Source organism: Siphateles boraxobius, unplaced genomic scaffold (assembly GCF_051911475.1).
Source record: "Siphateles boraxobius isolate OS27281-9 unplaced genomic scaffold, OSU_SipBor_1 48, whole genome shotgun sequence".
NCBI lineage: Eukaryota > Metazoa > Chordata > Actinopteri > Cypriniformes > Leuciscidae > Siphateles > Siphateles boraxobius.
Window position 1 is genome coordinate 5,490,645 of NW_027509119.1, and position 281,741 is coordinate 5,772,385.

At 38.6% G+C, this 281,741-nt stretch overlaps 9 protein-coding genes across 53 annotated transcripts; 8 read left to right on the plus strand and 1 right to left on the minus strand.

Moving 5' to 3' along the window:
* Positions 1-4,208: 4,208 nt before the first annotated feature.
* On the plus strand, positions 4,209-14,269 carry bco1l (beta-carotene oxygenase 1, like). The gene is made up of 11 exons (XM_077201652.1): positions 4,209-4,353; positions 5,827-5,955; positions 6,122-6,251; positions 6,340-6,487; positions 6,594-6,741; positions 8,898-9,118; positions 9,233-9,499; positions 10,433-10,538; positions 10,628-10,722; positions 12,364-12,475; positions 13,557-14,269. Exons 1-11 carry the CDS (start codon positions 4,254-4,256, stop codon positions 13,712-13,714), a joined length of 1,614 nt encoding a protein of 537 aa, XP_077057767.1. The 5' UTR covers positions 4,209-4,253; the 3' UTR covers positions 13,715-14,269.
* Positions 14,270-26,112: 11,843 nt separating this feature from the next.
* On the plus strand, positions 26,113-35,402 carry bco1 (beta-carotene oxygenase 1). Its single transcript, XM_077201723.1, has 11 exons — positions 26,113-26,450; positions 28,328-28,456; positions 28,651-28,780; positions 29,191-29,338; positions 30,018-30,159; positions 31,516-31,733; positions 31,851-32,102; positions 32,296-32,398; positions 33,840-33,934; positions 34,085-34,196; positions 34,350-35,402. Exons 1-11 carry the CDS (start codon positions 26,387-26,389, stop codon positions 34,502-34,504), a joined length of 1,548 nt encoding a protein of 515 aa, XP_077057838.1. The 5' UTR covers positions 26,113-26,386; the 3' UTR covers positions 34,505-35,402.
* A 192-nt stretch (positions 35,403-35,594) lies between these two features.
* Positions 35,595-38,318, plus strand: bola3 (bolA family member 3). Its single transcript, XM_077201751.1, has 4 exons — positions 35,595-35,762; positions 35,979-36,108; positions 36,189-36,277; positions 37,380-38,318. The coding sequence occupies exons 1-4, from the start codon at positions 35,733-35,735 to the stop codon at positions 37,443-37,445; spliced, it is 315 nt and encodes a 104-aa protein (XP_077057866.1). The 5' UTR covers positions 35,595-35,732; the 3' UTR covers positions 37,446-38,318.
* Positions 38,202-76,589, plus strand: vat1l (vesicle amine transport 1-like). The gene is made up of 10 exons (XM_077201743.1): positions 38,202-38,422; positions 38,510-38,869; positions 39,535-39,664; positions 39,955-40,170; positions 42,157-42,299; positions 45,683-45,786; positions 48,029-48,084; positions 48,203-48,397; positions 73,472-73,555; positions 75,401-76,589. Exons 2-10 carry the CDS (start codon positions 38,661-38,663, stop codon positions 75,497-75,499), a joined length of 1,236 nt encoding a protein of 411 aa, XP_077057858.1. The 5' UTR covers positions 38,202-38,422; positions 38,510-38,660; the 3' UTR covers positions 75,500-76,589.
* An 18,566-nt stretch (positions 76,590-95,155) lies between these two features.
* On the plus strand, positions 95,156-99,107 carry clec3a (C-type lectin domain family 3, member A). The gene is made up of 3 exons (XM_077201746.1): positions 95,156-95,335; positions 95,440-95,526; positions 98,625-99,107. The coding sequence occupies exons 1-3, from the start codon at positions 95,233-95,235 to the stop codon at positions 99,020-99,022; spliced, it is 588 nt and encodes a 195-aa protein (XP_077057861.1). The 5' UTR covers positions 95,156-95,232; the 3' UTR covers positions 99,023-99,107.
* A 620-nt stretch (positions 99,108-99,727) lies between these two features.
* Positions 99,728-133,352, plus strand: usp47 (ubiquitin specific peptidase 47). 3 transcript variants are annotated; one of them, XM_077201667.1, is made up of 28 exons: positions 99,728-100,182; positions 110,071-110,265; positions 111,644-111,757; positions 112,752-112,905; positions 112,993-113,089; positions 114,448-114,593; positions 114,689-114,768; positions 116,122-116,271; positions 117,292-117,387; positions 117,464-117,616; positions 119,305-119,463; positions 119,803-119,934; positions 120,501-120,577; positions 120,672-120,727; positions 120,844-120,956; positions 122,330-122,434; positions 122,600-122,807; positions 122,992-123,107; positions 123,802-123,921; positions 124,418-125,186; positions 126,496-126,671; positions 126,824-126,904; positions 127,031-127,146; positions 128,685-128,803; positions 129,001-129,131; positions 129,225-129,272; positions 129,364-129,494; positions 131,923-133,352. In XM_077201667.1, exons 1-28 carry the CDS (start codon positions 100,138-100,140, stop codon positions 132,095-132,097), a joined length of 4,062 nt encoding a protein of 1,353 aa, XP_077057782.1. In that variant the 5' UTR covers positions 99,728-100,137; the 3' UTR covers positions 132,098-133,352. The 3 variants fall into 3 exon arrangements, with proteins under 3 accessions (XP_077057782.1, XP_077057780.1, XP_077057781.1); XM_077201665.1 differs by having other exon boundaries at positions 99,904-100,182; positions 114,689-114,894; XM_077201666.1 differs by lacking the exon at positions 99,728-100,182 and adding an exon at positions 107,002-107,107 and having other exon boundaries at positions 114,689-114,894.
* A 1,496-nt stretch (positions 133,353-134,848) lies between these two features.
* Positions 134,849-142,709, minus strand: dkk3a (dickkopf WNT signaling pathway inhibitor 3a). Its single transcript, XM_077201744.1, has 7 exons — positions 142,359-142,709; positions 141,570-141,695; positions 141,231-141,314; positions 139,276-139,368; positions 137,899-138,043; positions 135,985-136,141; positions 134,849-135,543 (listed from the first exon to the last, which is right to left on the minus strand). The coding sequence occupies exons 1-7, from the start codon at positions 142,539-142,541 to the stop codon at positions 135,456-135,458; spliced, it is 876 nt and encodes a 291-aa protein (XP_077057859.1). The 5' UTR covers positions 142,542-142,709; the 3' UTR covers positions 134,849-135,455.
* An 8,721-nt stretch (positions 142,710-151,430) lies between these two features.
* mical2a (microtubule associated monooxygenase, calponin and LIM domain containing 2a) lies at positions 151,431-232,743 on the plus strand. Of its 42 annotated transcripts, none has more exons than XM_077201683.1 (31): positions 151,586-151,722; positions 173,270-173,634; positions 191,237-191,444; positions 193,022-193,138; positions 198,250-198,351; positions 200,701-200,856; positions 201,309-201,409; positions 203,414-203,671; positions 204,426-204,541; positions 204,652-204,778; positions 206,137-206,227; positions 207,898-208,045; positions 209,367-209,566; positions 212,355-212,461; positions 213,055-213,123; positions 213,221-213,358; positions 213,964-214,077; positions 214,834-215,037; positions 216,519-216,626; positions 219,590-219,664; positions 222,391-222,468; positions 222,664-222,756; positions 224,486-224,601; positions 224,723-224,792; positions 225,713-225,802; positions 227,136-227,237; positions 228,175-228,355; positions 229,490-229,566; positions 229,655-229,733; positions 232,258-232,310; positions 232,520-232,743. In XM_077201683.1, exons 2-30 carry the CDS (start codon positions 173,374-173,376, stop codon positions 232,290-232,292), a joined length of 3,621 nt encoding a protein of 1,206 aa, XP_077057798.1. In that variant the 5' UTR covers positions 151,586-151,722; positions 173,270-173,373; the 3' UTR covers positions 232,293-232,310; positions 232,520-232,743. The 42 variants fall into 42 exon arrangements, with proteins under 42 accessions (XP_077057812.1, XP_077057829.1, XP_077057805.1 ...); XM_077201684.1 differs by adding an exon at positions 152,469-152,561 and having other exon boundaries at positions 151,615-151,722; positions 232,258-232,743; XM_077201679.1 differs by having other exon boundaries at positions 151,546-151,722; positions 222,664-222,810; positions 232,258-232,743.
* Positions 232,744-249,339: 16,596 nt separating this feature from the next.
* Positions 249,340-276,250, plus strand: parvab (parvin, alpha b). 2 transcript variants are annotated; one of them, XM_077201752.1, is made up of 13 exons: positions 249,340-249,614; positions 256,517-256,606; positions 256,696-256,766; positions 257,362-257,464; positions 257,544-257,684; positions 257,958-258,073; positions 258,534-258,592; positions 259,987-260,006; positions 264,090-264,151; positions 264,227-264,295; positions 264,389-264,490; positions 265,553-265,625; positions 266,551-267,229. In XM_077201752.1, exons 1-13 carry the CDS (start codon positions 249,479-249,481, stop codon positions 266,622-266,624), a joined length of 1,116 nt encoding a protein of 371 aa, XP_077057867.1. In that variant the 5' UTR covers positions 249,340-249,478; the 3' UTR covers positions 266,625-267,229. The 2 variants fall into 2 exon arrangements, with proteins under 2 accessions (XP_077057867.1, XP_077057868.1); XM_077201753.1 differs by lacking the exons at positions 265,553-265,625; positions 266,551-267,229 and adding an exon at positions 276,039-276,250.
* The last annotated feature ends 5,491 nt before the right edge of the window (positions 276,251-281,741 follow it).

Genomic DNA, 281,741 nt, shown 5'->3' on the forward strand with positions numbered 1-281,741 from the left:
ATAAAAATCCAACAGTAAATACATTTAATTATATTTTTTGAGAAAAATGTGAGTGAAAAGCATAATTCGATGTTGCATACAGTTAAGAGGGCCCATCCCCAAGTTTCTGTGATATTCTGGTTACTATAGATGGTTCAGGTCCATCCTTCAGTGTATTAGATATTTCCAGCTGTTTTATTGTCCGCCAGGCAAAAACAATTGAAAGTCTGACCACTTAGAAAAACAACAAAAGTAAATTATAAAATACTCATTTTGAAAACTAATTAAAAAAATGTTTTAGTTTATCCACAAAATGGTGATTAAACAGATTTACGGCTCAAACAATACACAATTTGTAACATAAGAATTAATGTTTGTTGACTTTATAAAATTATAAGCTTCATATTTCTACTTTTTAATTCTCCAAAAATTGACCCCATTTACTTCTATCGTAGGTGCATCACTGTTCTATTTTAAAGACAAGTAAAAAAATAATGTGTGTGTCAATCAACATTTATACCAAAAATAGGAATGAATATTTTGTCCTCCATTCAGAATGCTCCTGATATTCAGTATGCTCCTGATATTCAGTATGCTCCTGATATTCAGTATGCTCCTGATGTTCAGTATGCTCCTGATATTCAGTATGCTCCTGATGTTCAGTATGCTCCTGATATTCAGTATGCTCCTGATATTCAGTATGCTCCTGATGTTCAGTATGCACCTGATGTTCAGTATGCTCCTGATATTCAGTATGCTCCTGATGTTCAGTATGCTCCTGATGTTCAGTATGCTCCTGATATTCAGTATGCTCCTGATATTCAGTATGCTCCTGATATTCAGTATGCTCCTGATGTTCAGTATGCTCCTGATGTTCAGTATGCTCCTGATATTCAGTATGCTCCTGATATTCAGTATGCTCCTGATATTCAGTATGCTCCTGATGTTCAGTATGCTCCTGATATTCAGTATGCTCCTGATATTCAGTATGCTCCTGATGTTCAGTATGCTCCTGATATTCAGTATGCTCCTGATATTCAGTATGCTCCTGATGTTCAGTATGCTCCTGATATTCAGTATGCTCCTGATATTCAGTATGCTCCTGATATTCAGTATGCTCCTGATGTTCAGTATGCTCCTGATATTCAGTATGCTCCTGATATACAGCCTGATATTCAGCATGCTCCTGATATTCAGTATGCTCCTGATATTCAGTATGCTCCTGATATTCAGCCTGATATTCAGCATGCTCCTGATATTCAGTATTCACCTGATGTTCAGTATGCACCTGATGTTCAGTATGCTCCTGATGTACAGTATGCTCCTGATGATCAGTATGCTCCTGACATTCAATATGCTCATGATGTTCAGTATGCTCCTGAAATTCAGTATGCTCCTGACATTCAATATGCTCCTGATGTTCAGTATGCTCCTGATAAAAATGCATCTGATGTTCAGTATGCTCCTGACATTCAATATGCTTCTGACCCTCAGTATATACCTGATGTTCAGTATGCTTCAGTATGATCCTGATGTTCAGTATGCTCCTGATGTTAAGTATGCTCCTGACATTCAATATGCTCCTGATATTCAGTATTCACCTGATATTCAGTATTCACCTGATGTTCAGTATGCACCTGATGTTCAGTATGCTCCTGACATTCAGTATGCTCCTGATGTTCAGTATGCTCCTGACATTCAATATGCTCCTGATGTTCAGTATGCTCCTGATGTTCAGTATGCTCCTGACATTCAGTATGCTCCTGATGTTCAGTATGCTCCTGACATTCAATATGCTTCTGACCCTCAGTATACACCTGATGTTCAGTATGCTTCAGTATGCTCCTGATATTCAGTATGCTCCTGATGTTCAGTATGCTCCTGATGTTCAGTATGCCCCTGATGTTCAGTATGCTCCTGATGTTCAGTATGCTCCTGATGTTTAGTATGCACCTGATGTTCAGTATGGTCCTGATGTTCAGTATGCACCTGATGTTTAGTATGATCCTGATGTTCAGTATGCTCCTGATGTTTAGTATGCACCTGATGTTCAGTATGCTCCTGATGTTCAGTATGCTCCTGATGTTCAGTATGCTCCTGATGTTTAGTATGCACCTGATGTTCAGTATGCTCCTGATGTTCAGTATGCTCCTGATGTTTAGTATGCACCTGATGTTCAGTATGCTCCTGATGTTCAGTATGCACCTGATGTTTAGTATGATCCTGATGTTCAGTATGCTTCAGTATGCTCCTGATGTTCAGTATGCTCCTGATGTTCAGTATGCTCCTGATGTTCAGTATGCTCCTGATGTTTAGTATGCACCTGATGTTCAGTATGCTCCTGATGTTCAGTATGCTCCTGATGTTCAGTATGCTCCTGATGTTCAGTATGCTCCTGATGTTTAGTATGCACCTGATGTTCAGTATGCTCCTGATGTTCAGTATGCTCCTGATGTTTAGTATGCACCTGATGTTCAGTATGCTCCTGTTGTTCAGTATGCACCTGATGTTTAGTATGATCCTGATGTTCAGTATGCTTCAGTATGCTCCTGATGTTCAGTATGCTTCTGATATTCAGTATGATCCTGATGTTCAGTATGCTTCTGATGTTCGGTATGCTCGAGTCCTGACGTTTAAAGATGCACACTGCATCTGAAATCGAATACTTCTCTGCAATATGGTAAAAACAGTACGCCAACAGAATATTTCCAAATTCCACAAAGTAACTTCCAAATCAAATGTAGTACCTACAGTATGCGATTTCAGACACACGGTCAGTCTCTCTAAACTCCTCCGTTTCGCAAGCCTACTCTGCTCTGATTTGTCAGACGGATTAGTCTGTTGTGATTGGTCTATTGCTTACAGCTTGTGTTGAAAATGAACCGCCAATTACCATATCTGAATTTCAGCTCCAGAGGCTTACTCCGCGTTGGTTATTTCGTATCAATTCCAACATGAGTCTGCATCCTTGTGAAGTGCATGCAAAGTGGATTTGCAGCGCTGAAAACAGCATCTTCTCTACACGTCAACAACACCAAGGCACAACTACAGTGTTGAAGGCAGGTCGAATTAGACGTTGTTCATGGGCAGCCAACGAAGAAAATAGGCTTGCGTGATGTAACTTTGTTACATTGTTACGCAGATACGTAACAAGAAGTGAGACTGGAATTGTTTTTGACTCATTTCGGCAGTTCAGAATCGATTCTTTCTTTTAGGAGAAAATTATTTTATTTGTTGTGCACTTTGATCTTTAATACTTAACAGACGTTTTAGATTTACAAACAGCAATTTTACACACTGCACAAACATTTATATTTGAAAAAGCATAATAGGGGCACTTTCGAATTTACGAGGTGGCTAATTCGTACGAATTCATACGAACTCACTCATACGAATTAGTATGATTTTTGCTAAATCGTACATATTTTACGAGTTGCCCAATTCGTACGAATGACCTACCCCTGACCCCGCCCCTAAACCTACCCATCACGTGGGTTTAGACAAATCGTACAAATTCGTACAAGTGAGGTCGTATGAATTCGTATGAATTAGCCACCTTTTAATCACTCGTACAAATTCGTACGAATTGGTCGTGAGTTGGCGTTGTAATATCTCATGCAATTAAAAAATCATAACCAACAACTGACAAATAATATTGCTGGCACACAACTAAACCCTTATCAAAACCGCTTTTCTTTCAGACTGAGTTAAAAGTGCATTGATATATGCGTAGGTTATACTGGCAAGCTCTGTTTATTTGTTTATCATGCAGGTACATTGATAAAACAATATACCTTCATTCATTTTCCATGGTGTGTACATGCTTTACTATTTGCGCTATGCAGGCAACAGCCATCTGTATAACTGCTACTCTTCCTAAATAAGCTACTTCTGAATTAATCTGTTTATTATCAGATATGTGAATGTCTATACATTAGCTTTATGATTAAATATTTGAAATGAAAACAGACAAACTTGTTACATTAGTGAGTTATGTCAACTGTGTTCAATGTAATTTTTTTAATCTGTAGTTTACAGTACACAAACATAGATTAATCTGAAGCATATTAAAGCAGTGGTAAGGCTCCACTAAGACCATGAAATGTTCAGGAGAGTACAAACTTCGGTGAACCTGCCCTAGTTTACAATGTTGTGGACTTAGAGGAACTCAGAGGAACTCTGCAGCTGTTACATAATGATTCAGAAACGCGACTATGGTGACGGAGTGTACAGCATGAGATACCGTATGTAGTGTGTGTGCACTGTGCACAGTTATGTCATTGACATTGAGCGCTCAGCTTCAGCTCAGCATGTTGTCTTTTTTCTGGAGAAACGGAGTAGAGACACCGGAACCGCTTAAAGCAGACGTGTCAGGTAAAGTTTCTGCAGTGGATATTTTAAGGAACACTGTTGTGACGAGCTATATCCGCAAGACCAGCTGTTAAAGGAATAGTTCACTTCAAAATGAAAATTCTGTCATCATTTACTCACCCTTAAGTTGTTTTAAACCTGTGTGAATTTCTTTCTTCTGCTAAACACGGAGGAATATATTTTGAAGAATGTCGATAACCAGACAGTTGATGTACCCCATTGACTTCCATAGTAGAAAAAGAAAATAGGGCTACTATGGAAGTCAATGGGATAGGCTAGTCTACATCAGCTGTTTGGTCACCAACGTTCTTCAAAATATCTTCCTTTGTCTTCAGCAGAAGAAAGAAATTCATAGAGATTTGAAACAACTTGAAGGTGAGTAAATTATGACATAATTTTCATTTTGAAGTGAACTAATCCTTTAATTTAGCAGGAAGAGCAATGGGGAACTGTGGGTTTTTTAAACGCACATTTGTGAAAGAACGTTTACATTGGTTTGTCTACGGAACAAGGAATGCGACCATTTGTAGGCTACTAACGATGCGTTATGTGGACCTTTTCAATGAATCGGTTGAACCAGTTCACATAGTTTTTTTTTAAATAGGCTACATGTATAGATATGGGGAAAGAGTTGTTTTTAATATATTTGCATCTTATTTTAAAACGTGCAAAAACTTTTATTTTAACGTTTTAAAGTCCGAATGAAATAAAAAATCAAGTTTTTTTGGCTTTTAGTATTCGTTAGCCTTACTGTTATCTATAAACTAGTGTGCTCCAAAACAATGACAACATGCACTTTTATAAGATTAAGGCACTCAAAGCTTACAGTATATCACTTATGCAAATATGGATCAATGATTTTGATGACATCATGCTGCACTTCAGCTTTCCATCTGATTTTCTGTCCAATCAAATGCTCTCTAGAATCTAAAAGCTGTTCGATAAGTCACGCCCTGTTGTCCTGTTTCAGTGGAAATTACGTCATCATATTTAATAATGCTGCTTGTTTCAAAGCACTTCAGTGAGCCTTTAAGTTCGGAATATCTTATACTTTCTGTTGAAGCAATTGCTACACGTTAAAATGTCTTAATTAAAATGTAAAAAATAAATAATAATAATAATAAAATAAAAAAATAAACAAAAATAAAACTTTTGAAATGGTGAAGAACTATACACTACCTATGATCCTGCAGAAAAATATCCACCAATAGAGTGCAACAGTCCGGTTCCAGAACTAAATATGAAAATCAGAGCATATTGAGACTCACCGTAATCACTCAGCATACCAAATTTCAAAACTTGTAAAAAAAAACATATTACTTTGGATCAACAGTTAATCATCCACACAAATATTGTAATTTTGCACCTTTTTGCTCCCTGAATTGACATACTTCTCATAGATTTGCTGAAAGCCACATTACACTATTACCTCAATGGCCTGTTCAGTTCACACACTGAATTGTCTGCTTTATTTAGGCTCCATCCCACCATGGCTTCAGGGGACACTTTTGCGCAATGGTCCTGGCCGTTTCTCAGTTGGTAACACTTCATACAAGCACTGGTTTGATGGAATGGCACTCATTCACAGTTTCACCTTTAAAGATGGTACGTCTGGTGCATGCACAAGAACCTTTTAAATGACATTTATGGAAAGTCCTACAATGAACATTGTTGCAAACATCTGCAAGATGCATGTGTCATTTTACTATATCTAGGAAAGTGTTAACAGAGTACTGGATGAGCCATAAACAATTCAATTGTCATTTTTCAGGGGATGTATTTTACAGAAGTAAATTCTTGAAGAGTGAAACCTTCAAAAAGAACATTGCTGCCAATAGGATCGTTGTGTCTGAATTCGGGACCATGGTGTACCCAGATCCCTGCAAGAATATATTCTCTAAGTAAAAAGATCGTTCCTTCTAGAGTTTTTCAATTTTGTATTAAATCCAATCAAAATGACCTGGATATTTGCTTCGTGTTGCTTTGTAGAGCCTTCAGTTACCTGGTGAACGCCATTCCGGATTTCACAGATAATAATCTCATTAACATCATAAGATATGGTGAAGATTATTACGCATCATCAGAAGTGAACTACATTAACAAAATTGACCCACTGACACTCAACACATTAGGAAGAGTGAGTCCAAATGTATTCATTATTTTAATTGTTTGTTCTACCAACTGCATCTCAAGAATTTTTTTTCAATTTGCTGCTGATAAATTGTCCTTTATTATCTTTTCAGACGAACTACAGAAACCATATCGCCATCAACTTTGCGACCGCACACCCTCACTATGATGATGAAGGGAACGCGTACAACATGGGCAATGCCATTATGAACTTTGGCAGACCGAAATATGTTATTTTCAAGGTGCCCGCCAATGCCACAGGTAAAAGAGAAATAGCATTCCTTAGACCATGTTATCTCTTTAGACCCATTCAAACCAAGAACGATAACTATAAAGACAACTATAACGATAACTATATTAGTGTCCCCAGTGTTTTGTCGTCTGCCGCTTTAAATGCTCGAGCTCTTCAAAACAGGGTGGATTCTGATTGGCTGTTAATCATTCATCAGCGGGAAATAAATCAATCTGAAAATTAATTCCTATGATATTGTTCATCTGTGCTGTTATCGTTATATTATTAATTAATTATAACTATATTAATTATAGATTTTTAAAACTATATCAGTATCATTATAGTTATCATCCTGGGTGTGAACGGGTCTTTAATCTTGTTTTGAACCCTTTGATGGGACTAAAAATTTACGTTTGGAATTTTTTAAATGGTACCAAACTGACTTTTGTCATACTTTCTATATATACACACAAAAAATTGTAGACACGATTAGAAAAGACTAAATGGTCAAGTCAAGTCACCTTTATTTATATAGCGCGTTTTACAATACAGATTGTTTCAAAGCAGCTTTACAGAGATAACAGGAAAATAATGTTGTAATAATATTGTTAAATATAAAATTAAATGTCCCCAACTAAGCAAGCCAAAAGCCAATGGCGACAAAGGCGAAAGGCGAAAAAGGCCAAATGGTCATAAAAATTGTCAACTGCCAAAAAATATGAAACAGCTCTGCCACAATTTCTATATGTAAAGTATTTTTGGGTGTGTTGATTCAGTTTATAAATAAAAAGAGGAATCAGCAAACCAAACAAACTCAAAGTTCAAGGTCCATTGAAAAAGTGCTAAGATAGTCCAAGATGGACTGAAATGCTCTTTGTTTTCTTTTTTGTGCAGTCACATATGTGTTAGAGCACTTTGGTATTTTGTTGTCGTTTTATATGAGAATCTTCAGTACAATATTTTTCTAGTGGACCTTGAACTTTGAGTGAAATTGTTATATCCACCTGTACGTCATTATCTTATTTAGTCACCCCATATAAGCCTGGTTTTCGCATTCATTCCCTGCGAAGACTTGTTAGTTGTTTACACTGCATCTCTGAGTAATCCCACTGTTTTCTATGTTCCTGGTTCTTGATCTGCCTGTGTCCTGGTTTTCCCGTTCCTATCTCACCCTCTGGATATGTTTGTTTGATTGGGCTGATTTACTGTGCTCTGACCTCTTGCCTGTTTTCGACTGTGGATTACCCTTTCAATAAACTGCATTTGGATCCTCAACTTTCATGTCTCAGAGCAGTTTGTGACTTCACCAAATATGGATCCAGCATATTCTGAGTTAGTTCCTGAGTTAATCCACATGCGCCAAGGTAACCGCACCCTCGAAGAGCACATTCATATTTTCCTGGACATTGCAAATGTTCCTGAATTGCCAGATTATGCTCTCATCGACTTTTTCTGTTGCAGACTTAACCATCCGCTCAACGACAACTTAATCCACGATGCTACTCGAGGGTCGCTCAGTGACTTTTTGGATTATGCCCTGCTTTTGTGTGGTTCCTCCTTCACTGTTGGGGAGTGTCACGAACTGCTCTGAGACACAAAGGTTGAGGATCCAAATGCAGTTTATTAAAAGGGTAATCCACAATTGTAGTCGAAAACAGGCAAGAGGTCAGAGCACAGTAAATCAGCCCAATCAAACCAACAAATCCAGAGGGTGAGACAGGAACGGGAAAACCAGGACACAGGCAGATATCAAGAACCAGGAACATAGAAAACAGTGGAATTGCTCAGAGATGCACTGTAAACAACTAACAAGACTTTGCAGGGAATGAATTTGAAAACCAGGCTTATATGGGGTGAATAAATAAGATAATGACTTACAGGTGGATACAATGAGTGCTGATGAGTCCAGGCAGAGAATTATGGGAGATATAGTTTGTGAGGGAATGACAATAGTCGGATGTGGAGTGCCCTCTGGTGGCTCTCAAGGGCACTCCAGCTGGTGACCGTTACAAGTACATTCATGTAATTAACACAAAAAAAATAAATAATAATAATTCACGCTTATTATCTTCAGTCTGTTTCAACAGCCAAGAATCACAAGTGTGACCCCTAAAAGCGAGGAATACTATAGATGGGCCATATTTCAGAAAGAACGCCTACACAATGTATGCAATTCTTATTGCAGATAAAGGGAAGAATAAGCCAGCCCTCAGCAAGGTGGAACAAGTTTGCTCCATTCCTTTCCGCTCCTCATTGTACCCAAGCTACTTCCACAGCTTTGGCATGACGGAGAACTACATTATCTTTGTGGAGCAGCCCTTCAAGCTGGATATCCTCAAACTGGCCACAGCGTACTTCAGAGATGTCAACTGGGGCAGTTGCCTGAAATTCGACAAAGATGACATTGTGAGCTAAATTTCTGCTTTGTTTTTTTCATCTGAAATAGTACTTTATTAATTCGTTTAAATGCTTCAGTAACTGTCCGAAATATTCTAACAACTGGTTTTGATCACCACATAGACACTGATCCATCTGATCAATAGGAAGACTGGGAAAACTGTGAGCACAAAGTACTATGCTGACCCATTTGTGGTCTTCCATCACATCAATGCTTATGAGGAAGATAGCCACGTCGTCTTTGACTTGATTACATACCAGGACGGCAATCTGTACGAAATGTTCTATCTACACAACATGAAGCAAGATGTTGACAAGTTTATAGAGACCAACAAGGACTTCGCTCGACCAACATGCCAGCGGTTTGTCCTTCCTCTCAACATAGACAAGGTAAAACGAGTAATATAGCGTAAAAAGGATTGAATTGAATAAGGCATCATTCCTTAGTCTTTATGGACGAGTTGGAACAAGAAAACTGTTAATAATAATAATAATAATAATACATTTAATTTGTAAGCGCTTTTCTAAGTACTCTAAGACACCTTACAGAAAATCGTAAGACAGAAGAAACACCATAGAAAGTAAGAAACACTAAAACAGACAGGGTTAATTCAAACATTAAAAGCAATTTTAAAAAGATGTGTTTTTTTCAAGGTTTTGAATTTTGCAAGGTCAGTGCAGTCATGGATTTTTTGGGGTAAAGAGTTCCAGAGGGAGGGGGCAGCGTACTGTTTTATTTTTCTGTAAATAATTATAAATTTTATCGAATGGAATCCAACTAAATTATGACCAAATTTCAGATTCCATATGCACTTAGATTTGATCCAAATCCCTTTAAGGCAAGTCATTTCACTCGGCAGCCATCTTTGAAACAACGCTCGGGCAGCTATTTCAGTCATGCCAGTACAGCTTCTATCTCTTTGAATGGCGAAACATCAAATTCTCCAAAACTGTTCACCAAAATTACGATTAAATTTCATGTTTGAAATCACCAATGAAATCTGACGACAACTGTCTCATACATTTTGCTCAAATCTTGAAGAAAAACTGAATTTTTCAGGCTGGACCAGCCACTGCCCATGTGCAGTCATAAAAGCTCGTCTCAGAACACTGATTGTTTTTAAATCAGCCGGCAGCTGCAGTGACGCGATGACTTTACCAATCGGTGATTGGCTCTTTTATTTAGAAGACGGTACTTATTCCGCCATATTGCGCGTTGCTCCCATTCATAGTGATATGAGTGCACCGTCTTTGCATACCCTAAAGTCTTTGATTTGATTAGATTTGTCTTTATACAACAAACCTTTTTTCTTCTGATATCAGGAAACTTCACCAGGCACCAACCTGGTGGTGCTGCAGGACACCACAGCCACAGCAGTGCTGCAGGAGGACGGCTCACTCTTCTGCAGCGCTGACACTATTTTTGAGGGTGATTCCTAAAATTTAGAACTTGATCATTCTTTGATAATATTTTTTTCTGTCATGTTGATTTACTATGTGTTGCTTGTATGATCACAGGTCTAGAATTACCAGGTATCAACTACAAATTCAACAGTAAGAAGTACAGATACTTCTATGGCACCAGGGTGGATTGGTCACCCTATCCAAGCAAGGTATATATTTCTAGCATTCTGGACATTTGCTAGCCTGGCAAAACCCAGACGAACTTCCGGCAAATTTAGATTTGCTCTGCAAGTTAGTCCAATATTATCTGTCTACAGTCCCGGAGGCTGCATTTTCAGGACCCCACTTCTAGGACAGCATTTCTAGGACCCTAGTTTTTTGTGACAGCGCCACCTACCGAGTCGGAAAACCGCAGTCCCAGGAACCCATTTCCAGGACCCTAGTTTTGGAGGACCGAAAAAAGTGCCACTAAGGCAGTATTTCCACCCAGTTTTAACTACATTAGAGTTTTTTTTTTCAAGTTTTATTACACCCAAATACTACTTTCTTTATTGCAATTAAACCAGGTTCCTAGGAATGTTGAGAAATTATTGGGTCTAAGTAGCATACTATAATAACTCAAGTAAGATAAACAAGGAATCATGTTATACTACAGAGGGAAGACAAGGATGACTCTAGGGGTAGATTCAAGATTGTGTATTTTACAAAATAATATATAACAACTGAAATTGAACACACAAAATATTTTATAAAATAATATACCTGTATAACAATTGAACTTGAACACACACAAAAACAAATTTGATCATGACGTGAACCACATAGACAGAACTTCAATGGATGGACAAACACATGGACAACATCATCACTGACTCCTAAGAGAGAGAAAGAGAAGTGAATTAAATAAGGAACATTTAGTTGAACATGTTCTACTCTCTAATTTTTAATTTCATATTTAAAAGATCTTAATTACCACAGAGTAATGATAATGATAAAAATAATGATATCAATCTTCATGCCAATTAATGTTCATAATACAATTATTGCATGCTGTTCAAAGATTTGAAAAAATGATTTTGATGTTGTGGGAACAAAGGTTCTAGAAACACTCATGTCAATAAAGCCCATCTGAACTGAGGAAAACAGTTTATTGTGCTGTAAATAAGTCAACACAGGCTTTAAATGAACGTGCTAACAATTCATTTTCCAGCATTAGAGGCTAATATATGATGGCTATGCATTCAAGACTGTTTGGCAAATTACCAGCACGTTGGCAACGTTAACTTTCCAAAGAAATGCATCACAATTGTTTTTAAAGTTAAACAAATAAAAATTGATTTGCATTTGATACTCACACTCTGAATGTCATCCATCTTCGCTGGTCCTCTAATTCGGTAGGTGGCGTTGTCACTAAAAACCTAGGGTCCTAGAAATGCGGTCCTAGAAGTGGGGTCTTGAAAATGCAGCCTCCGTTTTTGCAGGCAGATGCTACTCAGTTAGTCTGGCGAAGAGCCCATTCAAGCTCATTTCCAATCTTTCCAAATCGAGGCACCAATCACAAACGTTGAGGCGGGCTTTACAAGATGACGTTCAATCTGATTGGTTTTAAGGTCTATCCAATTGCGCCCAGAGGCATTTGAGCGACGTCCGTTGGTGACGCCCCTTTGGAAATGAGCTGTCAATGAACCTTCCCCAGATCCTAACTCAGTTACGACTGAGAAGGGTCTGGTTTTAACCAGGCTAGACATTTGCATTTATTTGAACCTTTTTTGCCAGTTGAGCTATAAGACCACATTAACATTTTTTGCAAACAATCCAATGATTTATCAATAGTTTCTCTTGTTGTATAGATCGCAAAAGTGGACATAGTTACCAGGTCTCATAAAGTGTGGACAGAGGAGGAATGTTACCCATCTGAGCCAGTGTTTGTGGCATCTCCGGATGCTGTTGAAGAAGATGATGGTGAGTATTTAATGGAGATATTGGACATTTTTGCAAAAAATATGAAGAATGTTTCTGCTTAATGCAGGCTGAAATAGTAAAAGATTTGAAAACAGTTAACTAGTTCAGTCATGAAACTCTAGATGGCTCAAATCCTTCACATGCAATTTGCTAGCAATCACATCATTAGCACATGGCAAAAGCTGATTCTGCAACCCATTATAGGCTATTTCTTGCTCAACATTTTTATATTCTGGTTCCGTGTTTGCTGTAGTTCCTCTAAAACCCTACACCTTCCCCAGCTCCACCTGACTAGATCTACTTCGGGATTTATGTTTGTCTATTTATGCAGCAGCAGCATATCTTACATGCTCTCAGCAGTGTGTCTGTGTATCTATTAGCAGTAGCAAATCCATTCTTGCTCTGAATCAGCAGCAGTGTGGCAGAATTAGTCCACCAAGACCAAATACATTAACAAGTGTTCAGAGTGTTGTTATAACTGAACTCTATTTAATCAATTGCAAGTTGATTCTTCTGTGTTAAAATTGTGTAGCCCATGAAGATGAGTGTCACGAACTGCTCCGAGACTCCAGTTGAAGATCCAAATGCAGCTTTATTGGGACAATCCAGAATTGTAATCCATATAACAGGCATAAGTGCAAAACGATAAAGCAAACAATCGAAACTTATGATAGAGTCCAAAAGCACAAGCAAACAATGATATCCAGGACAATGACACAAGAACAAGGAAAGGAAAGGAAAGGAAAGGAAAGGAAAGGAAAGGAAAGAGGCACTCAGAATAGCAGTGTTACACAAAACAAGACTATGCAAGCTGAGAATGAAAACACAGGGCTTAAATAGGCCGATTTTAAAATGATACAGATTAACAGATACTGGGAAATGAAGTCCATAATGGGAAAGCCCAGGAGTCAAGAGTAGTGCCCTCTGGTGGAGATTAAGGGCACTCCAGCTGACGGATGTGACAATGAGGCTTCCAAATTGGTCAGTTATGATGTTTCACGATGATTAGCCAAATCTCACTAACGAAGAAAGATTTTGTAATTATGCTGTCTTGATAAAACATATTTTTCCTGATTTTCAGGTATTATCCTGTCTTCAGTGGTTTCATTCAATCCCCAAAAGCCACCTTTCCTAGTGGTCCTGGACGCTAAATCCTTTAAAGAGATCGCTCGCGCTACCATTGATGCTGCTATTCACATGGACCTGCATGGGCTTTTCATCCATGAGAAGTCTACCTAAAATTGACATCAAAATGATGCACCAACCCATTGTGCAGGGCTTAAAGAACAATTATTATATGTTTATATTTGTACATTTATAAATACTAAATATAAGAATAGAAACAAGATCTAAAAAGAGAAATGAGTATATTACAGTTTTTTTCATTATTGTAAATTGTATTATATTTTTACAGACATTCTGTAAAACAGGCTATTGTTACATTGTAACATGATTATGTAAAATTATCTCTCCTTAATTGTTTGTGACGATTGAGTGGGGTTTAAATGGTAAATCCTGTAATTTATTTTTCCTAATCTAGCCCTTTAATAAACCTGTCCACAAATGAATTGTTACAGTGGCGCTAATATGTTTCTCATTTGTAAGTCGATTTGGATAAAAGCATATGCTAAATGAATTATCATTTTTATAGACATTCTGTCCATAATACAGGCTATTGTGATGCGTGACATTTCAATGACTTATAAGATGATCTGTTCATTAAAGCTGTAAAATATTATTTTACTGTAATTCTGTGTATTGTGGTGCCATTAAAAAGAACGATTTTTTTAGTAATGACTGTTGTTCATTGCATCTTTTGAATTGTTTACATGCTCATGTTTCACGTTCAATATTTAGTCCATGGGCCAAGCCATAATTTGGTACCACCTAAGGTGGCAAAATCTCTTTGGTACCAGTTTGTTTGTAGAGTCCATACAAGTACTTTGAAACATGATAACCTTTTCAAATGAGTAGCTTTACTAATATTCTGGGACAATCATTATTATTGCCATTATCATCAGTATCTGCCCCGCAGGTTTGTATGAAGTCTATTATAAGAGGTAGCCATACATGCCATATATGTTTATTTTTTCAGGAAAGTCAGGGCAATCCAGATCAGCCATAATTTGACATGATATATGTGGTATACGTTTTATATTAATTAGTGTCTTTATGCGTTCTAATGAATGTGTGCCTAATAACTTATCTCATTTACTGAATACAGATCCTGCATTTAAACTGGTTCTCTGTAATATCTTTTCAAAAAAGGTTTGTGTTTAAAATAAAAACTGAAATTAAATATTTAACTTCAGCCTACATACTGAAAATTCACCAATGACCACCATCAAATTTTTCTATTTAAATTTGCTAATATAATATTCACAGTTTGAAATAAATATAAAAACATGATGTTTTATGTATATTTGAACCACATTAGGACATTTTTCTTGTTTATAAAAAAAATATTTGAACAAAGATTTAATTACAGAACAGCTTTAAATGCAGTAAATTAATGTTTTATATAGTTTTTACAATGATATCATATTGTGGAATTTGTACAACCTCAAGTGGTCTTTACAGAACAAGCATAATTCACCATATTTCACATTTGGACTCTCACACGGTCAGAAAACATTTAGAAATAGCCGATATTTTTTGTCTGTTACTTGTTTCTAACGACAACACTGCCACCAAGTGACCAGTCATGAGTGTGATTATAGTTGATTATATGCCATCAACAATGCAAGACTTTATAAATCTACTGTCCATGTGGAGGTACACCCATACCTTTATGTTTTCGCAATACAATAGATTCATATTCATCGTTCAGCATTATCATGAGTTAAATTATGTCGATGTATCACCGAATTCCAGGAATCCCGTTTATGTTTTATTGTCTTTGACATCTTATCCAGAGAATAAAGAGCAGGCAATTACTTCTGATGCTGATTATGCAATGACTTTGCACTAATGTTGAGAATAAAGTTCAGAAAGAGCAATGTACAGTTTGGATAACTATAAATAAATTAGTTTATTTCTAATCACAAATCTGATAGGACTCAGCCAATGGCCTGTTTCAATCTCATATGCGTGGGTTTAGTTGGCAGGGCGTGAGGTATGGCACTATGAGGTGCCTAAGGTTTCTTCGAGTCTCCCTACATGCAGGATCTTCCTTGAATATGCGGCTATAGTATTTTTTCATGCGTAGTATAACTCTGATTGGGTAAAACTATCAGCACATCTTTCCTCAGCAAGCCACGTGATCTGAGTTATTATTCATATCACAAGTTATTCATGTCACCAAACTTTAATAGGCCTGTTTTAAATGGGTCCATGGAGATTATTCAAGTACTTAGGTTTATTAGTTTGTCAGTTGAAACATAAACATACGGTGTGAGATCTTTTCATACAAATAAATGGATAATTGTATAGTTACAAAAGATGAGGTCATACAGTGCATACTCTGTTCCAGTCTTATTGAAAGCACTATCTTATCTTTTAACGAGATGTTTCCTAAGACTACAATTATGATAAAGGCGGTAAATATTTTACTTGTGCTCAAAACAAAAGACAGCTTGCATGCATTTTTATAACAAATCATTGTTCAAAACTGTGAACAAGTTTTTAGTTCTACAACAGTTTTGCTAATGTTCCCTTTAAGTTATGAAAAAGTTTTTTTTGAATGTTTTAAAAACGGGTTCTCTTACGAGAGTATCTCTCGTACTGCGTAATATCTTACGCTACGGGGGAAAATCTCTTTTCCACAAGATATTGAAACCAAAAATTATCCTTAATTTTTTATTAATGTAAAACGCTGTGCAGCAGCATGCAGACATAGGCAAGACAGCTTGCGTGCCTATTGGCTGCTCTGCGCCAACAGCAGCAGCCTATCGAGAGCGGCCGTGCGTGACGCCATATCCAATGGGAGCGATTCGCGCCCATTGGACACATCCCGCCAGAAAGGGCGTGGCCTCATCCTATAAATATGCTCGACAGGCTGATACAAACTGGTTTTCATCTCTTCAGCGAAGCACTACTGTATCGCTGGATCCAGAGTGAGAAGCCGCGCCGTTGACACAAGCCTTCTGCGGGACGTGCCCTTGAACCTGAAGCCGCTGGCCTTCACCTCGCCGCCTTCAGTCGCCGTACCTGCTACGCTTTCCGGCGTCAATATCCTTTTACTCTGCTGAGAGTGTGTGTTCGCCGTCGCGATTCACACTCTCTCTTTATCTAAAAGAGCAGCGTCTTTTTTAAGATGCTTCGTTCCTGTGGCTCGTGCCGAGCCGCACTCAGTGACGGGGACCGCCATTTCTTCTGCGTTTCCCGCCTGGGTAAGGATCATGCAGCTCTCGCGCTCGCCGACGGCGGCTGCCATCATTGCGAGCTATTGCCATGGTGACTCTGAGGACTCACCTGGCATTTTTTCTCCGAGTCTGCACTCCCGCCCGCTGTAGTGCCGCGCCGTAAAGCGCCATACCCTGCAGGTCCCCGAGCCTTCTCCAGCCCGTGAAAGCTTGCCGGTTCGCCCACCAGCTTCACCGGCTTCAATCGAGTCACTCACTGACGGACAACGGCCGCCGCGCGACGCCGCCTCCGCCAATATGACGACGAGATAGCTGCATCTGTAGAGAAGGCCAGCTGCTCTATCCTGGAGTCGGACAGTGAGGATTGGGCGAGCTCTTTGGACCTCCCTACTTCTGCCCGCGAGTCGTCAGGGAAACGGGCCAGCATCAAAACCGCGGCTAGCTTTCTTTACGTTATAAGAAAGCTACCCCGCCCCCGCGGGCGTGCGTTACCGGCGAAATGAGGAAAGAGTGTGTTTTAGTCCCGCCGAGGCCGGACCAATCTCCATTTCTCAAACATTTCTCAGCTCCTCTTAGTTTGAGCGGCTGAAAATGTCAATATTGCAGCAATGAGCCTGTTGTATAACACGCACGCCTGCAAACAAACGCCAACACACACAGAACTGTGATGACGCTCTCTTATCTGCTTGAGCTAATTTAAGCTTTTGTCGTTTCCCCCGTGGCGAAACCCAAAGCCTTCGCACGGGAGACCCGTGTTCAATCCCAGCTCTCACAGCAGATAAAATTTAGTCTCGCCACGGCCAGACTTACACCGAAAATTTTCGCTTGTTCAGTTCCAAGAAAATGCGACTGTTCCAGTGTATTTTGCAGTAAACAAGCCGGTACCATGGCCCGCTTGCCTGCACACAAATGCCGTTTCCATGGCGACCCAGAAAATCATATAAGCAGTGTATTTTCTGGTATTCCAGCCACAGCCGATGGTGTTATGAGTGTAATAAAAATGCCCACAGCCCAGTTTTCATTTCTACACACAAACACAGCCCGCCACAGTGCAGGGCTCGCACAAAAAGATCGATTCATGTCAATTGTGCATTAAATGTAGTGAATGTGCCCACAACCCAGTGCCCACAAACATTACACACTGCATGTGCCACGTTTTCTGTAAAACGAAACCAACACACATACAGTCAGCTAAGGCCCACGGTGTTTAAGTCTCGCCGCGGCCAGACCCCACCCAAACTTATTCGCTCGTTCAGTTCCAAACAATGTGACTGTTCCAGTGTATTTTGCAGTAAAAAAGCCGGTACCACTGCCCGCTTACCTGCACAAAAACGCCATTTTTACGGCGACCCAGATAAATCCCAAAAAGAGTGTATTTTCTGGTATTCTGGCCACGGCCGATGGTGTTATGAGTGTTGTAAGAATGCCCACGTCTCAGTGCCCATTCCCACACACAGACACAGCCCGCCACAGTTCAGGGCTAGCACAAATAAAATCGACTCATGTCGATTGTGCCAAAAAAAAAAAAATTTAGTGAATGTGCCCACGACACAGTGCCCACAAACACTACACGATGCGTGTCCACGGTTTTTGTAAAAATGAAACCAACACACATTCAGTCAGCACAAGCCGACGGTGTTCTCAGTGCAGTGAGTGTGCCCGCTGTCCCGCGCCCACATTCCCTCACATTCAACCCCACGGGGTTTGTCCCGCTCGCACTCTCTCCACAATCTGTCATAGAGAAGCTGAGCGCGGCCAGGCTGCCCGCTGTGATCAGCGCGCCCCCCGCCTCGTACACTGCAAACACAGTGTTTATTTCTCAGCACACCGGAGCTCTCCGGCCGCTGTTATGCCACGGCCAGAGCCCAGATTTCATTCTACCTCTAGCTATTCACGCAGATGCGTGGGCAAAGCTTCCCGGGGTATCAGAATGGGTGCTGAACACTATAAAAAGAGGCTATTCGCTGCAGTTCGCTCGACGTCCCCGCCATTGAAGGTGGTGTGAAGGTGGTGTCCACGGACGCCTCCACCTCGGGATGGGGAGCGCTGCTCGAGGGCAGACCGTTCTTTGGCCAGTGGTCAGAACGGGAAAAGCTTCTACACATAAACTGTCTGGAAATGATGGCAGTCGACAACACGTTACAGCGCTTCTGTCCCCAGATAAAAGGTCACCACGTCTTGGTCTGGTCGGACAACATGTCAGTGGTGGCATACATAAATCACCAGGGCTGCATCAGGTCCCAAAACCTTTACAGGCTGACGGAACGCCTCCTGGTCTGGGCTCAGCACAACCTGCTTTCACTGAAAGCAGCGCATGTGCCTGGTCACCTGAATCTGGGACTAGACAGACTGTCCAGAAACAATGTTCCAGCAGGAGAATGGTCGCTGCACCCGCAGACGATCCGACTGCTGTGGGAGACATTCGGCAGAGCGCAGGTGGACCTGTTCGCGTCCCAAGAAAACGCTCACTGTCCGAACTTTGCCACGTGGCTCCGCTCAGGACAAACCAGATTTGGTTCTCAGCCTTGGTGCAGCTGACCAGAACTGCCCCGTGGCCTATACCGTTGAGGAAAGACCTCCTCTCTCAGGCAAAGGGCTCGATTTGGCATCCTCGCCCGGAGCTATGGTCCCTACATGCATGGGCCATCAACGGGTACCCGCTAACCTCCCAGAGGAAGTGTTAATCACGATCACGCTGGCTAGGGCTCCGTCCACTAGACAGCTCTATTCCTCGAAATGGTCTGTGTTCTCTGCCTGGTGTCATGCTCAGGGCTTTTCACCCGTGGACTGCGGGGTTAGGGAGGTACTCTCCTTCCTTCAAGAGCTTCTGGATAAGGGCAGAACCCCATCCACGCTCAAAGTGTATGTGGCGGCCATAGCGGCGTTTACTAAACCGACGTCTGGCCAGTCCCTGGGGAAAAACGTCCTGGTCGTGCAATTCCTCAAGGAAGCTCGGAGGCTGAACCCTCCCAGACCCCCTTCAGTCCCGGTGTGGGACCTTTCTACGGTTCTGGAAGCCATGAAAGGTGACCCATTCGAGCCAATCCATTTGTCAGACATGAAACATCTGTCTTTCAAAACGGTGTTTCTTGTGGCTCTCGCTTCAGTGAAGCGCATAGGGGACTTACAAGCGCTTTTCAGGAGGCCGTCATGTATGGAGTTTGGGCCTAATGACTCAAAAGTCATACTCAAACCAAGGCACGGGAACGAGCCCAAATCCCTCAACACACAGTTCGGGGCCCAGGTTATTTCCCTGTGCGCCCTCCCGGTTCATGATGAGGAGGAGGATGCAAGTCTCCTTTGCCCTGTCAGGGCACTGAGAGCTTATGTGTCCCGCTCGTCTGTCTTCAGACAGACCCGAGCAGCTCTTCGTTTTATTTGGCGGACGCTCCAAGGGACTGGCCGCATCAAAACAGAGCCTATCCAGATGGATAGTCGACGCCATAGCGCTGGCTTACACTTCTAAGGGCCTGCAGTGTCCTTTGGGTGTCAGAACGCACTCCACGAGAGGCGTGGCCTCATCGTGGGCGTGGTCTAGCGGGATTTCCTTGCAAGATATCTGTATGGCGGCAGGCTGGGCCTCACCGTCTACATTTATAAGGTTTTATAACCTAGAGGTGCCCGCCTTACAGGCCAAGCTGCTGTCGGCCTATAATTTAGTACTATCTGCCCCGCTGCGCTGGCGCAGAATGCTGAGTTTTGCTTGTGCATCGCTCACTGATCGATAGAACAGCTCCATGAGTGTTGAATAACCCGTACTGTTACCCAGTTCAGGCTGAACACGTTCACCCTGTCTGCGTGAAATACTGTTAACATAACTAGCTCCTGTAGGATGCTATTTCATGGGGAATGATGCTTGCAGCCTCTCTTCTCCGACTCTCTGTGAGTCTATGGTGATTATGCACTATATGAGCCCCGGGCTACTGCCCTTGGGACTTTGGAGTCGGATCCCAGTACGCACGGCGTGTTGCATTGTGTTCCCCATAGCGTAAGATATTACGCAGTACGAGAGATACTCTCCTAAGGAACGTACTCGGTTACTAACGTAATCTCGGTTCTCTCTAGAGAGGGAACGAGTACTACGTATCTTGCCGTGCTTATAACACGCTCTGGTTCGCCTCGGTGATGAAAACCAGTTTGTATCAGCCTGTCGAGCATATTTATATGATGAGGCCACGCCTTTTCTGGCGGGACGTGACGAAATGGGCGCGAATCGCTCCCATTGGATATGGCGTCACGCAGGGCCGCTCTCGATAGGCTGCTGCTGTTGCCGCAGAGCAGCCAAAAGGCACGCAAGCTGTCTTGCCTATGTCTGCAGGCTGCTGCACAGCGTTTTACATTAATAGAAAATTAAGGATCATTTTTGCCTTCAATATCTCGTGGAAAAGAGGTTTTCCCCCATGGCGAAAGATATTACGCAGTACTCGTTCCCTCTCTAGAGAGAACCGAGGTTACGTTAGTAACCGAGTACGTTTTCTTGGCTTTGCGAACGTTAAGGAAACATTCCATTTGATATTTTTTTTAAGATTATGGGAATGTTACTTTTAAATGTTCTCTGAATGTTCTGAAACAAGTAGTAACATTTAGAAAATGTTAAACAAATGTCCTACTGTAAAGACTACTGTAAAGAAACAACTACTGTAAAGAAAAGTTGCTGCCTTAAATGTTTAAGTACAATCAACATGGATGTTTAAGTCATATCAACTTAAATTACATTCAACTGACTTTGAATCTTGTAAAAAAAAGTACTTTGAATTTGAATTTTGATCAGTTAAAGCAATGTAAAAACATATGTTGTCATATATATTTATTTACAGTGAATGTTTTAGAAGAAAACACTCCATGGACAATGTATAAATACTGCTATTGCTACATTATTAAAGACCATAACTTTGAATGGACATTCTATTAATGTTGATTAATAACTTTGAACCTTGTCAGAAGGTTAGCCAAAGTTAAGAGAACATTCACAGTTACCTGGGAAGTTCCTTCTGAAATGTTTTCCCATTCCAGTAATGAAAACAAAGGGTGCTTACAGAGAAATGAGAAGCATCACTGCATGCATTCTATGAAATTATTTTTGAAACAGCAAACTCTGTTGAAGCTTAAAGGTTAGTGTAGTGGTTCTTATGCGGTGCAAATTGATTCAGATTCTTCCTTCTCTTCTGTCTGCAAAGCCACGGCTCTTGAAAAGGCCAATTTTTTATGATCTTTAAGTGCAGTGATCATGTGGCCTTATTTCACTATCTGATTTATCATGGTGGTTATCTGTAAATTTTGGTCAAGGTCAAGAAGGCGGCTGGTATATTAACATATCAGTGAATGATATACTGTATGGCTATTTGAATTGTACAATAATTACACCAAAATACCATTCTGTAATGTTGTGAAAAGCATTTTATATAAGTACACTCTTAGTAAAAAAAGGTTCAGGGGTTCAGTCAGGCGCTTAACATATACAGTAGAACTTTTTAGGGGTTATAATTTTATAGATATCAAGCGTAGCGTTAGTTCTCAGTCATGCTCACAACGGCTGACTCTTAACTGACCTACGTCTACCTATAGGAAATTGCCTATATCATTATACTGTCCATTCAGTATTATCAGCAGCTTTATTGCGTTGCTCAGGAGCTAATTTCCCTTCACCTTCCCCAGCTCCTGCTTGTCAGGACTTGACCTTCTGATTTTCCTCTTCAAATCCGATTGTCATTTATCTTGATTTTTGTTGTTATATTAAGAACAATAAATTGAGTTAAGAACCCTAAAGGCCCCGATATCCTCACGGCGAAGTTCTTTTTTGTTCTTCGCTTTGAGGTAAAACGAAGTACAAAATATTTGAGCAGGGATGTACGTTGTACTGACGCTGCCCACACTGCTGAGAGCGACTATTAGATGAATATATAAATTTGTGCTGCACGCTTTCCTTAAAGGGGTCATCGGATGCCCATTTTCAACAAGTTGGTATGATTATGGGGTCTTCGTGTAAAGTTTGTAACATACTTTGGTTAAAATTCCTCAATGATTGTGTAAAACAACACCCTTTTTACCTCCTCAAAAACAGCTCTGTTCACAGTGACCCGTTTCGGTGCATGTCTCTTTAAATGATAATGATCAACTGCTCAGCCCATCCCACTTTTCTGTGGAAAATGTCAACACAAGACAGGAGGCTTGTTCGACTTGAACCGGCGCTGCGCAGACCGATCGGTTGATGACATCAAAGTACCGCGAGAGCGATTCAAAAGCATAAGGAGCCGTCTGCTCTCTAATCGCTCTCGCGGTACTTTGATGTCATCAACCGATCGGTCTGTGCAGCGCCGGTTCAAGTCGAACAAGCCTAGGTAAAGTGCTGCCATGGCAACCTGCCTTGGTGGACAGTATACAAATCCGAGGGCGGAGATATGCTAATACAGGACAGTCCAGCAGCGTTCGTGGGCGGAGCATGAGTAATATGACATCATACTGCTCAGAAAATCCAAACGGCTTGATTATTGAGAGTGTTTAGGCTTTTTGACGATTAAAAAAAAATGTGAATGGATTTTTTCATTGTATGGTGGTTGTCCACACACTGCAAAGACACATTTATATGCAAAAGTGATTTTTTTTATCCGATGACCCCTTTAATAACAAAATAAACACAACAAAATTGAGAAAACTGTGAATTTAAAAAAAAATAAAGCATCAGAAAAGCATCTGATCATAGCAAAGTGAATCTGTTTGTTTGCACGAGCTCTGCAATTCGGTACTCTAGTAAAGTCACGTCACGTTTATTTATATAGCTTTTTACACAATAGATAAAGTTATCAATCACAATAGCATAAAATCAAGCAGCTTTGCCGCATCAAACATGAAAAACAGTGTCCGTGTTCATTTTCTACCATACATCAGCTCCTCCAGTTCATGTTTTCACTCGCGGATGTCTGACCTCAACCGACTGAACAGGAGAAATCAAGCGTAAAAGATTTCCACTTGGAAAAAGGTGAAGCCTCAGCACACTCCTATTACGTAATCGCCACGGAGCAATGGTAGTTTTTTTTTTTAAATTTTAACCAGCCGTAGCAAACTTTTCCGTAAAGTTCACTTTGAAAAGCTGTTTCGAACTTTCAAAACGGACTCCAAATTAAGTTTGTTTTGGCCTGATTTTGTTTGAAATGACGTCACATCAGTTCTTTCTTTGATTTCGCTTGAAGTATGTTGAAGTAAGGCTCTTTAGGAGAAACCCCACTGAACCTTTCCTGTCTTGGTTTCAGCATATACATTGTAAGGCAAAATTATTTGTAGCACCCTTTAATAAGCACTTGCTCTTTGTGATTACAGCTTCAATATGTGATCATCAGAGCTCAATGAACGAATTAATGTCTAGTTCAGTCATGAAAATTTAGAGGGTGCAGTCTGATTGGTCCTTTACATGTAATCTGCAAGCAATCACAAGATTAATGCATGGCAAAAGCTGATTGGCCTCTGCCGTAGCCAATGAGATTTCTTGCTCAACATTTAAATAGTCTGGTTCAGTGTTTGCCGTAGGGTAGTCATCTGTATGCTATCGGAGTTTCTCTGAAACCCTCCACCTCCCCCAGCTCCACCTGCCTAGATCTGCTACGAGTTTTATGTATATCTATTCATGCAGCAGCAGCATATCTTACATGCTCACAGCAGTGTGTCTGTGTATATATTAAATTTATTCAGAGAGTTGTCACGATTTAAACAAACAAATAAATAGTTGTTGATAATAAGGTGTGCTTTCTTTCTAAAAGAGACCAAAATATATGACACATTGCTGACCTCATGTATATCATTTGTGATGCATTATGGCCATACTGTTTTTACCAAACAGTTTTTTAGATAGTTGGCAGTTTTAGTGGGATGACACAGGATGGGTGGTCTAGAATTACGTACTTAACATGTGTATAGTTGCCGTGTTAAATGCATAATGCCCCATGTGTTCATAATAGACTATCAATGCATTGCCAAGTGCACATATAACCTCTAAATATGTTATCATAATAATGAATGCTACATTAAACTGAAATGTATGTTAACTGTATGTTGTGCGGGCAGTTACAGCAGTCACTTGGACTTACACCTAAAGTACCAGCATAAATTAACTTCTTCCATATTGTGATGTTTGTATTGTGACGTCTATGGGAGCTTGTTTCCACCACGGAATAAAATCATTAAAAAGGTGATTGCGACTTTTTGTCTCACAATTCTGACTTATTTTCTCTGAATTGCGAGTTTATATCTCACAACTTTGAGAAAAGAGTCAGAATCGCAAGATATATATGGCTGCATCCGAAAACTTAGGCATCTGACTTGTTGCCTCGATGCCCTATCAGGCAATGACTTTGCAGGCAGCGTTTGCATACGAAGGTGCCTCACGAAACTGATTTCGGACAGACTTCTGAGGCAGTGTTACGGTTTAATTATGTACATCAAAATAGCGCGAGCTTTGGTGAAAACTAAGTGAACATTTAATAAATACAATGGTAATTTTTCTTGCTCAACTGTCCCAAAATGGAAAGCACAGGATTGTGGGATATCAAAGGCAGTGAAGGATACAACTATGCTGCCTTCAAAAATCTATCAGATGAAGGCATCTCAGGCTTAGGAAGTGAAACTAACATTGTATTCGCACGTGCCTTGATGCCTTCTGAATTGTAATTGATTGGATGGTTGTGGTTTTCTATTGGTCAATCCCATGTGAGTGACAGGTTGCCCCGCCCTTGTGCCTATAAACACGTCAACAGTGAAAAGATTTCTCTACAAGAGAGATGGGAAGTTATTTTGATTCAAGAGTATGAGGTAGGCTACATAAATAAATAAAAATAATAATGACATTTATAATAAATGTTGCAATATTCTATTAAAAACTAGGAAATGTCCGTTTTGATTTCATGGTGACTTTAAAAATCGATATTTTTAGTTTACCCATTTAATTGTAGAAATATGTAATTCGCCGCCAATAATATTTTTCAGCAGCAAAAATTTCTGATAATAGGACATTGCTGAGATCAAGTCAGTATAATAAAGCACTGTAAATCAAATAATCTATACATTCCCTGAGGCAACCCACTTCATACGACTCAATATGATTGGATTATTTTGTCTTCATCACCCTGTTAATAAAATGCTTGTATAATGCACAATGCACATGCACAAAAAGAAAAAGAAAAATATAATATACGTAGGCTACCTGACTGAGCTTACTTTTTCATATTTAACTCAGTCATCTTTTTTTGCAGTTAAATGAACAGGACAATCCAAAAATCCAAACAGGAAAATATCCCCTTTAATTTAGTTTTTCTTCCATTAACAATTCTGCAGTTCTCATGCTTTTATAGGCCAGATAAACCTGCTTATCTGTGGTCTCTGGATTAATTGGATAAATACAATTTGTTTACATTTTAAGAACAATAATGAGGCCACGGCAGTTATAAGGAGATAAGAAGAATAAGAGGAGTTTGCACATTGTAAACATGAGTTTAGCCTATAAATCCTGGAACGAGAGGCGGAGCTTTCATCTTCCTCAAGCTTTATAGAGAGTTTGTGTTCGAAAACTGAATGCCACTCTTATAACTTCTAGGAAGAAACTTTGGACAAAGCGGGAAAGATGCAGTACGACTATGGTAAAAACAAGGAAGAGCATCCGGAGCCCATCAAAACTGAAGTAAAAGGTAGGTGGAGGGAAAGCAGTGCCAAATGTCACGCGCATGTAGTGAATCGCTGCCGTTTGTTTATTGATTAACCAAGTAAGTAGACTACTAAAAACTTATGCGCGAAACATGAAACATTCATGCATTTTGACTGTAGAGTTTAATGTAGGCCTATTTTTCATGAGAGGTCTGAGTTAGCACTATTGTAAACATTAGGCTAACGTTACACTTCATGATATGTGCTTTTTCTTATATTTGTATCTAACGTTACCTCTGTCCATATATAATGTCAGAGAAATAACAACTAAACTAGAAATTACCCGAACGGAACCAAATGCACAAATTTGTATGTTATAGGCCTATTTTAGAGCCCGTTAAGATGTTTTGCTACAATTTATGCCTTGCAGTACTTGTCGTAAATTAAATGGATAACTTTTGTTAACGTTCTTTGTAAGAAATACCAAGTTTTTAAAGGTAATCTATCTAGTGCTGGACATGGCGTTATCTTCCGTAGTAATTCATTTAACATTCGACAAATGTTTGCATTGTGAAATAGGTGGCTGTGCCTATACGTTAAAATCCACACTAGAACATACATTATTGTACTGTTTTGTCGTTCACATGATGACCAAATTGGCACATTTTTTGTCATTCACTTCATATCTTTGTATTTAATTAATTTACCAGCCAAAAGATTAAAATAGTAGCACTAACTTTTTTTTTCCATTAACAAAATACAGTTCATTAGTGTAAGATAGAGCTGCACGATTAATAAATTAATAATTACTTTTTTAAAAATCGAATAGTCTCCCACGATTCTGAATAGACAACTAAACAAAATAAAATGTCGTTTACTAAAGGTTCTGATAAAATGTTTGCTGTAGTCTATTTAAAATAATAATAATAATTTGTTTAATCATTTTAAAAAATCAGTTTGAATGAATGACTCAACGACTCAATCACAAAGACTTCATTACAAACTGAACAGAAATACAAACAAACTGTTACTGCAAACTGACTATACATAAAATAATGCAAACATACTCTATGGATTTAATCTCACGTTTCTTTTCAATTTTATTGCTAAAATTGGAGCGTTGATTTTCTTAAATTCTGTATTCTTGATATCCGTAATGGCATTGCTGCTGAAATGTGTTCCTGTTGCACTATGTGAACTAGTGAATATAAATGTGTTGTGGTTTCAAACAGATCTGCTGAATGAGTGAGGTCTTTCTGTCTACTGACTGTCACTAACCACCAAGATTACTGGGCTGTCTTTGCATGTAATGCACATCTGATTATTCATTGAACTTTTATTTTGTCTTGACTGGATGACTGGATTATTTATTTGATGATTGAATGAGCTCTTAAACAGGCCAGATTTGGCAATTATGAATATGAATTTTTATCATTGTAAAGCGCTACCCCCCCCCCCCCCCCTTGAAAAACACCAGCTGCACTGATTAAAAGTGCTAGAAAAGTGCTTGAATACCACTCCCTACTTTGTGAATATTTTCACTTGGATTTATTTTTATTCATTTAGCAGATGCTTTTATTCACTTAAAAATGAGGGAGAAATAGAATCAATTTATCATAAAGAGGCAGACAACTTACTGAGCCAACTCTTTAGTAAACCAACTTGAGCAGAAGTGTACATTACAGAAAAGGCCAGAAAACGGAGTAAAGATTCATTTGTTTTAGGTGCCTCAAAGAGTGTCTATTTACGGTTCTGGTTCAGTTAAGTGCTTGTGGAGGAGGTCTTAAGCAATTTTCTCTTTGTGAATGATTCTATTAGCTTAATAGCAGATGGTTTGGACAGATAAGTGGACATAATCAGCGAATTAGACCAAACTGCTCCACATTAACTCCAATTAAAACATGTTTCATCATCTCTGCAGGCTTGGTTCCTGAATGGCTGCAAGGCACGCTTATACGCAATGGACCCGGCCTTTTCTCAGTGGGAGAGACGTCATACAACCATTGGTTTGATGGAATGGCACTTTTGCACAATTTCACAATTAATAAAGGTATTTACTTTATTGCTTACTAATTAAAGCCTAAGATATGATATAAACATTTGATCTGAAAACAGGATGCACAGGTGGTCTTTTTTTATCAGTTCTTGTTTCACAGCTTTCTGTTTGAGTTTATACTGTCATTAGGGACTTTTGTTACCTTAGTGCTCCACATGAATGTTTTTTGACTATTGATTAATTTTCAGGAGAGGTAACATACAGGAGCAAATATCTTCAAGGTGACACCTATAAATCCAACATGCAGGCCAACAGAATAGTGGTGTCAGAGATGGGGACCATGGCGTACCCAGACCCATGCAAAAATATATTCTCCAAGTAAGTAACGTTTCTGCAAATGATGCAGAAAGAATCACGTATTTATAAAAACATGATTCTTCAATGGAAAGTTGCAATGCATTAAACCTAAATGGAAAGAATTCTCTTCTCAATTATTGTGTTGTGTGATATTTTAGCTTTAATTTAATCATAGAGAAGAATACTACTAGATCTCAAATCTAGTACTTGACCCTTACCAATGAATTTTAAGCATTTTCATTTGGGACTTAGAATTGAAAATCTTATAAAACCTATTAACAGAATCAGCTAAAATTCAACTAGTGATTATAAGAATAGTTAGAATCGAATGTTCTCTTCACCTAAAACGTCTCATCAGTTGTTAAATGATAAAATGTATGTATAAGCACATTGTTATTTGTGAACTAATTGTTTTTTTAAATTCTTTTCAGAGTGATCACCTTCCTCAGCCACACCATCCCGGACTTTACTGACAACTGTGCCAATAACATAATCAAATATGGAAATGACTACCATGCTACATCTGAAACCAATTATATTCGTAAAATTGACCCCATCACTTTAGAGACTCAAGAAAAGGTAAAACTACTACTTGTAATTATATCTAGTTTAGTCTTGAGACTTGAAACATCACACAAGCTGATTGGCCTCTACTGAATCTGCAGCCAATGAGATTTCTTGCTCAAAATTTAAAGTCCCCCTGTGGCGAAAATCAAGCTTTTAATGTTGTTTATGTGGTGTTTTTAATATGTTTTAAGACAAACCATATGCAAATAAGTCAAGACCATTGCTGAGTATTTTCTCTTTAAAACTACAGTGTATACACAAGCAAAAACATTTAAATATGTCATTTTGGGGTTCAAAGATGAGTTTTAAGGGATACAATTATTAGATCGTTTAAGTAGTCTGGTTCAGTTTTGGCTGTATGGAAGTTCAAGAGTTCCTCTGAACCCCTCCACCTCCCCCAGCTCCACCTGCTCAGATCTGATATAGGGTTTATGTATGTCTATATAACAGCAGCATCATTTCTTACATGCTCACAGCAGTGTATCTGTGTATCTATTGGCAGTAGCAAGTCCATTCTTGCTCTGTGGCAGCAGTGTAGCAGATCTAGTCCTTCAAGACCAAATACATTAACAGCGTAAACATCCACATTAACATGCTAAAACTATTCTGAGAGTTGCCATAATTGTAATGCTGTTCTTCATTTCTTTTTACACGTTCTCAGATACTATTGTTGTTGCTTTATTTACTCCAGGTGGACTACCTGAAACACCTACCTGTCAATATTGTGGCATCACATACGCATTATGATAAAGAGGGAAATAGCTACAGTATGGGGACATCCATTGCAGAGAAGGGCAAAACCAAATACACTTTGTTCAAGGTTGCAGGAGGAAGTAAGTATGCTGCCATTATTTCTGTTTCACAGTAAACATTACTATTACTCATCTTAGGGGTTTGTTCCAATCCATAACCCCAACTTAGCCTGCATGTTTCATAAAGATTTGGGAGTAGCTAATTTTTGAGTTTTGCAGAGGCAGGATTCGCTTGCATGTAAAAATGTTTGTTTTTGCAATACAGTTTAATACTACTAGTGAATGCTACATGAAATGCCTCATCTTTAAGCATTACAGTGATGGGAGCTTTTCAAAACACTGCTTTGAACCAGTACAGAGTGTTTATTAAACTGCCAAAGTCACATGATTTTAGTAAACGATCCATGGGTTTGTCATAAATGTGTAAATTGAAATGGTTTGCCACTAGGGTTGATTTCAGAACCTGTGTCTTTATGATTTTTACCTGATCTTGGATAGTGTAGACCTTTTTTTAATATTACCTTTTCAGTAGTATGCTGTTAGCGAACATCATGACGCCACCCACACTGCTGCGAGCGACGTTTACCTGAATATGTAAATATGTACTGCGCGCTTCTCTCTCAATAACAAAATAAACGCACAACAAAAATGAGAGCGGTTAGAAAACAGCAGTTAAGAAAGCATCGGATCATGGCGATGTGCATATGTTTTTTCATGTTTTTACGTGTCTGACCACGATTTCCACGTCAGAGAAGGCGGAGCCTCAGAGCCACACCCACCTATTACATAATCACCATGGACCAATGGTAGTTCGAAGATGTTTACCAGCCAGAAACAAACTCCAAATGAACTTCATTTGGCCTGATTTTGTTCAAAATTCACATCACACCAGTTCGTTCTTCAATTTTGTATTTCAGAGCCTTAAAACGTTCAAAACAAGCCCTGCAAATTAAAAAGAGAACACATACAGACTTCATAATACATAATGATATTTGACCCCATTGACTTCCACAGTAGGAAAATAAAAATACCATGGTAGTCAGTGGGTGCCAGCAACTGTATGGTTACCAACATTCTTTAAAATATATATTTTTTTTGTGTTCCAACAGAAAAAAGAAACTCATACAGCTTTGGAACTTGAACACAGTAAAGTAAATGATGACAAAATGTTCATTTTTGAGTGAACTATCCCTTTAACAAAATTTACACTTTTAAGAAAAGATTCGCAATTGGTTTGTAAAAGGTGTTTTTAATCGTTTTTTTTTTTGTTGTTGTTGCTTTTACGTTTTGACCAGCACGTGTTGCCAGTGTGTGGTGTTTGGAGCGCTTTGAAAACTTTGAACAAACCGGATCAATTGCTTCGCAAAAAAGCTCAGTTGCTCCGATGACTAATTATGACATGCCAAGAACTACCAACCCTCAACAACTGTTTCTCAGGTAGCTCAGACGGGTGTCCACTGAAAAACGCAGAGGTCGTGTGCACCGTTCCCTGCCGCTCTCTCCTCACACCCAGTTATTACCACAGCTTTGGCATGACCGACAACTACTTCATCTTTATCGAACAGCCCTTGAAGCTGGATGTCCTCAAAATGGCCACAGCCTACCTGAGGAGGGTAAGCTGGGCCAGCTGCATGAAGTTCCACCCTGAAGACAGCGTAAGGACAAACCCTTTCAGATATTTAAATGCACGTTTGGTCACTCCATTGTCAGCTGGACAATGTTACCGTTTTACTTCGCATCTCTAAACTCCTTTTACCTCTTGTATTCATTAGACCCTGATTCATCTTATTGACCGAAAGACAAAGAAGGAAGTTGGGACCAAATTCTACACGGGTGCGATGGCTGTCTACCATCACGTCAATGCCTTTGAAGATGATGGGCATGTTGTTTTCGATGTGATCGCCTATGATGACAACAGCTTGTATGACATGTTTTACCTGGACAAGCTGAAGGAGCAGATGGGCAATAATACTTTGTATGTCAAGCCCAAGTGCAGAAGATTTGTGTTGCCGCTTAGTGACAAGGTACGTTATGTTGGTAACGGTGTTTGCAAGGCAGCAGTGTATTCATGTTTGTCAAACATTCTGGTTAGGGTTTGTTTTTTAAGCTGCCATGCAAACACTGGCATTTCCATCAATGGAAATCTACATTATGATGTTGTTGTACTCAAAGCCTCTGATCATAGACGATGAACATACATTTTTCTTTGACACTCAGGGTGAGACAGGTGAGGATCTGGTCAAACTTAAATACACAAGAGCAAGTGCTGTGAAGGAGAAAGATGGGAAAGTTCTGTGTCAGGGCGAAGTTCTCTGTGATGGTAAGCTTAAGACACTGGGGTGACTTTATTCTGTGTGTGTGTGTTTCTGTTTATCTGCTGTTGTGTTTGTCGTATTGATCTATCCATCAAGTGTAATTTTTGACGTGACGTAGGTGCGCTCTTACTTGCCTGTTAATAAGTCTTCTCATTAACACCAACCTTTATTTATTCAGACCAATTTGCGGATGCAGAATCTGCATTCAAAAATGAGAGGCAGGATTTATCGTGTTAACAACGTAATGGGACAATCATAGCATGATGGAGGCATTGCCATCTCTTACTCGACTTTTCCCTATTATTTCTCAATTACCCGCCCACCAAACCCATGACACTCTATCTGTCTGTCTGTCTGTGTGTGTGTGTACAGTGTGTGTCTGTCTGTCTGTGTACAGTGTCTGTCTGTGTGTGTGTAGTGTGTGTGTGTGTACACAGTGTGTGTGTGTGTGTGTACACAGTGTCTGTCTGTGCGTGTGTGTACAGTATCTGTCTGTGTGTGTGTCTGTGTACAGTGTCTGTCTGTGTACAGTATCTGTCTGTCTATGTGTAGGTGTGTGTGTGTACACAGTGTCTGTCTGTGCGTGTGTGTACAGTATCTGTCTGTCTATGTGTGTGTGTGTGTGTGTACAGTATCTGTCTGTGTGTTTGTGTACTGTATCTGTGTGTATGTGTACAGTATCTGTCTGTGTGTGTACAGTATATGTCTGTCTGTGTACTGTGTGTGTGTACGTGTACAGTTTGTGTGTGTGTGTGTGTGTGTGTGTGTGTGTGTGCAGTGTGTGTGTGTACACCGTGTCTGTGTACAGTATCTGTCTGTCTATGTGTAGGTGTGTGTGTGTGTGTACAGTATCTGTCTGTGTGTTTGTGTACTGTATCTGTGTGTGTGTGTGTGTGTACAGTATCTGTCTGTCTGTGTGTGTGTACAGTATATGTCTGTGTGTGTACGTGTACAGTTTCTGTCTGTGTGTGTGTGTGTGTGTGTGTGTGTGCAGTGTGTGTGTGTGTGTACACCGTGTCTGCGTGTGTGTACAGTATCTGTCTGTGTGTGTGTACAGTGTCTGTCTGTCTGTGTGTGTGTCTGTGTACAGTGTCTGTCTGTGTGTCTGTGTACAGTATCTGTCTGTCTATGTGTAGGTGTGTGTGTGTGTGTGTGTGTGTGTACAGTATCTGTCTGTGTGTTTGTGTACTGTATCTGTGTGTGTGTGTGTGTGTACAGTATCTGTCTGTGTGTGTGTGTGTGTCTGTGTACAGTGTCTGTCTGTCTGTGTACAGTATCTGTCTGTCTGTGTACTGTGTGTGTGTGTGTGTACAGTGTGTGTGTGTGTGTGTGTATGTTTGCGTGTGCAGTGTGTGTGTGTCTTTGTACAGTATCTGTCTCTCTGTCTCAGTTTTATTTGTTATTTGTAATACTCTTTTAACCTCTAAACGTATGTTTTGCATATAGGTGTCGAACTTCCGAGAATTAATTACAATTTCAATGGAAAGAAGTACAGATATTCTTACATGTGTTGTGTGGACATATCCCCAGTGGCCACAAAGGTATTTATCTCTTTCATTTTTACAATACATTTATGAACTTGGCAGGACTATAAAACATGCATTCCATAAGAATCAAACCGAGGCCTAGCGACAGGAACATATTGTTGCGAATCAGAACTGAGCATTTTTTTTATTTTTATTTTTTTACAGATTGTAAAGATTGATGCTGAAACAAAGCAGCAGCTCGAGTGGACTGGAGAGGACGGATTCGCATCAGAGCCCGTTTTCATTCCCAGGCCTGACGCAGTTGATGAAGATGATGGTTAGTTACTGCCTTTCATTATAAATATGACCAAATTAGTCCGCTTCAGCTGTCTCAAAAAATGCGGATTAAATGTTAATGGTGTTTTCATTTTTTTAAAAATGCTTTATACATTTTTAGCTCAACTTGTCTCTTTTTTTTCTTAATTTTTAGGTGTAATCCTGACAGTTATCATATATGCCAAACCAAGGGTGGGAGGCTTTCTGCTGATGCTTGATGGCAAGTCTTTCAAAGAAGTTGCCCGGGCTTGTGTGGATGTAGAGTTGCACATGGACATGCATGGTTACTTCATACCGGACAGCAGTTAAGAGTGTCAAGTCTGCCGGCTGTCTAGGCATAACGACAGAGATGGAGAATGTCCTGTACATGTTGATATTTGGATGGTCTAGTTACAAAGTTGTCAAAAATGTACTGCATTATCAGCTGTAAAGTGGACCATGCATAAATAACTGTAAAAATGTTTCTACGAATCTTGCTTTGTTTGCTTGTTTGTGAATAATATAAACGTGTAAAAAAAATACTGCTTGAAAGGTCATTAATTGCATTTAGTAATATCAAACAAATATGTTAAAATGTACAAACCAGTAAAACTTACATTTTTTGATGACGCATATAGAAAAAAACACTTGTCTTAAATGGCCAATTGTACCTAAAATGAAGGACACCATGATGTTTATCCTACTGCTGAAATTTTATGAAAAAGATTCCCTTTTGAAGTAGATTTTTGTGGTTTCTGCTTAGCAGAGCCTGAAACCATTTAACTTTTTTGTTTTGTTTTTGTGTGCCTGGTCACATTGCAGTTCTGGCAGGATTTCCTTTACTAGATTTATTTCGGGTCTTGGTTTTTTGCTGGTCTCTCAAAAAATATGTAATTGTTAAACATTATTATTATTACGAGTAAATATACATAAGAGCAAATTAATAACAGTAAACCCGCTTTAACCTGCTTTAAAAATTATGTAAAAATTATGTATCATCCATAAAATACACAGCCAAAGATAATCAATCCCCTGGTGAATTGTATAAAGTCACGTATGAGTCTCATTTCTTCTAGGATTTTGTACATGCTTCAATTTTATTTACTTTAATTTTAATTTATTATTTCCTTGCAACCGCCCCTTAAGTGTCCAAAGATTTTGCTTTTGTTTATTGTACTGAATATGCTGCTTTTTATTATTTGAAAAATTATTAAAATTATATACAAAATTATTTGACTACCTGTTATTTGTGTATATTTTCATATGCATATTATTGTCCACTACTTGAGTTTGTAAAATCATATTGTTCAAAAACAAAACAAAAATGTTAATGGTGGTAATGCCGTAAATCAAAAAACAAAATCCATTATATGATCATTAACATTTGGATCACTAGGGGGCGCCAGAGGTGAGAACCTGAACGTGATGACGACATATTCCTGAGACGCGCGCTGGAATTGAACAGGACATGACTTTGTCAAGTGTGTTTTACGCTTAATATAGGCTATATTCATATTTTATCATACTTTGATGAATTGAGGACCTGTCTGACACCAAAATGTCTCTGCTCAGAGCCATCAGATACAACGTAAATATCTGAATCTTGTCTTTTTCAAATAATAAATCGTATATTTTGCTTGCTATAACGTTACGTTACGTCACGATGACAGTTCTATTAACGTTACAATGCGTTTATGTGAGAGATTCGTTCGTGAACCCACGCAGTGAGCTAAAGTTGCACTGTCACTTTGTCAAATACAAGCATATTGTAATAATTGACCGTCATGTATCCCTGTGTTTTTAGTCTCAAACGTTGTGTAGAAATGTGATCTCGCGCTCTTCGTCCAGTCTGACTGATGGAGAGGTGCGACTCACTGAAGTATTAAAGGAGAAGTTTCCTCAGGCCTCGGCGCTCAAGGTTGTGGATATATCAGGTGAGTCCTGGCTTTGAGTGATCTGATCTTATGTTTAGACAGTTAGGTAATGTGCATTCATATATGTGGGCTCTTTTCAGGAGGATGTGGTGCCATGTACGAAATACACATCGAGTCTGACGAGTTTCAAGGAAAGAGAACTGTACAACAGCACCAATTAGTCAACCAGGTAACGTTAAATTATTATTCAAAATTAGGTTCAGTATAATACAGCAGTAAATAGGTTTTTATACTGCTGTCAAATCGATTAATATCACTTAACAAACATGTGTGTGTGTGTGTGTGTGTGTACGTACGTGTACACTGCCGTTTTAAAATAAGTCTCTTATGCTTACCAAGGCTGCATTTATTTGATTAAGAATACAAAACAAACTGTAATATTGTGAAATATTATTACAATTTGAAATAATTTTTTTTTTTACTTGAATAGGCTATATTTTCAAATGTAATTTATTCCTGTGATCAAATCTACATTTTCTCAAGAATCCTTTCTGATTGGACCCTAAACTGAAGTGTTACCTAATATTCTTATAATATAATATTTGGTCACAAGATTGGAATAATTTCGTTTTTTTCATGTTTTTGATTGAAGCCTCTCCTGCTCACCAAGGCTTAAAGATTTCTATTTGAATATATTTTAAAATGTAATTTATTCCTGTGATGGAAAAGCCAAAGATTAAATTGCAGATAAATGAAAGAACCGATTCTGAAACGAGTCGTCAGTAATTTCAGTCTCAGTTCCTGAATGAACCCACGTAGGTTTGTAACAAATTTGCATAATACCAGCCTATGTTCTTCATCGGCTGCCAGCGAACCACGTCTACTTTGACCCTCAAACACTAATTGTATCTGAGACTGGAAGAGTGTGGTTTATGTTCTCAATGTGTCGAGAAGACTCTGTTTTCTGCGATGAAATAGCAAATCCACTTTGATGCACTTCAAAAGGATAAGACTCGGGCTCAAATTGATATGGTAAAACCGACGCGATCGTGCCTGTTCGTATCACTGTGTTTACTGAAATTCAGATATTTTCGTTTACGACACATGCTGTGAGCAGTCGACCAATCACAACACACTGGGCCATCTGACCAATCAGAGCAGAGGAAGCTCTCGGAAAGGAGGGGTTTAGAGAAACTGAATCCTTTATCAAACCATTTCAGACACTGTGAGAAAAGAGGTGAAAATGATGACCTTTAAAATAGCATAATAGGGGCACTTTAAAGTAGTATTTATCAAGGTTAAATTATAATCTGTGGTTTGTCTTTCAACAGGCTCTTAAAGATGAGATTAAAGCCATGCACGGCCTACGCATATTCACTGATGTTCCTAGAAAGTAGGAGCTTCTCAGCGCCATTCTCACACACTGTCAGTCTGCTGTCTCACTACAATATTGTATCACACACATCTGTCTGTCTCCTTAATAAATAAAGCAGAGTTATAACAGTGGCAGGAAAACACTTTATAGATTTTATGAATAAAAGCTGTACAGTTACAAAAAGATATACAAGGTATGGTTCACGGATGCTGTAAACGCACAAGATAAACGAATGTAATAATATTGTTTTGCCTATAAATGAGTGTGCAAGAAAAAGATGTGTGGATTGTTTGAATCTTCAGTCACAGTTCATTGTTTGTGTAAAATTGCTCTTGAAGTAGCTTTGTAAGTTATCTGTTTTTTCCTGTTCTGTCTTGCTGATTGTACTTTCAAAATGACCAAATCCTTCAGTAATATTTGGTCTACAGAAACCATTTTCACCACTAGATGTCATTGTGTTTTTAACACAGAAAGCGTTAAAAGTATTTTGAATTGTATCCCCAATTGTATAGGCTACAGGTGCATTAACCTCAATATGTGTATTTTTTTGTCTGAACTAATTCCTATAACAATGAAAGTGCTTATTTGAACCCTTCTTCCCCTCAAGTTTTGTTACATTACGTATGCTATTACTAGTTTTACGGTAGAGTAGTTTGTTTGGGTACCGTATGTGACACATAATGATGCTCTGCTTTTCAGTGGATAAAAGCATTCGATCTGATTCATTTAGGCAAATCGGTTCGTTCGGATAGCTCGTTTCAGTGGTTCAAAATCTTTTATTCATTGATATGCCAGACGTCCAAATTGCGGCGTATTTCCTTGTATCGACGTAAATGTTTAGTTCAATATTGCTATTTATCATTGTATGACGAATAAATCTCATTATGATACCGTCTCTTTGGTTTCACCGAGGTGGTTCACGAACTAATCAATCGTCTCTCCTCAGCCACTTAAAAAAGTGTTTACCGAAGACCACTTTACTGCATAAACCTTTTGTTGGTGCGTACATAACTAGGTAAATACTATTATTTAGCTCATTTCCCCCTTTAAAATGTTTTCTACCGTGTCACATGTTCTTCTTAACAGTCCAACGATTTCCAAATGCTGTGCGAATCGGTTCCCATGAGCGGTTCAAAAGAAAGATTCGGACATCACTAGTGGATGGTGCGACAGGAGAAGCAAAGAGAGCGCAGTTTTTCCAGCAGGGTTTCAGCAGCTGTTCATCTCATCTTCAGACATGGCAAAGGAGGGGACGGAGATCGCGGAGGAGACCGACCAAATGATGGATCAGAAGGAGCCGGAGAATCCCGTTTCTCCGGTAATAGATCCGAAAGAAATGCGGGCTGTTGTACTGACGGGCTTTGGTGGTCTAAACAAACTCAAAGTCACCAAGAAACCAATGCCAGAGCCTCAAGAAGGAGAAGTCAAAATTCGCGTGAAAGCATGGTAAATATCTCTGCTTAAATAGTCATTTTTTTATTTATTTTGATCAAAATGCCATATATGTCACATTGGACACTCCGCGCGACTGGCAACCGCAGCAACATGTTGCCGCAAGAAGAACAGGTGCCTTCACCTAGAATCCATATTAGTTATTTATCTAGGATTTAAAGCAGTTCATGATATGAATCTCGGTGGGTTTTGAGGTTAGATGTAGATGTAAGTAAATCCGTTTTTCCTGTATGCTACGCGTGTTTTGTTGCCTCTGACATAGAGATTTCAACCAATAAAAGGTTGAAACATTTCACTTTTTTTTGAGGTTGACTTTGGTTTATTAAATGGTAAACAAAACATTATTTAACAGTTTTGTAACACGAACAGATCCATCTGGTTGGTTCTTGATGTGCTTGACATTTAAATAGTAGCCTATATCGTGGGAATGGTGATAAATTGTATCATGATACAACTATATTAAATTAATTATTTGATTTAAAAACTATATATAATTGATTGATAAATCACATCTAAGAAAAGTTTTTTTACATAATATAGCCTATGTGTGTGTATATATGATTATTATATTTTTATTTTGAGTTGGGAACTTGATAAAATAGAAATATCGTTCTGATATTATATTTATAATTGAAATTAAATTTTAATTAATTTTACAGTGGACTGAACTTTCTTGATCTAATGGTACGACAAGGAAATATCGATAATGCTCCAAAAACACCTCTTGTGCCTGGATTTGAGTGTTCTGGGATTGTAGAGAATATGGGAGAAAACACCCAAGGCTTTGAGGTATGTGCAGAAATATTTTAATGTTTTAATGTTGGTTGTGCACTGATTCAAGAATTTCAGAAGGTGATGGCCATTATGTACTTTTTTGTGGACATAAAAGAGCTCCAATCTAGAATGTATCGTTCTTTGGGTGGTAGGAAAGATTTGTTACTTACCTGACATGAAACAACAAAGTTAATTGTTTGAATTGGAAAAGAATAAACCCTGACATTATATCCTTCCAATATCAGCACATTCAATCTGAAACTGAATAGTAATAGAGTTTAACAACGTGTGTTTTCTTCTTTCAGATAGGTGACAGAGTGATGGCCTTTGTAAATTACAATGCTTGGGCTGAGGTGGTTTGCACACCGTTGGATTTCGTGTATAAGATCCCAGACGACATGACATTCCCAGAGGCGGCTGCCTTCTCTATGAACTTTGTGGCTGCCTACATGATGCTGTTTGAAGTGGCCAATCTCCAGGAGGGGATGTCTGTATTAGTTCACTCAGCAGGAGGTGGGGTGGTAAGTCTGTTGCTTTGAGCGATGGGGTTAGTAAAGAAACTTTGAAGTAGCATATATTGATGTTTACTTTAACTTATACAAGAATTGGAATTTGGACAAACATATCTGATCCCATATTGCTGTTAAGGCCCGTTCACACTAAGAACGATAACTATAACTATATTAGCGTCCACAGCAGAGGACGATATCGTTCTGTAAGCGCAAAACTGCAGTTTTGTCGTCTGCCGCTTTAAATGCTCGAGCTCTTTAAAGTCTGATGGATTCTGATTGGCTGTCATTGTTTTTATTGTTCATATGCTAGAAAAATAAATTCTGAAAGTGATTCATTCCAACGACATAGTTTCTCTGTGCCGTTATCGTAGTAGCTCTGTTGTGGACTCTGCTATTCTTTTACATTCAGAGTTATCATCATTGGTGTAAACGGGCCTTTAAACAAATGCAAATCTACAGCTTCATTACGTGGCTTTTGATGGAATATGATCAAAATGAGTTTAAGGGTGTGTTCACACAGGGCAGGTTTGGTTTGATTAAAACGAATTCTGGTGGGATTGCTCTGTTAGTGCGGTTCATTTAAATAAATGTTAACGCAGCCATCCGAACCCTGGTGTGCAACAAACAAGTGGACCGAGACCCACCTTTCCTTCCAATGAACTCTAGTGCGGTTTGACTGAAATATGCATGCAATACGAACCAAAGACATCTGAACAAACCAAAAAACAGGACATGATGTCACAAGATGCGACCCTAAAAAGGCCAGAATGCTCAAGCATACCTGTTTTTCTCATAGCCGTGATGTTGCCCATCAGAGTTCGGTACAGGCATCAGAACCACGTCTCCTTGCAGCAGATCTTCGTGTGTGTGTGTGTGTGGGATAGAAGGATTCCTGTTGCTGAATTTTCTTTTTTTGATCCGGACCAAATGAATCAAGAGAACCGAACTACAAGAGTGAACACATCCTAAAGCCCTGTTTACACCTGGTATTAGGATGCGTTCTGGTCGATCGGATCACAAGTAGACGAGGGAAACACATTCCCGTTTACACCTGGTGTTTTAATCCGTCTCTTTTGTCCACTTTCAACCACTTCTGTCCTCATTTCTTCAAGGGGAGGGTCTATGTGTGGATAAATGGGGCTTTTTCTGATCTTTCAGTCGAATGGACGGAACAAGTTCACGCAATATACATATGAACGCGACCAGAGACGACAAAAAAACATACAAAGAGCAGCAGCCGAACGCTGTAACGCAGTAACACTATGTAGTTTTTCAACCTTCATAATATATTTCCAAGACCCTTGTGATGATACATCGACTTACAATAGGTTAAATGACATGTCTGCCATAGCCTGACGTGGTCTCTATATCGCTTTTACTGGCGCTATGTAACTTCGGGTTTCGGGTAGTAACCGGAGCACAAAAAGAACTACAAAATTCGACTGCTTTACGGCATACATTGTTTTTCTTCGTTTGTGATGTCTTTCATAAAATCATGCATCATACTTTACCTTGTCTGTGGCCATTGTTGATTCCAAAGCCGGTGCTGGATAAACAGCGAGCGTGCGCGTGCGACAGTAGGCTGGGGTATAGGCTAAATTATTTACAACCGCGGTCATGGACAATTCCACTTCCAACCTGTAGGGCGATCACAGAGGAAAAGTTCCTTGGTGTTGCTTTAAATCTCGTCTGGCTAGAGCTTTTCTCATAATGTTCCCGCATTAGATCAGTAGACGGAGAGAAGACGGTCTTTTGTGGCTGTTCGAACACATTCGATCACATGAGTGTTTACACTACGAAAGCAATCCGGTCGAATGTGTTTCCCATTACCTCTGGAAGTGGTAGAAAGTGGACAAACTCAAAACATTTTAGACCCGGTTTACACCTGTATTTAGTGTCGTCCACTTGTGATCCAATCTACCAAAGCGCATCTTAATAGAGTGACAGAAACCATTAATCACATTCCGCTCTATTTGTCCTCTTTTTCCACATAAGGGTCAAGCAGTCGCTCAACTTTGTTCCACTGTCCCCAACGTCACTGTGTTTGGCACCGCCTCGCCCTTCAAACACGAAGCCATAAAGCATTCAGTTACTCATCTCTTTGACAGAAACCTTGACTACGTTCCAGAAGTTAAGAAGTAAGCACAAATGCTGTTGCTGTCAGTATGTAAACGTAGGGGCAAAACAGAAATTGTATATAGATGACTAGAATATAAACTAAATGAGTCATACTGGGAGGCCAGTGCAAGTCTGAGATGGCAGACGTCACCCGTTCCTCCTCTAGACCTGCGTGGCTCCAGTCCCCATGGCAACACACAGCAGATTTGAAAGTAGTGTGTTGTAGTTTGGGGAGGGGCACTGGTACATCCTTCTGATCAACCACACAAAGCCAGAAAATGTGCAGCCACGGACTCATTCAGAGCTAATTATTTTTTTATGTGCTGTTGTCTAACAATTTCTGTGGTGGATCTTATTTGGTGAGCATCTTGTGTCCATTTTTGATTGGTTCCCTTGCAAAAAAAAGAGTATTGTAGAAAGACCATGGTAAGGTAATTGCAAAAATAATAATATCATGGTAGTTCTAAAATACAAGTCACCTTTATTTACACTGCCGTTCAAAAGTTTGGGGTCGGTAAGATTTTTAATGTTTTTAAAAGAAGTCTCTTCTGCTCACCAAGGCTGAATTTATTTGATTGAAACCCAGTAATATTGTGAAATATTTTTTCAATGTAAAACAGCTGTTTTCTATGTGAATATATAGTCAAGTGTAATTTATTTCTGTGATCAAAGCTTAATTTTCAGCATCATTACTCCAGTCTTCAGTGTCACATGATCCTTCAGAAATCAGTTTAATATGATGATTTGATGCTCAAGAAACATTTATGATTATTATCAATGTTGAAAACAGTTTTGTACAAGTTTTTTTAGGATGAACAGAAAGATGAAAGCAACAGCATTTATTTGAAATATAATCTTTTGTAACATTATAAATGTATTTACTGTCACTTTTGATCAATTTAATTCCTCCTTGATGAATAAAAGTATTGATTTATTTTATTTATTTCCCCCAAAAAATTAAATAAAAATTCTTACTGACCCCAAAGTTTTGAACAGTAGTGTTTAATGTTACAAAACATTCTATTTCAGATAAATGCTGTTCTTTTGAACTTTCTATTCATCAAAGAATCCTGAAATAAAAATGTAAATAACTGTTTTCAACATTGATAATAATCAGAAATGTTTCTTGAGCATCAAATCATCATATTAGAATGATTTCTGAAGGATCATGTGACACTGAAGACTGGAGTAATGATGCTGAAAATGCAGCTTTTATCACAATATATTTACATAGAAAACAGCTGTTTTACATTGAAAAAATATTTCACAATATTACTGGGTTTCAATCAAATAAATGCAGCCTTGGTGAGCAGAAGAGACTTCTTTTAAAAACATTAAAAATCTTACCGACCCCAAACTTTTGAACGGCAGTGTATATAGCGCTATATACAACATAGATTGTTTCAAAGCAGCTGCACTGTAATAAATAATGGTGTATAAATGGTGCAAACTTCATCAAATATGATACAAATTCAAATTCTGCTGTAAAGCAGCTCTAAAAAGACAATAGTGTCATTATTCAGCTTGAGTCAGTTCAATGTTGATTCAGTTCAGTTCAATAACAGTGTCAATGTTGCAGACAAATTTGATTTGGCTATATAAAGCAGCTCTACATTGTGACATCATCAAGTTCAATTCAGTTCAAGTTTTGTTCTCATCTGATAGTGTCAGTGCAAGTCAGATTGATAATATTACTGAACAGGGCTTGACATTAACACCTGCCAACCCATCAAATAAGGGTGTTTTTTTTAGCAGTAGTGTGTAACGCGGGCACTCCTACTAGCCACTTTGGCGGGTTGAATTTGATATATAATATACATTTTTCAATTGTAGTCTTTTAAAATGCATATAAAATAATAAACTAAGTTCAATCTAAGTGAACGTAAACAGTTGAGAAATAAAACGCATGTGTAACAGTATAATGGATTAGTGCGTCAGGTCTTAAAGGGACAGCAGCCCAATATACCTCCTGCCAAATTATGTATATAATGTATATGGCTGTTTTCCCCCATGGTATCGATGTCCAAATTGTGGCCAGTGAAAATGCTGAGTGGCTTGTAACTTTGGAAAACCACTAGCCACAGTGGCTGGTGAGCAAAAAAGTTAATGTCAAGCACTGTTACTGAATATTTAATGTCTTTTAAACCCAAACTGAGCAAGCCAAAGGCGACAGAGGCAAGGAACCCAAACTCCATCAGGTGAAAATAGTGAAGTACTAACTCTGCACCTATCCCTAAACCCATGTAGACACTTTATATTACCAGTACTTTCTTTCAAATTCACGTATATTGAGTATGAGAGAGGAGATTAGGACTCTTTTCATCTCTGTAGTTCCACATTCCTCTCAGGATCAGGGGAAAAGCAAAATTAAATCGGCCTCAGGTTGGTCTCTCTTCCACAATAGGCAGGACTCCGGGCATCACATGACCTCCCACTGGTTAAGCTTTGTAGGCGGTCCAGGCACCATGATGACAGGAATGCATTAGAGCCCGTGTTTATAGAGACATTCCCATTCCTTATCATCTGTGCTTTTCTAAAAGTCACTGAAAATATATATATTTATGGTTCCAGAATTTAAAGTGATAGTTCTCCCAAAAATGAAAATTCTGTCAGTAATTTCTCTCTCTCATGTTGTTCAACCCCGTAAGACCTTCGTTCATCTTCGGAACACGAATTAAGATATTTTTGATGAAATCTGAGAGCTGGATCACTCCTCCATAGGCTTCTAAGGGATTGAAACTTGCCGGCCTCGAAAAGTTATTAAAGACATCGTTAAAATAGTCCAAGTGACTACAGTGGCTCAATCTTAAGTTTATCAAGCGACGAGAATACTTTTTGTGCGCAAAAACACACAAAAATAACGACTTTATTTCAACTATTCATTTCCTTCTCTGTGGGCCTCGAGTCAGTTCACTAGTGTAACAGCGCAGCTCTTCTGTGTTTTACGTCACATGCATCACACACATGACCAGCGTCGGCCAATAGTGAGCCTCCGTGCGACGTCCAACACAGAAACACTACGCTATTACACTAGTGAACTCACTCGAGGCTCACAGCGAAGGAAATGAATAGTTGAAATAAAGTCGTTATTTTTGTTTGTTTTTTGCGCACAAAAAGTATTCTCGTCGTTTGATAAACTTAAGATTGAGCCACTGTAGTCACTTGGACTATTACACTATTAACGATGTCTTTAATAACTTTTCGGGGCTGGCCAGTTTCAATCCCTTAAGAAGCCTACGGAGGAGTGATCCAGCTCTCAGATTTAATCAAATCTTAATTTGTAAAGTAATTACTGACAGAATTTTCATTTTTGGGTGAACTATCGCTTTAAGAGGGTCTCATTTAAGCAACTTGCCTGAGCTTAGAATAAAAGTATGGTTAATGATGTTTTTTTCTCCTGCAGGATATCTCCAGAAGGAGTAGATATTGTATTGGACTGTTTGTGTGGAGAGAACACAGGAAAAGGCCTAACTTTGCTCAAGCCCATGGGAACGTACATCTTGTATGGTTGGTACACACCGAGGAAGAGCATTCTCATAGCTCTGAAATTGATGACACTGTCATCATTAATCTGTTTGACGTTCTGTTTTGAAGAATGTTCTTGCTGCTCTTTTTCATAAATTAAATTAAAATTTCATAAATGAAATTTAAATTAAATTAAAACTGCTCTTTTAAATTAAAATGTATTCTAGTTCAAATGTAAAACTTTTTAAATTTAAAACAAAAAAAGTTTGCAATTAGTGGTAATTAAGAGTGCTTTAAGTAGAACTTAAGTACATCTTTGTATGTAATTTCATAATTCTAAATTGTCTTTGAAATATGGTTAATGTGTAGCCTACTGACAAGCATTTATGGTACTAAATATAACTAAACTTTTATTTAATTCCAGTTCTTTTTAATTCTGTATTTAAATATATATGTATTAATCACACATTTATAATGGTGAAGTTACAATTTAGTGCATTTAAAATGTATTGACACACTACAGTTAAATTATCATCTAGTACTTTACATGTGCTTTAGAATGTTAGTTAAAATTAGTCAAAATATGGTAAAGCACGACAAAAGACTATTGAAACATAATGATTTAATAAGCAATTACACATTTTTATTTGACATTATTACGAAGTGTTCCTTTTAAAAGCTCATGAAAATGTACTCTCTTGTAATCTCATGATCCAAGTAGTACACTACAGTGCATATTCAATACATCTTATATTCAATACTCATATACATCTTTTGTTCATTTGTCCAAAAGGTACATTTGTGACCTCCTGCCCCTCATTTTAAAGAAGTCACACAAGACACACAAAACGTGGCCAACAGCAAATTGAGGTTAATTCACATAAAAGATATTTCCTGCCCCTTTAATTACTCCAATTCCCTTAGCTTTCTGGTCCATTAGGATCATTTAATTAGGAGGGATGCCATGGAGCGGAGATGATGTAAAAGTTAGGTTTAAAAACACATTACTGCCAAATGAATGAATCAGTCATCATAATTCTGGATGGAGCTTATTAATAATAGCCATTTGGCATAGCTGTAATAGTTCCATGTTTTAATGCTTCAAATGCCAAGACTATACTTTGTATCTTTTAACATTTCATGTCCATTCAAATTAAAGTGCGTAATTTCTGAGCCACTTACACCTGCAAAAATAAGGATTGTTTTGAAGCATGTTTCCTGAATGCACCCCGTCTGCCATCGGTCAGTTACACAGACGGGTTGAGCCGATTCTGTTGTGTCGGGTTTGTTACGATCCTCAAACAGTGAAATGATTTAAAAGATCCACAGAGACGCACTCGTAAGGAAAAGCAACCCTAGACATCTTACTTATAGTTAACTCTGCTTAACTCTATAAGGCCTACTGCATCATATTTAATACGCACATTTCTAAGGCCTCTTAATGATCAACACGATCAAAACGTTGCTGAAAAACCTGTTGCACACAATCTACTACATGCTTTCTGTCATCTGACTGATAGTTTATGCTTTTTAGCAAGTAAAAGGTCTTTTAGTATCATTCTGAAAACATCCCCCCCTTCAGGTCGTGGTTCACATGTCTTTTTGCTGCGAAATCTTTAATTGATATTGATATGCATCTTATGTAAGTACTCTGTTATACTGTTATAAAGATCTTATTGATTTATATTATATTATATTACATTACATTACATTAATCTTACTTAGCCAAATATTAACAACTGTGCCAAATTGCATATTTTTGCTCAGTTTGAGACTAAAATTGTGTTTAATTCCTCCTTGAGTATATACTACTCAACAAAAAGCATATTATTATATATTCTAAAAAGCATCTCAAATATTATTTTGGTAACACTTTACAATAAGGTTAATTAGTTAATGTATTAACTGACATGAACTAACAATGAGCAATACATTTATTACAGTATTTATAATCTTAGTTAATGTTAGTTAATAAATATCCAACTGTTTATTTTTTTTGTTTATGTTAGTTCACACACAGTGCATTAACTCATGTTAACAAATACAACCTTTGATTTTAATAATGTTTTAGTAAATGTTGAAATTAATATTAACAAAGATTAATAAATGCAGGGAGTTAACTAATGTTAACTGATTAACCTTATTGTAAAGTTTTACCATTATTTCATATGTCAGGCTTTACGTGGTTGGGCTGGGATTGAAGAAAGTTAAAAAAGAACATATTTCATCTTTAAAAACCTTCTGCTAATAATATATACACTGTTAAAATTATTTATATTTCTAGGTTCATCAAACATGGTGACGGGAGAGACAAAAAGTTTCTTCAGTTTTGCTAAATCTGTGAGTGGAGTTTGATATCTATTTTCCATAAAATGCAAACATCTCAAGTGTTGGTCCAAAGATGTTCTGTGCTCAGTTGTCATTGATAAAATTGATCAAATTGCTCTTTGTCTCCCAGTGGTGGCAGGTTGAGAAGGTGAACCCTATCAAACTCTACGAGGAGAATAAAGTCATCGCTGGCTTCTCGCTCCTTAACCTCCTCTTCAAGCAGGGCGGATGCAGCCGAGTCAAGGCCGCGGTGCAAAAACTTCTGTCCCTCTACGACAGAAAGAAGATCAAACCTCTCGTAGACTCCTTGTGGGCGCTTGAGGAGGTAAAAGCAATCAATTCTTCTAACATATCTTACTCGTCTGTGTGTGCATATTTTACTTTAAGGCCGTGTGTCCACCCAAGCGCTTTTAGCCAGCTGAAAACGCCTAGCTGTAAGCGCTTGAGAGCGTTTTGGCAGCACACCATTTTTTTTTTTTTTGTTGAGACACTTTGCTTGTTATGATACGGAATATTTGTGAAAGTGTTACTAGAATCTCATTTCACACATATTTTGTTTCTGTGTTGATTCTAGATTAAAATGCCGATACAATGTAACATATTTTCTCTGGCTCTTGTTTTAAATTATTTTGTTCCGTTATTATGCTTGTTGTTGTCATCTGTTGGACGGTTGGGTAAAAAGTGACAATGATGAGCGCTGCGTTTTACCCCAAAGTTGAACATTCTTCAACTCTCAGCGACCAGTAAAAAAATGCCGGGCGCTCAGCGATTCAGCGTGAAAAAAAACACTCAGCGCCTCATAACGCTCATGGCGTTTAAAAAACGCGGCACTCCCATTGAAAACAATTGGGAAAAATACACCTGGACTAAGAACTAAAACCCATCTTGTTACTCATTCATATGCAAAGAAGTTAGCCAATCGTAACAGAGGGTATTTACATGTAAAAGTATTCGTGGAGGTTTCGTAGAGGCTAGCAATAGCAAGCGAGAGCCAGTCAGAGCAAAATCTGCAAAGCTTCACGAGAGACGGCATTAAATCTCATGTCTCAAAGCACATAACATTACAATTATAATGAACATGCACAACTTCTTTACGGTTATTGTTAGAACTCAAAGCGGTTTTGTAAAGGTGCGTTCACGGCATGTTGGAATTACCGTAATTACGAGAAAGTCGTATAACTTGGAAATTACAACTTGTAAACTCAGAATTCTCTGAGTTGTAACACTAACTACTGCAGATTATTGTTGCCGTTGATAGTGTTGCCATAGAAATGCAATAAGTAGGCATAACAGCTCATTGTAGAACGTCACGGATTGCCATCTCATAATTACAGTAATTACGACATGGCGTGAACATGTTTTGGTTCAAGAGGAACTGTAAAAGGTGGCTGGTGTTTGTCTGCGGCGCTCTGTGACTCTGGCAATGTGTTTACAACTCTGCATAGCCTCGTGGAACGCACAGATGATGTGTGATGGTCGGAGTTATGCAAATACATAAGTTGACAGGCAGGTAGGACATCCTACCTATTCAGACTGAATGCAATTATTGGACAAATATTTTTTTGGTCCTGAGACTGAAGACATATACATTTTTATAATATTTAGAGCACTCTATTATTGATTGCTATCAGGATGTGAAGAAAGTTTCGACCAGTAAAACCAGGGTGTGAGAACTACGGCGGATCTAGGGGGAGCTCGACTCCCCTTAATAAGACATGGGGTGAAATTTTGGGGGGTCTCAAAAAATATTGACAATGTTTAATTTTGACATGCAATGTTATAAGTTAGAAGTGTGGGAGACTCTCTTAGGCCTAATTGAACGGAGGAATTATGGTATTCTTATGTGGCCTGACGAGTAATTTAACCTTTAGCCCAAAGACAGCCTATTTATAGACTATTTGTGGATGGCTGTTTGCTGTTTGACTTATCAATTTGTGTCGATAAAGTATAATAGGTTGAATCCAGTATATAGTGCTTGCATAGTGCATACTCTTATGTTTCTTTGGAAGTCCTTGAAATTAATGGGTTTCATAGCGCAGTGCTGCGCATTCCACGTCCTGTCTGAAAGGCGCTTCAGTCCTCGGCACACGCAAGTGCACGAACACCCCCTCCCCCACCACCACCCCCCACCGGTGGAAGAACAAACAAACAAGTGGGCTCCCCAAAGGACACGGTGTAGTTCGAACACTTGAGTATGCCAAAAAGTGTTTATGAAAAACATTGCCTAGCCTACCTTTAAAGAAGCAGTAGCTTATTAAAAAAAGGCTCATTTAATTCTAAGTTTCAGAGAGAGTGAAAAATGGAAATGGAAATCAAAGTTTTGGCTGTTGTGAGTGTGCAAAAACCTTGACTAAAACGATAAGTGGACCTTAGGGAATGATAAATGTTGAAAAACATTATATGATATGATATCTATGAAATAAAAACATCAATAAATATCACCTTAAAATGAATGTGAATTGTCACATTCACAACCCATTTTATCCAATGCATTTTCTCCTCGTAATCCCTGAAAATCAAATTCCCTGAAGCCCTTTGAAAGCTTGGCTGTTGAGATATTTTTAAAAAGAAGACTCTGTCTCTGACCATCAGATGACGGGTGGGCTGTCCGGCTCTGGGACTTTTCTCTGCTTTGATTCCCACACAGCCAGACACTCTCCCTCTGTGAGACAGTCCGTGGCCAAACCGGCCCCTGTTTTACCAAGCTGTGTGTGATGCACTTTGCTGAAGTCTCTTTTTTGAAACATTGCATTGTTGACACTTTCTGCTGCTTTCCTGCGTGGTGTGGTGTATTGGCACACTTTGCTTCTTTGATCAAGCAGCTTTAATTTTCTTTTCTTTAAGGCCAATTCACGCTGAACCGACTGATGCCGACCAATAGCAACAGACACTTTGTTGGGTTTTTATACTATAATTTTCTACACTATACCATACTATTTTTTGGTATAAGGAACATACATGTCTGCCAAAAGTAAGTGTGCCAGTGTTGCCATTTTTTGGCCTTATTTCCTGAATTTTATTAAGATTTTGGCCATGCTGTTGCTTTGGCTACAAATCAAGAACTGGCAAATGTCCGCTTCTATTGGTTAAACAGTTATTTTGTCATGAACTGCTGTCATCATTTTTATTCTTTTCATCCCCCCTTCCTTTAAACATACATTTAATGCATTATATTGAATAAAGGTGGCTCTAAAGACTTGTACATTGTTACAAAAAATGGTAACACTTTATTTTATAGTGTCTACGTTACATGTACTTACTGTAGTAATAACTATAAATTATTTAGTATTACATGCTACTAACCCTAAACCAAACCCTCATTTTAACCCAAACCCTATAGTAAGTACATGCTGTTAATTAATATTACGCAGTACTTAAATGTATTATTTAACTCAACAAGGACACCTTAAAATAACGTGTAACCCCCAAAAAGGATATTTCAAGTAAATGCTGCTCTTTTGAACTTTGTATTCAGCAAAAAAATCTGGAAATGTATCATGGTTTCCACAAAGATATGAAGCAGCACAACTGTTTTCAACATTGATTATCAGAAATGTTTCATCAGTAAACAAGTAAATCATCATATTAGAATGATTTCTGAAGGATCACGTGACACTGAAGATTGGAGTAATGATGCTGAAAATTCAGCTTTGATCACAGGAATAAATTACATTTTACAATATATTAAAATAGAAAACAATTATTAAATTCTAAAACTATTTCACAATACTACTGTAGTATTTTTGATCAAATAAATGCAGACTTTTGGAGCATAAGAGACTTTCAAAAACATTAAAAGATTTTATTGACCCCAAACTTCTGAAATGGCAGTGTATATAAAATCAATGAAAATAAACATTTCTCCATAAACAAATCCATCCTCTCAGAGAATAGAAACAGAAACAGAAATGCTTATTTTGGTAATTCAAGCCAATTATTCTGGTTGCTTGTTTTTTCCTGTAAAATCTGGCAACATTCAACTGTACCATTAATAGATTTGCAATGAGTAAGTCTAGCTCAATATATCAAATTAAAGCCAAGAAGTAAGAGTGTTACTATTAGCCCTGTGAAAACAAATTAAATATATTCAATAAACCAGTGTATCTTACATATAAGCACACATTAAAGTTATATCACTGCGTTAATATTCAGCTTGTTAGTATTGTATTATAGTTTTCTCCTTAATACAGTATGTATATATTTTAACTGACAGGAATAATGTGTGTTTAAAGCAAAAGTCTGTTAACCAATATTAATACATTTTATTTATTTTATTTTTGTTACAAAAATATGTGAATCAGCTGACCTGTATGGAAGCTTGTTTCTGCCACAGAATAAAACATTTTAAAAGATAATTGTGACTTTATTTCTCAGAATTGCAAGGTATAAATTCAGAATTGCGTGAAATAAAGTCGCAATTGCGTGTTATAAAGTCAGAATTGTGAGATATAAAGTCGCAATTGCGTGTTATAAAGTCAGAATTGGGCGTTATAAAGTCGCAATTGCGTGTTATAAAGTCAGAATTGCGTGATATAAAGTCAGAATTGCGTGATATAAAGTCAGAATTGCGAGATATAAAGTCAGAATTGCGCGTTATAAAGTCGCAATTGCGTGTTATAAAGTCAGAATTGCGTAGTATAAAGTCAGAATTGCGTGATATAAAGTCAGAATTGCGTGTTATAAGAGTGTTATAAAGTCAGAATTGCGAGATATAAAGTCAGAATTGCGTGAAATAAAGTCAGAATTGCGTGTTATAAAGTCAGAATTGCGAGATATAAAGTCAGAATTGCGTGATATAAAGTCAGAATTGCGAGATATAAAGTCAGAATTGCGCGTTATAAAGTCGCAATTGCGTGTTATAAAGTCAGAATTGCGTAGTATAAAGTCAGAATTGCGTGATATAAAGTCAGAATTGCGTGTTATAAGAGTGTTATAAAGTCAGAATTGCGAGATATAAAGTCAGAATTGCGTGAAATAAAGTCAGAATTGCATGTTATAAAGTCAGAATTGCGAGATATAAAGTCAGAATTGCGTGAAATAAAGTCTCAATTGTGTGTTATAAAGTCAAAATTGCGAGACAAAAAAACTAACAATTCCGAATTTTTTTCTGGCAATTCCGACTTAATATTACGCAATTCTGACTTTATAACACATAATTGCGAGTTTATATCATATCATGACATATTTTCTCAGAATTGTGATATAAACTCGCAATTGCAAGTTATAAAGTCCAATTCTAAGGGGAAAAAAAGACTGACTTTTTTCCCTCAGAATAGTTTATATCTCACAATTGTGGCTTTATAACATCCAATTGCGACTTTATATCATGCAATTCTGACTTTATATCTCCCAATTGCGTATTATAAAGTCGTAATTGCGAGATATAAACATGCAATTCTGAGAGAAAAAGTCATAATTGCGACTTTATATCACGCAATTCTGACTTAATCTGCAATTGCGACTTTATATCTTGCAATTCTGACTTTATATCTTGCAATTCTGACTTTATAACACGCAATTGCGACTTTATATCTCGAAATTCGGAGAAATATAGTCAGAATTGCGAGATGTAAACTCGCAGTTGTGGAAAAAAAGTCAGAATTGTGAGATAAAAAGTCGTAATTATCTTTTTTATTTTTCATTCTGTGGCGGAAACCAGCTTCCATAGACCTGTCTTAAAACCAGATATTTAATGAAATAATATTCATTACATGTATGAATAAATGGATTTCACAGAATATATATGAAATCCTGAATTGCAGCTTCCAGCATCAGCGTTAACAGGGTCCAAAAATAACACTCGGCAAATTGCTGACTGCAAGAAAAAAATAGGTTTTGGTGAGTAAATCAAATCAAGAATTAAAGTCTCCCTGGCTTTGGAAGGAGTTTGATTCACTCTCGTCACTTAAATAAAAACAGAAAGGATTAGAATTTTGTTTTAACAATTATCACATTTTCTCAATACATCTGCGTGTGTTAGCATCTGTCGTTCACGTTGACATAGTACATGACGAGATGCAAAGATAAAATAGATGTAAGATTTAAAATCAGAGGAAACAATACTTTAGACCGCAGAAGAATAATACTGGATATCCAGCAAAAATAATTTGGTCCCACTTTATATTTGGTGTCTTTAACATACTATGTACTTTTATTAATTGTCAGGTAATGTAACAAAAGCTGTGCTGCTATTGAGGTGGGATACTAGTGGGAAGGGTCGACAGTGTAATTATAGATGTAATTACAGATATTAATAACAGAGTAATTACATGCAGGTATTTTTTTAAATATAAGTACAATATAAAAACATGGATTAAGTAAACATAAGTGGATTATAGGTCTATTAAAGGAATGATTTAAATGTTAGTACATAAAAACACTTAATATGAAGTGAGTCCAATGATTTTAACCTTTCAAAATATTTTTTTTTGGAAATGTTGAAGTTTTTTTTGGTGAAGCCTATACTATACTGTACCATACTATACTATACTGAACTATACTATACTACACTATACTATACTACACCATACTATACTATACTGAACTATACTATACTGTGCCATACTATACTAAACTATACTATACTATACTGTTCCATACTATACTATACTGAACTATACTATACTATACTGTACCATACTATACTATACTGAACTATACTGTGCCATACTATACTATACTGAACTATACTATACTAAACTATACTATACTTTACCAAACTGTGTCATACTATACTATACGATACTATAATATATACTATACCATACCATACTATACTAAACTGGACTATACTATAATATACTGAACTGAACTGTACTATACTGAACTGAACTATACTATACCATACTGTGCCATACTATACTATACTGTACCATACTATACTATACTATACTGAACTATACTATATTATACTATACTTTACCAAACTGTGCCATACTATACTATACTGAACTATACTATAATATATACCATACCATACTATACTAAACTGGACTATACTATACTATAATATACTGAACTGAACTATACTATACTGAACTGAACTATACTATACCATACTGTGCCATACTATACTATACCATACTATACTATACTGAACTATACTATACTAAACTGGACTATACTATAATATACTGAACTGAACTATACTATATTGAACTGAACTATACTATACCATACTGTGCCATACTATACTATACTATACTGAACTATACTATATACAATACCAAACTATACTATACTAAACTGAACTATACTATACTATACTATACTGAACTATACTATACTATACTAGACTACACTATACTATACTACACCATACTATACTATACTGAACTATATTATACTGTGCCATACTATACTATACTGAACTATACTATACTATACTGAACTATACTATACTGTTCCATACTATACTATACTGAACTATACTATACTGTACCATACTATACTACACTATACTACACTGAACTATACTATACTATACTGTACCATACTATACTGAACTACACTATACTGTGCCATACTATACTGAACTATACTATACTATACTGTACCATACTATACTATACTGAACTATACTATACTATACTGTACCATACTATACTATACTGAACTATACTATATTATACTGTACCATACTATACTATACTGAACTATACTGTGCCATACTACACTGAACTATACTATACTAAACTATACTATACTTTACCAAACTGTGTCATACTATACTATACGATACTATAATATATACTATACCATACTATACTAAACTGGACTATACTATAATATACTGAACTGAACTATACTATACTGAACTGAACTATACTATACCATACTATACTATACTGTACCATACTATACTATACTGAACTATACTATATTATACTATACTTTACCAAACTGTGCCATACTATACTGAACTATACTATAATATATACTATACCATACCATACTATACTAAACTGGACTATACTATAATATACTGAACTGAACTATACTATACTGAACTGAACTATACTATACCATACTGTGCCATACTATACTATACTATACTATACTGAACTATACTATACTAAACTGGACTATACTATAATATACTGAACTTAACTATACTATATTGAACTGAACTATACTATACCATACTGTGCCATACTATACTATACTATACTGAACTATACTATATACAATACCATACTATACTATACTGAACTATACTATAATATACTGAACTGAACTATTCTGTACTGAACTGAACTATATCATACTATGCTATACTGAGCTGAACTATACTATATTGTAATGTACTATATTATACTATACTATACTGAACTATACTATACTGAACTATACTATTCTATACCATATTCTATTCTATACTATGCTGTTATACTATACTATAATATGCTATGTTATAATATTCTGTACTATATTTTACTATACTATACTATACTATACTATACTATACTATACTATACTGAAGTTCCAGTCCTTAAATTTGATTGGTGAGCTCCAAGCATGCTGATATAGATCATAGCAGTTAAATATCTGTCACTCCGCTTTTTTGACTGAAATGTATTGACATTTACATATGTTTTTAATTATACAGATTATAATTTCTAGTTTATACAATAGTTGTATAAAATTAATAAATAGCACACTTGCAGTAGAATTGTACTATCAAATTATATTCCTTTTGTTTTGTGCCTATGGCAGAATAACAGCCATGCTCATATTCTGAACAACAATATAGTTGCTCATGTGAAAATTTGTCATCTAATCCTCTGTAAGCTTTGATAGCTGTCATCCGCATGACTCTGTGTTTCACGCTCTCACACACTTCCCTGCAGCTGGTTGAGTGCGGTGTTTATATCACACTGATTGATTGGATCAACTGAGAGTATGTGTCAGACTCTTGAATTTGTGGATATTAGAGCAGTTGGTGTCTTTTTGTGTGTATAATCAAATTCAATTTTCGTTTCTTCATACCTGGCTTTTGGGGGGGAATTGCTGGCTGTCAGCACACGAATGCATCATTGGCAGATGTTTTAGTGCAGTGCAGGACTGCTCAGGAAAGATGGCTGCAGGCTTTAAAATAACTGTGATTTTAATGGTAAAAGATGAAAAAAACGGGTTAACAGTGAGTTTCATTACGGTGAATAGCTGTAATAGATCTAACCTTACATTTAAAATTGACAGGTTTTGGAAGTGAAAAAACAAGTCATTGTATAACTTACAGTGTCAAGAATTCCCTGCATGACACTTATGTATTTTAATTGAAATAATTGTTTCTTCTTATTTTTTATTATCAGTTATGTACATTAGGGTTTTATGTTGCATCTAAATGAATGTGTATTGCATTATTTTAGTGTCATCATGTGTGTCTCTATGATGGTCTTTAGTATTTGTGTGAAGGACACTGTGACACTCTTAAATCTTATTGTGGAAAAGCTGCTTGTGATTAGCTTTGATTCATCATGTGACTTTTTCCTCACCATCTGTTTTTGGTGGTTGTCAGTGTATTACAAGCCTACAAAACAGATATACTTCAATAGGTTGGTATATTAATTAACATTATATCAGTTACTGAAACGTGTGTTTTACTGTAAATTTAAGTTAAATCTGTGAAACCTAAAATGTTGGTACAGCATTTTTTAGGTAAATTTCTAGCAACCACAGCTGCCGGTTCTTACCGTAATTCTTTTAAAATATGTGTTTTATTTTATGTATGTAGTTTTGAATACTTCCAGACAATATGTGAAGTACATTTTCTGGAAAAAAAAAAACTAACAAAGAGCTCACTTTATATATCATAAGGTTATGTCCAAACTAAGTAGGCTTACCCAACAACCAGGGTCAAACACCATCTAAAACTGAATCAAAAATGTCTTTTCAACAGAATTTAATGTATAGATGTATGAATACAGTGAATAGAAATTCAAATAAATGCATATAACTGCATGATTGTAATTATTAACTAGAAAAGGAAGGTTTAAATTCAACTGCATGGGACAATACTTAAATTCTGAAAATAATAACAATAATAATAATTTATCAATGTGTTTAGGATTAATTTTGGGCCCTTGCCTTGTCACGGTTCATTCAGTTACAGTTAAAATGTATTAAAATAAATTGTTTGCAGTTTTCAGCTTGTAATGTTTAGATGGCGAAATAATTGTGTTCTTGTACATGTTAATCGAGAGCACATTATGCAGGACACACCTGTAACCCTGTTTGTGTAGAGAACGGTGATCTTTTGGAGAGACTTCAAAGCGCTGGCGTACTGGTGACATTAGCATGTGCAGCTGGTGCTCACGCAGAGAACGCTGCATTTGTGCAGCACTGCTTAAAATGCCACACTACTTTATGCCATCATATTTCATAAAATCCTGATACTCGCACCCGATTAAACGTGCAAAGTTAATTACTGCTAATTTAATTTTTTCTCCCTAACCTTTTAATGTGATCAATATGTTTTAGTTCTGAACCATCTATTCCCATCATCACTCCATTATATTGTGTAATATTAATAGATTGCTGCAGGGATGATGAATCAGTTTAATGACCAACCCAAATGCTAGGTTTAAATAACCCAAATTGGGTTATTTTTAATGCAGTGTTTTGAGTGTGCTGAGCTCCCTATCTAGGCATTATGGGGCATGAGACGCTGTTCCAAACAGAGAACAGCAAAATTATGATTGTAATGAGCAATAAAGGGAAAACGAGAGAAATATTTGCTAAAAATCACTTGAATTCTCAGAAGTACTCATAAATATAGATCAGTCCAATTAAAAATATTTTATTTAATATTTGTGTGTGCAATTTTTAATATGCTGTTAAGTAGCTGCCTATGTAGCTCACCAGGTTTTGAAACAAAATAAAATGCGGGAAATAATCTTTAAATTGTGTTCATTATTATCATTATTATCTTATTATCTTCATTATTTTCTGCACATTACGAGTTTATTTAGTGAACAGGTGAAGATTATCAAAAATGCTGCTAGTTAGGCTGGTCTGTTATGCTTTTTTCCCTTCTTTTGAACACTTTTGAGACCAGTAGCTGATCCATGCTGGGAGACCACTAAAACACTAGCTGATCCATGCTGGGAGACCAGCTAAACCATCTTAAACCAGCTTATACTTGTGTAATCTTTTTCTGCAAAGAACACTATGTTGTCATGAATCATGGACTTAACCTTAGCTGTTGCCACAGGTCTTCTGTCTCAACAGAATCACAAGAGCCTTTGGGTCTATTGAAAATGTTGAGAGATGAATTATAGCAGTTTGCTGGAACATTTACTGCATATCCTGTGCTTTAGGCGGTCCAGATGGCCGCTTTAAAGCTTGAGATGGGTGATTGGGGATTGCAGTGCTGTTAGATCCTTGTCAGACAGTGTCAGGTGATTATGTCCAACACAAAAGACACAACATGTGTGGCTCTAATCATCCACATTGATAAGAGAGAGAAAAGGATGGAAGAACACAAAATGATTGGAGTGGAGTGAAAAAGAGTGGGGGGAATGAAAATGAGGGAGGAGGTGGAAGAATGAAAGAAATGGCTTTGTAATGCGAAAAGAATAATAATTGTGAAATGACAAAAAAGTGAGCCGAGGTTGAGCACAGATGGCAAACCAGGAGCGTCATGCACCTTTTTACTCTTTCTCTTTCTCTCTCTCTCTCTCTCTCTCTCTCTCTCTCTCTCTCTCTCTCTCTCTCTCTCTCTCTCTCTCTCTCTCTCTCTCCCTCCCCCCCTCTCTCTCTCTCTCTCTCTCTCTCTCTCCCTTCATCTCTCTCTCTCTCTCTTTTTTTTTAAAGAGGGACCAGTGGGAGTTAATTTTATGGAAGCAGCTTTGATATTTTTCACATTTGAAATCCATTGTCTCTACAAAATCTGAGGGGGCACGGCCTCGGTTCGGCAGACAGTAATGTGTTCGGCGCGCTGCAGGAGGGACTAGAATCTCATTATGTGTTTACAGTTCAAGCTGCTGTCTTCCCCCTAGGCATGATATGAAGATGGCTTTCCTGATGTAAAATTGAACATCAAAAGCGTTTAGAACTCTTACCTGGTGGATATTCAATCGTTATTAAGTTTTATTTTGTTTGTGACCAATGATAAAGATGATACTGAATCAAACTATAGACCGAACACAGAACTTAGGAAACGCAGGGCTTAAATACACGGGGAGAGCAATCAAGGTAAAACAGAACAGGTATGTAATTTAATTAGTGTGGCGAGCGGGACGAATCCGAGGGCCGTGGGAGGAAGGCGCGAGGCTGGTGGTGTGATTGATAATGAGCGACACCTGTGCGACACACCAGTCTTGTATCTCTCACGGAGGAGCAGATGCATTAAGGAGGAGCGACGACAGTAAAGGATGAGAGAGGCCAGGCCTGGATTTTATGTAGTGTTTTGTTATATGTGACAGCAGTCGTCCGTTTCATTTTGTGTTGGTTTATTTTATCAAGAAGTTGTTAAATGTTCTCCGGTTCCCACCTCCTTCTTCCTACAACATCTAACCTCATTACAATTAAGAACTATGGAAACTAATTAGCACAAGGAAGAAAACAGAACCAAAACACAAAGAAACTGAACAGACAAAAGAACTACATGCTACATTAGTCCCTCCTACCTGAAGGTGCTTCCCCACGCCATAACAAATCCAACCGAGGACGGAAGGAGGGACTCTGGAGGAGGGCGTGAGGCAGGAGATGGGTAGGACACCAGAGATGACAGTGGGAGAAGCCAGGAGCAGGTAGGGACCCAGGCCACAGCCAGGACCCAGGCCCACACCGGAGTCAACGGAGGGAGGAGCCATGGTGGAGATTTGGGCAGGTTAAACCAAGGGGACAACTGACGGAGATGATTTAGGTGGAAAACCTGGTGGAGTTGGAGACCTGATGGGACCACATGATATTGAAGTTTCAGGTGACCGAGGTGGAGCTGCAGTGACGAGCATTCGAGGGGGAGCCAGGGTGCGAGAGGACTGAGACGGAGCCGATGGGACTGAGGACCATGGTGGAGCCCGACAGAGCCGAAGGGGTGGAGTCCGTGACGTAGGCAGAGACTTTGAAGTCCGTGGTGTAGCCAGAGCGAGGTCTGAGCCCGGTGGAGCTGTAAGGGCGATGGTACCATGTGGAGCCGAAGGAGGGAGGAGCCAAGGTGGAGTAATGGGCTCGGGGGCTGGAGGCGGAGCCAGGGGATCCTTGTGCTGAGGCGGAGCTGGAGACTGGAAGACCCAAGGCTGATACGCGGAGCATAGTGGAGTCAGCGGAGGAGCCGAGGGACTGAAGGGTAACGGTGGAGAGAGGGCTGAGGAACTGGCTGTTATGGGCAGAGGAGGTGGGAGAGGGAGGCTGGGCGGGAATTTTTGGAGACACTTGAGACTAGGAGCCAGGAACAGCGGAGACACAGGAGACTTGGCGGGGACACAGGGAAATAACCTCTTCCATTTCCTCATTATAAATCCCAGAGGCCATATGCAGCTCACCCTTAGCATCGGGAGTGTGGGCAAGGCCCCATTCCTATCCCACAATCTCCACAAACACCCCCACTGGGACACACAATGTTGCCAGCTCGCTCAGGTCACCTCGGTCCTCTTTTCAGGCTCGGGTTCTCCGTCTACGGTGGACTCTGGCTTTAGATCCGTGCAGTGTTTGGGCGGTGGCTGGCTGAGCTCTGGGTCTGGAGTGAGGCTAGTGTTGTCATCCTCTGCGGGACAGATGATGAATGCCGAACCGTTATTCGACCGCACCCACTCCATATATGTGGCGACGGTTCACTAAGAGGCGTGCCTTGGACCAGATCGTTCGTTTGGCAGGAGGATTGTTCCGTAAATCCAATTTAGGTTCGGTCTTTTTTTACGGTTCTATGGCTGTAATGAGTGCACAACGTTGGAGAATACAATTAAGTCTTTATTTCACATAGGAGAATCACGGAAAAGCACAAACACTTCCTACATTAAACGCGAATGAGAGATAAATGAAAATATCTGACTTCCGGCAACGATTGACGCGCGTTCACGGGTGATGGAAGTCGGCGTACGAGGTATGACGTAGCGTAGGAACCGTCGTGACGTAGAACGAACGCGCCAGCGCAGCCAGAGAGCAGAGCAAAACAAAACTACGTCATACCTCGTACGCCCACTTCCATCACCCGTAAACGCGCGTCGATCGTTGCCGGAATTCAGATATTTTCATTTATAAAGTTTTAAATATGTATATTTTTACGACAAAACCGCACGGATTACCCTCAGAAGGCCTTCGTTTATCCCCCTGGAGCCGGATGGATTACTTTTGTGAAGGATGTATGCACATTTTGGGACTTGAAGGAGGTGGACCCCGTTGCTTTACATTATATCCACTGAAGGGTCTAAGACATTTTCTAATATAACTGAAAATGTGTTCGTCTGAAACAAGATTCACATATGCATCTCGAACGGCTTGAGGGTGAGTAATGCATGGGTTAAATATCATTTTTGGCCGAACTATCCCTTTAAAAAGATAAAAGCAGAAAAGAATCTTCATTGTTTAATGCAAATTATTAGTTTAGTTAGTGAACAGGTGAAGATCATTAAAAACTGCTGATAAAACAGCTTAAAGCAGTTTAAAGCAATATGATAGAAAAGAAACGTTTTAATGGAAAATATAATACATTTTCATTATGCAATTTTGTATATACAGTATATATTTATTTACATACTTAATGGCTTTTATTGTGCGTGTTGTATATTTTTGTTCTATGTAATATCACTTTTTTTGCAACACAAAAAAACATCATGATGTCCTTCAAAATAGGCTTTATTTTCTTTTGATTTTGGGGGTGAAATATGACCCAGCCATGATTTTTAATTGAGACATTCTTCCAAATCACCATTTTCAAGCACTCAGCATTTCTTTGGAACATTTGTCCATTCATGATCATTCGAGCTCTACTTGTAGTGTTGTCTCCGTCAGCTGCTGTGACCAACAAAGAAGCCCCTCCGTGACATTTTCTTCTCAATCACACGGTGCGTTGCACTGTTGTCGTGGTAACCAGGGGTGGTAACTCTGTGCTGGTGTCTGGTGACCTGGCAGAATAGTGGCTTGCAAAGTCGATTAGATCAGCACTGACCTGAGGCCTGTGGAAAGGAACGAGCTTGTATCTCAAAGCGTGATGTTTGACAGGCATGCTGGACGTTTGCTTAATTGGTCTGTGCTTGTGGGCTTTAGACAATTAGTTCCTCATACTGCATGGCTAAGTGAGCATTTGCTCAAGAGAGTATAGTATGACGCATGAAAGAAAAAAAAGCATTTGTACACGGTTTGCACGAGCACAAAAATGATCTGTTTCTTCGCATACTAAGTCTCAGCCACCCACACACACATAAAGCAGCATGTTAACCACATTACAACGTCCTCACAGCAGATTCAGCTTTATGCTCAAGGCCACAGCTGTATTCCTGAGGTATTATACCGTTAAGTAGCTTTCACACTTCACGGATCCATTTTAACCCTTAATTCATCCATGTTTCACAGTTTCTAATTAATCTTGGGTTTTGAGATGTCTCACTGTAAATTTGTAAGCCCTTGGTAAAACCAACTGGATTAATCCAGAATGTTTTAGGATTTTGAAAAACATAAAGAAACGTTATGATCTGTAATAATTACAGGATGATCCTGCATTATTGCAAGATCACTCAACAATGAAAATTCTGTCAAATTAATCACCTTAATGATTTGCTCTCATCTGATATTGTCAAATTGATGATATCACCGAATATTTAGTGTATTTTATTAAACCCCAACTAAACAAGCCAGAGGCGACAGGGGCGAGGAACCCGAATTATTATGATTCCATTCACAAGTCTGATTGTGGATTGAATTTATTATCATAATTACATAAACTGTTGGAAAACATAAGGACAACTAACACAGCTGCTTTATCTAAATGTAAACTCTAAAAAAATATGATCTTCTAGCTGACAGAAAAGAACCTTATTTTATTGAAACGTTTTGATTATTAATTTGTTTCGTGCCAAATCTTACCCTCGGTTTGTTTGAATCTTTTTGTGATAACTGGTTTAATAATATGGTTTAATGGTGCCTTTTTACCTTTTGACAGCTTTAAACCGCTTTCATTGTATGGAAAAGTTTCTTTCCTTTGAGTTTGAGCTATTCGGTGCATCTCTCATGTAAACATCTTACTGCGATTAAGACCGTACACTGATTATTAGAATAATCACATTATCACATGTCAATGGCTGTGTCCGAAATCACCCCCTATACCCTTAAATAGGGCACTATTTGAAGGGACAGCCATTAGTGTAGTGGTGTCCGAAATCGTAGTGAACTTTATCGAGTGCACTCATCCAATCCCACAATGCACCACAACAACGAGTGTACAACCGATGTATGCTCAATGATGTACGAATTTGCCCCCCTATACCCTCATTTACTATTCCCTAAATTACACCACAAATATAGTTCACTTGAGGGAGTGAATGAAAACGAGTGAGTGAATTCAGACACTGAGTGCGCCGAAAGGGCTGGCGCTTTTGCATAGTTTGTGCTTGTCATTTAATAATCATTTGAAACTTTGCAAACTAGCAGCTGTAGTAGTAATGAAAAGATTTATGTTGAACTCTGTCATGGAAATGATGTATAAACCTTGATTTAACTATTATAATAAATTTGCATCATATTACCCTCTATGATATTACGCTGTACCCACATTGGACCAGCGGTTTGGAAAATTTATGGATGCAGACGCAGGAATTAATTCGACACGACTGTCAAAGTGCATTATGGGTATTCTTTAGCCGTTGAGTGTATTTCTGTTGTACACTCGTTATTGCGGTGCATTGTGGGATTTAATGAGTGCCCTCGAAAACGTCCACTATGGTTTCGGACACCACTACAAATGGCTGTTCCCTCAAGTAGTGCCCTATTTAAGGGTTGATTTCGGACACAGCCTTAGTTTTTTTGGAGTGGGACAAATGACTCCCCATAAGCAGATTTAAAGTAGACCTCTGAGTGTTGGGAGACCATGCACACTTTCATTTCTTTCTAATCACAGGCTTCTTGAAAGCCTTACAGATTCCCCTGTGCTGATCTCATTGGTTGAGGACATGCAGTGCTGTGCGACTGAAAGCATAGTTTAATTTTGGTCTAATTGACAAGGATGTTTGTAGAGCACTCTCTGAGTCACATTAGAAGAACAAGTAAAACACTCTACTCTTATTTATGGAATGTGCCTAATTATTTATATAAATAAATAAAAATTAAATGAAAGGAAACCGATATATACACCTGTGTACATCAGTTCAATGCTATGTTAACACACTAAGAGACAGATTTACTAACAGCTTGCTCCAGCGCAAACCCTCTTTTGGCGTTTGCACTAAAAGATTTGCACTAAAAAGGTGTGGACAGGGTTATTTTTGTGGCTGACCTCATTGCATATACATCTGTAGGGGTTTCCCTTTTAGACGCAACATTTATGGAGGAGAGTATTTAAATGAATCATGCAAGGTGATTTACTAAGGTTTGCGCTAGTCAAATTACTGGTGTTTGCGCCATTATTTGCGTGTCGTGTAGATCACGCGCAGAACTTTCCATTCCCATCGGTGCTATTATGCTAAAAACATGCTAATATGCTAATATGCTCCATTGCTAATTTGCCCTGTTTAGTAAATCTGGCCCTATATGTACTAATGTTGCTAAATGAATCACTAGAGACCAGAATGCTATTGACCAAATACCCAGAACACCCAAGTAACTGCATAGCTATGTGAAACTGCTTTTAATAGGTTATGGGAAAAACTGATGATATTTCCTGATTTTTTTTCTTTCTTTTTTTCTGTGAGAAGCGTACCTTTGATTTAAGTTAAAGAGTAACCCAGATCATTATATTCAAACGGCTGAACAGAACGACCAGCCTGATAGTCAGAGACTGTATGTGCTTTTATGATGTGTCTGACAGTCTTCAGAAGCTGTGGCGGCACCAGGCTTAAACCGGCACATAACTCACTCCAGGGAACACACTAATGCAAGGTCGCTCTGTGGTTCACGCTTGAAAAATGAAAGAGTTCAGAGCTGTTTCTTAGTCACAGCATGTGTTGTCCAACGACTGCTCATTTATATTAATATAGCTCAGAAGTGTTTTACTGCTTAAAAAGCCTTTGAATTTCATTTTAGTACTGTAATGAATGCTAGTGAATTTCAATTTAATGATGTTTTTTTTAATAATTGACCAACGTGGTCCATCTGTCCCAGTGCAGCCCTTGACCAGGTGTGTTATTTGAGTATTATTTGAGAGCGAAGGAAGTGTGTTGAGTGCCAGCGGTCAGACTCCCATGACTTCAGTGTGCGGGAGGGGAATTCCTGAGGGTGAGATCCAGTGCCAACCTAAACTGATCTGAGGTCACCTTTTGTCTCTGCAATAATGAACAAGTTCAGGGTACAGATTGGGGGAGAATTGTTCTCACAAGAGGAGCTTCAGTTTTCTAGAATAACATTATAGCAGAGGCTATTTGCAATAGCGTTAAATGCCATTTACGCTTATAGCGATACACAAATAGCGATAGATGCTATTTACACAAAGTGCAAAAAGCTGTATTTTCTTTGCACTAAGTGTAAATAGTTGTTAGATGCTATTTATGCTTTATTAGTGGGAGATACTGGACTACTTGTACCTCTGTGTATTGTTGGACAGTGTGAAACAGTAACGCCTCTCCAAGCTGATATGTGATGGAAAAAAAGGGAGAAAAATTAGACGAATGCCAAAACGATTGAGATGGCCAATCAAATCAAAGAAGGTGGGCTTTACTGTTCACAGAAGCCAACACTGTGAGCTAGGATGTAAGTAGTTCAACATTTGACAACTGTATTATGAAATATTATGGACAGTAATATCCAGTAATGCAAACTACTCAACTTTTTTCTGTTTGGAATTGAAAATGTTGGCCATAATTATGATTCATTCGAGTGTTTCATTACTAAACGTGACCAGAAACATTATCAGACCAGTTTTTAACATATTAGGTATACGATTAAGAGTGAATGTCTGCATATTTAAAATGAAAATGATTTGCAAATAGTCTTTCCTTTTCTTTATTCCCTTAAATTCCTTTAAATCGTTTAATTATTTAATCCCCTTATATATGAAGACCATTACACCCCCCACCAAAAAAATGCCCCCCACATTTTCAAGACATGGTTATGGCCTAAATGCTGGAAGAACTAATACAATTTTATGAAGTCTGACATGGCTACGTGAAGAACGTTTTTGTACGTTTTCTACGTGAAGAAATGATTTTGAAATGAATATTTGTGAGACTTTGAAAATGCGATTTGTGCCGAAACTCCTCAGTGACTGTGTTCTGTGCCTCTGGGGATATATTGAGGCGATCTTTCCACTGATGCGTTTTATTGCCTCCAATCCTGCATGACCACTGTGACTCATTCAGACACAATCAAGCCCTCCACATATTTGCAATACCGGTGAAATGAAGCTGAATCAGAGGGGCACGACTGGAGAAATGACCCTTGACGTTTAATGGGAAGAGAGGGCGGAAGGGATGATATCTGTACTTGGACATATTACTCAAACAGCAGTGACATTAAATAATGAAATCCCTGTGTCCTTTGCCTTTAAAGCTTAGGTGTTTTTTGAGATGAGTTACATGCAGAAGTTTAATAGTATAGCAGGTCTTAATAAGTACCATTAGCAATTCTATAATACACAGTTTAAAATCATCATATGTGAAATTAGTGTATGATGGCAGTGCCCTATGAGTGGAATACTCAGATCTGTAATCTTAAGATGTTTTCGTAAGGAATTAACAGTAAAGTAAAGTGAGTGTGAAGATTGATGAGCATGCATAGCCAAACTGACAGCTGGAACAATATACAGTGATGGAAATGATATTGAGTGTTTGAGACAGAAGGCATGTTTTTTTCCAGACTATCCGCATAAAGCCGGTGCTTTTGAAGATGGTATCACCTGCATAAAGACATCAATGAATACTAATGATGCTCTTACAGAGACTGTTAACTTGCATTGTTAATGTTAACGGTCCTTGAACTGACACTTGTGGCACTCCGGCTTTTATCAGTGCTTATCAAAATAAACGAGGAAGGTTGTGCACTTTACATAATATATTTATATTTAGTTTACTTATAATATGCAGTGGCTAAGCCACGCCCCCAAACGCGATGAGCCAATCACAGTGCGCATAGCTATCCCATACACTCGGACATTCTCTGCTTCCTCGTCCATTGAAATGCATTGCAGTTAGTCAGGTTTCATTCGTTTTTATATGTTTTTTCTTGTCCTTTTAAGTTTAAAATGTTCAAACGGTGTGCATGGAGTACATGCAACTCCGACACTAGGTATCCCGAGAGGCTGGGCGACGGTGTGTGTATTTTTTACCCTTTCCCAAGCCACATCTCAACCGAGATAAGTGTCTGGATTAAGTTATGCGGTAGACCACAACAACTACTAAACGTGGATAAATTAAACATCTGTTCTAAGATAAGTCAACAACTTATTTGAACGTTATCTTTTACATCTCTAACGTAACGTTAGCCTAACATTAGAAAACGTTTACGTTAGCTTCTAGCTGCGTTGTACATCATGTCACTTAACGTTAGCTTCATTAACGTATCTGTAAATAACCGAGATAACAGCAATGTTGTGCTGAATGATTCATGTAAATACTGTTGCACCAAACTAATGGAGAGGCACTCTTGGTAAAGATGGTAAAAAGGCTTGTCCTGGAAACGTATGCAACTTAGACCTGTATATATTTAATTTGATCATGAACCATTAATTACATATTAAAGCACAATATTTTAGACTTGTACCAAACGAGTTAAGCTTTAAGTTAACTTTGTACCAAATATCTATATAATCTTTCTGTCTCCAAAAATCATCAATTGTCTCCTGTGAAATGTCTCCTGCTGTGACAGCTGCCATAGCGCCTGTCACCGAATGTTGACTGTTTGTCCGAGTGAGTGGAGGGGGCGTGGCTTAGCCAAAGGTCAATTGTGTTTTTTGACTTGAAATGTTTTTTTCTATTAAGGTCCACGTAATTATGTCTCAACTTAACAGTACAAAATCCTAACTTGTTGGCTAAACACAAACCATTTATGTTAAGTAAAAAATTCTTACATCCAGAGGGTGGCAGTATAGTGCGACGCCAACTGCCATTTTGCCCTAACTTAATTTGATTGTGTTCAATCTGCTTAAATATATGTCAAATTTAAGTTTACTTAATCCGTTTGTGTTGGATTACAAGATTGATTTGTGTTGCATTAACTGAAACTGGGCGGTGCTTGTTAGTTCCCAGCATGCTTTGCATATGGTTGAATTAAGAGAGAATAAATGTTACAATTAAGTGTTATTTTATGTTTTTTTGAGAAAAGGGGAAGACTTGATAGTGTGTAATTGTGTTTAATGTTCAATTACATTGGAATTATTAGATCCATTTAAATTACAGTGAGTTACCATTGTGGAAAAGAGTGGAGCTTTTTGTTTCACTGTGGACTGATTTGATACTTAGCATTGAAGTTGCTAATATGTGCTACGGCTAGCAAATAGCTAGCTATAGTCTATCAATTTAATTATGTGTCACTAAAATAAATGAAATATTAATGGATGAATGAATATATAAAATACCCTAATCATGTCAGGAAGCCTTTAAAAATTCTCTTTGAGACTACTTAAATTGGGTCACTTAAAATGATTTAATTCCATGTTGGTGAAATTACATGAACAAATTATCTTTGTTTAACGTGACCCAGTTATATGCAAACTGTTGACCAAAAAATAATTAAAGCCAACATATCATTTTTTTTGAGTGCATGAAACCCTAGCAATCATTTGTTTACAAAAATATATGAAAAGGTTGGCTGTAACAAACTAAAGACACTTTTGGTTTATAACAAGGATTTGTGGTGAGAAGAATCTCACCGTCTCTCCAGGATTACAGACGTTTGCCTTTGAGCAAGACTCTAGGTTGCTGTCGGAGACTGTGGATGAAAAACATTTTTTATAAGGCAGTTAACTGTTTATACCCATGACATTTTGAATTATTATAGTACAATCCAGTGGTTTGAAACTAATATTTATTCTTCCTTTGTTTTGTTTTTTTGTTTTTTTTGTCATTTTGACTTTAGAAAGCTGATGCTAGGGACTGTTAAGGCCCTGACTAGCAGCTGTCATGTTTATTCATTTACTGATTCATCCAGTTAACAGTCACTTTACAAGATGTGGACATACTGTATCATGCATCCCCCACATAACCTGTGGGCACAGGTTCATATTCATATTCAGGGTTGCAAGGTCTGTGCAACAAAAGTAGCACAATGGCCTGTCAAAAGTAGCCCAATGCGTTTTTCTTCTTAGGACGGCCGAATTCTCTACTAAATTTATAGATCTGGGACTCCGAGGGGTGTTTTGGGGGTGTTGGAGCGCCAATTTTTTTTTTTACCTTCGGCAACAACGTATAAGTAGCCCTTGACAAGACTGTGTGGTCATATTGCACAATACTGTCAGGTCGGTGCCGTGCAGTTGTGTTCTGAAATGAGGAGGCAAAGTCCTCATTGTTTTTATGCTTTATTTTAATCCAATGTAAATTAATTTTACTCCTACTGTTGACACATTCTCCTAGTTAAAGGGACTGTGTGTAGTTTTTTAGGTATTTTATTACATCAAAAATAAATATTTTTATTCATAAATATGTCCTCAATGGTGTACAAATACCTCTGCCAATTATCTGACTTATCCTCGTAAACGAAGAATTTATTATCTTTATATATACGTGACTGGTAGGTCCACGGACGCTTCCATATCGTTCCGCCATTTTGAAAAACTAATAGCAGAGAGAGGGTGTTACGGCCCTTTATCTAGCTTGGCTCGTTAAATCACATATAAGACAAGGACCGAACATATTTAATAATCACAGACGATTGAGTGGTATTCAGACGTTAATCACGCCATAATTTTTAATCCAGTCCACAACAGACAAAGGACAGAGCACCCCATAATAAACAACAAACAAATAAACAACACAGGTAGGGCAACAGAAAGAAACATAATCCCTTAACTAAGCCTATCGTAGCAGGAAAGATCTTACCTAACTCCCGACAGAAACAACAAACAGGTGAGTCTTCCGGGCCACTGCTTCGCTACGCTATAATCTAAATAAATAACAAAAGTGAACTAAGGAAATAACCTCTACCTGGCTTTAAATAATAAAAAAAAAACTCAGTTCACTATCATCGAAGACTTCAGCATGGAGGTGCGACACGAGACGATGAGCGTTCTCGCCATCAGGCGAACCACCCCAGCTGACAACAATCAGGAACGGCGGCGAAGAATGAGGAGCAAGAGAAGCGGAGAGAGACCGCGCCCTCAACACCAGGCCGGCTTAAGTGCAGGAATTCCCATGACCTCACTCATTCCGTAAATCAGGGGAAAACCCCTAACTCCACCTACGAACTTAAATAACAAAATTAATACACTCAGTAGTTCAATATATATATATAGATCCACGTAACAGAGGGTCAAAAAGTTTTTCGTTTTCGTTCAGTGCCAGCGTCACGTAACTGAAAGCAGCAGAAACGGAGGAGCTGAGCATGAGAGGCGCTTGTCACTGCCCCGGCAACAAAGGCTGCATTGCACTGTTATTTTTAATGGCGGACCATACATATGCTGAGCCTCAGGAGAAGAAATCCTCGTCGCCAAAAAAGTCCAAAATTGAACGTAAAAGGAAACGGGACCGGAGATTACAAAAAACAAGAGTCGTTAATGCAGGAGAACGTTTTCAAAAGAGACGCTGTTGCCTGCTTTCTCCTCGACAGGTAGCCTAATTCACATTACAGTCTTAATTAGTCTACATGTTTTTTTTCATTGCTTGGTTGTGTACTTTATTATATAGACGGTAGAACATTTATAGTTAAAAGTTAAACAGGCTCTTCGATGATGAATAGCAGCTATTGAGTAATGTAGAGTAGGTGCTAAAAACAAGGTTTGGAAGTTTACTTTTTTTAACCTAGAAATTCCATAAAAATCTATATTTTAATAGAGCATATGATTGTTCTTGCATTGTTTGTCATAGCTTTTTGGTACATAACAGCTACCATAGATGCAACATGCATAGAGTGCCGAAGTTATGACGTCACTTTGTAGGACAACTCGGAAGTTAGCGGCGCATGGGTTCCCTCGATCGAAAAGCTATGCATTTTCCCCATAGACTTTTGGAAAATCGCAAAAAATAAGATCTGTGTTCAACAAAGGGTTGTGACCCTTACACGTTTTGTCTATCAAGATAATCTTTACAAGTGAATCCAAAATGTATACATTTTGAAGCCTATATAAAGTTTAAAAAACCACAAGCAGGTTATAACTGGTGTGTTTTATGTCATAGATCAAAATGTGAAAATATTTAGAGGCTTTGATAACCACAGACCTTATTTCAGGCGATTTAGCAAAAACAAATTAAAAAAACCCATAGACTTTAGAGCGAGGGAACCGGAGGGAACTCACTTCCGCGTTTCGGCCTACAAATTCTGTCTGGTTTTGCACTGGTCCCCACAATGTCTTGTGAATACCAATCTTTATTAAATTTCATTTTCTTGTATTTAATTTTAACAATGTCTGACCAGTAAAAATAACCTTTTCATCCTCAAATCTTATTAAAGGTACCATACAAGTTTTAGACAAGCCTAGCTAATTGTACCTTTGTTTGAAAGGGCACCGGCTGTGTTCGTGTAGCTCATTTTCCTGCTGTTAGAAGCTACATCTCCATCTTGACATTTTACTATAAAAATATGTTTACTTTAAGCGCACACTGCAGTTTTGTCGTCTGCCGCTTTAAATGCTCGAGCTCTTTGAAGTCTGATGGATTCTGATTGGCTGTCAGTGTTTTTATTGTTCATAAGCTGGAAAAATAAATTTTGAAAGTGATTCATTCCAATGATATACAGGTAGTTTCTCTGTGCCGTTATCGTAGTAGTTCTGTTGTGGACTCTGCTATTCTTTTACATTCAGAGTTATCATCATTGGTGTAAACGGGCCTTTAAACAAATGCAAATCTACAGATTCATTATTTAGCTTTTGGTGGAATATGATCAAAATGTCTTTCTTTCTAACTTATCTATCTATCTATCTATCTATCTATCTATCTATCTATCTATCTATCTATCTATCTATCTATCTATCTATCTATCTAGTAGATTACATTAGTTTGATTGCTGATTGTGACTCTGCTGCCCTCTTTAGTCTTGTCTGTGGTGTTACACACTTGACAGTTACACGAGTCAATATGGAGCTTAAGCATCACTTCATATGAGCAAAAGCACATTTGTTTGACTTTATGTTTTGTTTTTCTATGTGATTTGTTGTGTGAACCTGTAGGTGAAGGAAGCCATGCAGAGAATCCATGACAGAGGAAACATAGGGAAGCTCATTTTGGATGTGGAAAAGTCTCCTACGCCTTTGGTGAGTGAGTCATCTGAAAACCTGCCTTTGAATTTAGACTAGTGTTCTAAGGCAAGCAAAACATTATGTGCAAAACATTATAATTAGCATGTCAGCTATTGGTGCTGCCTATTCATTTTTCATAATGTCTTGCATTGTTCAGTTTTCCAACATATATTTTTTTTTATTCAGTGTACACACTCTCCAAGGCTGTGAGAGAGAAAATAAATGTTCTTTTTATAAAGCACAAAGGCGGGTTTGAATAATGCACCTGTTTAGAAGGAACAAAAAATGATATTGTGACACTGATCCTCGAGTCAGGTGACATCACCTCAGCAGTTTCCATGGAGACTGTGCCTTATGACGCTGTTCTCAGAGGAGAGTCATAAATAGTGGAAATAGTGGCGTACAACAGCATGCTCTCATGAAATCTACCTTTAGTGTCTTTATTTAAACCGGGGAGAAACTGAAGAGGAACATATGAAAATTTTGTTTTTAATTTCTGTCCCCTCCAAGAAGACGATTTTATTGTGTGTGTGTTGATTTCTTGATCGGCTGCATCTTAGATGTTTCTCCTTAAAAATGGAAGGTTTTAGAAGAAGAAACAACTGATAATGTCTAAACTGTTGCTCATAGCTCAGGACTCTTAAAGGGTTAGTTAACCCATGAATGAAAATTATCCCACAATTTTCCCCGCCCTCAAGTCATCCTAGGTGTATACTTTCTTTCTTCATCCAAACACAATCAGAGTTATATAAAAAAAAAAAATCCTGGCTCTTCCAAGAGTGAATAGAAATTTTGAAGCCAAAAAAAAGCACATCCATCCATCATAAAAGTAATCAATACGGCTCCAGTTAATAAAGGCCTTCTGAAGCAAAGCGTTGCGTTTTTGTAAAAAAAAATTCCATATTTTAACTTTATAAACTATAATCACTGGCTTCTGGTAATGGCCATAAGAGAGTCTAGTTCCGGCGGAGGAGTGACCTCTGACCCGACGCATGACGAGTGACCTCTGACCCGACCCATGACAAGTGACCTCTGACCCGACCCATGACGAGTGACCTCTGACCCGACGCATGAAGTGACCGCTGACCCGACACATGCCTAGTGAAATCTGATGCGACACATGACCTCTGACCCGACGCATGACAAGTGACCTCTGACCCGACGCATGATGAGTGACCTCTGACCCGACGCATGACGAGTGACCTCTGACACGACGCATGATGAGTGACCTCTGACCCGACGTATGACGAGTGACCTCTGACCCGACGCATGACGAGTGACCTCTGAACCGACCCATGACGAGTGACCTCTGACCCGACGCATGAAGAGTGACCTCTGACCCGACACATGCCTAGTGACATCTGATGCGACGCATGACCTCTGACCCGACGCATGATGAGTGACCTCTGACCCGACGCATGACGAGTGACCTGACACGACGCATGATGAGTGACCTCTGACGCGACGCATGACGAGTGACCTATGACGCGATGCATGACCTCTGACCCGACGCATGACGAGTGACCTCTGACCCGACGCATGACGAGTGACCTCTGACCCGACGCATGACAAGTGACCTCTGACCTGACGCATGATGAGTGACCTCTGACCCGACACATGACGAGTGACCTCTGAAGCGACACATGACCTCTGACCCGACGCATGACGAGTGACCTCTGACGCGACGCATGACGAGTGACCTCTGACCCGACGCATGACGAGTGACCTCTGACCCGACGCATGACGAGTGACCTCTGACCCGACGCATGACCTCTGACCCGACGCATGACCTCTGACCCGACGCATGACGAGTGACCTCTGACTGTGTGAATACACAATGATTTCCCATTTCTCTTTCAGATGGCCAATGATAGCACAGAGACCAGTGAGGCAGGAGAGGAGGAAGAGGAACAAGAGGGAGACACTGACAACAAGGAGCGAATGCCCTTCATCCAGTGAATCCTGACACGAGCAGAGACTGTCATGAACCTGAGCTCAGCTCTCTGACCACGTGCCGTTGTGAAACGTATGTCTGTGTCATGTGTTTGCTCGGTTGTTTGTCTGTATCTTTTGGACAATGCAGTCAGAAATACTCCAAAACACTAATTGTGCTGTTAAATGTTACTTATTGCAGTGTTGAATTGTTGCGGTGTTTCAGGCCAAAACGCTATTATAGGATTGACTTTTCTTGAATGCCTTTTGCAGCCTTTCGAATGTTTTATTTGGCCCTGTCTATCAGTGGATTGACAGATTGCTGCGAGTCAAAGTCCAGAATTAACACTTGCAAAGACACAAATGTTTTTGGCAAGTAAATGAAATGCCGCAGTTGCCGGTAACTTTATAAGGAACTGCAGTTTAAAACATGGAGTAGGTGGAGAAGTAGGATTGATAGTAGGACTTTAAATCTTCAAGTGTCTTCTTATGACTTTTACCTCAGTGGGCAATTTACCATCAAGTGTTTATTAAAGGAATAGTTCACTTAAAAATCAAACTTTTGTCTTTATTTACTCACCCTCAAGTTGTTTCAAACCTGTATGAATTTCTTTCTTCTGTTGAACACAAAAGAAGATATTTTGAAGAATGTGTTTTAACCAGACAGTTGATGAACCAATTGACTTCCATAGTTGGAAAAAAATGCTCTGGAAGTCAACGGGTGCCATAACTGTCTGATTACCGACGTTCCTCAAAATATCTTCTTTTGTGTTCAACAGAAGAAAGAAATTCATACAGGTTTGAAACAACTTGAAGGTGAGTATATGATGAAAAAAGTTTCATTTTCAAGTGAACTATTTCTTTAAGGAAAATGTTTTTTGGAATGTTGCTCACAATAAAGGAATATTCACTACAAATGAAAGGGATGAATACCCAAAAAAGTCAATTCTCTCATCATTTACTCGGCCTCGTGTCCTTCCAAACCTCCATAACATTCTTTCTTCTGCGGAACAAAAGAAGATATTTTTTGAAGAATGTTGGAATGGATGTCTGATAAAAGCCTTGAAGCTGGCAGAAAAATAAAGTCGGTTTGCGGTGTGTGTTACACTTTTCTACAGTTGTAAGAGCATCTGCCTGTTATTTTTGTTTTTTTGAAGAATGATAGCAACCAATTTCTTCAATTGTACGGACAAAAAAAACAAAAAACCTTAGTCATTTCTCAAAATGTATTTTTTTTGTCATACAGGTTTGGTGAGAAAATGATAACAGAATTGTCATTTTGTGTGAACTATCCCTTTAAGCTTTGTGGACCACTTTTTTGTGGCATAATGTTAATTATCACAAAAAAATAATTATGATTATTTTCTTAAATTATTGATATATATAACGGTTACAGTGAAGCACTTACAAGGGGGTCAATAGGGCCCGTTTTTAGAGGATTTAAAGCAGAAATATGAAGCTTATAATTTTATAAAAGCACTTACATTACTATTCTGATATTAGAGCTATGAAGCTGATCGTATGGTTACAGGTTTTACGTTTACGTATGTGATTGTTTTAAGGTTTACAGATTGGCCCCTTTCACATCCATTATGAGTCTCACTGTAACCCAGATTGGTGTTTTTTGTGAAGAAAAAGGAGGGACGAGTAGAAATGAATTTTTGTGGTAATCAACATTATGCCACAAATGCTGTAAACTTGAACACAGAACCTGTTCCTGGATCAATATTCCAATCAAACAGTCAGATTTGACGGACAAGTTTACAGTTTTTGTCAAGTTTAGGCTTAAAACCAGGGTTAGGAGCTTCCACACATCAGTGTTATTCACCAGTTCCCTCTGTTTTTGGGATAACTTATGAGTTTAGTGCTGGGATAGGGTTAGGACTACATTTTCAGACTGTAATGTTTTTCCACGATCAACAAAATATGTTGAACCAGGAACGTGTCTAACTCGGCAAAACCAAGATGTGCAAACTTGCACTAAATCTGGAATATTCCTTTGCGTCACCTAAATTAAAAAATATATAATAATAGGAGGAGAAAATTGTATATCGGATATTTCTCTGACAAGTGCAATCTTTCAGAATATGGCTCAAATATGATTCACATATGAGTAACACAGTGAACACAAGTAATTAATGGCATAAATTATCTCAATTCACATGCCATTGTTAGGTGTGGCAAGTTAATTTTGAACACTGGTTGCAGTGCTTCTGGTGTGTGTGTGTGTGTGTGTGTGTGGGTGTGTGTGTGTGTGGGGGGGAGTGAGCGAGCGAGTGTGTGTGCATGTGTGTGAGAGAGAGAGAGTCTGTGTGTGTGTGTGTGTGTGAGAGAGAGAGAGATAGAGAGTGTGTGTGTGTGTGTGTGTGTGTGTGTGTGTGTGTGTGTGTGTGTGTGTGTGTGTGTGTGTGTGTGTTTGTAGAGTTCTGCACAGGCATCTGTGTTACCTTTTTGTTCATCTCAGATCACATCTGAACATATGTGACCCTGGATCACAAAACCAGTCTCAAGTCGCACGGTATATTTGTGGGAATAGACAACAATACATTGTATGGGTCAAAATTATCCATTTTTCTTTTATGCCAAAAATCATTAGGATATTAAGTAAAGATCATGTTCCATGAAGATATTTTGTAAATGTCCTACTGTAAATGTATAAAACATTTATTTTTGTGAGTGAATGCAGCATAATCGCGAACATAAATGGACAACTTTAAAGGCGATTTTCTCAATGTTTCGATTTTTTTGCACCCTCAGATTCCAGATTTTCAAATAGTTGTATATCGGCCAAAAATTGTCCTATCCGAACAAACCATACATCAATGGAAAGCTTATTTATTCAGCTTTCATGTGATGTATAAATCTCAATTTAAAAAAAATGACCCCTAAGACTGGTTTTGTCATCCAGGGTCACATATTATTTAAGCCTTTAAAAAGACATTTAAATGAGTTGTCATGATCAGTATTGTACATTTTCCTTAAAGAAACGATTCACCTCAAAACTGAAATTCTGTCATCATTTACTCACCAGACCCATATGACTTGCTTTCTCCTATGAAGATTATTCACCCTGCTCTTTTCCATACGGTGGGTGAGTAAATGATGACAGAAATGTGTTTTTGGGTGAACTGTCCCTTTAAAGAATCACGAGTAAATGTTGTAACATTAAGGTCAAAGTCGGGTATCAGATCTTCAAACTAGTAAACAACAACAGACATGAAAAATACATTCTTAGTGCCTTATCTGCACTGAGGACCAGAAGGCTTTTTCTTTTGTATTTCATGGAGAATAGACATTTTAATGTCAAAAATATTTAATGATTTAAATCTTTCCTGGCCTACATATACCTCAAAAATGAAAACTTTGATTGTGTTCTCATGTGGTATTATATTTTTGTTATGTTTATGCTATGTCTCCCCCCCACACACACACAAATTAGTGTTTTTATTCAACTCTTCTCTAATAATTAAACTAGTCGACTTTATATAGAATATATACAGCAAGTCTGATAGTGTTTTACTTTACAATAAGCAAGATGGAATGAGTTAGGCATGAGCAAAAATGACTGATAATAATGACCCATTTACCGTCTTTCTTGCTTGTTTCTTTAATGTACATGACTGAGTGCATTATATGGAAATCAGACGTACTGTACTGTATGTGACGGCATCTTTCCTGTTATTATTTTGGGTTACAGTTATTTGAGATTTGTTTAAAAACTTGCCTTAAAGATAAAGCACTACATTTCTGACGTGTTAGCCGATCTCAGCCCAAGACACACAAGAGTATATTGTTGCTGTGTAGTTTTAGTCAGTAGACGTGCTTTTGTGATAGGTTGCAAACACATGAAATCTGAATAAAATGTTGTGCAGAGCATTTCCCGTGGAGTTCGATTTGGTGTTTATGCCATTAAAATGCTGTTCCGTGCATCAACCAAATAACATTTGACACACGGCATATCTGATGTTTTACAGCGATGGGAAATGTCAGCCCTGACTGAAGCATGACAGACACACATGTTCGACTGTTTTCTCTCAGTAACCCCAGAGGTTACTCTCACAAATGGCACTGAGGAAATGAACAAAGACTCACTTTGCTCTTTTCAATTCTAAATATTACAGTTGGTGGCCTTTGCACGGTTGTGCTATTCAGAAAACTGAAATATGACTATGATGATAAGAATGTGTTTGACCTTTCGCATGGATTTTCTAACTGCCACTGTGGTAATGGAAATATTTGCCTGAATAATAAAAATGTTTCCCATTGGTTTATCTGAAAGATAGTTATAGTCACACATATCTTCTGGATTCCCTCCCAACAAAAATTAAAAGCTTTAAAGCTTCAAAAAGGAAACAAAAACACCAAGTATTATAAAAGTGGTCAGTATGTGGACTATTTCAAGTCTGAAAACTAAGTTACATTTTTGTTTGTTTTGTGAGGGATATTGAAATTTGATAACACTTAACAGTAAAAACAGCATCAGAGACTGACACGGAAGAGAAGAAATAGTTTAATAAAGTTGTTATTTTTGTTTTGGTGTATTTTTCGAGTATTCTCGTCGCTTCGCAACATTAAGGTTGAACCACTGTAGTCACATGACTATTTTAACAATGACTTTACTTCCTTTCTGGGCTAATAACGTTGCTGTCTAAAGGGGGATTTCATCAAAATTATCTTCATTTGTGTTTCGAAGATGAATGAAGGTCTTACAGGTTTGTAACGGTGTGGCGGTGAGTAATTAATGACAGAAATTTCATTTTTGTGTGAACTATCCCTTTAAAGGTGCAGTGTGTGACTTTGAGCGACATCTAGCGGTTCAGTTGCGAGTTTGCACTAAGGGCTCAGCCCACTGCTCACCCCTCCCTTTCGAAGAAGCTACGGTGGTGAAAACGGGACAAACATCGTCGTCTGAGACGGCAGAGAATAGCCAGAGTAAACCAAGTTTCTGTACCACAGTCCATTATAAACCACATCATGGATAAAGTTTAGAAAGCCATAGTCAGGTGAGGATCAAGGGTCTTAATACGTAATATAATAATAGTAATTAGTTGATTGTCTCACGAACGTAACCAGCACATTTCTCCCCACATAGCAAACCCATAATACAGCGAGGGAGAAGAACCACATGAAACTATGCAACTATATATTTTTTCTAACAGGGTAGTAAAAGTTTAGCTGGCTAATATGAGCTGTTACTGTGGGTGAGCTGGTTAAAGCGTTAGCAGTTCCGCATCACAATCCGTACAGCGGCGCTTCCGTAACATGAATCCGTACAGTGACCTTTTGAATCAAATGTACAATGAATCACTTCCAGGTCAAATAAAGTTATATATACCTTTGGAAACTGTGTTTTTTCATATTTGATCTTCTTCACTCATTGTCGAAGTCCACGCCCTTTGAAGACGACATTTCAGCGGTAAGTACAAGGACACCCGAGTGACGTTTAAAAATGGCGGAGGGCGGGGATCTCGCGTAGACTCCGGTGAAGGAGGGAAGAGAGTCAGCGAATGAAATGAATGAAGTTTTGGTCATGTGGTCTATAGTATTGAAGTTAAACGTAATGGTTATTGGTGTTGAACATTTTTAACCTAAAATGTGTGTTATAAGGTTAATAAAACCCCATTTTAAACAGCGGTTTAAAAACTATGTTCACGAGGTCTTGGAAACGACCTGAGGTGACTGAACGCGCCATTTTTCGTAATGAACAATATTTTGCAGATCAGCGATATAAGGACGTTAAAGTCAACCAAAGAGTCAAATCTGAAGTAAATTGTGTCATAATGAAATCTAACTACTATAAGACACCCTGCACGATGAGGTAGGGTGTCCATAAACAAAGTTAAAGCTAGCAGCTTAAGCAGAAGAAACTGCACTTTGACGGGCGCTAGAAACAGCTTTTGCTAAACGCTTTTTTACCGCCCATAGCAGTAATTAATGTAAGTCCCCCAGGACAAATGTAAACATCTTGTTTTTTCAACCCAGTGATCTCAAATATCTAGCTAATGAATACATGAATGAACAGTGTTATACCCATTTTATTAAGTTTATATACATAGTTATAATGTAAACCACCCCAGGAAAAATTTAAACATTTTGCTTCAACCCAGTGATCTCAAATAACTAGCTAATGAATAAATACATAATTAATTAATAAATAAATAACTAGCTAATGAATAAATGAATGAACAGTGTTATACCCATTTTATTAAGTTTATATACATAGTTATAATGTAAACCACCCAGGAAAAATTACACATTTTGCTTCAACCCAGTGATCTCAAATAACTAGCTAATGAATAAATGAATGAACAGTGTTATACCCATTTTATTAAGTTTATATACATAGTTATAGTGATCTCAAAGAACTACTCGGTTACTCACGTAACCTCAGTTCCCTGAGTTAGGGAACGAGTATTGCGTAGCTATACGCAGTGGGGGAAACTCCTTTTCCTCGATTTACTGAAGCCTTTATGTAAAGCGCATTTGCAGCTGCACAGCTAGAACATGAGCGTCTGGCTCGCTCATAGGCTGCGCTGCGGCAACTGCACATCCAATGGCGCAGGCGCCTCTGACGTGCAACCAATGAGATAACTCTGCGTCATACACGTCAGAGCCCGCCAAGGGGGCGTGACCTCAGTCTATAATAGCCCCCGAATTCGCCATTATAGCAGGTTTAACGACTGAAGCGACAACTTGCCATGTTACCATAGTGCGGCTGGCTACGCAATACTCGTTCCCTAACTCAGGGAACTGAGGTTACGTGAGTAACCGAGTAGTTCCCTTTCGAACGGTCACTTCGTATTGCGTAGCTATACGCAGTGGGGACGCCATGCAAAACGCCGCACTGAGTAACTGGCTGTCACTGCAACTCAGGACCCCTGAGCGTACAGAACAAGCCATAACCGCATAATAGACCAGACACCGTCAGATCTCCGTAGTATACATCAGTAGAAATACCCAATATACTACACCAATGAACCCAGACTCTGTCGGGGTTATTAGTATACGAACATATACCCAGTCAAGTGGGTTTATATATGAAATCTTAACCAGCTAAAGCGGGTTGATATCTGTTATGGAATATAACCGGCCGAAGCGGGTTTTATATATGTATGGAATTTATATATGTCATATAACCGGCCAAAGCGGGTTTTGTATATGTCATATAACCGGCCCAAAGCGGGTTTATATATATATAAATATAACCAGCCACAGCGGGTTTATGTATGAACTACAACCGGCCAGCAGCGGGTTTCATGTATATATGTGAATGTGATTGTGCACAGTAATATATGACAAGACCGGCCACCCACGGGTCTTAATCATACCGAAAGCACCTTCGCCTGCAGGGAAGGCACTTCCATATTATAAAAACTCATAAATGTGGAAGGCGAGGACCAGCCGGCCGCATCACAAATATCACTAATGGGAATGCCAGATGACCAAGCCCATGACGAGGCCATACCTCTGGTTGAATGGGCCTTGACGCCTATAGGGCAAACTTGACCCGCTGCGGTATAAGCCATAGAAATAGCATCCACTATCCATCTAGACAGTCTTTGCTTAGTGACTGGATCCCCCTTGGATCTACCACCAAAGCAGACAAAAAGCTGTTCTGATTGTCTAAAAGACGCAGAACGCTCCAGATAGATTCTCAGCGCTCTGACAGGGCAGAGAAGATTAACCTCTCCATCCTCTGCAGAAGGAGGGAGGGCTGATAACGTCACCACCTGTGCTCTGAACGGTGTTGAGAGCACTTTAGGAACGTAACCATGTCTGGGCTTGAGGATGACTCTGGAGTCATCTGGACCCCACTCCAAACATGCAGGGCTCACAGAGAGTGCCTGCAGATCTCCCACTCGCTTGATAGATGCCAAAGCCATAAGGAGAGCGGTCTTCAGCGAGAGGGGTTTTAGATCAACCGATTGGAGCGGTTCGAAAGGTGGACCTTTCAGAGCCCTCAGGACCGTGGAGAGGTCCCAAGATGGCACAGATGGAGGTCTGGAGGGGTTCATTCTCCTAGCACCTTTAAGGAATCTGACGACCAGGTCGTTTCTTCCTAGTGACTGGCCAGCCACCAGAACATGATGTGCTGCTATGGCTGCCACATACACTTTGAGCGTGGACGGGGAGCGACCCGCATCCAGCAGCTCCTGTAAGAATGAGAGAACTACAGATATCTCACATGACTCTGGGTCAGCCTGATTTTTCGAGCACCAGCTGGAAAAACCCGACCATTTCGAAGCGTAAAGGCGCCGAGTCGACGGGGCCCTGGCTTCAGATATAGTGCTTAAGACCTTCTCAGGAAGGTCTTTGGGTACCCGTTGAGGGGCCACACATGGAGGGCCCATAAATCGGGTCTCGGATGCCACAATGTCCCGTTCGCCTGTGTGAGGAGGTCTTTCCTCAGTGGGACAGGCCATGGGATTGTGTCCGATAACTGAACCAGTTCCGGGAACCACGGTCTGGTTTTCCAGAGAGGGGCCACCAGAAGGACTGGGCACCCGCTCTCTCTGACCCGTTTGATGACTTGTGGAATCATCGAGACGGGGGGAAAGGCATAAAGGGGACGGTTGGGCCAGACATGGGCCAGCGCGTCCCTGTCCTTCGAGAAGAACAATTTGCAGTGGGTGTTGATTCTCGAGGCGAACAGGTCGACTTCGGCCTCGCCAAACACCTTCCATATCAGACTGACCGTCTGTGGGTTCAGGGACCACTCGCCGAGGGGAGTGTTGCCCCGTGAAAGCATATCCGCGCCCACATTCTGGATGCCCGGTATATGCGCTGCTCTCAGAGAGCTCAGGTTGGTTTGTGCCCATAAGAGGAGGTCTCTCGCCATCGCATGCAGGTTTCCTGACCTGATGCCCCCCTGGCGATTTATGTAGGCCACCACTGATATATTGTCTGTGCGGACTAAAACGTGGTGACCCCTGAGGTTCGACAGAAATGCTTTCAGGGCCAATCCAACTGCTTTCATCTCCAGGCAGTTGATATGTAAGCTCTGCTCCGTGCTCGACCAGAGGCCGGATGCAGGCATGCCCTCGTGCAGCGCTCCCCAACCCAGGTTGGACGCATCTGTAAGAACCATTTTCCTTCTGGAAATTGTTCCCATTGTCACCCCCTCGTGGTACCAGTTCTGCGCTCGCCAGGGAATCAGGGTTCTTAAACAACCGTGATTTACCATAATGCGCAAGTTGCCTGACTGCCATGCGTGAGTTGGCACACGCCGTTTCAGCCAGTGCTGCAGCGGGCGCATGCGCAGTAATCCCAAGCGGAGTACTGGCGATGCTGCTGCCATGAGACCAAGCAGTTTCTGAAATTTCTTCAGTGGCGCGTGCTCGCGCGCTCTGAAAGTGCCTGTAAGCGCTCGCACTGAGAGCGCGCGCTCTGGTGTGAGTCGCGCTGTCATCGCTCTCGAGTCTAAAACTGTACCCAGAAAGATCACACTCTGGCTGGGGGTTAGTTTGCTTTTTGACACATTGATTGTGAAACCCAGGCATTTTAGATGGCTGAGAATCAAATCCCTGTGAGCTAATAGCTCGGTTCTCGACTGTGCCAGCACCAGCCAGTCGTCGAGATAATTTAACACACGCACTCCCTGATGTCTCAGGGGAGAAAGCGCTGCATCCACACACTTCGTGAATGTACGGGGTGCTAACGATAGACCGAACGGCAGAACGGTGTATTGATAAGCTTGGCCCTCGAAGGCGAATCTCAAGAATGGCCTGTGACGAGGGTTTATCTGAATGTGAAAGTAAGCGTCTTTCAGATCCATTGTGACAAACCAATCCCCCGTGCGCACTTGCGCGAGGATATGTTTGATAGTTAACATTTTGAACGGCCGTCTCATGAGAGCTTTGTTCAAATGTCTCAAATCTAGAATGGGTCTGAGACCGCCGTCTTTTTTCGGAATCAGAAAATAGCGGCTGTAAAAACCCATGTGTTTTAGCGCGGGGGGGACTAATTCTATCGCCCCTTTTGCTAATAGATTCTGTACTTCGGTGCGAAGCACGTGACCCACGTTGCTTCTCACCGAAGTCTCGAGAACCGCCTGAAATTTCGGGGGTCTGCGAGCGAATTGGAGCGAGTAACCTCGCTTTATAGTGTTTATGACCCAACTCGACACACCGGGGATAGCTTGCCAGGCTAGAACACGTGTGGCTAGGGCTTGACACACTGACTGGGGCTGGTCGCCTAATGTAGGGGGACCGGATACCCTTATCATGTGATTTGTGCATACATTGAGTATTGGACTGACTGTACAGGCATTCGCGTGTGGGGAAGTCAGTGTTACAACAGGGGAGGGGCCGCCTAGTGAAGGGGGACCTGATACCCTTATATTGTGATTTGTGCACACATTGAGTATTGGACTGACTGTACAAGCATTTGCGTGTAGGGAAGGCAGTATTATAACGGGGGAGGGGCCGCCTGATGAAGGGGGACCGTGAACCCACGTGTTGTGTTTGTGAAACATACTCTTTTTGTGCTTTATATGGGTCGCCGTGAAAACGGCGTTTGTTTGCAAGAACGCGCTTACTGTTGCGGGCCTGTTTGCAGTAATAAAATCCCCAGCCACCTGAACTGAACAAGGGGCTGTGGGAAGTTTTGTTGACTTCTTCGAGGGTGGTCCGGCGAGTGCGGGACCCGTGCTCTCTCTCTTTCCCCTGCATGCTAGGACGACTTTGGCGGCGCTGTGTGAGGCGCGGCGCTTGGTCTGGGGCCTTGGCGTCGGGGAAGCGGGAAGCGCTTGGTTGCTCTCGGCTGGCGCTGGGCATCAGCCGCAGGGCGGGGCTGAGAGGCCTGCTTCGTGGGCTTTGTTGGCCGAGGCGTCGGCGGGGCTAGCTTGTGAGCACTCGACGCCGAGCTAGAGCGCTTAGGCAGGAAGTGACGCATGGCCTGGGACGCTTTCTGTGCCTCGGTGTATCTTTCTGAGAACCCCTTCACTGCCGGGCCGAAGAGGCCGGTGCTGGATACTGGGGCGTCGAGGAACTTTGTTCTCTCCGCGTCCTTAATGTCGGTGAGGGTAAGCCAGAGGTGGCGCTCGAGCACGACCAAACTCGCCATATTCCTCCCGATAGCCTGCGCTGTGGCCTTAGTAGCTCTCAGGGCCAGGTCTGTGGCGCTCCGAAGGTCCCGAAAAGCCTCAGGGTCCGGGCCAGCCTCGTCCATAGACCGGAGGAGTTTGGCCTGGTAAACCTGCAGCACGGCCATCGTGTGCAGGGCCGATGCAGCCTGACCGGAGGCGGAATACGCGCGTCCGGCGAGGGCTGAAGTGCTACGGCACGGCTTGTTGGGATGCACAGCTCTAGTTCGCCAGCTAGCAGCTGTGTTCGGGCAGAGATGAGCGGCCAACGCCTCTTCGAGGGGCGGCAACGACTCATAGCCTTTTTCCGCTGCTCCGTCCACGGAGGAGAGCGTCGCGAAAACTGCGGGGCCTCGTGTGGAATAAGGAGTGCGCCAGGCCTTGGTAAGCTCCTCGTGTACCTCAGGAAAAAATGGCGCTGGCTTGTGACGAGGGGCCTGTTGGTGCCCTGGCAGAAACCAGCCATCCAGCCGACTTCGAGGGGGTTCAGCGGGCGCGGCCCACTCGAGCTCGAGGTCCGCTACGGCCTGCGTCAGGATCCGAAGCATTTCCGCGTCGGAGTTAGTCCTGGTAGCTGAGGCGTTGGGCGTTGGCTGGGAAGCCATGACGGGGTCGAAAGAGCCCGGCCATTCTTCCTCAGACGCAGCGATAGACAGGCTGTCGTCGTGCTCGCTAGGCCCGCCGAAGGAGACAAGGCCCGCCACGTGGGGGGGGCGCTGATCTCCCTCGAACAGGACCGGAGATGAACGGGTTGGAGAGAGTGAGGCACGCGGGGACGAGGCCGGCGTGCGTTCACTAACATCCATGTTCTCCGGCTGCCGTTGGCTGCGGCGCTTCTTCTTCCTTGGCTGAAGTAGGGCCGGAAAAGGAAGCGCGGGAGAGGCGGCGTCGCCGTCACGGGAGAGGGCTAGCCGATTTCGCAGCACGGAGATGGGCATGCTCTCGCAGGCCGCACATCCGCCGGCAGATAGTGCATTCTCCGCGTGGTGAAGTCCCAGGCATGGAATGCAGCTAGCGTGTTCGTCCGCCTCGTGCAGCTTGCATCCGCACGTGGCGCAGGTCTTAACACGATGCATTTGAACAACGCTCGTACAAATAATACAATATACAAAGAGCAATGAAAAGGATATCGCCGGATAGCCACAGGAGAGACGGCGTCAGGAGAAACACGGTGAAATGTGTCGTCTGCTGAACTGTAGCTGGCTCAGGCTGAAGGCTTGTTCGACGGCGAAGGCTCAATAAATGGTCAGAGACGTGAAGTTTGTCGCTGAAGGAGTAAAATCTGCTATAATGGCGAATTCGGGGGCTATTATAGACTGAGGTCACGCCCCCTTGGCGGGCTCTGACGTGTATGACGCAGAGTTATCTCATTGGTTGCACGTCAGAGGCGCCTGCGCCATTGGATGTGCAGTTGCCGCAGCGCAGCCTATGAGCGAGCCAGACGCTCATGTTCTAGCTGTGCAGCTGCAAATGCGCTTTACATAAAGGCTTCAGTAAATCGAGGAAAAGGAGTTTCCCCCACTGCGTATAGCTACGCAATACGAAGTGACCGTTCGAAAGGGAACTAATGAACAGGCGAATGAATGAACCATATATTCTTTATTTTTTAAAATCAAACAAAACAGAAAACTCAAGTCTTTTGTGTGCGTTTTCAGAAAATGCCAAAACAAAACAAAACGCATAAAAAATGGTCCGAAGAGGACATGAAGGCGGCCCTGGAGGAACTGGAGGCAGGGCAGAGCCTGAGAACGGTGGGGGTCCGCTACGGCATCCCCCACAACACTCTTCAGGACCATCGGCGAGGCCGCTACGCCTACCAGCCCCACCCCAGCCGTGCCCTCCTCCCGGTGGAAGAGGCATCTTTAGTTGCTTATATCATTTGGATGGCCAGGCACGGCTTCCCCGTGACAAGGGCCGTAGCGACGTTGATGGCCACTGCTATTGTCAAGGCCTCAGGACGCCAGACAATGGTGAACTTTGAACATGGGCTGAGCCGTATGTGGTGGTGCCGTTTCCGGGAACGCCACCCGGAGCTGTCGGCCAGGACCCCCGACCCCCTGGACCGGCAGAGGGTCTTCGGTGTGACGGTGCCTCGTGTGGAGGCACTCTTCAACATATTGGAGCCCATGTTTGCCGGGAAGAGCTGGCATGATCGTCCTCACCTGGTGTTCAATTGTGATGAAACAGGCTTTGGGGATAAACAAAAAAGCAGGAAGGAGAAGGTGTATGCACAGAGGGGACAAAAACATGTGTATCGCCAAACTGTGGTCACAAGGGAGCACATCAGCGTCCACTGCTGTGCTAGCGCGGCAGGTGTGAGCATCCCCCCCATGATTATATTTGGCCAATGCTTGCCCAGTAACAGTTATGCGCTAGATGGCCCCCCCAACGCCCTGTATGCCATCAGTGAGAAGGGCTACATGGATGGGCCCCTGTTCGTGAGGTGGATCGAACATTTTCTGAAGCATGCTCTGGCAGAGCGTCCACTACTGCTAACTTGCGACCAACACGAGACCCATATGTCCAAGGACGTGGTGGACCTCTGTCGGGGCAATGGTGTGGAGGTGGTGTGCCTGCCAAGCCACACTACCCATGCCCTTCAGCCCCTCGATGTGTCCCTCTTCGGGCCACTGAAAGAGGCCTTCACCAAGCTGGCTACAAATATGGGACTGGTTAGAGGAGACCTTGTCCTGGGGAAAAAGCATTTTTCTTCAATATTAAAATTTGCTTACCCAAAGGCGGCCACCGTGGAGAACATAAAGAAGGGGTTCCGGCTGACAGGTTTGTTCCCCCTGATCAGGCACGCACTGGAGGACAGTGATCAGGTACAAACAAAATAACAAAAAATAGACACTGCATAGGCTAAATACAATAGAAACAATGCAAACAATAATAAGATAATATATCTTTATATTATAAAAATAGGCCCAGATATACTAATATCTTTATCTCCTCTAATTTAACTTTCAGATGATGATCATCCCTCCAGTGGCAGTCCACCCAGCCCCTCCTGCCACCACCATCACCACGGCCCAGATCCACGCAGCCCCTCCTGCCACCACCATCACCACGGCCCAGATCCACCCAGCCCCTCCTGCCACCACCATCGCCACGGCCCAGATCCACACAGCCCCTCCTGCCACCACCATCGCCACGGCCCAGATCCACCCAGCCCCTCCTGCCACCACCATCACTACGGCCCAGATCCACCCAGCCCCTCCTGCCACCACCATCACCACGGCCCAGATCCACCCAGCCCCTCCTGCCACCACCATCGCCACGGCCCAGATCCACACAGCCCCTCCTGCCACCACCATCGCCACGGCCCAGATCCACCCAGCCCCTCCTGCCACCACCATCACTACGGCCCAGATCCACCCAGCCCCTCCTGCCACCACCATCACCACGGCCCAGATCCTCCCAACCCCTCCTGCCACCACCATCGCCACGGCCCAGATCCACACAGCCCCTCCTGCCACCAGCATCGCCAGGGCCCAGATCCACCCAGCCCCTCCTGCCACCACCATCACCACGGCCCAGATCCACCCAGCCCCTCCTGCCACCACCATCGCCACGGCTCCTCCCGACAGCATATCAGTGCCAGTTGTTGCTGGCTGTGTAGAGTGCCCCACCTGCCATCGGCCACCAAATCCTTTGATCGCGGCTGGAATTATCCCGGCGGGGCTCGCCCACATCCTGGTCCCGCCACGCTTTGACCAATCGGCCCGGAGGAGGCGGCGGCAGCAGGTTCCTGCTGGAGCACGCTGCATTACCAGTGACGAGTTTGCATCTCACCAAGCTGAGAAGGAGAGGGAAGAGAGGGAGAAGCAGGAGGCGAAGAGAAGGAGGATGGAGGAAGTCAAGGAAAGGAAAGCATTGATGGAGGAAGAGAAGAAGAGGAAGCAGAGAGAGAAGGAGCAGAGAGAGAGGGAGAAGGCGCAGAGAGAGAGGGTGAAGGAGCAGAGAGAGAGACAGAAGCAGAGGGAGAGGGAACAAGAGAGAGAAAGAATACGGAGAGAGAGGGAGCAGGAGTGGCTCCAAAATGACATCTGTGCAGCTTGCAAGCAGCCAAGCCCCCCAGGAACTGCAACAGAGACAGTGGAGTGGGTGCAATGTGAAAATTGCACCCTCTGGTACCACACTGAGTGTGTCACTAATGTGGTACCAGAGGAGGCATGGCTGTGCAGGGAGTGTGACATGAGTCGCAATCCACAAATATGCTTATAAATAGTTTTGGTATTATTATTGTATATATTATTATTGATATATTATTGTATATATCAATTACATGTTCTATTTTAGATTGCTATATTTACTGCATTCTTTGTTTATTTGTTTTAATAAATATGTCTATGTTCCTAAAACATTTATCAAAAGTGCATCAGTGTTTTCTTGTAGCACACAGTTTCCTAAAACCTAAAGCCATGTTTGATACAGTGACCGTTATTGACCTCAGTGATTAAAAAAAAAGTAGCATACTGAAACTAAATGATGATCTAAATGAAGGACTTTTGGTGGAGGATACAAGCTTTCATAATACACACAGCCTATCAAATAATGAACAGCAGAAGCTAAGAAGCTTATCAAATAAAACATTAGAAGCTAGCTGCTACCTACACACCGTTGAAAACACGTGAAGTTTATACTGAAACTAAATACACATCCGAATCGGTTATTTCGGCCTGACAACAGATAATATACATAGCATATAAAGTAACAAACAGCAAAAGTTAAGGTAATTCACATAAATTTATATATAAACGATACCTTCACGTCGTCGAAATCATGATGGCCCGTTGTACGGTTTCATGTTACGCTCCCAACAATGACTGTACGGAATCTTGTGACGCGTAACATAGTTCCCCACCCAGCGCCGCCTCAGCAAATCGCCATTTATGAGCATTTCATAGGCCAAAAATGAACCAATCAAAGCTAAGAAACGAAGATAAGACCCTCCCCCAGTAAATGACATATCAAAAGTTCATTGGTCTAATCCGTTAAGGGTTGCTCTGACGTTTTTACGTGCCCGGAAGCGAGTTTTCGTGTACGGATTGTGATGCGGAACTGCTAAGCCTTGTTTAAACTCGACGCGTCCGCATGAACCCAAAGGTGCGCGCGGCAAAAATGACGTGATTGTAACAGCGCGCGCGCCTCCGCATCCCCTAGACACCATTTACTACACACAATAGGCTTTTTTTCTCTGATTTTGGAAACTCGATCGACTTAAAATGCTTCCCAGATCGACGGGTTGGTGATTCCTGTAACTGTTTTACGGTCAATGACAAGAATACTAATCAGCTGTCTCACGAACGTAACCAGCACATTTATCCCCACATAGCAAAGCCATAACACAGCGAGGGAGAAGAATTAAGTTACATGAAACAATCCAACTACATATTTTACACCACTGACAAGGAAAAAGTCACTACTTACGGTGTTTATGACTAGCTTCTAGCTTTCTGCGGCTTCTCTTTCAAGGTAGTGACGAAACACGCTCTGTAACGCTGTTTGTTCGCTGTCGGCTACGGTAGAAACATGACGTCACAATATGTCGACCTTCATAGAAGGGGATTCCCGCGCCTCTGTAGATATAAATGCCTCATTCTAAGGTAATAAAAACATTACGGTTTATTAAGTAAGTTCTTTATACATCACTGAACACATAGTTATGGATGTCATATTGCATTTCTGTTAATAGATACTCAACATTTTTACACATTGCACCTTTAAGAGTTCCAGTCTGGGAAAACTTGGAAGCATCATAGAATTTGGACATGTAATTCCCTGGTTGGAAAAGCATTGGAAATGAATACAATCATAAGTAATGGATTCAACCAAATTCATGATTTTAAAGATGTGGGAATCCTGACTGACTGAAAATACCTTACAGCCATCAGATCAGAGCTCAAGAATGACACCAATCTAGGCTTTTAAAAAAAAGCCCAATTCTGGTGAAATCATATTTATGTTCTATTTACATAAAAACACAAATTTGGCTGTCAAAATATTATTTTTTTTAAAAGAGAAGGAGCCTTTAAATGCTCTTCAGGGCACATGTCATGGGTTTCAAAGACACACAGTGAAATATATTCCCTTTGGGCTGTTTGCTCTTTTTTTGCACTCGTCTCTCCACTCCCTTCATCTCACAGCATCACACTCTAAAATGATCCGAGAACACAGAGCTCTGGACTGATCAACAGAGCCTCTGTCTGCAACATCAACCTCAACTTATTCATATCCTCAAGACGTGAGAGTTAAGCAATGAATTAAGAATTGTGTAATATATCTTTGTGATCAAAAAATGTAAATTATTCATTAAATTGTTTTTTATAAAATAATCATATTTATATATATGCGTTACAAAAATAAATATAAATAAAAAAATTGAATTAAATTTTGATTGATTAATCAGCATTGGTTCAAACAAATGAAACTTTTTTCTAAAATAAAATAATTGTGTGTGATCTAATCAACATTTATGAATAAAAACAGATAGAATATGATATATATATAAGAAAATATAATAGAAACAGATGGAATATGAAAATTGAAAATGTACAACATTGCAAAACAACAAATGACGATGAATGCTATATGTAATAATAATAATAAAAGTTAAATAATATAATAAAAAAAACTTTTTTCTCTGTGTATTATAATCGACTTCACAAATCACTTTGCACATTGCTTTAGAACATACAACAGATAATCGACTAAGCAAAGAATTTATTTACAAAGGACTGAAACTAAAATATTATTTCCTTAAAGTGCCCCTATGCTTTTTCATATAACACCTTTAATGCAGTGTGTAATAATAAAGCTGTTTGCGAATGTAAAATGTCTGCAAAGTTTTAAAAATCGAAGTGCACTTCCTTCACAAAGTCTCACTTCCTGTAACAAATTTGCATAATGCCAGCCTATGGTTTCAACAAGCGGCAACATTCTAATCTGAAAAATGAAGCCTACCCGGAAGTACGAAAAACTGAAATACATCGAAAATCCGCTTGGGGCAGGTCCCAAAGGGGAGCAAATGTCCATAGACCCCATGTTAAAATGTCCGTTTTCACAGCATAAATTCATGTTTTTACAGGTTGGTCCCATGGACTTTTATTGTATTTTTCGATAGGTTCCGTGTGCCTGACAACTGTGAGGGGGGTGAATTTTATCCTAACTCGTTAGTTTAGATCGTATTTAGATATAAAATGTATGACAAATAAGAACGTGGTTAACTTTGATTGACAGCTTGATTGACAGTTTATAACGGGCTGCGCCGAGTGGAATTCCTGAAATTTGACTTCTCGGCCATGATCTGACACAACACATCATACCACCTCTGTATCCTTTCTGAAAAGATTTTCAAAGATGGCGCCGCCCATACCCCCCATAAACGGCCTCAAAACCGTTCTTCAGAAAGTCAATGGGTGACGTCACAGATGCTTTGTCCATATTTTTAATTGGCTGCCTGCGAAAAAAGTCTTATTCGACCCTCAAACATTGTAGCTGAGGCCTTGAAGTATTTGGTTCGTGTTGTTGACATGTTGCTATTTTGATTGCACTTCAAAAGGACGAGGACTCGAATTGATATGGAAAAAATGAAGTCATCTTTACTGTTCGTATCACTGTGTTTACACACTCTAAAAAAATGCTGGGCTGTTTTAACCCAATTTTGGGTCAAATATGGTTAAAGCGAAGTGTTGGAATGTAATTAAACAATTTAGCCCAACGGCTGAGTTTGTCCGTATTTGACCAGAAGTTGGTTTGAAACAACCCAGCATTTTTTAGAGTGCTGAGGAAGATCCGGAGCTAAACTAAAATGCGTAAGAAGTCGACCAATCACAACAGACTGTGCCCTCCGACCAATCAGAGCAGAGTAGACTCTCGGAAAGGCGGGGTTTAGAGAGAATCTTCGAACAAACCATTTTCAGACTCTGTGGGAAATTAAAGGTGCTCTAAGCGATGTCGGTTGACGTCACTTCTTGTTGACGTTTGAAGTACTAAACAAAACGGAGGCTAGCTCGACCCCCCCTCCTCCTCATCCGCGCACTAACCCCCCAAACCCCGCCCCCAAACCCTTCTTGTCGGTTATTGGCTGGAACAGTTTGTTATGTTTCGTGGTGCGGGTTAGCCCAGTTTGTTTTTGTTGCCGTTTGTGGAGCCTGGGGTGTCTGCAGAGACCGCGTTTTTTTTACAGTGTGTTCAGGGGACAGGCAGCTAGCGGATAGTGAGGAGATGTTTGCTGTGTGTGACAAAAAATGTGTTGGCCTAAAAACGCGTGACATCGCTTAGAGCACCTTTAAGTGATGCTGCAATGTATATTATGAGAAAATTAAAGTGCTTTTTGACCTTAGATGCATGCAAACCTAGGAGACTCCAAAACAAACCTTTAAAATAGCATAATAGGGACACTTTAATCCATGACATAACATGCATGGTAGTGAATGAGTTTTCTTGTTGGGTTATGAATGGGAAAACGACCCCAAACAAAAATTCTGTGTGCTTTCCGAGTAAATATTTTTGAATGGCTGGAAACAGGGGAAGGGTTGTTGTGACCGCACTGAAGGTATTTGAATTCCCTTTAAGGTACACACAAACACTCAACGTCCAGCCAATAGCGTGAGAGTGTGGAAGGGAGAAAACTGTAAGACTTGTCCATATTTCTCCCAGTGATTTAAACAGCATGGCACGCTCTGGGCTTGTGCTTCTGGTGATCTTCAGCGTTCTCCACGACGGGTATGGCCATCCCTCGCGCACTAAGCAAGCAGTTCCAGCTCAACAGAGAGGTAACTTCTGTGTCACTAAATGTGTATCCTCATTGTAGAAAACAGTAACTGCAGTCAGCAACTTTATCCAACCTGTGTTCTGTGGTTCTTCTGTTGAGATACAGCTTCAGAAGATGATGACATGAGGACACAGATTGACAAGCTGTGGCAGGAAATCAACTCTCTGAAAGAGATGCAGGCACTGCAAACAGGTAAACAGTAATACACGCAAAATTTCATTTAAAAAGCTCTCCATGGTTATTGCTTTACACCGCAAGCATCAGCAGTATATGTTCTTATGTTAATAAATGAGAGATATGACATCAGAAGTGTCTCTACTCTTGTTGGTTACACTTTACTTTAGACGTTCTACCAAGGAAGGAATAATTGATAATTAAAACAAGTCGTCATTTATTCCGCGTAAGCTACGGTTACCAAGCTTCAAGACATTGTTTAGATTGTATTTCACGACATTTGACATTTTTTTGTCCATAAAAAGCTCTTGTGTGTAAAGGACTCATTTCTTACTCATCTCATTCCATGCCTCTGTTGCTACTCTTAAATTAAACTAATTTCATTTGTTTAAACCAGGATACATTTTCATGTAATTTTAAATAGCAATGTAGTGTCCGAAAAAAATACACTTTGGAATAGTTCACTTAAAAATGTAAATTCTGTCATCATTTACTCACCCTCAAGTTGTTTCAAACCTGTATGAATTTATTTCTTTTGCTGAACACAAAGAAAGATATTTTGAATAATGTCGGTAACCAGACAGTTGATGTACCCCATTGACTTCCATAGTAGGAAAACCAATCAGAGCAGAGTAGACTCTCGGAAAGGCGGGGTTTAGAGAGAATCTTCGAACAAACCATTTTCAGACTCTGTGGGAAATTAAAGGTGCTCTAAGCGATGTCGGGTGACGTCACTTCTTGTTGATGTTTAAAGTATTGTCAAACAAAACGGAGGCTAGCTCGACCCCCCCTCCTCCTCATCCGCGCACTAACCCCCCAAACCCCGCCCCCAAATCCTTCTTGTCGGTTATTGGCTGGAACAGTTTGTTATGTTTCGTGGTGCGGGTTAGCCCAGTTTGTTTTTGTTGCCGTTTGTGGAGCCGGGGGTGTCTGCAGAGACCGCGTTTTTTTACAGTGTGTTCAGGGGACAGGCAGCTAGCGGATAGTGAGGAGATGTTTGCTGTGTGTGACAAAAAAATTGTTGGCCTAAAAACGCGTGACATTGCTTAGAGCACCTTTAAGTGATGCTGCGATGTATATTATGAGAAAATTAAATTGCATCTCATTCCATGCCTCTGTTGCTACTCTTAAATTCAACTAATTGCATTTGTTTAAACCAGAATACATTTTCATGTAATTTCAAATAGCAATGTAGTGTCCGAAAAAATACACTTTGGAATAGTTCACTTAAAAATGTAAATTCTGTCATGATTTACTCACCCTCAAGTTGTTTCAAACCTGTATGAATTTATTTCTTTTGCTGAACACAAAGAAAGATATTTTGAATAATGTCGGTAACCAAACAGTTGATGTACCCCATTGACTTCCATAGTAGGAAAAAAAATACTATTGAAGTCAATGGGGTCCATCAACTGTTTGGTCACCAACATTATTCAAAATATCTTCTTTTGTGTTCAACAGAATGAGTAAATATATACAGGTTTGAAACAACTTGAGGGTGAGTAAATGATGACAGAATTTGAGTTTTTAAGTGAACTATTCCTTTAAGTATATACTCTTTTTAAAAGTATGCTAAAGTGTACTTAAGGTTTATGACTGTAAATGATGGAGGGAAACTATCCAGAGATGTCAGTGCAGTTTACCTGATGAAGACAGCAACATGTCTTTCAGGGAGAAATCTGGGATTGGGATTTATCCAAGAATATGTCAGACCCTTAAAAAAAATGTACCGTGGTATAACCCTAGTTCTCACCATAGTCACTACAGTTATTACTGATGGGATGGGATGGTTGGGTGAGTTGGGATGTATTCATATTGTATCTCTTTCGAATAGTGTGCTTTCAGATTACATTTATTTCTTTTTTATATTTAAGACAGCAGTGATGTCTATGAAGATACTACAGATTTATAGTTGTAATAATAGTGGTGTATTTTGGTGCAAACTGGTTGATCTTTAAATTAAGCTGACTGAACATTTCATAACTTGGTGTAGAAAAGTAATTTACATATTATATGCCATTCAAAAGATTAGAGTAAAATTATTCTTTTTTTATCCAGCAAGGACGCATTTAATCAAAACTGTTTCAAAAGATTCTATTTCTATTCACCAAAGAATCCTGAAAAAAATGTATCATTGTCTCCACAGAAATATTAAGCTGTTTTCAAGATTGATAATAATAATAATCAGAAATGTTCCTTTAGCAGCAAACTCAACATATCAGAATGATTTCTCTAGGATCATGACACTCAAGACTGGAGTAATGATGCTGAAAATTAGAGGAATAAATTACATTTCAAAATATGTTCAAAATATTTGATAATATTACTGTTTTAACTGTATTTTTTAATTTGAATAAAAGAAGCCTTCAAGAGACTTCTTTCAAAAACATGTTTAAAAATCTTTCCAACCCCAAACCTTCGGACGATAGTGAAAATATTTATAATAGATTTATTTATGAGATTGAGGCCAAATGTGTTTCCTAATGAATGTTATGAGAGACTAAAATGGTCTTTGACAGATGTGTATATAATAACTGTCAAAAGAATGAACAATGTAAGGGCTTGTTAGCTGGCATGCTAGTGTTCGCTTTGTCTTTGCCAAGTTCTTTAGTTAGTAGTTCTGTTTTTTAGTAGGTAACTACCAGTTTTTTAAAGGACCTTTAGCAATCATGATGGGAATAAAGGTGATTTTCTGGTAACACTTTACAACAAAGTTCATTAGTTAACATTAGTTAATCCATTAACTAACATGAACAATGAGCAATACATTCGTTACAGTATTTATTAATCTTTGTTAATGTTAGTTAATAAAAATGCAGTTGTTCATTGTTTGTTCACAGTGCATTGAATAATGTTAACAAATACAACCTTCGATTTTAATAACGTATGAATAAATATTGAAATTAATATTAACTAAGATTAAGTATTGTTCATTCTTAGTTCATATTAACAAAGGCTGTTAACCTTATTGTAAAGTCTTACCGATTTTCTAATAATATAATAACAGTAAAAGTGTTGCATAAATAATGATGGAAATATGCACTTGATAAAGCATGTGAAAATCAAACTGAAATCTGCAGTAGTTTACATGAGTGAATGTTTTGTATAATTTTCAGTTTGCCTGCGTGGCATTAAGGCCCACAGGAAGTGTTACCTGGTTTCTGAGCAGGTTAAGCACTATCACGAGGCCAACGAGGACTGCATCGCTCAGGGAGGAACCCTGGCCATTCCTCGAGACATGAGCGAAAACGACCAACTCAGAGACTACGCCAAGCGCAGCTCGCCCGGATCCAAAGATTTCTGGATCGGCATCACAGACATAGTGAAGGAAGGCCAGTACGTGGACGTGAACAGCCTGCCCGTCTCCTTCTTGCACTGGGACCGGTCCAAGAGAGAGCCCACCGGGGGCAAGAGAGAGAGCTGTGTTACTCTCTCGCTGGCAGCACAGGGAAAGTGGCACGACGAGGTCTGTCGCAGCCAGAAGAAATACATCTGTGAATACCTGATTCCATGATGTGCGTCTCACATGCCTAAACGATGGTTGTTAAAGATACAGACAGCCTGTCATTGAACATGCTCATTAAAAATGAAACATTCAATGGTGTGCCTTCTTTATTCACTCTAAATGTGGAGAACTAAACACTTAATGTGGTTGACAGTGATTGCTTTCCAAGGCAGCAAAACATTTTTCCATGTCAAAAATTTTAACATGATTTACGTTGAAGATAATTTACAATATGCCTACAAGAGAGGGGACATTCCAACAATGCAAAACATAATGCATTCAGATTAATTACAATTCAGTAAAAATAAAAATAAGAAAAACACTGCTGTTTTATAGCTCTCCAGAAAACTGAAGAAATCAGAATTTTATCTCTTTGATCTTCAAGAGACAAAAGCTTTTGCAGAAATGCAGAAATTCATCCTAATGAACTCAAGAGACAGAGACAGTTGTCAGAAGAAAGTTGTGAAAGACGTGTTTACACTTTTTGAAAGTATAAATAGATAGAACATGATGAACTTTTAACAGGCAAAATACAATTTATTAGCACTTAAAGACATACGATTAATATCATTTCTAATAAAATGTCCCAATACTTATTTTGTGTGTGTGAATTCTGCCCTCCAGTCCAAACTATAATTCCAATGTTGGGAAAGAAGGGAACACAATAAACCACACTGGAATATAATGGAAGGCAAAGGTCAGTTTATAAAATGTAAGGAGACTTTAATCGAAAGGTTAAAGTGTGGACAAGCTTTGTATTTCATAAATATAACGCATGGACTCAGATTAGATCACAATAATTTTATTTTCCTAACTTCCACTTCACACTTTAAGCTGTTTGATAACGTAGAACAGACAAACAGAGAGAGTGTTGTTGTCGGAAGTGACGCAGATTGATGTGAAGTCTCGCGAAAGTGCGTGGCGGCCATTTTTCCTCCATTGATTGCTGTTTTTGCTTACAATCCAAGCAGTAAGAAAAGTAACACCGATTAAGCTGGATTACGAGCATTTAGCCTAAAAGTTGTTTCTTCGATATCGACTTGTTTTGCCTAGCACGCTCAGAATGGAGTCCCGAAGCGACTCGCAGAGCTCCTGTTGACAGCGGACCGCGGCTGGAGGATCAGATGGAAATGGTGCCCAGCGAAGAAAAGCAGCTTGTGCCCAAAGAGGTGAGAGATGATCCACCTCAAAATACAACAGAGGAATCTGTATAAACCGCACTATGAGCCAAAGATTCGCGTTTAAATGAAGGCAGGGAGAGACAGGAAAGTGCGTGTCAGGATCAGTCCAGCTGCTAGCAGAGTGTTAGCAGCAGGTCAGCTAACTATCAGTCAACAAGTCCTTCCAACACATTAAATACATTATAAGTACTTGAGTCCGGTGATTCATGTGATTGATAGGCCAGATAACCCGTTGTCATGTGTGCTGTCCGACTGTATACTCTTGACACAGCCTGTAAAGTATCCCGCTGGAGTGAGTTTCTGAGGTGCTAAAGTGTGCGCCATAGTTTATGTTAGCCGCTCAGATTAGACTGGGCTATTAAATCCACATCACTTTATTTATGCACATGATTCAGATTGATTAAGGTGACGTTCATTGCTAAAAGACTGTATAATATCAACACCCGTCAATCAGATTGATCTGTCCATTAAAACCTATTCTGATCAATTCAGATCAAATATACGGTTTCAAATGTAATCTGCATTGCTTAATTTGCGGACAGATGGGCATTGGGCACCGAGTTGTTTTTTATGATCAATGCCTAAAGAGCAAAATGGAGAGTTTATTAGCATTCGTTTTGAAACTATGCTGTTTATTTTTCTTTTTTAATGCTACTTGATAAATACTATATTTGGTTTGGGTGTCCATGCAGGTAAATACGTTATATTAATCAAGTGAAAATCATTCAACCTGAATATTCATCTAACCAAGGACAAATTGTACTTCTGGAAGGCTCAAAAAGTAAAATATGAAAATAATTAATGGCAGTACCATGGAATTTAAATGTTACTTCATGTTATTCCAAAGAATATGTTATTCCAAAGAATATAAGCATAAAAAACATGTTAGTAAAAACTAGTTGTTGATTGAATTGATGGCCGATGCTGATGCCCATATCTTTGGGGGCCGTTTACATAACACAGTTTTCAATCAAAAATTTTTAATGTGCTTTGGCCTTTCATTTACATGACAACGGCACTTTGGGGGCCTGAAAACACAAATCGACATGTATGATATGTATGACCCTCTGATTCTGTAATTTGTAAAAAAAAAAAAAAAAAAAAAAAGTCCCACTTTGGCTGAAAAGAAAAACTTATTGGCCATTACCAATTTTATAAAATGTCAATTATCGATTGATATATTGGCCAACCCATAATAAAAGAAGTTATTTTTGGTATGTTTTTTTCTTTTTTGTTCCCTTAGGTTGCTTCACTAAATAATTGATGCAAAAAACAAAAAATTAACACTGTCTGATAATATATAGACAATTTGACTCAAATACAATTCTTTATCAGTCTCTTTGTTTTGGCTGTTTACATGGTTGTCATTGTTGGTGATTAAATTCACTGTTGAGAAATCCAGTGCATCAGGGATTCAGACTAAATTTAGAGCAGGGACATGTAACAACAAAATAGTGACATTGGACTTAAGCCTGAAATGAATGAGTCAGTTTGATCCTATTTGATCGTATAAATTGGTCTGCTGGATTAACATGACCTTCACTGGCTCAGCGCCAATTACCACATAAATCTGTCTCTTTTATAGCGGGATTCGACACTCCCCCACTCTCTTTCTCTGGGTTATGGTTGCTCTGATGACAACACCTGCTGGAAATCATTGATTAGTCAGCATTAAAAGTTATAGTTATATGTTAATCTTTAGTGTCACTACTAAAGTGCCACTACTAATTGGCCTGATATGCGATTCCATTTCTGTTGCGTATGAGAAACTGAAACAGTGCTACTCTATGAACCAGCACTGCTTGTTCTCTGATACAAACCTCAAGGTCTAGGTGATTTAAACTAGTTTAAAGCTAGATGAAGCAACATTTCTCAACAATACTGATGTGGCAAACAGGAGAAATTGATCCAGTTAGATGGGTTTTCAATCCACAAATCACCAACATTTACAATGGATTACACTAACTGTAACCATGGTGTTATTGTGGGATATTCAAATCAAATCAAATTTTATTATATTATTAATATAGACATGTATTAAAGGAGTATTTTTTGTTATTAAGCTAAAGCAGAATGTTGTGCATTAGTATTTCTACTAAATGTGTTTAGGCTTCAGTTTTTCATAACCAAAACCATATAAACTATATAGGCCTAGTTACTTTTTACCATGGTAATGTAGTGCCATGCATGGTTTTACCTGTGGTTATCATGATCTACAAATGTACAATGTTAGCCAATGATAAATTTGAATAAGAATAGAGTCCTAACTCAGTCAGTAACAATTTTACTCTATAAAAATGAGGTTTCACAATGTTTAAAGATGTTACCGTTTTTGTTAATGGAAAATAAGTTTGCATCCCAACTCAAGCTCACGATCAGCTCCAGCTGCTGTCAAATGTGCTTTCCAAGAGACAAAACATGTAATATTAATATCAAATCAGGTGCTGGTGTCACCATCTGTAGAACTTGTTTTCACCGATGCCAATTCCCCCAGTGTTGTTCTTGAGTCTGAAGCACACAATCATCTGTGGCTGCAGTTTCTGAGGCCCTGAAGTGCAGGTCAGTGATGCTGAGCTCTCTTCATTATCAAATTGACTGGTTTTAATCTGCTCTGGATGGGCTCTCAGTTATCAAGACCGTCCAGTGTCAGCGTGTGTTTCCCTAATGATGCGCTGTAGCCATTATTTCAGATTAACGTTCTTTCTTCAGACTGACTGCACATATCCCACAATCCCCAGCAACTCTGCCTCTGTTGGCCCAAGAGCATCTACCAGCTTTAGATAAAGGAGGAATGCTTGGCATTCTAGTGAAAACATAGGCTAAATCTTGAAAATCTTTCACAATAGCTTTTGAAGTGTAGTGTCTTTTCGGTCAAAATCAACCAATGCAGGAGCCCCTCTTATGAAGCGTGTTTGTGGGTTTCAAAAGACCACCTGCTAAAAGTAATTAAGCCGTTTGACAGAAGGCTTTAGTGTGACTCATGCCCAGTAGAGTGAGGAACATTTTCATACAAGCCCTCTCTAGCCTTTTTATTCATATCCCATAGGTCAGATTTATTGGAAAGGTTGGTAAGTATAGTAATGTATTTGAATCTGAATTCATTCATTATAATAAATAAGGCAACTGAGCATAACAGTGATTTTTTTTACCATGTCATGGTAGGTTTGTAAGCAGTGAGCACAATGCAGAGTTGAAGCACACAACTATGGAGTCAAATCCATGCCACATACAGGTCCTTGTCAAAAAATTAGCATATTGTGATAAAGTTCATTATTTTCCATAATGTAATGATAAAAATTAAACTTTCATATATTTTAGATTCATTGCACACCAACTGAAATATTTCAGGCCTTTTATTGTTTTAATACTGATGATATTGGCATACAGCTCATGAAAACCCCAAATTCCTATCTCAAAAAATTAGCATATTTCATCCGACCAATAAAAGAAGTGTTTTTAATACAAAAAAGTCAACCTTCAAATAATTATGTTCAGTTAAGCACTCAATACTTGGTCGGGAATGCTTTTACAGAAATGACTGCTTCAATGCGGCGTGGCATGGAGGCAATCAGCCTGTGGCACTGCTGAGGTGTTATGGAGGCCCAGGATGCTTCGATAGCGGCCTTAAGCTCATCCAGAGTGTTGGGTCTTGCGTCTCTCAACTTTCTCTTCACAATATCCCACAGATTCTCTATGGGGTTCAGGTCAGGAGAGTTGGCAGGCCAATTGAGCACAGTAATACCATGGTCAGTAAACCATTTACCAGTGGTTTTGGCACTGTGAGCAGGTGCCAGGTCGTGCTGAAAAATGAAATCTTCATCTCCATAAAGCTTTTCAGCAGATGGACGCATGAAGTGCTCCAAAATCTCCTGATAGCTAGCTGCATTGACCCTGCCCTTGATAAAACACAGTGGACCAACACCAGCAGTTGACATGGCACCCCAGACCATCACTGACTGTGGGTACTTGACACTGGACTTCAGGCATTTTGGCATTTCCTTCTCCTCAGTCTTCCTCCAGACTCTGGCACCTTGATTTCAAAATGACATGCAAAATTTGCTTTCATCCGAAAAAAGTACTTTGGACCACCGAGCAACAGTCCAGTGCTGCTTCTCTGTAGCCCAGGTCAGGCGCTTCTGCCGCTGTTTCTGGTTCAAAAGTGGCTTGACCTGGGGAATGCGGCACCTGTAGCCCATTTCCTGCACACGCCTGTGCACGGTGGCTCTGGATGTTTCTACTCCAGACTCAGTCCACTGCTTCCGCAGGTCCCCAAGGTCTGCAATCGGTCCTTCTCCACAATCTTCCTCAGGGTCCGGTCACCTCTTCTCGTTGTGCAGCGTTTTTTGCCACACTTTTTCCTTCCAACAGACTTCCCACTGAGGTGCCTTGATACAGCACTCTGGGAACAGCCTATTTGTGCAGAAATTACTTTCTGTGTCTTACCCTCTTGCTTGAGGGTGTCAATGATGGCCTTCTGGACAGCAGTCAGGTCGGCAGTCTTACCCATGATTGCGGTTTTGAGTAATGAAACAGGCTGGGAGTTTTTAAAAGCCTCAGGAATCTTTTGGAGGTGTTTAGAGTTAATTAGTTGATTCAGATGATTAGGTTAATAGCTCGTATAGAGACCCTTTTCATGATATGCTAATTTTTTGAGATAGGAATTTTGGGTTTTCATGAGCTGGAAAACAATAAGTCGGACCATGGGAGGTAATTTTGTATCTGTAATTGTAATTTTCTGTAATTTTGATTCGGATCAAACTGAAAAGTCAGAAAATCCGGACAAAACAAGGTAGGTGTGAAAGGGCCCTAAAAGAAGGCTGGGTGACTTTCTCTTTGTCTTTAAAGTAAACCACAAACAATGCATAGAAAATCCCTGAATAGCAATCAGGCGTTTGCTTTGGGCCTTTGATTCAGGGGCTCTGATAGTGTTCAAAGGGGCTGGAAATGCTAAGCGGGATCTGAGGGATCTTATCACACCCCCACGGGACTAGAACATGAACACAGTTAGGCTTGCTGAATAAAAGTAGGATTGCATGCAACCTGGGAACCTACGCCTGGAAATGTTGATCAGCCTGGCCACTTAATTCCAGCGTCTAGCAGGACACATGTTAGGGCTACATGAAATTGGAAAAAAATTTTATGTTTTGGTTTTCTGCGATAATATGTTGCGATTTGAAATAAGCAATAAACCAATTACAAGCATAGATAAATACAAAAGAACAGAGATACAAATTAAATAAACAGTGCTTTGTTTTTCAGGCAAGTCTTACAGTATTCAGAAATGTAATAATCAAATGTAAAATAGCACTCCATAGACTTCACTGTATAAATAATCATAATTTATCTTATTAAAAGCTACAAAGTCATTTTTTCTTTGTCTTTTTTTGCTTGATTAACGTTGATGTCAGACGGCAGCAGGAATATTAAGCTGCTGTCACTTTAAGAGCGAATGCACGGTTTGCGCTAGTGTTGTGTGAGATATGCTCCACTGTCGTAATGTCCTATCTAGTCGACTGTGAGATTACAGATTCACAATAATGTTGCGTATGGGGAGTTGCAATAGTTTAGTTGATCATTAATTCCCATAGATATACTTGGTTATTTACTCATTTGTTCAATTATTTTCTTTCGTTTTGTCAAATTTGCAAACTTTGCAGGAGAGTTATGCTGGTGTAGGAGTCTCTTCTCAAACCACAGTCAATTATTCCTACAATTATTATAGTAAACACTGACTGAGCTTTTGGCATCTAACTGCACTGCACATTAATTCTCTCAGACACTACGAGAACAGTTTCCTCAATGATGATAATGGTATATCAACTATCTTAATTTATTGGCTTAATATTTCTCTTGTGGACCATGTTAATGACAGTGAAAAAAATTAGAAGTTTTTTTTTTAAAGTCTGTTTAAAGCTTTTGATTTTCCTTGATGACTGATTATTGTGCCGTGTTCGGACCTAAAGACTGCTATTAGGCCTAAATAATTTTAGTAATATTAGTATTAATAATTATAATTTAATTGTTATTAAATTACATTCAATTTGTTTCGGTAATGTGCTATGGAAACAAAACAAAATTCTGATGAACAACAATGCTGTTTTTGCCTAGGCTTAAACAACAACTCTACATGAAGCACTCTTGACAATTTGTGAATAATATCTGTTTGAAAAACTTTTTCATTTCATTCCTCAATCCTACGCGCATGTCGGTGATGTTGCAAGTCTGGTTATAAGGTGATGATGTCGTTATGAAATTGGAAATATAGATCCTAATAATTTGATAATAATACTATCCTGATAATAATAATTGAATACATTCATGGATAAAAGAGCAAATTATCAAATTACCACTCTAGGCGCTTCCTCCGGTCTGCTGGCAATCTCACAAATTACTGCGTGTGTGTGCGTGAAACTCAACGTCCATAGGATTGAATTTAAAAAAAACTCAAAACTAAACTTGACAACGCAAGTTTATTTCAGAACCTGTAATATGATGACAAAATGCACGGAAAATATTTTTTGTGATATTATAAATATTGGTTGAAAACCGTAGATCAACATGAAAATATTGAATGTATCATAAATATTTCATTTACATCGTCTATCTGTACTTCAATGAAAGGCCTTTTCACTGGCATGCAGATCTTGTAGGCCTGAGCACCTTGTCATAATGAATACCTGCCGCTCGAGAACAGGCCAACCTGTTTCATGTGAGCACCTAACGATATTATCCCTGATAAAAATACCCTCTAATCTGATAATGCCCCTGCTTGTGTTGACATCTGTGTGTCTTTTACAGTGGCATCTTCACATTTTCTCCTCTAGATCTCCATTGTTCCCCTGTGTTTTGACCTTTAACAGAGATATCATACATCAGTGCCGCTCGTATCGTGATGCTCGGCCTTGCGCTCGAGGCAGGTTTGGCTTCTCTTGAACACTGTGTTGTTGTTATTCTGTCATCAGGGTATTTTTTGGAGTTGCAGGCAGAGTATTTTTGAGGAGATGCAGAAGAGGTTCTCTCAGGTAGTTGTGTGTGTTGCACGAGTGTGTGTGTTTACAGCATGGTGATTCATTTGACACTAACCCTCAAATGAAGACGTCAGGAAAAAAAATCAGCTGGTTTGAGGGGAAGCTGAGGGCAATACACTGTTCCAGGCAGATGGCAAATTGAGCTTGTAGTGTGCATAACAAAATTAAAGAAATATCAATAAAAATGAAGCTGGTACTTTTTTTTAATGCAAAATTGAGAAATTATTTTCCTTTGATTTTCGAGTTAAATATTCCTAGTACATTGTGTTGATAGGCTCCATGAGATTCCCCTAGATAATAATAATATGATCAAGGTGAGGAGTTTTTTTTTTTTTTGCAGGCAGCTGGGAATTTGAGGATGTAGTGTGAAAAATGTATTTGTCTGTAAACTGATTAAAGTCAATATGAAACAACATTCTAATTAGGGCTGGGTTGAAAATTATGATTTCTCGATTTGAATCAATTCTTAAATTCGAAGAATCTGTCTTTTAGTCTATGCTTTTTTCAGTTGTGTGAACAAAACTTCACTAAACTATTTGTAGCGAGCCTCCTATCCAATAAAGCTTAATAAGCTAAGTATCAGCTTTCAAATTTTGACAATTTTATTACAAAATTGAAACAATAAATGCCATTTTGGCGCTCTTTAATGTGGAGTGACGGTTCAAGCGAAGCGACAGCCTGGAGCGCGAGTGAACTGATCGTCTCTTCCGCTTTACAATTTATATCATGAAATAAACATGAATGAACATCAGAAGGTATGTTTAAACATACAGTACAATCTACCGAAATTCGTTTTGCCACGTCTCAGCCGTGGAAAGACGTCAGTAAAGCAGATTTTAAACAATGGCATGTTACTTTTACCCCAGAAAAGCCATTCAATGTTCATCAGCTAGAAAAAATGATGGTAACACTTTATTTTACAGTGTTCTTGTTACATATGTTACATGTAATTACCATAGTAATAACAGTAAATTATGTTAAATTACATGCAATTAACCCTCAACCAAATCCTAATCCTACCCTAATCCTATAGTAAGTACATGTAGTTAATTAATATTACTCAGTACTTAAATATATAATTACATTGTAACAATGACACCTTAAAATAAAGTGTAACCAAATTTATTCTAGAGAGGAGCTTTTTGATAAATACATGCACTATATTGCATATTCATTTATTTATTTACTTAACATGTTTTTCAGTATTTAATGTTTTTGAATAAATCCGTCATAAGTTTTTATGACAGCCAATATCCAGCCAGAATTCCCAATTTCCCTCCCTTTATGCAGCCTCTACAAATTCAGCATTTTTCTAGGTATAAAAGTCTATAAAATATTAAAAGCGAATAAATAGAAATACAAAATATCTAACAAGTTATAGGGTATACTATTTATTTGATAAAAAAAAACATGTATTCAGTGTTTGCTTTGGGAAGCCAGTGATTATGGTTTATAAAGTTATAGAAATATAGATATTTTTCTTACAAAAACGCATCGCTTCGCTTCAGAAGGCCTTTATTAACCCCCTGGAGTCCTATGGATTACTTTTATGATGGATGCACTTTTTGGAGTTTCAAAAACTCAGGCTCTACTCACTCCCATTATTAAGTTTGGAAGAGCCAGGATATTTTTTTATATATCTCCAATTGTGTTTGGCTGAAAGAAGAAAGTCATACACACCTAGAATGGCTTGAGGGTGAATACGTTATGGGATCATTTTTGGGGGTAAACAAGCCCTTTAATTTAAAGTAAAGCATCTTTAAAATAATCTTCTCAAGTTATTGTCTCTGCTTATCATATCAATAATGTACGATGAAATGTTTTGCTTGCGTCATGCTTGGAATCCTCAGTCAGCGCTTTTGGTAACATGATCCGTTCTTTAGCAGACGCTATGAAAAGGCCATGGCTCTGCTTGGTAAACAACACCTGCAATTAACCAACCAGCACCAGCACCAGTCCGAGTCATCATTATGGCCTTGACTGCATGCTGTGACCACAAACACACTACACTTAAGCCATAACTTCACTGTTCTGAGCTGTTTCTACACTAACATTTAACCCACTGGTGTCAAGGAAATAATAATATGAATGTCTAATCTAAATATTTATTAAAGGTGCTCTAAGCGATGTCGGGTGACGTCACCTCTTGTTGACGTTCGAAGTATTGTCAAACAAAACGGAGGCTAGCTCGACCCCCCCTCCTCCTCATCTGCGCACTAACCCCCCAAACCCCGCCCCCAAACCCTTCTTGTCGGTTATTGGCTGGAACAGTTTGTTATGTTTCGTGGTGCGGGTTAGCCCAGTTTGTTTTTGTTGCCGTTTTTGGAGCATGGGGTGTCTGCAGAGACCGCATTTTTTTTTACAGTGCGTTCAGGGGACAGGCAGCTAGCGGATAGTGAGGAGATGTTTGCTGTGTGTGGCAAAAAATGTTTGGCCTAAAAAACGCGTGACATCGCTTAGAGCACCTTTAATTACTGAGGTTTGCTAGTTTACTCGGAGGCATGATCAGGCCTTGTTTGTTTCATGGTGGATTGCTGTATTCATTTCTAACCGAAGTAGCTTTATATTATGAGTTCAGTGTTGAAATATACAGCATATTTCTGCTTGCTTACGTACTCCCTGGCTTACCACATGAAACCGTGAATTATGTAACTATGATTGGTCAGTTCTCTGATGATATTGCCTGGTGCAAGAAAACTATTGCACTTTTGCTTATCTAGTGCATTGCCCCGGCATGTCTGATGGACGTTCTCAGCACTGGAGTGGAGCTCAAACTGATGTGTGTGTGTGTGTGTGTGTGTGCTTGGTTAAAGTAAACTTAACACTCACCCTATGTGTGCATTTACAGATTGAAAGTGCAGCGGAGGAGCCGAGAGTGCTGTGTATAGTGCAGGACACAACCAATGCCAAGACAGTCAATGAGAGGCTGACGCTCAACCTCCCCGCCTCCACCACTGTCAACAAATTCTACGAGGATGTGGCTCACAAGGCTGGATATGTGAACGGCACTTTCAGCCTGGCGTGGGCCAACGCTGGAGACACGGTGAGAGTCTTCCCCAACAAAACACACTAAAGTTTTACCAAAACATGTTCTGTTTCACCCTACAATACATTTTTTTTTTTAAATGATGCATAGTTTTTTTGCATTATTTAATGCTTTTATAATTAATACAGTAAATAATGCACCCATAATATGTTAGTGTAGTACATATTTACACACTGCCTAAAAGTGATATCTAGAGGGGATAATTGTTTTTAATGATGCTACAACTTTTTACAATATTTGTATATTTATTTTAAATATCAGGAAAGCACAAAACACTAAACTTGGTTAAGATATTTATCTGACAAAATTATTATTAGGCAAACTATAGCTAAATGCCTAAAGAAGGCAAACAGGAAAAAGCATGTTACGTAATCAGTTATTAATATTTAATTGGATCTGTAGTCTATGTTTTTATAATTTCTTTGTAAATTCTTCTTTCCATAAAATATGTCTGCACAATTTGACATGATTCATTGCATCATCACAAGTAAAACATTTGACTCCAACCAAAAGTACATTTTGAATATTATTTGAATAAAGGGTGAAGATGTCAATTTTGCTAGGCCACACATCACTTCACCCGTGTTTTAGCACGTTGTTACGGGAAGAGCCTTCATAATCTTCATGACTACCACAGTCAAGTTCGCTTGTGCATTCACAGCCTTTTGTGCTACTGTAAGATGTAAAACTAGGCTACTAGTTATACATATTTGATTTATGTTGAATTGCTTAGACATGCACTTCACATAAGTGAGATTTAGTTTGATCTGCCAATATATCGGTTATCGCTTTCAAATACACAGCCAGTGTCAGTGCCATGTCTTCCCACACTGCTGAAGTGAATGTGATATGATTAGATGGAGCTGTGTCATGACATGTACTCTGCTCTATTCTCCATCTAACTGTGTGTTAATCCCAGCGCTGACCCAGCACAGAGCCTGTAGTTGCAGGTAACTCTCTGAGTAGGTCAGTGGATTAGGCAAGGCAAGTTTATTTATATAGCACACTCATACATTGGAAATTCAAAGTACATTCAGTAGAAGTAATGAAAATAATCAAAAGAAATAAGAACTGTTTAGAATCACCCACGGCAGTCCAACATTAGTACGTCCAGACCTGTGTGTAAATTTCTAGTACGTCATGTCCCTCGGGCAGCACAGCTTTTTCTTCCATACTAACTGAATCCTCGGACGAGATGTGGGTTATCTGCAGTATGTCAGCTGGATTATTTTCTCTTTTACAGCATTTTGCAGTATTTCTGCAGTCTAAGACTTTCTAAGACTGTTCCAGACAGCATCTGCCCCGCATTCGTTTCCCCGCTCTTGTTTTTCCACTACCTCTCAGTCTTGTCCACTCTTATCTCTTTTTTCCCTAGGCTCCTCTGGACCAGGCCGGTGAGATGTCCCTGGTGTTGTCGGGTTTTGAGGCTGGGAAGAAGAATTTCCTGCAGCTCACAGACAAGGACGGAGAGCAGCCTCAGATTGCTTCAGTGAGTCACAATATGAGCTGTTTAAATGCATCATATGTCATCCATCGATCAATCGTACGACTATCCGTCAACGCAATGACTGTCTATCGTCTGTTCTAACTATCATTTATCCATTGTACGTTTCAACTTATTGCTTTATCATTTGGTCGTTCAAACATTCTATCTATCGTTTGTTCGTCCGCTCTGTCTATTTACCTATTGTTAATATAATCTATCATTCTTTCATTCGTTTAAGCTATCGATCATTTTATCTATCATTCATTCCGTTATTGTAGCTAGTGTTTTTATTTATTTTAAAATTTTTATCTATTATTTTTTGTCTATCATTTGTTTTATTTATTTTTTCGTTATCTATCTATTGTTTGTTCGCTCGTTCATTCTATCTGTCGTTCTTTCATTTGTTTTACATGTCGTTTGTTTTAGCTATCATTAATTTGATCTATCGTTCCATTCCTTCATTCTGTCTAGTTTAAAAAAACATTTGTTTTATCTATTGTGTGTTGTCTATCTTTCGCTTTGTTTTTTGCCTATTGTTCGTTTTGTCCATCCATCCATCCATTGTTTTATCTATCTTTTTTTATCTATCGTTCGTTTTATCTATCGTTTGTTCTAACTATCATTAATTCTATCGAGCAAACTGTTCTATGGTTTTCCTATAATCTTTATTTTTGTTTAACAAAAGTGAAAAGATTGCATCTAGCAGAGAAATAAAAACATTCTCTCACATTCATAATAACCCTGGCCTTGAACTTGCTTTCACATCTTTCCATTCCCACTGTTTGTGGTGGAACCTAGTTTAGGTTGACCTTGCAGGTTTCTACCCTACTTTATTTTCTGTAGTAATAAAGAATACCACATAATACGGATGCAATACCATAAGAAAAAGAAATTTGAAAAGAACGAGTGTTCATTTGATAACCTTGTGGCATGAGATCTTAATCATGTATAGTGAGCATTGCATATTTAGTATTATTCTTGTGTGACTCTTTTAAAGGATGAATCTGGCACAGCGGACAGCAGTGGTCTTGATGACAGTTCTCAGGATCGCTTCATTGGTCCTTTACCGCGGGACGGTACTGTGGGCTGCAGCAGTGACTACAGCAGCCCCAGTTACTCGTACTCCTCCATACTCAACAAATCAGAGACAGGTAGCACTGCTTTAACATGTATTGTTGTGAAGGGCATGATGGCCACAACTTTGCCACGGATTCATTTGTCTTGTGTCTGCTTTAAAGGTTATGTTGGCTTGGTCAACCAAGCAATGACCTGCTACCTGAACAGCCTCCTGCAGACCCTGTTCATGACGCCTGAGTTCAGGAATGCACTCTACAAGTAAGTAGTCTGTGTTTAGTGGGATAACTAGTTCATATGAACTAGATTTAAAAGGATAGTTCACCCAAAAATGAAAATTCTGTCATTAATTACTCATGTCGTTCCAAACCCATAAGACTTTCGTCCATCTTCAAAACACAAATGAAGATCTTTTTGATGATATCTGAGGGTGTATTCACACCAGGAAAGTCCGATAGTTCACTTGCTTTGGTCCGGACCAAATACAATTTTTTTTTTTTTTTGGTACGGTTCGCTTTCACACTGCTCTTTTTGCAAGTGAACCAAAATTCGTAAACAAAACCACACGTGTGTCGTGCCGACTCTGTGTCATTGGTTGTTGCGTTAAATCTTACCCAGATACAATAGTGCTATTTTCTGATTGGCTAACAACACCAGAGGAGACGCGCTTGATTCCTGTCGGTTTCACAGTGAGAGCGGCGCGGCCAGAGTTTTGGGCGCTGCGGCATATTAAATATATTACAAATAGTTTTTCAGCGTGAGAAATACAATGTGTGGCCGGAGAGCGTGACAAAAGACCGAAATGAGTGACTGTCACGCTCAATGCGTGACACTTGAGAGCCCTGTCACTCATTCATTCATTCCATTCCAATGATGCACACACGACGCGCAGAAAGACACGCAACAGTATCGTGTGGCCAGACAGCGCGCCGGAATGGAATGTAGTAGGGTACAACAGATCACTTTCCCATAACGCAACTCCGACTACGGAAGCCTGTTAACTCAAAGGCGCAGTGCTTTCTTGCAATTGGGTCGGTTCATGTTCACACCGTAAACGAACCGTACCAGAGTTCGTTTGGAACCGTACCGAGACCACCTCCTCAGCTAGGTCTCGGTTCGGTTGTTTGGTCCGCACCCCGAGTTCGATTGCTGTATTCACACCTGCCCAAAAGGTCCGCACCAAGGGGGTAAACGAACTAGAGTTCGATTCAATCGAACCACACAAGGCAGGTGTGTGAATACACCCTGAGAGATTTCTGTCCCTCCATTGACAGCTTCGCAACTACCACTTTGACGCTTCAAATAGTTCATAAAGAGATCATAAAACTAATCCATTTGAATTGAACGGTTTAGTCCACATTTTTCGAAGAGACTCATCACTTTATATGATTGAATATAAAGATTAAATTTAGGCTTTTGTGATTTTTTTTTTTTAGGCAGTATGAATTCAAAATACCGTCTCTAATGCCATTATTAATACTTTTATTAATACTACATTATTAAATCGCACTATTAATAGCTTGTAGCTTTTTATTTTTTTTTAAACATTCAATTCTGCCTCCATATTTTGCATTCTACAACTATTACCTTTAACACTATTTTGAATGTTTCTGCACCAGTTGGGAGTTTGAGGAGTCCGAGGAGGATCCAGTCACCAGTATCCCATACCAGCTCCAGAGGCTGTTCGTTCTCCTGCAGACAAGTAAGAAACGCGCCATCGAGACCACAGACGTGACCCGCAGCTTTGGCTGGGACAGCAGTGAGGGTACGAGGAAGTCACTTAACGTCTCTTTGAGAAACTTAACCCACATTAGCACTGCTGTTATCAGATAGCCTCTCTTTACCATGTGTGTTTTGCAGCCTGGCAGCAGCACGACGTCCAGGAGCTTTGCAGAGTCATGTTTGATGCACTAGAGCAGAAGTGGAAACAGACCGAGCAGGTATGCGATGCAAGCCCCGCCCCCTCATCTCTTGATGCTAATCAACAACCAATGAGATCCCTACAGCAGGGTCAGGACAAAAGACCCAATGTTCGTTCGAATGTCCGAATGTCCTCAGCGTTTGAGGTGGGTTGGGTCATGGCATGCACTAAACAAAGGTTTGCATGTTTCTACACTCAGCTGATTGTTCTCTTTTAAGCTGTGCTGTAAGACTTTGTGAAGTCTGTAAGACTTTGTGAAGTCTGTAAGACTTCGAAATCTGTGTTTGTGCCACTAAGTTGGCAAAACTAATTCTTCCGGTGAAAACTTGTCTCAACCACTTGTTTGGGATTTCTCAGAATTTATAGTGGGGTCCAAAAGTGACACACCGACCCGACATCATAAAGCTAGTGGAGACCGTGTTGTTGTCTCGCATTGCCTGCGTCTTGAACAAAAAGCTGTGTTTGAACACACCACAAAGACTACAGTCAATGCCCATTTGCGCCTGCATTTGAAGAAATCACTCTCCATGCCAGCAGGTGGCAGTAGTCCATTCATCCTTCATAAAGGGAAACGAAACTACAACTCTGGAACTATCCAAACTGAAAACAAAGCAGCATTTGCTTAACATTTTGAATATACGAATCCTCTTGGTCTTTATTTTGTTCATTCCAGACAGTCATGTCATTTTGAAAATATTCACTTATTGGAACGCTCAGATAATATGTAAAATTAGAAGAGCCATCTGTGTGTACCATCATGACTTTGTTGTTTACTTGCTTTCATAATTTTTCTAAAGCCAATCGCTGATTTGACGTGCTTAATCGGCCGAAAAGCCACCAACGGTTGCCGAACACACCGCAAAAACTGTGTGGACAGATGCTCACCGACGGGCCGACCGTCGACTTGGTGTGTCTCAGCCTTTAGACCCCAATGACAATTTTAGATTCAAAAGGATTCTAAATTGAAGCTTAAAATAATTAAGGTTTTTATTTATCTCAATTTCAGATGAAGAAACCTCAGTCCATAAAATGATTTAACCATTCTGATTAACATTAATCATGTGAACTTTTTACAGACAGTCAGATGCTCCTGTTTCTATTGAAGCACAAGATTCTCTTTAGTTCATTCTTCAATTGGGTTTGAGAACGTGATCGTCAGGTTTTACTCAAACTTTTTGAGTTCATGCAGCTTAAGTGCTGCTATTAAGTTAACACAAAAAGGGACATACCAAAGATATTCAGAAATTCAGTTTAATTTTTTCTATTATGCTCATCTCATTTATAATAGAAAAATGCATACAATACATTTTCATTCTGAATGTATGGGTGTGTTTATTGAACTTGTTGATGGACTGTCTTTTGTTTTTCCCAGGCTGACCTGATCAACCAGCTTTACCAGGGCAAACTGAAGGACTATGTGCGCTGTTTGGAGTGTGGCTATGAGAGCTGGAGGATTGACACGTACTTGGACATCCCTCTGGTCATCAGGCCCTTCGGGGCCAGCCAGGCTTTTGGCAGCGTGGTGCGTACGGCCATCATTATGACCATTTATTTTTAGCTGCGGACTAGTAGATGCGGCATTACGCCATTAGCAGTTCTTGTATTTGTTTCATATGCCAACAAGACATACTGTCAGTATTTACATATGCTAACTGGTTATTTTAATATTGTTTGATATGGAAATATGACCGTTGCTATAAGCTAGAGAGTTATATGCTATTTGATTCAATTGCAAATGAAAATGAAATCAGAGTCCATAGTGAAGTAAACACTACAGCAAAACACAGTCACAGCCAATCAGAAAATATATTTATAAGTCAGGATATCATCCAAAGTGCTAAAGTGCTCCAAAGTTATTTTAAAGGGGTCCTATTATGCTTTTTTTTACATTCTCAACTTTCTTTAGTGTGAAATGTTGCTGTTTGAGCATGAAAAAGGTCAGTGCGCACCGTTTGTGAACTCCCTGAAACGCCTCCATTGTAGTCTGGAGTTTTATTCCGGGAACGAACACGACACAATATTCCTCATTTAAAAATTTCCCGTCCAATGAATAATAACATAAAAAGAAAGGGCGTGCCCCATTTGAATTGCTAAGTAGTGTGACTGTATAAACTAGCGGTTACGGTAAGGGTGTGACATTTCCTAAACACGCTTGAAGCGGTTTAGCAATCACAACACACTGATCCAGCCAGCCAATCAGAGCACATTGTGCTTTTCAGAAGGAGGGGCTTCATATAGAGACAGGAACTGAAGAGTGCGTTTCTGACTGACTGGGCAGAGAGGAGCTACAACAATGTCTAATATGTGGAAAATAATGTGTTTTTTATTTTAAAATCCAGCTGAAAACCTACTTTAGTAGACTCCAAAAACAAAATTAAGACTTTGAAAAAGGGCATAATAGGTCCTCTTTAAACACTGTTATTTATATACTTTTAAGTTATTTCTATGTTAATGATAACACAGTTGCTGAATGTCAAATGCAATATCCAAATGAAAGAGGAGCATGTTTGTCCTCATTGTCCACTAATTTTCCGCTGAACAGGAAGAAGCCCTGCAGGCCTTCGTCCAGCCTGAGACTCTCGACGGGCCCAACCAATACTTCTGTGAGCGCTGCAAAAAGAAATGTGACGCCCGCAAGGTGAATCAGATCAGATACGATGACTGTCTAGTCCTCTACCACATTTGAGTTTCTTATGCAGTGTTTTTCTCTCCAGGGCCTGAGATTCCTCCATTTCCCATACCTGCTGACTCTGCAGCTGAAACGCTTCGACTTTGATTACACCACTATGCACCGCATTAAACTCAATGACCGCATGACCTTCCCCGAGGAGCTGGACATGAGCCCCTTCATTGACGTCGAGGACGAGGTGAGACACAGCTTCATGATCTCTTTCCTCTTGTTAAGGAAAGCTGAACTGGTCTCTCCTGCTCTCTTCACATCTGGTTTAATATCTCAAATATGTCTCTAGTCACCATTTGTGATTGGTTTTTATCAAGTGACAATTTCTGATTTTGACTTTATGCCTTACTTTATTTTAGAGATGAATGTTGATGTTAGGCTAACTAAACATGTTTGAAAGGAAATGATTAAATTACGATAGTATTAATTAGGTTCTGTTGAAATCTGAAATGAATAGCAAATCTCAACTGCTTGATTGTTATATCATCTAAAAATATAAACGATATTATGGCCTAGCGATATATTTAAAAGTTGGATATATAATACATTCTACTTTACCTGCGTATGCAGTACACTCATATTTTATATATATATTTATGTATGTGTGTGTGTATATATATATATATATATATATATATATATATATTAGTGCTGTCAAACGATTAAAATATTTAATCGCGATTAATCGCATTAATGTCATAGTTAACTCGTGATTAATCGCACATTTTTATCTATTCTAAATGTCTCTTGATTTCTTTTTGTTCATTATTCTTTCTCATTTTAATGCTCTTATCAACATGAAAAAAGTGGATTGCTTGCTTTGTGCACATTTTTTTTTATTGAAAACAACATAGGCAATACTGTGTTCAATTTCACAATAACATTCTCACTTGGAGCAAATAATTTCTTTGTAACACAATGTAGCACTGTCCATCAATAAAAGGGTGAAAGAAATACTGACGAGGTACTGATATTGACGAGGGGGCGGAGAATTCGCATCAGCTGTGTGTGTGTGCTTGGCCATCATCAAGTGGTACTTCAGACTGGACGTGCTGCGATGATGATAGCTCAGTTCATAACGACAAAACACACAGATCACTTTGGTCTAGTCAATGAAACCATTTGCCAACTTTTTAAAAGTAAACTTTCCATTCAGAATCTTATTGGCATCCATTTCGGCGTCTCGCGCTCGCCATCCACTCAAAACGTAACGTTAACCTATTTGGCCGGCTCGCAAGCCCAAACAAGTGTGTGTGCGCGTGCCTGTTGTTTTGTTTCCGGTCTAGCTAGATCCACTTGCGCTTTGGTCGACGAAGCAACAAAACGTCCTTGCACGGCGCAAGCCCTTGAAATGAATGGGTTTCATAGCGCAGGCGCCGCGCATGCCGCGTCCTGTTGCAAAAGCATGTGAAAAAAAACTACAAAGTTTGCTAGACCAAAAAGACTGTTAATCTCGCGATAAAAAAAATAATCGCGTTAAAATGGTTTTGCGTTAACGCCGTTAATAACGCGTTTAACTGACAGCCCAAATATATATATATATATATAATGTGTATATACATATTTGTATTCATACAGTATACTCGCACTGGGCTTAAGACTGCGAGTCAAGATCAAATAGTTTTTCAAACTTTAGATAAAAGATCTAAAGATCAAACTTGAAAAAATTTTTTTTTGCATAATGTTCCATTATTTTGCTTTCCACCCGTTGAGTAAATTCCCTTTAATGCACATGTCTAATAGCCTAATTATTCAGGGATTCCATGGACTAATTGATTTTGGAAACATGTAGTTTTGAACTTCCCCAGTACCTTGCCAACAAAAACCACTCATTTAAAACCATAATTTGACTGCAATTAAATGTTTTGTCTGCAGAAATCACCTCAGACCGAGAGCTGCACTGACAGTGGGGCGGAGAATGAAGGAAGCTGCCACAGTGATCAGATGAGCAACGATTTCTCCACGGATGATGCCGTGGACGAGGGCATCTGTCTGGATAACACCAGCACTGCAGAGCGGGTGCTCAAACCAAAGGTTACCTCACGGCCTCTCTGATCCTAAAAAAAACATATTTTATTGGACTGTCCTGGGTTTAATTCAAGTAGAAGGCTCTTTTATGAAGTTATTTCACTTAAGGACTTTTTCAGTTAGATTATGCCTGAAAAAGTTTTGGATTTTTATCATATGTTAATTAAAGTATAATATGATTTGTTGTGTTTGTTTGGTTGGCTTTATTGTATTTATATGATATTTGTATTTTTGTAATTACATTTTTGCCATGGAAATAGAAAATCTATCTATCTGAACCCAAAATGCTCAAGTGCTGAACTCGGAAGATGAAAGATAAGCATGCCTCTTCTGTCTCCTTTATAGAGCTCCTTGACCTTTGAACTCTTCTCGGTCATGGTGCATTCTGGGAGTGCTGCAGGTGGGCACTACTACGCCTGCATCAAGTCCTTCAGTGACAGCCAATGGTACAGCTTCAATGACCAGCACGTCAGCAAGGTCAGCAGGCTAGCATCAATCTAAAAAATTTCATCTTTGGGTCACAATTATATATTCACTTATAATTGTGCGGATTATTGGTATTTATATGCACTAATTCATTTGGAGTATTCTAATTAAGCAACTGAGTGCTGTAGGTTGGTATTTTGCATATAACATGCCAAAACCATCTCCGTATCAGGACTTTCTGCACAACCTTTCCTTTACAGCCCTTCACCACTCTCAGCAAAACATATGATGTTTATATCGCTGTAAATTATCAACATTCAATTTTAAGTTTAGTTAACTTGAAATGTGAAATTCTCTTAACTGAGAACAAAGTTTGAGTTCACTATTAGTCTAACTCTAAATTGTCTATATTAGTTCAACACTTGTCTGTGTGTGAATGTGTTGATATTGATGCATCATGAATTTTTCATGAAAATGTTTGCACGCCGACGTGCACAGTTTGTGAATATGACCCATGGTCCTAGATTTCTCATCATAACATCTATTTTTGTTTTTCACAGAAAGAAAGAAAATAATACAGGGTTGTAAATTGTGTTATCCGTATGTGTGTGTTCCAGATCACACAGGATGACATCCGGAAGACATATGGCGGATCCTCAGGGAGCAGGGGCTATTACTCCAGTGCCTTTGCCAGGTGTGTGAAGCCTCCTAGTCCTACATTTGTGATGCCAAAGAAGACCCTTGTAAAAAGGATTTTTACCAAATCTTCTGCTTTTATGCCCCAACAGCTCTACAAATGCATACATGCTCATGTACAGACTGAAAGACCCCTCCAGAAATGCAAGTAAGGGAACTGACATGGATATTTTTTCCACCCTCGATATAAACAAAAAGTATTATCAATGATCTCGCTCCCTCTCCGAGATGCTGGAGTTGAATGTACTCTCTGTGTGTTTGCAGAATTCCTGGAAGTGGAGGACTTCCCAGAGCACATAAAGAGACTGGTGCAACGAGAGAAAGAGTCCGAGGAGCAAGAGAAGAGGCAAAGAGAGATCGAGCGCAACACATGCAAGGTAAAGTTTCTGCACAGCACAACCAGTGCTCGGTTCTGCAACTGCGTGCCATGGAGACTTGGGCTGTGTCCCAAACCCTGATGAGCTGCCTACCTAGACAGCATTTTAGGCATCATAGGTGCACTCTCTATGTAAAGGCTGTTCCAAGCTAGCCTGGTCCCACCAGACTCTCGTACATTTCATTTCATTTGTACATAAAGTCTGGCACCGCTCCATTGACAAGAGTTAACTTCATTGTAGGCGGGTAATCTATTGAAGTCTAAAACTATTGGATCTGCCCAGAGTCACTCTGGATCTGCCATAACCAATCGCTAACGTTGGGTCGTGACGGATGCCTAGCGCTCGCCTTAGCCAACTCATTCACCACTAACGAAGCGAGCTGGAAAATCAAACTTTTCCCGAACCCCGTGGAGAGGTTCTTGCTCCGGCTTTAACTTCTTGATATTCGGCAGTGTTGCCACAACGGACCGAATGGCTTCGCTCGCATCTTTCTCCACTGCCATTACTGAACTACAACTCAAAATGACGCACGACATCAACGTCATCGTTCTCAGCCACTCCCTCTGTTCGCTGATTGGCCCGGTAAAAAATTAATCGGAGAAAACCAAAGTCTACAGCACAATCCCAGACCTAGTACTGAAGGAAAATGAAAATTGAGCGGAATTACGTCGGAGGGCGGAGCCAGGCTAGTTCCAAGCAGGGCGCAGCAAAAATTGGCACAATTATCAAAAGAGTTTATTTAAGGGTGCGTGTTAACATTTGCAGTTCAGTTCTCTTGGTCCAGAGCAAGAAAGAAAATTATACATTTAGCCCTGGATTGCTTAGCTTTCATAATGTAATTTTTAACACCGGACCTAAAGATACAAAACAAACAAGACTTTGTAGTTCCATTTTTAACAAACGCCATTTTTAAGACCAGTAAAAGTACTTAAGGAAAAATGAGGTAGTACTGATGTATGTATTGTTGTAAAATAAAACGTGATGATATATTGAGCTTTTGTTCACCACATACCTCGTTTTAGGCATTTAAGCAAAAGCCCGTTCCAAAAAACCCGTTGACTTCAGAACGATTGAATCGGAAGAGCGTTTCTGGGGTTTGGCCAATAAAAATGCATCATCCCTGCAGCACTATATAGACATTTCAAGTCTAATGTTGGACTCTTGTTGCACAACTGCAGGTACTACATACATACTAAAAAATGGTGCATAAAAATGCAAAATGGGAAACGCCTAATTAGAATCAACTTTCACGTGATTTCTGTTTATTTATGTGATCCACTTTAGTGAGGTTCCTTGATGTTTTCGATGCTGCTTGAGTTGCCAGAGAGTCGGTGTTTAGAACCAAACCTTATGATTCTGTCTTCTTCCATTAGATCAAGCTATTCTGCATGCATCCAGTGAAGTTGATGATGATGGAGAATAAGCTGGAGGTTCACAAGGACAAAACTCTCAGAGAAGCAACCGAAATGGCTTACAAGGCAAGTAGTGTTACATGCTGTTGTCTAAATTTCACCTCTGCATCCGATTTTCTAAGGCTAAGTTGGTCTTTAGCCTAATAGATTAACCTTACAAACAGATCAGCAAGCTTCGTCTCTGAATTTATCACTGCTTGTGTTCTGTGTGATTGTCCTGTGGGTGATCAGCTGATGGACCTGGAGGGAGTGGTGCCACTGGACTGCTGTCGATTGGTCAAATACGACGAGTTTCATGAATACCTGGAACGTTCGTATGAAGGTGAGGAAGACATGCCCATGGGTTTGCTGCTCGGCGGGGTCAAATCTTCATACATGTTTGACCTGCTCCTGGAGATCCGCAGACCTGACCAAGCGTTCCAGCCATACAAACCTGGAGGTATTTACTGAGCTAACTTTTGTGAACATTTACAGTATACTCTTAACTACAAATCCGCTATCAACGTCTCAATGAAAGAATGACACAAATGCATAATGACTTTGATTTCTAGAAGTATCATCATGGTTGATGGGAAACCTCCTCACTGTAAACCGCTGAATATGTTTTTGTGTGTTGATTGCAGAGGTGATGGTGAAGGTCCATGTGGTGGATCTAAAGAGTGAGTCTATTGCTGCTCCAGTCAGTGTCAGGGCTTATCTCAACCAGACCATTACAGAGTTTAAGCAACTCATTGCACAGGTACTGAATCTCATTTCTGAACACATATAAAGGACATGAATAGGGTACAAATTTGTGGCCCATTACTGTCTTTTAAGCAATGAAGGCCCAAGCCCAATGTTCTTGAGAAAAATAATGATTAGAAATGCTAATGTATAAGTACCCCCCCTCCTTAAAATAACCATACAACAATATGATAATTCTGACACAATCTGCTAGATAGATATTACAAGTCGTTGTAGAATTTATTTTAATTTTGTTTTGAATTACCGAAGCCAAAGCGACTAATTTAGGCAAAACCTTCAGTCATTTTACCTTTTTATTTTTACTTTCATCTGTTTCTTTAAATAATATTTCATTTGTATTTTCATGTTTATTTTGAATTTTCATATTTATTTATCTTAATTTTATTGTTTTATTTGCTTAAAAATAATCACACAAAGGAGGGCTTTTAAACCGTATTTAGACCCATATTAGATTTCCAATAATGCAATATTTGTCTAATATCTGAATTCTTCACACCAATATCTGAATATTCTCTGAAGGTAAAGCATCTGCTTTCACTGATACTTTGTAGAAAAATCAAATATATGCCAGATATAATTGAGGAGGTGTTTCAAGCCCTGTTTTGTTCTCTATTTGTGGAAAGTGCCAAAGACAGTTGAAACGGACTTCTGCTTCCATCTAACCTGTTGTCTCCTCGTTGTGTTCTCAGGCCACGGGTCTTTGTGCGGAGACGATGCGTGTCGTCTTAGAGCGCTGCTATAACGACCTCCGGCTCCTTTACGTGCCCAACAAGACTCTGAAAGCAGAGGGTTTCTTCAGGAGTAACAAGGTTAACTAGCGTCACACTCACTTTTTATTGGCTCTGTCCCGAAACTTAGACTGCTTTTTAAATGCTCTTTATAAGCCGTTAACACTTTATTTTACAGTGTTTTCTTGTTACATATATTGGTTACATTAACTTACTGTAGTAATAACAGTAAATTATGCATAAATGCATGCAACTAATACTAAACCAAACCCTATTTTAAGTGGATGTTGTTCATTAATATTACTCAGTACTTAAATAACAAGGACACCTTAAAATAAAGTGTATCCTTGGCATATAGCCATCACTGCTCCAATAAGGTGTATGAGAAATTTCACTATCTCTCTGTTAATCCCAATAGAATTTAGTGTTAAAATGTTGCTAAACTGACAACATGATACTCTTAAGCACAAAATACTCACTACTATTTCTACAAAACGACACTCACTACAATTTGCTAAAATAGTACATTTTTTGAATTTTTCTAAAAAAAAACATTTGAAAAAACTTTTATTCTCAGGTTTTCGTGGAGAGCTCAGATTCAACAGATCATCAGGTGGCTTTCACTGACTCTGTTTTGTGGAAGCTTCTGGATCGCCACGGGAACACGATCAGACTGTTTGTCTCCCTGCCCGAGCAATCGCCAGGCTCTTTAGCCAACAGAACTAGTTGCCCCAAAGCTAGCGCTGACTCTGAGGACTTTTTTGATGGGGCGAAGGGCAGCAGAAAGTCAGTGGAGGCCATTCTTGAAGAGAGCACTGAGAAACTGAAGAACCTTTCTTTACAACAACAGCAGCAGCAGCAAACCTCCAGCACCAGTGACAGTCAGAAGAGCTCTGAACACAGCGAATTCGAGCACATCGAGTCTCCAGCACAGGAACCGGACGCTGTCTCTCAGCCTTCCCAGACGGAGAACTCCACACGGGTCGCCTCGGACACGGAGAACCAGTTCCCCTCTGAGGAGCGCTCGGACTCGGACGTCAACAACGACCGCAGCACCAGCTCTGTGGACAGTGACATCCTGAGCTCCAGTCACAGCAGCGACACGCTGTGTAATGCAGACAGCGGCCCGCTTCCGCTGGCTAACGGCCTCGACTCGCACAGCATCACCAGCAGCCGCCGCTCCAAAGCACACGAGGGGAAGAAGGAGACGTGGGACACGGCGGAAGAAGACTCGGGCACAGACAGCGAGTACGACGAGAACGGCAAGAGCAAAACTGACGCCCAGTACTTGTACTTCAAAACTGAGCCATACTCTCAGGAGGATGGAGCCGCAGAAGGACAGAAAAGTAAAGTTTCTCTGGTTGTTGTTTTTTCTGCTTAAGCTCATGAAATGGTGTTTTTCAGTGTCTCAGAACACAGTGCAGAGATTCACTCTTAAACCGCAGGGACCACTATATTTTTTTCTTTTCTTTTTTAAATACATCGATCTTACCGTGAAAATAGCCATAGATGTTTGTATGGCAAAGAAAACAAACTTAAATGGCAGGGCGTATATTTATTGAATTAAATCGAAAAGTTCTCAATATGTCTATCACATTAAGCCATATCACAATAACAGTGTACAAATCATGCCTTAAGTAGGCCGCAAACTGCCATGTAAAATAAATTAAGATATGAGTATTGTCATTTTATAGTGTACTAAAAGAAATAGCATTTTTATTGTTTAATTTAATTCCTTGTTTTTATTTTATAGTATTAATCTGATAATTTTTTCCAAAGTTTTCATACTATAAATTTACAGTACTACATTTCCCCCCTGCCCCAAAATTCTTCATCCCTAAGAGGGAAAAAAAAGTCTTCAGAGTAAAAAACAACAACATTTAGCAGCTTTTTAAAATATATTTTTATTTCCTATGCAGATGCACTGCCCAACGAAATCACCCTGATCGTTCTAGATTGATTAATACTTTTCAAATATAACCATTAAGGTCATCTGGTGAAAATTGCGGTATTGTTTCATATCGCATTATAGATTGCAGAAAAATCTAATATCTAAATGTCAGTTTTTCTCCAATATCACCTTTTTAAAAACTACAACTTTATGGTTTGTAATGAAATGTAATGATGATTTTACCCAGTTTTTTTTCTCCAGATGTTAGCAAAACCGTAGAGAGGTCAAACCGTTAAACTAAAGAAAAGCGCCTGACAATGTTTACCTCAGAGGAAAATGTGCCCGCTGAAAAAATAAGATTAAACCAGCCTGTTCAGTTGGTCAGGTTGGAAGACAAGCTAAACAAGTAAACCATCAAATTTAAAATATTTCAATAATGTTATTACAATTTCTATTTTAATATATTTTCAAATGTAATTTATCCCTGTGATCAAAGCTGAAATTTCAGCATCATTACTCCAGTCTTCAGTGTCACATGATCCTTCAGAAATCAGTATAGTATGCTGATTTGCTGCACAATAAATTTTCTGATAATTATTATTATTATTATTATTATTATTATCAATGTTGAAAACAGTTGTGCTGCTTAATATTTTTGTGGAAACCATGATACATTTTTGCTTGATTCTTTGATAAATAGAAAGTTCAAAAGAACAGTAGTTTATGTTCTTGAAAGTTAACGTTGGTACTATGGTATGTTTCAGGTTTACTTGTCCATGTTGACAAGAGGATCACACTGGCTGCGTTCAAACAGAATCTCGAGCCGTTTGTTGGCGTTCCCTCCACTCAGTTTAAGGTCTTCCGGGTTTATGCCAACAACCAGGAGTTTGAGAGCGTGCGGCTCAATGAGACGCTCTCCTCTTTTTCTGATGACAACAAGGTGAGTTTGTAACTGCACTTTCTCCAATCCCAGTTTAACATGCAAAGACAGCCATACTGGGTTGTTCTTGCAATTCCGTTTGGCACCACTAGATTTAATACATAAATTACACCGTACATATTTATATGCACGGCTGCTCTGCTGTTTGACAGATCACGATTCGGTTGGGACGTGCCCTGAAGAAAGGAGAGTACAGGGTGAAGGTGTACCAGCTGCTAGTTAATGACCCAGAGGTGAGCCACAAAGGTTTTTGTGCAATTGGAAATGGATGTACTTTTCGTATTCTACAGTGGAACGATTATTCTGAAATCGGCAAAAATGTTTGTGCACATGTAAGATGTACTGTTTTGTTTCGACAGCCCTGTAAGTTCCTTTTGGATACTGTGTTCGCTAAGGGAATGACTGTTCGGCAGTCTAAGGAGGAGTTGCTGCCTCAACTCATAGACCATTGCAAACTGGACATCAGTTTAGACAGGTGAGCTCATATCAAACAATTTGGACAGGTTTACTTATTTTAGTCAAGATGTTTTACGCCAGAATCATTCATGATTTATTCTACTTCTATGTAAACGTCCTTTATGATTGGCTAATCCAGTGGATCCCAAACCTTTTCTGCTGGCCCCCATTTTGTAGATAAAGAAAATTTGCATCCTACATGCACCCACTATGGCTGTCACTTTTGTGAAAAAATCCTGTTCGATTTTTGAGACATATGTGTTCATTGAATCGATTGTAAAATCGATTTTTCCATCTCTAAAGACGTTTCCATTTTCAACACCAAATATTGGCAAATCCACGGACAACTAACAGGCATTAGGACCAACGTAAAGAGGGCGCCTGAGACGTGCACAAGTCAGCAATATTTCTGATGATTTATTGGCGTGAAGTTTTTTGCACAATGACAAACAGGAGTGCAACATTCAAGGATTGAAATTAACGCCCGCCGAATTCGGATAAAAATTAACTTTGGCGGGTAACGCTCTCATATCACGAGCCAATTTGGCGTGTTTCTATGTTTACTCACTTTGCTGGGGAAGTTCGTGTAAGCCAAATCTGCGTGGATTTAGCGCAAATACGCAACTCGTGAGTCCTCATGATATATTAAATACAGCGTATTGTGCAGAATCTGCGCATTTCTGGCTCGCTTGAACACACTAAGCAAAGCAACACTAAGCAAAAAATAACGGCGCGCTTGTTCACTTGCACTGAAGTAATAGCGAATATTAAAAAGCATTTGGTTAACAGAAACGACATTGTTATTTTCCAACATCCTACATGTTCTGTGTACTGTATTGATCTGTCTACCTAAAACACATTTTTGGTTAAAAAAAAAGGCAGTTAAAATCGATTCCCTATTTTCGTTTTCGAAACTTGTGCCTGTTGGACCGATCGATTGTGCAATCGATTTTCGAACGTAAAGTGACAGCCCTAGCACCCACACAAAGACATCTCAGACTAGTGTTGTCAAAAGTGCCGACTTCGGTAACAAATCGGTACTGAACTGTAAAAAATGTGACATTACCAGCATTTTCCTCTAGCATTTTGAGCACTGTTGAACTTATTCTTAAACGCCTCTGATTGGCCATTGTGTTCATGCCCTCAACATATGTATGTGATCAGCTACAATGATCAACGCTTAAAAAACACTTTGGACTATTGGTCGCCCTTAAGCACGTCATCAGAGAAGAGAAGTCGTTGGGGAAGTTATTTTGATTAAAGATTACGAAGGCACTTGAATTTATATGCACAGATAAATCATTTGTAATAAATACTGCAATTTCTCCATGGTGAATCATTTTAAATCCCAGTTTTCTTCTGCTTGAGATGACTGTTGTTGTCTCAGGCCTGACTCATCCTGCAACAGTTTTGGACGCACATCCACGTTCTGCGCGCTACAGTGTCACATCTCAATGCTTCACTGCAGCAGCTGACCTTTAAACACACTGACTCACAGCAGAGGACGATTAGCGCCTCAGAATACAAACAAGATGTGTGTGCCTCTGTGTGTCACAGGTTTAGACTCAGGAAGAAGACCTGGAAGAACCCGGGCACAGTGTTTCTCGACTATCACGTCTATGAGGAAGACATCAACATCTCCAGTAACTGGGAGGTGTTCCTGGAAGTCCTCGAAGGTGAAAACATGTTTGTTATACAATTTCTAAACCTAATCCAGCATGCCATATACAGTAGTACAACATTTTTTTTTTTTTTTTTTATCAAAGTTATACATGAGTTTTGAACAATACCCCAATAACTTTGATTAACTTTTTTGATCCACTTCAAATGTTGACTACTGTATTTTGTCCATCATTGATTTCCTTGCTTGTAGAACCGGAGCGGATGAAGTCCATGTCTCAGTTAGCGGTTCTGACCCGTCGCTGGTGTCCTTCCCAGATGAAGCTCGAGGCCTTTCGGGAGGTGGTGCTGGAGAGCAGCAGCGTAGAGGAGCTCAAGGAGAAGGTGTGTGGAATATAGAAATGTTGCTGATGAATGCTTAGAAATCCCAATTGTCATTCGAGTGCTAATCTCTTTTTTTTGTTTTTGTTTCCGCAGCTCAGTGAAATGATTAGAATTCCTTTAGAAAACTTGGAGTTTGCCAAGGTACGGCAGGCTTTTGGGATCAGACTTAGTTGAGTTTCAGATGCCCTTCTTGCAGTGCCTCAGATATATGAGTGTGTTGTTTCTCCTACAGGGACGAGGAACTTTTCCTTGTGACATTTCAGTGCTGGAGATCCATCAGGATTTAGATTGGAATCCTAAAGTCTCCACCCTCAATGTCTGGCCACTCTACATCTGTGACGATGGTGCTGTGATCTTCTACAGGTAAAGACTTTCCCTTTCATGAATGGAATTAGTCTCTATGTTTTGAAAGGAAATTCTATTTTAAACTGCCTATAGAGTGCCGAAGTTATGACGTCACTTTGTAGGACAACTCGGAAGTTAGCGGCGCATGGGTTCCCTCGATCGAAAAGCTATGCATTTTCCCCATAGACTTTTGGAAAATCGCAAAAAAGAAGATCTGTGTTCAACAAACAGTTGTGCCCCTTACACGTTTTGTCTATCAAGATAATCTTTACAAGTTAATCCAAAATGTATACATTTTGAAGCCTATATAAAGTTTTAAAAACCACAAGCAGACACAATAAAGTTTAAAAAACCACAAGCAGGTTATAACTGGTGTGTTTTGTGTCATAGATCAAAATATGAAAATATTTAGAGGCTTTGTTAACCACAGACCTTATTTCAGGCAATTTAGCAAAAACCCATTCAAAAAACCCATAGACTTTAGAGCGAGGGAACCGGAAGTGCTAAAATGCTAACTCACTTCCGCATTTTGGCCTACAAAGTGATGTCATAACTTCGGCACTCTGTTATGCTTTTGCATATATTAACTTTCTTTCAGTGTGTAATATAGCTGATTGTTAATGTAAAAGGTCTGCAAAAGTTTCAAAGATCAAAGTGCAATGGAGTTAGTGTCTCCCATAAACAAAGAAATTATTCTGAACTGCCTGAAACGAGTCGTCAGTAATTCCAGTCTCACTTCCTGCACGAACCTACGTATGTTTGTGATAGATTTACATAATGCCAACCTACGGTCTTCATTGGCTGTCCGCAAACAACATCTTCTTTGACCCTCAAACACTGTAGATGTAGCTGAGGCCTGGAAGAGTGTGGTTCACATTGTCGACATGTTGAGAAGACTCTGTTTTCTGCGCTGCAAAACCAAATCCACCTTTTTATGCACTTTTAAAAGATGAAATTGATACGGTAAAACCGGCCCCATCATAACTGTATCACTGTGTTTACTTGTGCTGAGGAAGAACTGAAATTCAGATATGGTAATGGCCGTTTAGTTTCTGACACGTGCTGTAAGCAGTCGACCAATCACAACACACTGGGTCCATCTGACCAATCAGAGCAGAGGAAGCTCTCGGAAAGGAGGAGTTTCGAGAAACTGAATCCTTTATCGAACTGTTTCAGACACTGTGAGAAAAGAGGTGATGCTACAATGGATATTATGAGAAAATTAAAGTGTTTTTTGATTTCGGATGCCTGTTGAAAGAGACTAAAATCAGGAACTTTAAAATAGAATAATAGGGGCAATTTAAGACATACTATGTGCATCTTTTTAAACAGTTTGAAGTTTAAAAATGCCCATTTTCAGAATAGACTGGTGAGTGAGTTGTCAGACTAGTTTAATTGGTCTTAAAGGCTAGTTAATGTTAGGCTGGTATATTATATTATGTTTGTTATGTTATTGTTTTGATTGAATTATTTATACTTATTATTCAATTATTGTTTTAATGTGGATTTCTTGGTAAAGGCTAGATTGTTAGGCAGGGTACATTATATTATTGTACATCGTTTTGATTGAATTATTAGGTGTTCAAGCACTTTAGTGCTGAAAACCTATTGTAATTGTTAGAATTTTTTTGGGGGAAAAAATTCCCCTAAAATGCATCGTGCAGCCCAAACCGTAAGGCCTAGAGACTTGAAACTCGGCCAAATGGTAGGCCTCAATTTGGGGACAACCTATCAGAGTATGACCCCGATTGGCCCATAGGTGGCGCTACAGCAACCAAAAGTACTAAATTGCTCATAACTCCTAGACCGTTGGTCCTAGCCTCAAGCTTTTTACACTACTGTGATCCTTGGCTCAAGACGGACAGAATGTATAGGGCTCATTTAGAAAAGGGGCGTGGCAAAATATGGTCAAAAGCCTATAAATCCTAAACGAAAAGTCAAAACTTCACAAAAATGTATGAGCATATGTGTCATAACATGGTGAAGAAGCATGCAAAGTTTCATGGAGATCGGACCATAGGTGGCGCTATAACTGTTAAAAAGCTTTAAAACCATATATGTCCTATGGTAAATTGCTTGTATTGGCTGTAAATGGTCTTTTCCATCTATTATGTCAGTGGTTAAATGTATGCTAAACAAAACTTAATGTCTTTTGATGCTTTTGTGCTTAAAGGCCTTAACTGCTTGTACACCGATAAATGCTGCTTGCAGCTTTAATTTATATTTATCATTTAATAAGTGTTTTAATAAAGTGGATTTTATTGTTAAAGGCTGGTTATGCTATGGTATGTTATTAAACTTGCTAAACTCCCTTTAATTTAACATTAACATGTCGTTATTAAAGCTAAAATGAACTAAATGAATGACTTTAATCAGTGATTGGCCAGTTGCTTGCTGGTCCACTTGTCACTCATGCGTTTCCCTGTCCCCCCTCCCTCCTCCACAGGGACAGCACTGAGGAGCTCATGGATCTGTCTGAAGAGGAGCGCAACGAGCTGATGAAGAAGGAGAGCAGTCGCCTGCTGAAGACGGGCCACCGGGTCAGCTACTCCCCCCGCAAAGAGAAGGCCCTCAAAATATACCTGGACGGAGGGCCCACCAAAGACCCAGGACAGGACTGAGAGGGGGGGGGGGCGGACTATCCTTCCCTATTCTCTATCTGACCTGCCCGCTGCAGTGTAGCGCTGCCTCGCCAGCCACCCTGGCATTTGGGCCACACGTTGAATCAACGTCACCAGTGCTGTCCGGCTGACGCTCTCTTCTTTGAGCTCCAGAACGCATAGCGCGTCTCAGAGTACTATTGTGCACCATAGTTTATTGTACTGTAAAGTTTAAAGGGAAGTGCAAAAGCTATTTCAAGTTCAATATCATTCAGATAAATCGATTTAATAATACGGAGATGGGTGCGTTTGTTAGAAGAAAGGGGGCAGTTTGGGAGAGATTTTATCGCCCTCTTTATTTTGCACTCTCGGTGGGCCATCTCCATTGATTTTTCGTCCCGTCGTTCTGCGTTTGCTGTTTGTCCACAACTCACTCTATAATTTTGAGATGTGATCCAGCGTGTCAAATTCTCATCGTCCCGAGTCACTCGAGCACAGTGCGTAATGTATCCAGTCACCTCCAAACGCCCGCACTGCTCATCTTCCATTTCGGAGAGCTCTTCGATCGACTCCAGTCGTTTTATGACACTTTCACTTGAAATTTTGGGTATGATGCTCTCACTTGAATATTGGGATATCTCTCCTTTTGTTTATTTAACACATAGTTGTGAAATTAAATGCTTCTTTTCTGGCTGAACAGGTTCTATTCTTGCAGTTTATGCTTCCTTTTGTGTGTGGGTGTGGTTAGCGGTTGACCCGCCCACTGACTGCTGAAGCTCCTCCTCTCACTACTCCCTACTGGGGCTTATGACACTGGTACATATGAATTGCAAGCCTTTAAGAGTGGGGTGACACGAATCAAGTAGCGCGCTTTGTTCCCGATATTCATTTTTTTATTTCATGTAAATTATTTCACTTCAGACTGATAAAGGCGATGTTAGTTCTTGTGAGTGACTTTTAAATGGCACGTGTTTTAATTTTTTTGATCTGTACTCAGCTTTTCTTCTTCCATTTAGACATGTCCTGTGTTTCTTTTTCATTTTTTGTTTTTATTTCTGCACAATTGAACAGAGCCTGTGGGTTCAGATGTGGCAGGTGTGTGTGCGTGTGTGTGCATGGAAATGCTTCTCGCTGCTGTTTTCGCGTAGCTGGAAATGGAGGGTTCGGACGCCGGTGTTTGAGCTCGACTGAACCGCCGCAGATTTCTGGGCTCCTAATGCTGCCACAAGCTGTTCACAGTAGACATGCCAATACTGAAATAAAAAGCAACAATCAATCTCTGTTTGCCTGCTTCCAGGTTGACGTATATGAACATCTTATATTTTAGGCCCTGTTTACACCTGATATTAAGATGCGTTTTGCTCGATCGGATCACAAGTGGACGACACTAAATACAGGTGTAAACGGGGTCTAAAATGTTTTGAGCTTGTCCACTCTCAACCACTTCCAGAGGTAGTGGGAAACACATTCGACCGGATTGCTTTCGTAGTGTAAATGCTCATGTGATCAAATGTTCAAACCGCCACAAAAGACCGTCTTCTCTCCGTCTACTGATCTAATGCGGGAACATTATGGGATGCACTCTAGCCAGACGGGATTTAAACTTTGTCGGCTGAAGACCCAAGTTTGGTTTGAAGAAGAAAAATGTACCGAACACAATGTTCTCCCACCATTCCTGATTTCTAACACACACTCACAGCGTTCGGCTGCTCTCGCGGGTTCAGAGCAGAAACTAAAGCTGAAGCTGTATGTTTTTCTGTCGTCTCCGGTCGCGTTCATATGTAAATTGTGTGAACTTAACCATTAGATTGAAAGATCCTAAAAAAAACAACAACAACATTTAGGAACTGACCTTGATTATGTTTCTTAGCTTATTATATGATTAGCAACAGTTCTTCTAACCCTAATTGATGGAATGTGAAGCTTTTCATTTCTTAATTTCCTAAAGTGATACCTATTTAACACATAAAAACATGATCTAACTCTTAACATATGCGCTAATTAAACAATGATAATTTTGTTAATTACAGTGACAACAAATGAAGAGCTCACTATTTGTATATAGCCTATTCATATATTAACAATGTAGAGACTACAATATATGAACTATGAATTAACTAGTAGTTTGCAAATGATTTGTAAGTACTTTATTCCTGTGTACGTAGTATAAAGTGTTAGCAATTATACTAGTAGTAATTATATAAAATACTGTTTATATACCATAATAACTTTCAAAACTTAAAATGATTGCCTATTATTTAAATTAAACAGCAGAAATGGCTCATCGCCTCGACGGACTCAACAGAAGAAATGAACCGGGGAACTTTTCCATGTCAAAGAAGGCGGAGCCTCAGAGCCACGCCCACCTATTACATCATCGCCATGAGCCAACGCTAGCTCGAAAGGTTTTTACCAGCCAGAGTGAATTTTTTTTTAGAAAGTTCGTTTTGGCAACTTGTTTCGAACTTCCAAAACGAACACCAGATGAATTTCATTTTCGCTTGAAAAATTATGAGTTCGCATGATAAACGTGAACCAGTGAAATCTGCATTGGGGAAATCTACACGAAATTTGTGGTGATTAAAGATCATTTAAAATGATGTGACTAAATCGTTAAAATGATGATTTCACCTACGAATTTTTGCAGAAGGGTAATATGGTGTCACCTTTATGAAGAAATTAATTATAACATACAAGTGGACCAATTAAATAAAGCCATTTTAGTTCAAACCCTCATTTATACATTGTATATGAAAAGATAGACGCAACATGTGTTTTTCAACTTTTTATTTTCTGGAGCATGTTTTGTATTTTTTGCCTGGGGAAATTACATGAGGTTTGTTGTATGGGTGCATCACTTTAACTACTACACTAAGATCTCATCAGAGCTGTCCTCATATTGTCTCTGCCATACATATTATTGTAGCATTAGTAGTTTACATTAATAATGTGTGCTTCCTTCCTATGCTAAAAACCCACCATTGAGCTTTAACACTTGAGGGCTGTTCACACTGACACTGATTTGACGAACTAGATCTGGTTGATGCCCAAATGTTACGGTATGCCTAATTGGCCATAGCTTTGAAACTCCAATCAAACATACAGTGCATGAGTCGAACATGAATCATCTTGCCTCACTCGACTATAGAAGTGTCACTTGACGCCCCCAACTTTGCATCGGGTCACCTCAAATCACCAACTCTCATTCGCACTGAATGACATCCGCTTCCAAATCGATGTCAGTGTGAACGCTCTTTTAGATTCAGGCCTTCAGCGATTCAGAGCCTGTGCGTTTGGGTGATTAAAGTGAAGGCGTTTCCTACAAAGCTTTGGAGTGATGATGAAGCGTTCATGTCTGTTTCAGCATGTGTCAGGCTCACTAGACGAGGTAGTCGATCTCAGAGTAGAGGGTGTCAGTGAGGTCCTCCTCGCTGGAGTTCTGACTCTTCAGGCACAGAGCGCCTCGTCTGATAAAGACAGCAAAAACAATGTTCATGACCAATTTCATATCAGTATTTCATAACTTGGGAATGTTAGTGCATCACGGTTTTCCACATAAATATCCCACTGTTTTCATTGATCATATGAAATGTTTCTTTAGCAACAAACCAGCGTATTAGAATGATTTCTGAAGGGTCATGTGACACTGAAGACTGGAGTAATGATGCTGAAATTTCAGCTTTGCATCACAGGAATAAATTACATTTTCACATATATTGAAATAGAAAAGTTCTTTTCAATTGTAATAATATTTCACAATATTAGTGTTTTAACTGTATTTTTAATCAAATAACTGCAGCCTTGGTGAGACTTTTTTCAAAAACTTTCCACAAACACTTGACTGGTTGTGTATAAATAATAATATATAATATATTGTTCAGAATGAGATGGCCTTTAGGGCTCCGTACCCCAGATGTTGGCACTGCAGGTCACCAGCACATGGGCAGTGCTCTTGCGGATTCTCCCCCTCCTGATCCCATGACAGCAGCTCCATCAGGTGATTGGCTGAAATTATGCAGCGCTCGCGTTCGATTGGCTTAGAGCTGCACACTGGGAATAGCAAGGCTGAAAAATGTATACATTCGTAGTTATGAATCAATGGTGGAAATGATTCATCTTAGTGAATCAAGTCATTTGATTCCGTTCACAAAAAAGAGTCGTACTGATTCGTTCAGTGGTGTTACATATTTACGCCAGTAGGGGGTGACACTGTCATGATGGTCATTGCAACAAGCCTTATTATCCTTTAATAAAATTTGTGCATCTACAAATCATCAATACCAAGTGTTTTCCTCACAAAAAACATAGATCTATTGTATTTGCAAAAGTCGATCAGAAACTATGCGAAAGAGAAGTGATTCAGCAAAGCTAGGTGTATACATTTAGCAAATCCCCCTTAATTAATTGCTCCTTCACAACCAACACTTGAATACTATTGGTTTGTGCTAAAGTCGGCCTTTACAGGCATGAGAAGCCACCAGAGGTCACACACTTCAAAATGGAGCTTTAAATAGAAGGGAGAAATATAAGTAAGGCTGCATCCAAAATCGCATACTTCTCTACCATATAGTAGGTGACAAACAGTATTTACTATGTGACTGCTAAAAAAGTATGTCCTCTATAGTATGTATGTAATTCGGACAAGAGTAGTATGTCCGTAGATGTGATCCGATGTAATCTAGTAGATGTAATCCGACAAGAGTAGTGTGTCCAAATTCACAGTACTCGTAAAAGTGTAGGTGTACCAAGTACCAAGATGACCCACTACTTCCGGCGAGATTCTGAAGTGTGCATACGATGGACACTTTACTATCCCGTGGCCTCATGGGTTAGGGTTAGGGTTAGGGTTAGGGTTAGTGAAGCGACACACACAACTGACGCTGATTGGTCAAATGATAATGACAACATGGAGAATGTGGTGCGTCCGGATTACATTCATGCTACACACATTTATACTATATAGAACACTTTTTTAGCCGTCACAAAGTACTTATAAATTGACTCAACAAGATGCTTAGTGTAAACAACTCAAGATAGCAGAAAAGTTTGTTGGTGTCCCTAATTTTATGTTCTCAACTGGGATTTAGGTTTACACAACTTTTAATGTCTTGTTGGAGTAACTTAAAAAATGAATTCATTAAACTTAAATTAAAGTTGATCAGACTATTTTGTCAGCTTCACCTTTTTATCACCAACGATTAATTCTAGGTTTAAGGAACTCCAATATATGTAGCTTACTTAACAAAACATTTTAAGGCAGCCAGTTTTCAAATTATTTTAAGTTGAATGAACTTGTTTGTTTTTACAGTGTACTTATTCAAAGTAAGTACCTACACAAGAGAGTATGCGATTTCGGAGTGATTCATTCACCTAAAAAATTTAGTTAAAAAATAGCTATTATGGATGAATGGTGTCTCGTTGAATGGTTGCGATATTATAGTCTATTTGTATCTTTCTCATTATTAAAGTTTTTATTTTATTTTATGTGTGTTGAAGCTTTTAAAATATTGTTTGTAAAAAGGTCATGCCAACAAAGAACAGTACTTAATGAAATAAAACAAATAAAATAAATGTATCTAGAAATCACGTTAATGATATGCTGATAGGCTACCTAATATAAAAAGGAAACAGTTTTTTTATTGCCCTTTTAAGTGTCAAACAAATATGCATTGCCATTTTAAGATCAAACAGGCAGCCTAACTAAATAAAAATTAGTAGAAAACAACACATCCCTATTAGGAATCTGCACTATCAAGCAGTGTCAGCATATGCCAACCAAAATATTTGCCAGATAATATGATGCACTCCTATGATGCTCCTACCTTTATGAAAGGCACAGCAGAACTCCTCCCTACATTCCCTCTGGTACTGACAGATGGTTCCCGCGTCTCCCTTTGAGCTGTTCCTCGCACACTGACCCCACACACACAGCTGTCCCGCACAGCATTCCTCATCTTTGGTGCACGTCTGAGGGGGATAAAGTACATAGAGTGCATTGAGACAGCCATTCACCCTTTGAGTTACTTTTTCGGTTCATGTTACACTTACATTTCAGCAAATTTTTTTAATCAAACACGATACTATCTTTCAGCACATCAACGCACAGGTCGTCCTGCAGCAATGCATCTCCAGATATCACTACTAATACTAATATGAACAGTTCTTAATATCTAAACTGTACATTTAAAGTCCCCCTGTGGTGAAAATCCAGCTTTTAATGTTATTTATATGTCTATGTGGTGTTTTTAATATGCTTTAAGACTAACCATGTGCAAATCGCTGGTGTTTCTGACATCACAAACTAGCTTGTAACCAATCAGATCAACATGTGATCGTCAACGAGTGGATCGCTGAGATGCTGTGAGTGAGTGGAGGCGGGGCTCATTTACATATTCATAGAACCATGAATACTTAATAAGGCTAGGGTGTAGAGTTACATTCAAGCTATTTAAGGGAAAAAAACATTTTGCTGATCAAAGATGAGTTTTAAGGGATAACATGATTGACTACAGGGGGACTTTAAGACTAGTATCTGGCTGTGCAATCATTGCCACCATGATGTCAGGGTGTTGCTATGCGATTTCTAAGGGGTTCTGTGTAGGAATGAGGAGAATCGTTTGGGGAGTGTAATGATTCTGATCCCATACCGATTCCCTTCATTCATTCATTCTAGAAAAAACTTAGAATTGCATTCACTGTTATTTCAAATAAGTGAGATCATTTTAAAATTCAGTAAAACAGATCGACAAGGCTTTCTAACCAGCATACACAGTTTTGTTTTGTTACAATCTAATTCAACAGCATCCTGTAAGAGTAATGCACATCTGTGTTCTGCTTAATTGGCTTCCCTACTTCCTGTGTCTCGAGGTGAACTCAGTGTCCTATGTGGGGCCGGAGACGCTCATATTTAGCAATCTGTGCACTTTGATGTGAAACCCAAAGGAGAAACGCTCCAGCATATCAGATTCCAGGTGCACTCGCACTGCAATGCAGTCACAATGCAGGCTCGGTTGCATCATATTGTTGGAAAGCCACATTATAGGGTACAATCTTTGTGCATAAAACCAAATGAACCAAATGGAAATAACTAGAGACTAGGCTGAACACCGAGCATGCACTAGAATCTTTTATTCCGGATAATACTGGAGGTTAAGTGTACCTCGCAGTGTGCCCGGTCTGTGAAATTTGAAACCTCTTACCGCATCAAGCTGTTTGCAGGGCTGACACTTTGAGCTGTGTGTCTCGTAGAGACAGAACCTGCCCTTCTCACAGTCTTCATCAATGACACACTCCTGAGAGACACAAGAAAAGCATTCAAAACCTTCGAGAAGGAACAGAGGAGATTTGAGCTTCAAACTTCAAGCACATAGTCCACATAACTAATCAATAGCGGTGTAATGCTTCACCCGAGTTAAAACAACATTCACAGGATTTAAGGAGGATGTGAGCTGGTCATATACTCTAGGTTTTTATCTACACCCCCACATTTAGGCTGATTTTGAAGTGTAGAGTTTGAAGTCAATTTCCCTTTTTTTAACCTTGGTTCATAAATATTTAACGGAGGAAAAAGTCACACCTTCCAATTTTTTAGGTCTCCTCCCATCCTACCTTCGGACCTATATCAGTATAAATAGTACCGGGACTTATAATCTTCGTTCCCAGGATCTTTTTCCTGCTATCTGTCCCAAAGGTCAGAACTGAGCTAGGAAAAAAGGCTTTTAAGTTTGCGGCTCCCTCTGCTTGGAACAATTTACAGAAATCCATGAAACTTACTGAGCTCGTCTCCTTGTTTGCTTTTAAGAGGTTGTTGATTGACATGGAGGCAGCCACATCTGGCTGCAGATGTTTTACCTAGTGTTTTTTTTAGGATTTTGGTTGACTTTGAAAGATTTGCTGTGTCAGTTGTTTAATGTTTCTAATGTTTTTTTGCATATTTTATGTTTGTGTGTACTGTATATGTGGTAATGTACTGCAGCCTGTCTTGGCCAGGACACTCTTGAAAAAGAGATTTTTTAATCTCAACGAGTCCTTTCCTGGTTAAATAAAGGTTTAATAATAAAATAATACTAATATCTTTAGAAGAAATACATATATTAAACTTATTAAATACAGCCACTGCAATTATAGTATTACAAATTATACTTAAGGACCTTAATTGTTGCGTTTAGTCCACATCTAATTAATTTTTTGATGTTAATTAATTGTGACATTTGTTTTGAAATCATATGCATTTGAAATGTACAATCTCATCTGGAAAAACAGACCAAAAATATTGATGACTGCACTACATATTGAAATATTGATCCTGCACTACACAGATTTTTGTCCAATCAAATGCTGTCAAATGGCAAATATTTTGTAAAGAATAGCTGCGTTTTTATGCCCTTCCCTCGCTAACTTCCCTTCGTCTCGTTCACTCGGATGTACGTCATTGTTTACGCTGCACGAGTGCCCACTACTGGCGGAGCCCTTGAAATGTGTCCCCCCTGTAGTCAAAAATGTTATCCCTTGAAACTTATCTCTGATCACCAAAATTACATATTTAAACATTATGTAATTTAAACGTTGAATTAGCGATAGCAGAACTGAATTCGCGATCGTATGCTGAGAGACGTGGCTTTCTGTGCGCACGCTCTATGTCAGTCAGCACAGCATTGAGTTATTTTTAACTACTTATTGTGCTTAATAACACTTTTTAACTACGAGCACGTCCCAAATTTTCGATCACCTTCTGAAAGACAGCTTTCCGTCCGCGCACTTTAGCACTCAGATTATGAAAAACAGATCATGTCCTAGCAGAAAATTTCCAGTATTTTTTCTCCATTGCTCAATGGATTTATACTGCTTATACCGTCTAAAAGCAGACACGTAGGGAAATCCACTCTCACTTATTCAGCATTCGCTTTCTTTATCTGAACTTCCTGGACGCCTGGAATGAGTAGATCCGAAATGTCAAATGGATCCGTAAAGCCTCGGTCGATTATGTCTGACTCGTTTCAGTCAGAAGGGAAATCAAATGCTGAGGAAGAGTATTCCTCTCTTCCTGAACACTATTCTTCCTGACTTCCAGAAAATGTGCACAATAAAAGGGCAAGATGCCATGTTTCTCAGACACAATTAAAGAGAGAGACCGCCGAACAGACAGACAGCTTACGTGATCGTGATCATTGCTGTTCTCTTTATCTCCTGGACGCATGGGTGTCGAGGTGTTGGCGTCTTCAGCTGGATCGTCTGTTGTCTGGGAATAAAAAGACAGATGTGCATTTAGCCGCGGAGTTTATCATGCATTTAAAACATGATACACACATAGAATGATGGTACATCTAGCCTACTGTATGTGAGAAGAAACTGGCAAGAGAAATAGCACGTCTACAACTCAATTACTTTTAAGTGGTCATTATGCCAAATGATTTGACCAGTCAGAATCAGGTCTGGGAAGTGACTGACTGCATTTAAACTGCATTACTGAATCATACTAAAGCTCTTCACCTACCATATTGATTCTCTCAGCGATATAATTAGATTGATTCCCAGCTATGATTTCAATACTGCTGTAATTTTGAGGGTTTGAAGAGACGTTTTGTGGATGGAGACTTGATTTTGCGGTCTCATTGTCCATCTGAGGAAGAACGAGAAAAAAAGAAGCTCTTATTCAAAAACTCAAACTGTGCAAAATTACTTATGAGCTATTTCAACATGAACTGGCTCTTAAAAAATCACTTTGACTGATTTTCATGATTACTGGTTAAAATTAAACAACAACAAAAAAATCGTAGAGATTGCACTCACATAGAGCTGAGTGTAGCAAGAAGGAAAATTAAAAGATTTTATGATTCCCAGGACTTTTCCAGGCCTAAAAAAATTGCGACGTTATTATTCATTATAATGTCACATTTTATTACAACGATTTTCCCTTACAGTGAGTACTTTTTTATGTATATTCAGTAATAATAAATGTGCTTTTTGACTTGAATAAAACAAGTTAGTTCAAATTTCACCACATAAAGCACATACGGACCTGATCATACACTTTGAGGTAGAGGTAAAAGGCCTATAAAATAGACAGATAATCCAATTTAACAAATATGAATTACTGGTCCACATTTCAACTTAATCTGTCATCAGTTCTTTAATATCAGGTTGATGATAAATGGCACATTTGGGGGATCTTATGTGCCATAACCAGTGATGCTATTATCAAGCTATTAGTTATGACAGAAGTTCAAATGATTATCCAAATCTCGGCTTATAAATAGGCTATACTGTATTTGAAAGCAGAAACCTGATGCACCGCGTCCTCCAGCTTCTGCTGCGTGTCCTCCATCAGTTCCTCCACCTCTTTGAACGATTGTCCTTGCTCTACATTTGTCTCCATGTTTGCAATGATGTCCATGTCTGATTTGGATATTTCGGGGATAATTCCATGGACGATGCCTAGGCACAGGCTGAATCCGAGCAGAAACATCTCGACCGCGCGGCTGATGCTGTAGTAGGCTACAGTGTGTGTGTGTGATCAGAGGAGCTGTACAGTATGTGTGTGTGTGTGTGTGTGTGTGTGATCAGAGGAGCTCCAGCTGCGTGCGGCGATACGATTCGCGTCCACTCAAACACACAACCCTCCTTCTGCATCTCTGGCTACCCATATGCACATGCCAGGCATTCAGTGCGTATGCGCGCGCACTCCTCATATGCAAATCAACTGTAAATCACGCACATTTACATATTTTAGTTATTTGATTATTGTTATTTTATTGTTTTTCTTTTTTTTTCGTCTTTGCATTTACCTGAATATATATTTACGCGAAACATAAGACTTAGTATTGTCTTTATTAGGTGAAGTTAACAAGAGGTCTAAAATAATCGAATTAAAAAAAAATTGGGATTTGTTGATTGGGGGAGAGAGGAGTGAGATTTGTTGACGGGGGGGGGGGGGGGGTATTTGTAGGCTACTGTATCACGTGCATAGACTGTAAAAAAAAAAGATGGACGACGCCCCTTCGCTCTCTTCCATTGGCGAGAAGCCGCCATTGTCCCGATATGGCGCTGACATCTTGGGACTTGAGTCTGCGCAGTTGCGATTTCGTGACCAGACATGCGCAGTAGTGAGCAGGAAGTAAAGCCGCGAAATCAACGTCCCGCTCTGGTCCCGCCCTCACTCTCGCTGAATCAATCGTAAGCACGCGCCTCTGATGCAGAACAAACCATTATGTCGGTGTGAAATAATTAATTATAGAAATTTAGATATTAAATTTAAAGCTCCAATCTCCTCAGTCCTCCAAAGATCCCGAAAAAAAGTCCGTTGTTGCTTCAGTGACTACTTTGCTCAGAGAACCTGTCAATCACAGCTGTCAATGATGTACGCCACAGCGCTGTTTTTATAGCATCAAATAACTAACTAAAACAAACTTATTTTAAAAACAAACACTTGAAATTACATCAGTGTGATGAAAACTACAGTAAATGACTGAAACTTCTTTGGAAAAACGATATGTGAAGTGTAATTTAATTGTTTAGTTGGTCTCACGTCTCATCGAATAACATGGGGAGGCGGGGTTTATGACCTATACTAGGACCAGTCACCGGGGGGCGATCGAGACGTTTTGGCTTCACTTTTCAGGGCTTGTGTTGTGCTGCAGGCTTGATTACGTGCCGTTTGAACTGACGCTCCACAGCGGTCTGTCACATTTAAGAGCGCCAAAACGTTATTTATTGTGTGAATCTCGTAAAAATATATTTACAGAATCTGACAGCTGAAAATTTGTTCCATATCAAAAGTAACCTACTCTGTCTTGTCTGTCGGTGTCAGTGTCCTCTTTGTCCGCGATTTTTCTCTGTGTGAGAAAAATGGATGTGTGTCGTGAGAGCGTGTGAAAAGGGTCAATTGCGTGAGTCTCACGGTCAATGCGTGAAAGTTGGCAGCTCTGCTTTGTATCTAACGTTATGGCCCCGTAGAAGCCGTTTTTGTAAAAATAGGCTAACGATTGCGTCATAACCACGCGACTCTCTGTCGCACAGTAGAGAAATTACCATATAGACAGGAGGAGAAGCTCGCAGGCAATCTTTTACTGTCCATGAGGCAATCGGGGGGACATAGAGGCATAAAGTCAAGCGAGAAGCCCATAGATAGAGAGTCCTTAAAAGCAACGTGACAAAATATTTCAGCAACGTTTTTGAGGATTTATCTTGGCACAGCTACTAGAAGGTTTACAACTGTCAGACAGGTTTGCTCACGTCACATCTACGTCATCAAGCGCAATTTGAGCCTGCGCCGTACGCTTAGCCATCTAGGCAAGGCAAGGCAAGTTTATTTATATAGCACATTCATACACGGTGGTAATTCAAAGTGCTTTACATAGAAGAAATTAAAATAATCAAAATAAATTAGAGTAATTCAAACAGTTCTGAATAAAAAAAAAATTAATCACTTCATATGTATTCACTTGCCACATAGCGAATTATTTCCAATTCCCCAAAAACGTTGTTGAAATATTTTGTCCCGTTGCTTTTATGGACTCATTATCTATGGGCTTCTCCCTTGACGGGACGTCCCCCCGATTGCCTGCGAGCTTCTCCTCCTGTCTATACGGTAATGTCTCTATTGTGCGACAAAAAGTCGCGTGGTTATGACGCAATCGTTAGCCTGTTTTTAACAAAAACGGCTTCTACGGGGTCATAACGTAAGATACAAAGTAATGGAGCCTTTTATACATTGTCGTGTTTATTTAGAAATATATAATGGACAAATGAAGTCTTTGGACGCCTCAGATGTAAAGTTATTCGCTGTCAAAGTGACGCCAAAATGAATGGGAGTCAATGGAATGCTAACAGCAGGTGAAGTTCTGCTACAATGGCGGCTCCCGCGAGGCTTCAACTTCCGGCTGATGGATTACCCCCTTGGCAGTTTCAGGACCCCAGTTTTAGGACCCTAGTTTTCTGTTACAGTGCCACCTATCGAACTGGATCACCGAAAACACTCATCATTTAACCCCTTTCGTGGCAAAGATCACAGACGGCCCCAGATTATTGTTCAACATTCATTATTCGTTAAAACATCACACTCTTATTTGATCTGGACAAACTGAGCACCATTAGAAATATTTAAAACTCCAGCTTCGATAGTTGACCACTGTTTATGATAAAACTGGTTTGCAATGACATTAATTTCTTAATTTATGACAGGAGTGCAAAATTATTAATCTGTAACGTTCGTTATTTTGAATAGAAATCATCACTCATAAAGCAGTCCTTCACGTCTTCTCCGGTTTATTTGTGTTCACATACATACAGCATCCGCCAGGGCTCTGATTTCCATTACACGAGAGTAGATGTTAAAACTTCATGCTGATTTGTACTCGGCTTTCGCCAAGATAATCACCAACTAAGACGTAGCTTTACAGTAACCTATGCTTCTCCATCCATTTACGCTTCTTTCCATCTGGTGACGTGAATCTTCTGTCTGGTGTTAATACAGTGTATTGCGCATCAGCACACACAACGGCTGCAACCACAGTGCGGCCCCCCCATAACAACCCTCTGGATTGAGCGGAGTAGGGAACATCTCTAGGGTCTTCAAGTGGGCACCTTCCGTCCTCAGTGTTTCGTCGACTAGCCCACGACACCTCAAGAGGGCTCGACAGTGACTCTGGCGTCCCAGAGTCACCCCCCTCCGTCCCCCACTCAACTCAGCCCAGCTTACTGACCTTTACATCCCTCCTGCTGCTGAGACCTAACCACAATCTCACAATCTCTCCCCAACCCAACCATACGCGCCAACCCGTTTGACTAAGGCTGTCGAGCCCCACTGGTGCGTTAATATGCAGTTTCAGTGGCAACGGTTCCGTATGGCATACCAAGTACAGCAAAACACAATATCTGCCCAACCACCCGTCATTCACGCAATATACACAGGAACGTAATGACTGTAAATACTATACAACCTATATAAATAAACCAACAGTTGCTGCTGAGACCTAACCACAATCTCACCGCAACCCAACCATACGCGCCAACCCGTTTGACTAAGGCTGTCGAGCCCCACTGGTGCGTTAATATGCAGTTTCAGTGGCAACGGTTCCGTATGGCATACCACCTACCACAAAACACAATATCTGCCCAACCACCCGTCATTCACGCAATATATACAGGAACGTAATGACTGTAAATACTATACAACCTATACAAATAAACCAACAGACTGGGCTGAGTTGAGTGGGGGACGGAGGGGGGTGACTCTGGGACGCCAGAGTCACTGTCGAGCCCTCTTGAGGTGTCGTGGGCTAGTCGACGAAACACTGAGGACGGAAGGTGCCCACTTGAAGACCCTAGAGATGTTCCCTACTCCGCTCAATCCAGAGGGTTGTTATGGGGGGGCCGCACTGTGGTTGCAGCCGTTGTGTGTGCTGACGCGCAATACACTGTATTAACACTAGACAGAATCTTAGTCCAATGGTGCACATATTTGGAGAAATAATGATTTTCATGTTCCACTAAATTATGCGATCCGAAGCTCAAACAGCGAACACAGTGAGATATGCCTATGGATCTATCTCTCCTCTTCCTGATTTGCGTCAGTTCTCTGCGCTCTCTTAATCGTTATAGAGCTGTCAATCATCTCACGTGGTTGAACGTGACAATAATCCTGCCCTTCTGCATCATAGACATCATATAGTCTCTATATGATATCTATGTTCTGCATGACGCGCTGCTGTGTACACTTCCTCATTCTGACCTCCGTGATAACAAAGCTAAGGCACATCTCTTGACCTGAAACAAGAAGCTAATAAATGCACGATTTCGAGTATATGTGGTTTGTGTGTGATTTTCGATATTTTCATATGAATAAAGAATGTTTACAGTATTGCTAAGCAAGGTGTAGCCATTAGCTGCATATAAAATGCTATATAACATATTTTAACATCTTTTTTATTTACTTAAAACCAATTTAAACCGCGACTGGAATATGATACAAATTCTCGATGGTGGTTTAAAGTGACCTTTAAGTAAAAGTGTAATATTAATATTTTAAATTGTGTCATGTAGCTTGATGCTACTTGCTCTAATCCATCTGCTGTAACGAGCTTTTCTATTCCATAATCTTCTATGTTTATATATATATATATATATATATATATATATATATATATATATATATATATATTTTTTTTTTTTTTAATTACCTAAAAATGACTGAATATGGGCTCTGCCCACTTTTCCAGCATTTTTCAAATATTGCCAGTGGGTGGAATCAGGCTTTGACCAGGGGTTTAGTTACCCTTTAAGATAATAGGTGGATCTTGATACTATGTACAAACTAAACCACCTGGGGCCTCATGTATCAACACTGCGTACGCACAAAAACACGGCGTACGTCAGCTTTCACGTTCACGGCCAGATGTACTAACAGTGAAATTAACGCGAGAATGTGCGTTCCTCCACGCCGATCTCATGTCTGGCGTACGTACATTTCTCATAGTTTTTGTCCGTTGGCGACTCATAGAGGCAATAAAGTGAAGTGGCAAACATTACACTACGAATTGTTCTATCGCACCACCAGCTGTCAGATATTGCTTATAATTTGTAATTGATCAATTATTTGACATATTATTGTCACACAAGTCTTATTAAAATATTTTATTAATTATGCAATTAAGTAAGAACATATATAAAGCATGTGCAAATTGATACAACCCGTCTAACAATGGCAGCGTTGGCTTTATTAGAGGACATTTTCAATGGACGAATACGGAGAGAACGAGTTTTTAGGGACCACAATGATTTTCTGGCCCACGATGATGACTGGCTTATCAGCCGTTTCAGATTTCCACGGCCTATACTCTTGGAACTCTGCGCTGAGTTGGGTCCGAATTTGGAAAGAGAGACAGTGAGGAGCCACGCATTGCCCGTTCCTTTACAGGTGCTTACTACACTTGGTTTCCTGGCAACTGGTTCTTTCCAAAGAGAACTGGCAGACCGCTCAGGAATAAGCCAGTCGTATATAACGTTCCCATACGATGCAAGTGACCAGCCAAACATTAAAGCGCAATTTGCTGCGATAGCCGGTTTTCCTAATGTAATCGGAGCGATCGACTGCACACATATTGCTATAAAGGCGCCATCTGAAGAAGATTTTGTATATGTGAATCGGAAACATTTTCATTCAATAAATGTGCAGATTATATGTGATGCACAAATGCGCCTAACAAATATTGTGGCAAGGTGGCCTGGGGCAACCCATGATTCATATATCCTTACAAATAGCATGGTTGGGATGAGACTCCAAGCTGGCAGGGTGCGCGATGGGTGGCTACTTGGTAAGTTATGCATTTAAATGTATGGTTCTATCTAAAAGTTTAATTTTTGTGTGTTATTATTCAACTGCCCATCAGGAGACAGTGGTTATCCACTAAAGACGTGGCTGTTAACCCCCCTCACCAACCCACAAACTGACCGAGAGCGCAGATACAATGATGCCCATTCTCGCACTCGGTCAGTTGTGGAGCGGGCGATTGGGCAGCTGAAATGTCGGTGGCGTTATACCGCCCTGACAAGGTTTGCCACATCATACTGGCCTGTGGAGTGCTGCACAATGTCGCGCACAGGCATGGCATACCCCTTGGTGAGGTGGCAGCACTGCCACATGACTCTGACCCAGGACCAGTATATGTGCAGCACAATCAACAAGCCATTCAGGCCCGTCAACGTGTAATTGCGACAATATAAATGGTACTCAGACACAAAGTTCATTTTTTCACCAATTCCTTTAATGAATGCCTTATTTCTGTGAGTGCGTCAGTGACATTTTTCAGGTGACTGTTAATTTCTCCAATGGCCCTAACAATTTGCTGTTGTGACTCCAGAACAGCATGCGTCAAGACGCGGCCAGATGGACGGGCTTCAGCACTGGGGGGAGCAATGGAGACACCGGAGACGCTGGACTGAATGGGCTCTGGCTGCTCGGGTGGTGGAGACTCTGGTGGTGCGGACTCTGAGTGCGTGCCAGTGGACGTTCCTGCTGTTGTTCCTGCGGTTCCTAAGTCCAAATAAACACAGCCACATGTTAACAGTAATTTGAATCGGTTCCTTATTAATGGGTACACGCATTTGCAATAAAAGCAGTGGATACGAAAAATCTCTGGTGTACTTTTTGCTACATTGCATGCATTTTAAAATTAAAATGGTGGCTGGTAGGCTATATGTATCAAAGTTAAGGAAATACATTTTACATTAGTTACCTTGCTGGCAGTCCTGCAGTATATCCGAGTCTCCCACATCAACGGATACGATTCCAGAGATTAACGTGTCTCCTACAATAGAGGCAACTCTCTGATCAAAGGGTGAAAGTTCATCGGCCCCTGTACCACCGCCTGTTCTGCCCACACTGTGGCGGTGCGCAGCAGTTCTCCGCTTAACTTCCACCTTTATGTCAGACCATTTCTTCTTCAGTTCATTTACAGTGCGACTCTCAGATCCCACCGCGTTGACGGCATCAGACAAACTCTCCCACTCTTTTTTCTTTCTTTTGTTATTCATTCCAGAGGACAAAGTTCCAAATAAAATATTTTTTCTTGTTTCTACCTCTAATAGTAGGACTCTAATTCATTTTCAGTGAAATTTCGTTTCTTGCTTGCTTTAGCCATGTTCTTGCAGGTTTCTTTTTCCAAATTGGACTAATTACCATATTTAAATGATTTAATTGAGGGAGGAGACTGGGTGGGGCGTTGTGCTCGTGCATGTGCGCTCAATTTTACGTTAATTGGGATGTACAAAGAGAATATGCGTGGGAACCTTCGTACGCAGAGATTCATACATCTGTTTTTTTTGTGCGTACGCACATTTACAGCTCTGTCCGTACGCAATGTTTTAGTATGAATTCAACGCAAGTCTTTGTACATGAGGCCCCTGGATCCTAGAACTGTGCTCCTGAAACCGCTGCCGCCTCCATATCATCCAGTTCGGTAGGTGGCGCTGTCACAAAAAAACTAGGGTCCTGAAACTGCGGTCCTAAAACTGGGGTCCTGAAACTGCGGTCCTAAAACTAGGGTCCTGAAACTGCGGTCCTAAAACTGGGGTCCTGAAACTGCGGTCCTAAAACTGGGGTCCTGAAACTGCGGTCCTAAAACTGGGGTCCTGAAACTGCAGCCTCCGGTTGTGCAGGAACATACTACTGGGACGAACAGTGGCACAGTGCTCATTCAGTAAATGCACAGCTCAACAGATGTGTTTTGAGTTTGGATTTGAATGTGAGGACGTGAGTGCTTCTATTGGGCTTCACTTTTCTCCGGTAAAATCATAGACTGTAAAAGTATGATACTTACCATCTTATGCAACCTGAATTATGTAATTTCTGGTAAATGATGTCGGGTGGAGTCTAAATAATTATAAGCGGAGATTAGTTGGTGTGACGGGGTTGAGTTCAGTCTGAGGGACATCACTTTGTAGTTTGTTTTTTATTAAATATCTTGCTTTTTTTTTATTTTTTTAGAAAAATCTATTTCACAAGAAAGTAACACAAATAAATACAACATTGCCAAAAAAATTGATACTGTGTACATTTTGTTAAATATTTAAGTACAAATAAGTACAAATTCAGGTAAAAAGTACCTCAGGGACCTGACAAAATGCTTAGTTCACAATAGAAATAATACACTATTTTATGATTTAAATGCAATCATTTTTTTTGGTATTAAAAATTATTGTGGAAAGTTTTATATTTCATTTTGGTGAAACACCAATTTAAAAAGTAAGGGGGACTGAAATACTACCGAATCCCAGGAATGACCCTGCTATCAGGATGTGAAGAGAGTTCCAACCAGAATAACAAAAAGTGTTTATGGAAATAATTGCCTACCCCACCTTTAATGTGTTTATAGGAGATGAAACACTAGTGGCAATTAACGTGGCTATAGTGAACTAAACTGGATAACTGAATCAGTCAGATTAGTGAACGAATCAATCAGACACAGATCTGACTCAAAATAGCACAAAATATCCATCATCATATATGGATATAGGCTAATAACATCCCTAAATATCCACAAGCAATCAGCTGTTGTTGCTTTAACCGTTTAACTCCTGAATGGCACATTAATTGCATGTTTGATCCACGTGGAGGCGCCATTGTTTAATTAGATTTAGTCACATACTGACCAGCGTCCATGAAACTCCAGTTAACTGCATTTTAATCATTTGAAATATTTAAAGTGTTCAGTTTACAGGTAACGATAGATTGTATCAGTGTTTCTCGTTCATGGTTCAGTCCTTAAATGAATGTACGAAAAAGCATGCATGAACTATCACCTGTTGCATTAGGGCTTACGGAAGAGTACTTAGACGAGTAAAAAATACCTGTCCCCTCATTCGCTATCGCTGGTTAATGTCAGCAAGTGATTTAGAGTTGTAGTGATTTCAAATTGAACGAACACGGACAACACACAGCCAATAGGAAAACCTTTCCCGCATGTAATTCACACACACACACACACACACACACACACACACACACACACACACACACACGCCTCCAGCTAGAGTCACTCAACAGATCAACACGCGCGCGCTTCACTGACTCGCTTCTGACTGACTGTCAGTCACACGGAACCGCTGTACTGTACCTGTGCCTTCAATCCCTTACGGACTTATAATGAAAAGTAGGTGCCTATTACTTATTTTAAAATCTTATTTTTAGTATTTGTAGGCTAAGTCTGTATTTTGTGAACAGTATTGTTGAATCGCTCTTCCTCTGAGTAGACTAACTATCCATTGAGTTCTAATGACAGGTTGTTTCGGTTCAATCTCACCGGCAGAAAGTGATTTATCCGATATTACATCGTTGCTGTAAAACGTTTTTAGTCTACAAATATTATGAAACAGTTCCGCCACAACAAAACGGAGTCAATACGTCTGGTTCATTTATTGATTAGTTAAATTGACGAAGCAAACTAGCTTAGCTGTCTCATTCTTTATGAAAGATTAGCTCTCGTGATCTGATACATATTTCTAGTTTATTCAGTTTCAGTAAGCTTCAGAAAAATAGTTTAGTAGGGCATCTCAGAGAGGAAGCTGCTTCTATTTTTTTTAAAACGTCTGTCTGACCTTTTTTTATATGACATTCTTTGCATTGTTATGCAATAATCAAAGGAATTGTTATTAAGGGTGTAGTTCTAGATACTTAAACATTAAGGTGGTTTATAGGCATCTATGCAGAACCTTTAACATCCGCGAACCTTGTATAGCACAAAACTTTCTATACAGTGGAAAAAGGTAATAGGCTATCTTATGTTCTCACACTTAGAAAAAAAAGTGGTTATTTTAAAATGGTTATTCTTTGAAATCTCTGCAAAAACAACTTTTGAAATCTTTATTTTTAAGTGTGTATGTAACTTATTGGACACAGAGACACCAGAGGCTCAAGTTCAACTGAAGAGAGAGAGAGAGAGAGAGAGAGAGAGAGAGAGAGAGAGAGAGATGAAGTACAGTGACACCAAAGGTATTCACACACTTAAGCCACACTTAAAATGTCTTAATATCTCAGCATTATAACAACATTTGTTTAAATTCTAAAATAATATTGTCTAAACAATATTGTTCATAAATTGCGACATACTTTTTGTGAAATGTTAGTGGAGCATGTAAATAGTTTCTTAAGGCATCCACTAAAATTGGGGCTAGTTGGTTTTAATTACAAAATTAAAAAGTAAAGAATGGAAATGATCTCTAGCATCATTTGTTTTCAGATGCCATATCCAAAAGTGTCCAAACGTTTCAGGGCCAGTGTGTATAAAAGTATGAAATATTAGTTTTGCACCTGAGGCTACTTCTCTTAATAGAATCACATCCGGTATGAAATCTAAAGAAGCAGTATGCTTTTGTCATTTTATATCCAATATCCATTTCATCTTTTGTTTTGGACCTTCTAATCCTTTTAAAGGGGTGGTTGATTATGATTTCCCTTTTCTAACTTTAGTTAGTGTGTATTGTTGCTGTTTGTGCAAAGTTACAGCGCTCAAAGTTCAAAGCTAATGAAGAGATTTGCTTTTAAAGGTGCATTGTGTAATATTTCTGAGGATCTATCGACAGAAATGCAATATAAGATCCATAACTATGTTTTCAGTGGTGTATAAAGACCTTTCGTAATGAACCGTTATGTTTTTATTACCTTAGAATGAGACATTTATATCTCCATAACCGCGGGCGCCCCCTTCTATGGAGGTCGACATATTGTGTCGTCATGTTTCTACCGTAGCCGACAGCGAACACACAGCGCTACAGAGCGCGTTTCCTCACTACCTTGAAAAAGACGTTTTCAGTGTATAAAGTTCTTACTTAATGAACCGTTATATTTGTATTACTAGTGCTGAGCGGTTTGACCAAAAATTTACATCACGTTTTTTTTTCAAAATTATGCCGGGTTTTTTTTCATGCATAATCAGGTGTTTAAAGCATTTTCTACTGGTTGAGAGAGGAATTACTGCAGTAAATTGACTTAGGGTGGTCTATTTTACTGTCATTAGTGAATATTGTAGAATATATTAGAATATGTTTTGCATGTTCCTAGAACATTCAGAAATAACGTTTTTATAACTTAAAGGTATTGTAGGTAGAAATTTTATAAAAAACTTTTTTTCCAAATTTGTTTAAACTTTCTATATATATCAATGCATAATTAAAATGTAAATACTCTGATAAAAAGAGTATAAAAATCGAATGTCTGTAGACCTCTCACGACTGTTTTAAAGACAGCTCATTATTTCCATTCACTCCACCCCCTCCCTTCTGGGCTCCTTCCAAAGCCCCGCCCCCAAAACACATGAACGTGCGACTCCGACCGCTGAGCTGAAGACGCATTATTTACCTGAGACGAGCGGAGAGGAAGGAGCGCAGTGCTTGTAGTGACATCATGTCAGAATCACATGTAATAAAAAAATCTAACTTTATCATTATGAAGATAAACAAATAAGATGTATTTTAGTACTCACTATCAAGCTAGCATATTGATTTTGGTAAAGTTTAAAATATATATTTATAGATTCGCTAACGAGCTAGTTATCTATAAGGCAAAGCTAAAAACAGTTTTCATGATACACGTTTTTCCATTGCCATCATTACACTGTGATGAAGATGAATTTCGTGTAAGATTCATAACATATATGGTGTTCTGCATGTAAGAGTTTCCATGATGAAAGCATTGTTGACTCTGATGAGGACTACACTCCAGAGACAAGTACCGCATCGTCAGCTCGAGGACAGATCCGGGGTCGAGGGCGAAGCAGAGGAGGTCGTGCAAGAGGCCGTGCAACTAGGGTCCGAAGAAGTAGAAAATAATAACACACACATACAACACAGTGTACACGACACACACATACAAGATAAAGACATCAGTAAACATAGGTAGAGAATATAAAAACAAAACAAAGGCGAAAAAACGTGCAGGTAAACTTCCAGATGAACATGGTAAAAGAGTTAGACAGAGGGTAAATATAATTCTAAGAAAAGTTCCTGGATGCTGAGTAACGTTAGGCCTACTATCTGTTAAACATGTATTTAGTTATCTAAAGCAAAATTATGCACAATTCAACTCTATAGCTATCATCTTGAGCTAGGCCTATATATTATTTATCGTCTCTACTACGGCTCGCTAAGTAATGTTATGTTAGCTATATTATGCAACTACGTGTGCTAATGAAACATGCTTCATGAAAACATAAAGAAAAAAATATATAATCAAAATACAAAAAGAAAGATTTACCTGTCCAGCAGAAATAAAGCCATCAAGGCGTCACTTTTCAGCCCCTTGAGGTCCCTCAGTTCTCGCCATCGCTGGAAAGCCACGCCAATATTGATACGCGTTTTATTTCGTTTTTGATCCACAGACTTTTTGTTCATTACCTTTTCTACTAACGTTAATGTCTTCCTTTTTTTGGCTGGTTTGCCTTCGCGAACTGAAGATTGGTCTTTCTCTGCCATTGTTTTGCTATTCCTAGGTTCCGTGCCTCTTGAATTCCTCAAATCAAACGGGTACGCACAAGTGGGCAGGGTCCTGTGTGGCAAAAGGGTGGTTGCCATGGTTGCGAGAGAGTGACAGTCGCCTAAGCCAATCCTTTGTTTCGTCCCGGAAGGAAATAATGAGCTGTGTTTAGTGCAGATTAAACGGTCTAGAGTCACTCGATTTTTATACTCTTTTTATCAGAGTACTTACATTTTAATTATGCATTGATATATATAGAAAGTTTAAACAAATTTGGAAAAAAGTTTTTTTTATAAAATTTCTACCTACAATACCTTTAATGGGAACGTTATGAAAACGTTCTTACAACCTAAAATTGTTAGCTGGGGAAGAGGAGAGATTTGCGATTACACTGATCACGTTTTAAGTGCAGGATTCTCTGAGCGAGCCCAGAGAAAATAGACCAACATGAGCAGCGTATATCTGAGAGCGCGGCACATTATATTCAGCGCGCGAGCAGAGAGATTCGCGCTCGCGCATTATATTAATGTACTTACGCGCTACAATAATGCGCTCTCGACATTTGACAGGAAAATAACGCCATAGTTCTGCAGCATCCATCTTCCCTGTAACGTAACACCAGGGCACTGCTGTTCACCCATAGACAATAAAAGAAAACTGCTTTTTACCCTCGCCTCGCAGTCGCTGCTTAGAAGTGCAACATTGTAAAGGGTCCGTCTGAAACAGTGTCACGCGGCGCAGCGTAATGTTCGTTCCGAACGTTGTGTAATTAAATACATCGGTATGGCGGTATATTCAAAATTAATATCATAACAAAAATATCCACCGGTTTTCGGTATGAACCGGTATACCGCCCAGCACTATGTATTATCTTAGAATGAGCAGTTTGTGTCTAAACACACCGCGGTTCCCCTTACATTGAAATTGCCGACATGTTTCTACAGTGGCCCTAAACGGACAAACGTTGCCGCTAAAAATCACACACTGCACCTTTAAAGAAATCGTATTTAAAGGACTACAACAAACGGCTGGTAGGGACTACACGACATTCCTCCCGGGTTAGTGACATCACTGACCCTAATATTTACATAAACCCCGCCCCCGGAATCACGCAGTCCATGTTGAGATGAGGAAGAGTAGTTGTAGTAGAGCACATAGAGTCTGCTCAATCTGTCGCATTCGTCTTTTCTGTACGTAACACAAATGCAATATAGCATGTCACTGTAGGCATCTTACAACAGTTTCCACACAAGCGATTTTGTAGATTATCATGACAGAATATGATAATTGAACATAGTTAACTCCACATCAGAAACATAAATTCATCAACTAACCATTCAGAAATGTCCTGACACACACACACACACACACACACACACACACACACACACACACACACACACACACACACACACACACACACACACACACACACACACGCAACAAGAGCTCTTGAAGCTCCGCCCTCTGTGCCGGGAGCAGCAGCTCATTTGCATTTAAAGGGCAACACAAGAAACTGTGTGTTTTTACTGACCCTAAAAAAGGGACAATTTTAACATTCTGTAAAAAATTATCTGTGGGGTATTTTGAGCTAAAACTTCATATACACACTCTGGGGACAACAGAGACTTATTTTACTTATTATAAAAAGGGGAATTATACCACCCCTTTAAGACTCATATCTTTTGATTTAAAATGCAACTGCTGTTCGCTCTGTCTGAGAGAGAGAGAGAGAGAGAGAGAGAGAGAGAGAGAGAGAGAGAGAGAGAGAGATGAATGATTGGTTGTTCTCAGTGTGAGAAAGATAATACTCCTTTTAAAGTTTCTTCGAGGAATCAGTGGCTCGTTCAGTAACCTGCACTTGAACTTGTGTGAAGTTAAGTAGATTTTACACCACTTGATTTTCACAGTTTTCTTTGTCCAGATCCCAATGATGCTTTTAGAAATATAATCCAGACAGTGAATATTGGAAAGCGGTAAATTCACCCTTTGGATATTCGACACATTTTCACCTTTTGGACTTTAAACACAGAATTGTTTACGCTCAACCTGAAGTTTGGAGTTTGGAGATGACAATCAAGCTAAATATTGACGTCCTTCTGATCCATGTAGTCATCTCAGGAACAAGGAACCATTGAATAACCTTTAGTTTTAGGATTTGACAACTATAATTGACACACTGTTTAAAGAATTAACCATAAATAGTATTTTGATGTACTTTAACTGTGGCACTGTTGTTACAATTATTTATGAAACAACATAATGCATCATCACAATGTCTATTATATAAGATTATCTTTATGATGCTTTATAAATAGACTTAAAGTAAAGTGTTCATGCAGTTTAACTCGGTTAAAGCCCTGTGAGTTTTGTGATTCACTAGCCAAACCAAACAGTGTCAACTTCCTCTGTGGATGAGCAATAAATGTATGTCTTACCTCATAAGATGATTCGCACTTCTTTTTATAAAAAGAAAAAAAAAGCAAAAGCAAATAATAAAAATAAAAGCAGATTTATTTTTTGGTATCTTATCAAAAGTAAAAAAAAACAATGCAATTAATCATGCCATAAAAAAGTTATTCCGTCAGAGGAATTCAATCTGTACCAGATTCATGTTTTTGCACGCCCACAAAATTTTAACCAGCATATCATATAAATGATATGATTACATACAGCTCTATTACAAATCCCCTCAACAGAGGTGCATTCATATTACAGTCCACATAGCATTCAACAGACAGTGAGACCGATAAACATTCATCACATATAATTTAAACCACCTTTCTGTCTGGTTGGGTGGAATTTCCTCAATAACGGTCAGTGCATTTGGCCACTATAGTGCTGAAGATGTCTTCTAGATCAGACGCTGACAAGCTCACTCTGCCAGTTGTGTGTCCTGAACACTATGTACTCCGACACCCTCATTTGTCAGAAGTTAGTCCATGTGTAACTGTTAAATCAGGCATTTTTACTGAGGAGCTTTGCCATGTTGATATAAGCACAAAAAAATAGTGTGTGGAAAGAATGCTTTTTTGGCAAGACATGAAACCAATCATGTTGTACGTATATCTTGATATTGGGAATCTGTTATACTTATAAAATGTATTTTTATTCTCTGGTTAAACACTGGCCAACGATGTCCCCTTATTTGGTGTGTTAAAAAAAAGCTGGTTGATGATACTTGTTTTGCACTTTCTACCATTTTCTACTGTTGTTAATACCGATTATATTTTTAATATAAACCTGTATTATTTTTAATACCATATCGTTAGTGATTTAAACAAACCCCTAAATCTACGTATTACACTTTAGTGTGTTTGTCCTGTGACATTTGTGCTACAGACATGAATAATTGACTAGGATGTATGGAACAATTGACTAATACTTATACTACTGTTTGTTTGTTTGCTTATACTACAGTTATCCGGTATAGCGGCCTTTGTTATGTTTCGCCCGTTTCACTTAAAACGGGACTTTGCAACAGAACAGGCCTCCGCTAGCACTTGAAAAAGAGCCCCGCTCTTGCCACCAAAATTAATAAAAAGTTTTCCAAAAACGTGTTTTTAATATTTATAAGCAATATCACACAAACAAAAGTACCATTTACCCAAATATCAGCACGTTTGCAAATGTGATATTGATTTTATACAACAATTCAATAAACAATAAGTTAATAAGCTATTAGGTGACTTACATTTTAGACACGATATTGTCTTTTTTTCCTCTATTTTGCCAAACGAAAATAGTTCCAAACAGTAGAGCCATTGCACGTGTCCGAGCAACACAGTTTCAGTGTCGTTACTGAACGAATCCACATTTTTGAACGAATCGTTCTAATGAATGACTTAACTACTCACTCACTTCTGCTTTGTCCTTGAAAGAATCAGCCGTTTTGAACAAATTGATTGACTGAATGATTCAATGACTAACTCGTTAAGACAATGATTTGCCGCCACCTAATGGCAATTGTAGTATCATTTCAGTTTAGCTGAGGGACTAAGACTGAATACTGTTTTTGTTTTCAGTCGTGATTGTAACAATAGTTCTGGTTAAAGATAGGGATGCACGATATATCGGCCACCGCATCGGCCGATATATGTTCATTTTTAATATAATCGTCATTGGTCCGATAAGAAGATTTGGCAGATATTTTAAAGCCAATAAGTAATGGATTATTTCCTTCAGCTGAGACAATTCAGATGCTCACTGTTCGCCATGATGGTTTTGAATTGCTTGAAATATGATTAGCATATGATTTATGATGAATATGCTTTTTTATACATTTTTTTTGGTAAGGAAAGTTGGCCATAGGAGTGTAAAATTCAATAAAATAAACGTACACTGGTTCAAACTAGGCTACTTGTAATCTAAACTTTGTAATCAGGCTCTCAAAAATTATATAAAAATTTGGACTTAGATTTATCGGCCAATATATTGGTTATCGGCTTTCAAATATATCACTAGTTATAGATATTATGCATTTATAAATACACTATTAAGAGTGAATATGAGATAACATTGTAGATATAACAGAGTAATTAAAATAAAGTAATTTGTCGCATTGCATACAATGTTTGGCTTGTTTTCTTGTCCTCTGGGGGACTACAGGCCACCTCTGCATTTGCTACACCTCAAGATATTGCTCATGTTTTATTTCAAGACATTTGTCAGATTTTTGTCCTTAAAATGTTGTGTTGGACTAATTTCGTATGCATCTCATCCCAAGCCTCCGTTGCTAATTCCAAAACATCGTTTTAGAGCTAGTAAGGGAGGCTTGAGACACTACCTCAATAATTTGGCGAAGTGATATGGAACTGTAATGCGGTCAAAATCTGCCTGGAACTACTTCAGCTGTGCATTACCTGAAAAACAATTGCACACTTTGATTGTTCGTCAGCCAATCATAATCAAGCTTCAACAGCCCTGTAGTATAATGCTGCGTTCCAGGCAGGTTTTTGAGCACATAAATCACGACTTCAAACCACGACTCACGACTTTGTAGCATTCCAGGCCAGAAGTATCATATACTTATTGTTTCAGAGACACATAAAATTATAATACATAATCGTGTGTGTATTATTATCATTATTATATTATTATTAATTTGACTGAAACGTTATATTGTCCTGAAGTGTATTCTCACCGTGTGGGGGGGGGGGGGGGGGGGGGGGGGGTTGTATTGTTGTTATGTATGGTTTCGCGGGCTATGTGACGTCAGAGCTTGTAACTGGGAGTACATCGATCTAGTACGAGTTCACGGGTGGGAAGTCACGGGTTTGACTGCCGTTCCAGTGCACTTTCACGGGTATAAGGTTGGAAAAACACAGGTTACAGGTTGACCAAAGCGTTTTTTCACGCAGCTGGCGTATATTTCCATTTGTTTTCAATGGGAGTGCCGCATTTTTTAAACGCCATGAGCGTAACAAGGCGCTGAGTGTTTTTTTTCACACTGAAGCGCTGAGCGCCCGGGGTTTTTTACTGGTCGCCGAGAGTTGAAGAATGTTCAACTTTGGGTAAAACGCAGTGCTCATCACTCTCACTTTTTACCCAGCCGTCCAATCGCAGTGTAGGAGGGGCGGGACAAATATCACACCGACCAACCGCCACATTCTGCTTGTTCAACTTCAACAGATGACAACGACAAGCATAATAACGGAACAAAATATTTTAAAATAAGAGCCAGAGAAAATACGTTACATTGTATCGACATTTTAACCTAGAATCAACACAGAAACAACAAATGTGTGAAATGAGATATTAGAAACATTTTCGCGGATATTCCGTATCATAACAAGCAAAGTGTCTCAACTTGAAAAAAAAAAAGAAAATGCTGCGCTGCCAAACCAACGCTCTAAAGCCACGTTCATACAAGCGACTTTGTCGCTGCATGTCGCCAGTGGCTGGCGATGAGGTCGCTAGTGGGCGTTCCCACTACTAGTTGCCTTTATGAATGACATCCAATGATGTGGAGAAGGATCATGCGCGCTCCACTCCTATTGGTTGTCGCTCCCGAAAGTCGCTCTTCATTTGCATAAAGTTAAACAGATCTCAACTTTGTCGCGTCGCCAGACACGCCCCATCCGATCGCCAACGGTCGTTGTAGGGCGTGTCGCCGGAAATCGCCCGCTCCCTATTGAAATGAATGGTATCGTGTCGCTTGTAGTGTGAACGGGGCTTTAAGCACCCTCAGCTAGGCGTTTTCAGCAGAGCGCCTAGCGTTTTCAGCTGGTTTAAAACGCTTGGGTGGACACACGGCCTAAAGCTTGAATAATGCGGCTTGTTGAGAGAGTTATGGTATTAGTTTTCTAAGCAATCAGTTACAGAGTCATTAAGCAATCACCTGGCAAAGTCCTAACAACCACATTAGCATCCATCTAGCAACATTTAAACTGAAAAAAGTTAAAACTGTTGGCATGTATTTGGTTTTTGGTGTTTCATGAGCCATTTGAAGGTGTTCTGTTGCAAGTCCTCTCAGTGTTAGATTGAAAGTGCATTTACTGGTAGCTCTGTCTCAGTTTGCAATTAGTGGTTTTCAACGAAATTTAATTTAAACACAAGTTTGCTGCTCAGGGAGTTTGTAAACGGTTTATAAACTGCAGTCGGTTACACTATATAAGCCATCATATTAAAATGAAAACAGTGCTTCTCTATGAGCTCATCATCAACTAGCACAATACATTGTTTTAATGCATCACGCTCAACAAAATATTTAGGGTCTCCGTGGCAACTGGATCAAAAAAACATGAGATGTATCGCAGACGTCAGGCTGGAGCCGTGCTTTAGATTAGACCTGTGAACTTTCCATTTCCACTGTAAAAGCACCTTTCCATTGTAAAAGTCCAAGTTTCCCGTACAGCGCTTTTGGGAAGGTCTTGCAGGTGGGTGAATATGTGCAAGACTCTATTCTAGAAATGTAATGACGTCTCGTTATAAGCAGATACATATGTTCGGAGAGCATGACATGTAGAGGAACTGACAATTACTCTGGTAAAAAACAAAAGCTTTAGGATACACACAACCATCAACACTAATTTTATGTGGCGAACTACCTGTTTATTGCCTATTTACTTACATGTTCCTAGTCTTAATCACTTCAGTGTTTTCTACAGAATTCTATTTTAGTATTCAAATTTTAAATATATTTGATTAAATATTATGTATTGTGCTCATTTAATTAGGGCAGAGGAGAACTGAGACTGGGTCTGGTTTATCCCAAGGTTCTTGTTCTCCACTACTGTCACCTGTCACCCAAACATTGTAAGGGAACTGCGGGGGGTTCGCTAGTTGATGACAAGCTAATAATTAATATAACTGAATGCAAAATCATGAGGCTGCACAATTTATAAAAATAAAATAGAATGTGCAATATAGCTTAGTGTGACTTGGCTGCACGGTTCCCATTAAATGCTGCTTTAAAAAAATATATATCTCTATATGCGCTGTGAGTATAATGTGCATTTTTTGAAATGCAGTGTGTGCTTTATTTACACATTAGTTTTCATAAATTGTATAATTTCCAACATTTCTGTGGACAGAAGTTTACAGAATTTCACCAGTATTCCTCCAAAATAAAAACTTGGGGATTTGAAATGTTAATAGCTTGAGGGTTTGAACATTAAAATAAGAAAAATGATAAATTCTTCACTTTGAATAGTACGATTATAATTTATAACAGTAATATATCTTGTCTTTGTCTTTTTTAATTAGAGTTACTAATAATAAATACCCTGAAAGCGGTCTAGAGTTGGTTTCAGCAGCAGCGAGATGAAATGTGATATTAAAATGGCCATATCCTACAATACAATTGCGATATAATTTTTTGCAGCCCTGTATTTAAAGGGATAGGTCACCCAAAAATTATAATTATCTTATTATTCACCCTCATGTCGTTCCAAATGAAGATATTTTTAATGAAATCAGCGCTGTTTTATCGTGACTTGTGTAGAACTCGTACCCAAGAGCTCCACATTGTGCAATGCTCTACAACAAGGTGAGCTACCGAACAAGTTTACTACATCTGAAAATGGAGCTGGTTATGTGATACAAATGTGACAGATTTTTCATTTTCGGGTGAACTAACCCTTTAAAAAACTTTTAAATAAAAACAAAAAAATCTAAATATAACACTTACTGAAAAAAGAAAAGATTAAATATTTTTATTTGTGTACCTGCATGTCATGTGACCATTAACCAACGTAAGAGAACCGTGAATAAATATGCAAACGTGTTGGTAAAATATTGAAAAATGAAATTAAAATCTCAGGGTTACTTCAAGTACATAAAGTAAAAAAAAGTTTGTAAACCCCTGTCCTAAGGCATCGGACTGTGAAATTGGATCCCTCATTTACAAGAATGTGCAAAAACACTCACTTCTTCTATATGATTGGGACGGCATCAGAGGTATCCTGACATGTACTGTTCTCCGGGGCCACAGTGAGGAGCCACACTGGGCTTCAGCTGGCCTGTAACAGGTTGATCTGCATGACCATGTGTTTTTCTTTTCTCATGGAACAGGAGAGCTGTCTATTCTGAGCCCCAATTCTTTTGCCTCACTATTTCTGCCCTGTTGTAATGCAAGTTGATCCTCAGAGCCCATCACAGGACGCTTGTGTAATTTTGTAAGTCAATGCTTGTCCTGACTGGGGACTTGCGGTTGATCAGAGCATTTATTTAGTGTCAAAGTGCTGCCTTGTTGGAAATACTGCAATGTTGCGTTTTGCAAGTTTTGAGACTTGATGTCCAGTGAGTGGCGCTAAAAGCGAGTTCAGTTTTATCCAAAACAGACGAAGGTGAATCTGCCAACATTTTATTACGTTGAATGTTGTACGTATAATGGCAGTTTGGAAATGAAATATCCAGTGAGTGGTGATAAAAGGTTAATGCTCTACTGCATTTGAAAATAACATAGGCTACCATCTACACTAAATCCGACCCTAAACCTTAGCCGATAGTGTTAACAAAATCAAGTGAGAGATAAAAATGCATTTGGTGCTGCTGATGACTTGCTACTACCAATAATACACACGTGACATGCTGCTGTGAGCAAGTAAGACATGCTGCTGCTGTACATTATAGTGTACATGATGAATTACCCATAGCAGATTTATACAGGTGGAGCTGGGGAAGGTGGAGGGTTTCTGAAAGTGTGCTGCAACTGCTAAGGCAAATGCTAGCCAGGTATTTGAATGTTTAGCTGTGAGCTCATTGGCTACTTATACAGCAGGAACCAATCAGCTGTGCCCTATAGAGTATGATGTGATTGCAAGCAAAAAATAAGTTTTTTTTATAAATACCATTAGTTTTTTCACTTTTAATATTATTAAGCACATTTTTTCCAAATTATCATTACTGTAAAGGTACATTCATCATATTCAATAACTCGAAGCCACACCGTGAAAGAATGAGGCTTATAAAACTATTTGTATAATCATCTGTGCAAATGGTTATTCTCCAGAGTGCTATGCCAAACTTACATGAGAGTCCTAAGACAAATTTCCTTTTTTAAAGGGTCAGACAGCCCGCAGCTGCTCCGTCTCGCACTCTCACATCTGTGTGAATTAATGACTTTCTCATGAGACGTTCACCGAGGCCACTTAGATAACACGCTGTTTGTACTTCTGTCCAAGACGGCTTCCTTTTGTTTTGGCAGTCCTTCGTGAAGCAATGTCTTTACTACGAGCGAGTATGAGACACTGGGAGTGTGTTTGCTGCTCTGGGGAAAGGTTAAGCCCGTGAGGGATGCTGGGAAACATTGTTTTCTGAGATTGCCATGCAGTTAGCAGGCGTAATGTCTGCTTATCGGATGGGGGTTCCTTCCTGGTTTTCTTTGTATAGGGTGGCAATTAACAATTACATTTGCCTCCCAGCTTTCCCTCTGTTTCCTCACTGACATCAGCTTCCTTTTGTTTGGTCTGATAGCGGGAAGCTCTCCAATGCAACAACAGCACGCTTCATGCCTGAGATCTGTTTTTCTAGCAGCCATTTGCTTTTCGCTGCTGGACTGTGTCTTCTTGGACTCTGTCCCCTATAAAAACTTATAAGGCTTTCATGATAATAAAGGGGTGTGGAAACAACTTAAATTCATCAAATTGGCTCCAAACGTGAAAACTAAATTAGTGTCTCATATATGAATAATAGCATTTCAATCGCCCCCTGGTGGCTGGCTGCAGTATGGGTAATAAACCCCACCCTCTCAATGTATAAAATAAGGTGGTTCAGGACAGGTATGACGCCACTTTGTAGGGCAACCGGCAGTTAGCATCACGCTGATTCCCTCGGCCCAATGGGATTTTCCCATAGGCTTTTGGATTACCGCTCAAAACAAGCTCTGTGATTAACAAAAGTTTATGATACTTGCACATTTTGTCCATCAAGATAATTATAATAGATGAACAAAACTTTTATGAATTTTCAAGCCTAAATGTAGTTGCCAGAGGTAAAAAACTAAAGGTAGGCTATAAACGAACTACACTGCGGTCACATGACTTCAGCATCACCATCACTAAGCTTACGACAACTCTTTCAGTTTTTATCTAAAAACATTTTCCCAGAAAGTTTGAGTTAGAATTGTGTATTAACACAATTATAAGCATAATACTGAGTTTACCTGTTCAGCGTGATGACATTTAATCTCCTCGACAGTCTCTGTAGTCACATTTAGCCACTTATCATCAACCGCCTTTTTCAAGACGCGTAACAGCTTCAAAAAATCACGAGTGGGGTAATATTGATGTATTTTATGTCGTGGAATAAAAGGTAAAAGTTTTGAGCTTGTGTTCACCACAGACCTTATTTCAGTCATTTAAAGGTGCTCTAAGCGATGTCGGGTGACGTCACCTCTTGTTGACATTCGAAGTATTGTCAAACAAAACGGAGGCTAGCTCGACCCCCCCCCCCCCTCCTCCTCATCCGCGCACTAACCCCCCAAACTCCGCCCCCAAACCCTTCTTGTCGGTTATTGGCTGGAACAGTTTGTTATGTTTCGTGGTGCGGGTTAGCCCAGATTGTTTTTGTTGCCGTTTGTGGAGCCTGGGGTGTCTGCAGAGACCACGTTTTTTTACAGTGTGTTCAGGGGACAGGCAGCTAGCGGATAGTGAGGAGATGTTTGCTGTGTGTGACAAAAAAATGGTTATTGTCATTTTAGGAAGTTCTTTTCACGCTTACATATGTTTAAATGTTCGTTTTCACAATAAGACTGGGTGTAATACATAATTTGTGTGTAACATCATGACCGACACCTGTACTTGCGATGGAGTGTGACCAGGACCTTGATACCACGGCTCCACCTCACGATCACTATTGTGCAGATCGGCAACGACCATTTCAGGGATATTTTGGCTTCAATTTTCTGCAGAGTAAAAGGAGGTGGAGACGCGTTTTATTTTTTTTACAGTCAATGATAAACCCTAATGCTTAATTATATTTATACTACAGGGCTGTTGAATGCTTGATTCTGATTGGTTGAGATTTTTCTAAGGTGTGCAATTATTTTCAGGGAAACGCACGGCTAAAGTAGTTCCAGGCAGCTTTGACCGCATTACAGTTCCATATCACTGCGCGTGGTTAACCGTAATAACAGAAAATAGGATACAATTCATAACAAGAAAAAACATGCACCCCCTTGCACTTGATCTGCAATTTTCGATGTCTAACTTCACAATCAAAGGACACATGCAGTTTAATTTTAATAAATAAAGTATATAGAAAATTAAACTGAATATATAAAATAAATTGATAGTCCTGCTGCACGGGTTTTCGTAATTATTCCAGATAATACAAACAAATAATTATTGATAGGCCTACTTATTAAAGGTGTGTTTAATTTATTAGGTTATCTACTGTCAATTATAGAAAACAAGAACGAATTAATTAAAACGAATTTAATTATTTAATTAATAAACAGCCTATAATAATATTGACGCGCATGCTTTTGTCTGATTATTGCAACCTCTCTCTCTCTCGCACTCTCGCTCTCTCTCTCATAACTTCATTAATAACTGCATAAAGCCGGGACACACTTACTAAGGCCAGTTATGAATGTAATTTGATAATTATGTTATGACTGATCATGCCCAAACGCGTGTTCAGCGCGTTCAGTCTGTGTTCACAGTCGGTGTTTAAGACCTGCTGCAGTCGATGGAAACAGTCAGTCTTCGAATGTTTCAGCGAGTCGGAAGTGTGTCCCCATCATTAGTCTGCTATCAGTGGCTCAAACCTCCGTTACTAACTCTAAAATGACGTTTTGGAATTAGCAACGGAGGCATGGGATTAGAGGCGTAAGAAATTAGTACTACATGCAAGAGCGTTTTAATGGCAAAAGCTTGACTTACGTCTTGAAATGCATCATCTGAACAATGTTTTGAGGTGTGGTGACTGTAGTATAAGTGGAATAATTTACTTCAGGCCGTTGAATTACTAGAACAATAATGCACACCCGAGGTGTAACAGCCACTCCGCGTCGCGTCGTGACCGCATTACCACCTCGGGTGTGCATTATTTTTCTAATAATTCAATGGCCTGTCGTCAATTATTCCTTATTTAGCTGCTAAAAATAAAATAATACAAATTGGACTATTTGTCGATATACACAACCATTGCAATAACATTATAAAGCAGTAATTCAGTCATTCTCATTATGCTTTTGAGGATGCATGATGGGAACTGAGGAACACACCCCAAACCATGTTAAGTGCAATCAAATTGACTTAACTTACTCAATATTTCAAGTTAAGCGCAATTAATGCACTTGTATGGTACAAAATGAAAACCTCCCGGTGAGGATAAGAGACATTTAAAAATCTTATTTTTACTGATATATAATAATTGTAGTTGGTTCATAATACACAACTTGAAATGTATTAGTACATGGATGCCATCTGAGGCTCTTGCTTTTGGTTTTATTATTGTGGGATATATTTAACATCACTGTAATTCCCATCAACACATTAAAGGGCAGACTTGAAAATATTTTAAAAAGTGCACTGCCACAATTATTCCCAGTAATGTTTTTTCCCCGTGTGCAGACTGTGTGTGCGTGCATGTGCGCACATTTTACTGGAGTTCTGTGGGTTCGTGCCGTCTGCCCGCAGTGGCCCTTTCCATTCGGTCAGATGGTGAAGTCATGGTGTGTAAGTCAGCACAATGAGGATTCAGCTGAAAGAGCAAACGGAGGGGACAGTATGTGTGCTACCTTTCACTGCCCAGAGGAATGCCTCAACAGAAGGATCTAATAGCCATTTTCCTCCATCCATGAAGTCTGACATGCCAGTCGCTCAGTTATAGTTATTGACACATTTTAAATTAGCTTTCCAAGCGGACATACTAAAAAGGCCACATACTGTGTTGCCTTGGGTTTGGATGCAGTAGATGCTTGTGGTGAACATTTATGATGTTTTAACACAAGCTTTTCTGTAATTAATTGATTCAGCTGAACGTCTCAGGCTATGTCAGATTAGCATAACATTAGGATTTTTACTATTTCTGCATGTGTACTGTGCACTGTTTGCACATTTTGCATTGGAAACTTGGATCACCTGCACATTTCACTATACATTACAACAGAGATACAACAATACGTTTTGATTTTGGGAGGTATAAAGTAAAACATTCAGGATGGTCCAAACAGCAATATGTTATGCTTTACTTTAGGGTTACACCACATGACATTTTTAGACTTTTTTTAAAGTTTTTCAAAATTTAATAAAAACTACATGAATGCAAAAAGTACAAAGAATAACTTGGCACAAATTAGATTTTAAAACCCTTTGTTTTTCATTATCGTATACGCTCATTGTCATTGACCTTTTACACAAAAATTCAAAAGTATTTTATTTTATTTCCAAGATGAACTGGATGCAACCTATTCAATTAAACATGCAACATAACACAGTTTGAATGATGTATCGTTCTTCAGAATTCATATTCAGAAGGAAGTGATAGAACTTAAAATATTTTTGGCTGTCTTTTGGTATGTAGATCACATGATTTAATAACTTTGTAATGCAGTGAGAGCATTAAATCGTAATCCAGTAGTTTCATAAGACAAACTAGTTCAAGTTGTTTGCAGCCTCATATTTTTTTCAGTCTCTGCAGAGCCTGTTCTGGTATCATGTAAATAAGAGTGTAGAGGTGTGGTCTGATGCACAGCTATGTTCGGCGTCTGGCTGCTGGAATGCAGTGAACGCGAGCGTTAGCGCGTCTGTCTCCAGAGGGAGTTCGTCTAACACCCACATGACAAGAGCTGACACATCCTCTCTCATAGTCCACCCTTAGCAAAACAGAGTCCTGAAAACACACCGGCACTGAGATCTGGCCTGACTACATATGCCACCGTTCCCCATAATGCCTGCCTCACTGTAGAAGTGGATATTTGACTGCAAGTTTATAACAGTATTAATGATATTTATATACAAGGAGAGAGAGAGAGAGAGAGAGAGAGAGAGAGAGAGAGATAGAGAGAGAGAGAGAGGGAAGGACTTTATGGAAGCACTGAAATATTCAGGTAATTGCAGAGATACATTCACTCCTGCCCATATGTCTATTTTTAAAGCAGTAGTTCACCTGAGAATTACAGTTTGGTTTTCATTTACTCATCCTCATGTTGTTCAAAACATGTATTTTTGTGCTAGTACCTTGACTGGTTTGTACCTTTACAGACCTAAGAGTGAATAGAGCCTGCTTTAACGTTGCTATTTTTAACTAATGAGTTATTGCCGCCTTAACTTTAACAGCCCTAACTTCAACACAAGAGACATTTTCTTCAGACCAAGCACGAGTTACACGTTTCTTTTGTTTGACAGGATATAATCGGGCCCTGATCATTGGCTGTTTTTAAATATCGGCTGATGGTCGGTAGTGAAAATAATAGATTTTATCGTCTGATAACATTGGTGCATCCCTAGTTAAAACAGCAATTCAGATTTTATTGTAGACAACGCAAATCACACACCCCTACTTTCAAGCTCTCAAAAGACGACAAAGCACCATAAAAAACTTGTGACTTGTGCACAAAATTCCAAACCATAGAGCTTTGTGTGAAGTTTAAGTCTCTATTGCCTGAAAAATATAACTCGAACTATGCAAAATATTGTCTAGTTATTGATAGGCCTGTCGCGATAGTCAATAAATCAATTAATCGCATGTTAAAAAAAGCTGGATAATTTTTCCGGCCGCGATAATTTCCATTTGCCTGCTTGTTTGTTTTCCTCGTCTCTCTCTCTCTCTCTCTCTCTCTCTCTCTCTCTCTCTCTCTCTCTCTCTCTCTCTCTCTCTCTCTCTCTCTCTCTCAACCAAAGAGATTGGAAGACAACTCTCAGTGAACCCTCTTGTCAGTTGCATGGTCTTTTGTGTGGGGAGGCGGCGCTTGTCCTAATATTTTTTGAAGTGCAATTTTGTTTACATCCATTTTATTTATGGTTTTTGGTATTTATTCAAGTGCATTTTTTGTTAACAGAGACTGAGAGTCCATTGTCCATTTATTGTATTTGGTTGTTTTGTTCATTTATTGCGGATATTTCAAATGTTTTCCGTTTTAAGTGTTAAATAGTCTTTAGAAATAAAAGTTTATTGATCTTTGAAAAGGAGTACCTGCATTATTATGCCATTATCATTATTTTAGATGGAAATGGTCTCAGAACATCAAAATTATCGTTTATCGCAATATTTTCTTGGAGAATTTATCGTCCAGCAAAATTTGTTATCGTGACAGGTCTAGTTGTTGACAAAATCCCCGATTAAAAAAAATAAATAAATTAGTATCTCACACCCCTATTTGACAGCCCGTGGTTAGTATCTATTTTTGTTTAGAGTAGCTTGGACATTCTGCTAAATATCTCCTTTTGTGTTCCAAAGAGGAAGGAAACTCATACAGTAACTATTCCTTTAAAAGAGAGGTTTATGAAAAGAGCAAGATATAAATATGCTCTGCCATCTCCTTTATACCTCTGGGCATTGACTCTAGCTCACCACAAAATCAAGAGGATGTCCTATCCCAAAGAAAAATGAGTTTAGTATTACCAAAGCAAACCTACTACGTCTGCTTTCATGTGCTTTCAAGGCATCTCTCGTGTTCATTTGCAAACAGAAAATCCCATTTTCAGCACTTTACATATCATGAACATTTAGACATTTTGTATCTAATGAAATACTTACAGACTGCATGTGTATAATTACAGTAAAGGTCTCGCTTTCTATGTGGTGTCATGTTTATTCTTGAAAGTGTGCTTATGTTTTGTGGTGTCTTTAAAGTGTGCTTATTATCTTGAGGAAGTGGAGGGGCTTTGAAATCGTATAGGGGAGTTCACTAAAAATACACACCACCGGAGTTTCTTGCCAGGGTTGCGACGTGTCCCCAACTGCCTGCAAAAGCGCACCTCTGTCCCGTTCACGGTTCAAAGGCGCTAGACAAACAGTTTTTGTTTTTCTTTCAATGCGCTCTGCAAAAGTGCATGACTGGCAGTGGTTACATCAGCTGTTATCTCTCCAGTAAACAGCGAGATTCTGCGGATGGATGAACACATGTGTCTGACGTCAAACCGCTGTCGAGATGTAACCGATACGGGCTTGGCTTGTCACACATAAGATATTTCATCTTCTGTTGTTGTTGATGTACTTTTGAATGTGTCAGATTACAGACATTTGAAGGAGTAGTTTCTCAGTGTGTTTGGCCTCCTGCCCTAGGCAATAGTATAGTATGGCAACCTAAATTGCGGCAGATTCAAAAACACTTATAAAAATGCTTGTGTAAGTTTTTAAAAATGTAACCTTTGTATTTACATGGGTGGTGATGGCGCAGTGGATAAGACACATTAACCCCTAATTGCTCCAGAGGCGTGCGACCTCTGAAATATAGCAATTGTAAGTCGCTTTGGATAAGAGCGTCAGCTAAATGTATTCATGTTGGTTTTGAAAAACTTCAATATTTTGTTGCAATATCATGTTGCTTTGAAAAACTAGTATATCATTGTCCAAAAACTTTAAATTTAATGATAAAAAATCATAAACATGTTGTGTAACCTTTTATATATATTTTATATATTACACGTTTAATAATTATTATTTTATAAATATCATTATTCTTTTTTGTGTTGTGTTTCATTGGACTTCATTGGACCTCTTCATGTCACGTGTTATCATCAGTTCCTCTGTATCACCTTTGTGTAGTTAATCACCATCATCACCATCACTCGTGTTCTGTCAATCAGTGTTCATCTGTGTTTGTATTTAGTTCCCTTCTGTTCAGTCAGTCTTTTTCCGTTCTACGTCGTAGTAAGTGTGTGAACCTTCTGCTCGTCTTCTATGTACCCGTGTGTTATAAAGTGAGTAAAAGTTTGAAATGGAACTCTTCATCTTCTTCTGCACCACACTGTGACACACATGCCATTTTACACCCTGAAGTAGTCTTGCCTTTTCATAAAAAGGTCCAAATATCTGATATTTTAAGCCAACCTTGACACACAATGAGTTTTGCCCCCCCCTGCCCACCCATATTGATTATATTTAAATATATATTAATGTTTCATCTAACATAAAAGTTTGTAAAATATTGTATTTTACAATATATATATATATATAATATATTTACACACACACACTCACTCACTCACTCACTCACTCACTCACTCTCACACACACACACACACACACACACACACACACACACACACACACACACACACACACACACACACACACACACACACACACACACACACACACACACACACACACACACACACACACACACACACACACACACACACACACACACTCACTCACACACACACATATATATATAATATATTTACACACACACAGTCACACTCACTCACTCTCTCACACACACACACACACACACACACACATATATATATATATATATATATACTGTATTTTCAACTTTTTTTTAGATGCAACTAATCACAATTAAAACTATTTCTAAAAAATTATAACAAATGATCCCAAGATATATTTCTTCATTATATCATAACACTACAATATAAAATCACAACCCCCCTGAGATGTTTTTTTATTGTGCCCTCCCAAAGATCAAATTAATTTGAATGTAGAGATTAAACACATGTTTGTCATAGAAAATATTTAAAAAAATTGACAAAACAAAAAACAGTGTCCATGTCATTAACCCAACCACTTTAACAGTGACATCGAGATCTGAATAGCCAGGCCTAAGTTTTGAACTAATTCACATTTTCATTTTCATTTTTTTTTTTTAGATTTGGCCATGAGTGAGGAGACCGTAGTGTGGGTGTAGCCGTTCACTGGACAAAAGAAGCAAGATATCACAGGCAACAGCTTCCACACTCCCACGAAGGAGACGATGGGCGAAGCTGAAGATGAGAAGAACCAGGCAGGACGTCTGTTCGAGAACTTCGTTCAGGCCACCGACTGTAAAAGTACCCTACAGGCCTTCAATATCATGTGCAGTTACCTGGATCTGGACCCTCTGGAGCACAGCACCTTCTACAGCTGTCTGAAGAGCGTGATGACCTGCTGGAAAGCCAAAGCCCTGTGGAGTAAACTGGACAAGAGATCCAGCCACAAAGAGTACGAGAAAGGCAAAGCCTGTGAGGGCATTAAGGTGAGCTTGCAGAATGCCAAGACAATAACAATACTGGAGTATGTTCTGAAATTCAAATGAGCTGGCAAACCTTTGTAAACCAAACATTTATAGATTCCCTCTCAGATTTTCCCTGATTTTTGTTTGCTATGACAGCATTATATATGATATCATAGACACATGTTGTTCGTTAGACGAGCGCTCTCTGGTTTTAGTGGCGCCCTCATCAAGCTCTTTTATTGTATGAGCTTATTGTTGGTGTGTGTGCAGTAAGGCTAACATCACTGCTATTGCTCATTATATGACACACAAGTCGCCATTTTCGCTAAGGATATGAATGATACTATGGATTATGTATTCAAATTGTGTGGCATGTTGAAGTGGGGCTTTTCAAATGACAAATTGTTTTGCCTGCCAGATGATTCATTCCAGTTTAATCCTCTACTATGTGAAAAGAAGAATGTCAAACGTACCAAAAGCTGACGTACCGATTACGGAAAAATGCTGTTGAACATTGATGTGGTTGACATTGTAGGTCACATGACAGTTCCAACATGACGGATGTAGTATGTCTGGTTTAGATTCATGGTACACACATTCACACAATACAAGCATTGTAGCGTCAAAGAGCTAGTTTACCCAAAAATCTGTCATCATTTACTTGCCCTCATGTCATTCAAGATCAAATATGCAAGTTTTACACATGAGAACAAACATCATTAGCTCTTTCATGTCAGGAACGCATGTTTGAGCTTCAGTTTATCATATTTGATGTGCGTTAATCAACGTCTAAATTAAAATCTGTTGTTCGTCATATAAGGTGATCATGTCTCATCAGAAGACCTGGATTCATATGGATTACTGTTCATACAGTGTCTTTATGTAGTTTTTGAATCTGGATGGACAAAAATGATGAGAGAATATTCATCGTTTGTGTTCTGAATATGAACGGAAGTCTTGTGGCTTTGGGATGACATGAAGATGAGTAAATGATGATACAATTTTCATTTTTGAGTGAAACACTTTAACATCACTCATAACATCCCTATGATTAGATGCTGATCATTTTTCCTGCATTTCACACACTAAATGTGCCTGCCACTTAGCTTATGTATTGTAAAAGTAAAAAAATTAAAGGTGCAGTATGAAATATTGACAGCTAGCGGTTGAAATGGGTACTGTGGTCCAAATTTCAAAAGATTGGAGAGATGTGTTTCTCCCGCCCCTCCTCCTCAGACTCGAGACTTTAGGACACGCAACAGGAGTGAGTGCAATTGACAATGGAAGGTGATTAAAGTTCATGAGAGAATTTATGTGTTTTTTATATGCTTCTGTTCATAGAGGTTTTTAGGTGGATGACGAGACTTTTCAGGCCGTGTAGAATCTGCGATCTCTGACCCAGTTTGTTTGCTGGCTTCCATGGCTGCAATACACTGGGTTTCCCACCGACGCAACCCGGCGTGTCGAAATAATTGGCAGTGGGCGAATCACACGGACCAAAACAAAAACAGACATTCTGACACGGAACGCACATTTCAAAGTAAAAAAACTGTAGAAGTGTTTTTCGGAGAAACAAGTCTGTGAACGTAGCATGTTTCCTAAATATCTCCGAACATATAATGGTATTTTATGCTTTAGTACGGTCAAAAAATGACATACAGCACCTTTAAGTTTCCACTATCTGTCTCTAAGGGCCTTCAATGTTTGACTTGGGATCAGTGTGCTTGCGAGTTACACTCATCAAGACAGCATCACTCAGCAGATATTATTATTTTAGGAGATCAAACTGGCCGGTTCATTATGATAACTTCCCCATCACACACACACATACACACACTAACACACACACACACACACACACACACACTTTGAAAGGCTACATGAGTCAGGCCTAGCTTATTGTTAGCGAGTGTTTGAAGTATTTCAAAGAGAGCGTAATTTAACAAGTTCACTTCATACAGGCAATAAACAGCCCACTAATGTTTTTGATGTGAAGCAGTGTAATTATGCAGCTCTTTTTAGAGTGTAATTTACCTCTTTGTAATAAAGGTGGTAATTATGTACAGTAGTCCTGACTAAAGGCTGTTCTGCACACTTTCATCAAAGCCAGCACAGCGTTGCCTAATGGCACTATTTCAGACAAGCCAGGTATGCTGCAACTGCATAACGGATCATAGGAGTATTTAAATAAGCATTCGAACCTTGCTAGTTTGAAATCTATCCATCCATCCATCCATGGGTTATTCCTTCCATCCATCCATCCATTTTTTACACCCATCCATCCATACTTCATGTTTTACATCCATCCATCCTTCATTTTTTACATCCATCAATCCTTCATTTTTTCCATCCATCCTTCCTTTCTTCCTTTTTCCATCCATGCATCCTTCCTTTTTTCCATCCATCCATCCTTCCTTTCTTCCTTTTTTCCATCCATCCTTCCTTTCTTCCTTTTTTCCATCCATCCTTCCTTTCTTCCTTTTTTTCCATCCATCCTTAATGGTACACCATGTTTAGGTATTTTAACACAACTGCATGCAAGATTCATTTTTATTGAAATGAGACTCAAATGACTTTACATTCTACATCCATCCATCATTCCTTCATTCCTTACTTTCTTCCTATTTTATATCTTTCCATCCATCCATCCTTCCTTAATTGTACACCATCTTTAGCTATTTTTACACAACTTTGCATGCAAGATACTTTTTTATTGAAATGAGACTCAAATGACTTTACATTTTCCATCCATCCATCCTTTCTTCTTTTTTCCATCCATCCATCCTTCCTTTCTTCCTTTTTCCATCCATCCATCCTTCCTTTCTTCCTTTTTCCATCCATGCATCCTTCCTTTTTTCTTTCCATCCATCCTTCCTTTCTTCCTTTTTCCATCCATCCTTCCTTTCTTCCTTTTTCCATCCATGCATCCTTCCTTTTTTCCATCCATCCATCCTTCCTTTCTTCATTTTTCCATCCATCCTTCCTTTCTTCCTTTTTCCATCCATGCATCCTTTCTTCCTTTTTCCATCCATGCATCCTTCCTTTTTTCCATCCATCCATCCTTCCTTTCTTCCTTTTTTTCCATCCATCCATCCTTTCTTCCTGTTTTCCATCCATCCATCCTTTCTTTTTTTTTCAATCCATCCATCCTTCCTTTCTTCCTTTTTTCCATCCATTCTTCCTTTTTCCATCCATGCATCCTTTCTTCCTTTTTCCATTCATGCATCCTTCCTTTTTTCCATCCATCCATCCTTACTTTCTTCCTTTGTTTCCATCCATCCTTAATGGTACACCATGTTTAGGTATTTTAACACAACTGCATGCAAGATTCATTTTTATTGAAATGAGACTCAAATGATTTTACATTCTACATCCATCCATCATTCCTTCATTCCTTACTTTCTTCCTTTTTTATATCTTTCCATCCATCCATCCTTCCTTAATTGTACACCATCTTTAGCTATTTTTACACAACTTTGCATGCAAGATACTTTTTTATTGAAATGAGACTCAAATGACTTTACATTTTCCATCCATCCATCCTTTCTTCTTTTTTCCATCCATCCATCCTTTCTTCCTTTTTTCCATCCATCCATCCTTTCTTCTTTTTTCCATCCATCCATCCTTCCTTTCTTCCTTTTTTCCATCCATCCATCCTTTCTTCTTTTTTTCCATCCATCCATCCTTCCTTCCTTTTTTCCATCCATCCATCCTTTCTTCCTTTTTTCCATCCATCCATCCTTTCTTCTTTTTTCCATCCATCCATCCTTTCTTCTTTTTTCCATCCATCCATCCTTTCTTCCTTTTTTCCATCCATCCATCCTTTCTTCCTTTTTTCCATCCATCCATCCTTTCTTCCTTTTTTCCATCCATCCATCCTTTCTTCCTTTTTTCCATCCATCCATCCTTTCTTCTTTTTTCCATTCATCCATCCTTCCTTTCTTCCTTCTTTCCATCCATCCATCCTTTCTTCTTTTTTCCATCCATCCATCCATCCTTTCTTCCTTTTTCCATCCATCCATCCATCCTTTCTTCCTTTTTTCCATCCATCCATCCTTTCTTCTTTTTTTCCATCCATCCATCCTTCCTTTTTTCCATCCATCCATCCTTTCTTCTTTTTTCCATCCATCCATCCTTCCTTTCTTCTTTTTTCCATCCATCCATCCTTCCTTTCTTCCTTTTTCCATCCATCCATCCTTCCTTTCTTCCTTTTTCCATCCATGCATCCTTCCTTTTTTCTTTCCATCCATCCTTCCTTTCTTCCTTTTTCCATCCATCCTTCCTTTCTTCCTTTTTCCATCCATGCATCCTTCCTTTTTTCCATCCATCCATCCTTCCTTTCTTCATTTTTCCATCCATCCTTCCTTTCTTCCTTTTTCCATCCATGCATCCTTTCTTCCTTTTTCCATCCATGCATCCTTCCTTTTTTCCATCCATCCATCCTTCCTTTCTTCCTTTTTTCCATCCATCCATCCTTCCTTTCTTCTTTTGTTTCCATCCATCCTTAATGGTACACCATGTTTAGGTATTTTAACACAACTGCATGCAAGATTCATTTTTATTGAAATGAGACTCAAATGATTTTACATTCTACATCCATCCATCATTCCTTCATTCCTTACTTTCTTCCTTTTTATATCTTTCCATCCATCCATCCTTCCTTAATTGTACACCATCTTTACCTATTTTTACACAACTTTGCATGCAAGATACTTTTTTATTGAAATGAGACTCAAATGACTTTACATTTTCCATCCATCCATCCTTTCTTCTTTTTTCCATCCATCCATCCATCCTTCCTTTCTTCCTTTTTTCCATCCATCCATCCTTTCTTCTTTTTTCCATCCATCCATCCTTCCTTTCTTCCTTTTTCCATCCATCCATCCTTCCTTTCTTCCTTTTTCCATCCATGCATCCTTCCTTTTTCCATCCATCCTTCCTTTCTTCCTTTTTTCCATCCATCCTTCCTTTCTTCCTTTTTCCATCCATGCATCCTTGCTTTTTTCCATCCATCCATCCTTCTTTTCTTCCTTTTTTTCCATCCATCCTTCCTTTCTTCCTTTTTCCATCCATCTATCCTTTCTTCCTTTGTTCCATCCATCCATCCTTTGTTCCTTTTTTCCATCCATCTTTCCTTTCTTCCTTTTTTCCATCCATCCTTCCTTTCTTCCTTTTTCCATCCATGCATCCTTTCTTCCTTTTTCCATCCATGCATCCTTCCTTTTTTCCATCCATCAATCCTTCCTTTCTTCCTTTTTTTCCATCCATCCATCCTTCCTTTCTTCCTTTGTTTCCATCCATCCTTAATGGTACACCATGTTTAGGTATTTTAACACAACTGCATGCAAGATTCATTTTTATTGAAATGAGACTCAAATGACTTATATTCTACATCCATCCATCATTCCTTAATTCCTTACTTTCTTCCTTTTTTATATCTTTCCATCCATCCTTCCTTAATTGTACACCATCTTTAGCTATTTTTACACAACTTTGCATGCAAGATACTTTTTTATTGAAATGAGACTCAAATGACTTTACATTTTCCATCCATCCATCCTTTCTTCTTTTTTCCATCCATCCATCCATCATTCCTTTCTTCCTTTTTTCCATCCATCCATCCTTTTTTCTATGCTTTAGTACGGTCAAAAAATGACATACAGCACCTTTAAGTTTCCACTATCTGTCTCTAAGGGCCTTCAATGTTTGACTTGGGATCAGTGTGCTTGCGAGTTACACTCATCAAGACAGCATCACTCAGCAGATATTATTATTTTAGGAGATCAAACTGGCCGGTTCATTATGATAACTTCCCCATCACACACACACATACACACACTAACACACACACACACACACACACACACACTTTGAAAGGCTACATGAGTCAGGCCTAGCTTATTGTTAGCGAGTGTTTGAAGTATTTCAAAGAGAGCGTAATTTAACAAGTTCACTTCATACAGGCAATAAACAGCCCACTAATGTTTTTGATGTGAAGCAGTGTAATTATGCAGCTCTTTTTAGAGTGTAATTTACCTCTTTGTAATAAAGGTGGTAATTATGTACAGTAGTCCTGACTAAAGGCTGTTCTGCACACTTTCATCAAAGCCAGCACAGCGTTGCCTAATGGCACTATTTCAGACAAGCCAGGTATGCTGCAACTGCATAACGGATCATAGGAGTATTTAAATAAGCATTCGAACCTTGCTAGTTTGAAATCTATCCATCCATCCATCCATGGGTTATTCCTTCCATCCATCCATCCATTTTTTACACCCATCCATCCATACTTCATGTTTTACATCCATCCATCCTTCATTTTTTACATCCATCAATCCTTCATTTTTTCCATCCATCCTTCCTTTCTTCCTTTTTCCATCCATGCATCCTTCCTTTTTTCCATCCATCCATCCTTCCTTTCTTCCTTTTTTCCATCCATCCTTCCTTTCTTCCTTTTTTCCATCCATCCTTCCTTTCTTCCTTTTTTTCCATCCATCCTTAATGGTACACCATGTTTAGGTATTTTAACACAACTGCATGCAAGATTCATTTTTATTGAAATGAGACTCAAATGACTTTACATTCTACATCCATCCATCATTCCTTCATTCCTTACTTTCTTCCTATTTTATATCTTTCCATCCATCCATCCTTCCTTAATTGTACACCATCTTTAGCTATTTTTACACAACTTTGCATGCAAGATACTTTTTTATTGAAATGAGACTCAAATGACTTTACATTTTCCATCCATCCATCCTTTCTTCTTTTTTCCATCCATCCATCCTTCCTTTCTTCCTTTTTCCATCCATCCATCCTTCCTTTCTTCCTTTTTCCATCCATGCATCCTTCCTTTTTTCTTTCCATCCATCCTTCCTTTCTTCCTTTTTCCATCCATCCTTCCTTTCTTCCTTTTTCCATCCATGCATCCTTCCTTTTTTCCATCCATCCATCCTTCCTTTCTTCATTTTTCCATCCATCCTTCCTTTCTTCCTTTTTCCATCCATGCATCCTTTCTTCCTTTTTCCATCCATGCATCCTTCCTTTTTTCCATCCATCCATCCTTCCTTTCTTCCTTTTTTTCCATCCATCCATCCTTTCTTCCTGTTTTCCATCCATCCATCCTTTCTTTTTTTTTCAATCCATCCATCCTTCCTTTCTTCCTTTTTTCCATCCATTCTTCCTTTTTCCATCCATGCATCCTTTCTTCCTTTTTCCATTCATGCATCCTTCCTTTTTTCCATCCATCCATCCTTACTTTCTTCCTTTGTTTCCATCCATCCTTAATGGTACACCATGTTTAGGTATTTTAACACAACTGCATGCAAGATTCATTTTTATTGAAATGAGACTCAAATGATTTTACATTCTACATCCATCCATCATTCCTTCATTCCTTACTTTCTTCCTTTTTTATATCTTTCCATCCATCCATCCTTCCTTAATTGTACACCATCTTTAGCTATTTTTACACAACTTTGCATGCAAGATACTTTTTTATTGAAATGAGACTCAAATGACTTTACATTTTCCATCCATCCATCCTTTCTTCTTTTTTCCATCCATCCATCCTTTCTTCCTTTTTTCCATCCATCCATCCTTTCTTCTTTTTTCCATCCATCCATCCTTCCTTTCTTCCTTTTTTCCATCCATCCATCCTTTCTTCTTTTTTTCCATCCATCCATCCTTCCTTCCTTTTTTCCATCCATCCATCCTTTCTTCCTTTTTTCCATCCATCCATCCTTTCTTCTTTTTTCCATCCATCCATCCTTTCTTCTTTTTTCCATCCATCCATCCTTTCTTCCTTTTTTCCATCCATCCATCCTTTCTTCCTTTTTTCCATCCATCCATCCTTTCTTCCTTTTTTCCATCCATCCATCCTTTCTTCCTTTTTTCCATCCATCCATCCTTTCTTCTTTTTTCCATTCATCCATCCTTCCTTTCTTCCTTCTTTCCATCCATCCATCCTTTCTTCTTTTTTCCATCCATCCATCCATCCTTTCTTCCTTTTTCCATCCATCCATCCATCCTTTCTTCCTTTTTTCCATCCATCCATCCTTTCTTCTTTTTTTCCATCCATCCATCCTTCCTTTTTTCCATCCATCCATCCTTTCTTCTTTTTTCCATCCATCCATCCTTCCTTTCTTCTTTTTTCCATCCATCCATCCTTCCTTTCTTCCTTTTTCCATCCATCCATCCTTCCTTTCTTCCTTTTTCCATCCATGCATCCTTCCTTTTTTCTTTCCATCCATCCTTCCTTTCTTCCTTTTTCCATCCATCCTTCCTTTCTTCCTTTTTCCATCCATGCATCCTTCCTTTTTTCCATCCATCCATCCTTCCTTTCTTCATTTTTCCATCCATCCTTCCTTTCTTCCTTTTTCCATCCATGCATCCTTTCTTCCTTTTTCCATCCATGCATCCTTCCTTTTTTCCATCCATCCATCCTTCCTTTCTTCCTTTTTTCCATCCATCCATCCTTCCTTTCTTCTTTTGTTTCCATCCATCCTTAATGGTACACCATGTTTAGGTATTTTAACACAACTGCATGCAAGATTCATTTTTATTGAAATGAGACTCAAATGATTTTACATTCTACATCCATCCATCATTCCTTCATTCCTTACTTTCTTCCTTTTTATATCTTTCCATCCATCCATCCTTCCTTAATTGTACACCATCTTTACCTATTTTTACACAACTTTGCATGCAAGATACTTTTTTATTGAAATGAGACTCAAATGACTTTACATTTTCCATCCATCCATCCTTTCTTCTTTTTTCCATCCATCCATCCATCCTTCCTTTCTTCCTTTTTTCCATCCATCCATCCTTTCTTCTTTTTTCCATCCATCCATCCTTCCTTTCTTCCTTTTTCCATCCATCCATCCTTCCTTTCTTCCTTTTTCCATCCATGCATCCTTCCTTTTTCCATCCATCCTTCCTTTCTTCCTTTTTTCCATCCATCCTTCCTTTCTTCCTTTTTCCATCCATGCATCCTTGCTTTTTTCCATCCATCCATCCTTCTTTTCTTCCTTTTTTTCCATCCATCCTTCCTTTCTTCCTTTTTCCATCCATCTATCCTTTCTTCCTTTGTTCCATCCATCCATCCTTTGTTCCTTTTTTCCATCCATCTTTCCTTTCTTCCTTTTTTCCATCCATCCTTCCTTTCTTCCTTTTTCCATCCATGCATCCTTTCTTCCTTTTTCCATCCATGCATCCTTCCTTTTTTCCATCCATCAATCCTTCCTTTCTTCCTTTTTTTCCATCCATCCATCCTTCCTTTCTTCCTTTGTTTCCATCCATCCTTAATGGTACACCATGTTTAGGTATTTTAACACAACTGCATGCAAGATTCATTTTTATTGAAATGAGACTCAAATGACTTATATTCTACATCCATCCATCATTCCTTAATTCCTTACTTTCTTCCTTTTTTATATCTTTCCATCCATCCTTCCTTAATTGTACACCATCTTTAGCTATTTTTACACAACTTTGCATGCAAGATACTTTTTTATTGAAATGAGACTCAAATGACTTTACATTTTCCATCCATCCATCCTTTCTTCTTTTTTCCATCCATCCATCCATCATTCCTTTCTTCCTTTTTTCCATCCATCCATCCTTTCTTCTTTTTTCCATCCATCCATCCTTCCTTTCTTCCTTCTTCCATCCATCCATCCTTCCTTTCTTCCTTTTTTCCATCCATCCTTCCTTTCTTCCTTTTTCCATCCATGCATCCTTCCTTTTTTCCATCCATCCATCCTTCCTTTCTTCCTTTTTTCCATCCATCATTCCTTTCTTCCTTTTTCCATCCATCCATCCTTCCTTTTTCCATCCATCCATCCTTCCTTTCTTCCTTTTTTCCATCCATCCATCCTTTCTTCCTTTTTTCCATCCATCCATCCTTTCTTCTTTTTTTCCATCCATCCATCCTTCCTTTCTTCCTTTTTTCCATCCATCCTTCCTTTCTTCCTTTTTTCCATCCATCCTTCCTTTCTTCCTTTTTTCCATCCATGCATCCTTTCTTCCTTTTTCCATCCATGCATCCTTCCTTTTTTCCATCCATCCATCCTTCCTTTCTTCCTTTTTTCCATCCATCCATCCTTCCTTTCTTCCTTTGTTTCCATCCATCCTTAATGGTACACCATGTTCAGGTATTTTAACACAACTTTGCATGCAAGATTCATTTTTATTGAAATGAGACTCAAATGACTTTACATTCTACATCCATCCATCATTACTTCCTTCCTTACTTTCTTCCTTTTTTATATCTTTCCATCCATCCTTCCTTAATTGTACACCATCTTTAGCTATTTTTACACAACTTTGCATGCAAGATACTCTGTTTGAATGAGACTCGAATGACTACATTCTAAAAAATGCTGGGTTAAGAACCATTTCTAGCTTATTTGGCATTGTGGCACCGGCACATTGTTCACTTTGAGTGTAGATCCGGTGGCCTAGAAGGCTATTAAACAAAAAAGGTAAAATGTGAAACTGCAAAGTAAAAATTTGACAGGAATACATTGTAATGCAAACCTTAATTTAATTCAGGAAGTTTTCTCTCAGAACTGCACACAAAATAACCATTTACAAATGTATCCAGTTTTAACCAGTTTGGCACAGACATTGGGGTTACATTGACCCAGTGCTGGGTAGGTATGTTAGGGGTTCATCATTCGAAATTGACAGTCAAAACGACCCAGCAGCTGTTACAGTAAAACTACACAAAAATAGCCCAGTAAAATGACCCAACATGCTAAACCCAGCATTTTCTTTGAGCGTATTACTGTTTACATACCTCTTTTCATTGATCATTTGCCATTGATCAGGCAAACAGCTTATCCTGCCTCAAACTCACACCATTGGTTGAGCAAGTTGACATGCTGAATTGCTAAAACTGACAATGCAATGTTTTGAAAGTGAAAAGTGTTCTTTACTCTTCTGGAAAGCCAACATTCAAATGGCTTACTTAGGAAATTCTGTACATTAAACTGGCATCGCAAATGTGTTTTAACATCCTGATGAATAATGGACCATCTGCCCCTTCATCCTGTTGTGACTTGACTTGAGTTGGAAAAAAAGGTGTGTTTTGGGAAGAATGTCATGATATCACTGCTCACCAGCCTCCAACTGTCTGCCAGATTCACAGTCTGTCCAGGATATGAGCTCATTCTCTCTTTATCAACCAGCGGGACAGCCCGCCGCTGCCTGTTTTATTGTTTTATACTGGCTTTATTACCATTGCAGAGACTCAAAATCAGAGCCTTTATCTGAGCCTTTATCTGAAAGTTTAGACGTTCAGGCTAGACATGCAAAAACAATTTTAACACTGTAGATTCCGGGCAGTGAGTGATTTTGTATTTTCACTACGTGGTATTTTTGTTTCCAGTCAAATTTTTATTAACATATATGTAAATTAGGATCAATGATTATTATAAAACTTTTGGGAATAGTTGATTCTGATTATGAGTAATTCTAGATGTGTTAGTTTTTTTATTATTATTGCTGTATGGTATCTTATGCTCAACAATACTGCATTTTATTTGATCAAAAAATATAGCCTAATAAAAACAGTATAATATTATTAATAATAATAATAATTAAAATAATTAAATATTATTAATATAATTAATAATATTATTAAATAAATTATATATATATATATATTTAATTTTAAGAACAGTCTAATATAGCTTAATATTTTTGAGGAAAGCATAGAATTTTTTGTTTTGGATTCTTTGAAAAAGTTTAAAAGAACAGCATTTGAAATATAAAATTTTGTAACAATGTAAAAGTTATCATATTTTATCATTTTAATGCATCCTTACTGAATAAAAGTTTTAGTTTCTTTAAAAAAAATGACTAACCCCAAAATTTTGTCAAAATGTATATTATTAGTATTTATTCATTTTAGTTTGAGATGGCACAGTTACATTTTTTTAACACTTAATTCTATTAATTGTCTGAGAAAATAAATAAAATCTATAGAATTTGCTTTAAATTTGCATTCCGTTTCACAGAATGAATGGACTATGTAAATGGAGTCTCACATTGGGCAGCAGTTCAATAAAGTTGACACAAAAAGTTCATGTTTTAAATACTTCCTTATACATTTCTGGGCAGTTTTCAGGGGTGGTGTTGTGGTTTCATTACCGGATTCTGTGGTAAATTCTTGGAGCCGTTCCTCAGTCTGATTAGTGCGAGTTCCTGACCCAGACTCTGTGAGCCCACGCAAAGAGTTTTTCACATTGGGAAAGTCAAGCTCTTCTCTTTGTGTGTGTTTGAGCATGTGTGCAGTCTGCTTACAGCTGTGACTTTATGACTCATGATTGCTTGGGCAATGTAAATAAATCATACAGTGGCATTACCAGGACTTCTGTTCTGCTAGACTAGAGTTATAGTCCATTTCGCCATCCTTAAATGATTTTATTCTCATACGGGCCTGAATGCTTGAGTACAGGCTTCTCTCCTGGTGGTCTCCTTCAGTCTATCGAGCAGCTTTCTCTAAGTGGTGTGATGTCTAATTGAGCAAACTGTGATCACATTGTGTGTTAGAAGTGTTTCTGGGTTCAAGTTATTGGTCCTGCCGTGAGGTGGTCTCTGTTCCTCTGGGCCTTGTGTAAAGTGACACTTACCGTGGCTTTCACCAGGAAGTTTCATCTGGCAGGTCATGCCGTCAATTCCTATCCTGCAGACTTTTCCATGATTTAAAAGAGCCTGAACCATCCTGAAGTGGCAGCGGTGTGAAGGGATTTCGCAGCTGACATTGGCCTGGCCTTGTACAGTGATTGGCTGGATTTAAAAAAAATTGGATTTTTATTGGTCAAAGGATATTTTTTCATCACTCAGGAGATTTAATGTTCTCAGTTATAATTCATTTTAGTATTACATTTGTCTCAGATGTTTTTACTACAGTTTGCATGACAATTATTGCACTCAATTTGATTTCATTCGGGTGAAAAAAATTAGTATTCAAGAGCTGCCATCTGTTATTTTTCTTTATTATGGGCAATTATTGTAAAACTATTGTTTCTGATTTTGAGCACCCACTGATGGACAGGAAACACACCATGCTGACTCACTAGGAAACTTCACCTCTGGACTACTGCTCTGCTCAGTTTCAGGGTGTGAATGAACAGAACCAAAAGACTGATCATTGTGTTCATATCTGCTCTGACTGATGGAGTATTTCATTAGTAAATCTTCTCCCGCAGTGCTTGCGTGCCTCTGTTTTGAATGTCTGCCTTTGTTCAGTCTCTGTGGTTTTGAGTTAAGGTAAAGTCAAACAGAGACAGTGCACCTGGCCTGTCAGTCTGTGCTGGTGGTAACTGGTCCGTCCAGTATATGAAAGCATCAATATACAGTAGGACTGTGTGTGTGTGTGTTATTGTGTAAAAGAGTTGAAAGTATTGTAAAAAGGCCCGACTGGATAGGCCCAAAGAAGGTTTTCCGATCAACGCGTGAAGGTCTCTGCGCGATCCGTCTTTCCGCGTGAGAAAGTAATTTGATTAAATGAAATACATAACTCGTTATTTCATCTGACTCCATAAATGAAAAGGTTTTAATGATATCAGTGCATCAAGTGTGAGCGAATGTTTTACTATTGTTTTTAAACTCTTGAATGAAAATAATGTCAAAGTCAATTCGAATAATCAAATGTAACAATTTATTATGTCCGGTAAATGTATCATGCCAATTTCATTATCAGTTTAAATATAATCAATACAATAACATCAAATGCTCTGGAATAAAGAGAAAAGATGCAAACCAAACATTAAGAAATACAGGAAGTTGAGAGTAAAGGCCATTGCACACCGAATCCGAAATTTTTGTATGTGGCACTGAATTGTCAAAACACCATTCTAACACCATTCAAACTGCTAGCTACGGATGCAAAAAACGCACAAAATCGAACCCGATCCGATTTTTTTATGACGGATGAAAGTTTCGTAGACAGTGTGCAAGCGTGATTGACATAATGTTCAAGTATGTTCAAGTAATGTGACTTTCAGGCAAATGGTCGTCTACTCACAAAAGGTGTGACCTCCGAATGCAAATGACCATTGTTAGCACATGTTACCATGTGAAAGAGATTCTGTCTATATAATGGCATGCAGCAAAAAGATCAGGACTTTTCTGTACCTCAGATCAGCCGGTGAATGTTGAGAGCCGCCGTTAAGGCCATTGCACACTGAGTCCGAAATTCGCATCCGAAATTTTCGCAAGTAAAAAAAAATTTTACTTACCACTTACCATGGCTTTACATTTGTCTCAGATGATTGATGGCATGACCTGCCAGATGAAACTTCCTGGTGAAAGCCACGGTAAGTGTCACTTTACACAAGGCCGAATTTTTTTTTTTAACGTGCGGAAATTTCGGATGCGAATTTCGGACTCAGTGTGCAATGGCCTTAACGGCGGCTCTCAACATTCACGGGCTGATTTGAGGTGCAGAAAAGCCCTGATCTTTTTGCTGCATGCCATTATATAGACAGAATCTGGTCATTTGACAATGGTCATTTGCATTCGGAGGTCACACCTTTTGTGAGTAGACGACCATTTGCCTGAAAGTCACACTCTTCTGTGTGCAAAATATTTCTAAACTCTTAAGAACTTTATTACCTTTTGGTTTAATTCTTTGGGAATGAGACATTTTGTACCAGTCGAACTGAGACATTTAAAATGATACTAAACATTGTATAATACTCAATGATAATTATTCACATTAAAGCATATAGATTCTTGTGTGAGTTTGGGTGATCTCTGCAAGAGTGGGGGATGAGGGGAAGAAATGTTGATTAGGATGAGGGGAAGAAATGTAGATTAGGACAAGGGAGAGGAGACCTTTCTCTCGATAGTGCACGAGGGGGAGTTCAATATGTTAATTTGCACAAGGTCCTTTGTCCACTCGAGGAGTGGTCGTTCCTCAACTATTTTTTCCAGTCTTACAGTGTCAATAGAAATTGTGCGTTTAAACCAAATGGCAGGTATCAAAGGAGTGTGTCTGTATATATGTGAGTAACAGAGTTGAAATTATCAATAGGACTGTGTGTACTTTTGAGTAACAGATATTAACCTCATACCTGAGGCACTGATAAATAACAGATGGTATTTCAGACTTGCTCTTACTATAACACTTTCTGCACCACAGCTACACACTGCTGTTGATACTTCCAGCCCTGTTACTCACAAATACACACACACATTTCTGTCGATACTTAGTCTTGTCACGTAAAAAACACAGTTTCTATTGATTGATACTGATCTCTGTTACTCAAAAGTACACGCAGTCCTATTGATAATGTCCTGTTACTCACAAATATACAGACAAGCTCCTTTATTACCTCCAATTTGGTTTATTAAAAATACACAATTTCTATTGATACTTTCAACTCTGTTACACAGTCTTATTGGTACATAATGTCCTGTTATTTAAAATTATACATACTGTAGACTCATTTTGATACTCTCAACACACACACATTAATGCTTTCAATTCTGTAACTCACAGTACAGTTTCCATCTTGAGGACATACCTAAGTTTACATGTCTAAACTAAAAGACACAACTTTCAACCATTTTACTTACAAAGACACAAATACACATTTATAATACAAAGCTATATACATTGTATTAGTTAAAGCTGATTAACATTTTTGCACACTTTTAGAATAGAAATTAGTCTATGAATCAATGCAACTTTTTTTTCTGTCCCAAGGGGGATGTCAGATTAAGACTTCTTCAGAAATCTTCTTAAAACTTCTGAGACTTCTTAGAAAATGTCCCCATAAGATCAAAATGTAGTGGTATTACTATCCTTGTCGGGACATTTGGTCCCCATATCATAGGGAATACCAGGCGCACACACACACACACACACACACACACACACACACACACACACACACACACACACACACACACACACACACACACACACACACACACACACACACACACACACACACACACACACACAAAGCATAGAATGACAAAAGCTGTCTTACTTTTTATTAATGGAAGCTGAAGGCCTTTTAATGACATTTTCGGTGCTTCTAGCAAGCTGGGATCTGTAAATAGCCAACACTGACACAACACCAGGGACACACAGACATCGAGGTCTATAAAAACATGATAAGCTCCAGGATCCGGAGGGGCTGAAACCCGAGTGTATCACAATATTGATCACAGCACAGGCTGAGAGTCTTTATTGCACACACACTGTGACAGGAAGCATTCACTGCCCTCACTATTGCTTCCTTAGTTTGAGGTCAATTAACCATCCTGAAGTCGTGTTTCACTGCGTGCGTGGGGAATCAAAGGAGGAGCAAGAAATGAAAAGATCAAGAAGAAAAAGGTCACATTGTACCATCTGGTCTAAAAATGAGCTAAAGCTTTGCATGAGTGCAAGTCTAAGACGTGGCTCTCTTCTGTGACTCAAGAATAGATTTTTGTGAAGATCATCTCTCCACATAAAAAGTGATCTTTCATCACCAAACCAGAGGGAATGAAGCATTCCCACAGCAGGCATTCCCAGACACGTCCGTGAACCTGACGTCTTGACTTCTCGCATCTGTACAAGCCTGATGCATGAATCATGCCTTTGATATGACGGAACTGTAATTATGATCGAATGTTGATGAAATCACACACGCGCCTCCAGTTATTGGCACTGTTGTTTGGATAAACATTTGCATTAGTGCTTCATTTTCTTTGAGCTTGTTTGCTAAGATTTTCTCTTTCAAGGATACTTCCTGAAAGAGTGGGCAAGAGCTGTTTGCTCACTGTAGAGTAAAATAGGCTCCTTGAATTTAAGAAAAAATACTCATGGTATTAAAAAGTGCACAAAGGTCTAATAGAGGAAGAAATATCTCAGACATCTTCATTCCCTTCTTGTGTGGAATTTGAAAGGCAGTGAAAACAAAATCATCACCCCTTTGTCCCGTACTTCCTCTGTTTTAAAATGAAAATAGTGACCTTGAATGGATGGAACTCATGTCAAATATTGCTAGTTATTAACGTGTAATATTTAGAGCCCTCAGGTCGTCATGATGTGTTTATGATAACGTGGGGTCCCTTTCTCTCCCTGACTGAGAATGCAGTATAAAAAAACTCAAATATGTCCTATATCTCTGTGTTGTAACCTGCTATTTCTGTCTAAAACTACTAAGTCTAAACTACTTTTCTTTTTTTGACCCAACCCTTCTATGTATTTATGTAATTTTTCCTTTTATCTGTGCTGTTTTATACATTTAATTCTTATTCTACATTGTGCAATTTATTTTTTAATTATTATTAATGTGCAATTACTTTTTTTAAGTATTATTAATGTACTTTTATTTATATATATATAATATGCATATATATATAAAATATATATATATTTTTTTTACATTTATAATTATTATTATGACTACTTTATTTTTAATTAAAAGAATTTTCGGGGGCTGGTTGATTAAGTTGGGGTAAAAAACGAAATATATCACTGTTACAAATTTCTTTTTTTTTTCCTGACTGATGTTCATGTTCAAAAAAAGAAGGGGAAAAAAAAGAAAATAGTGACCTTGGTTAAATTCTTTCCCTGCTAATTCTCTCAATCTCTAAATGTAACTTTCAGTGCTTGATAATTGGAGGGGGCCCGTGCGGCGTGCGGACTGCCATCGAGTTGGCTCTCCTCGGAGCCAAAGTGGTGGTGATAGAGAAGAGAGATACGTTCTCCAGGAACAACGTCCTGCATCTTTGGCCCTACACCATTCATGACCTCAGGGGTTTAGGAGCCAAGAAGTTCTATGGAAAGTTCTGTGCTGGAGCGATAGACCACATCAGTGAGTTCTCATTCTCTGTGCTCATTTAAACAAATTATAAGCAACCTATCAAAACTTCCTTGTTTAAAGCAGAAGTCATTTTTAGTTCTCCTTTTCATTTTTTGACAGCCCTTCCTTTATCTACTCATGTTACTATTGTGTAAAGTTTTTTACAGAGAAATAACATCTATACTGTTAATCATAATAGGTTTATGATTTGAAGAACAACTCAGCAAGGTTATTCTAGTTAAAGGCATAGTTCTCCCCAAAAGGAAAATTCTGTCTTAAATACTCACTCTGATGTAATTCCAAGACTTTCGTTCAACACAAATGCAGATCTTTTTAATGAAATCTGAGAGATTTCTGTCCCTCCATTGACAGCTACGCAACTACTACTTTAACACCTCAAAAAGTTCATAAAGAGATCGTAAAACTAATCCATATGAATCAGGCCAAATTTTATGAAGAGACTCAATCACTTAATATGATGAACAGATTGAATTTAGTCTTTTATTAACATATAAACATTGATTAGCGAGCATAAACAGAAGCTCAAACGTGCTTCGTAACGAGAATTAACCTCATTGGCTCTTGAACCTCATTGGTTCGTTCACAACCGATGTGTGCGTTGAAGAATGTTTATTTGAATAAAAGCTTAAATTCAATCTGTTCATCGTTTGATCATTTGAAGCGATCGTGTCTCTTCAGAAAATTTCGATTAAATTTCTCAGTTCATTTGGATTACTATTTGGATTACTGGATTATTATTTGCATAGCTGTCAATCGAGGGACAGAAAGCTCTCAGATTTCATCTACAATATCTTCATTTTGTGTTTCAAAGATGAAAGAAAGTCTGATGGGTTTGGAGCGACTCGAGGATGAGTAAATGATGACAGAATTTTCATCTTTGGGTGAACTATCCCTGTAACTAAAAATATTTAATACAGTTTTGATAACTGAAATAAAGATACAATAAAATATAAATATTAGATTAAAAAAAAGCTAAAACGTAAATACAAATACATTAAACCTAAATAGTAATATTTAAAATAATGATAATAAAAATGAAAAAGCATGAACATTGTTCATAGCTGAACTTCAATAGACTTAACAGCATATTAAACATATTTCATCAAAGAACAAAAGTTTTACTCATTCTCACTGTCAGTCAAATGCAAAATATATAGTTTTCTTTTTCTGAAATACAAAAGAAAAGAAGAATGTCCAGGCTGCTCTTTCCATACAGTGAAAGTAGATTTAAAGTCTTACATTTCAGTTTGTTTCTCACGCAAAGCTATCGAATGGCTTTTCAGGATTCAGAATATAGCACATAAGTCATATGAAATACTTATATGTAGCTTTTGTCCTTTTAAGACTTTGACAGCTCCAGTTTTAATCAATTTTCACTGTATGGAACAGAGACGATGATAGAAAGTTCATTTTTGGACGAATCTCTATGTGAAAATACTCTCCTGCCACTCCGAAGATGATCTTTCTGTTCTCACATCTATTAGTTTTACTGGTCGGTGTTTTTGTAAGCGATGGCGTGTTAGCGTGACTGTGAGGCTAATGGTTGTTGCTCTGGCTGGGTTTGGCAGGCATTCGGCAGCTCCAGCTAATGCTCCTGAAGATCGCTCTGCTTCTCGGTGTGGAGTTTCACGTTAATGTGGAGTTCGTCAAGCTGGTGGAGCCTCCAGAGGACCAAGAGAATGAGGGTGAGACCGAGCGCCCCAGATCCAGACCAAACGCTCCCACGACTAGCAGTCAGGCGTTCAGAGCCAGTCGAAAGTTTGGACACACCCTACACATTGTTTACGACTGCTGCTTCACACATTCTAGAAAAGTCATCAAAACTATCAAATAACATAAATGGAAGATTGGAAATTATGCAGCCATCAAGAAATGTTTTAACAAAATTATTTAATGTTATAGCTTATTTAAAACTTTGTCACAGACCTAAATATGATGATCCTCTTGTAAGGGTCCCCCTTTGTAAAATTGTATAACTTTATTATATATGTATGTACAGGTCCTTCTCAAAAAAATAGCATATTGTGATAAAGTTCATTATTTTCCATAATGTAATGATAAAAATTAAACTTTCATATATTTTAGATTCATTGCACTCCATCTGAAATATTTCAGGTCTTTTATTGTTTTAATACTGATGATTTTGGAATATCATGAAAAGGGTCTCTAAACGAGCTATTAACCTAATCATCTGAATCAACTAATTAACTCTAAACACCTGCAAAAGATTCCTGAGGCTTTTAAAAACCTCCTCAGTGGGAAGTCTGTGGGAAGGAAAAAGTGTGGCAAAAAACGCTGCACAACGAGAAGAGGTGACCGGACCCTGAGGAAGATTGTGGAGAAGGACCGATTGCAGACCTTGGGGACCTGCGGAAGCAGTGGACTTAGTCTGGAGTAGAAACATCCAGAGCCACCGTGCACAGGCGTGTGCAGGAAATGGGCTACAGGTGCCGCATTCCCCAGGTCAAGCCACTTTTGAACCAGAAACAGCAGCAGAAGCGCCTGACCTGGGCTACAGAGAAGCAGCACTGGACTGTTGCTCGGTGGTCCAAAGTACTTTTTTCGGATGAAAGCAAATTTTGCATGTCATTCGGAAATCAAGGTGCCAGAGTCTGGAGGAAGACTGGGGAGAAGGAAATGCCAAAATGCCTGAAGTCCAGTGTCAAGTACCCACAGTCAGTGATGGTCTGGGGTGCCATGTCAGCTGCTGGTGTTGGTCCACTGTGTTTTATCAAGGGCAGGGTCAATGCAGCTAGCTATCAGGAGATTTTGGAGCACTTCATGCTTCCATCTGCTGAAAAGCTTTATGGAGATGAAGATTTCATTTTTCAGCACGACCTGGCACCTGCTCACAGTGCCAAAACCACTGGTAAATGGTTTACTGACCATGGTATTACTGTGCTCAATTGGCCTGCCAACTCTCCTGACCTGAACCCCATAGAGAATCTGTGGGATATTGTGAAGAGAAAGTTGAGATACGCAAGACCCAACACTCTGGATGAGCTTAAGGCCGCTATCGAAGCATCCTGGGCCTCCATAACACCTCAGCAGTGCCACAGGCTGATTGCCTCCATGCCACGCCGCATTGAAGCAGTCATTTCTGCAAAAGGATTCCCGACCAAGTATTGAGTGCATAACAGAACATAATTTTTTTAAGTTTTTTTTTGTTTTTTTTGTATTATAAACACTTATTTTATTGGTCGGATGAAATATGCTAATTTTTTGAGATAGGAATTTTGGGTTTTCATGAGCTGTATGCCAAAATCATCAGTATTAAAACAATAAAAGACCTGAAATATTTCAGTTGGTGTGCAATGAATCTAAAATATATGAAAGTTTAATTTTTATCATTACATTATGGAAAATAATGAACTTTATCACAATATGCTAATTTTTTGAGAAGGACCTGTATATATATATATATATATATATATATATATATATATATATATATATATATATATACAGTATATCAATATTTTTTACGTGTTCAACTCAAAAATTCACAAAATTAACACATTCATTTCACTTATACGAATTAAATGAACAAATTAAATTTAAATTAAATTAAAATAGTAATTTTCGGAAAGGAAATTCTACGGAGCCCCTAAAGGGACATAGGGATAGAAAAAAATCTGAGATGGAAGAAGGAAAAAATATATTTCAATGCTTTTATATAGTTGGGTAATTTATATTGTATATAGCTTACGGGCATCAGAGAGCCACTATCCCTGATTAATATAAATCACTATCCCTAAAATTAATATAATTTATTAGTTAGAGCGAGACTGATGGCTACATTCGTATAAGTGTACAGATGAAGCCAATGAACTTGTCAATCTGTCTTAATGGATGACGCAGAGGAAATTCTGACAAATAAGAGGACAGTTTTTCCTCACATGTGACTTGCATAAACACATTTTGGTACGCTTTGAAATGTTGCCTTGTGAAATCGAACGGAACCAAGAAGAAAATGCAACATTGTAACGAATGAAGTCCCTGTTTCGGAACAAAGCAAACGATCTACAGGTCTGAAAATGCTCTAAAATTAAACATTTGATTTACAATAGTCAAGCATGTCCAAACTTTTCACTGGCGTTATAAATGCACTGACTGTTCAGTCTCTGTCTGCTTTCTTATTTGTTGAATAAACAAAAAAACCCTGTTTCTACCCTGAATATACCATTACTTTGATTGAATCACTTTCATATCCCACAGTTTAATCAGACATCAAATGAGCCTTAGTATTCCTGCTCTTTTGATTTTGTTGCCTCTGCATTACAGCATTTTCTTCAGGTCTGTTTTAGGTTTTCAGGGCCAATCTGTCAATACCAGGAAGATGAACGAATGTAGTTCACTATAATAACTGCTTCCATGACAACCAAACAACACCTGCAGAGCTGTTAATGCTATTTTAATGCCCATGGAAAAGTGTTCAAATCCACATCACTCTCCCCTCCCGCATCCAAGCAGTCATTTTATGACGCCACAGCTTGCATATCGTCCACTCATAACACACTCTCATTTAACAACACAGAGATCAGAGAAATGAAGAAACGATTAGTTGATCATGGTAATTAGAAACAGATCTCATAGGTCCAGGTCTTTTGTGAGGTAGCGTGTTTCCATATGTGGGCACTTCGGTCATCTACGGAAAAACAACAAGCTTGTGATTGGACCTCTAAACTTCTAGATCATTAGCAATCCATCTCTCTCTCTTCAACAGTAATGACAGCACGCTGATAAAAACAAAAGAGCTTTCTAAATTAAGAATGAGTGCTTGCTGTGACCCTGTACTGTGGCCTTGAAGTGATACTCATGATCCTGGATATAGTTCAGTTGGATCTTGTAGTCGTTAGACAGTCCTGGTTTATTTGCCCTTAAGTTGTACTCCGAACATGTGACATTGATGGTTGGCTTTTATTAATAATAGCTGAATGGCTGGCTGTGACTATATGTTTTTGGAATGCATAGTGTTCTAGGCAAGATTGCATAATGCTTACATGAATAACATTACCTAGTCTTGTTGAAATATGTAGCTGTTAGAAAAAAATCTGTTTCCATTTAGCAGATTATTTTTATTTAAAACAACCTACGGTTCACTTACAGCGAGAAACGGTCCCTCAGAAGTGGACTTGGATAAAGTGTTTTGAAATATTTTCATATTTGTATTTATTGTACTGTTGCTCCACCCAGCTCCTGTCCTCCCCTGAGGAAAAAATATTGCTCTGATGTTTCTCTTTCACAGCTTGGGAGACTTCCCAGTTCCCAGTTTTGTATCAACTCTTAGATGCTTCTTCTAAAGTTCTTTAGTTGAAATAAAAATAGAAACAAACAAATCAATTGTTGGCATGCTGTAAGAGTATAGAGCTGTACAATGAATGTGGATAGCGGCTCAGATAATGAGAAATGTTTGAGTTCATGTTTAAGATTCAGACTTTTGCAGACACTGACATCTTTCCAAACCCGATTACAGTTTGAGACATTGTTGAGATGTCTTCTGAAACTCGTGGAGATTATATATTAGGTTCGTTTTCTCAGTGGAAACATCTGAAAAGCATGACACGTTGCTCTTCTTTTGACCTCATTGCACTTTCACACAATGCACTTTTTTTTGCACGAATACAATCAGAGTTATATTAATAAACCCCCTGACGCTTCCGAGCTTTTTAATGGCAGTGGATTGCAACCATAAGATTGAAGCTAAAAAAAAGTGCATCTATCCATGATAAAAGTGCTCCACACTGCTCCGGGGGTTTAAAAAAGGCCTTCTGAAGCGATGAGTTTGTGTAAGAAAAATTTTCATAATTAACACGCAACAAAGTTAAATTCTAGCTTCCGGCAAAACGGCCATACGCAGTCTCTACTTGCACAACTCATGACGCCAGAAGTAGCGCAGTGCGTCGTGAGCGTAAAATATCAGCAGTGCGTCACATTACTCGCATACATTGCGCTTATACTATAGTGGAATCCGTATGTTCGCTTGAATGGAAGCTAGTTATTTTAGTTTATAAAGTTTTAAATATGAATTTTTTTTTTATTCGTCTAAAAGAAGAAAGTCATATACACCTACGATGGCTTGAGGTGAGTAAATCATGGGCTAATAGGGGTGTAACGATACCCTCATGTCACGATTCTATACATATCACGATACTGAACTCATGATACGATATTATTGCGATAATCCAAGACATAAAAGGTTAACAAACAATTTACAGTTGATTAAAATGCTAAATTTGGTGTTACATTGTGTGTGTAAATGAATAGACTTGGACTTGGTGCTGGAAACCCAACGCACAGGACAATAGAGGCACCAGAATAAACATATTCATGATTCTGAAGCTGAAAATACGGAGTTATTTTAGATGAATATGATTGATCTCTGTCACTGACTAGATATATTTAAAATAATGTTGGACATTTTTTTTACTGGTAACATCAGACATCTGGCATTATCAGGACCCACAAATATTCCCCCATTGCATTATTATACATTATATTCAACATTATATATAGTAGTTTAATGTAGTTCTGACACTAAAACTCTGAAAACTTGAATTTTTTTCTCAGACAGTAATTTTTATTTTGAGTGAATTATACACAATACATAAGGTCACTATCCACGATACATATTGTTGCATTTTTGTATTACGATATATTGTGACACGATATGTTGTTACTTTTAACAATATATTGTTAATTTTCATTTTAAAGTGAACTACTCCTTTAAGGACGCCTTTATTTGTGATTTGTAATTTGTATTTCTCAGGCTGAATGAATGCGTATGTTTCTGCAGGGCCGGGCTGGAGGGCAGAGATCCGGCCTGCGGATCATCCCGTGGCCGACATCGACTTTGATGTGGTGGTGGGAGCCGATGGGAGACGAAACTCTTTAGAAGGTATGAACTCGGACGACTGGGGATGATGGAATTGCTGCTCAGTTGCCTTTAAAAAACAGTTCAGATTTGAAATACTGAATTACATATATTATGTCCACTAAAATAAACACATGCAGCCCTCTCTGTTTGCATAGTAACTAAGAGGCTATAATAATCTTTGCTCTATGATTACAAACTGTTCTAGCAGTAACTAAAGCTGCACCTACCTAAAATATGAGAACATGTACATAAAAATAGCATGTCAAATGGTCTAATAGCACACTCAACAAGTCACGCAATTTGAGGTATCCTTCACATATGCAGCACAAACGGTGCGGGATGGATTACATACCGAAGTTTAACTTTTTCTAAATACAAGGAAAACTGGTGCTAGCCTTTGCCTTAAACAGCATTACTAAAACTTCTTCAGATTTAACCCAAAACCTCTCGTTTTTACGCTTCTCCTATCTCAGCCACTCTTAAAATTTGGCCTGTGCTCTTGGCTGAAGTCCCAAGAGTGGATTGTTTCATCCAAGAAGGTTATTAAGCAATAAAATCGAGTTGTGCTGTGAAAAGCGATACTGCATGATGTCACCTGCCGCCCACCGGTTACAAATGAGTTTAGCGAATCAGCATGTGCTCTTGAGGAGCTCTCAGGGTTTTTGAACACTTTTCAGTTGATGATGTGTGTCCGTTGGACTCTGTTTTCCAAGTCCGTCATCTTTGCGCTTATCCCTAATCAGATGCTTTTTCCAAAAAAGGGCATTTGTGGGGCCCTCCAAACTATGAGATGTTAGCTCATTGCCCAATTATGAGTAACCTTAGGGAAAAAGAACCCAAGCTTGTTTTGGGCATCTAGGGAATGTTAAATTTATCCCAATCTGAGGCAGAGCAGCGGTCGGACGAAAACAGCTACATTTGGAAAGAGTAACGCAGATGATGAAGAGGAGAGTTGATGTCTTAGCAAGTTAACAACATGGCAGTAATGGAACAGTTCTGGCTCTTAATCAAATGTGTGTCTGTTGGTAGAGGAGCTTTGTAGACTTTCATACATCATTTTCATCAAGACATGATCTTATAGGATTGACGAATCGCACAGTATGTAGCAGGCATAACACTTCCTAACAAGGAACGTTTATTGAAGGCTATCTTTTCCGAGTGATGAGTAACAAAACAGTTTGTTGATCTTGTGGGATTGTCCTCATGAGCAGTTTTTGCCCTCTATTTTGTTTCTGCGCGCCAACAGTGTCTTAAATCACACCACTGATACAAAAATGCCAACGTGCTTTAAAAGCCACAGATGAATATTATAGGGATTTGTAGACGGAAAGATTTACTTCCCAGACTCTGCCATATAGCAGTGTAATGATTAAAAGGATAGTTCACCCAAAAATTAAAATTGTAAAGAAAACATTGTATTCGTGTGGGCAGGGCTAGGGCCACTGTGAAATCTCATTGGTCCAAAATTCTTCTGTTCATAACCTGTTCATTAAACATCAAATATCTTCAAGTCAAATCCAGTGTTATTTTAGTGTCAGTGATATACTGTTATATTTTTGGTTAATATGTTGAATTAGATTTCAGTTTCATATTTTCTGTTTTAATTTGAGTTAAAATTTTGAGTAATTTCATTGTTGATTTGTCATTTTTATTAACTAATAGTTTTTTGTTTATTTAGCTTTAGTTATTTTTAGTACTTCAACTTAAGCTAAAAAAAAAGAAATGTCGAACTAGCTGAAATAAATTAATATTTTTTTGTATTTTATTTCATTTAATGTTTAAGTTAATGAAAATAATGTTTTTTTACAGTATGGTTTTAGTTTTTGGTTTAGTAAATGATAATAACCCTGGTTAAGGCAAATAACATTTATTTCTATACAGTAGAACTTTCAAAGCAGCTTTACATAAGTAAACAGGAAAATAACAGGGATAATGTTCAATCAATTATAAATTAAATTGGATTTCAGCAATAAAGCAGGTCTACAGAAGACAATAGTGGAATTTATCAGCTCAAGACCGTTTTCACTGTTGATTCGATTCCGTTCAGTTAGTGTCAGTGCAGTAAAATCAATAATATTACAGAATATAAATTGTCTTTTAAACCCGCTTGTGCTGTAAATCCTAAACTATCTAGGCAGTATTTGGTATGGACAGGCAAACTGTTTGTCCCTGGAAACCTGTCTCATTGTAGTTGGTTAGATTGAGTGTCTTTGAGCCTAAAATAATAGGCTTGTGATACTGGCAGAGTGGCATATTTTCGCTTCATTAGTCGACATCTGTCAAACAGGAACATTATTGCTTTAGAAATTTTTAAACATTATAGGAGGGACATAATGTAGACATCACTTTTGTCCTTCCTCTCATTCTCAGGGTTCAGGAGGAAGGAATTTCGTGGCAAACTGGCCATCGCCATAACGGCAAACTTCGTCAACAGAAACACCACAGCTGAGGCAAAGGTTGAGGAGATAAGTGGAGTTGCCTTCATCTTCAACCAGAAATTCTTTCAAGATCTCAAACAGGAAACCGGTGAGCCAAATATGACACATTTTCCACTAAAAATACACCATTTTTCTCTGAACTAGGCATCCAACTCCATGGATAATAAAGAAATATCTCCCAACCATCTCAGCTATGAACTCTCACCTCATCCTGGTATTTCACGGAATGTTTTCCGTTAGCGCGTCAGTGTTATCTATTGTGAGGAGCGCCCATATATCAGTTATCATCCTCTTACTCTGATTTGTCACGTAAATGTTTATCCCTCAAGAGATTATGGGCTTCCCTTCCAAAAACATACGTATGCTTTGTGTACCTGTCGTGACTCGCACCTCTTTGAAACTGAATTCCTTTAAAATCCTGTCTTAAACGCACACTGACCTCAAAATACTCAGTTTGTCATATTACAGGCAAGAAAATGTTACAGGTGAAAATCCCTGTATCTATGACACAGATTCATGTAAGACTTTTCTCTTTCACAGGGATTGATCTAGAGAACATCGTTTACTACAAAGACAACACACACTACTTTGTCATGACAGCTAAGAAGCAGAGCCTGCTGGACAAGGGTGTCATCGTTCATGTGAGTTTGGCAAGTGTTGAGTGAACTCTTCAAAAACACATCAATAGCTACAGTATGTTTCCATCCACCTATTTTTATGTGAATATTTGGGATATCGCATAAAAAACGCTGGATAGAAACACGAAGATGCGCATAAATGTGCATAAAAAACGTGTGCACTCAATTGAGGCGGATCATATTTATCCGATACGAAGATGGAAACCCATTTACTGAATAAATTCCTTTAATGTGCAACAAAAAAGTTTGCCTCAATATAGGATGTGATTGGATAACTGGACTAACCGGCGGACCAGTTGCATTGCACAACATCTCAAATATTGCTTTGATCTTTCTGAAAGGCCTGAGCCAATGTCTGTCATCAAAATTGTTGGGTATAATGACCACACAGAATTGTGCCAGCGAACGGAAGATAATATGACAGCGTTTATTGCGTCTTATCGGTTGCTCGCTCTGAAGTGCAAGTGGTTTATGATGTATGAAAAGAGAGCCACAGTTTATTCCCCAATTGTAGCAACTTCCATTTTTATTACAAATATTTTGCGCCAGTTTCCCTCGAAGTGACGATTTTCTTCTCTTGAACACATGGGATGTAAACAATTTTTTATTTGCAAATGTTTTATTCGATATTCCAATTTTGCGCATAAGTTAAATTTGCAACTTTGAATGGAAACATAGCTAATGAGTCCAGAGACTTATAAACAACTTTAAGTAACATATTTATCTGAGAAAGAAACAGTCACAAGCACTCTGTGTCAGTCTCAGTTCTTATGCCTCATCATTGACGTACATTAGTGTTGGCACAGTCCGTGCTGATCTGATTTATTAATACAGTGAGTCAACAGTGCTAGAACTGAGTGTGTCTCTGGTACTGAGATCTGTACTCGACCTGAATCTACCCCAATCATTTCTTACCCCAACCCAACGTGCATGGATTCATTTTTAAAATAGAAAAACTCGAGACAGACTCGCATTTTTTTCAAACTAGGGATGACAAACAAGAAACACCACGGCAGGTATAGATTTAAATGTATACCCATCTTCCTGTAATTTATCTTCTTCGTAATGTTTACGTTAGCAACGTTGTTAAAACATGTTGCCAGATAATGTAGCCTATACTCTGTCAAAAATGTGGGAGAATATTTTTTTATACATTTTTTTACTAATTATTTTGTTTGAGGAAAACCATGAAAATATATGTTGTGGTTCAATGTTTGTTAATTTGATTTGATTTAGTTGGTTAGTTTGGCATCAACTGCATTTAGATGGTTTTCTGTAATTGATATCTTGCAACACAGTACATCATCATTTTTGATGGATATATATATATATATATATATATATATATATATATATATATATATATATATATATATATATATATATATATAATACATCAACACATGTATACTTTTTAGGGGTTTTGTACCTCGATTTTACAATTAAGTTTAACAAATTTAATTGGTCATTTTACAACCTGAACCTTTATCTAATATTGTAAGACTCACTGACTTTGACAATAAATGTAAATGCATGTTGGTCACACTGCAAGACTCAAATTTTTTAAACATTTTAACAAAACTGCTTCAATGCTTAATTTTTCTTGAAAAAAAGACATTAGAAGAAAATTATGACACACAAATGTAATCCTTTTATCGAGGCTTAAATCTTGCATACGTTTTAATTTAATTTGAAAAATAGATCCATGGAAAAAATGACTATCATGTTACATGTGTGCTTCAGGAGTAAACTGTAAATTATTTCAGGGCTGGCTCTATTGTTTTACTGTATATTGTTGTAGAAAATAATAACTTTTCAGGATTTAATTCTTCATATTTCATAATGTTTTTTTTTTCTCAGAATACTGTATTTCATTATCGCTCATGTCAGAAGTAAAATGCACCATGAATGTCGTTTCATGTTGACTATAGCAGTTAAAGAATGAGCTATCACAGCTCGCTAACACATTGTGTTTGGTGTAGTAACCTCATTTTTTGTATTGGCCAGGATTATATCGACACTGAGGCACTGCTGAACAGTGAGAATGTGAATCAAGAGGCTTTGCTGGCGTATGCTCGAGAGGCAGCCGACTACGCCACGCACTACCAGCTGCCCACGCTGGACTACGCCATCAACCACTGCGGGCAGCCTGATGTGGCCATGTTCGACTTCACCAGCATGTACGCCTCAGAAAACGCTGCTCTGATCAGGGAGAGGTTTGGTCATAGTGTACTGGTGGCACTAGTGGGAGACAGCCTTCTAGAGGTGAGGAGCAGAGGTGTCAAAAGTATTCACATTCATTACTCAGGTAGAAGTATAGATACTAGGGTTTAAAAAGACTTCTGTAGAAGTTGAAGTATCAACTCAAGCTTTTTACTCAAGTAGAAGTGTAAAAGTACTGGTTTCAAAACCAGGGAAAAACAGTACAAAGGAAAAAATGCCATTAAGAACAAAAGCTTCAGGGAAATTAAAAAAAAATCGTAAGGCCATAATGACTATAGTGTTATATTAAAATGTTAATGTTGAAAAATTTGGGATCCACTAGGCTACCTGTTTCAGCCGCATATATGCCCATTGATGGATCCCGTACAAACCAATAGGGTGTCTGAGTGTTATATGTTTATACTTCTCATCCAACCACAATCAAATTCACTCTATCCGGATGGGGCGATTTATCCGGATAGTTTTTTAGTTTTTTTTTAACGATGATAAGCCGTAATGAAAACAAGCCGAAATGAAATAGGAGTAACTTGGCTATTTCTAAAATGTAAGGAGTAAAAAGTACAGATAATTGCGTGAAAATGTAAGAAGTAGAAGTAAAAAGTCGGCTGAAAAATAATTACTCCATTAAAGTATAGATACCCAAAGTTTCTACTTAAGTAAGGTAACAAAGTATTTGTAGTGAGGAGATTTCACTACTGTGCAGTTATGAATAAATAATCATCATCATTCTTGTGCTTGATATGTATGATTATTATTTTAGATTCTGATGCATTTGTGGTTGTCTGTGTAACTGTAGCCCTTCTGGCCTATGGGGACAGGCTGTGCCCGCGGGTTCCTGGCAGCCTTTGACACGGCTTGGATGGTAAAAAGTTGGGCGCAGGGTAGACATCCACTCGAGGTGCTGGCAGAGAGGTCAGTGAAGGTTAAAATTCACAATAAATGCACATAGTGAAAGCCTTAATAGGCATTTATAATACCATTAATAGCTTGTTTATGTAGTTGCTTCGTTGTTGTTTTTCTAGGGAGAGTCTGTACCGATTGCTACCTCAGACAAAACCTGAAAACATTGGCAAAAACTTTGATTTGTACACCATAGATCCAGGAACACGCTATCCGAACCTTAATTCAAACTGTGTGAGGCCACACCAGGTGAGATAGCATTTCTATTTGTGCACAATAAACTATCATTAAAAAAATCACTGCAATTCACAAGCTCAAGTGACTTTTATAAAATACCTATGACAGTCACCATAAATAAACTAATAATTTTTAATCAATTAAATACAGCTTTGGTGAGCATAAGAAACTTCTTTAAAAAAAAAAAAAACATTTAAAATCTTAATTACGAATTTTTAACAGGTATTATTGCACCTATACCTATACCTCTTTTTTTTAAAGAAGTTTCTTATGCTCACCAAAGCTGTATTTAATTGATTGAAAATACAGTAAAAACGGTAGTATTGTGAAATATTAATTACAATTTAAAAGAACTTTTTTCTCTTTTAATATACTTTAAAAATGTAATTTATTCCTGTGATGTAAAGCTGAATTTTCAGCATCATTACTCTAGTCTTCAGTCACATGATCCGTCAGAAATCTTTGATATGCTGATTTGCTGCATTTCTGATTATTATCAATGTTGAAAACTGTTTTTGCTGCATAATGATTAAATATAAATAATATTTTTTGTACAAACCGGGGTAAAAAAGAAGAAAATAAATACTTTTATTCAGCAAGGATGCATTAAGTTGATCAAAAGTGACATTAAATACTTATGTGTTACAAAATATTTCTATTTCAAATAATTGCTTTTTTTCTGTTCATCAAGGAATCCTGAAAAAGCTATTTTCAAGGTTTCCACAAATATATTAAGCTGCATTTATAATAAGAAGAGTCAATATTAATAATTGATAATAACTGAGCAAAATCATTATATTAGAATGATTTCTGAAGGATCGTGTGACACTGAAACTGGAGTAATGATGCTGAAAATTCAGCTTTGACAACAGGAATACATTTTTTATATAAATATATCAAAATAGAAAACAATTATTTTACATTGTATTAGTATTTATGAATGTTTTACCATAGCCTATTTTTGATTCAATAAATGCAGACATCTTTCAAAAACATTTTATTATTATTATTCCAAACTTTTAATCAGTAGCGTATATAAACACAACAGATAAATAATATAGTAAAATAGCCCATAATAGTTGCCAAGATTATAGTACAGTAAAAGACAAAGTTGCTTTGCAACCACAAAATGCTTAAATACTACTGAATGGTATATATATTACACACATTTAAACTATTATTATTAATAAATTAAAGCATTTGTTGTCTTTGCCAGTTTTTATGCCGTCACTGTTTTATGAAAGCAATAACCTCCTTGAAGCTGTGTTATAGTGATTTTACCATGTGCCATTTTTTGTTTAACAAGGCTCATCTAATGAGTATCATTTACTCTCATTGAAATGATCTCTGTTTATTTTTCTCCTATGCAGGTCCGCAACAACTATATCTGTGGAGAGATGAAGTCATGCTCTCTGGGACGGGCCGCCACGATACGCCGTCCTGTCAACTTGGCCCGGCGAGGTCAGAAGAACCTTCTAATCATTCTAACACATATCTATAATTATCCTCTGCTCTTTTACTTTTGAGTGGAGCGGCCAGTTCCTCAAGAGTTTCCGACTGTATATGAGGGGCTGAGACTTGCATATAATAATCACAGACACTGAGAAAAGGCGAGCAGCTCAGACGTGTTTAAAGCATTCCTGCGTCCAGCAGATACAGTAACAGCCAGCTCCTGTTTTAGGAACGTTCACAAAACAGCAGAGCGACTGCACTCCTCCCAACATGTGGCAGGTTCAGGGGAAGCAGAATTTATTTCTGCTGAGGGAATTCGATCCAGACTGAGATTTGTTATTACCAGCAGAGCCCATGTGAGAAGAGTGCTACCCTAAACAAATGTGCTGTAAGGAACGCCATGCTGCCAAAGGAATAGCTCACCCAAAAAAATGGAAATTCATTATTTACTCAGCCTCATGTTGTTTCAAACTTGTAGTAATTAGTTCTGTGAAACTTAAAACTAGACATTTTGAAGAATGTTTATGCTGTTTCTTTCATTCAATCATTCATCACTTTTATCAATTTAATGCATTATTACTACTTCATTCGTAATTCGCCGGGTCAGAGTTCACCCTTCAACTCTACTCTACTGGAAGCCAGTCATTTTAGTTTATAAAGTTTTAATATGCATATTTTTCTTGCAAAAACCCATCAGAAGGCATTTATTAATCCACTTTATGGCCGTATGGATTACTTTTATGATAGAGGGATGCACTTTTTTGGTTTTCAAAATCTCAGGCTCTACTTGCTCCCATTATAAAGCTTGGAAGAGCCAGGATTTTTTTTAAATAAATATATAACTCAGATTGTGTTTGGCTGGAAGAAGAAACTCATATAAAACCTAGGATGGCTTGAGGGTGAGTAAATTTATAGGATAATTCAATTTTTTGGGTGAACTATACCTTTAAACACCATAACTGTTTTCAACATTGATAATAATCAGAAATGTTTCTTGAGCAGCAAATCAGCATATCATAATGATTTCTGAAGGGTCATGTGACACTGAAGACTGGAGTAATGATGCTGAAAATAGAGATTAGCCATCACAGGAATAAATTACAGTTTAAATATATATTAAAACATAAAACTGTTATTTTAAATTGTAATAATATTTCACATTATTACTGTTTTTATTTATTTTTGATCAAATAAATGCAGCCTTAATTGGTGAGCAAAAACGACTTCTTTCAAAAACATTGCAAAAATCTTAATTATTCCAAACATTTAAGTGTTACTGTACATCAGTTAAAAACTTCCTCTTTCCTTGGCTAATTTTGCCTCTTTAGAGGAAATGGAACAAGAGGCAAACACAGCAATACTACATTTCTTTAGTCTTTATTCATACTGCTGTTTCCTCAAATGATTCACAATAAATCCTTCAGCTCTTGTTGTTCAACTCTGCTTGTTGCCACATGGCTTTAGTGCTCCTAAAAACAGTTGTTAGCTGTCAGGGTGACACGCTACTGTGAAACATTAATGAATAGTGTGTTGCGTAAGAGGATGACTATTCTGCTCAGAGATTTTCAGATACCTGACAGAGAGAAGACGTCACCTCGACTTACAGTTCTTGCATATTTGTTTGGGTTGATCAGTTTCAAGATAACATTTCCCTCTGCTTGTGTTTGTGTGTTTAACAGAGTCTGAGATCAGGCCGAGTCGGTTACTGACGTGGTGTCAGAAGCAGACGCAGGGCTACAGGGGTGTGAATGTGACTGACCTCACTTCCTGTTGGAGCAGTGGCCTGGCTCTCTGTGCTCTCATTCATCGCTTCAGTCCGCAGATCATGTGAGATTCTTTACATCGTCTCTCATCCACATTGTCTTTATCTTTTACAATGTTTACAATCAAAAGTTAGAAAGATCGGTAGAATCACCGGTTACACTTTATTTTAAGGTGTCCTTGTTATAGTTATAGTTAAGGTGTCCTTGTTATAGAAGTCCAGAAGTAGGTGTAAAAATGTGGTATTACCACAGTGCATGTCCAAATAAATAGTGTATTCGTATTACTGTGGAAAAAATTGTATTACTAGGGTACATGTGCAAAAAAAACATTACAATATAATTCTTCAGAACTGTAGTATTATGTCTTATTAGTATTGTATTAGGTACAATAATTATACATTTAAGTACTGGGTAATAATAACTAACTTGTACTTACTATAGGGTTAGGGTTTGGTTTAGGGTTAGGTGCATGTAATTATGCATAATGTATAGTTATTACTATAGTAACTACATGTAACATGGTAAACAAGGGCACTGTAAAATAAAGTGTAACCAAAAACGACATTAAAATGGTACCAAGTCTAAGAAAACCCATAGTATTACCATGGTACAATATACAAAAATCATGGCATTGGTATTACAATGGTAAACATGTGCAAAAAACATAATATTACCATGGTACAGTACCATTTCTTAACTACCATGATAGTACATTTTGGTACTATATTCAAAAACAAAGCATAGCACATGTCTGAAAACAATGGTATTACCATACCAAGAAAAAAACAAAAACGTAACTAAAAAATGAAACTCATAATACATGTTAATATTGCCCATTATAAAGAATGAATATGGCAGTCCCGAGTAAAACAGTAGATTACATGACACTTTGATAATGTTCATCTGATGAGTAAAACATAAGCAATGGAATTACGTCGTAAGCACATTTCATAAATATTTGATCTGCTTCCTGACATGCCCACAAATCCTGTTCTGTGTTGGCAACAGATCCAGTCAACTCTCGTGTGTTTATTAGCGTTTTCCTTCGCACAGTTAGCTACTGTGTAATACTAAACATAAGCCGGACATGTGAAATGCTCTTTGACCTCTTGAGAAACCACTTTCCCGTCTTACAGCTTCTTACTTATTCATCAAAACTGTGACTTAAACTTGAGTGTTCTTGGCTGAGAAAGAGTTTGAACCATGTGCAACATTTCACACACTTTATCAGGAGCCATTTTTCAAGTCTGTCATCTGAGATTGTCAAAAGTAACTGAAGGAAACCAGAGAACTTTCATAACTTCTTTCATAGCACAAATGTCAAGAGGTCAGCTTGTTTAATTCAGGTCCCATGCTCGCTGTTGTTATTGTATTGTTTCCTGTAGCGATTACGACTCTCTGAATGAGCAAGACTGTGCCAAAAACCTTCAGCTGGCATTTGATGTGTCCGAGAAGCAGTTTGGCATCAAGCCGTTCATCACAGGGAAAGAGATGGCGTCGGGACAGGAGCCGGACAAGACCAGCATGAGCACATACCTCTCCAAGTTCTATGAGCTTTTCCGGGGAACGCCTCTACCTCCTTCAGGTAGATCGTGAACTCTTTCATTACAGTTCATTAAGGATCACTGACTTTGTTCGGGATAGCATACTTGCATACTACCATATGGAAGAGGATTAGGGCCAAGCAATACTAAAAAAATACAACCATCTCGAGATTAAAGTCATTATAATGCGAAATTAAACTCGTTAAATTTCGAGAAAGAAAAAACTCGAAATACAATCTTGAGAATAAACTCGTTAAATATCGAGAATAAAGTAGTTGTGTTTCGAAAAAAAAGTTGTTAAATTTCGAGAAAGAAAAAACTCGAAATACAATCTTGAGAATAAACTCGTTAAATATCGAGAATAAAGTAGTTGTGTTTCGAGAAAAACTTGTTAAATTTCGAGAAAAAAGTCGAAATACAATCTTGAGAATAAAGTCGTGTTTCAAAAAAAAAGTTGTTAAATTTAGAGAGAAAAAAATCGAAATAAAATCTTGAGAATTAACTTGTTAAATATCGAGAATAAAGTAGTTGTGTTTCGAAGAAAAAACTTGTTCAATTTCGAGAAAAAAGTCGAAATACAATCTTGAGAATAAACTCATTACATTTTGAGAATAAAGTCGTGTTTCGAAAAAAAAGTTGTTAAATTTCGAGAGAAAAATCTCGAAATACAATCTTGAGAATAAACTCATTAAATTTCGAGAATAAATTCGTTGTCATTTCACTGTCATTTCACTGTCATGTCACTGGTTTTCATTTCATGTTGGACAAAAGCGAGTACATCGCGCAAATTGGACTGATTTTTTCTTCTAAAAAGAGCTAGCCAATTGTAAATTCTCTTTAAAGTTCGTATGCTAATTATTATTTTGTCATAATTAACTAAAGTTGATAGTATTTCTTTGTTACTGAAAGAAAGCCTAAAATATAGCTTGACTAAGTGATCCATCCAAGCCATGTCCTCTATCAGTAGGCTAAGCAATGAACACTGATCGAATGCGTTATTCTCTACATTTCATTTCGACTTTTTTTCTCGAAATTTAACGAGTTTTTTCTCGAAACACAACAACTTTATTCTCGAAATGTAATGAGTTTATTCTCAAGATTGTATTTCAACTTTTTTCTCGAAATTTAACAATTTTTTTCTCGAAACACAATGACTTTATTCTCGATTTAACGAGTTTATTCTCAAGATTGTATTTCAACTTTTTTCTCGAAATTTAACCATTTTTTTCTCGAAACACAATGACTTTATTCTCGATTTAACGAGTTTATTCTCAAGCTTGTATTTTGAGTTTTTTTCCCCGAAATTTAACGAATTTAATTTCGCATTATAATGACTTTAATCACGAGATGGTTTTATTTTTTTATTATTGCTTGGCCCTAATCCTCTTCTGTACTACCATTTATGTAGAATCACAAAATATTTTTTTGAAGTCTGCATGTATTTGATCTTATTGATTTTTATTGAATAAACATACAAACAATGATCATCCAAACAGGGAAGATAATAATCCAAACTAGAAACAAGAACATATTAATCCATTGGTGAATGGAAATGCAACAGCTTTACCAAAAACATGACAAGGCCAGACTACTGAAACACAGGGGTATATACTATATACACCGGAGAACAAGAGCCTTGACAAGGCACAGGTGCGGGTAATGAATTGTCATGCAAACAAGGGTAACCATAGAAAGAAAGGCAAACAGGAACAAACCACAGGAAGTGAACAAATACTACACTTCAAAATAAAAGAATACACAGTTGTGACAGTAATTTATTCCTGTGTTCAAAACAGAATTTTCTGCATCATTACTCCAGTATTCATTGTCCCATGATCCTTCAGAAATCATTATAATATGCTGATTTCTTATTATTATTATTATTGCTTGTTTAAGGTATTTCTCTGAGAAAATTATTTGGAAAAAAGGCAAACTACAGCTACATCTTACTATACAAAAAAATTGCACAGAAAAACAAAAAGCTCACAAGAAAAAGCATAGGTCACACTTTAGTTTAGGGTCCATTTTTCACCATTCACTAACTATTAACTATGACTTTGCCTTAATAAACTCCTAATTAAGTTTAGGTATTGGGTAGGATTAGGGATGTAGAATATGGTCATTCAAAATAAGGCATTCATATGTGCTTTATAAGTACTAATAAACAGCCAATATCCTAGTAATATGCATGCTAATAAGCAACTAGTTAATAGTGGGGATTAATTGGATGCACTTGCTGAATTAAATATTATGTAGCGTATATGACAACAATCTAGCATACTAATATATGCAGTGTATACTGTGTAGTATACAGTAGGCTTGTATTCCACTTCATTACATATTCAAGTCATCGTCTCATCGACACAGACCACAACCTTTACCAAGGTTCAAAACCTTTTACCTGCTTCGAGCATGTCTTCCATCCAGTTTGAGTTTGCATAAGGTGTGTCCATTAAGGAAGGAAACATACAGTGCTTTCATGGAAAGTCCCTAAAGAGGAGCATTTTATCTGGCCTTTCGCACTAGTACATTTGTGTTACACAATTCCTTCAGTCACACAGTCATGCGAGGACTGCATGTCTGTCTGAGACCAGGTTTCCACCCTACAGATCTGCTCATCACCAGTTGAGGAGGCCAGAAATATGCCACATTTTATAAAGTTAAGTGTCATACCTGCGAGACGGCACAATTATGTTTGATTCAGATGGCTCAATCAAGCTGCAATATGAGGCTTTTATGTTACAAAGAGATGCGCGTTTGGTTACAGTGATTGTTGAAGTTGTTTATTGTTAAATGTCATGCAAATTTCTATCATGTGGTTTGTTGTAGATTCAAAGCGAGATGGTGATGCAAATAAGGAAAAATGTCCATCAGGTTCTTCCAGGCCTGTTTACAGATCCCTGAGTTTACATCAGCCTCGTAAACGCATACCCAAGGTAGTGTACAATGGGTTTGGTCTATTACAAGCGCTTTTACGGTTTGTGTTTGGTGGACTTTATTTTGTTCATGCCATCAAGTTTAAAATTGTTGAAGCAGATTAAAAAATTCTTATTTAATTTTTATATATATATATATATATATATATATATATATGGTGATGGCACAGTGGATAAGACTCATGCCTTTGCTGTGAGAGACCCGGGTTCGAATCCACTGTGAGACACCAATGTGTCCCTAAGCAAGACACTTAACCCCTAGTTGCTCCAGAGGCGTGCGACCTCTGAAATATAGCAATTGTAAGTCGCTTTGGATAAAAAGCGTCAGCTAAATGAATAAATGTAAAAATGTAAATGTATATATATATATAATATGAATATTTTGATGGATTTTTAAATTAATTTAATTTGGGACCTTTAAAAAAAATAAAGTCCACAAGTATGAAATATAAATGTAACTTATTGGTTTCAAAACTTGCATATATTTCTAGAGAAATTATAATTAAACAGGCATAAAAAATATTTTATGAAATGTGAATAATCACAATTCTAACAGCCTTGAAAGTATAATATACTGTTCCTGTGCTTCTTAGAATGAAAAAAAGTCTGAAGACGATGATGCAATATACAAGAGAAGAAGGAAAATCAGTTACTTAGAAGAGGTCAGTATTACAGTATGATAGTTTATAGTAATGTTAAACTGAAGTTACGGGCATGGGAAACTGTAACTGATTTCTGATTGGTCTGTTTCCCTTCCAGACGGCCAAATCCTTCAATCACAGTTCTTCTGTATCCAGCGAGGGACGGGAACTGAAGGAAAACAAGGTCAAGTTTATGGCCACTCAATTTCTAGCAAAATTTGAGGACAGCTCAGCAAGCTGTTCTATTCGCAGGCAGGTAAAGACCGCTTTGTCTGAACATATGCATTACATTACATTATACTCACATAAAGCGGTATATACAATAGAGCAAATCTCTAATGCATGGTTGCTTATATTTTTGCAAAATGGTATCTATATTATCATCCAGCTCTAATCTGCTACAGTAAATGCGACTATAAGATATTAAGATATTATAAGCATAATGATTTCTATATATTCCAAGCTGTCTGAAGCCATACAATTTAGTTTTGTAACAGAATGAAATTTTATTTGCTCTAAAATCTTTGCTCTTTTTCACAAAAAACATTGAAATGTTCCATCATTGTATTTAGCACAAGTTAATAGTTATTCAAGTCATCCGGTGAAGTTGTTTTCATATCGCAATATTAATCGCATTAAAAAAAGAAATCCAATATTATGCAGCCCTAGTCTTTTAAAAGACATAAAAGATGTTGGGGTTAACTATTCTTTTAAACAATGATCTCAAACTTTGGCTCTGCAGAATCACTTTACTAGGGCTGATCTGAATATTTCTGTGCCTAGTTAATCTCTCTTTCTCTTTTCTTCTTCCTGTGCCCTGGCTTCCTTTCTCTGAAACTGCTCCTGGTATAATGATCTCAGTCTGACTGTAATAATGAGAGGCCTCCGAGACCTCCATCGCTTGATATGACTGATAGCCCCCTCTTTAACATTATCAGGAAGAAAGTTCCTCCACCCCCAGCCCCTAAAAAACAGGTAGAACCTCCAGAATTAATCTACACCCCCCCAAAAAAGTACCATTCAGTACCTTGTATAAGCTGTGTTTTTGGTGATATTTGTCTTTTTATACCTTTTAAAGAGGACCTATTATGCCCTTTTACAAAGTCTTTGGGTTTTTTGGGGTCTACTGAAATAGGCTTTCTCGTTTGAATGTTTAAAAAACATAATTTTTCCCATATTCTGCATTGTTGCAGCTCCTCTCTTCCCAGTCTGTCAGTAACGCTCTGTTTAGTTCCTGTCTCTATGAAGCCCCTCCTTCTGGAAAGAGTAATGTGCTCTGATTGGTCGGCTGGACCAGTTGTGATTGGTCAACCGCTTCAAGCATGTTTGGGAAATGTCACGCCCCTTACCATAACATGGCAACAACACACTAGCACAATCAACTAGGCCACGCCCCTTTAATTTTGTCATATGCCATGGGAGGGAATTATTTGAAATGAGGAATATAGTGACGTGTTCATTCCCGGAAGAAAAGTCAAGACTACAATGGAGGCGTTTCAGGGAGTTCAGAAACGGCGACACCAATATAGAGAATCCCTCCTTTGGAGTGACTTTGCGCTTTGTAACTTTGCAGACCTTTTTTCATGCTCAAACAGAAACATTACACACTAAAGAAAGTTAAACGTGTAAAAAAGCAGAATAGGTCCTCTTTAAAACTTAAAAATGTCCCCAATAAGTTTGTATATTATCAGTCTATATCCTGCGCTGCCCACATGTGCCGTGTGTTCACAGTTTCCACCCTCGGCTCCTCTCTTCCCCTCGCTTCATTCCAGTCCTCTGAATCCAGAGAGGAAACCACTTCACCCGACTCACACACACACTCACACACACTCAGAGGCAGAGAACACAGCCGGCTCAGGCTCGTGTCTCTCAGCAGTGCTGGCCATGAAAGCAATGCTCCAGCGCCTCCAGAGGGTGGAAGATGAGATTAGCCAGGTGACCCACCAACATCTTCTTTCTGCGCTAATATTTGTATTATAAGCAGGGCTCCTATAGTTTAAGTGTCACATTTTTATATTGGGTCATTCTCCAAAATGGGTGCCACCTTTGTCCCTCAGAAAAAATGGACATAAAAGCTAGTATTTTGTCTTTATTCATCTGTCTAGTTTAATTGACAATTATTATTTAAAATACTTATTGTATCCACAGATTTCGTGTGAACCATCTTACCATCTCTTATTAAAATAACATACTGTTCATAATGACATTATTGTCCTATACAGTAGCAAATATCTCCTTTTAAACACAAAATTTTGTTTGTCAGATCTTAAAATATCAACCCTATTACCATGATTTTTTACAGTCGAGAATTGATTATTGAAAAAGGGATATTTATAGAAATTAAATTCTATTTTTATAAACACATTGCTGTGTCATGAATATGATCACAAGGCTATAAATGAAAAAGTGTAAAACAGTCAATCCTGTTACAATTAACTCACGTTAGAATGCTAACTTTTGGTGATTTCCGGTAGAAATCTAAAGGCGCAAGTTGACAAAATATAATGAAATAACCACCTTAATGTGTAATGTTGACATTTTTTTTTATTTTGACATGAAAGCTTACATGTTAAGGGAGCAAACTGGCCCTCAAAATCTCAAAATTGACCACTGCATGAAAAAACGGTGTTTTCACCTGCGGTGTCTAAATTTAAATGTGCTATGAAGTCTTTTTAATAGAACATGTATTTATAAATGAATTCCAAGGTGGGACCTTTAACAAAAATAAAAAGTCCACAAGTATGAAATACAAAGTTCTGTCATGAAACTCTTGATGGCATGGGCTGATAGGTCATTAACTCAATTTGCTTGCAATCACATCATTCTCTAATAGGCCACAGCTGATTGGTTCCTGCTGTATCAGTAGCCAATGAGCTCGCTGTTCAACCTTTAAATACTGGTCAGCATTTAGTGCAGCACACTTTCAGAAGCCCTCCAACTTCCCCAGCTCCACCTGTATAGATCTGCTATGGGGGTTATTTCATGTATGTTACATGTGCAGCAGCAGCATGTCTTACATGCTCACACTAGTGTGTCGTGTGTGTATTGGCAGGAGCAATAATCAGTAGCAGATCTATTCCGCCAAGACCAAACATATCAACATTATCACATCCATTACCATGCCAAACAATCAGAGTTGTCAAGACAGAAATATAAATGTCACATATAATACAAACGTTTCAGAATATGTATGTTTGAATGAAAATCTCAACAAATTCAAACAGATCAATCAGGTTAACGGCATTAAAAAAAAACAATATTGATCGCAATTCTATTGATAACCTTTATTATAAGTAAAAAAAAATGTCATACTACTGGACCACGATCTAAGAACTGATTTTCCTGTTCACCGCCGGCTCAATCTTTAATCTCTTCCCCCCCTTTTTTGCTGTTTTCTTTCTACCGGCCTCACTCAGAGGAAAGCCCAGACTCAAAAGGCCAGGGAGTTTCATAAAAAAAGCGTAAAGGAGAAGGCTGTGCATTTGAGCGCTCTGTTCTCTGGCGAGGCCTCCTCTCCGCATCAGGTGACTATATTCCTGCGTGTGTCGGCTGCCGTTGCATGCCCTGCGCTTCTGGCCTCTGATCACTGAGTGACTGAGCATCATTTCATGCACCTGCAGTCTTTGCAGATATCATCGCTTTCTGAGTAATGAATTCCCTGCACCCCCGCTCCGCCATAATTGGTTAATAATCTCTCTAGCAGAACAGATGTGGGTCAACTGAGGACACACTAGGGCTCGGTACATTCAAACGACCGGTTTTACTTTCAAAAGAGTTAATAAAGTCAATGAATGCCAGTGGACATCATAACTCTCAAGGCATTTATGCCAGTAAAAACATATTAGGTGGGATTTGAAGAAATTGTTGGAATAAATGTTTTCTCTCTATTCTTTTATGAGCTTTTATAAGCATGTGTGAGGAACCAAGAGGGGGTTGCTGATTTTCGCATGACTCTCTTGGTCCTATAAAGCGGTCATGGCTGCTCAGGGCTCCTGTAAGCATGTAAATTGATCTCTCGGACGGGAAGAGAAGAATTTTTTGCTTTTTTACTGCTCACATCAGGAGAAACAATCAGTTCAGGTGTCCACAGATGATTCAGACATTCGCATTCTCTGTGCATTTATTATATTTACTTTCTTTTGGGAGACAATAACTTTATTTATCGGGCAATTTCGACTTTACAACTTCACAGACTGCTATATTACACACTGCATGAAAGGTAATATTGAAAAAAGCATAATAGCGGCACCTTAAGTTAATAAAGTGACCCCACAGACAGATTTTTTTTCCTGTTTTAAATATAAATATAATTTGAATCCATTTTATTAGAAAACTTACCTATTACCTTTAATCTTGCCTATCAAATGTAAATATGAAAATCAAAATGTAAAAATGAAAATTAGCAGCATCTGCAAGAAATAATGCTAGCATGTCTCTCAGTGTGTGTGTGTGTGTGTGTGTGTGTGTGTGTGTGTGTGTGTGTGTGTGTGTGCATCTATCTGGCGTCATGTAGCACGCTTATTCTGGGTTTTGTCATCTGTCATTAGGTGTAGGCCAGATGCTCCTCCTTGTAATTTCTATAACCCGTCGGAGTATACATCCTGGGCCATGCCCAAAATGGCTAAACACTAAGCTTTTAATTGTCTTAACCACAAATTATTGGTCAGAAAATGAGTTGTGTGTGTGGAGTGATGAATCACAATGAAGCACGAGTTGCATGGTGATGCTCCAGAGCGGTGTCTTCGAACATCTGCTGAGAAATATAATAATTAAAGCATTTCTACCACAGTGAAGCATGAAGGAAGAGTGTCATAGTGTGGAGAGCTTTTTTAGCTGCTGGTATTGGTGAGCTACTTCACTGTGAAAAGTCATTTAATGCTTCGGAGTACAGGGGAATATTCCAGAATGGCTTGCTTCCCACAAATGCAAAGTTGTTATATGAAGAGGAATGATAAGATGTTATTTTTCAACAAGACAATCCTCCTAACCTAAATTGCAAAGACAACCAAGAAGTGGCTTGTGAACAAGTCCATCAGGCTCTTGTTTCGGCTTCGATTTGAACCCTATAGTGAAAATCTCACATTAACATGTCACTTCGTCAAACTAACTAGGAGACATTTTTCATGAACTGTTTTAAGCCATTAACATTGAGTGGAACAACACGGACTCTTTTTCCTGTAAAAAGCTGTCTGTGGGTTGGGGAAGGCTATTCCCTGCTAGTATTTGTGCAATTCTTGCTTATTTTCTGATCAGTGATTTGTGATTAAAAGACCACTAAATATTTTGCCTTGGTCCATTTTTTGCCCAGGAGTGTATTTAACTTTAACATTAAAAATCGAGTAACTTATGTCCAACAGTTGTCACATGCCTTCTAACAATAACTAAATCTGAATGAATAATTTTTATATTTTCCACAGAGTAAGAGAGTAAGTTATATAATCAACATCAAATATATATTGCGCACAAAGTAATATATTTACCCATAGGAAAGCACAAAAATGGAAAACACAAATGAGGTGTCTTTTATAAATCAGTTGTTTTTTTCATAGGCGAACGAGATTAAATTGAGAGCAAATGGAAACCTTATAATTTACTCACCTTCATGTTGTTCCAAAGACATAATACTTTTATTCATTTTGCAAACACAAATTAAGATATTTTGAATGGACCCTGAGAGATTTTTTCTACAGCAACAAAGTTTTGGTCGAATGGATTTTTATTGTAGGGACATGAATCTCACACTTTTTATTAAAAAAAATTGTGTTATGAAGATGAACAAAAGTATTTTGGTTTGGAATGACACGAGGGTGAGCAATTGATTCTTTCTTCATTCTTATGCTTTTCAGATTTTCTGTGTCAACTCTACAGCTCAGATTAAGATAGCAAAGTCTGTTATTAAAATTCAAAGATCTCAATATGAACTCAAACATGTGTTATTAAATACTCCAAACTCTGAATAAATACTCCACGACAGAATTATCTAAGCTGATATCCATATTAATTATAGCTCTATTCTATGTCTTTTTGTTTGTGTTTTTTAGGATGAAATTTCAGGATATATATCAGAGATACTGTATATCTCTTTCAGTTAAACATAACTAAGAACTCCATTAGGCCTCCTGAGCTATTAAAGAGCAACCTCTGTGCAATACCCTGTAGTTATTTTTCTCAGTTCATATTGGATGTTCAAGTTATCTCTGTTCTGGACAGACTGACTCCTCTGCTGTCTGACCTTCCAGTCCATCTCCACATTAACCCCACCACACCCATTCCCAGAATACATCGCTGCTCTCCACAGTACACGTCCTCCCATGTCCTTTCCTAATCTTGTCTCCTGTCCTCTGACAGTGCTTGCCATTACTTATACATGCACTTCTGTCCATCTCTAATACAGTTTAACTCTCCTAATACTGCTTTCCCCTTTCTCTTTAATGAATCATTATCTTCTCATGCCCTTCTCCTGCTCTTTTTTTCCATTCCTAATAAGACGGATAGATCTCCGACTGGGCAGCTAGACATGCGTCTTTGTGAAGAGAAGAGAGAATCAGCGAAAAGCTCACAGGTGCTGAGCAACATTTGTTCCTGAGATATGCACACACACTTTTTCAGCGGAGTTTGTTCTGGAGGTTTCTGAAAGATCTTTTTTCCCACATGGGTTTTTAAAATAGTCCTTGTTAAAGCTTTATAACCCATGAACCAAGCTGACCAGCTACGAAGTGAACATTACAAACTTTGTTTTGAAGCAAAAAAGTGTTTGAAAAATGCAGAAAAAAGACAATGGTACAAGATTGTGGTACAAAATGTCTTCAGTGACAAAGGACTACAATCCCATGAAGCATTATGAATCACAATCATATATATAAAGAAATATAAAACTATTTATTTACAGATGTTTATTCTATTTAAAGAAGCAATATATTTTAACTTTATTGCAAAATATCTTACTTTGATGCTTCTCAGCCTATAGACAAGACAGAATACAATAGACATTATTGCTATCTACAAAAATATACATATATGGAGTAGAGGTGTGACGAGACGCTTATCTCACGAGACGAGACACGAGATTGGGTTCACGAGAACGATACGAGATTTTTGCACAATATTTTATAGAAATCCTCAATGACAAAATTCCTGACTGGAAAAATAGGCTGCAGCTGCATTTTGAAATGTTAACTAATCATCTTGTAATGAATGTCATTTCAGTTCTACTTGAGTATGAATGCTCAAATGCATTGAAAGACAATAATATACAAGCACTGTAAAAGGTTTTGCCACAAACTCAACTGACTGGCTTCTCTCCTGTTTGATTTAAAGGTGCATTGTGTAATATTTCTGAGGATCTATTGACAGAAATGCAATCCATAACTACGTTTTCAGTGGTGTATAAAGAGCTTACTTAATGAACCATTATATTTGTATTACCTCAGAATGAGCAGTTTCTATCTACATACACCGCGGGTTCCCTTACATTGTTATGCACCGACATGTTTCTACAGTGGCCCTAAACGGACAAAGGAAAGCAAGGAAGCAAGCATAGTTCAGCGAATAAAACACTGACACAATGATGAACAAGTAACAATAATATTCGCAATAACATATAGTTTTACTGAATATTTAAGTAAACATAATTTCTTAATTTATCCTTGTAAAGAAACCTCATTGCTGAACTGGCTACTCTCTGCTGTCTCAGACGATGACATATTTTCTTGTCGGCCACCGTAACTTTTGTTGGTTGCAATTCGTAACCTCACCACTAGATGCCGCTAAAAATCACACACTGTACCTTTAACATGAGTCTCTTCAGACCTTACTGTACATGAATTATGAGCTTCCAGAAGTTCTGATTGAGGCTGTGTGTGACCTCCTAATGGAACTCACTTCCACAAATTGAACATTGAAATAAAAACAGTATAAATAACAAAAATATAAAAATTTTCTTAGTCTTATTTAGTGCAAACAATAAGTTTAAGGTTTTGTGTACAGTTGATTGCGTTCTGATTAAAAGTTCAGAAACGGAGCCTCCCTTGTGTGTCGTTCTTCAGATGTTACAGTATATTCAAAGTGCAAACAGAGACCAGAGCCACAATTACACAGTCCAGAGATAGGTCTGATATGGGGAGACCTACTATTGTATAGTATGCAGTGTAATTTCCGCGCATAAGGGAGCTCGTGTTTTACATTTACTTTCAAATTTGTGATCGCGAGTACTCCGTGTATAGGGGGCGGTGGTGCTAAACACGCGCATTCTACAAGATAAAGCCTTTATCAGACGTTTATCTCTGTTGTGCAACGAATCGTCACGTGATCAGTGAACTGTGATTCCTGCTGCACTGTCTGCGACGACAACTCGTGCTGGATGAGCAGACCAGACGTTTACAGTAGTTTACAATGGTTTTTATTTTTATAATAACAGCAAAACGACAGTGGAGGCGGTGACGTGGTGGGGACCGTAATGTAGCAGTGGTATACCCTATGACAAAAAAATCACAGTTCACTGATCACGTGACGATTCGTTGCGCAACAGAGATAAACGTCTGATAAATGCCTTATCTTGTAGAATGCTCGTGTTTAGCACCTCCGCGCCTTTACACGGAGTACGCATGATCACGAATTTAAAAATAAATGTAAAACACGAGCTCCCTTATGAGCGCAAATTACACTGTATACTATACAATACATAGAATCTATGTTAATTTTACCCTCACACTCCGTCATGGCGATATCGCGAGACAGCTTTTCACTCAAAGAGAGATATCGTCACATTTTAGTCTCGTGGCACGAGATCTCGTCACACCCCTAATATGCAAAGATAACAATTATTGTAATAATACAACAATAATAATAAAAATAACCCAATAAGTGACAGTTCCATTAATGAGCTTGATTGACAACAAAATGAGAAGATCAGGTTGCAAGTGTGACACTGATCATTGATCCAACATGAACCTTTTTTTTATGATTTTAGTTGAGTCAAAGCAGGTCTGATTTTCCAGTTGTAAAGAAAAAACAGACACTTCTACTAAAGAAAACTAAAATCTAGAAAGTGATCTTCCTCAACCCATCCATTCTGCTACTAATCCAAATTGCTCTCTCTCTCTCTCTCTCTCTCTCTCTCCCCATGAATTGTGTCTCCCACAATGCACTGCTACTTCCTGTCCTCATCCTCTCACTTCCTCCTGTCCCTCTCAGCAGGTAATTGTGCATGCAAACTTTTTCGCACTGTCCCATTCTGCTGAGTCTAATTCTTTCCTTTTTTCCTCTTCCATCGACATCCATTTGGTTAAGATGTCTAGACCCAAACCGTTACACATGCAGCATTTTAAACAGGAGATACAGGGAGAAACAGGGATTCTGTCCCATCTGGTGAGTGTTTCCTCATCGCTCAGCTAAGTTAGGAAACATAATTACAGTAGAGAGAGATTTACAAGTGTTTTAACATCTGGCATGCTGGAGGTAACCAGCTTAGTCAATCTGATTAATTGTAGGTTAGATATCATTATTGTATGTTTGGAGTGCAGCTTTATGACATATTGAATGGGCTTTAATTTGTGGTTACAGTTAAGCAGTCCTAGAACGTCTCATTTTAGCCATCGGGACGAAACCGAGATCCCCCAGTCAAAGGAAAACAGAAACTTTAATGTCCATGATAAGGTATTATGGCACCATCTAAAACTTCCTGTTCTGTACAAACGCCTTTGGATTAAGGTATGGCAAGTATATTTTTCCACTGTAAAGAGCTTTAAACCCAAAGCAATGATTAGTACTTTTGAGAAATATGCAGTTTAAAATACTTAATTGGTGTTATAGACCCCTTTTCAGTTAGTAAACATGGTGACGTTTTTTTGTGGGCGGAGCTTAGGTGGAGGCAGAACGATCGCTCTGGCCACTTCACTAACGTTAGTTTGCAAGCTTTGTTAGCTTGTTCTTTAACAATGACTGGAGAAAATCCGATTGTATCTTAATGTGCAAGGTCACTCACTGTCCGGGACCGCTATTGTTATTTGCGAAAGTTAATTTTAACGGACGGAACCAGATTGGCCGACCCATACACGCTCACTCAATGGATGGACGATCTGACAGGATTAACGTTAACGCTAGGCTACCTCCGGTTGAGTGGCCTGACTTCTACACCTATGCGATAGAGAAACAGAGCGTAAAGAGAAATTTAGAGCATATAAATCTTTAGATGCCTATAACTATGTGATGAATGGTCTTGTACAAGACTTGTGTGGTACTATCCGCAGTTCTGCCTAGCCAGCGCCAAGAAGACGACAATGTAAAGAGTGACATTACGGTGCAATTTTAATGATGAGAATATTTTCTAGAAATAAAAATTCCAGATACATCATATTCATTTTTCATTGATTCTAGCACCCAACAACACAACAAGATGACATTTAATAATAATAATACTAATTTAAGCTCCTTATTATGTAGACGAATCTGTGCTGGTTTGTATTTGCCGCCTCCAGTTTCGCCTTTGTTTTGCCTCCAGCTAGCGCCATGACGTAATTGTGACGTCGGCGCAAAAGGGGTCTATAGGGAAGTTCTACACATTAGTGAATTCTAAACATACAAACTCTAGATAGTGCAGGATGATAACTTAACTTAACTCAATCTCCTTGCAATCACATTATTCTCTATAGGCCACAGCTAATTGGTTACTGTTGTATCAGTAGCCAATGAGCTCGCTGCTCAACCTTCAAATACTTGGCCATTATTTAATGTTAGTTGTTGCAGCACGCTTTCAGAAACCCTCCACCTTCCCCAGCTCCACCTGTATAGATTTGCTACGTGTAATTCATGTACGCTATATTGTGCAGCAGCAGCATGTCTTACTTGCTCACAGCAGCGTAGCAGATATATTTCGCCAAGACCAAACATACCAACATAATCTCATCCCTTACCATGCCAAACACTGGTCTTGAATAAATGTTGTCTAAAATGTCTTGATATAGCTATATGTACACGTGTCAGCCATGGTAGTAATTGACTCCTGACGATTAAATTATTGAAAACTAATACACACTTGAGGTATAGTGGCATTACCACTTTGTGTTAGGATTAATGTCCAATAATTCTACAGTCTGTCTCTGTCATCAGTTATTCCTTACTTTTCAGATCCCAAATAAATGAATCTTGATAAACAAATGTGCCTGTGAATAGGAAATTAATTTACAATCGCATCACTGACTGCATCCACCAAGTGTCAAAATAAAGTACAAGGCCAGTGAGCAAAAATTACTTATTGATCCTTTAATAATATTAGAGCGCTTTGAAAAATCCCCAGCTTTAAAATGCAGTTTAATGCTGTTCTGTATAACACACCATCAAAGGCATCAGCTCTTGTCTGATCTGTCTCTATCTCTGCTCTTAACAGACCAGTTCTTCTGCTGTCAATCCTCTTCGTTCTAACTCCATAATATTTCACCCCATCCCAGAATGCTCTGCTCCTCTCCATCTTTCCTTTACCTTCTCTTCTGCTTTCTCATTAAGGTAAAGATGTGATTTCACCTTCAACATAATTCTTGTATGTCCTCAATGGTTCTGATGCCTTTCAGAGTCGTTTCTTTTTAACGTACCATTTTATTTCACTCTTCCTGTGTGCCTTTTGAAGCTGTAAATCAAAACCAGAAATTCTCTATGGCATAAACATGCAAGGAGAAGCAAATAATATCTCACAAATGGTGAGTGTTTGTCAAGATAATTGTTCCATTAATGAAGTTAAAGTGAAACATTCACCCAAAAATGAAAACACTATCATTATTTACTTTTTGATTCAAACCTTTGTACCTTCTTTCTTCCATTGAAGAAATATCTCACGTCTTAATAATTAAATGCTACATGTCTAGTTTAATATGTGGATGTTCAAATGAGATTTGAGATTTTCAGTGAAAAATGACTTTAGTTTATACACTGAAGTAAATCTGGTGTAACACAAATAATAACAAAGAAACATCAAGTAACCCATTGCATTAAACGTAATGGTTACACTTTAGTTTAGGGTCCAATTCTCACTATTATCCCACTATTAAATACGACTTTTGTCTCAATAAACTCCTAATTACTGCTTAGTAATAGGTAATATGGTAGTTGTAAAGTTTAGGTATTGGGTAGGATTAGAAATGTAGAACGAGGTCTCGCAGAATAAGGCATTCATTTGTGCTTTATAAGTACTAATAAACAGCCAATATTGTAGTAATATGCATGCTAATATGCAACTAGTTAATAGTGAGAATTGGACACTAAACTAGTTTTTAAAAAGTGTTACCAACGCAGTTTTGAAGTAGAAAGACTGAAGTAGTATTTTCTAGTAAAACATACTCCAATTATCTTTGTTTTATTCACAAATTTTGGTATTTTTGGTATTATACATTTTTTGGAGCTTGAAAGCCCAAATTAAAGAAGAATGCTTTTTTGGAAAAGAGCATTTTGGGCATTCTGCTAAATTGTTAATTTTCTGATCCTTGGCCAAAAAAAAAAAAATTGTACATAGAAAAAGAGTCAATTATGACATAATTTACATTTTTGGGTCAACTATTCCTTTAACTTAACCAAAGAGGAGCACAACATTTGCTTCAATAAACTCTCAAATCTACATTTTCAGTCTGACACCAGCAGTAGCACAACATCCTTTACTGTAAGAAAACAAACAGACATTCTTCAATCAAATAGAGACTCATATGCTCCCAAACAGGTACATGACCAGTGGAATGAGGCTTATCCACAATCTCCCACTTGCATGATATGCGTTCTGGCTGGATCGAGAGTCTTGCGTGAGATTGTTGGCATGTTGTAGGACTGGAGAGCACTGATCAGTGCCCCAGCTCTCTTTGATGGACTGTCTTTCTTCACGTGGTTGGTTTTGTAATGAGAACGTGCCAATAAAACACACACACTTGGCTGTAAGCATCCTCACATTCCAGCTGACTACAGGGAGAGAGAGCATTCCTCTCTTCCATTGCCAGATGCTTGACCTGAAACTCTAGCTCCACCCACTGAACGGTTCAAAGTTACTGGATCATAGGAGTTTGTGGAGTTTTAGTTTCTCAAGATTGACTGACAACCCTCATTTTGAGCTAAAAGACATGGGTTCTGTTCCTAAACAAGGGGAGGCGCCTACATATAAACCCAACCCAGGCGTAAGTGAAACATATGTGACTCTACATTGCTGCAGAACTCCAAAAACGTACCTATTTAACTGCAGTTTCGAGCAGAAATTAACAGTAAAGGCAGTAAAACACCTCAAAAACACTTACCATAGTGCATGCTTTGTAAACTAATACATTTTAACATTTGCCTCACATAACCAGCTCCATATGCATGGCTTTTCTGACCTAGTAAACTTGCTCGGTAGATCACCTGGTACAGCATTGCACATGTGATTCGAGCCGCTTGGGTCCAACACGAGTCTAGACACTCCACAAAAGAGCTCAAAGCTTAAGGAAGGAAGCTAAAATGGCATGGTTGCTTAAGCAAATGCATTTTCATCTGATTTGTTTTATGGTCACATTATCAGTCAGGATTATGGTAGAGTTTAGTAAAAGGGGGAGTTAGTTTCAAATGCAATTTTAACAGTTTAATGCGTGATAAACATTAAACAACATAAAAATTTGTCATGTTTTGAACTAAATTTAACACGCCAGTCATAGGACATCACTTTGAAACTGCCATGGTACAAGCAATGCAATAAGATTGTGCAAAAATACTGCGTTAAAACTAGCCTAAAAATGAGGTGTGTTTTATGTATATTGCCTGTTTTATAACATGTGCCGGTGATGTTTAGGCAGCTCATTGGATTATGAAACAGAACAATGCAGTCTTTGTTTCAAAGATTAGGAGCAATTAGAATAAATCTAATCGATCAAACTCACTGTTTGACATAAAGGTGTGAAATGTAGCTATTCTGTATTCTTTTCTCTCAGATTTTCCCCAGCACATCTTCTCATGCTTTGCCTTATAATTGCTTTGTCCTTCTGTTTCATTCTCTTTTCTCCACTTTCTGTCCCTGCTCTCCCATTGGCTGGTAGCGCACAGTAGGCAGAGTGTCTCTAGTGGGCGCTAGAGCTGACGCTCTGGTTACGCTCTATGAGAATGATCATAGGCCTCAGCCAAGCAGCTCAGGCACTCCGGTAAGCCACACATCAGCTGTTCAGATAATTGGGATTTTATCAATAACAAGGGATTTTATGAAATCGTGGTAATCTCGTGCATTTCAGTTCACGTTCATAATTCCGTCATCATTTACTTACCCTCATTTGTTACAAACCTGTATGATATTCGTACTTTTCTGGAACACCGGAGATGTTAGGCAACATGTCCAAGCTGCTTTCTTTTCAATGCAATGAAAGTGACTGGGGACTGGTACTATCAAGCTCCAAAAATGTTACAATGGTTACTCATCTAAATTGAGCAATTAGATGAAAAATTTGGTAGCATTTTATTTTACAGTCCTGTTCCCATGTGCATATTATTGCAATAACTGGGTAATAACTAGGTACTAACCCTGAATCTACCCCTAAACATAACCTTAACAAATCTAGTTACCTTATATTACCAGTACTTCCTTAGGTAAGTGCACAAAATGTAAAATAAAGTGCAACCAAAAATTTCATACAGATTTGCATACTACACAGTATATACTGTATACTGCCTACTACTTTATGAAAATGGTAATGGTGAAGAAATGCAACCCCATATCAAATGTCACGTACATTTTGCATGTTATTATGTGGCATCTATATTATAATTTCAGAAATAAATGTTATTTCAATTTTGGCAATTGCAGTTGTTCGTCCTTCGATGCACAATGTATGCTGCAAAATAAAATAAAAAAACCTTACTATTTTCCTGGTATTTATCATAGTGATTGGTCATAACGTTTTGTGAATGAATCTGCACTTGTCAATGCTTTCATCACATTGTGTTTTTCACTGTATATATGTTTTCATATTATACTTTAAGTATGACCCTTCCACAGTGTGAATGTTTATTCTAAGGGTTATTTTCAGCATACTTTAATTCACCCTATCTTGACCAGATTTTTTCCTTTTCTTTTTTATCCCCTAGCCTTCCTTAAAAAGAGAATTTCCTCAGAGTCTGGGTGACGTGTGTCATGCGTGTAAGAAGCGTGTGTTTGTAGTGGAGAGGCTCAGCGCTGAGGGATTCCACTTCCACAGGGAATGTTTCCGCTGCGACACATGCAGAGCTCCGCTGCGCCAGGGAGGACATTCCTTCGATTCGGTGGAAGGTACTGAGAAGAGCCTGTACTGTTTCTCTTTAAAGGAGTAATTCACCCTAAAATGAACATGAAATCCTCATTTACTCACTCTCATGTCGCTCGAGTACTGAGATAAAAGTTTATAGTTCGGAAATAAACACTTATGTCTACTTAAGCGATCAAAATTTTTGAAAGTTTCAATTAAAGATTATCAATTACATTGTTACACCAGTAGGTGGCGACAAGTGACTGTAAAAAAAATGTATTTGGTATTGAATCATTAGTTCAAGGGATTTGTTCAAAAATGCTGATTCATTCAGCAATGAAGAAAGTGAAGTCTTAATAAGTGAGTCATTGAATCATTCATTCAAACCGATTGTTAAAAGTAATAATAAGGAATTTAAATATGTTATATATTTTAAATAGACTGCAACAATTAACATTTTGTCAGAACCTCTAGTAATACATGTTATTTAGTTTAGTCTATTCATAATCATAGGAGAGTCATGATCTCTATCTTAAACACAAGAAATCATGAAGCTGTACTATATTCCACATCTTCTAAAAACATTTGATAGCTTTGTGTAACAAACAGACGTCAGATGATGTTAAAATCATTTAACTTTTGGGTGAACTACTGTATCCATTTAAAGCATTTGTCTCTTACGTTGCAAAAATACGCCAGCTCTTTGTGATAATGACCCAGGTGGTCACAAGGAGAATCACAACGAGATCAGATCAGAAACGCTAGTTGGCATCCAAGTTTATTAAAGAGATAGTTCACGCAAAAAGGAAAATTCTGTCATTAATTACTCACCCTCATGTCATTCCCGTACGACTTAAGTTCATCTTCGAAACACAAATGAAAATCTTTTTGATTAAATCTGAGAGTTTTCCGTCCCTCCATTGACAGCTACGCAACTACCACTTTAACGCTTCAAAAAGTTCATAAAGAGATCGTAAAACGAATCCGGTTTGGTCCAGATTTTCTGAAGAGATTCGATCGCTTTATATGATGAACAGATTTAATTTAGGATTTGAATGAAACTGTTTCGCCCTAACGCAGATTCCTATTGAAATGACTCGATTTTACCCGCAAACTTTTGCCGAGCAGTGGTGAATGTGACCACACCGTAACACTAACGGTTTCTTTTCCTCCTATAGGAAAGTTGTACTGCAAACTCCACTTTGCTCAGCGGAAATCCTTAGTGACGAATGGAAGATCACAAAATCTACATACGGTAAAAACTCAATTCTGCCAGTCATTTATGTTTCGTAATTCCCCAATAGTTGTCTTACAGTACATCCTTCTCAACATTTCTCCTTCAGACGTGTAGTAACGGATCCCCCGACAGCTCTAGCTGGAGTCCAGAGGAACGTGAGACTCCTCTTCAGGCCGAGTCTCCAGGTATCGTGTCCTCTCTGAAGAGAAGCCTGCGTTGGCCGCTGCACGTGAGCCAGTCTGTGTGTTCTGTGCCCCGTGGTGTGTTTAACTGGCTGCATGGTAAAGTGTGGGCCGCAGGTGTTCACCTGATGGATAACGCCGGGGATTACGCTTTTCTGTACGAGCTGCTCAGCGTGAGTCTGCCTCTGCTCGCCGTTCTCCACGAACAGCTCGTCCAAATGTACGCAGAGACCGAACCGCTCAATCTACAGCCTCTACAGCACTGGCTGGAAGAACACATGGGCCACTGGGTCTTAGTGTGAGAGAAACTTCATCAGGCAACGTTGTGTCCATTTAAAAGGGTTATTAATTAAGTGGACAGAACTGAAAAACAAAGAACAACCTTGAGATGTTTTCATGAACAAAGCGGTCTGAACTTGAGATGTTGGCACATCAACATTAATTTCCTATTTATTCAGAGGGTAGAAATTAAACTGCTCGGGTTTGGAGTGCGTGCAAATTACCAAAGGTTTGAGTAAAAAGAGAAAAAAGTGTCAAACACGGAGTGAGCTTTAAGCACTTTAATGAGTGAGCTGCCTTCATATGCACGATTAAAAGAGACGTTCTGCTTTTAATTATCAATGGACTTTCTTCGTCTAGACTGCAAGTTTACAAAACCTGACTGATCAAGCTGCAAACACTTCTCGTTCACTCGGTTAACCATTCATGAACGTTGAAGTCACATTCTTCTCGTATGTTTACACTTCTTATGAAAATCATACTGCATAACTGTAAAGGAATGCCGGGTTCAACACAAGCTAATCTATTGACATCATCTGTGAAATGTTGATTACCACAGAAAATAATCGCGTCTCTTCCTTCAGATAGTAGTATTTGTATTACAGTGGAAGTCTAGGGGACAAGATATTACTTATACTGTACATACTTATACAGTATGTTTTTATCGAATCGCTTATAGTAATTCTTCAGAACAAACGAGCTATAAAATGTGTGACAATTCTAGGCGGTTTTAGCACACTAGTTAACATTATGGGTTGTCTTGCAGCTGTACATTCAAAACAATATGATCATTTTGGAATTATTTTGTATCCCCCTTGTAATGTCTTGTTCTATATAGTTTCATTGGAAGTGCATTACTGTAAATATAACGTTTGTTTGGTTTTACAATTATTATCTCTGTTAAACAGTATTTCACAGATGTTGCCCGTAGAGATTAACTTAAAGTTGAACTTTAAGCTTTAAAGACTGTCTTTGCTCTTACACGTGTTGTGTGTATGTATCTAGGGATGCATCGATATGGACATTTTGAAACCAAAGAATATCAAACTACATTTTGTTAAAAAAAAAAAAATCCTTAAAAATCCAGATTTAAAATGGGTTTTTTTCAAAACAATGATTATTGTTTTTCCACAATCTTTTAACAAATTGACCTACTGTGATCCATTGGAATAAATACATTATACATTTATAAAATAATAAGAAATAGAAAATATATATATATTGTTTCTTTTATTTTTAATTATGGCTCCTATGATCATTGTATGGAAGCTTGTTTCTGCGACAGAATAAAAAAATAAAAAACATAATTGCTACTTTTTATCTCACAATTCTGACTATTTGTCCCACAATTGTGAGTTATAAAGTCAGGATTTCTGATGTAAATTGCGAGTTTACATCTCGCAGTTCTGACTTTATAACACGCAATTGCAACTGTATATGTCACAAATCTGAGAAAAAAAAAGTCAGAATTGTGAGATAAAAAAAAATTTAAATTATCTTTGAATAATTTCGGAAACATTTGGCTATAATTTAAATACATCTGTTTATTTTACTTGGACTGATACAGATAACATTAAAAAGTCACATTTACTGACCAACATGACCACTGATGTATTGTGCATCCCTGTATGCAACAAAGAGCAAATATGTTTGCATTATACTTTGTTCTCAGGCGTAGTTGTATAGTTCTCATGGAGAGCCACTGAACCGTTCCAAATGCACATGTATTGGTGTCTCTGTTTACCAGGATGTTAGTTAGTGATCACATTTAAACTATGGAAAACCAGCCATATTCAAACCATTGTTCAAATGAAAGTTTTTGTCATACTTATGAATCATGCAAAACACAGAAACACTACTTTTACCCCTTCATCTGATTCACTGGACTATTACTGTGGTTTCTTTTTATGTCATATGCTACCTATAATGTACTGTGTGAGTGCAGGGTAATACTGTACTTATATATTTTACAGTAACACATTCACAGTTCCTCAGTGCAAGTAAAATGCACAGTTTTTCCCCAGTCAGAAGTATTAATAATATGAAAAATACTTTTTTTGTTGACACTGGAAGGTGATTGTTAGCGTGTGGTGTTTATTGGTATGGATGGCGATTGCAGATTGATCATCAAATGACATGCATGAAAATAAAGCATGGATATTTAGCCGCTTGTTTCAGAACACTGTTTACAGGCTGCGTTGTGATTCACTTCTCATTTATATTTCTCCTTTGTTTCATTCACTTGTAGTCTTTTTCAAGCTCTCCCCTGCGTCTGCTGACTGAAAGCTGATCGTCTGCAAGGTCACTTCTTCTTGTAGTCTTTCACCTTCTGTTACGGCTCTGGAAAGCCTTGTGTTTCACAGCTGTGGAGACGCACGACACTAACCGCCTGCCTCTGATTCTTTCATCTGCACGTCACGTCTGACATGTTTCTCTTTTCTGTCTTTCTTCAAGGCCTGCTAATTATTTGCCTATGCAGTCTCTGTCTTTTCTTCGTTTCTTTGTTTCAGAGGTGGCTTACGTTTCAGAAACCCACACGCTGGCCAGGCGCCCTTGTGCCAATGAAAGCGGGTCATTAGTTCCCTAAATGGCCTTTAGTTAAAGTTGCACCTTTTATTGGACATGTTGTAAAACTGTTTAAAGAGTTTCTTGCTGTATGTTTTCCATTTGAAACATTTGTTGTTGCCTTATTTATCTTAAGCCATACTCTTGCAATAAAAAAAGATAAAAGGTCTGGTCATTTTTACATAGCCATCTGTTACATGCATGCATATGATATCATAAACATATTCTCTTTAGGGGTTAGGGCTGGGTATTCTCAATTTGATTTGGACTCGCATGATATATCGGGTACAGAACATGTCAATTTCTCTAAAGGAAAAAAAAATCCCTCAACTGATGCTGTAAATGTCTGTGCATCAGCGGTGGGGGTTTAAGTGAGTCTCCCTGCATGTTACATCGTTAGACCAGTAGGTGGCGACAAGTGACTCACTTTATGAGTAATTAATTCCTTCACCTCGATTTGTACAGCAGTGATACATTCAGGAAATCAAATCCCACCTACCTTGCTTAACTTCCAGATGTAATGATTGATTCATGTAACTTATGATGTCTAAAAAGTAAATTACTCCATATTAACTCTTGTTTATTAAGAGCAGTCATATTGTTTAGGTTAATACCCGTAAATGATTTGATGGACAATGTTATAAAGCTAAGCTTAAATCTATATTTCATATTATTTGGTATAGCCATGTAATATGTGCAATAATGTAGTCAGTCGGACATTATCTGTATATCAAATTTTATTAGGATATTTATTAGAGCTCTCTGGTTTGTGTCTGGCATTTTCTTTTACATATCTCAAATAGAGCCACCACATGTGAATAGGTTAAAAAAATATATTAAAAAAATGTTTGATATCACCATGCTTCCTCAGTTGATTAATCACAGTATATTAAGACCATTTTTATGTATTATAAGATTTCTAAAATATTAGGTTAACATTTTCAAATGAGGTGAAAATTATAATGAATTAATGCGCAGTAATTTGAATAAATGTTCAGAACAGAAATCTGAACATTGGATAAAGCCAGGTTCAAAATGCTTGATTTATTCAGAGATAAAGTTGATTTCAGAGGGGAATTTTCATACATGTTTTATCCGTTAAAAAGAAGCATGTAATGGAAGCAAAATAGCTCAGTGAATAAAAAACCAATGGTTTTGCCTGTAATTTTGCCTTAAAGGGATAATTCACCCAAAAATGAAAATTCTGTTATTCACTTACCCTCATGTTGCACCAAACCTGCATGAGTTTCTTTCTTTTGTTGAACACAAAAGAAGATATTTTAAATAATTTTGGTTACCAGAGAGTTAATGGCTCCCATTGACTTCCATAGTATTTATTTTTTCTACTACTGCCTATAATGATCATGAATAAATTCACACATTGTTTTACATATTCACATAACTCTTCTTAGTACGGTACAACAATGTGCTCCAGATTGAACTCTAAAACTCTTTCCATAACTAGATTCAAGTGGGTGAGAAAAAAGCTTTCAAGACCCTGATAGTGTTCAGAGTGGCCCTGGATGAGGCCTTCCGTCTAGCTGGAAGTTACACAGATAAGGGTTTTGGGGGTGAGGTCAAGGCTACATGCTGTCACACACACTTTAATAAGCCTTAATGTGTGCTCTTCATCAGTGCATTATCTGACTCCATAGTTACAGTCTGGTTCAGCATGAATATCACCACACAAAACATGACTATAGGCTACTTTATATTTTTGGTGACTGTGTGTTTGTTGTTAAAATCTGTTTTTAAATGTAACTGCAAATAGTGCACATTCCAGTTTTACACAAAAAAGGATGCGTGCATGAGGCAATTTCAGTTGAATTAAAACACATTCATTCATAATTCATAAATAAAAACAATATTCACTGAAGCCTCGCGTTCAAGAGCTTTCAGCCAAAAACAGAAGAGAGAAAATGTATGGTCCATTTACACCCTCGAGTGGTTTAACAAGAGCAGGACAATCTGTTACACAACCGGGAACAGGAGGAACACCCGTCCTTAAAACACAGAAGAGCACAAATACATGAGTAGCCTACATGTCAGCTTAAAATAATACAACATATCATGAATAAATATTAATTATTAACGAGTATTAAAAGGAATATATGACAGACAAACATGATGATTAAATTAATATTGGATCTTTTGTTCCACTGGCAACAGGACAAACGATTGTTTCCAAAGCGATGCCTGTGAGAAATATGCATAGGCCTAATATAATAACAACTCTCCCTACAATGAAATCAAATGAACCAAATTTCGATGCCTGGTATTGTTTATGGGCGGTACAAGCAAATTGATTGAACATTAAAGAGCTGTACACTAACAAATCTGCCCGCCTAACTATTCTGGAAAAATTCTGGTAAATTTCTATTTCAACCAACCAACGCACCGGCGATTTCGAATGAAATGCCAATCAATACACTAATTCAGTTCAGCGCATTGTAGGTTCTGGTGTGCAAAAACAACAATAAAACAGCATGCGAACGACTCTTTTGTGCTTATACTGAGCGTTTCGCAAAAGCACTGACAAGAGTGTGTGGCTGCCCGAGGAGGTCTGTTGGGAATGTCACGAATAATTCGATTCGGACTCACAATCCATATTCATTTGTGGAGATATATCGGGTACAGAACATGTCAATTTTTCTCAATGAAAAAAAATCCCTCAACTGATGCTGTAAATGTCTGTGCATCAGCGGTGGGGGTTTTAGTGAGTCTCCCAGTTAGACCAGTAGGTGGCGACAAGTGACTCACTTTATGAGTAATTAATTCCTTCACCTCGATTTGTACAGCAGTGATACATTCAGGAAATAAAATCCCACCTACCTTGTTTAACTTCCAGATGTAATAATTGAAATAATGTAACTTATGATGTCCAAAAAGTAAGCTACTCCATATTAGCTCTTGTTTATTGAGCAGTTGTATAAGAACAATCATATTGTTTAGGTTATTATTACCCATAAAGGCTAAGATGGACATTGTTATAAATCTAAGTTTAAATCTATATTTCGGTATAGCCATGTAATATGTGGAATAATGTAGTCAGTCGGACACTATCCCAAAATATATCCTATTAGGATATTTATAAGAGCCCTCTGGTTTGTGTCTGGCATTTTCTTTGACATATTATCTCAAATAATAGAGCCATAATGGGGTAAAATAAATGCCTGTGGAGGTCAAGATTTAGATTCGGCAATTATTTTACCCATTGCACAAATTAATTTGAATGCAAAATTCTCTCAGTTGTTCAGATCATCTCTCCCCTCAATTCCCAATTGGGCTGCATTTATTGAAGGGGGGATCCCGAGCACAAGATGTTATTAAAGGGGCATTCGGCAACTCTAGCTATTTCTTCGCTGATTTCAACTTTTGTTGTCGCATGTTTTGTCAACGAGCTCCCCCTACAGCTGTGAGGCATATATTTCACAACAATGTCGTAAAAAAACTCACTTTTCGCCCCTCCTCCCCCTTTCTACCGCTGCTCATGTGCATTTGTTGTTATCGGAGCCGACCAACTTTATCGTGTGGAGCTATGTCTACCGAGGTGGGTAATACATCACACGCATTGAGGGCGGCGTGTGTGTTGATGTCGGATTGCCGTAAAGCAGTTCTTGCTTCTCACGAGACTTCCTATTTCCAACTTTACCGGGACGTTAATCCTCATGTTGCAAGGTTGGTTTTCCGCCTAGGAACGTTCTGGGGGAGCGGGGAAAGTCCCCATTCTCACCAGAACAGGTTATCAAACCATCCAAATGATTTCTGAACGGTTTTATTAAGTTGAAATAGTTGCCGAATGCCCCCTTTAACATACAAGATGTTATTAACATGCAAAAGAGTCAGAAATCTAATGGAAAAATGAATAGTTGCCACAGTTGTGCTACGATGGGGCATTGGGACAACAAATGCCCTGAACGGAAGAAGCATCACCGACCTTCTCTCCCTCAAACAAATACACTTCCATGTGTTCGAGCCCAAAGCAGCACTCCTGCATCCCAGACATCTGTTGATCATAATGTTACTGAACTAGTGCGAAAAGCTCTGCCTACAGTCCTCCAGTCGCAGTGATGGGTCCTGGTCTCAGTCCAAATAGACCGCATAGACTCTGGTCCGTTTTACATGCTAACCTTGGAGGTAAGGATGGCATAATGTTGATAGCGTTGTTTCGTTACTACTGACAAACAACAAAATGCATCTTCAGTTTAGTCTACTTGCACTGGATGTGCTGGTTTCGGCCTTATGTCCTCATCTCATATATGCAACACCTGCGATTCTTCAAGCTAGCTGCTAATGCACTCACTTGCACTGTTGACAAGTTTGGTTGAGTAAGGGGAAAATACACACGATATCTGTGGCGAGCAGGACGAGGCCGAGGGCCGTGAGAGGACGGCGTGAGGCCGGTGGCGTGATTGGTAATGAGCGACTCCTCCGCGACACACCGGTCTCGTATCTCTCACGGAGGAGCGGAAGCATAAAGGAGGAGCGACGACAGTGAAGGATGAGAGAGGCCAGGCCTGGATTTATGTTGTGTTTTGTTTTATTATTTGTGACAGCAGTCGTCCGTGAGGGGCGTGTTGTATTTGTTTATTTATTTTATTAAAATACTTTGAACGTTCGCCAGTTCCCGCCTCCTCCTTCCCATAAAATCTAATTTCGTTTCAATATAGTAGGCTACCTTCAATGTCCTGTAGATGGCGATATTGCTTCTATTGTAGCAGAAATAAAATGCTGCAGAAAAAAGTTTGGTGCCAAACACATCATAGACGCATTTAATTAATCATACCGAACTGATTTTCACGTGTTTTTTTTTTTTGCTGCAAAGGTCATACATGTAGCTATGATAGGACACATGGTTCGGCGTATTTTAATATTCATAGTGGGCTTAACAGTAATAGAATATTCTGATATATGGTATAAAGTGACCGGACGTCCAAGATCAAAACTGGGAACATAATCCCCGAAAAGGGGGAAAAAACGGGGACATTTCCAGTTCGACTATCAAATTTTTTCTAATTCAAATTAATACTATTACTTCTATTCAGAGTTTTTTCTGTATTTATTTAGCCAGGGACAGGCAACCAAAAACAGGGACTGTCCCCTGAAACCGGGGATGTCTGGTCACTCTGTGATATGTGATGTAGGCTATGATAGGTATTTTGCAAATCAGACACTATAAATATGATAGAGAATCAGAAACAGATAGCGAGAGTAAAGTCAGATATTTTAATAATTTGAAACAATACAATATATGATTAACAAACAAACAATGATTCAACTATATTAAGAGTCTACTTGTCTACACACTGTACTACCACGTTCTTCTGCATCCATCTCCTCCCAGCCCAACACACACAGACACACACACACACACACACACACACACACACACACACACACACACACACACACACACACACACACACACACACACACACACACACACACACACACACACACACACACACACACACACACACACACGCACACACGCACACACACACACACAAAACCCCTGAAAGAGGACTGTTTTGCAGAGCTTCTTTCTCGTGCTCCCTTTCTGCAGTTCAAGAGAGGTGAGTTTGGCAATGTGGTGTAGCCTTATCCTGAGAAACACAGACACAAACGATTTCAGTACTGTAATATCTAAGATCCTTGCTCCTTCTCAACTCTCTGGTAATATTCTATTCACAAAATGTTTGCGATGGTCCGCTGATTTGAGCATGAATATGCTGCACAATGTGCTCTGGCATGCTTTCTTCAGCTGTGCAACTAGGAGTACGACTAGTTCAAGATGGCGGCCGTATTTCTTGCGACCAGCGGCCAATAGGGCGTCTAGCTCTATATATGTCTATGAAACACATTACTCTGCCCTCAGAACACAAAAGAGCTTTCACATAATGCAACATAAGGTATAGACTCCAACACAAGTGAAAGTAGAAACCAATGTCTTCACAATCCAGTGTTGTTGACCTCAGTACCTGTTAGACTTGTGGATGCATATCACACAAACTACACTTTTTCCTGCTTGCTCCAAATACTCACTGCTAAGATAACCCTCATGATAAGCTAAAATGACATGTAATGTTGCTTTGTAACTAACAACCTCATTTACTTTTACAGGATGGCTTCATAAAAAGTCTACTCTCTTACAGGTTGCAGAATGAATGTGCCGTCTGGTGCTAATGTAATGCTGACCTGTAAAAGGGAGATTTGTGGATGTTGTTGTGTTGCTTGCTCTCTTTTTGTTTTTTATATTATCTTTCCTTCTCTATCTAATAGGAACGAGTAGATGTGATCAATATGCAATGTATATACATCCAACTTGATTGGTGAGCCGACTGTGTCCATAGGAAGAGCTTTGTGCTTAAAGTCCCTGTAGTCGACCCTGGCATCCTTGCAGTGGCATGTGATAAACTGATAGAGACTCCACCTCTACCTGTCTTCAAATTTGGTGTGATATAGTTGGTAATTGGAACTTGGTATCTCAGACATCACTGCTTTAGTCCAGCCCCTGAACATCCCATCCTCTTAGATTCTCATGATTCATATCTTGTGTTTTGGACTCCTATTTTGAAGTGTATTCTTGTTCCTATTGTTCCTGTTGTTTGACTTACTGCTTTAGTTCCTGTTTCCTTTGCCTGATTTGTTAGTTTCTATAGTTACCCTCATTTGTTGCCTTAGCAACTAATCAATTACTCACACCTGTCCTTGTGTATTTAATTGCCAGTGTTTAGTTCCTGTTTCCTTTGCCTGATTTGTTAGTTTCTATAGTTGCCCTCATTTGTTGCCTTAGCAACTAATCAATCACTCACACCTGTGAACTGTCCTTGTGTATTTCATTGCCAGTGTTTCTTCTCTTCTTGGTCTTGTTTGTGTGTGAATGTTTGTATGCCATTGTATGGTATGATGTCCCTTTTTAGCCCCGTCAGCAGTTAGCATCTCACTGGTTCCTTCGATAAAAACCCAAAAGGATTTTTCCATATCGCAAAAAACAAACTCTGTGATCAATAAAGGTTTATGATACTTGCACGTTTTGTCCATCAAGATAATTTTTCACAAATGAACACAACTTTTATGAATTTTGAAGCCTAAATGCAGTCGCCAGAAGTAAAAAGCTAAAGGTAGGCTATAACTACACTACCGTCACATGACTTCAGCGTCAACATCAGTGTTGGGGGGTAACTCATTACAAGTAACCTGAGTTACGTAATCAGATTACTTTTTCAAGTATTTAGTAAAAAAACGCATTACTTTTAAAATGTACAACAAAATATCTGAGTTACTTTTTCAAATAAGTAACGCAGGTTACTGACAGCTCTCTCGTCCCCATGTTGAGACAAATGGAAGTGCAGAGGCGTTGTGCGTGTGTGTGTGTGTGTGTGTGTGTGTGTGTAAACATGATGATTATTGTAGTTCTAGACTAAATGTGAGCGTGCATTTACTCATCTCACTTGCTCAAAATGAATAAAATAAGTGAAATGCAGAATCAGTATATATGCAGACCCCAAATAACTAAATATGTAAAATAAAACATAAATTGTTTTGCATTTCATCTCACTTCATTGACCAATGTTGCTTCTGACCTTCGATGATTCAGTTAAACCATAAGCAAATGGCTATAGATTGTTTTCTTTTTGCTGGTAAAGTAAGTGTTAAACTTTTCTCTCCTGCATCCTCTTCTTCTTTTATCCAGAATAACACCAGCAGCTGAAAGGTTTGTTTGAGCAGCGCCCTCTACTGTACAGGAGTGAATCTGCATTTCCTTCAGCCTGAGGCTTATTGCCGGTATTTGGCGTGAATGGGTCTTTACAGTTGCCCAAAATAGAACTCCTCTGATATAAAAAAGCCCCGGGCCAGGTGGAAAAAAGTAACGCAAAAGTAATGTAACGTATTACTTTTCTAAAAAAAAGTAACTAAAATGCAATTAGTTACTTTCTAAGGAAGTAATGCAATATTGTAATGCATTACTTTTCAAAGTAACTTTACCCAACACTGGTCACCACCACTAAGCTTCACTATGCTCATAGTTTATCTTAGTTTATTGCTTGTTCCAGCAAAGAATAGCAGCCAACGATTTTCAGCACACACATATCACATTGCCTTTGTTCAGGTAGGCTATAGCCTACATTCTGTATTTGTAAATCGACATGGCTTAAATAATACTTATTTATAATAATAATTATAATAATCATGCTAATTGTCCTGTCAATCTTATATGTTTAGCTATTTAACCGTGTATCAGAAGTACAGTGATTACAGTAATCTGGGTCAGGGGTTTTCGATCTTTAAGATGCCATTGCCACGGATCCCCAAATATGGTTGAGGGACCCTCATCCGAAAATTCAAAAGACAGTTATATATTGTCAAGTATAAAGACCCAATTAATACAGTGGATGAGTCAATACAGTAATAAGTAATCACGTTACATTGCGTTTTTCTCTATTTTCTGTAGTACTGCTGTAATATGCACCCTTTTATTAAATTAAAATCTTTTTATTTTACAAATGTTATTTATGTTAATCAAATGCTTTTGTTTGTTTATTATTTAGATATTTTCTATACTCCCTGTGGTTCCCAGACCCCAGTTTGAAAACCCCTGGTCTAGGTTAAACGGGGATAATGACAATATAATATCGACTTTTTTTATTAGCAATAAAAACGTCAAAAGACGTTCAGCATTTATAAACATTTCTAAGTGTATCGCGAGTGTCTGTAGACAGTTCTGACCACCAGAGGGCGATTTTGACCACCATAAACCACAAAATGTGACTGAAATTAATGTGTACGGCTGTTTAGCAAGTCTAATTCAAAGATAAACCTGTTGTGTTTGCTTGTTTGGTTTAAACTGTATTTTAGGTCTTTACTTGTTTGTTTTTGTTGCTCCTACTCAGCTTTTTTATGCCATTTATATCTTTACAATCTTTATTGTGAGGCTGATTTCTGCATTAGCCTTTTAAAATATAAATACACACACACACAAGATACATAAGATTACCTGTAACATTTTTGCAAAAAAGAATTTATGTAAATTTGAAATCTTGTACAAACCGAACATTAAAGTGTAACGCATTTATCCATATTACAAGCAAATATTAGACTGTGTGTTCCAGTATCCCTTTGGAAAAGTGAAGCAAATTAAAGTGTAGTTCAGCTGAATCTTTATCTATAGCCCTTTCTGAACTCAGATAAGACGGAGAAGAAGCAGACGTTCCACAGCAGAAGGTTATCTCTTTATGTCATCCACACAATGAAAAGGTTAATATTGTTCATGAACATCTCACTACTGATGTCAACATAGGAATATAGACATGTCAAAAGGTCAAAACTGAAACGTTGTTTTGGTTCAGCTTTTCTTACTATTTCCTTTCCCCCCTCTTCCGCTTCTTTGTTTATCTACTCATCTAATTCATGCTTTCTTTCTTTACCTAGTTTCCACGCCTCCATGTCTTATGTAATCTTGCCTGGGCTCAGTTCTCTACACCAGATTGCGTACGCTGCGGATTGGTTTCATGTCCTTCCACCAACATGTGCTAGTCAATTCAATTATGCGATACGGGGGCATACGTTACAGAAGCATTTAAAACAGAACACTCTTTGCTTACGCAATTCCTGAAAATAGATATCCAGTCGAAAAGCATTTAGCCCAATAATCTTGGGCAGATGATCTCTTTTGCTTTGGATAAGTGGTGTGTGAGTCGTGCAGCATTACATGCCTGGAGAGTGGAAAGAAAAAAGGTCAACAATATAGAATTAGACAAGCTCTGGGAACTTTTATGAATATTTGTGGATGATGTGTGTGCGCTTTTGAGTGTGTTTTACATCTGTCCTTCACATCTAGATCACCCATTCACCTGAAAATGTAAATTCTTTTCCCACCTTTATGTCATTCCAAACGTTCTTTATTTAGTGAACACTTTAGTTCTTTCTTTATTGAATAAGGAATTTTTTTTTTTTTGGTAGAAAATATGTCTTTTCTGTACGGTGAAAGCAATTGTGTATGGGTGCTGCAAAACTTTAGGAATGACAAAATTAAAACTAAAATAAAAAATACATTTTAAGAGTATCATTTTTTTCTCTCTTTAAAAAAAAAAGCACACAGTTTTAATTCATTTTATTTCAGTTTTTGTTATTTTAGCAAGTCAACAGTTTTTAATTCATTTTATTTCAGTTTTTGTTATTTTAGTAAGTCAAGATAAACTAAATGTAAAATATTTTTAAAGATAATTTTATATATTTTATTTCAGTTAACATTCATTTTATTTCAAGTAACATTTAAAAAAAATTTTTAGTTGACAATAATAACCCTAAAAAACAGACCAAACTCAAAGTTGATATTCACTGAAAATCATTCGTTTTCAAATCTCATTCACATCAACATAATCAACATGAACAACACAATGAGATTCAACATTTACATTGGAAGGGATTTCAGCGAATAACCCGTGAAGTTTGGGTCTTTTCCTCACACAAAGACTTGGATTATGGTGCACGAGTATATTTATGGACTATAATTATCTGCAGCGTTGGAGCTCAACAGCATTTATAAATTCTCTTTCATTTTCATTGCATGGAAAAAAGCAGCATGCACATTCTGCCTAATATCTCCTATTGTATTGCACAGATGAATGGGTTCAGAATGACCTAATGGTGAGTCTATAAAAGATGACAGAAATGTTACTTCTGAGTGAATTCTTTCTTAAAAAAGGTTGCCAAAAATCGGAACACTTAAATCTCATTTCATGCTCCTCACGGGGACATGCTGTTAGTTCAGAGCGCAGCATTCAGGGGCATTGTCTGGGAACGCCGGAGTTGACCTTGAGGCCCAGTGGATATTTCCGTACACTGCTTTTCCACAGCAGGCGTAGATGGCACAGACCCAGAGAGGGAGAGAGAGACTGTAGTGTCAGGAGATGTTTTTCTGTTCCTGACCTGGGCCAGAGTGACCTCAGCGGGGATGCAGTGAGAGGCTCATGGGGGCCGGAAGCCATAATCCGGGATGTGAGTGAAAGCACTAACCCTCCTCTCTCTGGTGAGCTGCTCTGACTGCGCGGCTCTGCAGGATCCCACTGAAGTGGAGGGAGAAAATAGCGGATCAAACACATCTACAAAGGCCTCTGGAGGACCAAAAATACAGTGTTTCAAACATACCAATCATATCCTACAGCACTCTCAAAGACTGGACTCTTCAATGGGCTAACCTCGGTCTTTAGGGTGCGAAAGGTGTTGGCAAAAACTGTTATTCTTATAAATAATAAATTTATAGCCTATCTAAATATAATGCTAAAACATTTGATCAAACATGTTGGTTTTAACTATTCTGAAGAATATATGTTTATCCATGCAAAACTTCCATACCCACCTGACAGGCAACGTTTTAAGAACTTCCCTAATGTTCTGGCTAGGTTCTTCTCTCAAAGTTAACATTTAAAGTCCCCCTGTAGTGAAAATCCATCAAATTTTTATGTTGTTTAAATATGTGTGGTGTTTTTAATGTACCTTAAGACAAACTGTGTGCAAATTCATAAGTAAACACCAATGCTGAGTATTTTCTCCTTAAAACTGCAGTGAAAAAAGACGCGGTTTGAAATTGATAAATTGAGAGAGAGTGGAGACGGGGCCAATTCATTGAACCGCGTATACTTAAAGGAGCTCTAAGCGATGTCGGGTAACGTCACTTCTTGTTGATATTTAGGCCCTGTTTACACGAGAACGATTCCAGGTGAAAACGTAAAAATATTTTATTGGATATGCCTTTCGTTTACACGGCGACAACGTTTTGGGGGCTTAAAAACGCAAAAAGTGAAACCACCCTCCAAAGAGGAAATTTTAAAAACGCTCCACAGTCGCGTTCCCGTCTAAAGGGTAAAAACGCAAATTTGCTCACGGAGGCTCTCGTCGCGTAACCGTTTACGTCACAGGCATGCGCCAGTACAGGAAAATAACAACCAACATGTCGGATTATTCCCATACGTCGGACCTTCAAGTTGCCCTAGCAGCTCTGATAAACGTACAAGAGTCTTTTCAGCAGTTGTACAAAATATTCTCAGATATTGGTGTTGTTGTGTGGCAGTGCTTCACATTGCCACCTAGCCGCCTGGAGTGCATACTACATCGAATTTCACACACTTTTGCGTCACCATATGCACGCAGATCCCCCCCCCCCCCCCCCTTACGTGATAACGCAACGCCACTGTTCTCTTCAGATCGTTTCCGTGTAAACATAGCCTTACAGTATTGTCAAACAAAACGGAGTATAGCTCGACCCTCCCTCCTCCTCATCCGCGCACTAACCCCCCAAACCCCGCCCCCAAACCCTTCTTGTCGGTTATTGGCTGGAACAGTTTGTTATGTTTCGTGGTGCGGGTTAGCCCAGTTTGTTTTTGTTGCTGTTTGTGGAGCCGGGGGTGTCTGCAGAGACCGCGTTTTTTTACAGTGTGTTCAGGGGACAGGCAGCTAGCGGATAGTGAGGAGATGTTTGCTGTATGTGACAAAAAAAAATGTTTTGGCCTAAAAAACGCATGAGATCGCTTAGAGCAGCTTTAATGAAGCACGTGTGTAGAGTCAAATTCAAGCTATTTAAATGGCATGAAGATTTTTAAAAAAAAATGTTTACAGGAAAAAACTTTAAAATGGACTCAACTCTACCTTTTGGCTCTCACATTTCTTCTCTTGTTAAAAACTCTTTTTTCCGTTTTCGCAATATATCACGTCTTCGATCTTCTCTCACTTTAGCTGATCCTGGAACCTTAATTCATGCATTAATCACATCACATCTGGATTATTGCAAAGCTCTATTTCTTGTTCTGGCAAAAAAAACTTATTGCAAGATTACAGTATTTTCAAAACTCAGCAGCAAGAGTTTTACATTAGTCCTCTGCTTCATGACCTTCACTGGCTACCCATGGCATCATGTATTCACTTTAAGATATTACTTCTAACGTGTCTGTCTGATCTACTTTAAGATCAGCTGAATTTTCCAGTTGTCTACTGTAGGTGAAGGTCATTTACTGTTAATGCTCCTAAATTATGTAATTCACTACCCCTTACACTTCGAAATATCTCATCTGTGGCTACATTCAAGACTTAGCTAAAAACATATCTATATTTAACATGTATTTTGGATATTGTGAGTATATGTGTCCTATGTGTTTGTAAATGTGTGTAAGGGTGTGTAAATGTATTGTAATGTACAATGTAAAGCGACTTTGAGCTACGGAAAGACGCTATATAAATAAAACATCTTCTTCTTCTTAAATATGTAATTTTGGTGATCAAAGATGAGGTTTAAGGGATACAATTATTGACTACAGGAGTTTAACAGAACGTTGTAGCCTACCAAGATGTTTTCTTAATTTGCGGGTGTTTTTCTATTTGCAAGTGTAGCTAATATACAAAAATTACAAATACATAAACAGAAGAATTAAAGTCACCGTGAAATCAAAACTTTTTATCAAACAAATCTTTTTTTTCTTTTTTTAAAATGGAATATTGCAGGATTTATCATAAATTATTTATCCATGCAGATAATTTTTTTTGCCCTCATAATCTTTAATCAAAATAACTTCCCCTCCCTTCTCTTCTCTGATGATGTGTTTACTGGTGTGAGGGCGGGGCAACCTGTCACTCACACGAGATCGACCAATAGCAAACCACAACCGTATAATCAATTTCCAATGGACAAAATCAAGTCCCGTTTACAAGTAAATTTTTTCTTGTTCAAGAAGCCTTTTCATTCAGGTATATGTCACAATAGAGAAGAAAAGACTATCACTACTATTGCAACATGTCGACTTTAAAAATACAGGAGTCTGTATCATCTCTTCTCCTTATTTCATGATATCCCGACTCCAGTTGGATGATAAAGCAGCGTTAAGGCCTGCTTGGAAGGAATTAGTGTTAAATGAGAATGAAGGGTTATAAAAAAATCCTGACATATGTGTTGTGTTTGTTCAGGTGTGGATTCACTATGTACAGTTATTTCATCCTCCACACGTTTGTCTGTGCAACAATATCTTCATCATATCCCCAGAGACAAGTGTGACTCATGACATATGGAGAATATATATGAAACAGTGTCCATACACCCTCTTTCATTCTCTTCACTGTGGCAGGAAATGTCATGTGGAAGAGTGAAGTATTGACCTCACAGTGAAGGTGTCAAGAGCACACAGTCTGACCTCATGCTGTCATCCGCCGCACTGAAAATAGCGAGGGAAGCTTGTTGTGTAGCGTAACTAGATGCTGTTCCAGAGGTCAATAGTCCTGGTTGTTTCCTTGCTTTTGTTCTCTCTTGTATAGTACATTACATCTGAAGATGGATCCGGGGAGATTTTCATGTTTTCACTTGAATAGTCCTAGGTGAAAATTAATATACGACACGACAGCACAACTATTGGCATTCAAAAATTAAATGTGATGAGCCGGACAGAAAGAAACGACCTATTGTGCCCTTTTTTAAAGTCTTGATTTTTCTCTCTGCTAGAATAGGTTTTCATGCTTGAATGTTCAAAAAACACATCCTTTTCCCACATATTCTCCATTGTTGCAGCTCCTCTCTCTTCTCAGTCTGTCAGTAACGCTGTGTTTAGTTCCTGTCTCTATGAAGCCCCTCCTTCCAAAAAGCGCAATGGGCTCTGATTGGCTGGTTGGATCGGTGTGCTGTGATTGGTCAACCGCTTCAAGCATGTTTGGGAAGTGTTACTCCCCTTACCATAACCGCAAGTTTCAACACACTACTAACTAACTCAACCAGGCCTCCCACTTTATTCAGCATATGCCTCGGGCGGGAATTATTTAAATAAGGAATATTGTGGCGTTTGCATTCCTGGAAGAAAACTTCAGACCGATAAAGAGAATAACTCCCTTTGTTCATTGTAATACAAAAAGCATAATAGGTCCTCTTTAACATCTGTTAATCTTTAAAGCTGCACCAAAGTTTATTTGTGCAAAGGCGGGCACAGAAAACCCTAATTTCTGAATAAGAACATTACATTCTCTCATCATTGGTAAACATAACACAACCCTACACAATTATTTTATTGTGCATTCATATAAGACTTTATTATCCATTCAAATTCATGTCGGTGTGCATGACTCATCTCGGCTCTGTGATAAAAGCTGTGTCCTAGAAAAAGGGTCAAGCCATGTGTCAAGGCAGAGCGGCGGCCTTGTTTTGCAATGAAAGAGTTATACCCAACATGGGCTCCTCCCAGTCTCCAAAAGGGCCGTGCATAAGATTTTAGAGCATAACTGCATGGAAAATCTGCTGTAATGACAGCCCAGGGCAAGGCTGTGTCTATTGTGCTTCTTGTTTACATGGCTTTGTGGAGATAATTGTATCAGAGGGAGGGAGAAAAAGCTTAGAACTGAATGGGGTCTTTGTTAGGCCAAGCTTCTCATTGTACTAAATGAGTTTTAGAGGAGTAAGTAGCCAGTCATGGCTAAATGATGAGTGAAAAGCATAATGATTACTTCCGCTAAGGTGGTAAAGAACCACACTTATAAAGAAACATGGTCTAACACAAAATGACAACACATGTAGCACTTCAGAGACAGTCAACAATTAAACAGATTAATACATTAATGTCTGGTAATCAGTCAGTGTAAATTAATTATTAGGTGTCTTGAGGAGGCAACTTGGACAAGTTTGCTGAAAACATCTTTTCGAAAACAACACAAAGCAAACAAAATAAAATAAGTCTGGTCGAGAAATATTAAAAGAAATTAAATAGCTGTAATTTAGATATTTTAAGGAAGTATATCATCTTTAGCTTTATTATAACTTGATTATTTACAGCACACTTGAGAAAATGAGCAGGATGATTGCTGGTCAGTGAAGAATGGACAGTTTACATTTACATTCATTTATTTATTTGTTTTTTACGCTTTGAATTGTTAATTTTGGGGTGTTTTAAAATGGGAGAAAATCTATTATAATAAAAACATCAACATCACATAATTTATCAAATTTACTGCTAATTGCTTTTTAGGGTATATTACTGTGCATACTGTACAAAGTTTCATAACACACAAGAAAAGATAACATTATACACACATGCAGAGGAAAACATTATGCATCAGTGGTATTACCAAAGAATTTTACAGCCTACCGTTATACAGTAGTAACAGATTATACAATTTAACAAGGATCTGGAAGAATCAAGGTGCTTACCTATATGAAGATATAAACTACTCCAAAAGTTTTGAGTTTTTTTTTTTCACATTGAAAAAATAAATGGATCATTGTTTCATATATTTTGCCACAGTATATCACAGGATATATTTAATGTAATATCTTAAAATGAACGTCTTGAATGTTATTGGCAGTGCAATAACAACCAGGCTGCCTTTCAGTCTATAAACTCAGTAAGAGATGCCCAGTAAAATTTGCCTTTAGGAACAGTATATTTTTTTTATTATGAAGAATTTGTCGAATATGTTTTTTTTATATATTTTTTTATTAAATAGGCTAATAGCTATTAGCACCACAAGGATGTCACTTCCTGTAGGACGATGCCATTTTTTTGTCCTACAAGTGATTTTATTTTGATTAGAGAAAGGACTTGATTAACAAATGGAATATGCCAGTTTGTCATGTTAGAACGTAGTGTAGCTACAGCCACTCAAACTTATTCATTCCATGGTAGATTAATTGTGATGTTGAAAACTAACTAATCGTTTATGTTACGACATATGATGAACATATGAAAACAGCGAAAGTATCGTTCAGTCAGTCAGTCAGTCAGTCAGGGCGGGTCTGGGAAACGCGCTCGCGCTGCAGGGAAGCAAGAGAGAGTCATTACACTAATGTTTGGAATTCCGCTTCCGTTCAGTGGAATTCAATAATTCTCCACAACTGTCTAGATACGTCTAAGAGGCACATTTGCTGTATTGCTTATCAAATGGCTTCTTCACCGCAGAAATCACCTTCCTCGCCGAAATCTCCCACTCCGAAGTCGCCTTCCTCCAGGAAAAAAGATGAGTCTTTTCTTGGAAAACTTGGTGGAACTTTAGCAAGAAGAAAAAAGGCAAAAGAAGGTGTGAATTCAACTTAACCGGCATGGATAGCCACTGTCTCTAATATTAGGCTCTCCTATATTTGATGCATGTCAAATAAATCTCTCTGCTCTCTAAAGCTCACTGATGTTAAGGCATTGATCTGTCTGCTATAGTTATGAACACCTGCACTATGTTTGTTTCATTTTATTTTTTACAGTGTTACGTAATGCAGTAGTGCAATCTTATAATAGGCCTATAGAAATTATACAATAATACGAGTTTAACATAGGTTAAGATATTTTAAAATCTTTCTTTCTTTCTTTCTTTCTTTCTTTCTTTCTTTCTTTCTTTCTTTCTTTTTTCTTTCTTTCTTTCGTCATGTTACTTGTTTAGTTTTGACCATGTCAATTGTAGGTAGGCTATTACACTGTTGTTGATATAAACTTAACAATGTGAGTGTTTACAAAAGGCTGCCGTCTCTGCTGTGACCATATAAGGAAGAGAAGTGGCTGTTTTAAATACTTATTGTGAGATTTTGGGTAAATATGTAAAGGATGTGCATGAGAAAATATTTTCACATTTAGAATTCTGGGTAACACTTTATTTTACAGTGTTCTTGTTACTCATGTTACATGTTACTGTAGTAATATCTATAATTGGCATAATTACATGTAACTAACCATAAACCATTTATACCCTAACCCTTTAGTAAGTACATGTAGCTGATTATTATTACTCAGTACTTAAATGTATAATTACGCACTGTAAAAAGGAAACCTTAAAATAAAAAGTAACCAAATTATGTTGTGAGTATAATCAGTACACTTTCAGAAATGTTTCATAATTATGTTATAACAACATATTGGTTTTCTTAATTTTTCCTAAAAAATCTGTGATCCGAACATAAGAAGAAAAAAACTTGAAGAATTTATTGTTTGAGTATTTCATTAGTTTCTGAGTGTGCTGACATCCATTGCTCATTCAGAATGTCACTGCAGATCCTTTGACATTCATATATGTATATGAATATATCTGCCCATGTGGCAGAGACATATTTAGTTAGCTGGTATGTTTATTTGTGGGTTTAGATTTTCACTGAGAGAAAGAACCGCAAGCCACAACAGGAAGTACCATCTGGCACCCCGAGAGAAATGAAAAATCTTGTCAAAAGTTAATTTACAAGCTGTAAATCTGCTGTTATGAATAAGTCCTAAACCTGTGAGTTCATTGGGAAGTTGCTTCTCCTTGCCCTCCGCTGTTAGAAGCAGCGGTGATGGCTGGATTCGGCGTTGATTAAAAACAGGATGTCGATATCTCTAGGGATCTGTACCGATTCTTCTTCTGGACTGCCTCTCACAGAGATGTGCTCCAGCATTGCTTTAGTGATCGGCCAGTATCGACGGGCCACTGGGCAGATGGAGACAGAGAGGGCGTATAGAAGATCACCTGCTTGAGACACCATGTGCTGATTCACAGGATGGCAGACAGGGTCAATTAAATGAGGGATTCAATGGAACAGCAAGATTCAGAGGCTTAATCTATAAGCATTAACTAACACTAATCTGTTAATAGGTTTGAGAGTTACACGTCCAATGTTCACTATAACAGTAGCAAGCTAACTAATGATAGCAATTCCCCATTGACGGCATTTTCATGTCATAGAGCGAATTGCAATCCCTTGTGAAAAAGAGGTGTGCTTAATTGTGTAGAATGTGCACCTGATGTGTACTTCAAATCTTCAAAATATTTAACAAAAAAACTACTAGCAGATAATTATGAAAACTTGTTTCCGCCACGGAACAAAACTATTTAAAATATATTTGCGACTTTTTATCTCACAATTCTGACCTTTTTTTTCTCACAATTGCGAGTTTACATCTTCCAATTCGAGAAATAAAGTCAGAACTGCAAGATCTAAAGTCCGACCTGAGAGATATAAAGTCGCAATTGCGAGATATAAAGTCAGAATTGCGAGATATAAAGTTGCAATTGCAAGATATAGAATCAGAATTGCGAGATATAAAGTCAGAATTGCGTGATATAAAGTCAGAATTGCGAGATATAAAGTTGCAATTGCAAGATATAGAATGAGAATTGGGAATTATAAAGTCAGAATTGCGTGATATAAAGTCAGAATTGCGAGATATAAAGTAAGAATTGGGAGATATAAAGTAAGAATTGGGAGATATAAAGTAAGAATTGGGAGATATAAAGTCAGAATTGGGAGATATAAAGTCAGAATTGCGTGATATAAAGTTACAATTGCGAGATATAAAGTCAGAATTGCGAAATATAAAGTCAGAATTGCGAGATATAAAGTCAGAATTGCGAGATATAAATACAGAATTGCGAGATATAAAGACAGAATTGCGAGATATAAAGTCAGAATTGCGAGATATAAAGTCAGAATTGCGAGATATAAAGTTAGAATTGCGAGATATAAAGACAGAATTGCGAGATCTAGGCCGTTTCTCAATATGCGTTCTTGTCTGTACTTGTGTTCTTGTGGACTTGTGAAACGTCATCAGTCGCTGCCCAAGTACTGTCTCAATACACAAGTTTGCATTTTGGCAAGAACGGTTAAAAATCCCGGAAGTGTTCTTGACACGCCCATTTTACCGAGGATGCTTCGGTTGGTAACTTGTGTAAACTTGACGGCAGAAATATCCCAGCATTCATTTTGGCATTCAAGGAAGGAGCGGGGATCAGAAAGGCAGAACAACAGTAAGTCGTTTTTCTACAATTTCGTATGCTATTTCATTACTAAATTCACTTCTGAGAGCATTTGATGCGAGAAATCTACTGTGTAGATTTCAAATATTGCCATTTTTACGAAAATTTATGGCGAATCGAAAATATGCTCAAACATTTTCGGTAGTGAAGAATCTCCATACGCGCACGCGGGTGTAGCTAGCGAGCCAACTGTCATGCTAAAAACCTGGCTGTTATCATCAATAATTCTTGTTATGTTTGGGTACTGAAGACGGCGCTGTGCGGGGGTATTGCGCAATACCAACAAGAACACATCGCCTCAAACTGTCAGCAGCGTTCTGTGTGCTCGTCACCTTGTAAGTTCATTCTTCCAAGAACAACTAGCAAGAGCGTTCTCCCCAAGAACACAAGTCCGTTCTTTGCATTCTTGGTTTTGAGAAACGGCCATAAAGAATTGCGAGATATAAAGTCATAATTGTGAGATATAAAGTCAGAATTAAGAGATATACAGTCAGATCATACAGTAATCAACCAATCAGATTTGAGGGATAAGTTTACTGTTTATGTCAAATGTAGGCTTTCATCCAGTTAGGTGCTTCTACATCAGTGTTCTTCACCTCCCTCCTTCGGATGAGATGTTAAACCGAGGTCCTAACTCACTGTGGTCATTAAAAGTCCCATTGCACTTCTTGTAAAGATTAGAGGTGTAACCCCGGTGTCCTGGACAGATTCCCTCCATTGGCTCCTATCAATCATGGCCTCTGAATAATCCCCATCCATTATAGCCATGGCCCTATCACTCTCTCTCCTCTCCAGCTATAGCTGGTGTGTGTGTGTGTGTGTGTGTGTGTGTGTGAGCGCACTGGTGCAGTGTATCATACCTTTAAATACTGAACACTGGTGCGTGAGGAGAAAACCCTGACATGATTGTGAAGTGTTAACAGTAGTGCATTGTAAAGCACTGTATAAATGCCTCATTCGTTCATTCATTCATTCATTCATTCATTCGTTAGTTAGTTAGTTAGTTAGTTAGTTAGTTAGTTAATTCGTTCATCCATTCATCCATTCATTCAATTATTCATTAATTGATTCGTTCGTTCATTTGTTTATTCATTTGTTTATTCGTTCATTCATTTATTTATTCATTCATTCATTAATTCGTTCATTCATTCGTTCTGTAGTGGCATACAACTGTCCATCTCTGAATAAGAGACAAACATGTACCAATTGTCTTTAAAGATTATGCATTCCCTTGCGAGGAAAGGTCAGCAGTCATACAGTCACACAGAGTGTCTGCAGAGTGTGACAATGTGAGGACGGCATCCTTCCTTCTTTATAGTTGTTCCTTCCCCAAGGTTGTTTCTCTAGGCCAAATGAAGATGTGTGTTTGCCATAACTAACACTTCGTTGGATTTGCTTATCTTACAGTGGAGGCCCTTTGTCTCGGTCATACACATCAGCCACACATTACTTTTTGTCAAGTCACGTATACAAGGTTTTAGTAACAGTTCATTGTTCTATCAATGTAGCAGAGAATCATGGGACTTCACATGCAATTCTCGTGCATTTTATTACCTTAATCTAATTACCATCATGTTTCTAAGATTCTATGAATATAAGAAAATGGAAACGTATAGAACATATTAAATTTCTTCCACAGTTCTTTTATTCTTTCATTAATTCGTTCTATTGTTCATTAGTCCGTTCATTCATTCTTTCGTTCATTCATTCACTCCTACATTCATTTATTCATTCGTTCATTCATTCGTTTGTTCATTTGTCCGTTCATTCTTTCCTTCATTCATTTGTTCATTAATTCGCTCATTCATTCATTTGTTCATTCAATCATTCATTCATTTATTTGTTTGTTCATTCATTCATTCATCCGTTCGTTAATTTGTTCATTAGTCTGTTCATTCTTTTCTTCATTCATTCATTCAACCATTCATTCATTCGTTCGTTCGTTCGTTAATTAATTCAATCATCCATTTATTACTTTATTTGTTTGTTTGTTCATTCATTCATTTCTTCGTTCCTTCATTCATTTATAAATTCATTCATTAATTCATTGATTCATTGTAGGGTTGGGTTTAGGGGTGGGATAGGGTTAGGCTTACAGTTTTTTTTTATTCTCTTTGTTACAGTTTTCTCAAGTAAGGTGTACATTTTCAAAACTCTTAGTACAAAAATCCAAAGTGATCACTCCTGTAACACAGCTAGTCATTCTTTCAAAACATGATCCCATGCTTTCATTACAGTTATACACTTTTCAGTCCACATAATCATTGTTTCAAACACAAGATTATTGTAATATGTAATGAGAACTTTTGGTTTAATCACAGAAACACAACAGTATGATCTTCTTTCAATTTACAATCAGTTCATTCAACAGCAAACAATGCAAGACACATGTTTCAAATCACCCTTGTTCCTGAAATAACTACAGTAATACAGTTGCCACATTACAACATACATGTGCATTACCTAATTTATGTAATTTAATCCATAATGTTTGTAGTAGTACCTGCAGTGTGTTATCAAAAGCTATGATGAAGTATGACACAGCCATGAGGATCTGTGCTAGAACAGAGTTTGCTGGTAATACAGTAAATGATTTCACTCTATACCATTTGACTGAATCTATACTGTAGTGGACCTTTACAGATGAAGGTTGAGTTACAGTAATGTGGCAGTCTCTACCATGCTCATCTGTTTACAGTATCACATGGCATACATACTGTAATGTAAAATGCTGTATTTAATGCCATCTTTCTCGCTTCTACTGATGCATTTCTAATCAATCTGATGTTTTACAGTCATTGACTGTTTCCTCTCCCTTATACTCTATTCTGCTTTACAGTGTTTTCACAAATTTCAAATTTCTCTGTATCTCTCTCACACACAGACACACACACATGCGTGTACACACACTTTGAACATAGTGGTGGTTATTATCTATAAAACCACTTACGTAAAAATAATTCATTACATTTGGTTATCCATATCGGAAATTGCAAACAAGTTCTATAGAAACTGTATATAGAATCAATATCTATAGAAATCTATAGGTGTACCAAATTAATTGATTAACCATTAAGATCAGTTGGATTAAATAATAGACAAATGTATTAAACTGAACAAGAAGAGATGCAAATCAAAAGTGTGATTATAAAAGCTTTATGAAAGGCAGTTGCTGTGAATGAAACATTTATGTAGATGAAACACTTATTTTGTGTTGTGAAAAGGATTCTTTGTGATTTTGTGTATTGTACTAACACAATTGAAAACATGATGAAATGTTTGAAAAAAAGGTGCACATTTGATGACCTGTTGTGATATTAGCACTAAGAGTTTTGAAAATGTACATCTTACTTGTGAAAATAGTACCAAAGTGAATAAAAAAATAAAACAGACAGTTGATTTTTCAGGATCAACAAAACATGTTGGATTTAGGCTATAAGAAAATAATGCTAGACATTTTTTTAATGTTAAAATTCTATAGAATATTTAATAAAAAATACACTCCTCACCTTAAACATAATGTTGAAATCGGATTTTAGGTATTTTGTACTGGTTTCTGAACATTCTTCATTTTGGCAAATATTGCTGTATTGATTGAAGGTCTGAATTGTAGTTCTTTTGTTAATCTGAACGTGTTCAGGGATGAATGCATAGCATTAAATGAGAGCCTTTGAGTAGCCCCCTCCCCAGTGAGGCTAATACTGCATAACTGACCTCCAGTGATGAGAGGCACAGCTTAAAAAGAGCTGTGTGTTCAGCTCTGCCTGTTCTTTGAGTATTGCTGCTAGATGATGCTACAATTTATGAGGTCATATCATACAATATTATACTAGTTTGAGCGAAAATATTAAGCTACTCAAGGTTTCTTGCATCAAAACACTGATGATTTTTCAATAACAAGACTTAATTTTGCTTCACCTTTTTTCTTTATTTTTTTACCTGGCTGTGACTAATGGACCAAGTTTATAAACGGACGAGGCTTGGCTGACATAAAGATGTTAATTTAGTAATCTGTTTGACATCAGAAAGTTGCAGAGGTTCAGCTTCAATGAAAGGTCTTGAGTTCAGAGTTCTAAAAACGTACTGTATATTTCATCGTACATTGAGATCTTGTGAAGACAAATTCAGTTTTTCATGACATGAAGCATGAAGTGGTTCAAGAGAAAATCTTTTTATTTCATGTGTTGTGATGAAATTTGTTTTCATAGTGTCTGATCTGCAGGAGGAGGGTATGAATGCGATCAATCTGCCCCTCAGCCCCACACCCTTTGAGCTGGACCCTGAAGACACCATGCTTGGTAAAATTTCTCAACATTACTAATTTAGTTCAACCACACAGCCTCTGTAAGCCTCTAAAAGCTGCCGTATTTCCCTTTTCTCTCAAAAGACGAGAATGAAGTCCGTACCATGGTTGATCCCAACTCAAGGAATGATCCCAAACTCCAAGAACTGATGAAGGTAAATCAACCGTTTCTCTTCGTGAGTTTTGGCCTTTTTCGTTCACTTTCTTGACTTACAACTCTCAAGTGAAACAAGTTAGTCTAGTGGGACAGTTGTCATCTATCATGCTAAGAGACTCATGTTCAAATCCTGATCTAATTTTATGCCATAAAAGAACCATTTTTGGTTCCCCCAAAAAAACAAAAGATGAAAAGTTCTTAAAATAACCAATTTAGAACTATAAAGAATTTTGCGTAACGGAAAGATTCCATGGACGTTAAAGGTCCTTTATGGAACCATTGATGCCAATAAAGACTTTTCATTTTACAGTGTACATCAAAGTCTTAAAAGATCACATTGGTATTCACAGCATAAATTATATATAAAAAATAAATCAAAGTACAGTGTGTATATTTATAATTGTATTTCATCCTTAGAATAATGTAAAACATTATTTGAAGACATTCACTTACTAATAACAGAATCCCATGCTACTTTGGGATGCATGGATGATTGCAACTCGCAAGGGTAGTTTGCGGTACGGTAGTCTATTAACATGCATATTCAATAGGTCATTTTTCAAAGATCCCACTTCTCCGGTATTTCTTGATAGGTGCTCCTTGATTGGATCAATGACGTGTTGGTGGGAGAGAGAATCATTGTTAAGGATCTAGCTGAAGACCTCTATGATGGGCAGGTTCTCCAAAAACTTTTCGGTGAGGAATCTGTTCTGGAAAAGAGCCTATATTGTTGTTCAAATTAAGACCCAGTATTGTATTGTGTATTTATTCCCAGAGAAACTGGAGGGAGAGAAGCTGAATGTGGCTGAGATGACTCAGTGTGAGATCGCTCAGAAACAGAAGCTGCAGACTGTTCTGGAAAAGATCAATGACACACTCAAAGTTTCCTCCAGGAACATTAAATGGAATGTTGACTGTATGTACTGTAGCTTTGGCCTCCTTTCTATTAAGCATGCAATAGTATACTGTTCATTACTGTTCATCACTCAGCTGTCTTTGCATTATTGCTACAAGAACAGTTAGTTTTATTCTTTTTAACACCAATTGTGGTCACTGGGTATTTTCATTGATTCTGCTTAAAGGTAGGGTAGGCAATTAAGGAACGGCTAGCAATAGCAAGCTAGTTTTTGAAAGCATTAGATCCCTCCTGATGTTGCTTCTGCTGTTTATTCTGTTGTGTTTTTCTCAGCGGTTCATGCGAAGAACATTGTGGCCATTCTTCACCTGCTGGTGGCTCTTTCTCAGCATTTCCGGGCCCCAATCAGACTGCCAGAACACGTGTCCATTCAAGTAGTCGTGGTCCAGGTGCTTTTATTTCTCCGTTCATAACTTAAATGCTTTAAGCATCTCAGTTGCTATATTGTTTTACTCACATTTAAGGGTCTTGTCACAATAGACCTGAATGAAAATATGAGAAACAACCTTTGTAAAAGTTCTGTGTAAATGTTCATAAATCCATATTGTCGCAGTATGGCAATTGACTTATTGACTGAATAATTATACTAGACTATACTAGACTAAATATTCATTCTGTTTGGTGTTTCATGAATGAGCTACAATGATTATAAATATCACATTTTTTAAATAACCTTTGACCATAAACTTACCATAGTAATACTGTTTTAAATTGCTATCTTGTTTTATTGTGATGTTACAGTAATCACAATAGCAAAAGCTTTGTTTGCCATGGTGAATTTCTGATAAAGATTATAAACTTTCCCTTGCTTTTTATATTATTTAGTGAAATGTTTCTCTATCCCAACAGAAACGAGAGGGAATACTTCAGTCTCGGCAGATTCAGGAGGAAATTACAGGCATCATAGAGTATGTTTTTATTTTTAATTCATAACAGGCCTAGCAAATAAAAGAGTACCACTTTACAGTAAGACATATTAACATTAACACAATAGTTAGCATTAGGAAATGCACTGAACTAATAGTGACCAACAATATATTTTATAAACATTAACCAAGATTATTAAATTCTACTATAAAATAGGCTAGTCTTTATTCTTTGTTTATGATAATGCACTGATGTTGATCTATAAAAAAAAAACCTTTATATGCTATAAATGCATTTATAATGCTAAAATATACTTAAAGCGAAATCGCAGAACGAACCTGTGTGACGGCATTTTCGAACAAAATCAGGCCAACACTAAGTTCTGTCAGGACCACTTTCGTCAAATGCGATTGACAATTAGCATACAGTTTGGATTGGAAGTATGGTTCTGTTCAAGGCAAGAACAGCCTAGCATGGATAAGAGCAGGGAGAGCAGCAATAACCCCCATTAGGGTTAACAGATCCGAACCAACATGAATGTATTGCAGATGTCATTAATTCAATATTTTAATGTACAACATAATTCGAGAATCTAGTCTGATTCAAAGGGGAATGCCATACTGACTGACGAGAGGTGGAGCTGGGGAGGGAGGAGGGTAAATAGCTCCTGAGAAAAGCGATAGAGCTGATAATACTGAAGGAGCTTATGTATGCTGTTATAGGCGTCATATTCCTATAGGTAGACGTGGATCAGCTGAGAGTCTGATCCACATCGAGGTCCCGATGTCTGTGAATGAAAACATAAACACACTGGAGAGCCGGTTTATAGTAGAAAATCACTGACGTAAGTCACTGACCCTGTTTTTCATATTTAATACTGTAAAGCTGCTGCTTTAAAGCAATCTACTGTATAAAGTTTTATATAAATTAACCTGACGTGATCTTTATCATGCAGTGACATGAGAGTCATGTAGCAGTGTGTGTGTGTGCGTGTGATTTGCAGTGGTTGTAGAGTTTGAGCAGCAGGGCTGTTGCCCTGCCAGTTCTCCTCTGCTGCTGCTGATTATCAGTGGTCCAGCGGGCTCGAGATAAGGCAGAGAGCAGCTCCTCGGGCAGCAGCTGCTGAGACATGCCTCTGCCCCGGCAGAACTGACTGTGGAGCCCCTGCTGGGCACACGTCCACTAGGCCAATATCCTGGAACCCAGTTCTGTTTGATCGGCCCGCTCCTGGGACCGAAGCATCCCCTTCCCCGCTAATCTTTTTGTTTGCCTTTCATCCTGGCACTCTTGATACGACCCTCTGATTTTGCTTGTTATATTGCCATTTAGTGGCTGTTTGTGTAAAACCCTAACAGTCAAAGATAAATAGATTGTGGGTCTCTTTTGTTGCTCAAATTATTATTGAAATGATAACCATTTTTTTCTTTCCCCATAGGGCATTGTCTGGAAGATATGGTGTGTATTATTATGTTTGCTTATATTGAAATGTATTTACAGTGGTCTTAATAACATTTTGAACAATGTATGAATGCATCTGTATTAGATAGATAGATTTTTTAAATAGATTTTATTTTCTAATGAAATGAGACATTTTTTAATAGAAAAATTATTTAAGGTGTAAACAAAAATGTATTGTCACGATCCACACTCACGAAGAGAAGGTAAAATCCAATAGTGCAGTATTTATTAAGGGAATTCCAAAACTCATCAACCAGTCCAGGCAGGGGTCATAAACCAAATACACGATCCAAAAACTTAAAACAATAAACAAACGAGCACAAAGCAGAAACAGACCCCAGAAGTGGTGTGATGAATAACAACGACTCCGTGATAAACACTAAAACAGACAGGGTATATATACACACAGAACTAACAAGGTGATGGGAAACAGCTGAGTGCAATGAACTGATGAGTGATAGACAGAATGCTGGGAATTGAAGTCAAACGTGAAAGACACCGTGAGAACGAGGACCTCTAGTGACAACCCAGGGAACACAAACCAGACACTGTGACATAATCCCCCCTCTACAGAGCGGCTACCAGACGCTCCAAAACCCACAAAAAACAAACCAAACAAGAGTCCAGGAGGGAGGTGGAATGGTGGAGGATCAGGGGGAGGGATGGGGGGCCAGGTCCATGGAAGGGAACAGAAATAGGGGGTGATGGTTTAGCCGGCGGCCAGGGCGAAGCAGACGACCCATCGGGCGGCCAGGGCGAAGCAGACGACCCATCGGGCGGCCAGGGCGAAGCAGACGACCCATCGGGCGGCCAGGGCGGTGAAGACCCATCGGTGGCCATGGCGGTGACGACCAGGGCGGTGTCGTCCCCTTGGGTGGCCAGAGCGGAGACGACCCCTCGGGCGGCCAGGGCGGTGAAGACCCATCGGGTGGCCAGGGCGGTGCAGACCCTTCGGGTGGCCATGGCGGTGACGACCAGGGCGAAGGCGACCACTCGGGCGGCCAAAGCACAGGAACAGAACCCGGCTCAGGAACAGACACCGGCTCAGGAACAGACACCGGCTCAGGAACAGACACCGGCTCAGGAACAGACACCAGAACAGTAACAGCCACAAGGACAGACACAAACACAGAAACAAACATTGGTTCAGGAACAGACGTCGGCTCAGGAACAGCAGACACTTGCTCCGGATCAGGAACAGCAGACACTGGCTCCGGCTCAGGTACAGCAGACACTGGCTCCGGCTCAGGAACAGCAGACATTGGCTACGGCTCAGGAACAGCAGACACTGGCTCCGGCTCAGGAACAGGAGAATGAACTGATGAGTGATAGACAGAATGCTGGGAATTGAAGTCAAACGTGAAAGACACCATGAGAACGAGGACCTCTAGTGACAACCCAGGGAACACAAACCAGACACTGTGACATGTATAATTTAAAGTCCCCCTGTAGTCAATAATTTTATCCCTTAAAACTCATCTTTGATCTTTTTCTTGAAAAAAGTCTTCATGCCTTAAAAAATCTTGAATGTAACTCTACACCCTTTCCTCATTTAGTATACGGGGTTCTATGAATATGCAAATTAGCCCCGCCTCCACTCACTCACACCAGCTCAGAGATCCACTCAATGACGATCACACATTGACCTGGGGTGCGTTTCCCTTACAACGACGTTACTCGCTGCTTAACTACCATAGTACGATGCATCATTAAAGAAATTAACTAGCTAATCATGACTGTTTCCCCAAACCATACTGTCGCAAAGTGGCCATTCAACCACGTTGGTTTATGACATCAAGCACGTGGTGGAGTAATAACTTCTTTTAATGAAACTGTTTGAGATCGAATTAACGCTAGATGTGTTGATATAAATTACAGACATGGCATCTGAGGAGTATTTCTAATTTTTCTTATTATTTTTCTTTATTTCCAGATTCAATCATAGGCTCGGTTTTACATAGTAGAGTACGTTCACACATGCGCACTCTTCAAAATCGGTACTTTAAATCTAGATGTAAGACGTAAATTACATTTGTATGTATTCTAAATAAAAGACACAGGTTGTACTGAATGTCAGCTTGCTTATTTTGCTCAAGATAAGGATTTATTAAATTCACATGTCATGCAAACTAGAAACTATGCTTCTAACCACAGGTGGAGAGCTGTCGTTCCAACCACACAACTTTGCGATGCTGATTGCGAATGTGTGTTAGAACTATTGTTCCCCTTCGTCAGTCACTACTACGTAAGTCAAGACTGACAAATGGGGATTGGCATGCGATAATTGCGTATCCTTGTCTTTCGCTTCGGAGCCATATGGTGTATACTGTTCCTGTCTCCTGCAAAGATCTACTGCTGTGTCTTCGAGTCTCTGCTGAGAAGAATCTCTGATTCCTGGTGTTGGTGTGACGGCATGGACAGCGAGGGTCACGATCTCTCCGCGTCTTTCTTCAAAGAGCATAAACAGCTATTTTCACAGCTCTGTTGGTTCGGTAGGCGTGTCGTTGAGAGTGGGTTGCATTCCTGGTGTGTAGCCGCGGCTATCTCACTGTGCGTTTCAGCACCTCAGAGCACTTCTGAAAGAGCTAACACAGTCTGTCTGCATCTTTTTCAAGATGCCATTCAGATCATGTGTTTCTGGATGTGGCCAATGTTTGACTCCGGCTGACGGGCATGATCGCTGTATCATGAGCGCTGCCTCCTTTGGGTGTGCCAGCGTTACCCGAGTCAGACCCAAAGCTCACGGCTATGCTTTCCCGGGCCGCCGCAAGTGTCGGGCTCGAGTGGAACGCTCCACCGTAACTCCACCTATAACTAGGCTGGAACCACCCCAGAGACTGCCATATGTTGTAGTACCCTGCTTGAATAGTCCATGTGTAACCGTCACAGTGAATCACAGTGAAAGATGTGGCTTCCACGGCATTCCCTTCCCCAAGGGCACACTTTCCCAGCGTTATCCAATAAGTCAGACTGAGTGGGTCTTGCAGAACAGCAGTGACTGAGCTTCTCTGTTTAGAGCTCCTACTTTCTGCCCAACACTGCAGTCAGGCCAGGAGGCTCAAGCGGAGGGCTGGAAGGGCCAGCAGACGTGTCGTTTTGGTAGATATACCCATCCGTCAGTCTTGACTTACGTAATAGTGACTGACGAAGGGGAACGTCTCGGTTACGTATGGTAACCCTAGTTTCCCGTGGTGAGGGAAGGTAAGTCCTCTCGCCACAGTTGCTGAGCTTCCGCTCTACAGCCAAGTCACAGCCAAGAGGTCCGGCTCCTCAGCGGAAAAAACAAGGATGCGATGTACCTTCTGCTCATTATATGCTACCCGCCGCGATGCTCATCAGCTGGTGCAATTATCGCATGGCAATGTGCATTGGCTCATTTAGTTTAACTCGAAGTAGATAGGCTTGCAAGCGATCCCCATTCGTCAGTCTTTTGTTACGTCTCCGTTCCCTCCTCGGGGAATGAGGGTTACCATACGAAACCGAGATGTGAACCGAGGGAAACACGACTTGTTGAACTGCTGATAACGACGGAACTTGCGAACATAGTTGGACAACAATGCTTTTGGGAAACACACCTCTGATTGTTTAGTTTGTGACGTCAGAAGGTAGTTTGTGATGTCAGAAACACCAGTGATTGCATACCTCGTTTTGAGACTGTCTTTGGTTCACTGCAGTTTTAAGGAGAAAATACTCATCAGTTGTGTTGATTTATGAATTTGCACATGTTTTTTCTTAAAGCATATTAAAAACATCACATTAAACAACATTAAAACTTGATTTTCACCTCTGGGGGACTTTAAAGTAACATTACATATGTAGTACACTAATATAGTATTATATATTATATAAAATTTAGCTTGAAATGGACAGGACAAAAAAATAAAGTGGTTTGAGTAGCAATGCAGAGCAGCAGAATTAGAAAAAAGGGCTTATCTAAAATGAACCTGTTAGAAGTATTTGGACACTATTGTTGTCAAACGTTCATATTGATGTGATGTACTAAACCTCAAAATTTGACTGTATATGTTTTCTAATGCCTCCCTGCAAATGAGCAAATCATGTCATATTTTACTCTAACAGAGCGAGACGCCTTTGATACCCTTTTTGACCATGCGCCAGATAAGCTGAATGTAGTGAAAAAGGCAAGGTCACATCACACTATTTCTTGAGAGGTTTTACACACTGGACTCGGAACTTTTGGTCTCTCTTTTTTTCAGACTCTTAACACATTTGTGAACAAGCACTTAAACAAGTTGAATCTGGATGTGTCGGAGCTGGAAACGCAGGTAACATGATTCTGACTCACAGAATATCACAGACAGTCATGTATGTGCATATCCAAAAAACTGAAATCTTAATGTTTTGCGATTCCCGTCCAGTTTGCAGATGGTGTGTACCTGGTCTTACTGATGGGACTCCTAGAAGGATACTTTGTGCCCCTATATAACTTCTTCCTCATCCCTGAAAATTTTGATCATAAGGTACATTACTGTGACACTATAGTTAATAATTATAAGATTAAAAAAGGGAATAAATAGAAATTACTATTGACCTCTGTTTTGAGACATAATTCTGAGTAAAAATGTCTTATTGGACAAGAAAACAATGTTGGGAGGCACTGTATTTTAATGATCCACCAAAATTTTCAAGCTTCAAAAAGTTCTTAAAGGCATTATAAAAGTAATTCATTTGAATAGTGCTGATTAAGTCTTCTATAAATGCACATACAGTACATAGAGCAGTTATAGAGATAACCATCAAATATGGTTAATGGTAGGTCAAACATGCTTGGATGTCATGCAATTTTGAACCTTAGGCAAGAATGTTTGCACTTTCATTTTCTATATGTGAATTTCTATGATTGTTGTTCCCTGATGTGTTGATCAATGTTTACATGTGAACAAAAAACAAACAAAAAAGAAGTCTTCAAAAGACTTGGATGAAACTGCTTGATTCATATGGATTACTTTAATAATGACTTTTTGAAGCTTGAAAATTTTGGTGGACAGGACTGTCAATGGAGGGACAGTGTTATTAAAGGTACAATACGTAACTTTTTTGTTCAAAATCAACAAAATGTAAATACATCATCAATCCTTCTTCCAAAACGTGTTTTTGTCTTACCCTGATTCACTATGCTAGGCATATTATAAGTTTAGTTTGTTAGACCTAGCAAGATGGCTTTCGCCAGAAATTCCGTACATACGTCACTCGCCAATGCGTATCTCTTCATATCCGTCAATAGAGTAAAGTTGCTGTGGCTACTTTGACGCGTATATGGAGTTTCATAGGTTAGTTGTCACAACGAGTGAGAAAGGTTCTTCCGCAAAATGCATGCAGTCTTTTTAACTGCTAGAGGGCCAAAAATGACATAGTGTACCTTTAAAGATATTATATACACTAATGAATCGTTCACACTAAGACCAGTAAAATGAATTAACAAAAAAAGGTCAGTTTGGTCTTTTAATGCCACTATTTGTTTTAAAATAGTTGATTTGTCAATGTCACTTACTCACAGCATTGTTTCACATGTAATATATTAGGTGCACAATGTTTCATTTTCCTTTGAACTGATGCAAGATGTCGATTTGGAGAAGCCAAAGCCCAGGCCAGAAGGTGAGATTAAACTTTTCTCTAAACATCTTGCAATCTTTGTAATGAATAATGTGCTTCACTGTGCTTGATTTCTAAGGAACAGTCTTGACATGATGCCTGATTGCAGTAGTTTATTGTAGTTAAGAAGAGTTGCCATGTGTATCAGCTGAATTGATCTCCTCTACTGTTGCTGTTGAACTACTTGAATGAGAAGCTAATCAACAGATGGGGCTGGAGTTGTGCTGTGGTTGCTTTACTCAAAGGCTTTGTGTAATGCCTCAATCGCATGCTGCATTTACAATTGCATTTTCATTTCGCTGCAACAGAGTTCCTCTGTGTAATCACAGGGCTTAAACAACATCTGGTTAATGTGGCGCAGATGATCTAACTGAGAATATGCCTTATGGGCGGCTGTTACTAAATGAGGTTTAATGCAAAATACATTGACACCATGAAATGTGTTGCTGTTAATTATTAGTGGTGATTTCTAAGGCAAGCATCTTTATTATTTCTCATTGCAGGGTGAGAGATTAAAATATAGCTAGTGACCAGAACATGGTATTGATGTGGGTGTGGGCTATTTTTACTTAGCAACACCCTAACAACCACTTAGAATCCCTTGTGAACAAGTGTGCCTAATTGTATTGAATATGCACATGTAGGGTACTTAAAGAGACTATACTTTCATGACCATGTTACTTAATACACTTATAAATTGCAATGTCAAATGAAAGGTTTTACTTTAAAGTGCATTGTTTTTATTGCATTCTTTGCATTATTCTAGAGTGAAAATCTAGCTGTTAATTAATTTTAGAAGCAGCACTTGACATTAGCAGTTGAAGTGTCAGGTATGTTGTGAGAGAGGAAAGATTATGTTTTCTATTGAAATGAACAATCTACACAGTCATACCTCAGTCATGTTCAGATCTTTTATGTGTCTCCTCAGATATTGTCAACTGTGACCTCAAGTCCACATTGAGGGTTCTCTACAGTCTCTTCACCAAGTACAGGAATGTGTAGTGACAGAGAAGCAGCGAAACGGCTTGATTTAATGAAGCCAAAATGCTCATTACACAGAGATCACATCCTTATCAGTATTATATTGCTGTTGTATTTTTTTCGTATTTCTTTTATGTTTGAAATTGAGCATATACATATATATACATATATATTTATTCAGTCTGAAAGATATTTAACAATCACATTCCGTTGACCTATTTATATAATATTAATGTACTATTTTATGATGAATATGGTAATGGACATATGGAAATAATGCACAGTACTGTGATACTGTAAATGTATTTTGTTTGTCGGCTAGATTTATTTCAAAAACAAAGAGTTACTTTGGATTCTTTGGCTTCATCTATCAAATGCATTTAAATATATTAAGTATTTTTTTTATGATAGCAGATACAACTAATAATAGAAATGTAACTTATTCTTTTAAAATGGATTAAGAACAATTAGGCTGTGGGAGAATATTGATGCATGAAGATGTCTGCTAGATTAAATTGTTTCGCTGATATTCTCTTTGCATTGTAGAGGTTTAAAATCACCATGAAATCAAATTTGACAATTTTTATGGAATATGTAGTTTTTATTATTAAAGATTCAAACATTTATTTATGTTCCCTCCTAATTTTGAATCAAAATATCTTCCCTCCCTCTTGCAGCACATCTCTTGAATAAAACACAATAGGAATAAAAAATAAGTAAAAAAAACAAACAAAAAAAAAACTAAACAATTACATTTGCAAAAAAGCACATACATTTACTGTAAGCAATTATATTATCAATACGTTCTGACAACATGTTTTACAGTGCTTTAACTCTTCAAAATAAGTTAAGCAATTTTCAACTTTTTTTTATAAGTTATACAAGATTTAACTATTTTTTGAAGGCAGTTAAATGTAATTTAGGTTGAAATGACTTAAAAATCCAAGTTGATTGTACTTAAAAATTGAAGGCAGCAACTTTTTCTAAAATACTAAAAAATATAAAAACTCTAAAAATACAAAATAATTAGTTAATTAGGATTAGTATTCCTAAAGTTCAATTTCCAAAAGGATAAACATAAAGTAACTTTTTTCTTAAAGCTGTGTACAGTATAGTCACAGTTTGTGAAATTTTTATTTAAAAATGTTCAAAATAATGGTTAAAACAGTTTCGATTATCATATGTTTTTAGATTTATTTTTGTAATATATTTTTGTAACGTTTTAAATGGTTTCGAAATTTTTACTATTTGCAATGGCTACTTTTTACTATCTACTATAAGTGTGATTTTTGGAATTTAATTGTATTAAAATCAATTTGGGTCAGTTTGACCTTCATCACAAACATCATAATAATTCTTTCAGTCATGAAAACTCTTGGATTGAATTATTTTAAACAGCATTTATTGACATGGGGCATAAGCTTATTATAAGCATAATATACAAAGCTTGATTTTGATGGACGAGATCTGATACGCTGCTGTTGTTGCCGAGCAAATACAAGAATTTGTTCAGCTTGTCAAAATAACAAACATAAAGGACAAGCTGCTGCAAGAAAATGTTAGAATCCCTTAGCAGATCTCTACAGTTGCACTGGGGTGGTGGGCTTTACTTCGTGAAGCTACTAAATTGCAGACCCGCATTGCAGTCGGTCCGGGCATATGAAGTGTTTTAAAAAATAATGTTCTCCCTATCATGTACTTTGGCTGGTGTTAAGTGCTGGTGTTTAATACGAAACGTGTGTTTAGGAGAGTCTGCAACAATTGCCTTTCGATAAACCTTTGTTCTGACGCATTCTCTCCCGCCCCATTATCACTAGAGGTAGGGGATTTAGTGGTGAGTGTGTCTTCATCACAGAAGAGCCTTTGAGAGCAGAAATAACAGAGAAGAACACCTGTGCAATCGAGCGTCCTGCGCGAAGGTGTCCTGAATTGTGGTGTCCCCACCATTAGCAGCCCGCTGCAATTACCTTCCCCTGAGTTTCCTTCTGATCCCTCCCTTCATAATATCAAACAAGACCATGAGAGCGTTTCTGCTTCACCGAGCCAGAACCGCTGTTTACTCACAAATACAAAGGGATGAGGCGAGGAGCCACGGAAATAGCTGCTAAATGCTTGACTCTCACTGGCCAAGCATCTGATCTGCGCTTGTATTGATTTGTACTAAAGATCCTGGTCATTACGAGTAATTGATTCCAGCATCTAAGCAGTGTCTTTAGAGGATTATTAGAATGCCTCTGGCATTTATTCTCACCAGAGAGTGCTTTGAAGATTTTACATGTTACGTTTTATTAGCAAGGGCTTGTGTTGGTGTAGAATAGAAATTGCAATGGGCTAGTGTTTATTTATTTTTTTCATAAAATGGTTAGTTTAGTTTCTGTTTGGTGATTTAGGTAGCCTTGTGTAACAAGACCTTTATTACTAAAAGTCTTGGCTCTGTTGAGTGCTTCTGGGATATGGTCTTTTTGTAGGTCAACAATTTAGCATTTCCGGTTCCATCGTCCTGAGACGGGAGATTGGATTTGGGGACAATGGATTTTTGAATGGGTTTTTGGTTAAATGTCTAAAATAGGGTATGTGGTTAATGCAAGCTCACATTTTCTTCCTACAACATAAAATACATCAGTACTCCATTTTTTTTTTTTTTTTACTTTTACTTACCTCGTAAAAAAATGCATTGCTAACAAGTGGCTAAATGGGACTAGAGTTTGTCAGAGACATTAAAAGTCATGTCGCCAAACAGGTAAACCCATCTCTACACAAATCCACTTTTACAGCCTCAATGTGTAAATCATGTTATCAGCCAATCAGACTTTTCTTCTTCGAGAAAGCAGTTTAGTATGAAACAGTTATTAAACAGATTGTGGGCATGTAGTTTAGGTAGTTAGCATTTTTCGTAACTTGATTAAAGGTACTTTTTATGTTCAAAATGTAAAAAATTAGTTTAATGAGTTACATTGTTACATTACTGTTTAATTTGTACATAATGAATCCATCTTCCAAACCGTGTTTTTGTCTTATCCTGAATCACTAAAGTTGGCTACTCCGTGTTCTCTCCTCTATACGTTCCCTCTTTGAATTCTTGCACTTGGGAACAATACAAGTCTACACCATGTCTAAAAGTTTGCTAAGAAGTATTTCCTATCAAAGTAAGGTGGTATTTAACTCTGGTAAGCGTTTATCCATCGCAGACTGGTGGACGTGGCTTTGTGTGGCAACATGCCCAGTGCATTATGAGTGTTGAAGTCTTCCTACATATTTGGCAAAATGGAAGACAAATACACAGTTCTGTCATGAAACTCTAGATGGCTCAAGCTGATAGGTCCTTAACTCAATCTGCTTGCAATCACATCATTCTTTATAGGCCACAGCTGATTGGTTCCTGGTGTATCAGTGGCCAATGAGCTCGCTGCTCAACCTTTAAATACTGGTTAGAATTTGCTGTAGCGCACTTTCAGAAACCCTCCACCTTCCCCAGCTCCACCTGTATAGATCCGTCCCTCCAGAAAAACGCGATTATGTGATCGCATGATTTGGTGCATAATCAGCCAAAGTCCGCATATTTATGCGCGGGCCGCACTTTTTCAAATACGCCGCACTTACGCCGCATAAATTGCAGATTTCCGGGCAAATTATGCGGGGCTTGCATGATTTCATAATCCCCGCATTTTCGTTGCAAAAAAGTCACATATATCTTAGCAGAAAGTTGAAAAATTTTGCGTTTGCTTCACACAAGAGCAGCCATTTCCCCCTGTTGCCATGGGAACGTTATGAAGTGACGTAATTACGCGACGTGAACATCATCGAAAAGCTGTAAAACAGGAGCACACTTTATTTTTTTATATTTTATTTATTAATTTTTACAGAAGTTGTAGCATATTCCTTTTGTAAAGCTACAGAACTTGTTTGAATCATCAATATTTTGTAAGTTTGATGTTTTTATTTAAGTCTGAAATAAAACAAGATGAGAACTGAAATATTCCAGCACTTTCTATGATGTAGTATGCTTGCTTATCATAGGAAGTAATAAGAAATGACTCTTTACATTAAGGTAGTAGTCTACTGAGAACAGGGTGTTGGGGAATCACTTTTTTTTCTCTTTTTCATCATAGTGCAGTTTTTGCAAGTATCCGAAATTTTTGCAAGTTCCCGCAATTTCATTGCATATAATTGCATAAATATCCCGCATATTCCGTCGCATTTTTTAGGAAAACGGGCCGCATAATCAAGGATTTTTGCCCGCAACAATCACAAAACAACTCCGCGTTTTTCTGGAAGGACTGATACATCTGCAACCGGTAATTCATGTATGCTATATTGTACAGCTGCAGCATGTCTTACTTATCTCTCTGTTTTCTTTAGTCGGGTAGAACTGATTTCAAAATATTTTATACCTTTTATTGAAAACCCATTTTCCAATGATGAAGTACCCCTTAAAACGTGACTATATTCACAATAAAGCACATCCTCTTGTGTTTATTTCTTGTGAAATATGTTCCTTTTAAAATATGTAAATGAAACACTTGTAATTACATGCATAAGAAATTCATTTTTATGATCATTTTGCCACTGCTGTGGTTAATGTAGTTGCTAAAACTCACTTCGTGCCATTTTTGTAGCCTTGTGTCACTGATCTAATCAGCCCTCACATCTGGTTTTAATCATATTTAATGGATAAGTTGTGCCAGAAGCTATTCCCAGTTTAAGATCGCCTTGACAGATCCTGTTTGTTTATGAAAACTCATTCTGAGACTCACTGTTGAGGGTTCAGGAATATGAATGGAAATAAGTTGCTTAATTAAATCATTTCTTGCCAAATTGATGTGATGTATGTCTTAGTGCGACTTTCAATGTTTAAATAAATTTAAAGTGGCACTGATGAATGGACTGTCATTAGGTGGAAATCTCAGTCTGCCACATTTCACTTTGCTCCTCTTACATTAAACTAATAGCATGCTCTCAGAAATAGGGACAACACAAAAGAACACTATGATGTTCCCCTTTTCAGCGTGCTGGTCGGTCGTATAGCATGTGTGGCTAATCCTTTTCTGGCAAGAATTGGATATTAAACCCCCCTTCTTTTCTCTCTTAGAGCAACATCAGCAGCAGAATATGATCATAGCTTTATTTGTTGCGTCCCTGCAGTGTGGGATTGTCACAATGACATGCCTCTGAGTACCAGGAGGACCATCAAAGGCCGTAGCCATTGATCCATATCTTCAAACACTGCATTACAGAATTGAATTAAAGAGACATTTAGTCCACAAACATTTGGACATCAAAAACCTCAGCTGTTGCCTGGAGACTAGTGCTCTTCCTGGTTCTCAGCCAGAACACAGCAGCCACGGATGGTACTGTAACACTGTGACATCTGAAAACCTCAGAGGACGTATTCAAATGTGTTTTTTGTTTATTTTGCGCCGCTATTAAATGCTGTATTATCGACATGTATTATGATTCAGATTGCGGCGTGTTGAGGAGAGGTGTGTTACTACTTTTCCAACTGAGTAGTATTGCTGAAATTCCATAGATCTAGAATACATTGAAGGGAGGCTTCAGGTCATATCTACTGTAGGTGCTTGATGATAAGCTGTTTTTACTTTTGACCTTTCAAATGCACAAATGGTTCTTTATAGTGTAAAAACGTTCTTTATATTATTAAAATGTTCTTCATTCAAAAAAAAATTCAATTTTAAAGTCACCATGAAATCAAAAGGACAGTTATTATTTTGTTGGAGTATTGCAGTATTTTTTATAAACAATTTATCCATGGACATCAATTTTTTTGTCCCCTTGTAATACTTAATCAAAATAACTGGTTTCACTTTATTTTGATGGTCTCTTTAACACATTCTGTTGAGTTAGCAGATATTAAGCAGACAGTATACTAATACTCTAATGAGAGTTAACTCAATGTTCAAAAGGAACCATCGAAATGAAGTGTTGAAATTACTTCCCCTCCCTCTTGTCACGACATTTCCGCTGAGTCCAGATTTCCCTACTTCCATATAAATAGTAGGCGAAAAAGAGTATGTGGGACAAGTGGCATGCCCGAATTCATAGAATTCATAAAACAGTAGTTCTACCAGAAAGACTTGGGAGAATAAATAGTGTAAAAATTATATATTTATTGACAGCCCAGCAAGCAATATAAAGTTCTTTAGTGTAGGCCCCGTACATAGCTCGCAATCCGAGGGTCCGGACTCTGCATTTCCTGCCTGAAGACGAAGGCAGGGGCGAAGCCGACCCCCCGGGAGGTGTAGTAAGGGACCATCCTGGTGGTGGTGGGGAGGATGGAGGTGAATGGAAGCGTCAGCATCTGCGAACTCAGACATGTGTAAGTACCGGTCTTTTATACCACCAGTATTAGAACACAATTGGATAGATGAGAAGGTAATAAGTGATGTAGCAATTGAGTCTTCCCGGCAGAACTTATGCTATAGCTTCTATTTCCCGGATGACCTACTACTTCTGTTGACATTCTGAAGTCTGCATTCGATATAGGCTTCCCTATCCCATGATGCTACAGGAGAGGATTTGTGAATGTCAGTGAAGCGAAGTATTTGACTCCATAGGTCACATGACAGTGACAACATGGCAGATGTAGTACATCTGGATTACATTCACATTCACTCTATATAGAACATACTTTTTTAACAGTCGCAAAGTAAGTTTTAAACCAAATGTAGTACAGTATGCGATTTCGGACACAACACTTTTCTCTGATGACATGTTCACCGGCATGAGGCCGGGACAACCTGACACTCACGTGAGATCGACCAACAGACCGCCCAATGAACGACGGGGCAAAAATCCTCGTCCTGGCTGAGAAAAGCCAACACTTCCTCTCGTTCGTCAAGGGGTTTGTCCGCATTGCCATCCACAGCACCCTTGACGCCGAGGGGTTGTGTACATTGTTCCAGATCGGGGCCACCTTTCACCACCAGATCGACCTCCCAGACACCACCAGACTGAACTGGAGGGAAACCGTTATCCGGTGTCTGGAGAGCGTCGATCCCTGATCTGGAACACAACCTGCCAGGCCAGAGCTTCCACCGCTGATCCCGTCCAGCCTAGAGCCTTCACCGCAAAGCCTTCACTGTTGGTCCCATCCAGCTCAGAGCCTGAGACTGTTCACGTTTCCGTCTGCCCAGCCAGAGACTATTCACGTCCCGTCTGCCCAGCCAGAGACTGTTCACGTCCCGTCTGCCCAGCCAGAGACTGTTCACATCCCGTCTGCCCAGCCAGAGACTATTCACGTCCCGTCTGCCCAGCCAGAGACTATTCACGTCCCGTCTGCCCAGCCAGAGACTATTCACGTCCCGTCTGCCCAGCCAGAGACTGTTCACATCCCGTCTGCCCAGCCAGAGACTATTCACGTCCCGTCTGCCCAGCCAGAGACTATTCACGTCCCGTCTGCCTAGCCAGAGACTCTTCACGTCCCGTCTGCCCAGCCAGAGACTATTCACTTCCCGTCTGCCCAGCTAGAGACTGTTCACGTCCCGTCTAACCAGCCAGAGACTGTTCACGTCCCGTATGCCCAGTCAGAGACTGTTCACATCCCGTCTGCCCAGCCAGAGACTGTTCACGTCCCGTCTGCCCAGCCAGAGACTGTCCCAGAGCATTTTCCTGACTCTGTCACTCTCCCCAATAATTTCTTTATATAATAATAATTATATAAAGAAATAATAATAAAATAATAATAATAAATTATATTAATAATATAATTTAAAAAATAATAATAATAAAAAAATAATAATAATAAAATAATAATATTATTTTATAATAATAATAAAATAATAATAATTTCTCATAGGTCCTCGCCGTGGCCGCCCGATGGGTCTTCACCGCCATTGCCGCCTGAAGGGTCTGCTTCGCCTTGGCCCCCTGCACAGCCTGCTCCAACCTGGAGGCTTCCTGCCCCTGTTAGGCCACGCCCTAATCAGCCTTCAGGGCGCCCACCCCTGTTGATGTTCTACGGCACGAGGTCGCGCCTTTTTGAAGGGGGGTGTTATGTCACAGTCATCGTCTACACCACTCTGTCTTCATCGGCACTACACTTCCCAGAATCCTCCTGGTCTCCACACCTGAACTCACTCCCTCACTTACCCATCTGTCTTCATCTTCTGTGTCACCTGTCTTCACCTCGTTATTGTTGATTTGTGTTTTTAGTTTGTGTATTTAGTTTGCTTCAGTTCAGTCAGTCCTTGTCGGTTCTTGTATATGTTACGTCTATTTTACCTTGGTTTATATACTCTCTGCCCATTTGCCTGCCTGTACCTGTTTGTTGTTTTGTGGAAATGCAGTAAATGTTTGAATTGGAGACATTTGTTTCTGCCTCTTCTTCAGCCATCACCACAACCGTGACAGATATACGTCAAAAGACGATTGCGACTTCTGTTTCAGGCCGAACTGTTCACTGAAACTTCTTTGGGGAACCCAAAATCGCTGGACCTTTATTTTGTAAGAGTGTTGCAACCATCCAGAACATCTGAATATTGTGGCAGCAAGTTTTGCACGAGGACTGCCTACATTTCCTTTAGAGAATATACAAATCTGGTTTCTTTTAGAGTGATTATTTGTTTTATGAATAGCTTCTGCTATTCTATGTAACATTCAATTCCCATACCACAGAATTCAAAGAATCTGTCAAGCGTCAAGATATCAGCTTCTTTTGTTTATCACCAAAATTATTTTAATTAAAATTTGATAACATTATTTATCCCAGCAACTTTGAATGTCAATTATTACTCAGGTGTTCAGCAGAGGAATCTGATGAAAAGCAACATCAACAATATCAGGCATTTAATCAACATTTCTCACTAATGAACTCTTTGTTTAAAGTAGCGGCATGTGTACACACCGTCCCTCTGATTAATTCTGTTATGTGTTGACCAGTGCCAAACACATTCCCCCTGTATTTAAAATATCTTTCATTCCTTCCGCCTTTTATTTTTAGTTTATTATTCTAAAATAGTGTTATAAATGTCTCCTTACTACAGCGTGACCCGTGAAGCCTCAGCATTGACCACAAGATGGCGACTCCATATATATACAGTACTCATTCTCATATTTAACCACAACTGGAATGCGTCCAGCATCAAACTGAAGCTCTTTTGTCCATGCGGGCATGCTATCAAAACGCATTTTAATTCAACGTGCAATTCGCGCCCAGCTGAATGCAGTTTAAAACAAATTTTACACGCTGGCATCTTCTTTACGTCACTGCTGTGTTTTCGTTTAATTGAAAGTGCTTAATTTCAAAGTCATTACCATTAAAGAGACATACCAAAAATCTGATGGAAAAGGCACTACGTGGTGGCTTTGACTGTAGGACCCCCCCCCCCCCCTCTCTCTCTTTCTCTCTCTCCATGCTTTGATTGAAATGAAGCTCTGTGTTGTTATCAGTGAATGTTCTGGCCCTTATCTCTGCTCTAGGGCCGTGTCTGCTGTGCACCTGGCCTCGCAGGGGCCCCTGATTACTTGAGGTCACAGGGCAACAGCGGTGTAAACTGAACCAGAGCCGTACCACCTTGCTCCACCTCTAACCCCCCGGAGCAAAAAGCCTGACACACTCCAGTCTTCAAAGAGCACACACACACACAAACAAGGCCTTTGGGCTTTATCTGCCCACATCAGATTACACCGCTGATAATGGACATGGAAAAGACGCTCAATCAAGCAAAGGAGCCACAGCTTGTTTCACGTGTTTGTTAATGTCCGTTAAAGGCCCTGCAGCTGAGCATTTTGCTTCTGTCTGATCACCTAAAGAGTATATATTACTGATGCTTTCATTATTTTGTGAAGAAACCCTTTAAACTTAACGCTATAGTATGCCCCAAAAATTAAATCCACTCACCCTCGTGTTGTTCCAAACCTGCATGAAACCTGTTTCTATAAGTCATAATCATTTGTTCACAAATAAGTGTTCATTACTTCAATGAGCTAATTGTTTCTGCCTTAAATTATTACATTGTTTAAATTAATTAATCTTGAACTGTGATTTGTATATGTACATTTCTGAAATACATAACGTAGACAGTTAACTCTGATAACAGATCTCTCTAAATTGTAATGTGGACTTGCATTTTCTGTAAAGCTGCTTTGTGCATTGTGAAAAGCTCTATAAATGTGAATGGAATGTAATGTAATTGTATGAAACCTGTATGAACCTTCTTCAATATTCTTCAAGTTATACAGGTTTGGGTGTGTGTAAATGATGACTGAATTTTCATATTTGAGTGAACTAGCCCTTTAAGTGTTAAACTTTGGGAGTCAAATCTTCCCTGCCTTGTTTGTCCTGCAGACATGAATGAAACCTGAGTGATGAATTAAAAGTGCCATTATAATTACAGCTGAGCTACTGTCTTTATTAATCTGTCCAAGTGTACATGACACAATGCATAATCTGATATTTGAAGGATTGAATATCACCTCTGTCTTTTCACCCGCTTTTATTTATTTATAAAGGGATCATAGACAATTTTTTTTAACATAAATGTTTCCGTTTCATGCATTGTACTGGATTTAGCCAAAGGCTAATTTTCATCGCAGTCCCCTCAAGACTAACGTAAATGATAAAATAACACAAACAATACCTACGTACAATAAAAATGCACGCACGCACGCAGGTAAACCCTTTATTATGAGGACAAAATGTATTGACAGATAGCAATATCTGAAATCCTTTTTTTTTGTCCCCATGAGGAAAACAGCTTATAAATCCTACTAAGCGATGTTTTTTGAAAATGTCTGTGAAGGGTATGTTTACGGGTAGTGTAAGGGGAGATAATATACAGTTTGTACAGTATAAAATAATTTAATATATATATATATATTTATTAAATAATCAATTAAATAAAACATGAAAACACAACGCTTGTGTGTGTGTGTGTGTGTGTGTGTGTGTGTGTGTGTGTGTGTGTGTGTGTGTGTGTGTGTGTGTGTGTGTGTGTGTGTGTGTGAGAGAGAATTACTGAAATATTCCCTTCAAATCTCAGTCATCTCAGGAACTTCAAGTAAATATTTTATTTTTCAGTTCGGCTGAAATAAATGAAAAAATGTTTCATTTTTACAGGGAAAAAATCCATGTTTTAGAGCAAGTGCGTGCACAATATCAAGGCCGACTCGTAACACAACTTACTGCTGTGATTTTTTGTCATACTAAAGCACAAAAGATGAATTATAGCTTTAGTCTGACAGAAATCAAACTTTAATGTGCATGTAAACGCACTGATTGTTGGGGCAAACTGCACTGAAGAAAGTCAAACGGCTGTGTGATTTATGTAAAGGGCAATTTTTTTATTAGTCTTATCGAAAAAAAAATCCTGGTTTCTGTCTTAAACCTGTTTTGTTCAGATTGTCTAAAAGCACATAACACTCTCCATAGAAGAAAATAAATAAAATAGTTTAAATAGTATTTTCGTTTGTCACCAGAGTGTGTGTGAAGAACACACAGTGATTAGCTTTACTGACTGCAGAAATTATTGTTGATTTTCTTAATTGTTTTTAGCAAATATTTTAAAAAAGACATCACAATAAATATTAAGGTTATTCAAAGTTTTCTTTATTTATAGTAAGTCAACTAAATTAAACATTGACTAACAACAATATTTTCAGTTTTATCTTAAGTGAGTGACTTCTGTATTTTTTTATATCCAATTTAGCTTCTGTTCATGGTGACATTAAGTTGACCTACATTAAGTTCGATTTTTGCTTATGTCTAAAGAACATATATTGATTAAGTATGGTATATGGCAGGGATGCACCGATATGAAAATGTTGGCCGATACCGATAACCGATAATTCTTTATATTTGAAAGCCAATAACCGATATATTAGCCAATAAATCTAAATCCGAATCGTTATATAATTTTTGAGAGCCTGATTACAAAAACAAAAGTCTCACCATTAAAAACCATGTACCAAACAGACAGATATAATGTTCTCATTATAATTTCATGCAGCCTATATAGCAGATTAGCGCTGCAAATGTCGCACTGAACTGTATTTTCACTGAACTGAACTGTGATTTCAACCATTTTCAAGCAATTTTAAACTATCATGGCGAACAGTGCACAACTGAAGTGTCTCAGATGAAGGAAATAATCCATTTTTTATTGCCTTTAACATATCGTCCACATTTTCTTATTGGGCCGATAACAATAACATTAAAAATGGACATTTTGAACACGGCAAAGATCGATATGGTGGCCGATATATCGAGCATCCCTAGTATATGGTATAAATAATATCCTCACTTTGTATGTTTTTAATTAATATTAAATCAAAATTCAAGGTTTGAAGCAAACCATAAAAATAATAAATAAAAAACCTAATGAATTTGGAATATTTTTGGTCCGTACAAACACACAGACTAAGCGACCACCAAGACATCCTATTGCAAAACTAAAAACACACAGAACACCTTAAAAAACTGCATACGGCGACACCCTAGCAATGTAGTTATGCAGGAAAGCACGTTTCTTCAGAAATTAAAAAAAAAATTTCAACTGAAATGCATCCAAAATAAACCGAGGAGCATTTCCATATTGCTTTATTTGAACAATTATATCCATTTGAATGAAAACACAGGGTTGAATCATCCAATCTCCTGAGTTTAGCAGGTTGTTTCCCTTTTCTTTCCCAACAGAACCTCTCAGGTTTCTCTGTGCATCAGGCGCTTTGTTCTGTAGCCACACCCAGTGTTACTTCAGGTGAGCTCTGTTTGTGTGCGCTGGAGAGCATATGGAGAGGGCTGTGTGTGTGTGTGTGTGTGTGTGTGTGTCTGTGTGTTTGTGAGGTAGACACCTGAGAGCGCGTTTTAGGCCTCTGATTTGTCCGCAGCTCCCTCTTATGTGTCTTGATGCGGGTCACCACCGAAATATTGGACGGCAGAATTAGACATTGCTTATCTTCTTTGGTTGAGTTACTGCATAATAGTGTCTTTTCATAACGAATGTCATTCAGGTGTAAGTTTACAAACTCAAGATGCTACAGTGAGTCATCATTTGCATAACGTAGTTTCATAACTGGGCCAAGGCTCCACCAAATTGTGTAAGTTCTCATATTGTTTGTAATACATCAAACTGCGGTTGAATGATCAGCCTCGGGCATTCGTAAGGATTGCGAGAATATTGCTCAATTGTACCTTGTATGAAATTGATTGAATCAGAGTGCAGAATGCTGCATGAAGCTGGAGAGCTTATTGGTTTCTTAAATGAGCCACTTTATCATTTTATCTGCGTGCACCTCAACCATGCCATCATGAAAAATGTCATCTCATCCATACATTTAGGCTGCGCGTGTGTGTTCCTTAAATTGTCAACGACATGGACAGATCCACGTTCCGCACTACGGCGAGGCGATTTAAAGCTACTTTAGAATATATCAGCATTGATTTACTTGGATTTTGTGTTGCCAAAAATCTGTAAATGCATTATTGACTGATGTACTTGTTCCTCAAAGGGCCAAATGTGGCCTTTAATGTCGCTAGCTAAGAACGCCGGCACAGCGGCTCAGAGATTTACAGTATACCCTCTGTGTTCAACGGCAACCATTTGCTTTGGCATTGTTCTTCACGGACGACATTTCCACCTGGGTCCACAGACACGGAGGGATTTTCATATGGCCGCTTTCCACCAATCCAATCTGTTAGGGCAGCTCAGCTCTTAGATAAGGCAATGAAAACAGCCTCTGATGTAAGGCTATGAAGCCATTTACAGTCCTCTATTATGCCGGGATCCTTCGCCGAGGCTTCCTGGATACACAGAGCTAATGTTTAACAAGGAGCTTGTGAAACCCTTCTGGCAGATGACCCATGACGGTGAATGAATCACTGCACTCAGGTGTTGGAGCTCGAAGGGGGAGACTGGCTCCTTCAGGGCGAGCTGGATTTGCATAGATAAGCCTTTTCCCTTTTGATGCTTAATAGTTTGGTACTGAAGGAACAGACACCATTCGCGAAGATGAGAAGCGGCTGATAAGATAAGAAAGCCTTGGAAAGCAGACGTGATGCCGATTTGACTGATATAGCAGGGGAAAGGGAAGCGCTGCACTTAAAGCAAAAGTCATTCTTCACTTGTCATTAAACTTTAGGGGCTTCAATGAGGCTATTATATGTATTTGCATTTAATGCTATACTTTTACCATGGTCAAAGAGAAGCCTACTAATGCACATGTGCAGTGTGATGCTTAAAAAGGCATCAATCACATGAACGGCATGAAAAGTAAACATACATTTCGATGGAAAATATTATTACATTTGGTCCCCCAATCAAGATTTTTGAATGAATTTGAATGAAATTTTCTATGCTCATCACCATGCCTGCATTTATTTAATAAAAAAATACAGTAATATTTTGAAATAAAAGAACATCTGTGTATTTTAATATAGTTTAATTTATAACTCCAGTGTAACATTATCCTTTAGAATTCATTCATTGCTGCTCAAGAAGCACTTCTTGTTATTATCAATGTTGACAACAGTTGTGCTGCTTCATATTTATGTGGAAACCATGATTCACTGCCATTCAAAAGTTTAGGATAAGTAAGATTTTTTATTTAAAAAAAAGGAAATAAATTAATACTTGTATTCAGCAAGGACACATTAAATCATTAAAAAAAAGACAGTAAAGGCATTTATAATGAGAGAAAAGATTTATATTTCAAAGGAATGCTGTTCATTTAAAGTTTCTATTCAGGAATCCTGAAAAACATTCATGCATTTTCCACATAAATATTAAGCAGCAAAAACTGTCAGCATTGACAATATTAATAATTGAGCAAAATATCTGATAACAATCGAGCAGCAAATTAGCATATCAGAATGATTTCTGAAGGATTATGTGACACTGAAGACTGGAGTAATGATGCTGAAAATATTATTACAATATATTGAAATAAAAATGTTTCTTTGAAATTGTAATAATATTTCACAATATTAGTGTTTTTTTCTTTTGATCAAATAAATGCAGCCTTGGTGAGATTAAGATACTTCTTTCGAAAACATTAAAACATCTTTTGACTGGTGTATTTTTGCATCATATAGCCTACTAATATGAACAATACATTTTGATATGATGGTTTGAATTATATTACTATGTAATAATAATCAGTATGACTAATGTGACATGACGTGAT

Bases quoted from the DNA above. Each gene is read 5' to 3' on its own strand.
- bco1l (XM_077201652.1), top strand. From the start codon at position 4,254: ATGTCATTGACATTGAGCGCTCAGCTTCAGCTCAGCATGTTGTCTTTT. The intron at 9,119-9,232 runs GTGAGCTAAATT...ATCACCACATAG, and splicing joins AATTCGACAAAGATGACATT to ACACTGATCCATCTGATCAA. The intron at 10,539-10,627 runs GTGATTCCTAAA...GTATGATCACAG, and splicing joins CGCTGACACTATTTTTGAGG to GTCTAGAATTACCAGGTATC.
- bco1 (XM_077201723.1), top strand. From the start codon at position 26,387: ATGCAGTACGACTATGGTAAAAACAAGGAAGAGCATCCGGAGCCCATC. The intron at 28,781-29,190 runs GTAAGTAACGTT...AATTCTTTTCAG, and splicing joins TGCAAAAATATATTCTCCAA to AGTGATCACCTTCCTCAGCC. The intron at 29,339-30,017 runs GTAAAACTACTA...TATTTACTCCAG, and splicing joins CTTTAGAGACTCAAGAAAAG to GTGGACTACCTGAAACACCT.
- bola3 (XM_077201751.1), top strand. From the start codon at position 35,733: ATGTCTCTGCTCAGAGCCATCAGATACAAC. The intron at 36,109-36,188 runs GTGAGTCCTGGC...GGCTCTTTTCAG, and splicing joins CAAGGTTGTGGATATATCAG to GAGGATGTGGTGCCATGTAC. The intron at 36,278-37,379 runs GTAACGTTAAAT...GTCTTTCAACAG, and splicing joins AGCACCAATTAGTCAACCAG to GCTCTTAAAGATGAGATTAA.
- vat1l (XM_077201743.1), top strand. From the start codon at position 38,661: ATGGCAAAGGAGGGGACGGAGATCGCGGAGGAGACCGACCAAATGATG. The intron at 42,300-45,682 runs GTAAGCACAAAT...TTTCTCCTGCAG, and splicing joins TACGTTCCAGAAGTTAAGAA to GATATCTCCAGAAGGAGTAG. The intron at 48,398-73,471 runs GTAAAAGCAATC...GTGAACCTGTAG, and splicing joins CCTTGTGGGCGCTTGAGGAG to GTGAAGGAAGCCATGCAGAG.
- clec3a (XM_077201746.1), top strand. From the start codon at position 95,233: ATGGCACGCTCTGGGCTTGTGCTTCTGGTGATCTTCAGCGTTCTCCAC. The intron at 95,336-95,439 runs GTAACTTCTGTG...GTTGAGATACAG, and splicing joins AGTTCCAGCTCAACAGAGAG to CTTCAGAAGATGATGACATG. The intron at 95,527-98,624 runs GTAAACAGTAAT...TATAATTTTCAG, and splicing joins GATGCAGGCACTGCAAACAG to TTTGCCTGCGTGGCATTAAG.
- usp47 (XM_077201665.1), top strand. From the start codon at position 100,138: ATGGAAATGGTGCCCAGCGAAGAAAAGCAGCTTGTGCCCAAAGAG. The intron at 110,266-111,643 runs GTGAGAGTCTTC...TTTTTTCCCTAG, and splicing joins GGGCCAACGCTGGAGACACG to GCTCCTCTGGACCAGGCCGG. The intron at 127,147-128,684 runs GTGAGCTCATAT...TGTGTGTCACAG, and splicing joins CTGGACATCAGTTTAGACAG to GTTTAGACTCAGGAAGAAGA.
- dkk3a (XM_077201744.1), bottom strand. From the start codon at position 142,541: ATGTTTCTGCTCGGATTCAGCCTGTGCCTAGGCATCGTCCATGGAATT. The intron at 141,315-141,569 runs GTAGGTGAAGAG...TTTTATTCCCAG, and splicing joins TCGCTGAGAGAATCAATATG to ACAACAGACGATCCAGCTGA. The intron at 136,142-137,898 runs GTAGGAGCATCA...TACATTTTTCAG, and splicing joins CTGCTGTGCCTTTCATAAAG to CCTTGCTATTCCCAGTGTGC.
- mical2a (XM_077201672.1), top strand. From the start codon at position 173,374: ATGGGCGAAGCTGAAGATGAGAAGAACCAGGCAGGACGTCTGTTCGAG. The intron at 203,672-204,425 runs GTGAGGAGCAGA...GTGTAACTGTAG, and splicing joins TGGGAGACAGCCTTCTAGAG to CCCTTCTGGCCTATGGGGAC. The intron at 213,124-213,220 runs GTCAGTATTACA...TTTCCCTTCCAG, and splicing joins AAATCAGTTACTTAGAAGAG to ACGGCCAAATCCTTCAATCA.
- parvab (XM_077201752.1), top strand. From the start codon at position 249,479: ATGGCTTCTTCACCGCAGAAATCACCTTCCTCGCCGAAATCTCCCACT. The intron at 256,767-257,361 runs GTAAATCAACCG...ATTTCTTGATAG, and splicing joins AACTCCAAGAACTGATGAAG to GTGCTCCTTGATTGGATCAA. The intron at 264,152-264,226 runs GCAAGGTCACAT...TCTTTTTTTCAG, and splicing joins AGCTGAATGTAGTGAAAAAG to ACTCTTAACACATTTGTGAA.